The 288,358-nt window shown below is 41.5% G+C and overlaps 3 protein-coding genes and 1 long non-coding RNA gene across 6 annotated transcripts; 2 read left to right on the top strand and 2 right to left on the bottom strand.

Moving 5' to 3' along the window:
* The first annotated feature begins 97,598 nt into the window (after positions 1-97,598).
* On the top strand, positions 97,599-98,445 carry LOC133064051 (transcription factor BTF3-like). The gene has a single exon (XM_061153993.1). It carries the CDS (start codon positions 97,709-97,711, stop codon positions 98,198-98,200), a length of 492 nt encoding a protein of 163 aa, XP_061009976.1. The 5' UTR covers positions 97,599-97,708; the 3' UTR covers positions 98,201-98,445.
* A 38,153-nt stretch (positions 98,446-136,598) lies between these two features.
* LOC133063552 (uncharacterized) lies at positions 136,599-245,275 on the bottom strand. 2 transcript variants are annotated; one of them, XR_009694436.1, is made up of 4 exons: positions 245,202-245,275; positions 229,475-229,600; positions 224,782-224,851; positions 136,599-136,801 (listed from the first exon to the last, which is right to left on the bottom strand). It is a non-coding gene; the product is annotated as an uncharacterized LOC133063552 (long non-coding RNA). The 2 variants fall into 2 exon arrangements; XR_009694435.1 differs by lacking the exon at positions 136,599-136,801 and adding an exon at positions 194,146-194,358.
* Positions 245,276-245,770: 495 nt separating this feature from the next.
* Positions 245,771-269,959, top strand: ZKSCAN2 (zinc finger with KRAB and SCAN domains 2). Its single transcript, XM_061153050.1, has 7 exons — positions 245,771-246,250; positions 247,250-247,436; positions 249,643-249,734; positions 250,064-250,190; positions 253,188-253,871; positions 263,511-264,002; positions 265,308-269,959. Exons 1-7 carry the CDS (start codon positions 245,846-245,848, stop codon positions 266,228-266,230), a joined length of 2,910 nt encoding a protein of 969 aa, XP_061009033.1. The 5' UTR covers positions 245,771-245,845; the 3' UTR covers positions 266,231-269,959.
* Positions 269,960-275,672: 5,713 nt separating this feature from the next.
* On the bottom strand, positions 275,673-285,775 carry AQP8 (aquaporin 8). 2 transcript variants are annotated; one of them, XM_061153990.1, is made up of 6 exons: positions 285,645-285,775; positions 285,249-285,502; positions 282,166-282,292; positions 280,003-280,217; positions 277,915-278,049; positions 275,673-276,709 (listed from the first exon to the last, which is right to left on the bottom strand). In XM_061153990.1, the coding sequence occupies exons 1-6, from the start codon at positions 285,654-285,656 to the stop codon at positions 276,661-276,663; spliced, it is 792 nt and encodes a 263-aa protein (XP_061009973.1). In that variant the 5' UTR covers positions 285,657-285,775; the 3' UTR covers positions 275,673-276,660. The 2 variants fall into 2 exon arrangements, with proteins under 2 accessions (XP_061009973.1, XP_061009974.1); XM_061153991.1 differs by lacking the exon at positions 280,003-280,217.
* Positions 285,776-288,358: the final 2,583 nt, after the last annotated feature.

Genomic DNA, 288,358 nt, shown 5'->3' with positions numbered 1-288,358 from the left:
ATAGCAAGTGAAATAAGTTTGACAGAGAAAGACAGATATTGTACGATCTCATTTATTTTGTTGTTGTTCATTGTTGTTTGGTCACTAAGTGGTGTCCAACTCTTGTGACTCCATGGACCATAGGCCACCAGCAACCCTGTCCATGGAATTTCCCAGGCAAGAATACAAGATTGGGTTGCCATTTCCTTCTCCAGAGGATCTTCCCAACCCAGGGATTAAACCCACGTCTCCTGCATTGCAGGCAGATTCTTTACCATTGAGCCATGGGGGAAGCCCCGAGGTCACTTATAAGTGGAATCTAAAAAAAATTTTTTTTAAATACTCAGAAGTAGAGAGCAGACTGATGGTTGGCAAAGATAGGAGTCGGGGTGGGGAATGGGTGAAGGTAGGAGTCAAAGCGTACAAACTTCCAGTTTTAAGATGAGTAACTTCTGGGGATATAATGTATAGCATAGTTCACAACACTGTACTGCACATTTGAAAGAAAGTGAAAGCGAAAGTCATTCAGTCCTGTCTGACTCTTTGTGACCCCATGGACTATATACAGTCTATGGAATTCTCCAGGCCAGAATACTGGAGTGGATAGCCTTGCCCTTCTCCAGGGGATCTTCCCAACCCAGGGATCAAACCCAGGTCTCAGCACTGCAGGCAAATTCTTTACCAGCTGAGCCACCAGGGAAGCACTGAACATTTGGAAGTTGCTAAAAGAGTGGATCTTAAAAGCTCTCAACACACAAAAATTGTTGCTATGAGAGGTGATGGATGTGTTAACCTTATCGAATAATCATTTTGCAATATATTGTATATCAAATCATTACTTTATATACCTTATATAAATATATTATAACTTATAATTATATAAACTTATAAAATATTATATGTGAATTATAGCTCAATAAAGCTGAGAAAAGAAAAACAAGGAAGACTGACTCAAAGTGTAGAAACAGAAGCTCAGAATATGAATACCAGAGCCATGCAGAACAACTCCCAATGTACAAGCCATTCGTTTCTCCAGGGGATCTTCCTGACCCAGGGATCAAACCCAGGTCTCCCACGTAGCAGGCAGATTCTTCACTGTCTGCGTCACCAGGGAAGCCACCCCCAAAGTACAAGACTGAGTGCAAGGAACTGACATTTGCCTGGCTAGAATTCAGAATTGTTATGGAGTGGTGGCTGATATGTGTCTGTCCCCCACACATAGTTTTTTTAACTGAATTGCCTATTGCGGTAATTTTATCCTTAGATCACCATTATATATTAGAAGTGCAAAAGGGCAGATGATTTGTCTCTCTAAGTCTTTAAATTTAGAGGACACACCCTGACCTGGATCTACTGTACATAATAAAATCCTGAAATCTGAACCTGATACCAACTCAGGCTGAATTATGATCTAATAGATAGCATCAGCTTTCAGTCATGAGTGACTAAACTTTGGAAAAAATAAAGCATTATGAAGAAGGGGAAGTATATTTGAAAAGGGGCCAAATAGAAATTATAGGAGAGTAGCTTCCCTGGTGGCTCAGACATATTAAAGTCTCAATGATAAGCAAAAATGGAGATTAAGGAGATATGCTTGACATCTTTGTAATTTAGCAAACTTAAAAGCAAGCTTTTTTTGACCACAGTGACATCACCTATTGTTTAAAATAGCATCAGGCAACTTTTCTTGCTTCCTGAGGGCCAACCAAAAGCTGACCTCACCACTCCATCTCACTGGTACCACATACTGAGACTGACCAATGAACAAGTGACCCAGATGCCACCTTTGTGTTCACTTTTAAACACGGCTCAAAGAAATTGTTAAATTCTCTACATTGTGAGTTAGAGAACACTACTTGGGTCACCAGCTGAGCAGCACAGTCTGCCACGCTCAGTCACCCTCTGATCCCAGGCGCAGGTAGGCTGATGTAGAAAAGAAACTACCAGTTTGCCAAGTTCATCCTAAACCAGAGCCTAGCTTAAGATGTTTGCAACGATTCCTTTTTAATAAAAAAAAAATTATTTATTTTAATTGGAAGATAATTACTTTACAATACTGTGGTGGCCTCTGCCATACATCAACATGAATTAGCCACAGGCATACATGTGACCCTCCCACCTCCTCCCCCACCCCATCCTTCCAGGTTGTCAAAGAGCACCAACTTTGGATTCCCTGCATCATACATCAAACTCACACTGGCTATCTATTTTACATACAGTAATGCCTGGAAAATCCCATGGACGGAGGAGCCTGCTGGCTGCGGTCTATAGGGTCGCTAAGAGTCGGACACGACTGAGCAACTTCACTTTCACTTTTCACTTTCATGCATTGGAGAAGGAAATGGCAACCCACTCCAGTGTTCTTGCCTGGAGAATCCCAGGGACGGGGGAGCCTGGTGGGCTGCCATCTATGGGGTTGCACAGAGTCGGACATGACTGAAGCAACTTAGCAGCAGCAGCAGCAGCAATGTATGTGTTTCAATGCTACTCTCTCAAATCATCCCACCCTCTCCTTCTCCCACTGTGTCCAAAAGTCTGTTCTTTATGTCTGTGTCTCCTTTACTGCCCTGCCTATAGGATCATTGGTACTATCTTTCTAGATTCCATATATATGTGTTAATGTATGATATTTGTCCTTCTCTTTCTGACTTACTTCAGTCTGTAAAATAGGCTCTAGGTTCATCCACTTCATTAGAACTGACTCAAATGCATTCCCTTTCATAGCTGAGTAATATTCCATTGTGTATATGTACCACAACTTCTTTATCCACTCATCTGCCATCTTTATCCATTCATCCAGGTTGCTTCCATGTTCTAGCTATTGTAAATAGTGCTGCAAGGAACACTGAGGTACAAGTGTCTTTTTCAATTCTTGTTTCCTCAGGGTAATGCCCAGTAGTGGGTTTGCTGGGTTGTATGATAAGTTCTATTCCTAGTTTTTTAAGGAATCTCCATACATTTATAATAAGAATACTTTTAGCCCAAAGTAGCATCTGCTGTTATTTACTACCTGTGGCAGAAGATAAACTTCTTGATTTTGCTTTATCAAACCCACAAGAGAAAAATCAAGCCCTTGTGACTGAGGAAAGGGAAAAGGGAGGAAACTGAGATCTGGACCTAAATAGAAACCAAGTAACAAGCAGAATTAGTTGTAAATGGTATTTTACCCATGTAGCTTTTAGAAGTTATTTCAAGATTGAAGATAGGGGACTTCCCTGGTAGTTCAGAGATTAAGACTTCATGCTTCCACAGCAGGAGGCATGGGTTCAATCCCTGGTCAGGGAACTAAGATCCTGTGTGCCATGTGGTTCAGCCAAAAAGAACAAAACAAAACAAAACTGAAATCAATGTGACTTTAAAAAAAAGATTGGAGGCAATTAAAGGAGTGGGGTTAAAGGCATCTTCACCTTTGAGCCTATGTTGGGTTCCATCTTGCCAACTTTACTCACCATCTTGTATAAAATAGCTGGGACATTGTGGGGAAGAAATTAGCAAGGAGGAAATAGGAAGGAGAAGGACACTGGGACATTTAAGGACGACACTCTAAGCAATAAGAATGAAGTAGGGATCCTGTTAGGGAATCTATTGGTTTCAGCAGTATTTTTTGCCAAACCCATTGCTGGTCATGATCTTGCTTCCTCAGGACAATTACGAGAAAGAGCATCTGGCTTGCTTCTATGAGCACAAGTACACCCCTGAAAATCCAGGGGGACTTGAAACTGGAAAAACCAATTATTAATGGTGATCACTATGAACCATGCATGTCTACGTAGGAGTGACAGTTCTCTGAAACTCAAACACCTTGTCATTTGCACACCAGAGATACAGGACACCATGAGCCCCACAAGCAGTGTTGTTGAATATCAAATTCTGCATTTCAGGCACCATCCTCTCAGGGGAACCAACCAACACAGAAAATATCAGTGCAGACACATGCACAGTTTTCTTCAGTAGAGACGCCTTCTACCAGTGCTGCAGGGTTAAGTAATATTGCCACAGCAATAGCGGCAGGGCAGGGGAGACAGAAACAGAGGCAGGGCACAGAGAAACTTATACCCAAGGTATTGAAAGACCCAGGGAATTAATGGGGAAAAGAAAGATGGAAATGAAAGAATCAGCACAAGAAAAAAGAGAAAAACTAAATAAGTAGGAAAACAGAGAGGATGAAAGAAAGGATTAAATAAAACTACTTTCATCAGTCTCATAGTTCTCAGAGTACAAATCTTTTGCCTCACTAGGTAGGCTTATTCCTAGGTATTTTATTCTTTTTGATGCAATGGTAAATTGGATTCTTTCTTTAATTTCTCTTTCTGATCTTTTGATGTTAACATGTAGAAATGCAACAAGTTTCTGTGCATTAATTTTGTATCCTGCAAAATTACTGAATTCATTGCTGATTACCAGTAGCTTCCTGGTAGTATCTTTAGGGTTTTCTATGTGCAGCAAGTCCCCTACATAAGAACCTTCAAGTTATGAACTTTCAATGATGTGAACATGTGTTTGCACGTCTACTCATGTAAGTTAGTTCAGGAGCATCCTCGACAAGTGGTGTGCTGTGATGTACTTTACTGTACAGTACTCTGTGGAGTATGGTAGTATAGTCTCTTTATTTCAAGTGCAGCATGTCTGGAAGCAGTGGTGATGTAGCTGGTACTACTGTACTTTTGTAAATCTATTATAGTACAGTACTATGGAATAGATTGTATTCGTTGGGTATCTACGCTAACTTTGTTTGACTTACAAACCAATTGGACTTATGAATGTGCTCTCAGAATGGAATTCTTTCACATGTAGGGGATTTACTTTATAGTGTCAAGTCACCTATAAAGAGTGACAGACTCATTTCTTCCTTTTCAATTTGATTTCTTTTTCTTCTTTGATTATTGTGGCTAAGACTTCCAAAACTATATTGAATAAAAGTGGCAAGAGTGGACATCCTTGTCTTGTTCCTAATCTTAGTGGAAATGCTTTTAAGTTTTTCACCATTGAGTATGATGTTAGCTGTAGGTCTGTCACATATGGTCTTTATTATGTTGGGGTATATACCCTCTGTACCCACTTTCTGGACAGTTGTGTTGAATTTTGCCAAAAGCTTTTTCTGCATCTATTGACATGACTGCATGGTTTTTATAATTCAATTTTTTGATGTGGTATATCACACCAATTGATTTGTAGATATTGAAAACTTCTTGTATCCCTGGGATAAATCTTGCTTGATCATGGTATATGAGCCTTTAAATGTATTTCTGGGTTCAGTATGCTAGTATTAATATTTTCTTGAGCATTTCTGTGTCTGTGTTCAAAGACCTTTACTACAAAAGCTAGAAGATGCTGTTAGAAGAAATTAAATATGACACCAACAGATGGAAAGATATACCATGTTTTTGTATTAAAGGAATCAATATTTTCATAGTGATTATACTGCTGAAGGCAATTACAGAGTCAAAGAAATCTCCATCAAATTACCAATAGCATTTTTCAGAGAACCAAAAAAAAATTTTTTTTCAATTTGCATGGAGACAGAAAAGACCACCAAATATCCAAAGCAATCTTGAGAAAGAAAAACAAAGTTGGAGGAATCAGGCTTCCTGACTTCAGACTATACTACAAAACTACAGTCATCAAAGCAATATGGTACTGGCACCAAAAAGAGAAATACAGATCAATGGAACAAGATAAAAACCCCAGAAATAAACCCATGAACCTACGGTCAATTAATCTGTGACAAAAGAGGCAAGACTATATAATAGAGAAAAGATATCTCTTCAATAAATGGTGCTGGGAAACTAGACAGCTACAAACTAAAAAGAATGAAATAATGCCATTTGCAGCAACATGGATGGACCTGGAGATGATCATACTAAGTGAAGTCAGTCAGAAAAGAAAGACAAATATATGATATTGCTTATATGTGGAATATTTTTTAAAATTATACAAATGAACTTATTTATAAAATAGAAACAGACAGACTTAGAGAACAAACTCTGGTTACCAGGGGGGAAGAGTGGGGGTCAGGGATACATTGGGAGTTTGGGACTGAATGTATTTAGATACATTTCTGTATCTAAAATAAATGACTGACAAGAACCTGCTTTCCAGCACAGGGAACTCTGCTCATTATTCTGTCATAATCTAAATGGGAAAAGAATTTGAAAAAGTATAATTGTATAATTCAATTACACCTGAAACTAACACAACACTCAATTACACTCCAAAATAAAATGAAAACAACCAAAAAAAGACTTTTAAAGCCCAGATAAGATAGAAAGAAATTTACAAATCAATGTAGAATAGGTCTAGAAATATATAATCAAGGGTTCCCTGGTCTGTATCAATTGATTATGTGTCATTAGGAACCTCATATGCAAAAATTTATACCGGGAAAAATAATTAAGGTGACATAAGAAACCCAGATTTGTTTGATTCTTTATTTTGTACATAAACATCTCATTGTTTCAGAACTGTTTATTGAAAAACATTAGTCATTCTCTATTGAGTTGTATTTAACCTTCGTTGAAAAAAAATCAATTGATTAGGAAACTTATTTTCCAAAACTGTAGTCCTTATCATGTTGTATTATAATTACTAGTTTATATCTCTGATCCTGCCTTGAATTCAGGACAGGGAAAACTGCCTAGATCACTACTATAATTCTCACAACATCTTTTTTTTTTTTTAATGTGGACCATTTTTAAAGTCTTTATTGAATCTGTTACAGTACTGCTTCTGTTTTATGTTTTGGTTTTTTGGCTCTGAGGTATGAGATCGAACTTGAAACCCCTACATTGGAAGGCGAAGTTTTAACCACTGGATCACCAGGGAAGTCCCCCTCATAGCATTCTTGAAGTAGATATTTAATAAATATGAATGCTAAAAGGGCGGGGGTGGGGGAGGGCAGCCAAAAAAGCTGAAGGCTCCAAAGCTCAAAGTCTTTCTCTACTATTTAAATTTGCTGCCTTCCTCTCTCCCTCTGAATTTCACAGCCTGGAAAGCGTCCAGGTGTCCATAATTTCTCCCTCTTCTTTGCCCTAATTCTCCATCACTTTCTTTGCTGACATTGCCTCCAAATGTTTCTTGTGTTCATCACTTCCTTCCCATCTTTGGTATCTCTGCCCTAAATCTTTATATGACAGTTTCATAATGCCACCTTCCTCTTTAGCTGCCAGTGTGATAAGAGCCAAAACAGAAGACAAATTATATCACATCCTGTGTCATATTCTGTGATGGCTCCTTATCACCTACAGGGCAAAGTTCAAGGACAGGAATGGTCCAATACTGGACACTGTCAGGGCTCAGCCCAACTCCCCTTGACTCTCTTCTGCTTTCTAAGTACCTATCCCTCCTACCAGCTCCTAAAGGCTTTGCTCCTCAGTACCACAGCTTAGACTCTCCCTGGAGGATTGTCCCTGCATGAATGGAACCACTGTGCCCACAGGTTGAGAGAGTCAGAAGTGTCAGGGCAGTTTACCAACTGACTGAAACAAGAGTAGGGAAACCCAACTTCCTTGCTTCAAGTAAAGGCCAACTTTGAGGTGCAACTTACACTCCAGAGCTCCTCTGCAGGATTGAGTTACGTCTAGGCCTTTGCCTGATGTCACATACCTACTTGGTATACTTGTGCTTTAACAACCCCTCCCCCTAAATTAATGGTTTAAAACAACAAATATTTATCTCATGCAGTATCTGAGGGTCAGGAATCTGGGATCAGCTTACCTGGCTGCAGTCAAACTGTCAGCTGGTGCTGCAGTTGTCTGATGGGGATGGAGAGCACGCTTCTAGGATCACTCACATGGCTGTTGGCAGCAGGTCTCAGTTCCTTGCCAGATGGGCCTCTCTGTAGGGCTGTTTACTAGACATGGCAGCTCTCTTCTCACAAATCGAATGATCCACAGAAGGAGGGAGCTGGTAAGTAAATGAGAGAGCACCCAAAGCAGAAACCTAATCTCAGAAGGGCTGTGCCATCACTTCTGTTAGAAGCTACTGGTTACCCAGATCAGTCTTGGTACAATGCGGGAGGGGATAGCAAAAAAGGATACCAGGTAGTGGAGAATTGCTGGGGTCATCTTGGTCACTGGATACCACAGATGGCTTCTCCCTCTTCTCTACCCTGCTCCTCCCATTATCTTATCAGATTTTCTTAGCATTACTTCTTAATGAATCACTTGCACCTAAATCCTGTCCTCAAGTACTGCTTCTGTGGAACCCAATCTAAGACTTTTTGCAAAGTCATTCATGATATCATCCTTGTCTCCTTCTCCAACTTCACCTCTTGCCAACCAATGTGGTGTCCTTAATGCAACAGCAATAATAAAACGATTCTTGAAATCATCTGTACATGGCATGCAATCTTTCTATGCCCTTCCTCATATCTTAGTCATCTTTTTAGCTCTATCATTTGCTATAATTAGATATTTGTCAAATGAATGAATTTATCCTTAAATTGCTGTTGTTGATTAGATAAAGGAAAGGATATAGCTTTGTTCTGTAACCTCAGGCAAAGTGAAGAACCTTTGGAAGTGCCTTCCAAAATTGAAATCAGAAAACCCATTCATTCAATTATTTAATCAACAAATATTGTTGAAAGTTTACTGTTTGCCTGGTTCTTTCCTGAGCACTGGAGATATAGTAGTAAAACAAAGTGACTAAAAGTTACTTTTAGGAGTTTACATTCTAGTGTAGAAAATATTAAAAGCTAAAAAGAATTGAGTGTTACCAAACCCAGGCATTGTCATATGTCATAGGTTATAGACATAGATATATATCTATATATCTCACTTATTTAATTCTTACACACAGAATCTTTAATTCTAACACAACAGGTAGTTCTCATTATTATTTTCATTGTGCAGATAAGAATAACATGCAGAGAGTAAATGGTACATCTGGAGTTCAATCCCAGGTAGAGTAACTAAAGAAAAAATTGTGTTAGGACACATTAAAAACTGTAAGTCAGATTTTGTCAGGGGACTATTGCAATGGGGGCTTGTAGAGGGAGAGAGATGAGGCTCAAATCTGAATACAACAAGGACAAGTAGAGTTATAGCTAAGGATCAGGGCAAGAGTCAGTGGATGAAAAATTATTACAAAGAAATATCAGGGCTAGGGAGATTCTGGCTAAACTGACTTGATAGGATTTTTGCTGCAAGCAAGAGTGATAAGATATGAAGAGTGGAGGATGAGGAATTTGATCAGTTATCAAGGGTGGGGGATTTTTCACTAAATTGACCCAGCAGACTTATCCCTACAGCTGGGCTAAATGCACCCAGGACAGAGCCCAAGGGCAAGGTCCAGTGAGAAAGAATACTCAGAATAGCTTGACATGAGTTAGGTCAAAGGGAGAGTCCTTCAGAAGCATTCCAGAATCTCTATCTTTGTCTACTATAATCGGTGAGTGGAAACAAAACCAAGCAGGACCTTGTGGGGTTCCTGGGCACAGGAGCTTTTCTGTTCCACCTCCTTGAACTTCCTGAGTTCCAAAGGGCAGGTCCAAACAGTTGCTAATCAGAGGAGGGAGGGGATGCAGAGATAAGGGAGGAGCAGCAAAGAAACAATAGTGCAGCCTCTGGGCAGGGTCCTGGTTTGCCTTAAGGGATACATGTAACAGTATCCTTTAGTTCTTTATAGAAGAGCAGGCTTCCTCCCTACAAATGGAAGATGTCAGCATTCTTCATTCCAGAGAAGACCACCTGAGGCCAGATTAAAGGAATCAGAGAAGCTCACCAAGAGATTACCTGAGACCAGATTAAAGGAGTGGAGGCCCTGCACATACCCTAATCCCCCCTTTAAACTATGGCTATAAAACTCCTCATCAAACTCTCCTGGGGTGGGACACACAGTTTTGAGGGCACAAGCCCACTATGTCCCCCTTTGCCTGGCAAAGCAAGAAAGCTATTCTTTTCTACTTCACCCAAAACTCTGTCTCTGAGATTCGATATGGCACCAGCGCACAGAGACCAAGCCTTCAGGATCAGAAGAGCATGAAAAATGTCTTGACAGGGTAATACTAATTGCAAACCTGTCTGCCTATCTGACTTCCCAGTGTGTCTCTTTCTAAATTCTGAAAGAGGAAAATAATGAAACTGTATTGAGATCTAGTTTACCTAGAATAAAACTGCCACCTGAAGCAGGAATCACAAGAGGCAATGCAGTGGAGAGGTCAAAGTGGGAGTCAGGAGTCAGGCTGAGCTGGAACCAGTACGATAGGTACAGGAACATGTATCGTAGGACATGATCCATGTCCTCATCTGCATGATAAGAGAGCTGAGAAATGTGGCTCTAAGATTCTTTCCTCTATTTCCCTTGACAGCAACCTTAATGGTCTAGTTCTTAAGATCCCACCACCTTTAGAGCACGTCAGTTCAGTTCGGTCGCTCAGTCGTGTCCGACTCTTTGCGACCCCATGAATCGCAGCATGCCAGGCCTCCCTGTCCATCACAAACTCCCAGAGTTTACTCAAACACATGCCCATCGAGTCGGTGATGCCATCCAGTCATCTCATCCTCTGTCATCCCTTTCTTCCCCTGCCCCCAATCCCTCCCAGCATCAGGGTCTTTTCCAACGAGTCAACTCTTCGCCTGAGGTGACCAAAGTATTGGAGTTTCAGCTTCAGCATCAGTCCTTCCAATGAACACCCAGGACTGATCTCCTTTAGGATGGACTGGTTGGATCTCCTTGCAGTCCAAGGGACTCTCAAGAGTCTTCTCCAACACCACAGTTCAAAAGCATCAATTCTTTGGCTCTCAGCCTTCTTCACAGTCCAACTCTCACATCCATACATGACCACTGGAAAAACCACAGCCTTGACTAGACGGACCTTTGTTGGCAAAGTAATGTCTCTGCTTTTTAATATGCTATCTAGGTTGGTCATAACTTTCCTTCCAAGGAGTAATCGTCTTTTAATTTCATGGCTGCAGTCACCATCTGCAGTGATTTTGGAGCCCAAAAAAATAAAGTCTGACACTGTTTCCACTGTCTCCCCATCTATTTCCCATGAGGTGATGGGACCAGATGCCATGATCTTAGTTTTCTGAATGTTAAGCTTTAAGCCAACTTTTTCATTCTCCTCTTTCACTTTCATCAAGAGGCTTTTTAGTTCCTCTTCACTCTCTGCCATAAGGGGGTGTCATCTGCATATCTGAGGTTATTGATATTTCTCCCAGCAATCTTGATTCCAGCTTGTGCTTCTTCCAGCCCAGCGTTTCTCATGATGTACTCTGCATAGAAGTTAAATAAGCAGGGTGACAATATACAGCCTTGACATACTCCTTTTCCTATTTGGAACCAGTCTGTTGTTCCATGTCCAGTTCTAACTGTTGTTTCCTGACCTGCATACAGGTTTCTCAAGAGGCAGGTCAGGTGGACTGGTATTCCCATCTCTTTGAGAATTTTCCACAGTTTATTGTGATCCACACAGTTGAAGGCTTTGGCATAGTCAATAAAGCAGAAATAGATGTTTTTCTGAAATTCTCTTGCTTTTTCGATGATCCAGCGGATATTGGCAATTTGATCTCTGGTTCCTCTGCCTTTTCTAAAACCAGCTTGAACATCTGGAAGTTCTCGGTTCACGTATTGCTGAAGCCTGGCTTGGAGAATCTTGAGCATTACCTTACTAGCATGTGAGATGAGTGCAATTGTGCGGTAGTTTGAGCATTCTTTGGGATTGCCTTTCTTAGGGATTGGAATGAAAACGGACTTTTTCCAGTCCTGTGGCCACTGCTGAGTTTTCCAAATTTGCTGGCATATTGAGTGGAGCACTTTCACAGCATCATCTTTCAGGATTTGAAATAGCTCAACTGGAATTCCATCACATCCACTAGCTTTGTTCGTAGTGATGCTTTCTAAGGCCCACTTGACTTCACATTCCAGGATGTCTGGCTCTAGGTGAGTGATCACACCATTGTGATTACCTGGGTCATGAAGATCTTTTTTGTACAGTTCTTTTGTGTATTCTTGCCACCTCTTCTTAATATCTTCTGCTTCTGTTAGGTCCATACCATTTCTGTCCTTTATTGAGCCCATTTTTGCATGAAATGTCCCCTTGGTATCTCTAATTTTCTTGAAGAGATCTCTAGTCTTTCCCATTCTGTTGTTTTCCTCTATTTCTTTGCATTGATCCCTGAGGAAGGCTTTCTTATCTCTCCTGGCTATTCTTTGGAACTCTGCATTCAAATGGGAATATCTTTCCTTTTCTCCTTTACTTTTCGCTTCTCTTCTTCTCACAGCTATTTGTAAGGCCGCCTCAGACAACCATTTTGCCTTTTTTGCATTTCTTTTCCATGGGGATGGTCTTGATCCCTGTCTCCTGTACAATGTCACGAACCTCCGTCCATAGTTCATCAGGCTCTCTATCAGATCTAGTCCCTTAAATCTATTTCTCACTTCCACTGTATAGTCATAAGGGATTTGATTTAGGTCATACCTGAATGGTCTAGTGGTTATCCCTACTTTCTTCAGTTTAAGTCTGAATTTGGCAATAAGGAGTTCATGATCTGAGCCACAGTCAGCTCCCAGTCTTGTTTTTGCTGACTGTATAGAGCTTCTCCATCTTTGGCTGCAAAGAATATAATCAATCTGATTTCGGTGTTAACCATCTGGTGATGTCCATGTGTAGAGTCTTCTCTTTTTTGTTGGAAGAGGGTGTTTGCTATGACCAGTGCATTCTCTTGGCAAAACTCTATTAGCCTTTGCCCTGCTTCATTCCTACTCCAAGGCCAAATTTGCCTGTTACTCCAGGTGTTTCTTGACTTCCTACTTTTGCATTCCAGTCCCCTATAATGAAAAGGACATCTTTTTTGGGTGTTAGTTCTAAAAGGTCTTGTAGGTCTTCATAGAACCGTTCAACTTCAACTTCTTCAGCATTACTGGTTGGGGCATAGGCTTGGATTACCGTGATACACATAACCTTGCATTATTTTTATCAGCCTGCATATCTTATCTCCCCTGCTTAACAATAATCCCTGTGTACAGTGAATGCTCCCTTACACACCATGATACACCATATACACCATTACATCTTGGTCATGTTTTCCCAAAAAGAATGGGTCTCTATATCCAGGAGATTCCCTTGCAAAGGCTCCTTCAAGTTCATAGAAGGAATGAATAAAATAGTCAAGATTCAAATGCAGGCCTGCCCCATTCCAAAGCTGGCACTCTCCACATACTCCCAATGACTCAGAAAAGAGCAATTCTTAAATAGAATTCAGCTTGGTCAGCATATCATTCCTGATAGCCTACTTCAAATATTTATCCCTCAGAGACAAACACACACTGACACACTCACTCACAACTTCAACATTTACTTTTCAAAACACCCCAGATGGTATATTTCACATTGAAATCTATCCTCCTGGGAGCAAGGCAGGTCCTGACCTGGATTCTCAGCTTGAAAACACCATGGGCATACACTTCAGAGGATTTACAATAACAAGATCTCACCAATATTGATACTTTAATTTCTTTAGATTCATGACAATTCATTGTATTGTTCCTGGCATGACTTTACATTTTAAATTGCTAAATAATTTTGAAAAAAACAGGGAGGCATTTTTTCCCCCATGGAAACTGGTTTCATTGAAGATTCATATAGCTTCAACTTCCTGGGAGACCTTGGTTCCCACAAGTCACTCAGAAGGGATAAATGAGAATTTACAGAAGCAACCACTTAAAGTAGTGGGCAGAGATAAGGGAAATTAACGAGGGCGATATGACAGTTTAAGACCAGTATTAGTGGAGTTCAGGTTTTCTGAGCACAAGCCACCTATTCTCATTGCTTGGCCCTTGCAATAGCCTTTCTTTGCTTTAAAGAAAAAAAGACTACTATTAGCAAGAAGCCATTAGCACCTTGAGTGAGAAAGAGTAAGAAGAGAGAGCATGTAAGGAGATCTAGTGAGAGCCGGGGAGAGATCTCCAGAGAAGAGCCCAATCTCTAACCATCTGCAGGCTGAGCAGAGTGAGGAGGGGTAGATATCTCTCTCACCCCAGCTTCCTGTTTCCAGCTAGCGCTTCCCATTGGACTTACACATCAGGAGTTGCACATAAGGGAAAGTGGGTTATGCAAGTCCCAGGGCACAGAGCAGGGAGAAGACTGAAGAGAAAGCTGGAAGAGCAAAGTGAAACTCTAGTTCAAAAGTCAACCTCTTTTGCCTGGGTCCCTGCTCTTCAGAAGTCAGATGTCAGAAAAGGGACAGAAGAGGCTGAATGCAGAGTGTGACCTGTCTGCTATTCTGGTTATGAGCAAGCATCCATTTGGCTAAAATAGGAAATCTTCCTCTTCAGTAACCAATGGTTGGATGGGTACATTAGCTTTGCTTTCCATAAAGGGGAAAAGTCAATCAACAATGTATAGAAGAGAAAGAAGTGAATCAAATGCTATAATTAGGAAGCATAGCATAACTGAAACAGCCATGCATTTAACATCTGAAAATTCAAATATGTTGCAAGGGTGGCCAAAGGGGAAAAACAAACTTTAATAATGCAGGATATTCTTCCCACCATGCACTCCATAAGCTTATGTATGGAAGTGAGAGTAAAATAGACGACATTAATCCACTGTTCACCCATCAACCTCAGTTGCCCTGAGCCCTCTCCATGGTGCAAGCATTTGAGCCTCTATATTCTAGTGCATGTAGATACAGTCACATAGCCTTTATTACATATTTAAGATGACTGTATATGTTAATATTTATGCATATGTGCAGGTTTGTACACAGAAATTCACATGGACTATTCTTTAAAAGCAATTTGAGAAATTTTCAAGTGTCTTTGGAGCTGCAATCAGCACTTCTGCAAAACTGTAAAACCCAATGAAAAGATTTTTAAGAATGAACTGTCTATTTTATTTTGTTTTCTGTTCACTGACTTTAAAATCTCACTCCTGCATAAACTATGACTCTACTGTTATCCCTTAACCACCAGATAGGAATTAGGAAAGAAGCTCAGGGAAGATCTATTGTGGAAATAGGTATAGAGAGAGTGAAAGGAGATTTTATTATAGAACATGGAATTAAAGCTTTCCGAAAAATCTAGTAACATAGTAACTTTTGTTTCTGTATATAAAAGAATTTAAATGCTTAAGAATGCCCTTGCTGCTACTGCTGCTAAGTTGCTTCAGTCGTGTCCGACTCTGTGCGACCCCATAGACGGCAGCCCACCAGGCTCCTCTGTCCATGGGATTTTCCAGGCAAGAGTACTGGAGTGGGGTGCCATTGCCTTCTCCAAAGAATGCCCTTAGAAGGTCACAAAAAGTAACCCTTAATTATACAAACGGGGCCTCCTGGTGGCTTGGCGGTAAAGAATCTGCGGAATCTGCCTGCCAATGCAGGAGCCAAAGGAGACACGGGTTCGATCCCTGGGTTGGGAAGATCCCCCAGAAAAGGGCAAGGCAACCCACTCCAGTATTCTTGCCTGGAGAATCCCATGGACTGAGGAGCCTGGCAGGCTACAGTCTACGAGGTGACAAAGAATTGGACATGACTGAAGCAACTGAGCATGCAATTATACAAAGAAATACAAATTTAAGTATTTATTTGCCATAAAAGCCATTTTTTATGGCTAGAACCTTTTTTAAAAAAAGTCTTTATTGAATTTGTTAAAATATTGCTTCTGTGTTTTTATGTTTTGGTATTTTGGTCACAAGGCATGTGGGATCTTTGTTCCCCAACCAGGGATCAATTTGATCAGCCTGTACTCTCTGCTGCTGCTGCTAAGTCGCTTCAGTCACGTCCGACCCTGTGCGACCCCATAGACGGCAATCCACCAGGCTCCTCTGTCCCTGGGATTCTTCAGGCAAGAATACTGGAGTGGGTTGCCATTTCCTTCTCCAATGCATGCTAAGTCACTTCAGTCGTGTCCAACTCTGTGTGACCCTATGGACAGCAGCCCATCAGGCTCCTCTGTCATTGGAAGGCAAAATCTTACCACAGGATCACCAGGGAAGTTCCAAGGACAAGACTTTTAATACTGGATGGATTTGAGCTCCCCTAGAACATACTTGGGGTTTTCTGGTGAACTTTGATCTCATAAATCAGCATAGATTATGTGGTGCTATAGTAACAGATATGCCCTCAAACTTCAGGGGCTTAAACAAACAAGGGCTTATTTCTCTTTTTCCAGCTTTACTGAGGTATAATTGACAAAACGTGTGCATATTTAAGGGGTAACATGATGATCTAATATACGTATATATTGTGAAATGATTACTACAATCAAGCTAACACATCTATCACCTTATATAATTACCTTGTTTTTGGTTTTTTGATGAGAACACTTAAGGTTAACTCTCTTAGCAAAATATTACACAATACAGTATTGTTAACTATAGTCACCGTGCTATATGTTATATCCTCAGAAGTTATTTATCTTATTAATATAACTGAAAGTTTGTACCCTTTGACCAATATCTCCTTATTTTCCCCACCCCACAGCCCCTGGCAACCACCATTCTACTCTCTGGTTCTATGAATTCAAAGTTTCTAGATTCCACATATAAGTGAGTTCATATGGTATTTATCTTTCTGTGTCTGCCTTATTCCACGGACCATGATGTCTAGTTCATCCATATTGTTGCAAATGGCAGTATTTCCTTCTTATCTTTGACTGGGTAATATTTCATTGTATACATATATCACCTTTTCTTTATCCATTCATCCATCAGTGGACACTTAGGGCTTATTTCTCACTTACTTATTTGGGGGCCCTGCTCTCTGTCATCTTTTCTTCTCTCTAGGACTCAGAATGATGGAGCCCCCCACAATATCAAACATTGCGGGAGAGTCTCACAATAGTAATCAAATGTTTCTGCTGAGTGACACATGACTCTAAAAATCATATCTCACTGACCAGAAATGTTCACATGGCTCCACTCAATGGGGTTAAGAATAGCAAGTATCAGGCATCCTGAAGGTGGAGTTTTTTTTTTTTTTAATTTAAAGTCTCTCAGTCGTGTCTGACTCTTTGTGATCCCATGGACTATACAGTCCATGGAATTCTCCAGGCCAGAGTACTGGAGTGGGTAGACTTTCCCTTCTCCAGGGATCTTTCTAACCCAGGAATTGAACCCAGGTCTCTCCCACTGCAGGTGGATTCTTTACCAGCTGAGCCACAAGGGAAGCCCTTGTGGAGAGTCAGAAGTATTTGCTGTTTAGAATTACCAGCTACCATATTGATATAATGCCCTTTCCCATTTCCTGAGAGCAGCAGGAGGGACCTGGGAATCTGAACAGAGTGGAAAGCTGGGATCATCAGATTTCATGGTCAACAAATTCAGAGAGTTAAGCAGTTATATCACTGAACCTGTGCCCACATCATCAGGACAGTACCATTTAGAAGACTGACGATGTGCTTGTCGATGTCACTTGTCATGGTTTTGATAACTTAACCTTAGAAATATAGTCAACATTTTAAAATCATGAAACCCCATAGAAATGTATGTGACATACATGCACATATCTATAAACTTCTATGGTTTTCCCAATAGTCATGTACGGGGAGGGAGTTGGGCAATAAAGAAGGCTGAGCACCAAAGAAATGATGCTCATTGAAGAATTGAATTCTGGAGAAAACTCTTGAGAGTCCCTTGGACTGCAAGGAGATCCAACCAGTCAATCCTGAAGGAAATTAACTCTGAATATTCACTGGAAGGACTGATGGTGATTCTGAAGCTCTGATACTTCGGCCACCTTATAAGAGCCGACTCACTGGAAAAGACCTTGATGCTGGGAAAGATGGAAGGAAAAAGGAGAAGGGGGTAGCAGAGGATGAGATGGTCAGATGGCATCACCGACTCAATGGACATGAGTTTGAGCAAACTCCAGGAGATAGTGAAGGACAGAGAAGCCTGGCATGCTGCAGCCCATGGGGTTGCAAAGAGTTGGACACGACTTAGCGACTGAGAAATAACCACAACATAAACTTCATACATGTACTAATTTGTGATTAATATGTACATTACTGAACACAGAAATATAGACCTTTAAAGGATGAAAAAAATAAATAAATGGTCTAGTATTTCCCAATCAATATATTATTCCACACTCTCCTTGGAATATTTGCACTCCACTTTGGAGACTCTCTCCCTTACAGAACCGAGAGGTTTAAGCCACATTCTCAAGGAGGGGAGACTAACAAGGAAGGAGTATGTGGCTCCATAAAATTATCTGTAACCTCAGCTATAATCCTAAAATTATAACAGTTAATATCTTTGGTACATTTCCTCTCTCTCTCTGCACCACTGCCCACACATGGAAGTATTTTAAAAAAGAAATTATAATGGACAAACTGCTTTGCAATCTCCTTTCCCTACAGAACACATTGTGAACAATATATTGCATATTCTTCTACATAATTTTTATAACTTTTATCATTTATTTCAGCAACAATACATATTCATTATGAAATATTATTAAATGTGTATAAGCAAAGAGAGAAATAAAAACCACCCATTTTCCATTACCCAGATGTAACCACTTTTGGAGCCTGGCAAGCTACAGTCCATGGGGTCACAAAGGTCAGACACAACTGAGCGACTAACACTTTTTTAACCAATGTCGATACTTTGCTGTTTTGGGCTTTTTTGCCCAATTTCTTTTCAGTACATTCATCCAGTTCCAGTTCAGTCGCTCAGTCGTGTCCGACTCTTTGCGACCCCATAAACTGCAGCACGCCAGACCTCCCTGTCTTATCACCAACTCCTGGAGTCCACCCAAACCCATGTCCATTGAGTCGGTGATGCCATCCAACCATCTCATCCTCTGTCATCCCCTTCTCCTCCTGCCCCCAATCCCTCCCAGAATCAGGGTCTTTTCCAATGAGTCAGCTCTTTGGCCAAAGTATTGGAGTTTCAGCTTCAGCATCAGTCCTTCCAATGAACACCCAGGACTGATCTCCTTTAGGATGGACTGGTTGGATCTCCTTGCAGTCCAAGGGACTCTCAAGAGTCTTCTCCAACACCATAGTTCAGAAGCATCAATTCTTCAGCACTCAGTTTTCTTTATAGTCCAACTCTCACATCCATACATGACTACTGGAAAAACCAAAGCCTTGACTAGACGGACCTTTGTTGGCAAAGTAATGTCTCTGCTTTTTAATACGCTGTCTAGGCTCATCATAACTTTCCTTCCAAGGAGTAAGCGTCTTTTAATTTCATGGCTTCAGTCACCATCTGCAGTGATTTTGGAGCCCAGAAAAATAAAGTCAGCCACTGTTTCCACTGTTTCCCCATCTATTTGCCATGAAGTGATGGGACCAGATGCCATGATCTTAGTTTTCTGAGTGTTGAGCTTTAAGCCAACTTTTTCACTCTCCTCTTTTGCTTTCATCAAGAGGCTCTTTAGTTCTTCACTTTCTGCCATAAGGGTGGTGTCATCTGCATATCTGAGGTTATTGATATCTTTCCCGGCAATCTTGATTCTAGCTTGTGCTTCCTCCAGCCGAGCATTTCTCATGATGTACTCTGCATATAAGTTAAATAAGCAGGGTGACAATATACAGCCTTGACATATTCCTTTTCCTATTTGGAATCAGTCTGTTGTTCCATGTCCAGTTCTAACTGTTGCTTCCTGACCTGCATACAGTTTTCTCAAGAGGGATCACACTATGTGTACCTTTCTGTACACTGTTTTATCATTTTGTATGTATTGTATATGCATCCCAGGTGGCACAGTGGTAAAGAATCTATCTGCTAATGCAGGAGGCGTGGATTTGATCCCTAGGTCAGGAAGATCCCCTGGAGTAAGAAACGCCAACCCACTCCAGTATTCTTCCCTGGAAAATCCAATGGACAGAGGAGCCTGGTGAGCTATAGTCCATGAGGTCACAAGGAGTTGGACATGACTGAACAAGTGAGCATGCACACACATGTACTGTTTATATGCTTCCATATAATGACGTGCTTTCCTACAACAGCATTGGAAGGGCTCTACATGACAATGTTTCGAAAACTGCTGTTCTCTGAAGGTTGTTCTAAAAGATTCTAATAGGTACATTGAGAAGAAAATGTTAGGAAAATACTGCCTATTTGAATTGTTATAATGCACATTTGCTATTAAAGTCTCTGAAAAGCTTACAACTAAAGAAAATATTTAACTTTGTTTAACATGATGTTTCTAAAATTTATTCAAGCATGACTCACTTTTTTGAGACGCTTCAAATAACATCCTTCAGAGCAGTGCCAATTACTCTGTAATTATATTCCAGTCCTGCCTTCTTAAACATACAAGTTGTCACAATTATTAACCACAAATACCTGCACTGTAATGAATACTCTTGTTACTATATATTCATGCCCTTCATATATTTTAATATAAGTTTAATAAAGCAGAATTGTTAACTTTAAGCTATGCAGATTTTGGAAGTTTCTCTCCTGACAAATCACTTTCCAGAAATGTTGAACTTATTTATACTCCCATTTCCATACAACCATGTCAGCACTGGAAATTATTACTAAAAAAGTGAATAAATACATGCATAACTGGTCTTCCTATTTTCACATCAATTAATGTTTATTATAGAAAAATTTTTAATTAATATAAGAAAATAGAGAAAGGTAAATTACCTATAATCCACAACTCAAAGCTAATCACTGTCAACATGGGTGTTTTTTTTTAAACAAGCCTATAATTATGCAAATTCTATATCATACTACTTTACAGTTAATATTATGTCTATAAAATGTTATTCATTGCTTAAATTTGCAGTTATTTTAATACCAGCAAAGTAGAGCAGTTTTTCATGTTTATTATCTCTTGATTTCTTTTAGATAATTGTTTATTCACATCTTATGTTCATATTTCTGTTGAGATCTTTATGCTTTTCTTATTGTTTAAGGGTGCTATTTATATTTAGAAACTTCACTATTTTTCAGGTATGTTGTAAATATTTTCCCCAGACTAGCATTTAGTTTTCAATTTTACACATGAAGCTTTTTCTTCAGAAATTTCTGGTTATTCATAGTTTTTTTCTTTAAACATTGGTCATGTAAAGATGAGAAAAACCTTCCATTCTTTAATACTGTATCATTTTCAGAAAATCTAAATAGACCAGTCACTAGTACAGAGACTGAAGCAGTAATCAAAAATTCCCCCCAAAGAATGTTCAAAACTAGATGGCTTCACAGGTGATTTCTACCAAATACTCAAAGAAGATGTACCACTTAACTTTTCCAAACTATTCAAAAAATTTGAAGAGAAAGAACACCTTCTAGTTCATTTTATAAGGCCAAAGTCACCCTGATGCCAAAACCAGGTAAGACGACAACAAAAAAAATTACAGGTCAATATATCTGATGAACATAGATGAAAAATCCTCAACAAAGTATTAGCAAACTGAGTTCAGCAATACATCAAAAGAATACACTATTCACCACGATCAAGTTATTTCAAAGATGCAAAAATGATTCAATATCTGGAAATCAATCAATGAAACATACCACATTAACAGAGGAAGAAACATGTGATAATTTCAGTAGATGCAGAAAAAAACGTTTGACAAAAATCCAGCACTCATTTATAATAATAAAAAAAAAAACCTCTCAATAAAATGGGTATAGAGGGACATACCTCAACATAACAAAGGCTGTATATCACAAACCCACAGCTAACATCACATTCCATGGTGAAAACCTGAAAGCTATCTTCCTGAGATCAGGAACAAGACAGGTATGCTCACTCTCACTACTCTTATTTCACATAATATTGGAAGTCCTAGCCAGAGCAATTAAGCAAGAAAAAGAAATAAAAGATATCCAAATAGGAAACAGAGAAGTAAAACTGTCATTAATTGCAGATGACTTGATTTCATATGTAGAAAACTCTAGAGACTCCACCCCCCAAAAAAACCAGCCTATTAAAAATAATAAATGACTATAATAAAGTTTCAAAGTTCAAAATCAATGTATAAAACTCTGCTGTATTTCTATGCAGTAACAGTGAGCTAGCAGAAAGAGAAACTATGAAAACAATCTGCTTAAAATCACATACACATACACAAAAATATCTTGGAATAAATTTAACCAAGGAGATGAAACACCTCTACCCTGAACACTCTAAGAAATTGTTGAAATAAATTGAAGAAAACACACAAAAAATGGAAAGATATTCTGTGCTCATGGATTGTAAGAATCAACATTATCAAAGTGTTTTATTAACTAAAGCAAATTCTACAGATTCAGTGCAATCCCCATCAAAATCCCAAGGACATTTTTCACAGAAATATAATAAAAATTTCTAAAATTTATCTGGAGCCACAAAAGACCCTGAATAGCAAAAGCAATTCTGAGAAAAAAGAACAAAGTTGGGGGTATCACACTTCCTCATTTCAAACTATACTATAAAGTCATAATAATAAAAATATGATGATATTGGCAGAAAAACAAATCAATAGATCAATGGAACAGAATTGAGAGCTGGGAAATAAATCCACACATATATGGACTATTAATTTACTACAAAGGAACAAAGAATACGTAATGGAGAAAAAAACAGTCTCTTTGACAAAAGGTGTTGGGAAACCTGGACAGCCACATTCAAACAAAAAGAGAGAGAGCCTGGATCACTATCTCACACCATACACAGCAATTAATTCAGAGTGTTTTAAAGACTTGAATGTAAGACCTGAAACCATAAAACATCTACAAAAAAGCACAGGCAGTATGCTCTTTGACCTCAGTCTTAGCAATAGCTTTCTATGCACATACCCTCAGGCAAGGGAAACAAAAGTAAAAATAAACAAGTGGAATTACACTAAAAAGCTTCTTCACCGAAAAGGAAACCATCAATAAAACAAAACTACAACCTGCTGAATAAGAAAAGATATTTGCAAAAGGCTCTACTGGTAAAGAATCTGCCTGCCGATAAAGGAGACGCAATAGATGCAGGTTTGATCCCTGGGTTAGGAAGATACCCTTAAGGAAGAAATGGCAACCCACTCCAGTATTCTTGCCTAGAAAATCCCGTGGACAAAACAACAAACTGATTAAAATTGGGCACACGAGCTTAATAGATATTTTCCAAAGAAGATATACAGGTAGCCAACAGGCACATGAAAATACGTTTAACATCACTAATTATACAGCAAGATATCACCTCACACTGTCAGAATGGCCATTACCAAAAAGACAAGAAATATTAAGTGTTGGCAAGGGTGTGGAAAAAAGGGGACCTTCATACATTGTTGGTGGGAATGTACATTGGTACAGCCACTGTGAAACAGAGATTCCTCAAAAAATTAAGAACAGTAATACCATATGACTCAGCTATCCTACTTCTACATATTTATCCAAAGAATAAAAAAAATACTAATCTCAAAAGATATCTACACTCCCGTGTTCATCAGGCATTATTTACAATAACTAAGATATGGAAAAAACTCAATATTTGAATAGATAATGATGTTATATACAGCTGGGACATGGAAGCAACCTGAAGGTCTACTGAAAGATGAATGGATAAAAAAGATGTGGTATATATATACAATGGAATATTACTTAGCCATAAAAAGGAAAGAAATTGGGTCATTTGTAGTGATGTGAATGAACCCAGAATTTGTCATCCATAGTGAAGTAAGTCAGAAAGAGAAAAACAAATATCATATGTTAACACATATATATGGAATCTAGAAAAATGGTACAGAGGAACCTATCTGCAGGACAGGAATAGAGATGCAGACATAGAGAACGGACATGTGGACAAAGTGGGGAAGGGGCAGGTGGGACAAAATGGGAGAGGAGCACTGACATATATACAGTGCCATGTGTAAAACAGACAGCTAGTGGGAAGTTGCTCCGTAGCACAGAGAGCTCAGCTCGGGGCTCTGTGATGACCTAGAGGGGTGGGATGGAGGGGTGGGAGGAAGGCTCAAGAAGGAGGGGATATATGTGTGCATAAAGGTGACTCACTTCATTGCATAAAACAAACTATCACAACATTGTAAAGCTTTGATCATACTCTAAAAAAACAAAAAAGTTTTACATATAGGTGTGTGTATACATATATGTATATATACTGTATGTATATACAATGAAATACCACTTAGACATAAGAAACATGAAATCTTGCCACTTATGACAACATGAATGGACCTTGAGGGTGTTACACTAAATGAAATAAATCAGACAGAGAAAGGCAAATACTTCATGACTTCACTCATATGTGAAATATAAAAAACTAATAAAAATCAAAATGAACAAACCAAACATATAAACAGAGTTATGGTTATCAGATGGGAAGAGGTTGGGGGGAGGGAGAAATAGATAAAGGAGGCCAATAGCGTGATGATGTACAGAAAACAGACTTTTAGTGGTGAGCCTCTTGTACCAGGTTACAGAAGTACTGACAGAAATACAATGATGTACACTTAAAATTTACATAATGTTATAAATCAGTGTAACAGAAAAATAAAAAAAGTAAACAAGTATTACCAACTAAAAAAATGATTGTATTATTTTCTTCCACTATTAATGGTTTTACATCTTCGATCCAGCAGGAGAAACAAAAAGCAGATGCCAAACCCAGGAAGACGGGATTTATGCATCCTTTAATTTACATTCAAACCTTGCCCACATGATTTAAGTTATGGTGCTATGCACAAATATCTCTCAAATTCCACCCTAGTTCTTTAACTTTTGTGGTCCCCAGAATATTAAAAGTATACCATGTCTTTCTCCTTATCACCTCTGCAAATCTAAATATCCTGTTGACTGAGGCATGTTCTTTTTGCCAGCAATTTCTGTACATTAACTCTACTGAGTGAGGGCGTACACACACACACACACACACACACACACACACACACACACACACACACAATATGTTCAAGTACATATACCCTTTTAAAGAATCTCTCATCATATATCTTTTCATCTTCCTGTTATTCAGTCTAATACATTTCTTATTCTGTATAAACAAATTTGCAGTGATCAACACTACCCATCACATGGCATCTGATATAATGAACACAGTGCTTGGATGAAGTCTCAGGAGGGGAAATGGTGAGATCAGCTTTATACATTAATTAATTTGACTACATAAAAATTACAAACTTCTGCTAATAAAAATATATAATTAAAATAAATATTTAATATCACTAATAATCAAAGAAGTTTGCACTAAAATAATAATGAGAAACATTTTTCATCTATAAAATTAGTAGAGATTAAAGAATGATAACACCCAATGTTTGCAAGGGCAGAAGCAAAGATGAGGTTGCCACAGTGGTTGGGAATATAAAAGCTTATACTACATTTCTGGGGGCCGAGTGGGCAGTACCTATTAAGAGTTTTTAAAGATCATTTGTCTCAGTACTTCTATTTCTAAAAAACTGACCTAAAGAAATAATCACAAGTATGCAAAGCGATTTTTGCAGAGTTTTCACTGCTGAATCATTTGTGATATCAAGGGGAAAAAAAAACAGACTATAACCTTAGTGCACAATTTGGAGTTGGTTAAATACATTTTATGCATCTATACTGTGGGTACTATGTAGCTATTAAAAATCATGTTGCAAAAGAAAAATTAATGACATGGAAAAATGCTTGCAATATACTCTTTGGTTAGCAATGGTGGTATGAGAGCTGTGCAAGTGAGGAGCTGACACCAGGAAAGACACAAGTTGGTAGATGCCTTTAATGAGCTTAACTGGGCCAGTTCAGAGACAGGCTGGAGGGAAAAATGTGATTTAAGGAAACAGTTTGGGAGTCTGGAGCCCTATGTGTGAGTCAGCTACAGTCAGGGCACATATAAAGTGATAGATAGGGACAGAGAAAAGCAAGGGGAAACCTTAGTGATTATTTCTTAAATTCTCTATCACATATGAAAATTCTTATGGTCAGGGAATTTTTTATTTTTTACATATAAACCATTTCAACTTTATTTTTTTTATTTTTATTTTTTTTACTTTACAATATTGTATGGTTTTGCCATACATTGACATGAATCTGCCATGGGTGTACATGTGTTCCCCATCCTGAACCCCCCTTCCACCTCCTTCCCCATCCCATCCCTCTGGGTCATCCCAGTGCATCAGCCCCGAGCACCCTGCATCCTGCGTCGAACCTGGACTGGTGATTCATTTCACATATGATAATTTACATATGTCAATGGCATTCTCCCATATCATCCTGCCCTCGCCCTCTCTCACAGAGTCCAAAAGACTGTTCTATACATCTGTATCTCTTTTGCTGTCTTGCATACAGGGTTATCATTACCATCTTTCTAAATTCCATATATATGCGTTAGTATACTGTATTGGTGTTTTTCTTTCTGGCTTACTTCACTCTGTTTAATAAGCTCCAGTTTCATCCACCTCATTAGAACTGATTCAAATTAATTCTTTTTAATGGCTGAGTAATATTCTATTGTGTATATGTACCACAGCTTTCTTACTCATTCGTCTGCTGATGGACATCTAGGTTGCTTCTATGTCCTGGCTATTATAAGCAATGCTGTGATGAACATTGGGGTGCACATGTCTCTTTCAGTTCTGGTTTCCTCGGTGTGTATGCCCAGAAGTGGGATTGCTGGGTCATATGGCAGTTCTATTTCCAGTGTTTTAAGGAATCTCCACACTGTTCTCCACAGTGGCTGTACTAGTTTGCATTCCCACCAACAGTGTAAGAGGGTTCTCTTTTCTCCACACCCTCTCCAGCATTTATTGCTTGTAGACTTTTGGATAGCAGCCATTTTGACTGGCATGAAATGGTACCTCACTGTGGTTTTGATCTGCATTTCTCTGATAATGAGTGATGTTGAGCATCTTTTCATGTGTTTGTTAGCCATCTTTATGTCTTCTTTGGAGAAATGTCTGTTTAGTTCTTTGGTCCATTTTTTGATTGGGTCGTTTATTTTTCTGGAATTGAGCTGCAGGAGTAGCTTGTATATTTTTGAGATTAATTCTTTGTCCATTGCTTTGTTTGCTATTATTTTCTCCCATTCTGAAGGCTGTCTCTTCACCTTGCTTATGGTTTCCAGGAATTTTTTAATAAGACTGTATTAAAAAAAAAAAAAAAACTATTTCTTTAATGTTTGGCTGTGTCCTGCTTCTTGTTCTCTAGTTGTGGTGAGTGGGGGTTACTCTCTAGTTGCAGGACAGGAACTTCTCATAGCAGTGGCTTCTCTTGTTGTGCAGCAGGGCATGTGGACTCAGTAATTGCAGCTCCAGGGTTCTAGAGCACAGGCTCAGTAGTTGTGGCACAGAGGCTTAGATCTTTCTGGGTCAGGGATCAAACCCGTGTCTCCCGCATTAGCAGGCAGAGTCTTTATCACTGAGCCACCAGGGCAGCCCTGGTCAGGATGTGGATGAACTTTATTACCAGCATTCTCCAACCTTGAGTCAAGCCTCTTGAAGATTCTGAGAAGGAGGTACTTGTTGTCCTATATACAGAAACTATAATACACTGATGAAAGAAATGAAAGATGACACAAATAGGTGGAGAAATATACCATGTTTGTGGATTGGAAGAATCAATAGAGTGAAAATGAGTATACTACCCAAAGCAATCTATAGATTCAATGCAATCCCTATCACGCTACCAAAGGTATTTTTCACGGAAGTGGAACAAATAACTTCACAATTTGTCTGGAAACACAAAAAACCTCGAATAACCAAAGCAATCTTGAGAAAGAAGAACGGAGCTGGAGGAATCAACCTTCCTGACTTCAGACTACATACAAAGCTACAGTCATCAAGACAGTATGGTACTGGCACAAAGACAAAAATATAGATCAACGGGACAAAATAGAAATCCCAGAGATAAGTCCATGCACCTATGGACACCTTATCTTTGACAAAGGAGGCAAAAATATACAACAGAGAAATGACAATCTCTTTAACAAGTAGTGCTGGGAAAACTGATCAATCACCTGTAAAAGAATGAAACTAGAACACTTTCTAACACCATACACAAAATAAACTCAAAATGGATTAAAGACTAAATGTAAGATCAGAAACTATAAAACTCTTACAGGAAAACATAGGCAGGACACTCTCTGACATAAATCACAGCAAGATCCTTTATGACCCACCTCTCAGAGTAATGGAAATAAAAACAAAAATAAACAAATGGAACCTAATTAAACTTAAAAGCTTTTGCACAACAAAGGAAACTATAAGCAAAGTGAAAAGGCAACCTTCAGAATGGGAGAAAATAATAGCAAATGAAACAGCTGACAAAGAACTAGTCTCCAAAATATACAAGCAGCTCATGCAGGTCAATACCAGAAAAATAAGTATCAATCAAAAAGTGGGCCAAAGAAGTAAACAGACATTTCTCCAAAGACAGACAGATGGCTAACAAGCACATGAAAAGATGCTCAACATCACTCATTTTATCAGAAAGATGGAAATCAAAACCACAATGAGGTACCATCTTATGCTGGTCAGAATGGCTGCCATCAAAAAGTCTAAAACAATAAATGCTGGAGACAGTGTGAAGAAAAGGGAACCCTCTTACACTGTTGTGGGCACAGCCACTATGGAGAACAGTGTAGAGATTCCTTAAAAAACTGGAAATAGATCTGCCATACGACCCAGCAATCCCACTGCTGAGCATCCATACTGAGGAAACCAGAACTGAAAGAGACATGTGTACCCCAACATTCATTGCAGCACTGTTTACAATAGCTAGGACATGGAAGCAACCTAGATGTCCACCGGCAGACAAATGGATAAGGAAGTTGTGGCACATATACACAATGGAATATTCCTCAGCTATAAAAAAGAACACATTTAAGTCAGTTTTAATAAGGTGGATGAAACTGGAGCCTATTAAACAGAGTGAAGTAAGTCAGAAAGAGAAACACCAATACAGTATATTAATGCATATATACGGAATTTAGAAAGATGGTAACGATGACCCTATATGCAAGACAGCAAAAGAGACACAGCTGTAAAGAAAAGAGTTTTGGACTATGTGGGAGAAGGGGAGGGTGGTATGATTTTAGAGACTAGCACTGTAACATGTATATTACCATATGTAAAACAGATGACCTGTGAAAGTTCGATTCATGAAGCAGGGTACCCAAAGTGAGTGCTCTGGGACAACCCAGAGGGATGGGTTGGGGAGGGAAGTGGGAGGGGGGTTCAGGATGGGGGGACACCTATACACCTGTGGTTAATTCATGTCAATGTATGGCAAAAACCACCACAATATTATAAAGTAATTAGCCTCCAATTAAAATAATTAATTTTTAAAAAGAAAAAAGAAAATAACATCCTGTTTCACTAGCTACAGGGAGTTCAATTGTTTGCAATCAAGAATAGACTCTACTATAGTTGCAGTGCCCATCATATGCTCAGTGTTTTAAATACGTTTATCTCATTTAGTCCTTCTCTACCATCCCAGTGTTACCAAAAGAGTATGAGGGGTCCGACTGCTCACTGCTCAAAAAGAAACAGGCCAGGTTGATGGAAAGGAAAGTTGGCTTTATTTCAGATGTTGACTCCTGGGGGAGGGAGGTTGGTGGACGTCTGACTAAAGGCCAACTCCCCTCCTCTAGCTGGCAACCAGTGGGGTAAGAGCTTTTATGACAGAAGTGAAGGGGGACTACATGCAGAAAAACAGCAGAGACAGCCCTGGTAGTCATTTTCAAATTGGTCGTCAGCATCGTTTTGGTCATTTTTGGTACAGTTAGCCTTCAGTTCCAGGGTTGGTTTATGTCCATGTCTTTGAGGCCAGCTCTCGGAATGGTGGCAGCTTATGGCATGGGTACAATCTGGTCATCATGCAGTTAACCTCTTCCACCTGGGGGAGTTTCAGTATCCATAAGACAGCTCACAGGATACAGCTCAGAATATTATCTATTGCCCTTAGAAGGAATTAAAGGTCCTTGACTATGCTTAATGACTACATTATTATTATTTGGTCTCCTTTGACTGTTTGCCTCTGTTTTTGTATGTTCTCATTTCCCTGATTAAACTTATTCTTTGACTAAAGTTTTCTACAGGCAAGAGACAGGCAGAGGACACGGGGGAGGGAACACAGGATCTGGCTCTGCTTCACCAGCTCTTCAATAAGTGAGTGACAAAGCAGAAAATGTATCCCCAGATCTGTAAGAATGCCAAACTCATTCTCTAACCAAGAGCAAGCTTCTAGTCTTCTGTAACCCTCTGTGTTCTAGCTACAGAATGAACACTTTGGAATAGAAACATCTCTGAATTTCCTTCCATGTTAAGTAAGTAGATAGCTCTGTGTCCTGGAGGATCTTGCCCAACGCTATAGGAAATTCAAGAAATCTCCGTTGGGTGTCTGACCTTGTGGCCATGTTTCTATCATTCTAAAAAGAAGCTGGTGAAATGAGATTAATCTAGAACCTGCCAGTGACCTGGGGACTGGACCACAAGGCCCATCAGTATTGCCCAGCACTGGACAGGCTCTGGAGTTACTCTTGCTAACTCACATTCCCAGGAGGCCATTTCCCACCCTGCCTACCCTCAGCCACCTGAAGCATTGCCTTCATAAGCACTTTTTTCAGGTGGGCTTCCAAGGGCTTTGATGGAAAAGCTAAAGCAGTGGATTCCCGTGAATCAAGTATAGGAATAGCGCTGGGGAAACAAGCTGCTCTCCCAGCCCTGTTGGGTTTTCCTGGTAGCTCAGCTGTTAAAGAACCCGCGTGCAAAGCGGGAGACCTCGTTTCGATTCCTGGGCCAGGAAGATGCCCTGGAGAAGGGATAGGCTACCCACTCCAGTATTCTTGAGCTTCCCTGATGTCTCAGACAGTGAAGAATCCACCTGCAATGTGGGAGACCTGGGTTCGATCCCAGGGTTGGGAAGATCCCCTGGAGGAGGGTATGGCAACCCGCTCCAGTATTCTTGCCTGGAGAATCCCATGGACAGAGGAGCCTGACGGGCTATAGTCCATGGAGGCGCAGAGTCCAACACGACTGACTAACTAAGCACAACACAGTCCTGTTACCAACTGGATGACCCCTGCATAAACCACAGGACTGTTCTCAGCCTCTGTTTCCTCCCCTGAGAAATTTAGGACTGTGATTCAGACAAAATGCCGTAATGCTAGTGGAAGCTCTTTGAAAAATGAGAAAAGCATTGTACAAATGTGAGGGGCTATTATTAATTCACAGAGGAATTGAAGAATCTAAAACTGTCTTGCATTTGAATAGCGTTTCTTATTTTGCAACGTGCTTTTCTCATTTTGTCTTCACAGCCACCATGTGAGAAAGTAGGGCAGTTATTATTATCTCCATTTTATAGATGAGGAAACAGAAGGAAAAGTGGCGATGCCAGCCCTGGAAGCCAGGCATCCTGATTTCCAACCCCAGATTCGTTCTTCTATATTTGCAAGTAATTTTCTCCTATCCATCGTGCAGACGTTAGAGCACACCTGTCAGCAATGGGATTGGGAAATTGTCAGCAAGATCTAAACCAACAGAAGGATGATTAGCCTACATTGTTCATTTTGGACTAACGTGAGCTTTCTATGAAAAAAGAATGTAGAGTTCTGGTTTTTCTCCATTGCAATGGAGGACAGGTTAAAAACCAGAAACAGACACACACTAGAAGCTGGAAGAGATTTGGCATACCATTTTTAGAATGCGTACCCCACACCTGTCATCTTTCTGCCAGCCTAAAACTCAAGGGTCAGCATCAGCAGTGTGGTCTGTGTGGTCTGTGCCAGCCTCAGGCCATCCCTGGAGCCATCCCACAAAAAATTCATGTCTAACTGGGAAGCGCGGGTTGAAGACTCACAGCCAAGTCTGAGTTTTATCATCTCTATTTTAACAATTGTGAAGAGGGCATTTTAAGTGCTTTGACTTTTAAAAACTTTTTAGAAATTATTTATTTATTTATGGCTCTGCTTGGTCTTCGTTGCTGTGTGGGCTTTCTCTAGTTGCGGCGAGCGGAAGCTACTCTCCAATTGTGGGTGTTTGGGCTTCTCATTGCAGTGGCTTCTCTTGTTGCAGAGCATGGGGTCTAGGGCACACAGGCTTCAGGGGTTTCAGCATGTGGACTCAATAGTAGTGGTGTACAGGCTTACTTTCTCTGCGGCATGTGGGATCTTCCCAGACCAGGGATTGACCCTTGTCTCCTACATTGGCAGGCAGATTCTTTACCTCTGAGCCACTAGGGAAGTTCATGCTTTCATAGAACACTTCTGCACCTACTGGGGTTTCCAAATAAGCCTGTAAGTTAGATTTTTTACCACTCTTAGAAATAACTTAGATGCAAAGAACATGCATGCTAAGGAGGTTTTATCACTTGAGTCACAAGCAAACCCAACTGTCCTCTTATGTGACTGTGCTTATTGTCCAACATACTCCTTTGAGTATCGGCCATGTGATTGGCCTAACCTCACAAATGTATATTACAGTTCTAGACCTGAAGAAGCTCCAAGCTCATGTGACCCACTCCAAGAAGAGCATGCCCTAGGAAGTGGCTAATCCAAAAAGAAAGAGGAAACAAATATCAGATATTAATACATATATGTGGAATCTAGAAAAATGGTATGAAGTGAAGTGAAAGTCACTCAGTCATATCTGACTCTTTGCGACCCCATGGACTACACGGTCCATGGAATTCTCCATGCCAGAATACTAGAATACTGGAGTGGGTAGCCGTTCCCTTCTCTGGGGGATCTTCCCAACCCAGGGATTGAACCCAGGTCTCCTACATTGCAGGCAGATTCTTTATCAGCATTTGCAAAGCAGGAATAGAGACACAGACTTAGAGAACAAATGTGTGGATACCAAGGGGGAAAGGGGTTGGGTGAGAGGAATTAGGAGATTGGGACTGACATGTATACACTATTGATACTATACATAAAATACACAACTGATGGCAACACATTGTACAGCACAGAGAACTCTACTTAACGCAGGACAGTGACCTAAATGGGAGGGAATTCCAGAAGAGAGGGCTATAGGTATATGTATGTCCGATTCACTTTGCTGTGCTATAGAAGCAAACACAACACTGTAAAGCAACTATACTGCAATAAAAATTAATTAAAAAAAAAAAGAAGAATGAAGAGACACATGGAGGGGCTCTGAACCCAGCCTAAATGCTGATGTTCAAAGCATGGAGTCTAACCTAGCAAAACTTAAAAAAAAAAAAAAAAAAAGTCATGGATGAATAAGCATGAAATAAATGCTGGGTGTTCTCAGCCTCTACACTATGGAATAGTTTGTTATGCACAATATTGCTGCAAATAGCTGACTGACACAGTTGCCTTTAAATTTTAGGGTCCATGTAGATTTTAAAAAAGGATTCTTGATTTTTCGTGGGTGGCAGGTAAGAACTTCTCAATATATAAAGCCAGAAATGTTCCATTTCTTTATCTTTCTTAAAGCAAACTAATTACAGCTGTAAGTTTGAGGTATTGAAGTGATGACATGACCAATATCATTCAGTATTAAACTCCCTCCCCACTATATAGCCTCATATAAAAAATACCAGGCATATATATCACCAGCCAAATGGAGAAGGGGCCAAGGAGATCCCCAGTTTTGCCCTTACTCCTTCACTGCTCTGAAATTCCACCAGTATTATCACTGTTGCAGGCAAGTTCAAAAGTTAGTGGTGAAATGGAAGATTTCACTTTTTACTGATTGACATCATTCCTTACTTGACTGGGTCAGGCTAAGTGGAAAGTCCTTAGGTGCTGTCGAATCTGATGGTAAAAACAGCTGGATGATAATATACTTTAGAGAGTTTACAGAGTCTCAATGATCTCAGGAATGCAAAAATAACTATATTTCTCCATTCATTCAGGACTTCTCTGATGCCTCTCAAAGTATTTCTGTTTGGGTCCTGCACATTTCTTATTAAGTGTATTATTAAAGTTATTTCCAGAGGTTCTTTATTGACAAGGATAAATGCCAAATTCCTTGAGTGCCTAGAAACGGTCTTTATTTTCTGAACCCTACCTCCTTGGAAGAAAAGTTATGATCAACCTAGATAGCATATTAAAAAGCAGAGACATTACTTTGCCAACAAATGTCTGTCTAGTCAAAGCTATGGTTTTTCCAGTAGTCATGTGTGGATGTGAGAGTTGGACTCTAAAGAAAGCTGAGTCCTGAAGAACTTATGTTTTTGAACTGTGGTGTTGGAGAAGACTCTTGAGAGTCCCTTGGACTGCAACGAGATCCAACCAGTCCATCCTAAAGGAAATCAATCCTGAATATTCATTGGAAGGACTGATGCTGAAACTGAAACTCCAATCTTTTGGCCACCTGATCCGAAGAACTGACTCACTGGAAAAGACCCTGATGCTGGGGAAGATTGAAGGTGGGAGGAGAAGGGGACGACAGAGGATAAGATGGTTGGATGGCATCACCGACTCGATGGACATGAGTTTGTGCAAGCTTTGGGAGTTGGTGATGGACAAGGAAGCCTGGCATGCTACACAGTCCATGGGGTCGCAAAGAGTTGGACATGACTGAGCAACCGAACTGAAGTGAACCTACCTTAGCAGCCTTGTTTCTCACTCTTCCTGGTGGCCATGTGATGTTTCATTCATGGTGAATGATGTGAATCTGCTATTATATTTCCTTGCTTTATGCTTTTATAGCTACTCCCTCTTTGCATTGGATATTCCTCTGGCATCATCTGCTTATGCTTGAAAGTCTATTTCTAATAGTGTCTCATCTTTAGTAGGGCCAGGAGTCAGATGAGGCAAGTGAGGTACCCAGGATGCAAAATTTAGAGGTACTCAAGATCAGGTAAGTGACTCCTTGTATTTCATGCCCCAGGGACCTCATGCACCCTATGCTACTCCTGACCCTGCTCTTTGATGCCTTCCCTGTTATACTCCACACCTACGCCAAGAATAGATTCTTCATGCAAACTCCATACCTTTTCATGCTATAGTATTTTCCACAGTGGACTGTATTTTCTCAGGACAGAGACCATGCCCTCTCACCTCTGTGGCACCAGCACCATGCCTGCTTTGGTACATTTGATGGATAAAAGTAAAATGATAGCCATTATGTTGTTGTTCAGTCACTCAGTCATGTCCGACTCTTTGCAACCCCGTGAACTGCATCACACCAGACTTCCCTGTCCTTCCCTGTCTCCCGGAATTCGCTAAAACTCATGTCCATTGAATCAGTGATGCCATCCAACCACCTCATCCTCTGTCATCCCCTTCTCTTCCTGACTTCAATCTTTCCCAGCATCAAGGTCTTTTCCAAAGAATGGGCTCTTTGGATCAGGTGGCCAAAGTATTGGAGCTTCAACTTCAGCATCAGTTTTTCCAATGAATATTCAGGGTTGATTTCCTTTAGGATTGACTGGTTTGATTTCTTTGCTGTCCAAGGGACTCTCAAGAGTCTTCTCCAGCACCACAGTTTGAAAGCATCAATTCTTTGGTGCTCAGCCTTCTTTATGGTCCAACTCTCACATCCGACCTGACTACTGGAGAAACCATAGCTTTGACTATACAGACCTTTGTTGGCAAAGTGTTGTCTCTGCTTTTTATACATGAGCATTTATTTTGTATCCAGAAAGATTCTAAGTGCTTTAGTTGAGTTGCAGCTAAACTCCTCACAAAGGCCTAAATAGATAGTATTATCCCAACTTAATGGCTGAACAGACTAAAAGAAGTAAAGTACATGGCTGGTTCATGTCAATGTATGGCAAAAACCACTACAATATTGTAAAGTAATTAGCCTCCAACTAACAAAAATAAATGGAAAAAAAAAAAAAAAAAGAAGTGAAGTACATTGCAATATCACACAATCTAAGGTGGTAACAGCTGGAATTTGAACCCAGGTCCTTCTGATGCCAGACTTTGTGTACATAATAGAAAAAAAAAAAAAGATTCATCACTAACTTAAACTGAATAAGAATCAAGAAGGAGAAGAGCATTTTTTGGTTACGTTAATCAAGATCTAGGACCATCACCGCAAAGGGCAGTGAGGCTTGTGAGAGGAGATGACTCTGACATATTGTCCTCTTGGTGAATGAAGTCCTAAAATGCTGACTTTTTCTCCAATCTCCAAAGGCACCAACAGTGGAGGGAGAGATGATCCTAAATGCTGGTCCCAATCTAGAAATGTAAAAGCAAAACTAATGACTATTGTTTTGGATGGCACTGACCAAGAACAGTTATTGCCAAGAGGAATTTGTACCCTATTGATAATCCAGCCAGAAAATTCTGCCTCACTGGCAGTGGATCCCGTGCCAGTCAGGAAGTTAAAGAGATAATGTGTCTCCTCCATCAACCCAAATCCATCAGCCCTGAGAGATGAGCCATGCAGTTGGTATGTGATTGCTTCATGTTCTGCAGTGTTACTTCCTACACCAGAAAACTACCTTGTACTTCTAGGTTCTCTGCTATTCACAGTGTGTAACTGAAAAACAGGTAGCTACATCCTAGGCGGGAAAATATTCTTCACCACTATACCAGTGGGAAATTGACCAAACTAGGGATTCCAGACTCAAACACATATAACAAATGAATGGCCAGCTGGGGACTAGGGCAAACTATAACCCACATGTTGTATTGATCATGCCCTTTTATTTTCTGTATTTCTGATGCCTTGACATCTTGGGAGATCCTATTAGAAGTGGTTTGCCTATGTGCTCAGTTGTTCAGTCATGTCTGACTCCTCGTGACCCCATGGACTGTCACCTGCTAGGCTTCTCTGTCCACAGAATTTTCCAGGCAAGAATACTGGAGCTGGCTGCTATTTCCCTGGGCTAGTGAATTCCTAAAGATAGTAAAGGATTTGCCCAACAGCATGCCTTTCATATGCAAACCAACCAATCAGAGCTCACACCTCCAAACCATCTCCTTCAAAAGGCTCTTACATTCTGAGCCACCAGTGCCCTGCACTAATCACCCCAGGACCAGATGCTAGACACCTAGGACAGTCCCAGAGCCCCTTGAAAGTATTCACACTGGCTATTCCTACACCTGCTTATCTTGCTTTGCCTTGCCTTGTCTTTGCCTGCAGATACCATGATAAGGTTCTGACTCATGTGTTCTTCCCACTTCCTCTGTCTCCTGATCAAGCCTGGGGCTTCCCTGCGTGCCCCCCCGACCCAGTGGCATGGCATGGAACACCCCCTCCTCTGTGTGCAGAAAGCTATCTTTCAATGACCATTCTCTCCTCATCAATTGGCCTCACTGTATATGAAAAATAATACATCAAACATCCATTTTAAAACACATGCCCCTGTACAGGGGAGAAATCTCTACTCATTTCCAGCTAATTGTTGTCAAACAAGAATCTTCCCAATATTATAGACATTCTGAGTTTTTCAGAAAAGCCAGAAACCTGATTTTATTTACTTCTTAAAGTTTTGTTTATAAGTAATTCAGACATAAAATGCTGTGTGGTTCATGCATATATTCAAACAATAGAAAACAAAGGAAAACAAAGTTTTTTTTGTTTTTGAGGAAAACAAAGACAGAGGAAATATAATAGCCAGACACAGGAGCTGCAGATTGTAATCTATGGTTTTCCATGTATTGACACTGTGCAGACCAGAGTGAACACACAGCTTTAGCTCTGAGACATAATCTCTTTGATCATTGCAAAAGTAAACATTTTTCAAGGTTTTCTAACCTGACTCCCTGTAAGAAATACATTTCCAAATTACAACACACACACACATGTCTATCTATCCACCTGAAATAAAAATGTTACTCTTCCTATGTGTTAAGCACTTTGACATTTTCTATTCTATTCCATTTACTTTTATTTATGATGCTGGTTGCTACCCACTACTGTATTGATTTCACAATTTTTCAGTGGATCTTAAACTGCAGCTTGAAAAAAACCCCTATACATTTAGAAATCAGCAGTACCAGTCCACCATATTACAGATGAGGAAACCGAGATTAACAGAGTAATGGAATTTGTCCAATATTACACAAAATGAATGGCAGAGTCAAGCATAGAATAAATTACCATCTTGCAAATATGTTTATATTCCTAAATAAACAGTACAAATATGTATCAGCGTAGGTGTGGATATCAGTCAGTATTCAACTGAAAAAGTGCCATTAGAATACACACACACACACACACACACACAATCTAATCGTACACAGCTGAAGTCATTAAACAATTTCTGGAAGGCTATTCTGTTCATGTTTAATGCTAGAGCTTGAAGTCCACAAAGGCTACCACAGGCTAGATCTCATGAGGTCTCTGAGCTCACTTCATCACGGACACACATATAACTCAGGAATGAAGGAAGATCCAGGAGAAGTCTTATCTCAAACCAAGGACTGGAGTCAACAGATCAACAACCTATGAGCTGCAAAATGGCTGCTGCTGCTCATCAGCCCTGCACATCTCCCAGGAAAGTCTCTCTGTGGCCCACCCTCTCATTAGCAACTTAGAAAGTATATTCATGGCTCACTTTTAAAAACTGAATATCCATTTTTTCAGTTATTAAAATCAGGAATGCACGGTATCTGCAGATAAGAAAAATAGCATACTTTGTTTTTATTACTCTCCCTTCTTTCTCCCAGTTAGTTATTATCTGAAAATTTAAGCTTGAGTTTTTATTTTCAAAATGATACTGTTTTGTCAAGGGAATCTTTAAAGGTTCATTCACATTTGCATGCTGTTAGTTGACAACAATTATATGTCTTAACTCTATGTTCAATTGATTCCATCACTTTCTGCCAATCCTTTTAGCCTCAAATTTCCTTCTCTAAGATTTACTTCCTTTAATTCATCAGTACATTAGATGGGTAAATTTTTTGTGGAATTTATTTATTGGCTTGATTTTAGTAAAATACTTCCCTTACCTTGCATATCTAGAAATTATCCTTCTATTGCATTCAAATTTGAGTATGAATTTTACAATTTTTCCTCCTCAGAACTGTGTATGTGGTGTGTTCTCCAGGTTACACTGCTAAGTGAAAAACCAAGTTGTTAAAACGTATGTATACAGTACTACCACTTACATAAGAAAAAAGGAGATATGAATGCACACACATGTAAACACGTAGACGCACTCTCTAATTAATACATCGTTTATGTAATTAACATGGGTTGAATATATATATATGTTACAATATGTTAAATTGTGTTAATTCACATGTGTTAATGTAGCACTATTGACTGCATGTTAAATTATGCTAAATTAACATAATATATTAGTGATATACAAGTGTTATAATAACATGCAACATATGTTGGTTATATGATAATTATACATATATTATGATACATATATTCTATGACATGTGTTAAATATGTTAAATTAACACATAAGCATTAAGAATAGAATAAACCTGAACACTTAACATGGTTAAATTAGGAAAAGCTATGGAGAACAGTATGGAGGTTCTTTAAAAATCTAAAACTAAAACTACTATATTGGTAGCAGTATGATAGCAGATTGGTAGCAATCCCACTACTGAGCATATACTCTGGGAAAACCATAATTCAAAAACGACATATGTATCCCACGTTCATTGTGGCTCTACTTACAATAGCCAGGACATGGAAGCAACCATCCATGTAAATGTCCACCAACAGATGAGTGGATAAAGAAGATGTGGTACATATATACAAGGGAATATTACTCAGTCATAAAAAAGGAAAGAAGTTGGGTCATTTGTAATGATGTAGATGAATCCAGAGTCATACAGAGTAAAGTAAGTCAGAAAGAGATAAACAAGTGTCATATATTAATGCATATATATGGAATTTACAAAAAACGGTACTGATGAACCTATTTGCAGGGCAAGAATAGAGATGCAGGCATAGAGAATGAACTTGTGGACACAGTGGGTGAAGGAAAGGGTGGGATAAATTGAGAGAATAACAGTGACATATATACACTACCGTGTGTAAAATAGACAGCTAGTGGGAAGTAGCTGTATAGCATAGGGAGCTCAGCCTGGTGAGCTAGATGACCCAGATGGATGGGATGGGAGGGAGATGGAGGGAGATTCAAGAGGGGGGATATATGTATGCATATATATATATACACACACATATATATTTGAACAGTAATTTTTAAAAGAGTATTATAAACCCATAAACTTTCATAAGAGTTTCAGAAAGCCTGTGCTTTGTTCACCCAAAATGAAAAATGCTTGCATTTTATGAAATATGAGTTAGCCATTATTTCTAGAACTTTCCAGTAGATATATGCATCTTTAAAGATAAAATATATCATGAGTTTATGAAAAATCCTTTTTTATTATTGTTATTGCTCTTTTATTTTATATTATTTGTTCATACTCCTTATACAGTTTCCCTTTTAATCAGCCTCATTTGGTGAAAGTTCTAAATGGCCCTGGATTTTATCACCAAATATGGTAACTATGTTTTTCTTGAGTTCTACATCTTTCCATTTGAAAGCTTCTAAAATATGACTGTCTAATCTTATGCCAGAAGGCTGATAGAAGTAGCTCATCTCTTCTCAGTTACTAGGGTTTTTTCTTCTTCTCCTTAATGCTTAAAGGAATTTTTTCTCCATCCTCATGTCCAGTGTCACTGGAATGCATGCTGGTTATTTGATATCAATGCTTCTTAGTTGACGTTGTGGCCTTCTAATTGTCAAATGTAGATTATCCTTTATTCAGGGAAGTTTTTTCCTATAATATTATAGTTTTGTTGTTGCTGTTGTTACATTTGCTCTGTTCTCTTTAATCAGGGCTGCCAGTTACACACACATTGCAATGTTTTTGTCTTCCAAAGCTTTCAAACTCTTTGTTCTTTTTACTCCATTGTATTCACTTATCAAACTTGTTTATGTTCCTAACTGTATTTTTAGAAATGTTAGCTCTTCTTGGTGATGCTTCCCACCATTGTTTCCCTGGTGGCTCAGATGGTAATCAGCCTGCAATATGGGAAACCTAGGTTTGATTTCTGGGTTGGGAAGATCCCTTGGAGGAGGGCATGGCAACCCACTCCAGTATTCTTGCCGGGAGAATCCCATGGACAGAAGAGCCTGGTGGGCTACAGTCCATGGGGTCGCAAAGAGTCAGACATGACTAAGCACAGTACCCAGCACCATGTATTTTATTTACTTTATGATTTTATTTTTCTCCTACACTTTTTCTTAAGTTCTTCTAAGTTACTTTTTCCCTTCTCTTGTCTTAATATGTCTTCTCTGAGCCTTTGTATCTGTTACTTGATTTTTAAAAATTTTTTTTTTTTTACTTCATAGAGAAGTGTTTATATAAACTTCCCCTAAATTGCTACATCATTTTTCTAGGCTTTATTTCACATTTGCCTTGTATTTTATTTTCTAAATTTTCTTTATCTTTTAATGAGAATCACATTTTTCTAGAGAAGCTTTGAGATAAAGAATGGTTTGGAGGACAGGCTGGAAGGGTGAGCTATGGTACCTGGTCACTCAGAATTAGGTATTCTGTCTTAGAACATTTTCTTACCAATTGTGTTATTTAGCCTTCTCTCCCTTCTATCAGATTTCTCCCCTCCTTTAGGTGGTATCTCTGCCTGTGTCTGTTGGGAGAAACTGTCCTATTTAGCTTGTAGTGATGTACAAGCTTGAGTACCTTGTATGATGTATCTTCCAAGTTTTCATCTTATGATTTAATGTTTATTTTTCTTCTCTTTCCACCTCTCCTCTTCTCTTGTACATATTATATGTCTTCATAATTTTTAAATCACCCCCCACCAGTGTGTGACATTTGAATGGCCTCATCTTTGCAGACAACAATATTTGGCACATATATTTGGATAACTCTGCATGATGACTGAAACCTCTAGAGGTATATCTTCTTTAGATGTACAGTTTTTATTTTGGCCCAGTTTAACTATATTCTTCATATGTTGTAATTTGGAGCTGCAAATCTTTCCCAGTTTTATTGAATACAGAATTTTATTTATTCTTTTTTTCATTTTTTGTTTTCTGCTGGTTTTACCAAAGAGAGTGGATAAAAATGCTTTAAATTCATAAAAGATTTTGGAGAGTCTAGATTTGTATTTTAGAAAGATCACTTTGGCTCAAACAAGAAACACTGCAGAAGATGAGGAAGCAGGAAGGATGTAGGGAACAGGAGTTTGCTCAAGACTGGAAACAGGATAACCACTGAGAAAACTAATGAATCCATGCAAAAGAGAAATGACGAGGTCTGAGAAAGGTCATGAGTTGAGAAAAAAGAAGTAGGCAGGAAAAAGATGTAGAGCTTGGGGGTCATCAGCTTATTGATGATAATTTAAGTGATAAAATTAGGTGGAAGCCTGGAGAAGTTTTGTAGAAAAGTGAGCTAAGACAGAACTCCTTGGAATAAACTCTCTGAAGTAAAAAATGATGGAGGATCCTACAAAAGAAAATGAGAAGCAAATGGAAAATAAAAAGAGGACTATCGAAAAGGCAAAAAGTGCCTCCAATCAAGCTGAGAGTTTGATAAGATAAGGTCTTAAAAGTTGACATTGGACTTAGTCACATGAAAATCATTAATAACCATGGTGAGAGCAGTGGCTGAGATGAAAGTGGAAACTCAGGAGGTTGAGGTGTGAATGGACGGTTTCAAGGTAGGGATGGTAAATACAGAAAACTCTCAGAGAAGTTTGATGGTAAACAGGAAGATACAGAATATAGGGTCAGCTTGAAGGAAACTTCTTATATAGTAATACATTAGCACTAGAGCTTTAGGGAAACCCTATACCCACAATAGTTCACATTTATGCAGAAGTTCAGCTCGAAGAGGTTTTTGCATAGATAATCTCATTTCACATTCACCTCACTGAATCACCTCAATTTTATTGATGAGGTAACTAAGGCTGAGAGAAATAACAATGAACTGCCTTCCCAAAAGGCACAAGAAGAAGCAACTGAATCATTGCTTTACTTCACTCAATATGACAATATCTAGATCCACCCATGTTGCTGAAAATGGCATTATTTCATTCTTTTTTATGGCTGAGTCATACAGAGAAAGACAAGTATCATATGGTATTGCTTACGTGTGGAATCTAAAAAGAAATGGTAAAAATGAACTTATTTACAAAACAGAAACAGAGGCACAGATGTAGAAAACAAACCAGAGGGGAAGCTGGGGTTGGGGGGATAAATTGGGAGATTGGGACTGACAGGTACACACTACTGCCTATAAAATCAGGCTTCCTTGGTGGCTCAACTGGTAAAGAATCTGTCTGCAATGCAGGAGAGCCTGGTTCAATTCCTGGCTTGAGAAGCTTTCCTGGAGAAAGGGATAGGCTATCCACTCCAGTATTCTTGGGCTTCCCTGATGATTCAGATGGTAAAGAATCCACCTGCAATGCGGGATACCTGGGTTTGATCCCTGGGTTAGGAAGATGGGAAGATCCGCTGGAAGAGGGCATGGCAACCCACTTCAGTATTCTTGCCTAGAAAATTCCATGGACAGAGGAGCCTGGCGGGCTACAGTCCATGGGGTCACAAAGAGTTGGACATGACTAAACGACTAAGCACAGCACCTATAAAAGAGATAACTAATAAGGACAGCACAGGGAACCCTTCTCAATACTCTATACTCAATACTCCTACATGGGAAAAGAATCTTAAAAGAGTGGATATGTGTGTGTGTGTGTGTATAACTGATTATATATATAACCGATTCACTTTGTACAGCAGAAACTAACACAACACTGTAAATCAACTATACTCCAATAAAAAAAATATTTTTTAAAAAAAGCATCACTTTACTACATCTTAGGCACAATCCCACATCTCAAGTCCGGGATCAACCTAAGTTTCAGCATCCTTGCAAGGAGCAAAACAGAGCCAACATGTTACCTGAGGCCAAACTCACCATGCAAATTGTTTGACTGAAATCCTTACTTTCATTTACAATGGAATAAAATTGGCTTCACATTAACTTCTCCAGAACATTTTCTCTGCCCAGGTACTTCCATGCAAGGCTGATACTAGTTAATTACCTGAATTAAATATTTTACAACCTAAAAGGCTTCTCTGTACGACACGATTTATAAATATTCATTCTTCAGGAAGGAGGATGCGAGAGAATGTTGGTTTCCAGTGGCTGTCTTTGTAGCAAACTATGGACTAGTAACCCTCTGAGGCAGCTTCCGTGCCTGAGTAAAATGTTTTTGGATCCTCAAATCCCTTACAGAAAAACAATTTCTTCAACACAAAACCATTTTTTGCTGAGCCACTAAATAACTTCTGCCTGCCTGTATCAGGGACAGCCTTAAGGTGATATGATAGATGCCAAGCAAATAATCGATCAATACACTGGTTTCGGTCTCCGTCTATCAGTTGGGCATTGTGTGGACTAATTAGATGATAAAATGTGATGAATGTGTATTAAACTCAGCCTCTCCCTGGAAGCTCCCAGGGGTCCTTCCCCATTTTCTAGCTGACCTTTTAGAGCTCAACTTTATTGTATGTGAATGCAATTAAATCAATTTGTCAGATATTTGCATTAGTCTGGCTTGTTCAGAATTCAATTATTCAGTGTCACTTTACTGCCCTTCAGAGGCTTGAGCACTGGCTCATTTTCAAGTGGTGGATAAAGTCAGAAATGGCTAGTCTTATCAGGATTCAAGCCAGTGAATGCCTTCCATCGGCGATAGTTCTGAGATCCAGCTTTGCAGATCCTTTCTCCTCCCAGGTCTCAAGAGAGATAATGATTGGGCTCTCAACATAGTTGAGCTTTAATTTTGACTCTGCTGCTTACTGGAAAGATGACTTGAGTAAGTTATTTAATCTCTGCTAGCCTCAGTTTCCTCATGTGCCAAATGGAATCACTTTACTTTAGGTTTCCTCCAAAGCAAACCCCAAGAGTCATACTGGCATGCAAAAGGAGAAGGGGATGGCAGAGGATGAGATGGTTAGATAGCATCACTGACTCAATAGACATGAATCTGAGCAAACTCCAGAAGATAGTGGAGGACAGAGGAACCTGGAGAGCTGCAGTCCATGAGGTTGTGAAGCGTCGGGCGTGACTTAGCAACTGAACAATGAACAAGTTTGAGAGGTGACAGCAGAAAATGCAGGTAAGGCAATAGGGCAATGAGACAGGGATGGGGAGAAGCAAACATGAGGTACATTAGTGAGCAGGTTACTGCTGTGGGCAGCTGGAGCTCAGTCCTTCTGGGGACCTCTGGCAGATGAAGCCGAACTTGAACTAGAGTTGTCCCTCCCAAGAGCCAAAGAGTTCCACCAACTGCTGTGTATTACTGACTGAGAGCTGCTCCAGGGTGTTGACCCTCTGGCACTTCAGTGAGGCTCCCCCAAGTAACACTGGCCAAGCATCTTCCTGAGATGAGTCAAAGCCCTCAAGCAGAGAGTCATGGATGCGTTCAGTCAGAAGCCGTGTGGACACAGGAATACGGTGGCTCAACAATGGTACCCACTATAGGGATATGTCCTAAAGTGGTAGTGCATGCCAAGGCCTTAGTTCTATGACTGGACCAAAGTAAAGCCCTTGATGTAATAGATCATTTCTGGAAATATGAAAATGTAGGAAAACACAGGTACCCCAACACAGGTACTGGACTGTGATCTTAAGTGTGTGGCAAGGAGAAAGCCACTACATTATATGCCTTCCTTGGAGAAGTAGATGGTAAAATCGTGGGAGACTTTCTGAAGGAGGTGACGTTTGTACTGGATTTTTAAGGATGGATAGGAATTGATGGAGTTCAGGGCAGGCTGCTTTGACACATGGATTATTTTGAACAGACGACGATCAAGACCCAACAGACTTAGGAAGAGATTTTTTAACCTCTCCTTGACTGCCTAAAAATTTTTATGCCAAGAAGACTTATCTGCATGGCCTGGCAAACATTTGTTTCCCAAACATCTATACTTCTCATCTTCCTATGTTTTTTCTTCTTTCCCTTTGGGAGCCCAGACCCCTATCCCCTTCTCCTTAGCTCATGATGGCATATAAACCTTAATTACCTGATTGCTAGGGAGCCTCTCATGTCTTGATGAGGCTCTTGTATGTACAAAATTAAATTTGTTTTTCTGCTGTTCGTCTGTTCTATGTCAATTTAATTATTAGACCAGTCAAAGAACCTAGAAGGGAAGAAGGGAAATTTTTTTCTCCCCAACAGCATTTACCAGGCACACATGGGGAATAAAGACCTTCTAAGCAGAAGGAATGGCAAATCCAATGACCCAGAGATGTGATAAAGTATATGTTTGGTGACCTGCTTATAGTTCAAAATGGCTAAAGTGTAGGAAGAGGAGGTTTTGTGTCTTGATGCCAGAATTCAAGTCATGAGACAAAGTTTACATTAGTCAAGGGCATTATATACAGTATCCTATAAGCAACAGAGAGTCATTGGATGTGTTCCATAAAACTTGTAATAGAGAACTCACCTGCCAATGCAGGAGATGTGGGTTTGATCCCTGGATCGGGAAGTTCCCCTGGAGAAGGAAATGGCAACCCACTTCAGTAATCTTGGCTGAGAAATCCCAAGGACAGAGGAGCCTAGCGGGCTACAGTCCATGGGGTCACAAAAGGGTTGGACATGACTTAGCAACTAAACAACAACAACACAATGAGCAGCAGAGAGTCATTGGATCTGTTCCATAAAACTCAGAATAGACTCTTGGGTGACACACAAAGAAATCCATTTATAATAGAAATAAATAGGTTAGTAAGTGTGGGTTCAAAAGATCTTCTGCACAGGAATGAGAGAAAATGTAATATTTTATGTGAAAGGTACTTCAGGGTTTTCTTTGAACCCGCATGTTACGTGACTTCAAAGGAGGAAAAAGAAAAAACAAGCTAATTCAAACTTAGATTGCATTCATAGAAATAATGTAGGATCCAGATTAAGGGTGTGATAGAATCCTACCTGTTTTGCACCTTCTGAGAAGCTCAGAAAGTAGCTGTCCAATTTTAAATGACACATCTTTCTAAAGAGACACTGATTACCCTGGAGCATGCCCAGCAAAGAGTGAGCAGAATGTTAGAGTCTAAAAATCATATAGGACGTGGAACGGTTGAAAGAACAGAGCAAGCAAGCACAGAAGGGAGACACATAGAACATTCACAAACTGGCTTCTGTTGTGAGGAAGAGATTACATCTACTCCGTGTGGTTCCAGAGCCTAAACATTCAAACCCCAGTGGAAATGTGTTTCAAGCCGGTGGAAATAATCAAAGCCATCCATTGCTGGGATGACCAGCCCTGGGAGGGAGAATGTTCTCGCTCCTGGGGAATGGTCAGTGGTAAATGAGATGAATACGTGTCTAAAAACTCTCTTCAGCTCTGACTCTGTGGCAGGGATTCCTCTCCAGGTGTCCCCTGCTGGAGGCTCTCCACAGATGGGTGCATTTTTCAGGGCACACCACAAAGACATCATCCTCAGTGGTTAAAAAAACAAAAGACATTCTGAACGAATGGACTTTTTTGTTGTTGTTTTTGCATGTTCAGTATAGAAGTTCTTGTTCCTTTGGAGGTCATGGCCTTTGAATATGCACACAACCTTTGAATTGTGCTTACTAAATTATAGCAGGGGACTTCGGCACCCGAGGAATTTTGACTTTCTAGGCTTATAAGCAGTAATTTTCAGCTGTACTCCAGACTTTATTGTGCTAACCATAATTGAGCAACTGTAAAATACTGCTATATTAATGTTTTAAAGCACTGGGACCGTCTCATTCTAACTTGTAATTAATTTTGCTTGCCAATTATCTGTTTGAAATAAATTTGTGTCTGAACAGCTATAAAAAACAAAACAAAAAGACAGCATCTCTGTGTGGCCAGCTGCAAAGTTGGATTAAGGAGAACAAGAAAAAATGAGAAGTTTCTTTTTGCTGTACAAAGGAAAGAATAGGCATTGAGTACTAGCTATGTTCCACAAGCATATAATGTTAGTAATAGCAATAATAGTAGCAATTGTTGTTGTTTAGTCAATAAGTCATGTCTGATTCTTTTGCGACCCCATGGGCTGTGCCCTGCCAGGCCCCTCTGTCCATGGGATGTCTCAGGCAAGAATACTGGAGTGGGTTGCCATTTCCTTCTCCAGAGGATCTTCCAGGCCTAGAGATCAAACCCACATCTCCTGCTTGGCAGGTGGGTTCTTTACCACTAAGCCACAAGGGAAATCCCAGTAGTAGCATTAGCAGTGGCCAAAATTTTTCTTATATAAATCTATTTAATTCTCATAAAAGATCTATATGCATCTAAGTTAAAAAAAAAAAGAAAGAAAAAGATCTCTGAGCTTAATCACTTTACTAGATGAATTCTCTTGCTATGAACAGTATTCTGTGAACCTTGATGGGGTCCAGTGAAGACTCCTTTTGGAGAAAGAAAAGGAGTACTTCCCATTTAGCTTGTGCTTAGTCGCTCAGTCGTGTCTGACTCTTTGCGACCCCGTGGACTGTAGCTCGCCAGGCTCCTCTGTCCGTGGGGATTTCCCAGACAAGAATACTGGAGTGGATCGCCATGCCCTCCTCCAGGGGATCTTCCCGACCCAGGGATTGAACCCAGGTGGATTCTTCACCTTATGAGTCGCCAGGGAAGCCCACTCACTTCCCATTTAGGGTTTGGTCTAAAAGCAAGCCTTTCCTTTAGACAACAGAAAGCACTTTCTATGAAACATCATACAACATCCCTCTGGAAACAATAATTCAGGGGATTATAATTGAATCCCCCCTGTAAAAACATATGTAGGCTTTTAAGCATCACTTAAGGTACACCTGTTAGATCTTCCTGCTCCCTTAGCTCAGACCCTCTAAGTAATCATTCTCCTGAATCGTGGTACCAGATCGCTAAGTTCCTTTGACTTCCTGCTTTGCCCATTTGGCTCATCTTCTGAATTAACCACCCCACCAAAAATGGAAGCGTCTAGTGCCAGTCCCGATTCCTCTCTCCCACTGGATCATCTACCTGCAGTTCTGATGAAGCCAAAGATGCTGCACCTTTCTGCTGAGGGTGAGGAGACTTCCCAACACATTCTTTTTACGAAGTTGATCTGCATTTTCATGCACTGACCTCAGCAGTTCTGGGGGAAGCTCCTTTGTGTCACTTCCACCCACGCAGGTCCACCTGCTGCCCTAGCATGCTCACTGGTTTCTGTTGATTTGTTATACCACAATTGGAGATGAGCCAAAGAGCAAATGTATCTTAATCAAGGTTCCTTCTGTTATCTCAAACCAAAAAAGGGAAATGAAAATAATGCAGAAGCATGGCTTGGAACTGAAGGCTAGAAAGTAGAGTCAAACCTCCCAAAAAGCGGCCGTCTCTCTCTCTTTCCCTCACCCTCATCCTCCCCATATACCCCTCGTTTCCCACCTTACTCCTTCTCTCCCTTCCTCACACCCTTTCTGAGGCCAGATGGCCTTTCATCTCTGCTTCCATGTGTCCACTTTACTCCCCCTCGCACACTATCTGGGGCTGATTTAGAGAGCAAATGGCCAAATGTAGCTGCCCTACAGCTCCCAAATTTGCATATTCTTGTTTCAAAATGACCAGCAAAGAGTAAATTACAATTCTAAATCCAATTCCGAGTTCCTGGGAGGAAGAATGGGCTTTCCAGGTGGAGCAAGTGGTAAAGAACCTGCCTGCTAATGCAGGAGACATAATATACACAGGTCCGATCCCTGGGTCCAGAAGATCCCCTGGAGGAGGGCATGGCATCCCACTCCAGTATTCTTGCCTGGAGAATCCCATGGACAGGGAAGCCTGGTGGGCTACAGTCCATGGGGTTGCAAAGAGTCAGACACAACTTAGCATGCACTTAGATGCGACTTAGCACACACGCAAGCTCCATTTAAGATCAGGTGTCCATCTGATCAATGTGGCATAGGGCAGGAGTACATTGCTCAAAAATAGCTCCCCAATTCCATCTCTGTGAGGTGGGTGCAATGGTTCTTCAGGAAGAGGAAATACTAGATGGGACGGGTTTTGTACCTCTGGCTTTATACCTCAATCACAAATCATCTTGGAAAGCTGCCTTCCACTTTGGCTAATACTCTGAGATCTTAATTTATTGGCAAGCCATATTTTAATCTCTTCTACCAGGCATTTTGCTGATTCATGGAGGAAAACGGACCCTGTAAATTAAGTTTCTAATAGCAAATGATTTCCTAGAAGTAGATTTTCATGCTGGTAGGATGGGTGGAGAAGGAGAGGAGTTAGGAGAGTTCATGGAAGAAAGCTCAGGAAAGGTAATATTGTATCTCAGAGATTAGGTTGGTTGGTTTACTTTAAACATTATGGAATCTAGTAAGTTAGTCTCCACCAAAAAAAGAGTGAGTCATCAATAACCAAAAAAAAAAAAAAAAAAGGAGTGAGTCAGTCAAGAGACCAGATACGTGTACAAACCTTAAAAGAGGCAAGATAGAAAAAGATAATTTTCAATGAGATGTCAAATTACAACTTCTCAAGTATGCTAGAGTCTTCAGAAATACCGAAGGAGCCTAACATAAAAATTTTGAGTATACCTCTTTCTTCAGGCAGGTGAATTTTGAATTTATTTTCAATTTTTTTTTCACAAGGGCCATAAAGTGAAATCTTTGTTATATATGTTTGGGAAATGCCTGGGTGTAAGCCTGCTTACTGCTGGAGAGGTGAGATAGTGAAGAAGTTAAGGACAGAATCAGACAAATCTAGGTTCTAATCCCATAACTTAGTAGTACTAACTTCTTGGAACCTCAATTGTTATCAAAGTAATAATGTAGAGATCAAGACTGTGAATACATATCTGGTGTATAGCTAGTGCTTACCGAATGATGCCTTTAAAAATTTTTTTTTTAATTTAAGTTTACTTATTTTTAACTGGAGAATCATAGATTTACAATACTGTATTATTGTTGTTCAGTTGCTAAGTCATGCCTGATTCTCTGTGACCCCATGAACTGCAGCATGTCAGGCTCGTCTGTCCTTCACTATCTCTCTGAGTTTGATCGAACTCATATCCGTTGAGTCAATGATGCTATCTAACCATCATCCTCTGCCACCCCCTTCTCCTCTTGCCCTCAGTCTTTCCCAGCATCAGGGTCTTTTCCAATGAGTCAGTTCTTCACATTAGGTGGTCAGAGTATTGGAACTTCAGTTTCAACATCAGTCCTTCCAATGGACATTCAGGGTTGATTTCCTTTAAGATTGACTGGCTTGATCTCCTTGGTGTCCAAGGAACTCTCAAGAGTCTTCCCCAGCACCACAGTTTGAAAGCATCAACTCTTCAGTGCTCAGCCTTCTTTTTGGTCCAACTCTCCATGACGCTCCTAGACACTAGCATACCTCTCCTTTAGGCTCTTTCCACCTTCATCCCCAAGTACATTCTGCCTCCCTCCCCTGGGTCTGAAACGATACTGTGTTGCTTTCTGCCATATATCAAAATAACCAAAGATATATGTATGTCCCCTCCTTCTTGAACCCCCTTCCACCCCATCCCACCCCTCTCCCACCCCTCTAGGTTGTCACAGAGCACCAGATTTGAGCTCCCTGTATCATACAAAAAATTTCCACTGGTTATGTAATTTTACATATGATAATGTGTATGTTTCAATGCTATTCTCTCAATTCATCCCATCCTCTCCTTCCCCCACTGTGTCCACAAGTCTGTTCTCTATGCCTGTGTCTCCACTGCTGCCCTGCAGATGGGTTCATCAGTACCATCTTTCTAGATTTCATATATATGTGTTAATATATTATGATAGCATCACTGACTCAATGGGCATGAGCTTGAGCAAACTCAGGAGGATAGTGAAGGACAAAGAAGCCTGGCATGCTGCAGTTCTTGGGGTCACAAAGAGCTGGACATGATTTCATGACTGAATAACAATACAATATTTTTCTCTTTTTAACTTACTCTGTATAATAGGCTCTAGGTTCATCCACCTTATTAGAACTGAGTCACATGCATTTCTTTTTTATGGCTGAGTGCTATTCCATTGTACATAAGTACCACAACTTCTTTATCCATGAATGATGCCTTTTAATTCTATTGTTGTAGTTATAATTATTTATTATCTGGAGGAAACCACTGTGCTGTACAGAATGACAAAATGTAGCCAATATTATTGTGCTTGCTTGGATCTGTGATTTCTCCAGGGCTTTCCTAATCCCTTTCTCCCCTTCCTTGTATTTAAATCTCAAAACCTAAGACCTAGAGCCTAATCTCTCATCATTGCCCAACTGACTATTTACAAGACAAATTAACCATATTGGCCTCAAGATTCATCCTTCAATGACTCTCCAAACTCCTTAGCATGGAACACAACTTACTTCAAGATCTACCTATTTCTCTAGCCTCACTTCCTCACTTCTTCACAGTTTATACTCTTGCGATAATACAGTATTTAATGATACCTTGATCATATTATGTTCCTTCATGATTTTATACCTTCACACATGCAATTCACTATACTTAAATGATGAGGGGCAACTGACAGGGGACTAACTAAGCAAATACCAAAATATCACACAGTGCTAATAATTAAGACAACTTGATATTGGTTTAAAAAAATTAGTAAAATTCAACAGTGTTTCAAACAGATCCATATTTATATGGAAATTCAGTTTGAGTTAAAGGTGATACTTTATACTTGATTCATGGTATTGGGACAATGTCATTTCTTCTTTAGAAAGAAATTTAAATTCTCATCATACACACACACTACATATAAATATAGATCCCAGATAGAAAAAATACAGTGTGAAAAGTAAAGCTATTGAAATACTACTTGAAAATGCAGGAAACTATGTTTGTAATCTCAGAATCCAGAATGACTTTTTAAGGCAAAGCCATTAAAGAAAGATTTACTGTTTTGACTAAATAAAATTAAAAACTTTTTAAAATCAAAGGAGAGCCTAAATTAAATTTTTAGAAAGACAAATTTCCTCCTCCAGAGGATCTTCCCAACCCAGGGATCAAACCTGCATCTCCTGCAGCTTCTGCATTGGCAGGCTCATTCTTTACCACTGAGCCACTTGGGAAGCCCAATATTTAACACAGTCATGGGGATTTCAAATATGAGTTGGCTCCTGTCTCTTAGCAACACTTGACATCCTTGGATGTCTGACAGCCACAACCGTAAGTCCAGGCTGGATTCTTGTCCAATTCTGCAAATAAGTCCTCATACATAAAGTGTTCTGCACAGTATCTGCTGCACAGTTAGAACTCACCCAGTAACAGTAATATGCATATTATTATAGTTTTGGTACATTAAGTAGCCATTAAAATAGAAATAAGTTCATCCACGAGAACAGAAATGAAAAGACTTTTTGAGACACTTTTTTTAACATCAAAGTGAAAAAAGAAACTGCCTATACCTCAACTTCTGGCCAAAATGGAATACCAGGGACCACATTTATTCTCCTACCAAAAGCAACCAAAAATGTACATAATATATGAAACAACAGTTTGTAAGACACTGACCACCTAGCAGTGAAGAACAGTGACCCTAAGAGAATGGAAGCAAAAGAGGTAAGAATCTGTGGGCTGCCCCTAAAGCAGAAGTACTAATGTTCTATTATTTTTCTGAGTTACCAATATTCTAATATTAGTTACTAATACTGAATTACTCATGTTCTAATCATATTGTATTATTTTCTAGGTTACTAATATTCTAATATTTTTGCCCAATACTCTCAGGTCATTAACTACATGATACATAAAACCAGTAATAATGATTGTGTGTGTGTGTGTGTGTGTGTGTGTGTGTTAGTTGCTCAGTCATGTCTGACTCTTTGTGACCCCATGGACTGCAGCCCGCCAGGCTCCTCTGTCCAAGGGATTCTCCAGGCAAGAATACTGGAGTGGGCTGCCATCTCCTTCTCCAGGGGATTTTCCCAACCCAGAGATAGAACCCACATCTTTTGTGTCTCCTCCATTGGTAGGCAGATTCTTTACCACTGCACCACCTGGGAAGCCCTAATAATGATTATGCTGACTCAAAAAAAAAAAAAAAACAGCACAGCCTAACAATTGAAAATTATTTGTTGGACAAAACTTTGTACTTAACTCCAGGAAACAGCATCTCAGATGGCTCTGAGAAACTGCTTCCAAAGAGGTAAGGCAGGAGCCAGGATATGCAGAAGCTTTTGCAACAAAGACCAGGTAGTAGGAACATCAAAATATTACTATTAATTAAGGAAAACCACGTATCTCAAGTTAAGGAATACAGTGCTTTTCTATGTATGGAAAGATCCAAGAGTTTGAGCTCATAGAAATCATTCCTTTGGTATGCATCTTAGCTCTCTGGGGCTAGAATCCTGTGTTTTCTCATCCTGACTCTCCTCAGGATGCATTGTTGGGGGTAGCTGCAGCAGCAGATGGTTTGATGGTGGGCATCCTGTTTCTATTCTGAGTTCCCTCGGGGCTCACTACTGGGCCACTGTAATGTGATGGCTTGATGATGGCAACATCCTTTGTTTACTGATATGTCAGGCAATTTTTTTCATTCACAATTATAAAGAAAAACACAATGATTATAACTAAATACATCATGAAGACTGACTAGGCATTATCTCACTTAATTCAGAGAACCCATGTGGTATGTACTATGAGTATAGATTAGGAAAATGAAACTCTGAAAAGTTAAGTTACAACTGGCCCAGTGCTATACAGCTAGGAAGATACAGAGCCAGGATTTGAATCAACTGCCTCTACACAGAAGTTGGTTTGTGGAGACAGCATAAAGACAGAGAGACAGGTTCTGTAAGTCAGGCATGCAAGCTGGAGCAGGTCTACAAGGGTCCTTTGAGGCCTGTGCTCCAAACTGTAGTAGGCATGGGCTTCCCTGGTGGCTCAGCTGGTAAAGAATCTGCCAGCAATGTGGGAGACCTGGGTTCGATCCCTGGGTTGGGAAAATCCCCTGGAGAAGGGAACAGCTACCCATTCTAGTATTCTGGCCTGGAGAATTCCATGGACTGTATAGTCCATGGGGTCACAAAGAGTCGGACTAGAGCAACTTTCACATGGATCTAAAGATCAAGGAGAACAGCCCTGGAAACAAGAGTGAGTTGATACTGAGCCAATGGTCTTATGAGATAAAATTTTATTCAACATTTCATGGGCAACGCTGACCTCAGAGTATGAGCAAAAATAAACCAACAAGAAGCAACTGAAATTATTGATCCGATTAGAAGATAGGAGGAAGGGGACAGTAAGAAGCTAGGATGGTAGCACTTGCAGTGAGAAGAGGGTGGTGAGGTGAGATGGCATTTTGATAAAAGCCCAGTATCCTGACAATTAGCCCCATAGTTAATGTAAGATAGCCCTGTGGAGGACACGGAGCTGATCTATAGGTGGAACTGTGAATCCTTGTTTGGAAATGGAATGCAACCATAGAGAGAAACAAGGTCATCAAGAAAGGTCATAAGAACATAAAGATGTCATTTTCCCCATCCCTATGTGTTGTTGTTTAGTTGCTAAGTCATTTCCAATTCTTCTGTGACCCAATGGACTATTGCCTACGAGGCGAGGTTCCTCTGTCCATGGGATTTCCCAGTCAAGAATGCTAGAATGGGTTGCCATTTCCTTCTCCAGGGGATCTCCCCTACCCAGGGATCGAACCCATGTCACCTGCATTACAGGCATGTTCTTTACCACTGAGCCACCAGGGAAGCCCCTTCCCTATGTGTACTTGAGTTCTATCCATAGATCCCTTGAAGGTCCATAGGCCTCAGGTCACAAACTCTTGCTTTAGTTGCATGACATCCCAGAATACCTCCAAGTCATTGGTTTCAAGACCACACCACTGAAATAAGCCTATTCCTGGAGCTCCATGAGGGTAAAGTAAGGGTAAAGATCTCATTCATCCTTGGATCACTGGTATCAGATAGTTCTCAGGTATACAGTAGGGGCATAACAAAGGGTACCAGATATACATGCACTGTTCAAGATGCTAATGGGATATGAACAGGATACCTCAACTGGGTTTTATGAGTACTAGAGTTAGGATATCAGCAACTGGAAGCCACCAGAGAAATGTCAAAATCTGCCTCATGGGACAACAGAAAAGGCTAGAGGTGGAGTTGCGGGAGATCCAAAGCCTCAATGAATCCAAAAAACACAGTCCTAGGGGATGGAAGACAGAGTCACTCAGGATATTCCTCCACTGATCACTCCTTGAGAAAACTCAGGGGTCCTTCCTCATTTGTAAGCCTTCATGTGACTTAAACACAAGCTTCCTGAACACAAGTGATGTCTGAGAAAGCGGGATGTCTTTCCCATTAAAAAGTCTCCATTGACTCTACTGCTTTGCAAATGAGATCATCTATAGACACAAACATAGAGAACAACAAATGGATGGATACCAAGGGGGAAAGAGGGGTCAGGTGGAAGGAAACGAGAGATCAGAATTGATATATATATATACACTACTGATACTATGGGTAAATAGATAACTAAAATCAATAACAATAAATAGATAATGAGGAACTACTGTATAGCACAGGGAACTCTACTCAATGTGTGACCTAAATGGGAAGGAAATCCCCAAAAGAGGGTATATATGTATACATATGGGGCTTGCCAGGTGGTGCTAGTGGTAAAGAATCTTCAAGCTGATGCAGGAGACATAAGAGACGTGGTTTGATCCCTGGGTCAGGAAGATCCTGGGTCAGGTCTCTTGCTTGGAGAATCCCGTGGACAGAGGAGCCTGCTGGGCTACAGTCCACAGGGTCGCAAAGAGTCGAACATGACTGAAGTGACTTAACACGCATGCCCGCACCCATGTATGGATACATATAGTTGATTCACTTTGCTGCACAGTAGAAGCTAATACAACCTTAGAAAGCAACTATACTCCAATAAAAATTAATCTTAAAAAATAGTCCCCATTGGCATCCACTAAAAGATTAAACTCTGATGTAATCCTTCGCAGGAGTGACTTGCATTTCCAGTCCTGCAGGCAGGAGGTCAAGTGTCCTCCCTCCCCCAGTGCACTACACCTCAAGGTCTTGAAAGTGTCTTGTTTGTTCTGAGATGAGATCCCCCCACCCCCACACCCAGGCTCTGGAAGCCACAGCTCCTTAACCTTATGCAGATTACGCCGATAAGGAAAAGAGGCTTCACACTAAGTGTGTTGCTTCCCCTTCCCAGGCAGAAAGTACATTCTTTCCGCACTTCGGTGGCCCTGGACCCAGAAGGCATACTTCTTCACAGTGCCCTCGAACTGTGTGGGGAGCACTGAAGTGGTAATTACCTTAGAAAGTGGTTTTTCTATGTCTTTGGCTGCAGAAAAATAACATGCTGCCTCTCTTTCCATGCGTCTCACGGAATTATGTAAATAGACCCAAAGCAAACCAGTTTAAATGATTATAAAATGGATTTCTAAGTGATATCTGTTACCAGACAAGAATACTAAAAAACCCTGCTCTTTCTCAGCCACCAAGATGAAAGGATAGAATATTTAGTAAGGGGTGCTTCTCGGATGGAGGATGTCTTCTGCACGAGGGGCTCCTGGGGCTTTGCCTACTTGCTTATCAGGGACAAAGGTCTCACCCAAAGATGTAATGTGTGATGCCTTCCCCAGGCTCTGACCACATTTCACAAAATGACTGAAGGAAGAAAATTGATCTAGAGAATGTTGAAGGGACTCGCCAAATGGAAGAATGATTTTCAAAATTGAGCACACACAAAATCACATGAAAGACTATTAAAAAGGGATTCCTGATTCAGTGAGTCCTAGTTGGAGCTCAGAAATCTTCAGGCTCCCTGGTGATACTGGTGGCCCATAGACCTCATTTTGGGTAACGCCCGCTTAGAGGAAACAAAGGCAGATTTCAGATCAATATTGGCAAGTTCCTTGCCCCGTACTCTTGAGGATGACCTCTCACCAACTCCCAGGCTTGGGAAAACTGGGCCCCTGCCTTTCTTGACTTCAGCTCTCCAGTCAGTATCCCTCATCTCACCAAACACAGTGATTGTTCCAAAAGTGGGCTGGTGACCCATCAGAGCCCCCATGGATGCTGGAAAAGGGATATTCTTTCCTTCACTCCAAGATCTTAGATACTATGGACTGCGTGATTCTGAAGCTACACATATCTATTTCATAGCCAGATGGAAAGAGACTGTCTAAAACTGAAAGAATCCAAGGGGAAAAAAGGACAGAGGAAGAAGGAAGGGAGAGAGAGAAGGAGAAAGATCTGACCGTGCTCTCTATGCCCCTGGATCCAGTCTTGCTTAAAAACTAGCCAACATAATGGACTTTGCTGGTGAATCCAGAAACCCCCCTGCTCCCCTGGCTTTTTTTGGACTTAAACCAGGTTGAGCTTTCAAAAGAACGTTTCCTCACAAATATATGTTCCTCTCAATGGCTATGGAAACTTTAACTTGGGGTGTCTGCCAAAGACCCCAGCACTGAATGAAAAGAGACCACATGTCCTGACTCAGGTTACTGTAACCACATGAATACCATGACCCGCCACGTTCAGCCTTGTTCATCTCAGCTCAGATAGCACACAAGTGGTCGTGCTCATGCCTCTCATGTGGTGAGTTTTAAAATGACTCTCCTTGAGGGTGTGGGGAAAAGGGAACTCTCCTATACTGTTAGTCGGATTGTAAATTGGTACAGCCATTATGGAGAACAGTATGCAGGTTCTTCAAAAAACTAAAAAGAGTTAGTTACCATATGATCCTGCAATCCCACCCCTGGGCATACATCTGGAGAAAATTATCATTCAAAAAGATATAGTCCCCCCCCCACCCCCCATGTTCACAGCAGCACTATTTACAACAGTCAAAACATGGAAGCAACCTGAATGTCCATCAGCAGATGAGTGGATAAAAAATATGTCATACAGATATACAACAAAATACTACTCAGCCATAGAAAAGAATGAAATTCTGGCATTTGCAGAAAAAATGGATGGATCTAGAGATAAACTTTGTCTCTCTGGCGTTCGCACGGTTTGAGTTACTGTGTCCTGTTCGTCCCCTCAGAGTGTCCTTAGGGCATTTAACCCCGGTCCTTACCCTGAGGGCCAAGGACGAAGTCCGCGCCTCCGCACCCAGGCCGGCACTGCGGGCAGATGCCAGCGGGTGAGCCGCTTCTCCACTGGTAATTGCCATTTGGCGCGAATTCTGTGGAGATTTTTTTTTCCCCCGGTTTATGCTGCCCTCTGAAATTCCAAAACTCCCACTGACCCAACCTGTGAGAGGGTTTTGCTATTGTGAGGAAACTTCTCCTCCGTCACTACTCACTCCCCAGGAGGGGGGTCTCCTTCCCTGAATTCTTTGTCTCTCTTTTCGTCTTTATCTTTTGTCCTACCTCATTTCCAAGAGATTGGGTTGCCTTTCCGGGTATCAGAGGTCCTCCGCCAGCGTTCAGAAGTTGTTTTGTGGAAGTTGCTCCCCGTGTAGACAATCTTTTGATGTATTTGTGGGGGAGAAAGGGGTGTTCCCTTGCTATTCCTCCGCCATCTTGGGACCGCCTCCTAGAGATTATCGCCCTAAGTGAAGAGAAAGGCGTTTGGAAAGACAAACGTCATATGATATCGCTTATGTGTGAAATCTAAGAAAGATACAAATGAAGTTATCTACAAAACAGAAATAGACCCACAGACATAGAAAACAAACGTATGGTTACCAGGGGGTAAATGGGGGGGTGGGGAGGATATTAGGAACTTGAGATAAACATATACACACTACTATATATAACTGGCAAGGTATATAGATAACCAACAAGAACCTACTAGACAGCACAGGAAACTATACTCAGTATTTTGTATATATAGGCTTCCCTGGTGGCTCAGTGCTAAAGAATCCACCCGCCAATGCAGGAGACACGGGTTCAATCCTTTTGTTGGAAAGATCCCTGGAAAAGGAAATGACAACCTGCTCTAGTGTTCTTGCCTAGGAAATCCCATGGACAGAGGAAGCTGACAGGCTACTGTCCATGGGATTGTAAAAGAGTTGGACACCACTGGGTGGCTAAACAACAACAACAAATATATGTAACAACAACATATATATATATATATATATATATATATATATATATATGTATGGTGGTGGTTTAGTCACGAAGTCCTGTCCAACTCTTGTGACCCCATGGACTGTAGCCTGCGAGGCTTCTCAGTCCATGGGATTCTCCAGGCAAGAATACTGGAGTAGGTTGCCTTTTCCTTCTCCATATATATGTATATACACACACACACACACACATATATATATAAAACATTATGTACCTATATATGTACATGTATCTGAATCACTTCACTGTATACCTGAATAAGTCTCCTTTAAAAAGGGCGCACCTATTTGTCAAGTTGATGGTCCCATTTGCTCTCTGGGCCAGTCCTCTTATACATTGTCTTAATTTTTCAGATGATCAGAAGTGAGATCCTGGGATGCCACAGTCTTGTTCTGTGAGGAATATGGCACCTCATCTATCCAAATAAGCTCATCTTTTCACATAGATCTGACTCACCTTTCTACAGGTTTTCTACAGGACTCACCTTAGGAGGAATTCACTGAATTCCTTTTTAATACCTGAGCATCATCCCAAGGAAAACACTTCTAATTGAACTGCCCCTGCCAACTCTGGATCCAATTTCCAATGTGAAGATAGTACCATTATGTTTCTGACACCCTGGGTTAGCCTTTTGGAAAAATTCCACATGCTGCTTGTTATTGCTCACATTACTTGGCTTATCTTGCTCTTACTCTCTAGACAGTAGCCTCTTCTTTCTGCCCATTCTACTTGTCCCCTCTTAGTGTAATTTCTCTTTGTCTTTCCCCTAAAATGCTATTATATCATCAGTGTCACTTCCCCTTCTCAAACTCCTTCCATCCTGTTCTGACCTTTCAGCCACAGTCAACTGCTTAATCAGTTGTTTCAACCAGACCAACCCCACTCAACACTTCAGAGCCTTGTTCCTCAATCATGTCCATAATCCAAACCCTGTGAATCAATTTTCTTTGCCCTTAAGGTACTCCCAGGCCAATGTGTAGTGGTTAAATGTTTGGGCTCTGAAGCCAAACTCCCAGCGGTCAGTGCCCAGCTCTACCCCTCATTCATTCATTAATCTCTCTGGGTTTTAGTTTTCTTCATCTGTGCAAGGAGTAATGTGACAATAATAGTCAGTGCTTTGTAGGTTTGTCATACGTGTTAAATGACAATGAAAACAAAGCATTAAATACAGTTCCAAATGCATAGGAAGCATTCCATGTAAGTATTAGTCTCTAGTACTAATACAGATATAGAAAGAATATCTCACCTTCTTAATCAATTAGACAGAAAGCCATGCTTGATTACACACTGCTATAGAGTTTAATCTAATACTTCAAGGTTGAGATTTCATTCTGTCCATTCTTTTAACTTTGATATATAACCCTATGCCTGATACATTGTAGGTACTCAATAAATATATTCAATGAATGAATCATTTAATAATAAGTACCATTTAATGAGAACATACTCTGTACCAAGCACTTCACATATTTTATGTAATCAAGAATAGATCCATGTATATATATGTCTGAGTCTCTTTGTTGTACACCAACAATCACACCATTGTTAATCGGCTATACTCCAATATAAAAGGAAAAGTTAAAAAAAAAAAAAACCTGTGAAGTAGGTGCCACTTTCTCAACTTCAGTTCAGTCACTCAGTCGTGTCCTACGTTTTGTGAGCCCATGGACTGCAGCACACCAGGCTTCCCTGTCCATCACCAACTCCTGGAGCTTACTCAAACTCCTGTCCATCGAGTCATTGATGCCATCCAACCATCTCACCCTCTGTCATCTCCGTCTCCTCCTGCCTTCAATCTTTCGCAGCATCAGGGTCTTTTCCAATAAGTCAGTTCTTCGCATCAGGTGGCCAAAGTATTGGAGTTTCAGCTTCAGCATCAGTCCTTCCAATGAATTTTCAGAACTGATTTCCTTTAGGATGGACTGGTTGGATCTCATTGCAGTCCAAGGGACTCTCAAGAGTCTTCTCCAACACCACAGTTCAAAAGCATCAATTCTTTGACGCTCAGCTTTCTTTATAGTCCAACTCTCACATCCACACATGACTTCTGGAAAAACCATAGCTTTGATTAGACGGAACTTTGTCACAAAGTAACGTCTCTGCTTTTTAATATGCTGTCTAGGTTGGTCATAGCTTTTCTTCCAAGGAGCAAGCATCTTTTAATTTCATGGCTTCAGTCACCATCTGCAGTGATTTTGGAGCCCAAAAAAACAGTCTGTCACTGTTTCCATTGTTTCCCCTTCAAGTTGCCATGAAGTGACGGGACCAGATGCCATGATCTTAGTTTTTTGAATGTTAAATTTTAAGGCAGCTTTTTCACTCTTCTCTTTCACTTTCATCAAGAGGCTCTTTAGTTATTCTTTGCTTTCTGCCATAAAGGTGGTGTCATCTGCATATCTGAAGTTAATGATATTTCTCCCAGCAATCTTGATTCCAGCTTGTCCTTCATCCAGCCCGGCATTTCGCAGGATGTACTCTGCGTGTAAGTTAAAGATGAGTAAAACTGAGTTTTGGAGAGGTTAAGTAACTTACCCAAATATAAATGTGAGAGCTGTTATCATTACATCAGCTTTTTCCAGCCTCTTTTTGACTCATGGTGGTGGTGGTTTAGTCACCAAGTCAAATCTGACTTTTGTGATCTGCCATGGACTGTAGCCTGCCAGGCTTCTCTCTCCATGGGATTTCCCAGGCAAGAATACTGGAGTGGGTTGCCATTTACTCCTCCAAGGGATCCTGTCAACCCAAGGATCGAACCTGCATCTCCAACATTGCAGGCAAATGCTTTACTGCTGAGCCACCAGGAAAGACTTTGATCCATGGACCCCTCTCATAAATAAATATACTGTAAACCCTTAGGGATTTTTAATCATTTCAGCATTTATACATGTGTCTTCTTTTTAAAAAAAAATTGTTTCTTATAGGACTATATTATTAAGCAGCATGCTATAAAGATCATGCTACAGTCTTTATAACATTAAGACAAGTGTTGACTTGTCCCCATTTAACTTGTGATGTAAAGCTGGCAGATTTACCTTAAATTATTTATGAAAGAAAAAAAAAGTCAACTTCAGAACAGAGTTTTACTATGTTGCAAGGCATCAACAAAAGACAGAAACTCCTTTTATGAACTGATGTTTAGAATTCTAAATTTTATGCTGAATTTTAAAAAACATATAATTGTTGTTCTAAACCATAAACCACAAGAAAAGGTTTCCAGCTGATGTTTGCAAGCACTTCTCTGCAAATAACACATTGCAGGTGTGGAGAGTCTTTATTCTCAATAAATGAAAAGTGAAATTGTATATAATTGTCACTATATTTTCTATTTTTAACTGTAGTTTTGAAGGATATTTTGGTGCACCATATCAGACCTTTGTCAGATGAATATGACTTGCAAATCTGGTGAAGATCAGTCTGAAGTAGATTTGCTGATTTATTATCATATCTTTCTTCCTGGTTAACTTGCTGCATTTCTGTATCACCCTGCTGTATCCTTTCTACTGTCAAATAATGGTATATGCTACATAATCTACTGCCTGGATGCAAACAGCCAAATCAACTCAGCATGACCCTGAAGCGCACCCTGGATTGCTTGGTCAAAGAGATAACAGGGATGATCTGGTTCCCCCCTTCTCTTGGTGGGAGGGGCTGCACCATGGGACTAATGGAATCTTCCCAACCCTGGAAGAAAGTACTACAATTTCACATGGGCCCAGATGTCTCCAAGGGCTGAGAGATGGCATTACCAGACAAACTCTGGCAGTGCCTCATGGTCTATTAATTCCCCCACTGATATGTCAAAAAGGAAGGCATGGGCCTAGAGACCATCATACAGAGGGAAGTAAGTTAGAAAAAGAAAAACAAATATCATACATTTGTTAGAAAATATATAGAAAAATGGTGTAGATGATCTTATTTGCAAAACAGAAATAAAGACACAGACATAGAGAACAAACGTATGGATACCAAGGGGGAAAGGAGGCAGGTGGGATGAATTAAGAGATTGGGATTAACGTACATACATTATTGATACTATGTATAAAATAGATAACTAATGAGAGTGTTAGTTCCTCAATCTTCTCTGATTCTTTGTGACCCCATGGACTGGGGAGCCTGCCAGGCTCCTCTATACATGGAACTCTCTAGGACAGAGGAATACTAGAATGCATTGACATTTCCTTCTCCAGGGGATCTTCCCAACCTAGGGATCAAACCTGCGTCTTCCCACATTGCAGGGAGGCTCTTCACCATCTAAGCCACCAGGGAAGACCTTAATTTTGAAGGTAAGAAAACTTCAAATTGTCTTCCAAAGTGGCTGGTACCATTTTGAATTTCCATCAGCAATGACTGAGAGTTCCTAGCGCTCTACATCCTCACCAACATTTAAGGTTATCATTGTTCTGGATTTTGGCTATTTTAATAGGTGTGTAATGGTATTTATTGTTGTTTAAATTTGAATTTCCCTGATGACTTATGAAGTAGAGCATCTTTTTATATGCTTATTTGTCATCTATATGTTACTTAATTTTTAATAAATAAAACATATGCAATTAATTTTTTAATGAACACAAAGGACAGATGCAAGGTAAATATAGAAAAATAAATCATATCACCATACACCACTAGAAAAACAGAAAGAAAAAAGAAATTCTATTCAAAAAGAACTTCAACCAAATAAAAACAGATACATGAATAAATTTTATTCCCTCCAAAAGGTGCCATTTATAAAACTTTATTCCTAGTTATGAATAAATAAACCTTATAAAGTGAAGGTATGGATCATAACCCTGTATAAGAAAGCTAAAAATATTGTGAAAATGTAAACTTACAACGAATTAATGTGTAGAAACAATGTAGTGATTATTCTTACATCTCTTACAATGGCAGATGCTTTCATTATTCTTGTTGTTCAAAGGGGAGAGCTGATGATTAGAGATGTTAAGTAGCTGACTAAAGTCAAAACAGCCAGTTAGTAGGAGGGCTGGATTGTCTGACACTAAAGTCCTTAAGAAATCTGCCATATTGCTTTCCAAACTCAAGTAACATCCAAGTATTAATAACATTCCAATGAGTTTTTTTTTTAGTGCAGAATGGCATAAAAATGTTAAAATGTAATCTTGGAGAACCTTTTAAAAAGAAATCTAACATGAGATCAACAACTAGTTCTACCAAATAATTAAAATATATTGCAGGACTACAATAAGTAAATAATATAGTATGAATGGAAGCATGAATCATGGATCGAAGAGAGGCCCAATTATTGCCAGGACCTAACTGAGAGTCAGCAGGGGGCCCATTCAGACTGTGGTAGGACAAAAGCCATCAGAAGAATTCATTATACAGATGGTCAGGGAGAGCAGATCAGGTGAAAGATAGAGGACAGAAAGAGAGAAGTTTATCAGGAGAATTAAGGTTCTTGCCCCAGTTAATATCTGAAGGTAAAGCTAGTTGTCCAAAATTGCTCAGTGGCAGAGTGAAAGAACTGGGTTGAAAGATAATGAATATGCTCTGAGAGCTACAAAAGAATGGGGAACAGCCAAAGGCTTTCATGGAGACAATACAAGACAGAGAGGGGTGCTCTATAGTGACTCACTTTGACCTCTAGAGCTTGTGTATCTAAAGGGAAATAGCTTACTTTCCAATAACCAGAGGTAACTGGGGTCCATCAAAGCTTATCACAAGTTGAAAATGAGGTGCCATGAATGTCTCTTAGTTTTTTAAATTGTTATTGGTGTATAGTTGATTTACAATGTTGTGTTAGATTCAGGTATACAGCAAATTGAATCAGTTATACATGTACATACGTCCACTCTTTGTTTTGTTTTAATCCTTTTCTCACATAAGCTGCTACAGAGTATTGAATAGCGCTCCCTGTGCTATATAGCAGGTTCTTATCAGTTACTTATTTTATATATAGTAGTGTGTATATGGCAATCCCAATCTCCTAAGGGGGGAGGGATAAACTGTCTCATATTTAGACTTTTGACTTTCTCTCCAAGTGAGGTAAATAGACAAAGACTCAGAAATAGGCAGTGTTGACCTAAAGCAAATAGAATGCCATATATTTCTTCACCAGTGGGTTTGGGATTAGCAGAGAACTGCAGTCTAGAATCTGCCATTCTGGTGAGCCACATGCAAGATGCCACACAGCAAAGGAAGAACTCTTTTATAGAGGGGTAAACGAAGTTGGGAGCGCTGTAGTTAGTAAGTCCATAGCTTTTTACTGGCTGAGTCCTTGGAAGGGAAGAAGTCTTTCTTCTGTTGGGCTCCACTATTGGCACGGGGTGTGAGAGCTCCCCCTTCTGGTCTCCCAACTCTCCTGTTTATTAACTTTTTACAGGGAGCTAGTGGGCTTCCCTGAAGGAAATAGCAACCCACTCCAGTGTTCTTGGCCTGGAGAATCCCAGGGACGGGGGAGCCTGGTGGGCTGCCGTCTGTGGGGTCACACAGAGTCGGACACGACTGAAGTGACTTAGCAGCAGCAGCAGTGGGCTTCCCTGGTGGCTCAGAGGTTAAAGCGTCTGCCTGCAATGTGGGAGACCTGGGTTCGATTCCTGGGTTGGGAAGATCCCCTGAAGAAGGAAATGGCAACCCACTCCAGTATTCTTGCCTGGAGAATCCCATGGATGGAGGAGCCTGGTGGGACCACGGGGTCACAAAGAGTCGGACACGACTGAGCGACATCACTTCACTTCTTCGAGTAATTAAGTAAGTGAAGTCACTCAGTCGTGTCCGACTCTGAGACCCCATGGACTGCAGCCTACCAGGCTCCTCTGTCCATGGCATTTTCCAGGCAGGAGTACTGGAGTGGGTTGCTATTTCCTTCTCCAGAGGATCTTCCCGATCCAGGGATTGAACCCGGGTCTCCCGCATTGTAGGCAGATGCTTTATTGTCTGAGCTACCAGGGAAGTCCTACAGGGAACTCGTAAAGTGCAAATGTTTATCTTTGAATTTTAAAGTTGTTTTCTGTGCTGGATTTCTTCCATGTGCTCCTGTAGATCTTATTTTCCCTTTTCCCTCTCATCTTGACTACAAAAGTCTAAGCTATATAGACCTCATTACACATCCTCCTGCCCAAGGCTGGGACTAGGATTAGGGGAGTGAGGAGCTGAGGGTACAAAATTTAAGGAAGCCCACGCTATCAGGACTGTGCAAGTGCTCCAAGCCCAACCCTGGATTTTCACAACCCTGTGAGTGAGAGAAGTCTCAAATGTTGATCCCTTGATGCCTCACTTTAGTGAGTTCTGCCAATGAAGAGTCCTGGAAAGAAGTCAGAAAGAGGATGGGGACTTCCCTGGTGGCCCAGTGGTTGAGAATCCGCCTTGCAATGCAGGGGACAAGGGTTCAATCCCTCATCAGGAAGCTAAGATCCCACATGCCATGGAGCAATTAAGCCCATGCACCACAACTGGAGAGTTCATGCATTGCAGCAAATAGCCAAATAAGTAATAAATGCATATGTATATGATTAATTCATCACCCATACTTCAATGTTTAAAAAACAAAAAATGAAGAGGATGGACAGCGAGGTCATATCATTTATCACCTGGGTCTTGCCCTTAGAGGTCCCTCTAGGCCAGCTATTGTACTGACAGGTCAGCACTACAGCCACAGTGACTTACTCTCCAAAGTTCTGCCTCCTCCCATTTGTCTCTAAGAAGCTAGAGACGGAAAGTCAGCTGAAACTAGCCCAGATGGCAGCACTGTCTTTCATGGCTCCCCTACATTCATGCACGCATGCTAAGTCAATTCAGTCACGTGAATTGTCCCAAAGAGTCACGTCACTCTTTGTGACACTATGAACTGTAGCCCACCAGGCTCCTCTGTCTGTGGGATTTTCCAGGCAAGAATACTGGAATGCATTGCCATGCCCTCCTCTAGGGGATATTCCTGCCCCAGGGATTAAACCCTAGTCTCATGTTGCATTGGCAGGTAGGTTCTTTACCACTAGCACCACCTGGGAAGCCCTCCCCTACACCCACACATCTATAAATCATCACTTTGTAACTAAACTCTCCTTGAATAATCTTATTCTGAGTATGTCATTTTCCTGTTGAAATTCTGTCTAATATATGTTCCTCACTCAAGCTCTGCTCTCATAGTGTACTATGAATTAATATTTTATGAACCTTGTAATTATCTTGTGAATAATCCAATGATATTGCATTGCACATTTTTACATTAAAAGCATTAATTATGTAGGTGGAAATATTTCTTTTTAAATGCCTCATTTTTTGCACACCTGTCTTCACCTCAAAAAATAAAAGTGGTCCTGGGCTTTCTTAATTTCCATGAGACCCTAATCTGTAAAACTTTTTCCAACAACAGTGACACATCACGATTCAGAAAATGGACTTTGGGGTTAGATGCAAGTCCCAGCTCACCTCCTTGCTAGCTGAATGACCTTGGGTTAGTCACTTTCTCTAGAAGCCATGCAGGCTCCAGTTGGTCCTTCTAAATTAGGATTTTCCCCTCTGATAATATTTCCCATCTCAGTATCTAAGCCAAGCCCCTATATTGAGTTGTGGCCCCAGCTGGGACAGCAACCTACTACTGTCATATAACACACTAAGTCTTGTCTCTTTAAATTGAAGTTCTCAGGGACTTCCCTGGTGATCTGGGACTTCCCTGGTAGCTCAGATGGTAAAGAATCCGCCTGCAATGCAGAAGACACAGGTTCGATCCCTGGGTAGGGAAGATCCCCTGGAGAAGGAAATGGCTACCCACTCCTATTCTGGCCTGGAGAATTCCATGGACAGAGGAGCCTGGCAGGCTACAGTCCATGGGGTTGCAGGAGTCAGACACGACTTAAGGTCTGTGCATAGTCCCTGGTAGTCTAGTGGTTAAGACTCCGCACTCCCAACAAAGAGGACCCAGGTTCAATTCCTTCTCAGAGAACTAGATCCCACACCCCACAGTGACTATCCCGCATGCCCCAACTAAGACCCAGCGCAGTCAAATAAGTAGATAAAAATAAATTTTTATTTAGAATAAATTAATTGAAGTTCTCAGCTCCAGGGAAAATCACACACACCATCAGCTTCCATATTTGTTCGCTGGCACCTTTCCTTGCCAACTGACAGCGAACTGGATACACCTGAGGGGAGCAAATTTGGAGACAGATTCCGGGGAGGGGGGCGGGGGAGGGGGGCAGGCCAGCTGAAACAACAAAACGGGAGTTATTTTTGAAATGTTTCCTTTGCAAGCCCTCCCACTCACTGTAATATCTGGCTGAGGTGTGAGTGGCTGATTCCAGCAGGTATCAGTAACAGATGGAGCCGGCTAATTATGTCTCTTACATGTGAGTAGAGATAAAGGCATTAATTGCTAATTGTACAGGTCTCCCGTTTCCCCACTGCAGGGCACTGGGGCAGAGGCCACTTCCCAAACCAAACACAAACATGGCCTGTGCCTGTGGCTGAAGAAGAGAGTGGAAAGCAGTTGGAGAATGGCAAACCCAAGATGGCCAGCCCTTCTCTAGACTGGCAGTGAAGGAGCAGAGTCTTGAAATGGGAAGAGGCCATTTGCATTCCCCTGTGCCCCTTGGCCAATGAGGACCCAAACAGTGAAGACTCAGCTAATGAAAGCTCAGCATGGAGGTGGCAAAGTGCTGCTTCCCCACCAGGAAGTGACATCTGGTAATTGTAGCCAGTGTGCTTTGCAGGGAACTTAGCTCCTTGAGAATCCATGTAGTACTGAGGTCTCTACACACCAGCTTGCATGCCCCCCTTGATGGGATGCTGAAATTACTGCCATCTTGAATTTCCCTCCATCTTCTCAGTCTCAAGACCATATCCAGTCGTGGTCCCAGGATTTTCATCTGCTGGTTGTCTCTTTCATGGAGTCATCCTTGCCTCATTTTCAGTAGAGGAGATTTGGAGTGGTGGCCGGATCATACACCCCAGTGTGACAGAACACACCATTCTAGACACAACGATTGGCCCAGGAATGGTCATGTGATGTGAGTTTAGCCAATCAGAGGTACTCCCAACACTTCAGTTGAAATTCTTGAGAAGAAATGATCTCTGGGATTGCTATCCTTAGAGATATTGTAAGCCACTAGTGGCCCCAGTTTTTGTTGTTTTTTTTCCCACCATGAGTGCAGATGCTATTGATGTCATATTCCCTTGGCCCACTGGTGTTTACCTACAGCTGTGATGGGTGGTTTCCCACATCAAGCATCTGAATCTTTCTTCTTCATCTGAAGGCTTTTGCTGGTACCCCAGGACCCATCTCGGCAAACTTGGAGTGTGAGAGAGCTGATACAATCTTCTGCCAATGAGGAGTGGAAAACTGTAGATAAACGCCCTAGTGTCCCTGCCTCTGGTGGTATGATCCTGAGCATGCCCCACGCGGTCTCTACAAAAATCTCAGCACGACTTGCCCACAGTGGTCACCTGCTCACCCATGTCCCCTTTATGACCTTTTCTCCTGTCTGTCTTTCACCTTCTCCATGGCCTCACTTGTGCTTCCTCAGATTACTTCCTGTGTTAGTCCTATGCCTTGGATAATCCACCTGCCAATGCAGGAGACGCAAGAGATGCAAGTTCAATCTCTGGGTCAGGAAGATCCCCTGGAGCAGGAGTAGGAAATGCAACCCACTCCAGTATTCTTGCCTGGGAAATGTCATGGACACAGGAGTCTTGTGGGCTACAGTACTTGGGGTCACAAAAGAGTCTGACATGACTTAGTGACTGAGCGCACACACACACACACACACACACACACACACACACACCAGTTTATAGGAGAAAACAGAGCCAAAGGTCATCGTTGAGCACCTAGATCCAGCCATTCCTGACATGAATAACCCTTTGAACGATGCTAAGTACAGCATCACATTTTCCTTTTTTGTTTGTTGTTTTTGTCTTTGCATCTGATATTTTTTAGCTAATTAGCATTGGGTTCCTGTCAATTGTAATAAAAAGGATACTGACTGACTTGTGGATATCAATTACAACTAGTGTTGGTGTGAAATTCATTTTGCTTCCTTTGGAATTAGTAAACCAACCATGGTGAAGACTGGCTTTCGAAGCCTTTTCTATGGCAAGCCTTGACCCTCTCCCTTCTCCTTGCCCAGAATAGGATGGCAGAGATAGAACTAAAACCCCTCAGATTTGTTGTCCACTTCAGTCCCTCCGGGCTTCCCTTGTGGCTCGGCTGGTAAGGAATCCGCCTGCAATGTGGGAGACCTGGGTTCGATCCCTGGGTTGGGAAGATCCCCTGGAGAAGGGAAAGGCTGCCCACTCCAGTATTCTGGCCTGGAGAATTCCATGGACTCTATGGTCCATGGGCTCACAAAGAGTCGGACACGACTGAGCGACTTTCACTTCACTCAGTCCCTCTACTTGCATTGCGCCTGTCCAGAGCGCAATGCTTGGGTGCAGTAAATGCTGGTTGAATTGAATGAAATTACTTAAATGTGACTTACTATAAATTGTTACTGACCCTGCACATGTGGGCTACTGGCAAAGCTGCTAATTAATCCAACAATCATTCAAAGGCAATCAAGTTTCATTAACGTGGGTTCTGGCCTCATTTCTAGAAGCACATTTAGATTGACAACTGTGGCCTGGCAGCTGGCGTAGACCCTTCTGGCCAGTGAAATGTGATGCTTCAAGGAAACTCAACTCCCTGGCAATTTAGGAGGTTCAGTCAGTGCCCCTTTCCAGCCAGCCTTCTCTACTCACAAAGAAAAATTCTGTGCCAAGGTTTCTGTCTGTCTCAGCAGCTGGCTCACTTGAGTTCTCCCCAGCCAGCTTCTTCTGCAATTTTACAGACAAAGGGAGGCCTTAAGCCTTGTGTGTTTCCACTCTTCACCACCAACTACAGAACCTGAAAGCAAAGTTCTGGGCAAAAGATGGACAAATATGCTTTGGACACAAAAGTTAATCATTTACAGTTCAAGATAAGTGATCTTTGCTTTTCAAAGGTAGAAGTGAACCTGAATAAGGAGTACAGGCATTTTTAAACTATTCTTGCCATTTTGTCTATAAAATTAAAATACATAAAAGTTTTAAATACTGAAAAAAATAAGTTCAGCCCACTCCAGTATTCTTGCCTGGAGAAGTCCATGAACAGAGGAGCCTGGAGGGCTACAGTCCATAGGATCGCAAAGAGTTGGACATGACTGAGTAACTAACACTTAATTCCTGTTACTGATAGTGATTTTTCCCTTGTATTTTAAATATTCCTTTGGCCATTCAATTATTTCAGCCATTTTGAACTGCAGTTCTCACAAGAAACCATTAAAATACCCCGTTCACCAGAGAGTGGAATTTAGTTTCTTATCCATACTTCAATATGGGACCCATTCTTATTTCTAGGCACATGAATCATATGCAGACTTTCATTCCACGAGCTTCTTGATCTACTCTTGGCTTCTTGCTGCCACTGAACAGAATAACTTCTCCCTCTTTATTTTAAAGTATGTGCCACTAAGAGTCCACTTATTAAGAAATAAGCATTTTTGCCCAGCAGGACTTATTCTGAGCCTCTGAATGACCAAGTATTTCCTGGTGGTTCAAGTTGAAGTTCAGCCAACCTCCCCAAGTAGTCTATGACAGCTCATCTTTCAAGAGGCTTTTCTTATCCCTTCCCCTAAAGTGATTTTACAGAATTCACTGCAGTTTTGGAATGTCAAATGTATTATGTGGACTGAAAATAACAAATATACAGGTAGTGAACACTATTTTTTCAGGAGAACACATTACCCTATGTGGGCAAAGAGAGGAAGGGTCTCCCTGCCTTCCATGCAATCATCCATTTTTCGAAACAAATACTTATTTAAGAACCTGCACTGTGACAAAAATTGTTCAGGACACATGGGATAGGAAGAAGAATCATAATTTCCATCCCTGATTCATATCTGTCATGTCAGGATTTCCCACCAAGGGTTATAGGTATTCTGAAGTTTAATCCCCTTAACCATCAGGGCAGCCAGGAAGGTTTTGAAGTGGGATAAGCCTTTCAGCTGGGTCATCTTAAACACAAACAGCCTCATCCATTTATCCACATGTACTGTACAAGTCAGATCATTTTCCATGTGTACTATGACATGGTAAAATTAAGAAATATTAGAAGAGTCAAAGAATTTGAGAAATAAAGCCAATTTTCTTTTTTCCCCAGGTTTATTGAAAATTGATTGACTTACATCACTGTATAAGTTCAAAGCATAGAGCTTGATGGTTTGATTTACCTATATTGTAAAATTATTAACCACAATAAGTTCAGCTAACACCCACCTTCTCATAGAGATACAATGAAAGGAAAGAGGAAAGGAATGGAAAGGAAATGGCAACCCACTCCAGTATTCTTGCCTGGGAAATCCCAGGGACAGAGGAGCCTGGTGGACTGCAGTCCATGGGGTTGCAGAAGAGTCGGACACAACTTAGCAGTTAAACAACAACGTGATATCTATTCATAGGTAAACCATACAGTGTACTGTGTTTACTTTGTCTTTTCCAGCACATTTTGTTTTCCCTGGAGTAAAATGATTTTCTAGTGTCTTTTTATTGGTTTAATTTTCCATTTACTTAACAGTAATTCAAATCCAAACACTTCCTCAATTTTGTAAATCTCTTTTCAAAATCTTCTGGTACATTGGGTGTTGTGTTAAGTTGGTGTTCTCGAAGAAATCACTCCTGAAGACTTCTCTAACAATGTGGGTCCCATGTTACCTTGGCCTGAGTCCCCTTTACTATCACCCTCAGGATCTCTTCTGATTCTGCCTTGTGTTGGATCTTCTGAATCTTGGATCCCATGAATGTCTTTATTTTATTCAAAACCACATTTTTTGGTAAAGGACATTGCCCAGTAGTTTTCCAATAAAAGGAGTTTGGGAGATGAAAAAAAAAGGAAAGGAAAATGGAAAAAAAAATTTTTTAATCATTCTGTTAATAACTCAGTATCTTTTTATTTCTCTTTTAGACTCATTTATTTAGCAGGTGAACAGTGTGTCTAAAAATCATCATTGCTGGCTGGTTCATGTTGTATGGCAGAAACCAACACAACATCGTAAAGCAAGTATCCTCCATTTAAAAATAAATTTAAGAAAAATAATCATTGCCCAAAACTCTTAGTAGTTTTTTTTTAAACAACTTTCCCATATCAAGTGCAGCAGTGCTAGCTAAATGCTTCAGGTCATACATCACATAGCTAGTACTTACCTATCTTATTACTTGAAGTTTATACCTTTTGACCACCTTCACCCATTTTTTTTTACCCTGATTCCCTGTCTCTGGTACCCACCAATCTGTTTGCTGTATATATGAGTTCAGGTTTGGTGATTTGTTTTGCTTTATGCTTCCACATATAAGTGAGATCATATGGTATTTGTCTTTCTCTATCTGACTTACTTCACTTAGCATAATACCCTCAAGGTCTATCCATTACTGAATAATAACAACTTTTAAGAGTACTTACTATACATTCGGGCTTCCCTGGTGGTTCAGATGGTAAAGAATCCGCCTGCAATGCGGGAGACCTGGGTTGGGAAGATACTCTGGAGGAGGGTATGGCAACCCACTCCAGTATCCTTGCCTGGAGAATCCCCATGGGCAGAGGAGCCTGGCGGGCTACAGTCCGTGGGGTCACAAAGAGTTAGACACGACTGAGCAATTGAGAACAGCAAGTACACATTCACTTCTTTTTCTTTTTTTAAATTTATTTTTGGCTGCACTAGGCCTTAGTTGCCTTTGTGCAGGCTTTCTCTAGTTTCAGAGAGCAGGGGCTACTGTTTACGGTACGTGAGCTTCTCATTGCAGTGGCCTCTCTTGTTGCAGAGCATGGGCTCTAGGCGCACGGGCTCAGTACTTGTGGCCCACGGGCTTAGTTGTTCCGAGGCATGTGAGATCTTCCCAGACCAGGAATCAAACCTGTGCCCCTGCATTGGTAGGTGTATTCTTATCCACTGCACCACCAGGAAAGTCCTGCATTCATTTCTACTCTAAGAACTTTACACATATTACCTCCTGTTCTCCTCATAATAACCCTATAAGTTGCATAATGTTATTCTCATTTTTAAGACAAGGAAGCTGAGACAAAGGTTAAGTAACTTTCTCAGGTTTATACAGCTAATAAATGACAGCCGGGATTCAAAGTCAGACTTTCTGGTCCTAGACCTGTGCTCCTTATCATGACACTGTACTGCTTCTGTTGCAGGAAGGGGGACCCCTTCCAGGGCCCGAAACTGGGCTCTTGTCTAACACTCGGAAATGAATTGTCTGAGGAGACACATGCTGACAAAGCAAGAGATTTTATTGGGAAAGGGCACCCGGGTGGAGAGCAGTAGGTAAGGGAACCCAGGAGAACTGCTCTGCCGCGTGGCTCTCAGTCTTGGGTTTTATGGTGATGGGATTCGTTTCCGGGTAGTCTTTGGCCAATCATTCTAATTCAGAGTCTTTCCTGGTGGCGCACGCATGGCTCAGCCAAGATGGATGCTAGCAAGAGGGATTCTGGGAAGTGGATAGACACGCGGTGTTTCCTTCTGACCTTTCCCGAACTCTTCCGGTTGGTGGTGGCTTATTAGCTCCATATTCCTTATCAGGATCTCCTGTCATAAAACAACTCATGCAAATGGTTACTATGGTGCCTGGCCAGGGTGGGCGGTTTCAATCAGTGTGCTTCCCCTAACACTTCTGCAAGTTTTAATCACAATGCATGACAGTAAATTCTGTAACTTACTCTTGCCTAAAATGCTATGAGTACTCAGAGGAGAGCCTAAGCATCTCTTCCTGGGATAACTGAAAACTTTACCATAACATCCTAAATATTGACTGGCAGGACTTAACACCAAACAACACTTAGTGGATTTCAAAACAAGACTTTGGAAAACACAGAATTAAATGTTTTTCTCTAATTAAGGACCACTGTGATGTAATTGTAACATGAATCAGACTAACTTAAATGTAAATAACAGCAGGACCACAATGCCGGGAGCTATGAAATCAAAATGTTGACACAAACCTTTCTTGAACAAAAGCTTATAATCCTGATATTCAAACCACGTACTTGTTTCTGTCTTCATGTGGTACGTATGTGTTGTTGACCTTTGGTGTCAAGTTTTGTCTGCATTTAATTTTTGGATTTCTGGGACATGATTTGATCAATTTTTGCACTAATCTATTCCCAAGAACTTATCAGAAATTTTGATCAGGATTTGGCAAATTTTAAGGTTAAGAAATATCCTGCCTTGTTTTCTTATTGAACTAGTCTCTTCTTCACTGCCACTTGCAGTAATTTCCTGACATGAACAAGTTACTCGTTTGTTTGAAGACCTTCAGGAGTCCCGCACCACTCACAGGGAAAGTCCAAGCTCAATTCTTTATTCCAAAGGGAGAAGAACTAGAATGATCCTGGTTATCTTTCCAGCCTGATTTCCCGTCATCTGCACTGACAAATCCCAGTTCAGCCACACCGCATTTTCCTCCTCTTCCCACATTACAGGCTCCATTCTTACAAGTTTCTACGGCTTTTTATATGTTGTCTGTTCTGCTCGGTGCCTTTCTCCTATAGATCCAGTTGAATAACACCTATTTCGAGCAACACAAAGCTCAAAAGAGAAGTCTTTCATGATCCTTTGCACTCCAAGTCTTGAGCAAGTTTCTGTTAAATATTTCTCTATGCTCCTTTGCACAGTATATCTTATCTATCTATATGTCTGTAAATATACATGTATCTATATTTCTGTTTAAATAGATGATAGATCTGTATTGAGATCTACATACATATATATCTATAGATATAGATAGATGGATAGATATATAGATAATCGATAGATATTGACAATCTTTTAGGACACTGTGAGCTTTCCTTGTGGATCAGCTGGTAAAGAATCTGCCCACAATGCAGGAGACCTGAGTTTGATCCCTGAGTTGGGAAGATCCCCTGGAGAAGGGAAAGGCTACCCACTCCAGTATTCTGGCCTGGAGAATTCCATGGACTGTATAGTCCATGGGGTTGCAAAGAATCAGACACCACTAAACGACTTTCACTTTAGGACACTATATTTGCATGATTCTGAGTTCTTCCTGGAAAGAGCTTCCCACAAATGCATCATCTCTTAGCATAGGGATTGATATGGAGAAGACATAGATGTTCGTGGAATTAACATTTCTAAGAAAGTGTAACAGGAGGAAAAGAAAAATAAAACATTGTTTTCAAACTAAAAAAAAAAGGAGCTTGAGACCTGAGCATTACAGGAGGAGGAGAACTAACACATAAACTAAGATAGAAGAATTTCCTAAAAGCACAAGTGGTGAGCTGTCCAATTGAGAGAGCCTGTGAAAGGCAGAGAGAGGACTTATGTTACTAACCTTAATGCAAGCCTGGGGCAGAATAAGGAAAACTGCTTGGATGTCAGGGAGAAGGTGCAATTCTAGTAACAAAGTGAAAGAAATCTGGCTTTGAAACAAGGGATCCAGAGTGAAAGAAGAATTAAAATATTTATAAGGATAAAAGCAAATGTTGCTTTATATACTAACCAACAGGCCACACAGCCTCTGAGCACATCTCCAAGGCAAGGCGTCTAAAGTTCTCTCTGAAGAGGCAGAGTGTGTACATGTACAGCTTGATATGCCATCTCTCTCCCTAACAAAACTGAAAAGTCTCCTTTATCACAGTACATATTTGTCCTTGCTGTATCCAGCAAAGCCTTTTTCTGCTGAGCTTAAAAAAAAAAGCAAAAAGAATGAAAAGAAAGAAAGGGGGAAAAATAGGAAAGAGAAATCCTATTTAACCAACTTGCAGAGGTTATCTCCTGATAATTGAGCTTGGAACGAGGCAAGCTGCCTCCTCTTTGCCAAGGTCATGGATGACTCTTGGCTAGGTATCAGGCAAGGGGCAGGAGTGCAATGCAGGGTAAGTGGCTTTCCTCAATCATGGCTGCTTCAGAGCCATTTTAAAGAGAACGCTTTCCTTGTGGAATGCTTAATAATCTTTGCAGCCAAGGGGATGACAGCTAAGATTACAAACTCAGAAAAGAATCCAAGAAAAACCAGCCTGCTCCAGCCCCGGTGATTCTGTAGCCATTAATCGCAGAGACACCACCTGGGGAAGGCTGGTGCTCGACAACGAAAAGAGAAAACCAGGCCCTAGAGTCCTTTATTGGAGAGCTGGATGCATATAAATGAGGCAGATCTGGGGTAAAATTGCAGAAGAACCAGCCCAATGATCTGGTAGCTTCCATACTGCATTGTCCTCCCTCCCCCCACCCATTCACAGGTGGGTTGTCGTGAAAAGAAGGAATATAATGTTCCTTCAATGTTTACAAAAAGCCCTAGGGACTTTGATATATTTTATTTCATTTCATTCTCACAATAGCCCTGTCAGATAGGCATGATTATCTTCATTTTCTAGTTGAGAAAATTAAGTCTCAGAAAAGCTACCTTCTCAAGGCTGTGCAACTGGGAAGGAGAGGGGCTGGTTTGAACACAGACTTCTTCATGGTAAGAAATATTTCTTCTCTATTTATGTTATACTGTCTAGATCCTGGGTTAGATAATAGGGATACAAAGGCAAAAAAGATACCATTTTTAAGCCTCAGGGAACTTAGCAGTCTGGAAGAGAAACAGGCATATGAAGAATTATATTGCAATATAGTAGACTGTGTTAAAATTGAAGCTTGGTACTAAGTACAAAAAAATGAGCCAACATTCTGGGAGCGGGATCCTGAAATTATACCAAAATGAGATGACTCCTAAGATGCCTCCACCTTACTGTTAAGTTCTAACCTAAATCTTGGACCTTTCCAACAAGAATAGGCAAATACAGAAGAAAATGAACACATCTCACATTTATTGAGCACTTACTCTGGGCAGAGAAAGAAATGCTTGGATGTCATCCTACGTAAGTTGGACCCCTGGCCTTCATTATGGAAGAGAGATAAGAGAAAACGCCAATGTGTACACCGTATCTTAGAGTTGATAGGGGTAGATTAGGATAATTAAATCGTTTAGAAATTCCACCAGGAGGACTTCCTTGTTGATGCAGTGGCTAAGAATCTGCCTGCCAGTGGAGGGAACATGGGTTCAATCCCTGGTCTGGGAAGATTCCACATGCCGCAGAGCAACTAAGCCCATGTGCCACAACTACTGAGCTGCCCTCTAGAGCCCACGAGCCACAACTCCTGAAGCCCATGCCCTTCATGAGTGCATGGCAGTTAAGAGCTTGTGCTCGGCAGTTAAGCACTGCAATGAGAAGAGGGTACTTTGCAACGAAGAGCAGCCCCCACTGGCCACAACTAGAGAAAGCCTACCCACAGCAACAAAGACCCAGTCCAACCAAAAATGAAACCAAATAAATAAATAAATATCTTTTAAAATTAAAAACACACACACACACACACACCAGAAATTCCACTAGGAGTTTAAAGACAGAAAGGGCACTTTAAGGGAGTTTGGGAGATTGTTGTAAGCTAAAGACCACTCAAGAAAAGAAGACTCCAGTAACCTAGCAACCATCAAGAGTACCTTGAAGACCAGCAGCAGTCAACCACCAGGCACACTCAAACCACAAACTCTCATAAAATACAAGACAATAGACATGGGGCCTGAATTTTATTACATGAAGTCAAGGGGTTAAGGGTCCTTGAAGGATAGCGTTTCTACACATAGCCAAGGTAGGAATATAGGTAAAAGGGGAAAGAAACGAGGTGAAAGGGGACATGATACTAAAACCTGAGATGAATTACCATATTTTAATGTTATCACCCTGCTAATATATGCATGATTTAAACAGTGCTGTGACAGTCCTGGCTAGACCATTCAGGGTCAAAGGAGGAATTAATGATGTAAGCCTAGACAACTGCCCAAAAATGAGGGGAAAAGGTGGTCTTCTCCCCTCTCCACATCTTCGATTATGAAAGTGTAGCCACTTTGTTCCTGGGGCTGTGGTCCCTTGCTGGCCCACATGTATCTGTCACAAATGTCCTATGCTGATAAACTCACTCTCTGCCTGACACTGCCTCACACTGAATTCTTTCTGTGTCCAGTCTAAGAACCTGAGCTTCAGTAAATCCTGACACCAGATGAACAGTTTCAACTAAAAGCCAGCACACTGGAGTCTCCTAAGTCAGGGATTGTGGGTTCAAGTCCCAGTCTGAGGTGCCCCTGGGTTTGAGTCACATCTGAGAAGCAGTGTGGTTTCAGAATGACCATACCCACTAGGATCTGATCAAATGTATGCATACTAAAGTTTATCAGGACAACCACTCTCTTCTGAAGGTGGGAGAACATGGGAAAAACCAGGACTAGTGTAGACTTACCAGCTCTTAAAGTGACCCCAAAAATGGAAGTGAGAAAGTTTCTATCATTTGGGAAGTGAGAAGGTTAAGATAGCTACTATGTTGAGAAATGTGAAAATTAAGAGATGGTGTCAAAGGACAAAATTTCAGCAGTAAAGTAGGACCAGGGAATCCCATGGCCTCTGGTAGGTCTGCAAATTCTTTCTTCCTGAGGAATAATGACCTCAGATGTGTCCCTTGCTACCTGCAAAGTCAACATTGCAAGCCTCTCTCGTTCAAGGTTTCCTCCCAATAACTAAGAGAAAGACCGGGAGATGAACTGGATAGACCGGAACACTCCCTCAGCAGCTGAACCTCAACTCCAGCTGAGCCTTGCCCAGCTGTGTGACCTCTGTGCCTGGTTTACTTCCTGACGCTTCTCCCACTAAATACCTCTCCTCAACCCAGGCTGGAGCTGCATGGAGTCAGGAGGGAAGTGATCATTTCCCAATGTTATTACTTATGGGCTGTGTGACCACAGAAGCTTATTCAGCCTCTTTGAGCCTGTGAGTCCTCATTTATAAAATGGAATTATTTCAGTTAGCTTCTTTTGCATCCTTAATAAAATGCACCAATACACAGCATTTAAAAAAAAAAAAAAAAAACCCACACAGCCATACTGGGACTTCTCTGGTGGTCCAGTGGTTAATGAATCCACCTTGTAAGGCAGGGGACACGGGTTCCATCCTTGGTTGGGTAACTAAGATCCCACATGCCATGGAATAACGAAGCCCATGGGCCACAACCACTGAACCCACAGCATGCTGAACCCACTGTGCACTGCAGTGAGAGATCCCAAGAGCTTCAAGGAAGACCCAGGGCAGCCAGATAAATAAATAAATACTCTTTAAAAAAAAAAAAAACAACCTTTTCTTCTTCTTTTTTTTTTTTTACAGTAGAGGTTTTATTTCTTTTCTTTTTTTTCATTAATTTTTATTAGTTGGAGGCTAATTACTTTACAACATTGTAGTGGGTTTTGTCATACATTGACATGAATCAGCCATGGAGTTACATGTATTCCCCATCCCGATCCCCCCTCCCACCTCCCTCTCCACCCGATTCCTCTGGGTCTTCCCAGCGCACTAGGCCCGAGCACTTGTCTCATGCATCCAACCTGGGCTGGTGATCTGTTTCACCATAGATAATGTACATGTTTCGATGCTGTTCTCTCGAAACATCCCACCCTCACCTTCTCCCACAGAGTCCAAAAGTCTGTTCTGTACATCTGTGTCTCTTTTTCTGTTTTGCATATAGGGTTATCATTACCATCTTTCTAAATTCCACATATATGTGTTAGTATGCTGTAATGTTCTTTATCTTTCTGGCTTACTTCACTCTGTATAATGGGCTCCAGTTTCAACCATCTCATTAGAACTGATTCAAATGTATTCTTTTTAATGGCTGAGTAATATTCCATGGTGTATATGTACCACAGCTTCCTAATCCATTCGTCTGCTGATGGACATCTAGGTTGTTTCCATGTCCTGGCTATTATAAACAGTGCTGCGATGAACATTGAAGTACACGTGTCTCTTTCAGATCTGAAAACCTTTTCTTAACTCATGGTTATATGTTGGTAGTTGGGGTTAAATTCACCTGGACAGTTCTGGTCTGAGAGGTGCTCACTCATGCATCTGGCGTCTGCTGCCAACTGTTTGAAATTGGCCGGCGGTCAGGTAGGACAACAGGAGCCACAGATCCATGAATGTCTCGTCACGTAGCAGCCTGGCCCGGGCTTGTTCACATGGCAGCTCAAGTTTCCAAGAGAAGCAAAAAGGCAAGTCCTGAGACACCATCACTTCTCAGGTCCCTGCTTGCATCCAGCCTGTTAGGGGCCATCAGTGAGAAGAGTCACATGACCAAACCCAGAGTCGGTGTAGGAGGGTGCTACCCAAAGGCATGAGTATGCAGCAAACATACAAAACTCAGCAGGCCTAAACCCACTGGGGCCACCTCTGAAATCAATCTACTGCCAGGATAATTATAGGACATTTGAAAGGAATAAATAACACAAGGCCAGACAAAAAATGAATCACAGTTTCTGGTACATAGAAAAGGCTCAGTGAATGCTATCTATCATTGCTGTTGTTGCTGGGGTGGGAGAGGGGTGGTGAGAAATACTGCTCAAATTTTTGTAAACAAGAGAGGATTTCCATTCTGAGTTACAAAAGGAAGGAATTTTAAAAAAATAATTTCCTATCCTCTTAACACCCTCACTCCTTCCCAAGAAAGAGGGAGTGATTTATCTAGTTGGTGAGCTTCATTTCTTTGATGGGTGGTTCTCGATGTCATGGTCTGAAAAGGGAATCATAAACCCTGCTTGCCTCGTAGATTAACTGAAATGACATATGTAAGCATGATTCGTAAAGTGTCAATCATGATATTAATACAAAGTGAGGTATAAATGCACCAAGGCAACATGGCATAATAATCCCAATTACCATTTGTTGAGTGTTTACTATGTTCAAGAATTTTATAGGCATCATTTTGTTTTATCTTCCTGATCATCTTGGCTAAAATACGTCTTCCTTTAATCTTAATATTTGACATAATTGAGCCTCAGAGAGCAACTTGCCCAAAGTCACACAGCTGGCAAATGGTTAAGCCAAGCTTCAAATTAATTTTGCCATCATCACCACCTCCCACCCACCCACCACACACACACACACACATACACACAGTCAATGTCTGTAGACATTTTCTCATCACAACTGGCAAGAGGGTAGAGATACCGACATCTAGTAGATGGAGTCCAGGGATGCTGCTTAACATCCTACAATTACAGGACAGTCTGCACAGTGAAGAATTACCTAACTCAACATGTCAGCACTGCAGAGGTCAAGAAACTCTGCTTTAATTCCTATTAGTGATGGAGGATAGTTTGACAGTGAAATTAGTAGACTCCTAAACTACACTACTTTACTCCTCTTACTGTGTGATGCTGAGCAAGACATTTAGCAACCCCATGCTTCAGTTCCTCACCTCTGGAACAGGGTTAATAAGAGTCCCCACCTCATAGGAGTAATTGTGAAGGTCCATCCTAAAGGAGTTCAGTCCTGGGTGTTCACTGGAAGGACTGATGAAGCTGAAACGCCAATACTTTGGCCACCTGATGCAAAGAGCTGACTCATTGGAAAACACCCTGATGCTGGGAAAGATTGGGGGCAGGAGGAGAAGGGGATGACAGAGGATGAGATGGCTGGATGGTATCATTGACTTGTTGGACGTGGGTTTGTGTGGACTCCAGGAGTTGGTGATGGACAGGGAGGCCTGGAGTGCTGCGGTTCATGGGGTCACAAAGAGTCGGACACGACTGAGCGACTGAACTGAACTGAAATAAGTTACTACATGTATATGGGAGAGTGCTTGACATTTAGCAGAAGCTCAATATATATTCACCATTGATGTATTAAGAAGCCAGGTGCATTGTAACCTCTCTCTCCAGCCCATCTCTGTGTAAATCTTCCCAACCCTGCTCACACTTCATGCTCATGATGATTGAGGGCTCTGAAGTCAGACAGCTTGGATTTCCTGGTCTGTATCCTGACTGTTAATTTGATGGCTTAGGGGATGGAATTCTAAGTGGTCAAGATCAGATAAGGTGCACTTTCTTCAAATAACCTTATGAAACGGGTACTATTTCACAGATGTAACTTTGGAGGGTTCATTCATTTGCCCAAAGATCCACCCAATAAGTGGAGAGTCAGGATTCAAACCAGACCCTAAAGCTGGTAGCTGCCACTGAAAGCTTTCAGTGCCACCACTAGTGGATTTAGAGTCAAACCCTGCCTCTCCATCTACGGAGAATGAATCTGCAGGCATAAGTCAAATGCCATTAGTGAGAACTTCAGAAAATAACATCATCTCTCTGAGCTGTCCTATATAAAAAGATCTCAACTTTGTTGATTGTTGATATCAAGCAGTATTTAAAGACTTTGAGGAGATTTCAGGAAGTAGATGTCCCCTTAGAATGCCTTAGAAAATCCATCTGTGAAGCTAGACTTAGTGGCTTTGAATAAAGTACAAATGGTCATTTAGCAATCCTTGAAATTCCTCCATTTCTAGTCTGACCTTGTCCAGTTATGGGGGTTTATGGAGCAGGGTTGATGGCCAGGTCTGTATCTGAAAAATGCCATATGGCTACCCATGGACCATTCAGCTGTGTCTGGGTCATAGCACACAAATGTGAGAGGAGAGGAAAGATCATTTAATAGGACTATTGTACTCTCAACTTTACCGGTTCAATAACTTTCTCAGCATTCTCAAGAAACTAATATTCCCCAGCTTGCTCTCTTCACTGAAATTTTTCGGTAGCTCTGACCTCTTAGCTGTTTCTTGGAGACTGCTGGTGAACCTCACTTATTCCTCCCATCTTCCCTGTGAGCCTGTAAATTCTCCTTGATTCTCCAGAACTGTGCTACTATAGATGAAGCACTGCTCTCAAAGTAAGAATTTCTAGGCATGAATGAGCCCTGATGGGATAACTCTGGAAAAACGACTAAAATTCTCTGAGCAGTGGTTTCCTCATTCATAAAGCAGAAACTAATAATATCAGTGTCAAGAGCAATTGGAGAATAAAATTGGTTTAGTTACTGTTAAAGTGCTTTGTAATGTGTATAATGTGCTATGATTATTTCTTACGTAGGTATTGCTTTTGCTGTCATTTATTAAGCCTCTCTGATATATCATGAACTGGGAAAGAACTTACATGCATTAGCTCTTCTAGTCTTCACAAACAATCCTACTACATAGGACCCACTGTTGGCCCCATTTTAGGGCTAAAGAAAGCAAGGGTGGAAGAGGTTGAATAATTTCTCCAAGTAGTAAATGATAGGACCAGTATTTGAACCTGGTCTATCATAGTTTGAGTCTATGCTCTTACACTATGCTATACAGTCTCTGGTTCTCTCCAAAACAAAATAAAAGGGTGAAAAAAAGTGGAGGGAACCAAAGTTATTGGCACTGAGACGATTGTTCTTTCTTTTGGGCTTTAGGAAAATAATATGTGGTGAAGTAAACAGACAATGTATACAGACCACTGAGTTGCAAAAGTGTTTATAATCTTCATGACAGCTTTATAAGATAAATATCCTTTTTTGACAGCTGGCTCAGGGGTTTAAGAGATGTGTCTCCATATCGTAGAACTAGTAAATAAAGGAACCAAGACTTGGACCCAAGTTTTCTGGGACAAATTCCTACCATCTTTCCACTATTCCAGAACAAACTGAAGCTTGGTTGAGCCATCTGCCAGTCGTGTGACATTGGACAAGGTACTTAACCTCTCTGAGGCTCAATTATCTCAGATTTAAAAGGAAGACATGGGCTTCCCTGGTGGCTCAGTGGTGATGAATCTGCCTACAATGCAGGAGACTTGGGTTCAACCCCTGGGTCAGGAAAATCCCCTGGAGGAAGAAAATGGCAATGCACTACAGTATTCTTGCCTGAAAAATCTCACAGACAGAGGAGCCTAGCGGGCTCCAGTTCATAGGGTCACAGAGAGGTGGACAAACTGAGTGACTAAACAACAACAAAAGAAAGGCATGTCATCAAGACCAGGACCATTAAGAAGATGATAAAATGATGCGTGTAAAGGTTTTGAAGGTAACAACCACTCAAAAAATGATTGCTGGAATTATTATACCACATCACTTCAGTGTGTTAGTGCCTCATTTTTGTATCATGATTAATGATATTTATACATTATGCTGAATTTTTCTTAAATTCACACTTTTTTAATTTTTACTAGTTATTATATCATATGGTTCAAATTGCAAATGCACAAATCTTCCAGCTTTACTGAAACAGAACTGATGTATAATATTGTGTAAGTCAAAAATATATAATAAAATTATTTAATACATGTTTATATTGTGAAATGATTACTGGAATAGGGATAGTTAACATTTAGCACCTAAAAAGCTACTATTTTTTGTATGTGTGGTGAGAACCTTTAAGACCTACTCTCTTAGCTGCTTTCATACAATACAGTATGGCTAACTGCTATATGGTTAACCATGCTATACATTACAATACCAGTAATTATTCATCCTATTGACATTGTTCAGTCACTAGGTCATGTCCGAGTGGTTGCAGCCCCACAGATTGCAGCATGTCAGGCTTCCCTGTCCTTCACTATCTCTTGGAGTTGGCTCAAACTCATGTTCATTGATTCAGTGATCATGAACCATCTCATTCATCTCATCCAACCATCTCATTCTCTGCTGCCCCCTTCTCCTCCTGCCCTCCATCTTTTCTAGCATCAGGGTCTTTTCCAATGAGTCAGCTATAGCTGGCAGATTTCACACTTTGACCAACTCCATTCATTTTTTGCTACACGCCCTTGCCCCTGGCAATCAGCAATCTGCTCTCTGTTCCTATGAGTTCAGGTTTTTAGATTCCACATATAAATGTTCCAAACATAAATGATCATGCACTTTTGTGTTTCCCTCTCTGACTTGTTTCGCTTAGTATAATGCCCTCAAGGTTTATCCAGGTACTTGTAACTGGCAGAATTTCCTTCCTTTTATGGCTAGGTAAAATTCAGTTATGTGTATATACCACATTTTCTTTATCCACTCATCCACAGATGGACACCTAGATGGCTTTCATGTTTCAGCTATTGTGAATAATGCTGCGATGAGCACGGAAGTGCAGGTATCTCTTTGAGATGGGGTTCATCTCTTTTGGATATGTATCAGATGTGGGTTTGCTGAATAACGTGGCAGTTCTAGTTTTAATTTTTTAAGGAATCTCCATGGTGGCTGTACCAATGTACATTCCCACCAACAGTGCACAAGGGTTCCCTTTTCTTCACATTCTCCCCAGCACTTACCTCTTTTTTTGTTGTTTTTTAATAATAGCTATTCTACCAAATGGGAGGTGATATCCCGTTGTGTTGTGGTTTTTTTGTCTTTTTTTTTTTTTTTTTGCCTTTCAATCCAAACAATAGATTTATTGTTAAGGATAATAGAAACATAAGAAGAGGGCCTACAGAACCTTTCCAGTACCCCTGAATGCACACAGAAGCCCCCTAAAAACCTGGCCCAGAGAACCCATTATAAAGAGCACAGGGCTGGAAAGTCTGGTTTGGTCGCCACTCAGCCATGTACAAACATAGGAACTTAATGAGTCACTTCTCTTGTCTAGGTCCCAGTTTTCTCATTTTGTAAAATAAAAGTCTTGAGCTAGTTGACTCCAGCTCCAGCAAGCTGGGATTCTGTGATTGACAGCAGCCCTTTGGAGCGGACCATGTGATCATCTGGATTTTGAAGAAGTTGCATGTTTGTCACAGTACCGTAAAAGACTTCCTGGCACTGTTTATAATAGCCAGGACATGGAAGCAACCTAGATGCCCATCAGCAGATGAATGGATAAGGAAGCTGTGATACATATACACCATGGGATATTACTCAGCCATCAAAAAGAATTCATTTGAATCAGTTCTAATGAGATGGATGAAACTGGAGCTCATTATACAGAATGAAGTAAGCCAGAAAGATAAAGACCATTACAGTATACTAACACATATATGTGGAATTTAAAAAGATGGTAATGATAACCCTATATGCAAAGCAGAAAAAGAGACACAGATGTACAGAACAGACTTTTGGACTCTGTGGGAGAAGGTGAGGGTGGGATGTTTCTAGAGAACAGCATCGAAACATGTACATTATCTATAGTGAAACAGATCACCAGCCCAGGTTGGATGCATGAGACAAGTGCTTGGGCCTGGTGCATTGGGAAGACCCAGAGGGATTAGGTGGAGAGGGAGGTGGGAGGGGGGATTGGGATGGGGAACACATGTAAATCCATGGCTGATTCATGTCAATGTATGACAAAAACCACTACAGTATTGTAGAGTAATTAGCCTCCAACTAATAAAAATAAATGAAAAAAAAAAAAAAGACTTCCTGGCAAATCACGAATGAAAACCTTCTACTCTGCCCTGGAACCTCCCCACCCTTCAGCTCCCCTGTATCCCTGAAGGTAGAGAGCATGGCCTAAGGACAAATTTAGCTCCAATTCCATATATGTATAGATAGATAGATAGATAGCTTGACTTCTCATAGAATTATTCCATTTGTTCTGTCTACAAAACTAAACTCTACACTAATGACAAGATTTTTTTTTTAACATGAGGAGCTAATCATGTCAACTCCTGCTCAAACATCTATGATAGTTGTTTATCACCTACTGCAGCAAACCCCGTTGATTGCCAACTCTGCAATCATTTGTCCCCGTTCCCTACTTTCTCTCAGGCCCAATTTTGCTCCACTATCTTCTACCTGGCCATGTACTTCAGAAGTGGGTCTTTCCCCCTCCAGGGGGCGAGTCAAGGTTAGAGTGAGCCAGTCATGGTTGTTGCATTCCCCTTGCCAGTGAATGATTTAGGATCGGGCATGTCATGCAGTTTTGGCCACTGAGCCATGAGGATGAATTGATGGGAGCTTCTTAAGAAAACTTTTCCTCACTGATTAAAAAGATACACATCAAGAAAGAAAGCAAACAAACAAACCTCTCCTTCTTTTCAATCACCTTCTGATCAGGAGAAGAGCAAGTGTGAGGATAAACCATTGTACCAAGGATGGCAGAGCAGAAAGGTGGAAGGAACCTAGGTCCTTAATGCTAGAGCTGACCAGTGTGTTTTTATTTGCATTTCCCTATTCGTTAGTTTCTTGAGCACTTTTTGTTTACCTGTTGGCCATTTGAATATCTTCTTTGCAAAAACGTCTGTTCAGGCATTTTGCCCATTTTTTTCCAATCAGATAATTTGTGGTTTTGTTATTGAGTTGCATGAGTTCTTTATATATTTTGGATATTAACTCCTTATCGGATAGATAGTTGGAAAATATTTTCTCCCATTCTGTAGATTGGTGATTGTTTCTTTTGCTATGCAGAGCATTTTTAGTTTGATATAGTCTCGCTTGTTTATTTTGCTTTTACTGTTTGTGCTTTTGTTGTCATATCCATAAAATCATTGCCACCACCAATGTCAAGAATGTTTTTGTCTCTGCAATCTTCTGGGATTTTTATGGTTTTGGGTCTTGCATTTAAGTCTTTAATCTATTCTGAGTTAATTTTTTATGTGTGGTGTAAGATACAGGTCTGGTTTCATTCTTTTGCATGTGAAAATCCAGTTTCCCCAACACATTTGTTGAAGAGACTGCTTTCTCACCATTGAGTATTTTGGCTCCCTTGTCAAATATTAGGTGAAATTAGTTGATGCGTGAGTTTATTTCTGGATTCTTCATTCTGTTCCATTGGGTCCTCTTTGTATCTCTTTGTTTCTCTGTCTCTATTCTCTCTCTTTTGTTATCCAGGTAAGAATTGTCATCTTGTTTATTTTTTCAAAAACTTGACTTACGGTTTTGTTAATCTCTTCCACTGTTTTCCTATTTTATAGTTTACTTATTTTTCCTCTAATCCTTATCTGTTCCTTCTTTCTGCTAGCTTTCAGCTTAGTATATTCTTCTTTTGCTAGTTCTTTGGGCCATAAGATTACAGTTGAGCAAATCTGCAGAGTGGACTCCACAGTCACTCCTGGCGGGGTTGCATCTCAGGCTGTTCTTCCCAGGAGGCTATTGCCGCTGGCTGGACTCTATGTTCAGGCAGGGCTGCAGGCAGAGCAATGCAGTCAGAAAAGACCATAGGCTGCAATCAGGCAAGACCACACGCTATGCCTCAAAGTCGGGCAGGACCTAGGTAGGGTTTCATGACCAGGTAGGCGGCCTGGCTAGGCTCCACTGTTGTACAAGGTGACTGGCTGGAATCACTGGTCAGGAGGGTCTCCTAGCTGTGTACTGCATTTGGCTGGGGCTAAAGACTCTGCTCCGGAGTCAGGCAGTGGGTCTGTTGCTGTGCAGTCTCGCTCATTAGGACGGGATCACGCCACTGGCTGGGCTCCCAGTACAGGCAAAGATGCAGTCTGTATTGAGCAGTCAAGCAGGATTATAGGTTAGCTATGCTGTGGGGCAGGGCTGTAGACTGAGTTCTGCCTCTCTGTGGTACTGTGAGCTGAGTTCCAAGGATGCCTAGGACTACTGTTTAGGGTCCCTAGTTGTACAGGGTTAGAGACTATACTTAACAGTAGGGTAGGGTCTCTGGCAGAGATCCTGCCCAAGCATAGCTGTAGGGTGGGCTCTATGGCTGCTTGAGTTGTCTAGCTAGGCTTCCTGGTTGGGGAAAACTGGAGACTAGGCTGAGCAGTTGGACAAGGCTGCATATTTGCTTTCTTGTCAGGGCAGAGCCATAGGAGGGCTCCACAGCCAGGACAGCTCATTGACTGGGAACTCAAATCAGGTAGAACTGCCAACTGAGCTCACTGGCCAGAAGGGTCATCAGCTTGGTTCTGCAAATGAGCAGAGTCACTGCTCGTGATCTCTGCTCAGGTTTTGCTCAAGCAAGTATATGACCCACCAAGTTCTAAAGATTGATTACTATAAGCCTTGTCCCCCTTCTCTGCCTCTATCTGATCCCTGCTAATGAAACCCTGCAGATTCTCCTGTGACCATCATGAGTCAAGACCCAGGTGGGCCACCTGGGAGATACTCCACTATACTGAGGGAGCTGAATGTCCACCTTGGGTTCTCTTTTTCCCACTGGAGAAGCCATAGACCCAAAGGGACCCATTAGGTGTGGCAATGTGCTGCCCTGGGAGAGGAGCAGTGTGGTCAGAGTGTAGCCACTCCTCTTACTTTCTGATGTGGTCCCTCTCTGTCTTTGTGATCTAGAGTGTCCTTCAGATTCACCCCCACTTCTAGGATTTTCACGGTGCTGTCTTGTCTATGGATCTTCTTGTGAAACAGACTGAAGTCAGGAATTGACATACATGGCCATCTTGATGAGGTCACTTACACATTGGGCTTAAATACATCATTTCAGTACATCTATGTGACAAGCTGGGGTTACGGCTCTCTTTTTCAGATGATGACATTGAGATGGTAAATAATAACGACACTTGTTCAAATCACATAAACGGTAAGTAAAGGATTGGAGATGCAATTTGGTCTTCTGATCTCAAATAAAGAATAATTTCTACTGTACTGTGCCAGGCATTAAATACAATGTACACAACCTCTTCATTCATTTATTTACTCAACGACTATTGAGTTATCCCTCAAGTTTGAAAGTGAAAGTTGAATTCAATTTTCTTCTCACATGGGGTCACCTTTTCCAGTCACAAAATTGAATTTCTTATGGGTGATTGAAGAGATCTCTCCAAGAGGCAAGAATACAATTTATTCATTTAAGATATTATTAAGCACCTACTGTATGCTGAGAAATATGCTATCATACATGCTATGATATAAGTGCTGTGAGTGTGTGTGTGTGCTCAGTCACTTCCGTCATGTCCAACTTTTTGTGACCCCATTGACCATAGCCCACCAGGCTCCTCTATTCATGGGATTTTCCCAGCAAGAATACTGGCATAGGTTGCCATGCCCTCCTCTAGGGGAGCTTCCCGACCCAGGGACAAAACCCACATCTCCTGCGTTGCAGGCAGATTCCTTACTTGCTGAGCCACCTGGGAAGCCCCAATACAACTGCTATGAGGCAAAAAATAGAGTCATCATAACAACCTAGAGACGTCAGGAAAACATCCATAGAAAATGATATCCAAATCAACCTGTGAATGATAAGTAGAAGTTAGCCAGGTAGTAGCTTTTCGGGCAAAGGAAAGCATGCACAGCAGAGAAGTGTGGTGCATTAGAAGTGGTAGGAATTCCTGGAAAGCCAGATTACAGAGGGGAATGCAGAAAGTCAGGCAAGAGAGGAAAGATAGGGGGAAAACTTTGCAGATTTGCTATATAAATTATGCCAAGGAGTTCTTACTTTATCTGAAATCCCTTGGGAAATCATTTGGAGATTTTTTAAGGCAGAGGTAAACAAATCAGGTTGCTGATCGACTTAGTGATGATTTAGAAATATCACTGTGGCTGGCTTGAGGATGTATGGACTAGAGTAGGGGAAAGGCTAGAAAGATAAAGACCAATTAGCATTGTTTGCAACAATCCAGGTGAGAGCTGATAGTGGCCTCTGAGTAGCAGTGAGCATGAAAAAAAAAAAAAAAAAGATGGATTCCTGGGATATTTGGGAAATAGCATTGACAGTGCTTAGCAAATTAATGAGTTAAACTGATCATTTCCTCATCTCTGCTACTGTCTCAATATTTGCATGGGCAAATGAGTAGAGCTCAGCCCTGCCAGATCTGAATTTGGAGAGCTACCAGAAGATAGGTGTTGGGGTCAGTTCTGAGGATCCCTCAAAAAGGTGAGCTTTGACTGTTGAGCATCTTTCCCATAAACATACTGGAAAGTCTCCTAGCCAAGGGGCCAGTGGAAAAAGTGTATAATGGGGATCAAGGTCTCCTCGGAGATGACAGTTGACATGTCAGCACTCTTGTAGCAATGGGCCAGCAATGGCCCACAGCAAACTCCTCCAATCTGGAACTGGCTAAATTGGATGCCTGACAGCTTCAAACTCAGAGACAGAGCCTGCATCTCAAACAGGAGAGGGAGAATTGTCTAAACGCTTCGATTTTTGTAATTGAAGCAATTGCACATCATTTTACTTGCCAGCTTGCTGACAGGATAACCAGTTTGAGCTGAGTGTGGGAATTCAATTATGTATCTTCTGTCTGTATCTTTGAAAGAAAGCCACCCGACTAGCCTGTCAAACATTCACCATGTTTGCCTGTTGGAAATTGCTATCTCTTCTTGACACAGGAAATGTCTCCACAGAAGAGAAACCTATTATATTTTACAAAGCTAGCACACCCTATCACAAAACTTGACAAAGAAAGCATAGAAAAAGAAAACTACAGGCCAATTTTATCTATGAATATAAGTGCAAAATTCCTAAATAAAATACAAGCATATGAAATATGGAAATGCTAGAGTTTTTCCATTAAAAACTGAAGCAAGGCAGTATGTTCACTATGACCTTAATTATTTAGCATTACTCTGGAACATCTGGCCAATGCAATAAGACAAGAAACATAAATAAAGTTTATAATTGTTGAAAAGGAAGTAGTAAAATTTTGCATTATTTTCATATATCTATCTAGAAAACTCAAGCAAATGAACTGAAAAGCTGAAAAAACTTTAGCACTCATAAGAGTTAATTCATTTCTCTTCTTGGAATTTAATCTGAAGAAATATTCAGAGATTCAAAGCTTTATAATATAGTCTTATCCCAGCATTATTTTTATTAGTGATAAAAATTGAAAATCATTCAAACATCTAATAAGGGCATGATCAAATATTTTAGATCCAGATGATGAAATATAAAGCCATTAAAACTTATACGTAAAAAGAAAATAAAATAAAATTTAAAAAACTTATACTTTAACAAGTATTTAACAACATGAAGAAATGCTCACATATCATGAAAATAAGAATAAAAATAAGAGTAAAATAATACAAGCCTAAATTCAGTGTGATTCCTCTTATAAAGTAAGTAAATATGTATATACATATATCTACATAGAAAATATATTGGAAGGATGGAATATAGAAATGGCATTACAGTTGTCACTGGGGTTTTTCAACTTTTATAGAATTTACATGAATCAGTCTCACAAATTACACTGTATATATGGTGGTGGTTTAGTAGCTAAGTCACGTCTGACTCTTGCAACTCTCTGCCAGGCTCCTCTGTCCATGGGATTCTCCAGGCAAGAATACTGGAGTGTGTTGCCATTTCTTCCTCCAGGGGATCTTCCCAACCCAGGGACTGAACCCAGGTCTCCTGAATTGCAGGCAGGTTCTTCACCAACTGAGCTACGAGGGTAGCAATGAACTTTTGGTGATAGTTTAGTTGCTTAGTTGACTATGCACTCTCCCTCCCTCCCTCTCTCTCTCTATAAAACACACTATAAAATTAGGAGATTAAGTCAGATGATATTAATGATCCCTGCCCTTCTGTTCTTGGTTTAATATGACAATTTTCTATGAAAATCTGATGCTTTAAAGCATAAAAGGATCTATCATCTTATTATCCCCCATCAACCTGTATTGGACTGTCATATAATATCAACTAACTTCTCTCAGAGATTCTGGGCAGCTGGTCTTCCTGGACACAGAATCAACGTCCAACCTTATCATTCACAAAAACTTTTCTTACCTAGCCCACTCTGGAGTTCAATTTGTTACATGGCTCATTATTTGCCATACTTAGTGTCTCCCCTGGGCCCCTCTCACAAACCCTTATCAAAACCACATCTGAGATGAGCTTCCCAGGTGGGCTTATCTTCCAGCATCATTATATCAAGAAGCACTTGGATTCCCAGGTCAGGACCCCCCCACCCCCGGGACATCTACCAACTGCAGGGCTCTATGTTTACTTGGGATCTCCCTTGATAGATTGCTTGTCTGCATTTTCCCTCATGGCAGATAACAGCAGACCCAGCATGGACATCAACCCAGCAGACCAATACTAGTGATTAAGTGCAAAGGATCTACTCTAATAGAAATACTTTACCTACAAAAATAGTCTTGGAGTGGGAAAACCTTGGGGATTTACTGAGCCCAGTAACTTTAGAGAAACTGAGAGTCAAATCCAGAGATAGTAGCCATGAATGCCCCATCCATAGGAGGACAGCAACACCACAAGCCAGAGATGAAATCAAGGATAAAAACAAGTCAGAAATTATGCAGAAAAGCCTGGACACGGCTGCAGACCCAAGACTCAACTTCAGTCATTTGCTGTGGACATGTTGTGATGGATAAAAGCAAGGGACACAGGAACACAAACTCAAATGCCCATAGCGTCCAGGAAGTAATCTGAAAAAATGAAGCAGGTCAGCAGGAGGATGCATGTCTCAATGGGGTAATTTTGATCCACTGCTACCAGATCTGTTTTGTTTGTTTTTTGTTTGTTTGTTTGTTTCTTTTTTTAAAATAAAAGCTGTGTGCTGTGCTGTGCTTAGTCGCTCAGTCGTGTCCAACTCTTTAAGACCCCAAGGACTGTAGCCCACCAGGCTCCTCTGTCCGTGGGGATTATCCAGGCAAGAATAAAAGCTAGAGCCCCAAATATTTGTGTAAAATGCTTCCCAGGTGACGCTAGTGGTAAAGAACCCACCTGCCAGTGCAGGAGACGTAAGAGACATGGGTTCAATCCTTGGGTTGGGAAAATCCCCTGAAGGAGGAAATGGCAACCCCCTCCAGTATTCTTGCCTAGAGAATCCCGTGAACAGAGGAGCTGGTGGGCTACGGTCCATAGGGCCACAAAGAGTTGGACACAACTGAAGCAACTTAGCACACACACATGCTTAAATTTTTAAATGTTGCCAGATAATATTGTGAATATTATATAAGTAAAAAACAAAAAAATTGCAGACTTGATTAGGTCAATGGAGCTCAATTTATGACTTCTGATTAAAAGTTAGAAAGTTGGAAGGACATAAGGAATTGATTTTTATAACATTGGCACATCCTCAACTAAACCCAACTAAGAAACTTTCCTTCTTAGGAGTGTAAGAAAGGAAAAATCATGCTTTTATTTGCTCCAGATAATGATCCATCATGCCTCAGGGTATTGCAAGGCAGAAACTGTCACCCACCCAGCCTGAGCCCTACCTATTCCCCCATACCTAGGCATCTGGTCAGTTCCCAAGGATTGAATATGCACACCTAGGGAAACCAATTTTGAGGAATTTAAAGGTATAACAGTAGTGACAGCAGAAATCAGAATGCCATCAGACTTCTAATAGGGTCTGACCCATTGATAACTTCTTTGATCTTTTCTACCCACAGAAGACTTCTGACACTAATAGTGTGAGGTTTTTTCCCCTACACCAACAACCAATTTTCCAATGCTCCAGATACCAGCTGGGTGTCCTAGAATTTAACCCAACTGTGACACTAACCACCTGGAATAAGCATCAGCTAAAGGGCTCACAAGTTAAGGGCTCAGCCCCAAAGACTGCCCCCACTTCAGATGCTAGTTGCACCAGGACTTTTGATGAACTGGATATATATTCAGGGAGTTCCCACAACCTCCTTTTGAGGTTCAATCATTTCTTTAACAGCTCCCAGACGTAAAGGAAAGCACCTCACTTACATTTACTAGCTTTTATAAAGAGTAAAAATGAAGAGCCAAATGAAGAGGAATACAGAGCAACGTCTGGAAGCGTCCTGAGCACAGGATCTTCTGTCCCATGGAGCTGAGGTGCACCGCCCTCCCAGCACTTAGGTGCATTCTGCCTAATGTTGAAGCTCTCTGAGCCCCATAGTTTAGAAGTTTTTAATGGAGGTTTCGTTACATAGGCATGATTGATTAGATCTCTTGCCATTGGCAATTAACTCAATCTCCAGCCTCCCTCTCCTTCCTGGAGGTCCTCTGATCATGCTTTGGTCTTTCTGGCCACCAGCCCCAATTGTGAAGTTATTTAGGAACCCCAGCCACCAGTCATCCCCTTAGCATACAAAAGGATACTCATCATTCCAGGGACTCCAAGGGTCTTAGAGGCTCTCATGTCAAGAAGATCAAATATTTATGATAACATATGTTCCTATCATCCCTTACCACTTGGAGGGTTTTAGGAGCTCTGTACCAGGAACTCGGGACAAAAATCAAATATACATATATATATATATATTTCTTATTATATCACGATATCACTAGAGCTAATCTGTTGGACTAGCTCTAGTTGATCATTGTCTATTAATACAGGTCTCCAGGGAATGCAAACTAGTCCAAATCAGAGAGATAGATGGTCGGATGTCCTCACTGAGAACAGCGGGTTTGTCAACTTTTAAAACTCCCTGTCTAACTCAAGTTTTTAGATGTATATTGACCAATACATGGTCCATAATTTATCTCAGAGGCCTTCTGATCCTTTCTTGGAAGCTTAAGACATACAAAGCATATATCACCATGTTGTTGGCATGAGTAACCTAAATATATATATATATATATATATATATATATATATATATATTTCACCTGACATTTCCTCCAAAAAGGGAAACAAAAAACCAGATATAATTAAAGAAATCATAAATTTCTCCAAAACGGAGGGACTTGAATTTTCAGGTTAATATACCCTCCTGGCACCCAGCACAAGGAGTGAAGACTCACATCAAAGCTCATTTTGATGACATTTCAGAATAACAGATAAACTGAAGATCCTTCCAGGAAGGGAGACACTAAGACACTGTCCTTCACTAGGAGTACGAGAAAGGAAAAATAGGTTATATATTAAGATGTGAAAATTACAACGACATCTGGAAGCCAGGACACTCTAGAGAAACACTTAAAAATCTGAGGAGAAATAATTTCTAACCTACAATTTCGAGCTAACCTAGAAATCTGTTTGTGAAAGTAAATACAAGTCAGTTTTAAATATTCAGAATCTCAACCAGTTTCCCTTCTTCTCACATTTTCTCAGAAGCTACTAAAGAAAATACACCAAGGGAAAAGAAGACATAAAGCCCAGGAAAAAGGTGAGCCAAATGAAAATGTTGAGGAAGTTTCCAAGATGGTGGCAAAGATTCAGGATAGCATCTGTATAAACGGTCGAGGGAGGGACGATCAAAACTGGAGCAAGAGGCTCTAGCTGCCAGCTTGCGTCCCCGCGTGTGTGCGCCCAACCTCAGCTGGTCTGCCCGAGACCACCTGAGCGCCAACCCTAGTCCCCCGCGCGGCCCCATTTCCGCTCCAACAAGATGAAAGAAACTATCATGAACCAGGAGAAACTCGCCAAACTGCAGGCACAAGTGCGCATTGGTGGGAAAGGAACTGCTCGCAGAAAGAAGAAGGTGGTTCATAGAACAGCCACAGCAGATGACAAAAAACTTCAGTTCTCTTTAAAGAAGTTAGGGGTAAACAATATCTCTGGTATTGAAGAGGTGAATATGTTCACAAATCAAGGAACAGTGATCCACTTTAACAACCCTAAAGTTCAGGCATCTCTGGCAGCAAACACTTTCACCATTACAGGCCACGCTGAGACAAAGCAACTGACAGAAATGCTCCCCAGCATCTTAAACCAGCTTGGTGCCGACAGTCTGACCAGTTTAAGGAGACTGGCTGAAGCTCTGCCCAAACAATCCGTGGATGGGAAAGCACCACTTGCCACTGGAGAGGAGGATGATGATGATGAAGTTCCAGATCTTGTGGAGAATTTTGATGAGGCTTCCAAGAATGAAGCAAACTGAATTGAATTAACTTCTGAAGAAGATAAATCTTGAAGAAGTTACTGGGAGCTGCTATTTTATATTATGACTGCTTTTTAAAATTTTGTTTATGGATCTGATAAAATCTAGATCTCTAATATTTTTAAGCCTAAGCCCCTGGACACTGCAGCTCTTTTCAGTTTTTGCTTATATACAATTCATTCTTTGCAGCTAATGAAGCTGAAGAAGCCTAAGAATAAAGTTTGAGACAAAGATAAATAAAATTCTTTGCCTAGTAAAAAAAAAAAAAAAAACTGGAGCAAGAGGATGGAAAGTTCCAGGGGTCACAAACACAAGACTCTGGAAACGTATCTAACACAATTGATAGCAAATGAGTTTTTTTAAGAATTTGTTGAATAATTTGGAAAGGAATAAGTATTTAGAAAACTAAGCAAATAAAGTTTAAAAGAGACAATTATTAACTCCTGGAAAAATTAAAAGTCAGGAACTATAATCATAGGATGACCATATGGTCTATCAGAGAACTGTATTTTTATAATCATAATGATGTAAGAAACTATTTAACATAAAATTTTGATATAACCATATTGAGAGAGTGAGGGAAAAGGGAGAGGAAGGCAATAAAGCAAGGACTGGAGTAGTATAAGAAAGCTAAATTCTTGTGTCCCGGGATTTTAGAAAGCCAAAGATTATTTTTTAATTAAAATTCTTTAAAAATCAAGAAATGGCAGTATAAGGGTATAATTTATAAATATGAAAGTAAATAGTAGCAAAACTGAGATCTTAAAGTGATTGCCTTTCATAAACTAGTTTCAAAGCTGAGATAAGGCTGAGTGGTGACTACCACGCTTTGTTAAAATGTTTATAATATTATATGACTTTTTGAATTATGTATGTGTGTTGCATTGATTTAAAAAATGTTTAAATTAAATTTAAAAAGATACTTGAATAAGGAATATAGTCTTTCTTACATTATGATTCTCAGTTATTACCTAAAACCATCTCTACTCATAGCAAATATCCTACAATTTATTCCAGTACTGGTCAAGACCACTGAAGCCCCAGGTCTATCACTGACCTTTCTGCCTTTCAGTCTTATAAAGTTTACTATCACTGACATGCTCATAATAATCATCTTCCTTCTAAAACACTCTTCTTCATCTGGGAAGAAGTTAAGGGAGAGATGTTGGAAGAGAAATGCAAAGTAGAACCAGTTGGCAAGATGACAAGCATGATGATTTAACTTAAAAACAGCCAAGCCAATAGATGTGGTATAAAACTGTGGAAAATTTGTTGTTCTTTAGTCACTAAGTCTGACTCCTTTGCAACCCCATGGACTGTAGCCTGCCAGGCTCCTCTCTCCCTGGGATTTCCTAGACAAGAATACTGGAAGGGGTAGCCATTCCCTTCTCCAGCAGATCTTCCCAACCCAAGGATTGAACCTGGATCTCCTGCACTGGCAGGAAGATTCTTTACCACTGAGCCACCTGGGAAGCCCTTGGAAAGGTTTGCTAGTTGCCAGAAAGTATCCATTCTCCCCTCCTTGAGCAATAGAACTTGATTTTTTAAATTAATTTATTTTTATTGAAGTATAGTTGATTTACAATGTTGCATCAACTTCTGCTGTACATCAAAGTCACTCAGTTTTACAAATACATATACATTCTCTTTTATGTTCTTTTCCATTATGCTTTATCCCAGGATATTGAATATAGTTCCCTGTGCTATACCATAGGACCATTAAACCATTAAATCATCCATTAAACCATTGATGTCTCTGTTGCTGACTCTGGCCTCTTCCTTCAGTCTTGAAGTTGGGCAAGCACAGTCCTGACAGGCCTTCGGGGTGCAGCCCAACACTATGATAATCTCTAGTTGCATCCAGGTCACTACAGATGGCAGTATTTCATAGAATTTGATTTTATTTGGAGTGGCAATGCCTTCTTTCAAGACTGCTTTTCCCCAACTCCCTTGAGGCTAGATGTGACCCTACCATCGCATTCTAGTCAATGAAATGTAACTGGAAGTGTGGGTTGGAGAAAGGCAGCTACCTCAAATGGGCCATCTACCATTTGCCTTCTTTTTCTTCCTTCTCCCTGCTGCCTGGCAATAATTCGAGCTCCTGCAGGCATCTTTGGCCATGAGGTGCCCTTCATAATAAAAGTCACACACTGGAATGGCTTATATGTACCAGGAACATAAAAGGAGCTGAATCAATAATGAAGATGTCTCCCCAGACTTGAGTGTTGGCCTCCAAACTTCTTTTACATAGGAGAGAAATTAACTTTTCTTTTTAAATCAGTTTTAATTTTAGCTTCCTGACACAGGCAGCCAAACCTAATTCTAACTGATACAGAAATGATATCAAGTGTATGTTTAATTCTTCTATAAATGTCTCCAAAGGGGCTGTATTCCTTTAAGAAATGTTTCTAAAGCAATTTTTATGGGAGACTTCTAATATGTAAACTGAAGGCAGCTGCTAAGAAAAACTATCATGGAATTATACAACGTATCAATAATCTCTTCTAGGAACACTAAGTTTACTGGAAAAGGTTATTCAAGTAGAGAAAAAAGCTGAGGCAAGTAAAGCAAGGGGGAAAATTCTCTTTGGATGGGTAAAAGAGAGAAAATAAAGACTTTGACATTGTAGGGAGGAAGAAATGCTATGTTTGGCCTAAGCAGGGGCTCTTGTATTTTTCTTTCTCCTGAAAGCTTTGATCTTAAAGTCTCTGAAAAGAGATTAAAGAAGGAAAGACAGATAGTGAAAGTGTCAAAGATGTGCTGACTGAGCAAGGAAGTTCCAGGCAGTAAAAGAAGGAAATCTCGCTAGTATGCTCAAAGCTATGAGCAACTGATGGGGGAAAAGAAAGGGGGGGGGGGGGGGGGGGAAACACCTGGGAAAGTGAGCCAGTGGAAGCTACTAGGAACCTTTGGTAACAACCTTGCCTGTTTGATGGAAATCTGAGTTAGTCCTGGGAAGCCTGGACACCAGGTAAGGATTCATTGTTGTGCAGTCCCTAAGTTGCATGGACTCTTTGCGACCCTAAGGACTGTAGCTCACTAGCCTCCTCTGTCCATGGAATTTTCCCAGGCAAGAATACTGAAGTGGATTGCCATTTCCTTCTGCAGTGGCTCTTCCCTACCCAGGGATGAAACTCGAGTTTCCTGCATTGCAGATGGAGTCTTTACCACTGAATCACCGGGCAGTTGATAAAAGAGTCTGCAGTTCCCTGGGTGAGGCCTAAACTGCAGATGGAAATACCCAGGACCCACTCAAAGAGATTTTTACGTAAAAGTTCCCCCAAGTAGCTCCAATGTACATCTAAGGTTAGGAGTCCCTGGAATTGTTGTTGTTCAGTCACTCAGTTGTATCCAACTCTTTGTGACTCCGTGAACTGCAGCACAGCAGGCTTCCCTGTCCCATACCATCTCCTGGAGTTTGCTCAAACTCATGTCCATTGAATCAGTGATGTCATCCAACCGTCTCATCCACTGCCACCCCCTTCTCCTTTTGCCTTCAGTCTTTCCCAGCACTGAAGTCTTTTCCAGAGTGGGCTCTTTGAATCAGGTAGCCAAAGTATTGGAGCTTCAGCTTCAGCTTCAGTACTTCCAGTGAATATTCAGGGTTGATTTCCTTCAGGATTGACTGGTTTGATCTCCAAGAGACCCAAGGGCTCCAAGTGACTCTCAAGAGTCTTCTCCAACACCACAATTTGAAAGGATCAATTCTTCGGCTCTCAGCCTTCTTCTTTAGGCTTCCCTGGTAGCTCAGCTGGTAAAGAACTGCCTGCAATGCAGGAGACCCTGGTTCCATTCCTGGGTTGGGAAGATCCCCTGGAGGAGGGCATGGCAATCCACTCCAGTATTCTTGCCTGGAGAATCCCACTGGACAAAGGAGCCCAGCAGGCTACAGTCCATGGGACTGCAAAGATTTGGACAGAACTGAGCGACTAAGCACACACACACAGCCTTCTTTACGGTCCAACTCTCAGATCCATACATGACTACTGGAAAAACCATAGCTTTGACTAGATAGATTTTGTCAGCAAAGTGATGTCTCTGCTTTTTAATACACTAAGTTTGTCATAGCTTTTCTTCCAAGGAGCAAACATCTTTTAATTTCAAGGCTGCAGTCACCGTCCGCAGTGATTTTGAAGCCCAAGGAAATAAAATCTGCTACTGTTTCCACTTTTTCCCCATCTATTTGCCATAAAATGATGGAACTGGATGCCATGATCTTCATTTTTTGAATGTTGAGTTTTAAGCCAGCTTTTTCCCTCTCCTCTTTCACTTTCTTCAAGAGGCTCTGCAGTTCCTCTTCACTTTTTGCCATAAGGGTGATGTCATCTGCATATCTGAGGTTATTGATATTTCTTCTGGCAATCTTGATTCCAGCTTGTGCTTTATCCAACCCAGCATTTCACATGATGTATATAAGTATATAAGTTAAATAAGCAGGGTGACAATATACAGCCTTGATGTACTCCTTTCCCAATTTTGTTCCATGTTCGGTTATAATTGTTGCTTCTTGTCCTGCCTACAAGCTTCTCAGGAGACAGGTAAGGTGGTGTGGTACTCCCATCTCTATAAGGGTTTTCCACAATTTGTTGTAATCCACACAGTCAAAGGCTTTAGCATAGTCAATGAAGCAAAAGTAGATTTTTTTTTAATCCTTGCTTTTTCTATGACCCAACAGATGTTGGCAATTTGATCTCTGGTTCCTCTGCCTTTTCTAAATCCAGCTTGTATATCTGGAAGAAGTTCTCACTTCACCTACTGCTGAAGACTAGCTTGAAGGGTTTTGAGCATAATCTTGCTAGCGTGTGAGATGAGTGTAATTGTGCGATAGTTTGAACATTCTTTGGCATTGCCTTTCTTTGAGATTGGAATGAAAACTGACCTTTCCCAGTCCTGTGGCCACTGCTGAGTTTTCCAAATTCACTGGCATATTGAGTGCAACACTTTAACAGCATCATTTTTCTTAAACTGGTCTCAATGTGCTTTGTGCAACACAGCAACCAAGTTCAGCTATTGCCTATCAAAATGAAAATATTCATTTTGTTTAAAGTTATGTTTATGGTTGTTATGTGTATGACATAATTACAGCTTGCAACAAGTTTCTCTACACATTATCTTAGGCAATTAGCACAGCATACTTATAGAGTTATCAGAAAAGTAAGACTCAGAAGGGTAAATGATTAGCTTAAATCCCATGTAAAAGGATACGTCCTGTGTTTTCAAATTTTGGACACATAATTTAGTACGCACTCCCACTAACTGATGCTGAGTCAGGACTAAATATGGAGAACTGTGATTTTAAGTTTCATTGATCAAAAAATCAGTTTCCCCCAACGTGATGTATAGGTATGAACCAGGAGAGAAAATAAATCCCACCCGAGGTGACTTTCTTGGGATACTAGTGATAATAAAGTGTAGGCTTCATTTGCGATTGGTTAGGTTTGTCTGAGAAAAGCAAAAGTAATGTTTTTTTTGTCTCCTGTTCCCCTGCTAGAGCAACATCCACAATACTGGTTAAATCCTCAGTCTATCCTCCTTTTCTCTGGCCATTTAGTTTAAGATTATTGTTTTTATAAAAATGAGAACTATCTTTTCCATCACTGCTCACAAAGAAACTACTGAAATTTCTAGTCATTTCAAAACCATTTGTCTGCTTCTTCAGCCCTCATCCAAGTCAAGTGTGCCATGAATTCTGGCAGCTGGAAGCAATCTCAGAAGGACTGACCATCAAAATTAGATTCAGAGCAAGTTATATATGTCAGTATTGTAGTTTATAAAGTATCTTCCATGTGCTCTATGTAATTTGAGCCTTAGAATAATCCAGCATCACAGCCATTAGCATTATCCTCAATTTGTATCTAAGAAAACCAAATCTGAGAGAGTTAAATGCCTTAAGACAGAAAGTAATGGAGCTGGAAATTAAACCTAGGAATTTTTTTCTTACCCCAAACTGCAAGCTTATACTACAATACTACATTAAATTAAAATGTCTAACTCGTCTTCATATTAAATCAGTTAAAGTCAACTGATTAACCACAATGAAGAAGATACTTTTTATTTTTTATTTTCCCATGTCATATAAGCTGTTTCAGAGATTTAAAAAATAAATCCTCAAAGGCAAGAATTACATAGAAAATATAAAATATTTTATAAATATTAACAATACATAGAATTACTATTCCTACTATGTAAAAATCTTTTAAGATCAAGAAAATATTCTAATTCCATTATAAAAAAGCAAAGATCAGGAAAAGGCAACTTGGTATAAGAAAAATATAAATAAATATGAATATTCAATGACACTGATAATAAAAGACATTTTTAGGGACGTGTGGTCATCTTTCACCTTTGGAGTCTAATTACTGAGTAACTGACCAGGGTCTATGAAACCATCAGGTACTCTGCATGGGAAGGTGAAATTCCTCCCATAAGCTATCTTCTGGAGTGTACATTGACACAACGGTTCTGAAAGTACAAAATAGTCTGGAAACGTGTGGTAATATGGGTCAGTTCAGTTCAGTTCAGTCACTCAGTCGTGTCCAACTCTTTGTGACCCCTTGGACTGTAGCATTCCAGGCTTCCCTGTCCATCACCAACTCGCGGAGTTTGCTCAAATTCATGTCCATTAAGTCAGTGATGCCATCCAACCATCTCAACTTCCGTCGTCCCCTTGTCCTCCTGCCTTCAATCTTTCCCAGCATCAGGTCTTTTCAAAAGAGTCCAAAAACACTAATACCAAGAAATTTGGGATTAATATTAGCAGCCCCTAAATTTTTAAAACTCCCAGTACACAGAAACTAGGATTGACAATTAAGTTGCTATCATTATATCCTTTTGTAAGGGAAAATTGGCCAGTGAGTATTAGACTCACAAATCTGGATGTCAAATCAGTGATGGACCCACTGTCCTAAGGCGACAACAGAGCCTCCCAGTTGTAACTGACAATTACAGGAGGATATCTGGAACAAATGGGAAGACTGCTGGCACACAGCTGAGAAGAAAAGCACTGAGCTGTCTCATTATATCCTGTTAGGAAAGGGTTAAATATGGAGCAAACGTTAGATGATATTTACCATGAAGATTCTAATCTATAAACATTAAAATGGATGAGGGTGAAAGTCCATTCTTAGCACATTTATACTGGTTCTATACCTTATGATCATGAATGGCATACTGGCTAGTTTATGGGAAGTTCCCTAAGATATTATGACTTCAAAAGTTGTTGTATTCTTTCAACTGTTATCCCCAATCCTGAGACAATACATAGGTCTACCTTGGGAATGTTTTTGTGGGTGGTATAATGTTTATTATGTGAAAAGTTCATTTACTCAGAAGTTGCAAAGTAACATCAGCATTATAATAATTGACTCACTTTCTATGACCTCATCAACTTAATTTATAACATCATTTTTAAGTTATTTAACTTGGCTTACACATCAGAAAACATCAAGACAGTACTTCCTTGGTGGTCCAGTGGCTAAGACTGCTTCCCAATGCAGGGGGTCCAGGTTCAAACCCTGGTCAGGGAACTAGATCCCACATGCTGCATCTAAAGGTTCTGCATGCCTCAACTAAGACCTGGTGCAGCCAAATCAATAATTTATTTTTTAAAAAAGGAAAACATCAAGACATACATGTTTACTTTCCTCCATAGACCTACTAGAGGGAAGGGAGAGAATTCTAACAGTTTTATTTCTAGAAAAGCCAAGTAAATTTAAGTTCTTTCTATATATGATAAGAGTTGTAGAAGATTTCTGAAAAAATCTGCTGTTACCAGAAGAAATTTTGGAAGATGTCCAGCAACTTTAAAGTGGCCAGAAGTGCAGGATTAAGCTAAAAAACACCTTAAGGGTACCCAGGCATCCAGCATACAGGCTGCCAAAGCACAAGTAACCCACCAATCTTTGCAAACATACAACATACAGCTAAAGCCAAGGGTTCCCTAAAGAAATCCACCTGCCAATGCAGCAGATGCAGGAGTCATGGCTTCCCTCCCTGGGTTGGGAAGATCCCCTGAAGGAGGGCATGGCAACCCACTCCAGCATTCTTGCCTGGAGAATCCCCTGGACAGAGGAGCCTGATGGGCTAGAGTCCATGGGGTTGCAAAGAGTCAGACCTGACTGAATCGACTGAGCACACATGCAGCTAAAACCAATCACACACTTGTATTTCACATATGGCATTGACACCTAAGTTGAAACCACTGTCTTCTAACCAAGGTAAGCTTCAACTTCCTTAGGAGACACTCTTGTGACCAAAGAAATTGAGTCTTGTCCCACTGTGGAATTTGCTTAGGGGTGTCCTTACCAAAACACCTCGACATTTCCTTGGTTACATTAGAAATCCTCAGGTAAATCTAATATAATGCTGCTCATCAGCTTGACCTTAATAAATTGGATCACATCTGTGTACTTGACCCAACTGTGCCAATCAGAATCTTTCCTCTTGGCAACTGGAAATAGGATTAAGACTCCCATCTCTGACGACTAACTAGCAGAGAGCTATAGGCAGTGATTATTGCCAATCCTATATGTGCTATGGCTGGGCAGCATATTAACCCCAAACTTGACAGATTAAATAGCAAACGTGTTATTTCACAGTTTCTGGGGGTCAAGAATTCAGAAGGGGCTTAGCTGTATGGTTCTGTCTCAGGGAGTCTCCTGAAGTTGTAGGCAGGATGTCAGCTGGAGCTGCAGCACCTGAAGGTTGGATTGGGGCTGAAGAATCAACTTCTGAAATGACTCACTCAAATGGATGTTGGCAATTCCTCTCCATATGGACCTCTCCACATGGCTATTGCCACGACTTGACATGACCTCCCCAGAACAAGTGATCCATAAGAGAGCAGCAAGGAAGCCATGATACCTTTTTGGTCCTAGGCTCATAAGTTACAAAGTATCATTCTGCCACATTCTATTCATTCAGAGTAAGCCACATAAGTGCAGCTCACACACAAGGGTTGGGGAACTAGGCTCCACCTCTTGTCAAAGAACTGGAGGACATATTTTCAGCACCCCCACCCCACCAGAAGCATATATGTAGAGAGAAACAGAAGTGAGTAAATGAGAGAGACGTCTGCTGGGTTTCCTGGCTCTAGTCTACTTCTGAGACCAGCTGCACCCGTGCTTTTGGGTTTTATAAAACACTGCTGTATTTTTTAAATTTTATTTATTATTTATTTTTGACTACTGGGTCTTCATTGCTATGCACGAGCTTTCTCTAGATACAGTGCATGAGTTTCTCATTGTGGTAGCTTTTCTTGTCACGGAGTACTGACTCTAGAGCTCATGGTCTTTAGTAGTTGCAGCTTATGGGTTCTAGGGCTTGGGATCGGTAGTTGCAGTACACAGGCTTAGTTGCCCTTTGGCATGTGGAACCTTCCCCAATCAGGGATTGAACAGGTGGATTCTTAACCGCTAGACCACCAAGGGAGTCCAACACTACTGTATTTTTAAAGACAGATTTTCTTCCTGAAGTTATGTTGAAATGAAAGTGTTAGTCACTCAGTTGTGTCCGACTCTTTGGAACCCCATAGACTGTAGCCCACCAAGCTCCTCTGCCCTTGGGTTGCCATTTTCTTCTCCAGGAGATCTTCCTGACCCGGGTCTCCTGCATTGCAGGCAGACTCTTTACCATCTGAGCCACTAGGTACCCTCCCTGATGTTATCTTGAGTTGGTTTTAATTACTTTGCAACCAACACAACCTTAATCTCTAGATGGATCCCACCAATTAAAAACTTTGATTCTTTTGTCGATTCTGCTTAAGCTACTCTGCTCACTCACCCAGAGACCTGGGCATTGAATTTTCACAGTGGATATACCCAAAGCCTCTTAAAGTTCTCCAGATGACCCCCACCTACCAAAAATTGCAATAACCATGTGTACCCTTCTTCAAGCCCTGCCCCTACCCTGTTCTGGATGCCACCTTGTATTATAAGAAGAGAGAAGATAGAATAAAATACCAGAATGGAAGATCTTCCAGAGCACATTTGGTCTGGACAGTAAGAACAGGATTTCTGAGAAGGGCCTGTCCCTGAAAGCTTGAGTTCAAAGTCACCTGCTACTGAAGCCAATAACAACATTAATGTCTAACGAATGACATTAAAGTGAAGTGAAGTCGCTCAGTCGTGTCCGACCCTTTGTGACCCCGTGGACTGTAGCCCACCAGGCTTCTCGGTCCATGGGATTCTCCAGGCAAGAATACTGGAGTGGATTGCCAGTTCCTTCTCCAGGGGATCTTCCCAACCCAGGGATCAAACCCAGGTCTCCCACATTGCAGGCAAACGCTTTAACCTCTGAGCCACCAGGGAAGCCCTTAGTCTTTTGCTAAAAGTGTCTCTCTTTACTCAGTCTCAACTATCTGGGCAATATTCCATTAGGTATGTTGCTGGGAAAAGAAGAGAGGTCTCCAAAATCTTCAAGTAGGAAAAAATATGGTTAAAAATATAGCAGTACATACTGATATAAGAGCAAACCCTCTCATTACTTACCTGCTGAGAGGTTACACACAAGGGGTGTACAACTTCTGGTTCTGGGGTGACAGACAAAATAAACTGGGGATTAAGACTTTATGAGTGCTTGTTTTGCACTGCCCGAGGCAGAGAGATGTTTCTGGTGGGTGCCAAGATTTGGGTGATTGGGGAGGTCCAGTGCAGGATGGATAGGGAAAAATATCACACTATATCAAAGTCATTGACAAATATTTCTCAAGAGGGAAGGAAAAGAAAAGGATCAATATTCCTAGATACCCTCTGGTATGGTTGACATTTTGCTAAGTAATTTTATGACTGCCTACAGACCTAGAGTGTGTATTCATAGTAAATCCTGGGGGAACACACCCAAGATCTCCTCTTCCAAGCCAATGCGGGGACTTCCCTGGTGGTCCAGTGGCTAAGACTCTGCACATCCAATGCAGGGGGCCCGGGTTCAGTCCCTGGCCAGGGAACTAGATCCCACATGCTGCAACTAAGAGTTCACATGCGGCAATTAAAAAAGATCCCACATGCCACAAGTAAAATCCCACCATGTGTAAAATAGCTAGCTAGTGGAAAGCTGCCATTTAGCACAGGGAGCTCAGCTCAGTGCTGTGTGATGACCTAGAGGGTTGGGATGTGGGGTGGGGTGGGAGGGAGGCTCTCGAGGGTGGGATATATGTATACGTATAGGTGAAGGAGATCAGTCCTGGGTGTTCATTGGAAGGGCTGACGCTGAAGCTGAAACTCCAATACTTTGGCCACCTGATGCGAAGAGTTGACTCATTGGAAAAGACCCTGATGCTGGGAGGGACTGGGGGCAGGAGGAGAAGGGGACGACAGAGGATGAGATGGCTGGATGGCATCACCGACTCGATGGGCATCAGTTTGAGTAAACTCCGGGAGTTCGTGATGAGCAGGGAGGCCTGGCGTGCTGCGATTCATGGGGTCGCAAAGAGTCAGACACGACTGAGCGACTGAACTGAACTGAACTGAATGGTGATTCACATTGTTGTAAAGCAGAAACTAACACAACACTGTAAAGCAATTATGTTGTTGTTGTTCAGTTGCTAAGTTTTATCCAACCCTTTGCCACCCATGGACTGCAGCACGCCAGGCTCCCCATGTCCTTCACCATCTCCCGGAGTTTGCTCAAATTCACGTCCATCGAGTTGGTGATGCCATCTAATCATCTCATCCTCTGTCGCCCCCTTTTCTTTTGCCTTCAATCTTTCCCATCATCAAGGTCTTTCCCAATGGGTCAGCTCTTTACACCAATTTTAAAATAAATTAATAAATAAGAGAATTTTCATATAAGTTTTCTAAAACAAATACCCCCACGCTGCAAAGAAGGTGAAAGATCCTGCGGGCCACAGTTAAGACCTGACACAGCCAAGTAAGTAAATAAATAAATATTGGGGGGGGGGGGAGCGGAGCCAAAGCAGTCCACCTGGGAATATAGGCTGCTGAAGGCTCATAGTTGTACCTCTTACTAGAAACTGTGATCAGTTACAGGGAACTATATCACCCAAGGTCACACACCCTCCCAGGGGACAGCATTTGGCCAATGATCCTTTGGATCAAGGGTTCAAAGGCTCAGCACCTCTCTCTCAATTTGGGACTCTGAAAGTCTGTGCCAGGTCAAGTTCTTGTCCAAGGTCTAGAGGCCTCAGCTGCAAGCATATTACAGGTTAGCTCACCCCTCTGCCTACTTTTTCACAAGTGTATCTCCCCAGTAAGCCTCTACCTGCAGCTGTCCATCTTGGAGTTTCCTTCCAAGGATCCTACCTAAAGCAGTACTGTGATCTCCATTATCCAGATGACAAAAATTGAACTGCAGAGTTTCAGCCACACGCCTGTGGTCATACAGCTGATGCTGGAGCTCTGATTTGACCTAAGACTGTCTTGTTCTAAAGTCATATTGTTCCCAGGTGAACCCTCCACCAATCATACATTTAGTATCTTTTCCCGATTTTCAACTACTTTAGTGCCTGGAAGGACATCCTGAAGATTAGACCTGAAAATTCTTATCATTGCAGTGGTCTGCTGACTTTGTTGTAATAGTCAGTACAAATTTTGTGTGTATATTAGTCTTGATAAATCTAGACAATTCGAACCTGTCTCTAAAGGGATCCCATTCTAAGGGAATGGAGAAAGCGGTTTGTCACTTTGAGGTCTTGCCTAAGGATCTGCCATCATCACTGCAGCTACTCTAGCCTTCTATATAATTTTGCTTAGTAGACTATATGTTTTGCAGTTTTTCCCACAGGGCCAAAGCGAACCTCTGTGTTTTCAATTGCAGTAAGTTGTCTCTGGGCACTTAGGGAAACAGGAGGAGCAGCTCCAAAGCAGAAGAGGGAGACATGTGGAGAGGAATGTCCAGTTCCAGATTCTTCCAGTCCAGCCCATCAGGGTTGTAGGTAATGGGGATGAGGACCAGTGGTGCCTGGGGAGCCATAGACACATTGAGAGTTGCGTCTCCAGACATTGAATTTCTAATACAGCGACCAGCGGAGTGATTTATTAGACTGACCTCACGGATCTATATCAGACAAATCTCACCCTCACATTAGGATCAACAAACCCAGGAATTGCTTTAATATTAGAGAAAAATATATATACTTTTTATGGCTGCCTTTGTGAATCTCATACAACCAGTGACAGAGAAATAGTTAAGTTTTCTATCATAGAAGATGGAAAGAGATTCTCTGCTTGGTCTTATCTCCATTTTAAAGTGTCTTGGTTCTTTTGGTTTATTTTTATTTTCACATTACAAAAACAAGTACCATGGCCAATTGTATAATAAAACAGAAGAATATAAGCTAATAAGTAAAAGTTCCCTTTTCATTATTTTCCAAAGCCACCCCTTGTTTTGCCAAAAGTTTTCACTTTCGTCTCAGGTTCAAGGGATTTGTTAACAAAATAAGTCACTCATTCTATACAAATTAGTAATACCAATATTTATTAGAGAATTATCTAGGTTACTTTCAATATAAAAGAAAAGAGAAATAGAAACAGCAGAGGATACATCACCAAATTGGGTTTTGACCAACATCCAGATTCAAACAACCCTGGGAAGTCCCATGTCACAGCACATCTGGAGTCTCAACTGGGAAAAGGTCCCAGGCAGCGATTCCACTCTGTGGATGGGACTTCAGAGAATGCAGTTCAGTTCTGGTTTATAATCCCAGGATGCAAACTGATATCATCATCAATCTGTGAGTAAATTACAGCTCTGGTTTCATGTTAATACTGTTTGTTTTGTCTTGTAAAACTTGGAATGTTGTTAAGCATTGGGGTTTGGTTGGCCAGGGCCCCTCCTGGGCTCAACAATTTCAAGGTTTGTTCTCTATCTTATCTATGGTGCAGCAAGTCTTGCACTGCAATGAAGCGTAGCCCCTGCTCACCACAACTAGAGAAAAGCTTCCATACACCAAGAAGACCCAGCACAACCGAAAATCAAATCAATAAATATAAAAATTTTAAAAATAGAATCATATTATATACCTTGTTTTACCACCTTTTTCTCGCTGAATGTATCATAGAGACCCTTCCAGGTCAATCGATTGAGGCATAATTTATTTTTGTTGTTAAATTTTTTTGTAAATTGCTATACAGTAAAACCAACATTTTTAGGAGTCTGCAATTTTATGAAGTTTAGCACATCTATGCATTCATATAACTAACCCCTGCCACAGTAAGGCTATACAACATTTCTATCACCTCAGAAAGTTCCCTTGTTCTCCTTTGTAGTCACATCCTGCTCCCACCCCTAACCTCCGCCAACCACTAATTTGTTTGCCAGTTTTACAGTTGTGTCATTTCGAGATTATACCAATCACATTGCATGTAACCTTTCAAGTTTGACTTCTTTCACTCAGCGTAATGCCTTTGAGATTCATCTAAGTTGCTGTATGTATCAATAGTTCACCTCTTTTTATGACCGAGTAGTAGGATCCCATTCCAGTATCCTTGCCTGGAGAATCCCATGGACAGAGGAGCCTGGCAGGCTACAGTCCTTGCAGTTGCAGGAGTCGGGCACAACGTAGCAACTAAACCACCACCACTATCCCATTGTATGGAAACACCAGCTTATTTATACTCTTTTTTTTTTTGCTGTGCTGCGCTGTGTTGCAAAGCTTGCAGGATCTTAGTTCCCTGAATGGGAACTGAACCCAGTCCCATGGCAGTGAAACCTTGGAGTCCTAACCGCTGGACCACCAAGAAGTTCCCTATACTTATTTCTTTTTAATGACTGTAATAGATTCCACAGTGGGTACAAAATGATGTATTCAACCAGCCTTAGTTTGAGGAATATCCAAGCTGGTTTTGAATTTTTCCCCAAAGATGAGAATAAAGATCCTTGAACATCTATTTTAATATAGAAGCGATTTCTTTAAATAAGATGATTCTTAAATGTTGGGTTGCTAGGTAAAAAGTGTGTGTAGTTTATTTTTAACAGATATTTAATTTTTTCCAGTATTACTTGTTGTTACATCTCCTATTCCCACCAGAGATATATGAAAGGATTTTTTTTTCCTCACATTTTTGTCAGCTTGAGATGATTTCTCTTTTTAGCTCTTTTTCCCCAATTGAATGGGAAAAAAAAAAAAAGTACTATCTTGTGTTAGCTTTAATTTACATTTCCCTGAACCTTTTGGATTCCAACTGGTCATTTGGAGACCCTCTTTGGTGAGAGGTCTAATTATAGTCCTTTTGCTGAATTTTCTTTTACATAATTTACCTATTTCTTCTTAGTTTATAGGAGGTCTTTGCATATTAGGAATATTAATACTTTTTCCACCATATGTGTTATTGAAAAAATTCCCCATCCTATTGTTTGGCCTTTGATTTTGTTTTGTTCTTTTGCTGTATGTTTGGTTTGGTTTTTAATATAGTCAATGGGTCTATCTTTTTCTTCTTGGGTTCTTGGCTTATAGTCTGGTTTGATTGGAAAGTCATCCTTTACCCATTTTTTTAATGTTTTAAATATTTTCCCCCAATATTTATTTCTCTTAATGTGTACAAACACCTTAAGAGTGAACTATTATCATTTCTGTTCCTCTCTTATAGTTGAAGGGTCCTGGGCTTGGAGGGATGGCGTTACCTGCCCAAAGATGCACAAGGAAGGTGCAAAGCAGTGACTTGGACCCCAGAGGTCCCAGAGACAGCCCAGGGAGCTTAACCACCAAGCTTGCCCTCTCCTTCATCAGCTCCAAGTCAGATGCCAAACTGTCCTTAGGAAGTGTTGTCCTTGGTCTTCTACACAGACTGAGAAAAAATCTTTACAAATAAGTGACAAAGCAAAAGGAGTAGGATAAGAGCCCACAGGCATTCAGCAATGCAGCCAGTACCTCTGATGTCAAAACCCACAGCTTCAGAAGGTCACAGCAAGGATAGGAACTGTGCGAGGACAGTGGGAAGAGACAGGGCAGCTATTTATTTGCTTTGGGGCTTGGGGAAGTCATATACACCAGCGTCCCCAACCTTTTTGATGCTAGGGACCAGTTTCATAGAAGACAATCTTTCCCTGGAGCGGGGTCAGGGGATAGTTTCAAGATGATGCAAACACAGTAGGGTTCCCACTCCCATGAGAATGTAATGCCACTGCTGATCTGACAGGAGGTGGAGCTGAGGCAGTAATGTGAGTAATGGGGAGCAGCTGCAAATACAGATGAAGCTTTCCCACCAGCCCGCTCACCTCCTGCTGTGCACCCCTGTTGCTAACAGGCCACCAGTTGGTACCAGTCCATGGTCCGGGGTTGGAGACCCCTGATGTACACAGTGGAACCAACACAAAGGTTTGAATCAGACAGACCTGGGAGAATAGCATTTCTGCCTCTTACTAGCTGAGTGAACCAGGTCAGGTCAGGTCAGGTTACTTCATCTTTCTGAGCTCTAGCTTTCTCACCTGTAATATATGGCAATAATATTAATAGTATTAATATCTGTTCTCTGAGAGAGGTTATGATCCTCAAAGAGATCTCTGTCATGATGCATGGCATATAGTAGGTGATTAAAGATGTACTTTTCTCTGTCTTTTAATGCAAACACTGACCCTGGCCCAAGAAAGGACAGCCCATCTTGCCAACCATGCTTCTCACAAGTTTAAGGAAGCAGAATTGTGAATCAAAAAAGCACAGGGACATGTAGACCTAATAGGCATACAGCCTCTAGGCATCAGTCAGTCAGTCAGTTCAGTCACTCAGTCGTGTCCAACTCTTTGCGACCCCATGAATCACAGCCTGCCAGGCGTCCCTGTCCATCACCAGCTCCCAGAGTCCACCCAAACCCATGTCCATCGAGTCGATGATGCCATCCAACCATCTCATCCTCTGTCGTCCCCTTCTCCTCCTGCCCTCAATCTTTCCCAGCATCAGGGTCTTTTCCAATGAGTCTGCTCTTTGCATCAGGTGGCCAAAGTATTGGAGTTTCAGCTTCAACATCAGTCCTTCCAATGAACACCCAGGACGGATCTCCTTTAGGATGGACTGGTTGGATCCCCTTGCAGTCCAAGGGACTCTCAAGAGTCTTCTCCAACACCACAGTTCAAAAGCATCAATTCTTCTGCACTCAGCTTTCTTCACAGTCCAACTCTCACATCCATACATGACCACTGGAAAAACCATAGCCTTGACTAGACAGATCTTTGTTGGCAAAGTAATGTCTCTGCTTTTTAATATGCGGTCTAGGCTTGTCCAGGAGTAAGTGTCTTTTAATTTCATGGCTGCAATCACCATCTGCAGTGATTTTGGACCCCAGAAAAATAAAGTCAGCCACTATTTCCACTGTTTCCCCATCTATCTGCCATGAAGTGACGGGACCAGATGACATGATCTTAGTTTTCTGAATGTTGAGCTTTAAGCCAAATTTTTCACTCTCCTTTTTCACTTTCATCAAGAAGCTCTTTAGTTCTTCTTCACTTTCTGCCATAAGGGGGGTGTCATCTGCATATCTGAGGTTATTGATATTTCTCCTGGCAATCTTGATTCCAGCCTGTGCTTCCTCCAGCCCAGCGTTTCTCATGATGTATAATAACAGTTAATATTTACAAATGCTTGCCTTGTGTCATGTACTTTGTCAACTCATTTAATCTTTATGAAAACCCTGTAATCTGGGTACAATTATTTCTTCATATTTACAGTTAAAGAAACTGCGTCACAAAGAGATTGGGTAACTTTCTCAAGACCATGTAGTCTGTAAATGGAAGAGCTGAGATTTGAACACAGGGAGTCTGGTTCCAGAATTCACAATGTAGTCAACATGCCATGCTATGCACAGTCCTCTATATTACACCACCCCACACCATCATATCACACCAGACCACACTATACCACGTGTGTGTGTGAGTCACTCAGTCATGTCCAACTCTTTACAATCCCATGGACTGTAGCCCTCCAGGCTCCTCTGTCCATGGCATTCTCCAGGCAAAAATACTGGAGTGGTTTGTTACTTCCTCCTCCAGGGGATCTTCCCCACCCAGGGTTGAACCCGAGTCTCCTGCATTGCAGGCAGATTCTCCATCTGAGCCACCAGGAAGCCCAAACCATATCATATGTCTATCCAAACACAACACTAGAGACTCGTGATGAACTAAGGATGATAAATTGAACAAATTGGGGAAATGGGCTAGCTGACGTATGAGCTGAGAATGAAAACTGGGCATTGAGGTCTTCAGCAAACTTGAGCAAAGATTATCCTGTGGCTTCCTATCCTGCTAAGAGTCTAAAGGGTGCCTTTTCATTTCAAGCCATGTGAAAGACCACTCCTTTTGACAGCTTTCTGTGGAGCAGGCCCAGCATCTGTCAGGATATTCTGTAAGCCAGCGGCAGAAATCAGCTCTAGCTAATTTAATAAAAAGGGAATTTAATGAAAGAATTTATGGAGAATCTCTGAGACTTGAAGGAAAAACTGAACAACCAGAAACAATGTGAATTGGAACCACTCAGTGTCAAAGTATCAAGAACTAAGGACTAATCTCTTTTGATCCCACTATGAAGATGAACAGACATGTCATTTTCCAGTCCTTATGTTACTCTTCTCAAGATTTCAGGAAGAGGGGATCTGCTTGGACCAGCCTGGGGCTTGTACCCACCTGTGGCGAGAGGAGGACGTGGCACTAAGAAGCTGCTGCTGGGAACCCTGACAGTCCAGCAGTTAAGACTCCCATGGTTCCAATGCAGGGGATGTGTGTCCAATCCCTGATAGGGATGCTGAGGTCCTGCATGCTGGGTGGTGTGGCCAAAAATGCTAAACAAACAAACAAACAAACAAACAAACCCTGCTCTTAATAGCTCACATCATCTTGCTCACCTGAGCTTGCCTGTAATTTTGGTAGACAGTTGCCAGCCCAGGAACAACATCTCATCTCAAGATGAGTCTCTCTTTGACTCTCAAACAACAGAGATAGAAGCCAGTGGATGCCTCCCATTGCTAGCCCCCAGTGGGATGACTCTGAAGCATGTCTCAGGTGGGACTAGTCCTCATTGCCCAAAGCAGTAATCTACTTATTTGCCTATTTATAATGTTTCTTTACCCTTACCTAGTCTCATTTCCCCCCACTTTCTTCAAAAGTGCACCTAATATCATCTTCCAAATAAACTACCTTCACTTGAGTCCTTTACCCAGGATCTGTTTTGGCAAAAATCCAAATCAATACTCATACCACATTTGACAGCCCAACAATATGGTGTATAGTGTGGGGAGGGTAGTTCCAATCCCCCTAAAAAAAAGCAGGGTGCTCTCACCAAAAGAAAATAGAAAAGATGTTGGAAAGAAAAACAAAAGGTTCGAAGCTCAAGCAGCAAGATCTTAGCTTTCTCTACACAGACACACCACTTTAGAATCATCACCCAAAGCTCTGTCTGCCCAACAGAGTCCATGTGAATCAATTCCCCTTTGTTCCTCTTCGAAATCCTCAAGGCCAGAGCCGAGATACTCAGACAAAGGAAAGTCCGACTCAGACACTTTAATGCAAAACAAGAAGGCCCTGGAGACCTGTAAATCAGGAGGCATTACTGTTGTCATGGACAGTAAGTGGGAATGTATCTGACCATCTCACCTTCTGTGATGAGTAGACATCCAATTGCTCCTTGTCACTGTGCAGGCCCTTAGATCATTCTGTAGCATGTCCTGGGTACTTAGTAGCCTGGAGATTGTCCAGCTTTATAAAGCACAGACTACACTTAAGAATTCATGATGATAAGAAAAGAGTCATAAAATCAGGACCCAAGGGAGCAAACTCTGAAATCCTTAGGAGTTCAGCAGGAATCTGACTTGGCTCCTGGCTGATTATTCTATACATAGAAGCTGAGGCTGCTAATGAGACCTGAAGAAGCCTCAGACCTATTCTAGAAAGTATTCAGAGGGCCCATCACTTACCAGGATCATAGATTGCCCTTAATGTGCAGAAATGTTAACATCCCTTGTCCCCAAAGAGCTCCATTGTTGTTCTTCAGTCTGTCAGTCATATCCAATTCTTTTGTGACCCCATGGACTGTAGCCCGCCATGCCCCTCTGTCCATAGGATTACCCAGGCAAGAATACCAGAGTGGGTTGCCATTTCCTTCTCTAGCGGATCTTCCCTTCTCTAGGGGAAACCTGTGTTTCCTTCATTGGCAGGAGATTCTTTACCACTGAGCCAACAGGGAAGCCCCAAAGAGCTCCATACAGACCTAGAAACAAACAGTTATGGCAGAAACAATATTCATTTATTCAATGAATATCTGTTGAGTTACATTTATGTTAAATTTACACTAAATTTTTGCTCACACATCTGTGGGTCAGTTGGGTTTTGACTGATCTAGGTTGGGTTGGATTCAGTGCTGAACTTGGCTCTCCTTTTCTCTGGGATGAACTGGACTCTTAGGACATTGTTATCCTATGGTAATGACAGGAATGCAAGAAGGCCAGTCCTAATACACAAGTACACTCCAACCTTGAACCTGCACCATGTCCACTAACATCTCAACGGTCAGAGTAACAAGGTCAAGAGGCAGGAAAGTGAGTCCCACCCACCATGAGGCCATGATAAACAGTACTATTACAAAGGAGATGAAAATAGAGGCTAATAATTGAATTTATTGCAGCCTTGTGAAGATCAAAGGAAATGAGCTGTGTATAGAATCACCCACAGGTAACAGAAAGAGGAAACAGCCATGATGAGGTTAGAGAAACACACCAAAGGGGTACCCAATCCAGCTTACAGGAGTCTATGTAGGTTTTCATATCTCATAAAGGTTCTCCTACACTCCCTACCCTAGTAAAGACCTACACTCAAACAGAATGAGACAGTTACAGATGTCCAACTGCTGGACAAAGGGAGCCAAGAGCTAATATTCTGTTTCTTTTTCTTCATTCTCAGATTACTGCCATACCTAGAAAGACATTGGTGGCCAAGAAAGGAACAACTTCAAGCAAGCAAGGAAACAGTTGTAAGCCAGCAGTTGGTACAGAAACGAGGCCATAGGGAATGAAGATTTTAAAGACTTAGTTCCTATCTTAAAAATGTATAGGTACTTATTCTGAAACTTACTAGAGATGACAAAAGAGAAAGAAGAAGAAAAGGTAGAAGAACGTACCATTCCAACCTCAGGGCATTTATACATGCTTTTCCTTCTACCTGGGATGATTTCCCACCAAATCTCTCAGAACTGATTCCTCCTTACCCTCTAGATCTCAATTCAACTGTCACCTCCTCAGAAAGACTTACCCTGACATCTCTCTCCCCATCTAAAGCATCCTGCCCCATCCCATATCACTCTCTAGTACACACTGTTTTCTTCATTGCATTTATTAGTACCCATATTTGTGTTTTTTATTTTGTTTGTTGACTTGCTTATTTTCTGTCCTCCCCATTAGAGTGGGTTTAGGTACCTTTGTTCTGTCTTATTCACTGTACCCCACTGCCTTCAGTGGTGTCTGGGACATAGTTTCTCAAAATAATTGTTGAATGGATAAATTGATGGAATAATCAATGAATAGCTCTGAAAATAGTGAAGAAGAGAAGAAAGTGGCATGATGAAATAGATGATATAGATAAAGAAACAACAAATAATAGAAAAGAAATAAAGAGAATATAGCCAAATTGAGAAGCACAAAGAATGCAGGTAAAGAAAGAGAAAAAGAACTTTACAACTTCTCTGCAGTCCAGTGGTTAAGACTCTGCTTTCCAATACAGGGGGTGTGAGTTCGATCCCTGGTTGGGGAGCTAAGATTCTACATGTCTCACAGCCAAAAAATCAAAACATTAAAAAAAAAAAAAAAACAGAAATGATATGGTAACAAAATTCAATAAAGACTTTAAAAATGGCCTACATAAAAAAAAAAAAAACTCTTTAAAAAAAAGGAAGGAAAAGAATTTCAGAAGAAAATTGCAGAGGGAACAAGAGTTAAAATCTGCAGCTGATGCTCAGATGCTTGGTATCTGAACAGGATGATCAAGGAAAAGAGTGCTGAACAAGGGTCTTGCATCTCATTTGCATCCCTTTATCCATCAAAATCTGACCAGGAAGCATTGTATTGGAAATTGCTACACATGTTGCATTCTTGTTTGTGCTGAAAACTATTAGAATAGCTCAGAACCAGCCCCGCAGGAACAGAAAGGTCAAAAGACAATCTGTTTCTTGTAAATAAATAATAATAAATTACCATGTTTGAATACACTCAGGAACCCCACTGTGCTGCAGTGCCATTCTGGATTAGAATCTCTTGGTGACAGCCCAGGGGCTTGGGGCCCAGAAGGTCCCTGCTGTTTGCCTGAATACTGTCTCCTATTTTCATTCTGGCAAATTACCTCCTCTCCATTTATTCTTTTTCTCCTTCTGAGATTCCTACCAGAATTCTAATTCTTAACTTTTCTCTTTTCTTGCAAAGATGTATCCCTCCCAAATGCTTTGTGGTGACTTCATTGGCTGAATCCTTCAGTTCACTAATTTGTTCTTCAGCTGTATTCATTCTGCTGACTAACTTACCCATTGACAATATATTTTCCATTTTTTACAATACACTTTTCATGTCCCAAATCTCCAAAACTTGGTTCTTCAAAACTTCTTTATTTATTTATTTTATTTATTTATATTTTTGGCTACACTGGGTCTTTATTGCTACTCACAGGCTTTCTCAAGCTGTTGAGCAGGGGCTTCCCATCATGGTGGCTTCTCTTGTTGTGGAGCACAGTCTACTGTAGAGTGCTCAGGCTCAGTAGCTGCAGCTCAAAGGCTCTATAGCACAGGCTCTGAAGCTGTGGTGCACTGCTTTAGTTGCCCTGTAGCATGTGGGATCTTCTCGTACCAGGCATCAAACCTCTGTCCCCTGCATTGCAAGGCAGATTGTTAACCACTGGACCACCAGTGGGGCCCTCTTCAAAACCTCTTATTCCGAGTTTAAGTTCCTAAGATCTTTGCTTATTTCTATCAGGTTATTGGTTTCCCTTATTTTATTTATTTTTTTATTAGTTGGAGGCTAATTACTTCACAATATTTCAGTGGGTTTTGTCATACATTGATATGAATCAGCCATGGAGTTACACATATTCCCCATCCCGATCCCCCCTCCCACCTCCCTCTCCACCCGATTCCCCTGGGTCTTCCCAGTGCACCAGGCCGGAGCACTTGTCTCATGCATCCCACCTGGGCTGGTGATCTGTTTCACCATAGATAGTATACATGCTGTTCTTTTGAAATATCCCACCCTCACCTTCTCCCACAGAGTCCAAAAGTCTGTTCTGTATTTCTGTGTTTCTTTTTCTGTTTTGCATATAGGGTTATCGTTATCACCTTTCTAAATTCCATATATATGTGTTAGTATGCTGTAATGTTCTTTATCTTTCTGGCTTACTTCACTCTGTATAAGAGGCTCCAGTTTCATCCATCTCATTAGGACTGATTCAAGTGAATTCTTTTTAACGGCTGAGTAATATTCCATGGTGTATATGTACCTCAGCTTCCTTATCCATTCATATGCTGATGGGCATCTAGGTTGCTTCCATGTCCTGGCTATTATAAACAGTGCTGCGATGAACATTGGGGTGCATGTGTCTCTTTCAGATCTGGTTTCCTCGGTGTGTATGCCCAGAAGTGGGATTGCTGGGTCATATGGTTCTATTTCCAGTTTTTTAAGAAATCTCCACACTGTTTTCCATAGCGGTTGTACTAGTTTGCATTCCCACCAACAGTGTAAGTGGGTTCCCTTTTCTCCACACCCTCTCCAGCATTTATTGCTTGTAGACTTTTGGATAGCAGCCATCCTAACTGGCGTGTAATGGTACCTCATTGTGGTTTTGATTTGCATTTCTCTGATAATGAGTGATGTGGAGCATCTTTTCATGTGTTTGTTAGCCATCTGTATGTCTTCTTTGGAGAAATGTCTGTTTAGTTCTTTGGCCCATTTTTTGATTGGGTCATTTATTTTTCTGGAATTGAGCTGCAGGAATTGCTTGTAAATTTTTGAGATTAATCCTTTGTCTGTTTCTTCATTTGCTATTATTTTCTCCCAATCTGAGGGCTGTCTTTTCACCTTGCTTATAGTTTCCTTTGTTGTGCAAAAGCTTTTAAGTTTCATTAGGCCCCATTTGTTTATTTCTGCTTTTATTTCCAATATTCTGGGAGGTGGGTCATAGAGGATCTTGCTGTGATTTATGTCGGAGAGTGTTTTGCCTATGTTCTCCTCTAGGAGTTTTATAGTTTCTGGTCTTACATTTAGATCTTTAATCCATTTTGAGTTTATTTTTGTGTATGGTGTTAGAAAGTGTTCTAGTTTCATTCTTTTACAAGTGGTTGACCAGTTTTCCCAGCACCACTTGTTAAAGAGGTTGTCTTTTTTCCATTGTATATCCTTGCCTCCTTTGTCAAAGGTAAGGTGTCCATAGGTTCGTGGATTTATCTCTGGGCTTTCTATTCTGTTCCATTGATTTATATTTCTGTCTTTGTGCCAGTACCATACTGTCTTGATGACTGTGGCTTTGTAGTAGAGTCTGAAGTCAGGCAGGTTGATTCCTCCAGTTCCATTCTTCTTTCTCAAGATTACTTTGGCTATTCAAGGTTTTTTGTATTTCCATACAAATTGTGAAACTCTTTGGTCTAGTTCTCTGAAAAATACCGTTGGTAGCTTGATAGGGATTGCATTGAATCTATAGATTGCTTTGGGTAGAATAGCCATTTTGACAATATTGATTCTTCCAATCCATGAACACGGTATGTTTCTCCATCTGTTTGTGTCCTCTTTGATTTCTTTCATCAGTGTTTTATAGTTTTCTATGTATAGGTCTTTTGTTTCTTTAGGTAGATATACACCTAAGTATTTTATTCTTTTTGTTGCAATGGTGAATGGTATTGTTTCCTTAATTTCTCTTTCTGTTTTTTCATTGTTAGTGTATAGGAATGCAAGGGATTTCTGTGTGTTAATTTTATATCCTGCAACTTTACTATATTCATTGATTAGCTCTAGTAATTTTCTGGTAGAGTCTTTAGGGTTTTCTATGTAGAGGATCATGTCATCTGCAAACAGTGAGAGTTTCACTTCTTCTTTTCCTATCTGGATTCCTTTTACTTCTTTTTCTGCTCTGATTGCTGTGGCCAAAACTTCGAACACTATGTTGAATAGTAGTGGTGAGAGTGGGCACCCTTGTTTTGTTCCTGATTTCAGGGGAAATGCTTGCAATTTTTCACCATTGAGGGTGATGCTTGCTGTGGGTTTGTCATATATAGCTTTTATTATGTTGAGGTATGTTCCTTCTATTCCTGCTTTCTGGAGAGTTTTAACCATAAATGAGTGTTGAATTTTGTCAAAGGCTTTCTCTGCATCTATTGAGATAATCATATGGTTTTTATCTTTCAATTTGTTAATGTGGTGTATTACATTGATTGATTTGCAGATATTAAAGAATCCTTGCATTCCTGGGATAAAGCCCACTTGGTCATGGTGTATGATTTTTTTAATATGTTGTTGGATTCTGTTTGCTAGAATTTTGTTAAGGATTTTTGCATCTATGTTCATCAGTGATATTGGCCTGTAGTTTTCTTTTTTGGTGGCATCTTTGTCTGGTTTTGGAATTAGGGTGATGGTGGCCTCATAGAATGAGTTTGGAAGTTTACCTTCATCTGCAATTTTCTGGAAGAGTTTGAGTAAGACAGGTGTTAGCGCTTCTCTAAATTTTTGGTAGAATTCAGCTGTGAAGCCATCTGGTCCTGGGCTTTTGTTTGCTGGCAGATTTCTGATTACAGTTTCGATTTCCTTGCTTGTGATGGGTCTGTTAAGATCTTCTATTTCTTCCTGGTTCAGTTTTGGAAAGTTATAGTTTTCTAAGAATTTGTTTGTTTCATCCAAGTTGTCCACTTTATTGGCATAGAGCTGCTGGTAGTAGTCTCTTATGATCCTTTGTATTTCAGTGTTGTCTGTTGTGATCTCTCCATTTTCATTTCTAATTTTGTTAATTTGGTTCTTCTCTCTTTGTTTCTTAATGAGTCTTGCTAATGGTTTGTCAATTTTGTTTATTTTTTCAAAAAACCAGCTTTTAGCTTTGCTGATTTTTGCTATGGTCTCTTTAGTTTCTTTTGCATTTATTTCTGTCCTAATTTTTAAGATTTCTTTCCTTCTGCTAACCCTGGGGTTCTTCATTTCTTCCTTCTCTAATTGCTTTAGGTGTAGAGTTAGGTTGTTTATTTGGCTTTTTTCTTGTTTCTTGATGTAAGCCTGTAATGCTATGAACCTTCCCCTTAGCACTGCTTTTACAGTGTCCCATAGGTTTTGGGTTGTTGTGTTTTCATTTTCATTCATTTCTATACATATTTTGATTTCTTTTTTGATTTCTTCTATGATTTGTTGGTTATTCAGAAGGGTGTTATTTAGCTTCCATATGTTTGAATTTTTAACAATTTTTTTCCTGTAATTGAGATCTAATCTTACTGCACTGTGGTCAGAAAAGATGACTGGAATGATTTCAATTTTTTTGAATTTTCCAAGACCAGATTTATGGCCCAGGATGTGATCTATTCTGGAGAAGGTTCCGTGTGCACTTGAGAAAAAGGTAAAGTTGATTGTTTTGGGGTGAAATGTCCTATAGATATCAATTAGGTCTAGCTGGTCCATTGTGTCATTTATGGTTTGTGTTTCCTTGTTAATTTTCTGTTTAGTTGATCTATCCATAGTTGTGAGTGGGGTATTAAAGTCTCCCACTATTATTGTGTTACTATTAATTTCCTCTTTCATACTCGTTAGTGTTTGCCGTACATATTGCGGTGCTCCTATGTTGGGTGCATATATATTTATAATTGTTATATCTTCTTCTTGGATTGATCCTTTGATCATTATGTAGTGTCCTTCTTTGTCTCTTTTCACAGCCTTTATTTGAAAGTCTATTTTATCTGATATGAGTGTTGCGACTCCTGCTTTCTTTTGGTCTCCATTTGCATGAAATATTTTTTTCCAGCCCTTCACTTTTAGTCTGTATGTGTCTTGTGTTTTGAGGTGGGTCTCTTGTAGACAGCATATATAGGGGTCTTGTTTTTGTATCCATTCCGCCAATCTTTGTCTTTTGGTTGGGGCATTCAACCCATTTACACTTAGGGTAATTATTGATAGATGTGGTCCCGTTGCCATTTACTTTGTTGTTTTGGGTTCATGTTTATACAACCTTTCTGCATTTCCTGTCTAGAGAAGACCCTTTAGCATTAGTTGAAGAGCTGGTTTGGTGGTGCTGAATTCTCTCAGCTTATGCTTATCTGTAAAGCTTTTGAATTCTCCTTCATATCTGAATAGATCCTTGCTGGATACAGTAATCTAGGTTGTAGGTTATTCTCTTTCATTACTTTCAGTACGTCCTGCCATTCCCTTCTGGCCTGGAGGGTTTCTATTGATAGATCAGCTATTATCCTTATGGGAATCCCTTTGTGTGTTATTTGTTGTTTCTCCCTTGCTGCTTTTAATATTTGTTCTTTGTGTTTGATCTTTGTTAATTTGATTAATATGTCTTGGGGTGTTTCGCCTTGGGTTTATCCTGTTTGGGACTCTCTGGGTTTCTTGGACTTGGGTGGCTATTTCCTTCCCCATTTTAGGGAAGTTTTCAGCTATTATCTCCTCGAGTATTTTCTCATGGCCTTTCTTTTTGTCTTCTTCTTCTGGGACTCCTATGATTCGAATGTTGGGGCGTTTCACATTGTCCCAGAGGTACCTGAGGTTGTCCTCATTTCTTTTGATCCTTTTTTCTTTTTTCCTCTCTGCTTCATTTATTTCCTCCATTTTATCTTCTACCTCACTTATCCTATCTTCTGCCTCTGTTATTCTACTCTTGGTTCCCTCCAAAGTGTTTTTGATCTCATTTATTGCATTATTCATTTTTAATTGACTCTTTTTTATTTCTTCTAGGTCTTTATTAAACATTTCTTGCATCTTCTCAATCTTTGTCTCCAGGCTATTTATCTGTAACTCCATTTTGTTTTCAAGATTTTGGATCATTTTTATTATCATTATTCTAAATTCTTTTTCAGGTAGATTCCCTATCTCCTCCTCTTTTGTTTGACTTGGTGGGCATTTTTCATGTTCCTTTACCTGTTCGGTATTTCTCTGCCTTTTCATCTTGTTTAGATTGCTGTGTCTGGAGTGGGCTTTCAGTATTTTGGAGGTCTGTCGTTCCTTTTTATTGTGGAGGTTTTACCCAGTGGGTGGAGTTAGACGATTGGCTTGTCAAGGTTTCCTGGTTAGGGAAGCTTGCGTCAGTGTTCTGGTGCATGGAACTTGATTTCTTCTCTCTGGAGTGCAATGGAGTGCCCAGTGATGAGTTTTGAGATGGGTCTATGTGTTAGGTGTGACCTTGGGCAGCCTGTATGTTGACGTTCAGGGCTATGTTTCTGCGTTGCTGGAGAATTTGCATGGTATGTCTTGCTCTGGAACTTATTGGCTCTTGGGTGGTGGTTGGTTTCAGTGTAGGTATGGAGGCTTTTGGACGGTCTCTTATTACTTAAAGTTCCATGTAGTCAGGAGTTTTCTGGTGTTCTCGGGTTTTGGGCTTAAGTCTCCTGCCTCTGGATTTCAGTTTTATTCTTCCTGTAGTCTCAGGACTTCTCCAACTATACAGCACTGACAATAAAACTTCTAGGTTAATGGCGAAATGATTCTCCCCCGTTAGGGACACCCAGAGAGTTTCACAGAGTTACATGAAGAAGAGGAGAGGGAGGAGGGAGATAGAGATGAGCAGGAGGAGAAAAAGGGGGACGCAAGAGGAGAGAGACAGATCTACGCAGCTGTCTGTTCCCAGAGTGTTCTCTGTAGCCCAGTCACCTACAAAGATTCACAGAATTGGATTGGGAAGAGAAGGGGAAAGGAGGAAATAGAGGTGTTCTGAGGTAGAAAACAGAGAGTCAAGATTGGGAGAGAATAATCTTCGGTTTAAAAATAGGGCTTCTCTTCTTTTTTTTTTTTTGTAAGGTTATAGTGTATTGAAAATGAAAATTAAGGAGTAGTAGAGGAGAACTAGAGGACTTTAAAAGAAATAAGAGAAAAAGAAAAATAGAAAATAGAAGAGAAAAAGGAAAGAAATAAAAAGAAGAAAAGAAAAAGAAAAAAAAATTTTTTTTCCCCTAATTAAAAAAATCGTAAAAATCTATGAAAATGAAAGTTAAGGAGTAATGGGGGAGTAATAGGGAATTTTAAAGGAAAATAAACGAGAAAAAATAAAAAAGAAAAAAAATTTTTAAAAAAAGTAAAAATATATCTAGGAATTTCTCTGGAGCTGTTGTGGTCAGTGTGGGTTCGGCTCAGTTTCAGATAGCTCCTCGTTCCAGCTTACACTTCTCGATATCTACAGGCCCCTTCCGGTGTAGTCGGTGTTTTCTACAGGGATTTTTATCTGTTGCACCAGTCCCTTCTGAAGCGGTTCCCTTTGTTTATTTGGCTTCTGTTTGCCGGTCTCTTCAGAGCCTCATTTCCGCCCTGACACAGGCGGGCGGAGGTGGACTCTTATTCAGGTAGCTAGTTCTGTCGCTCAGCCGGGAGGGGCTGGCGCTACTGGGACGGGCTGGCGCTGCCGGGAGGGGCTGACGCTGCTTTCTCTGTCTGCGCTGCTCAGGCTCCCGGCTGTTCTATATGGAGCGCGCCCAGCGCTGCGCAAGGTTCCAGCCCTCGGGTGTTCCACAAAAGCGCGGAACGAAAAGCTGCGCCTGCTCTCTGTGCCTTCCCCGTCAGAGCGGTCCAGGCAGCCAGGGGATTGATGGGCGCTCTCTCCCCAGGTGTGGCACGCCCACTCCCTTCCATGGACCCAGTTTCAGTTTCCGCTGGCGCTAGTCAGGTGCGTGCGCCTTCTGCCCTCCGCATCCCCAGCCCCAGTCCCCGCCCGCGCCGGTCGGGTGCCTGCGCCCTGTGTCTCGCAGCGACCTTCCCTTCCCCCCTGCCTCCTGCCTCTGGGCGGGGCGGGGCTGGGCCGGTCCGCAGCCTGCGAGCTCTTCTCTGGACTTTCTCGGTCTTTTTGTTCTGTGAACGGCCAGCAGTGTGTTCGGGCCGGTTAATTTTCTCTCTCTTTTGGTCTCCCACAGTTCAAGTTGGCAACTCACAGAAGCTCCCTCCGATTGTCCTCAGGGCACTCAGGCCCGGACCCTACCCCAAGCAATGCCGCCTAAGACTCACTTCCCTGGACGGATCTCCGTCCTTAGCTCTTTTGTCTCACTTTTTATCTTTTATATTTTGTCCTACCTCCTTTCGAAGACAATGGGCTGCTTTTCTGGGCTCCCGACGACCTCAGCTAGCGATCAGAAGCCGTTTTCGAAGTTTGCTCTGCGTTCAGTTATTCTTTTGATGAATTTGTAGGAGAGAAAGTGGTCTCCCCGTCCTACTCCTCTGCCATCTTGGCTCCTCCCCCCTGGTTTCCCTTATTTTAAACATATCTGTCTAATTCATTATTTCTCTTTATGGCATAGATAATGGAATTTGGTATCTTGCTATATTTTCCTATGAGATCATATTCCTTCGGAACAATCAGATACTTTGGCTGTGAGGATTACAGGGAGGGAGTAGATGGGGTTGGTGGCAACATCCTTGACCCCATTCTGTACTTTTTCTGGTAAATAGGGTTGTGGGAAGAATATTTCAGGTCAGAGAGGCTGGTGTAACAATTCCTTCACAGTCCCTTCCTTTATTGCCTCTATCCCTCTCCTCTCCTGGGAATGGGCCAGGTTCTAAGCTGTAGACAATGCTGCTCTCCATGAGCAGCCACCCTCTCTTGGGAACATCCAGAGGCCAGCCAGCTCACCAGCAGTCCTTGCCATCAGCTCTCCACCCACTACAGAACTCCAACCATGTTTGGCTATTATGCCAACTGCCTCAGGCTAGCCCTGGGCTGAGGCCCCATTTCCCTGCCTGCAATAGCTGAAAGGGAGCCAACTCTTAAGTTCTCACCTTTGCCTACCTGTCATCTGTGGCATCTGAACCTCTTTTCGTACCAACACTCTATCACTTTCACCCTCTCCAAATGATTCCATAGTTTTAGTTATGTTCTAGGATCCATGATATGAGAGTTGGACCGTAAAGAAGCTTGAGTGCCAAAGAACTGATGCTTTCAAATTGTGGTGCTGGGGAAGACTCTTGAGAGTCCCTCAGACAGCAAGGAGATCAAATCAGTCAACCCTAAAGGAAATCAATCCTGAATATTCATTGGAAGCACTGATGCTGAAGCTCCGATACTTTAGCCACGTGAGGTGAAGAACTGACTCACTGGAAAAGACCCTAATGCTGGGAAAGACTGAAGGGAAAAGAAGGGCACAACAGAGGATGAGATGGTCGGATGGCATCACTCACTCAATGGACGTGGATTTGAGCAAACTCCAGGAGATAGTGGAGGACAGAGGAAACTGGCGTGCTGCAGTCCAAGGAGCCACAAAGAGTTGGCCATGACTTAGCATCTGAACAACAACAACAGGATCCATGAATCTCTCTCTCTCACTTCTGCAACATCTCCAGGATTAAATTCAGGAAGGAGTGAGAAGTCTTTATCAATTCTCCATCTTGGCTAGTCTATTCTTCATTCATAGACTAACACACACACTCTCAATAAAGCGTAATAGCTGGGAACTCAGGTAAGCATATTTGCAGGACAAATTTTCTGGAAATGCTGCAACAATAAATAGACTCATCTTAAATTTTGATAGAAATTGTTCAAGTGCCTTCAAAATGGTGTACCAATTTGTACTGTCAATCTCAGTGCCAATTCCCCTGCGAAAATTGTATACATGGAGTATTACCAAACATGTCGATGTTTACAACAAAAATATATAGAAAAAAGCCCTTGTTCTTTCAATATGCTGTACTTTAGTAATGAGGAAAATTGGCTGCTTTTTCATATATTACAGCATTTCTTACACTAGTTAGAAAGAGGGCTTGACCTAAATATCATCTAAGTGGCTTGTTAAATAATTTGTGGAATATTCAACTTATAGAAAAAATAACAATGATCAATAAATATAAGGAAAAATACTCTAACTACAATTAAAGAAATAGGAAATAAAACAATAAATATGAAACCACTATTTTTAACCTCATAAATTGGGAAAGATCTAAAAATGTAATAGCTCCCATGGTTGGCAAAGTCTCAGTACTGCTTCTGCTAACACTAATTCAAATAAAAGTGATGACCTCTGTCATATATTTTTGCCTCAAATCTTGCCTTTCCTACTTTCCTACAAGCTACTGAAAAGGTAGCATTAAAATCTTTTCTACCACCTATTTTCTTACTTTCTCTGAACTTGACACCCATACTGCCTAAACTCTTGATGAGAAACAAGGTAGAGAGAAAGAAATCAACTAGAATTCCACTTGCCAAAGTTTAGTCCTCCAAGTATTTGACACACAAGAGATGACCTAGTGTCATTTTTTGTAATTTTTTAATTGGAGTATATTTAGTTTATAATGTTGGGTTAGTTTATGTTATACAATGAAGTGAATTAGCGATATGTATACACACATCCCTTCTCTTTTCAACCTCACTCCCATACCCCAGCTCCACTCATCTAGGTCATCACAGAGCACTGAGCTGAGCTCCCTCTGCTGTAAGACAGGTTCCCACTAGCTATTTATTTTATACATGGTAATGTATTTGATGGAGAAGGAAATGGCAACCCACTCCAGTATTCTTGCCTGCAGAATCCCATGGATGGAGGAAACTGGTGGGCTATAGTCCATGGGGTTGCAAAGAGTCCAACACAACTGAGTGGCTAACATGCAATGTATTTGAAAATCACTTAGTCGTGTCTGACTCTTTGCAATCCCAAGGACTGTAGTCTGCCAGGTTCCTCTGCCCAGGAAATTCTCCAGGCCAGGATACTGGATTCCCTTCTCCAGGGGATGTTCCCAACCCAGGGATCAAACCCAGGTCTCCCACATTGCAGGCAGGTTCTTTACTGTCTGAGCCACCAGGGAAGTGGTGGTGTATTTACGTCAAGCCAAATCTCCCAATTCATCCCATCCCTCCCTTTTTCCTTCTCTATCTACATGTCCATTCTCCTTGTCTGTGTCCCTATGCCTACTCTGGAACTAGACTCACCTATATAATTTTCTAGATTCCACATACATCAAAGGAAACCATAAACAAGACAAAAAGACAACCCTCAGAATGGGAGAAAATATTTGCAAACAAAGCAATGGACAAAATGTACAAATAGCTCAATATTAAAACAAAAAAGCAGGCCAACCAAAAAAATGGCCAGAAGACCTAAAGAGACATTTCTCCAAAGAAGACATACTGATGGCCAACAAACACATGAAAAGATGTTCAATATCACTAATTATTAGATAAATGTAAATCAAAACTACAATGAGGTATCACCCCACATGGTCAGAATGGCCATCATCAAAAAATTCACAAACAGTAAATGCTGGAGAGGGATTAGAGAAAAGGGAACCCTCCTACGCTGTTGGTAAATGGATACAACCACTATGGAGAACAGTATAGAGGTTCCTTAAAAAACTAAAAATGCAATGAACCACCCAGTGTCTTAATATGGTCCCTTTGAAGGCAGTGATATCTGAGGACTTGAGTACTTACTTGGAATATAACCCCTGGAAGCAACAGTAAGGGGGTGATGAGAATGAGGCAGGAAAAGGGTAACCACCCCAAAGGAGCAGTTCTGAACTGGTTAATGTTGTGGGCAGCTGGGGGTCAGCCCCACCGTGGCCCTATGAGGAACAGTATTGCACCTCAGGATTGTTTCTATGAAGGAGAGGTGGCAAGGATCTTTGTTCACTGCCTCCCATCCCTTGTCCTTTGAGGGTTATCTAGGGGATCGCTAACTTTCCTGCTATTCCAGGCTATCACGTGGCTTCAGAAAAATACACTGAGGTGTGAATGTGGAGATGAGATATTAGCAGAATGTTGGCAGCCTCCATGGGAATGGACCTCCAGCACCAACTCTGCAATCAGTGGTGAGCCAAGGGCATGGAGCAGAGGCACAAGACACATTCACCCGGTCCTCACCCTGGCCCTCTTGTGACTGTGATTAAGGAGGAGCTCATAGTGAGGAAAGTTCTTCCTGCTCTTCGTAAGGCCTTGCCTTTTCCAACATGGCTACTCCTAAGGTAGCTGAGAAAACCTTGGCTCAAGAAAAATACAAGTATCTCTAACTAAGACCAGAATCTTTGCCTGTTTCAGTTCCTGGAAAAGTCTTCTTGACCCCCTAGTGTGAATCTGTTCTCTCCCTAACTCCAGGCCCTGAGTCTGAGGCCCCCAGCTAAAGTTCTGCTGAAATTACAAATAAATGACTTAGATCTGTCAAAACCATCTGTGTCCCAGTTTCGTTCCTTGTATGGCTGAGTAATATTTCTTTGTGTATATGTACCACAACTTCTTTATCCATTCATCTGTCCAACCATTTAGGCTGTTAATTGTAGAGACCTGGATGGACCTAGAGTCTGTCATACAGAGTGAAGAAAGTCAGAAAGAGGAAAACAAATATCACATATTAACATATATATGTGGAACCTAGAAAAAGGTACAGATAAACCTATTTCTAGGGCAGGAATAGAGATGCAGACCTAGACAACAGACCCGTGGACATGGGGTATTGGGGGAGGGTGGGATGAACTGGGAGATTAGGACTGACATATATACACGACCATGTGTAAAATAGACAGCTAGCGGGAACCTGCTGCATAACCCAGGCAGCTCAGCTCGGTGCTCTGTGATGACCTAGGGAGATGGGATGAGGATGGGGTGGGAGAGGGCCTGAAGAGGGAGGGGATATATGTATACATACCTGAATCATTTCATTGTACAGGAGAAACCAACACAACATTGTAAAGCAATAATATTCCAATTGGAAAAAAAAAAAAAACCCTGTGTCTACAAAGTAAGGTGCTAAAACTCAGATAAAAGGCCTCTGTTTTTCATCCATACTAAAGTCATCCAATTACTAAGACCTTCTGCTTCCAAGAGCTGACTTTGGCCTTGGGGGCTCCATCAGTAGCACCTGTTACCCCCACCTTGTTCTTTTCCTCAATAACTAGTCCTTGTGTGGAATAATCTTCATTTATTTTTGTAGTTTCTTTTTTACCCTTGTGTGGAAATTCTAAGACTTCCCAGACAGCTCTCTATATGTTGAAAATTCAGGGATATCAGTCATGCCTTTTCCTTCCCATATGAATTCTAACCAATTTGAGGTAAAGATGCAAAGGCCCACAAAAGGATCAAGAGAAGGATGAGTTTTTACTTACAGAGTTGAATTGGAGAGCATTACACGGCTCCCCTGATAAACCTGCATGACCTACGTGGTCCAGTGTTACCCACCTTGTTACAGGCTGAGAGGCTAGAGCAGACACAGAAGAGGTGGCCTGGTCTTTAAAAGGAGAAAGACATTCAAAATAAAATCTTTAAAAAAGAATATGAAGGACTTCCCTGGTAATTTAGTGGCTAAGAATCCACCTGCCAATGCACGGGACACGTGCTCTATCCCTGGTCCAGGAATACTCCACGTGCTGAGGATAAACTGAACCCAAGCGCTCCACGGCTACTGAGCCTGCGCGCTAGAGCCTGCGCGCCATGACAAGAAAAGCCACCACAAGGAGAAGCCCGCGTCCCGCGACTAGAGAGGAGCCCTCATTCACCCCAACTAGAGAAAGCCAGAGCACAGCTACGAAGACCCAGTGCAGCCAAAAATAAAGAAGCAAAACTTTTAAAAAAGAATGTGAAGAAAAGAAAGTATTAGAAAAAACTGAGATACTATCCTCAAGATATTTTGCTTCTCTACCTGATAAGTGAGCATCTACTTACTATCCAAAACGTGTGTTTCAGTGAATGCTAGAACAATCTAGCAACTACAATGAAGACTAGATGGCCCTCCTCTGAAATGTCAAATATTTAAATTGATTACTGAACATTTAATAATAAAATTCCAATGTTATTAAACAAAAAAGGAGAGAGGGGAGAAAGGCCAACACTTGTGGTACTTGGGAGGAAATAGGTCCAAAAAACGAAGGAAGAGAGACAGAAGGAAGCAGGGAGATTCATAGAGAAGACAAAAGAGAGGAAGAGATGGAAGGAGGAAGACCATAGACAGAGAGAGGGAAGGATGGAAGCCTGCCTGCTGGAATGCCCAACAAGGAGGTAAGCCCAGTCTTGCCCAAGTGCATATGCTTCCTCCCCACACTTATTAAAAAGCAAAAGAGTTAACTGAGCCACGTTTCTCTACAGGCTAAAGGTGGGAGTAGAGAAAATAGGAATGGCATCCACTTACAACCTGCTGCTAATTTCCCTTAGACCTTGAACTTATACTAGTTAAGATGTCTGCTTCAGAGGCTAAAGAAAATCACCAACATTAACAGAAGGTTTCATATGCAGAACTTTTGAAATACCAATACTCCTAATAGGTCCCCAGTAAGCTCTCTCCTCACTGTACTCCTATATTCATAGAAAATGAGGCATATTCCCTACTGGAAAAACCCAGGCCTACCTGGACATCTCCAGGCATGTCTACCCACCCGCCCCAATTCTGAGCACCAAATGCTGCCTCTGAGAAATCATTATTTATTGCACACCCATCCGTGGGGGAGATTTGTCATGGCTGCAGAAACACTTGCATTCTCTGCACATCTTCATGCCTTTGGGAACCCTGACCACAAAATGAGTTGATTTTAACTGTGTCTTGCAAGGAGGGCACCTATTTTTAGCAATTATCTTTGGAGTCAGTGAAATAAAAGCTTCTGAAAATTAATGATTTTCACCAAGGTGTTGGCTTCTTTATACGCAGAGCTCAACTGCACAAGATCAAAGTAAAACCAGGCAGATAGTATTAAGGGAAGAGTGGTTTTTCCATGAAGAGGATACAGAGAGGGAGATGGTACAGGATAAAAAAAAGAACTATGGACACAGACTTAAGAAGTGTTAGTCACTCAGTCATGTCTGACTCTTAGCGACCACATGGACTGTAGCCCAACAAGTTTCTCTGTCCATGGAGTTCTCCAGGCAAGAATACTGGAGTGGGTAGCCATTTCCTTCTCAACTAACTAAATACTAAATGACCATGGGTAAATCACTCCCTGTCTCTGATTCTCAGTTGTCATTTTTTTTTTAATGGAGAAATTATATGTGAAGAAACAAAAATGAGTCTCCTTAAAATGTGACCTCGGAATTTCTCCTAAGAAGAGAACTGATCTAACTTTTCATAAGAACATATTTCAGTAGGTAGTTCGGTGTACAAAATGAGACCTCCTATCCCTGGGGGTCCAGGGGTTAGGACTCTGCCTTTTCACTGCTGAGGGAGAGGGCTCAATCCCTGGTTGGGGAACTAAGATGTCACAAGCTGCATGGCCCAGCCAAAGAAGGAGAGCGAGACATTCTAAACAATACAGACTAGTCTGGAGCAAGTATAAAGGAGATCTAAACTTTTTTGAATAAGAAATGAACAGGAATTTAGCATTAAGTCAGCTAATAGGAAGAGTGAAGAAATTCAAAGGACAGGGGAAGGGATTTCAAGTAGGGTAGGGAACTGATGTTAGAAAATAAGAGATGACCAGTTAAACATGAGTGGAATGATGTCTGTCATTTTTCTCAATGAAGCAGTGAAAATCATATGCATAGTTCTCTTTCACTCTCAGCACCAGAAGGCTTCCTGTTCCCTTTAGAACTCACCAGAAGAGAGAGCACCATTTGCTTGGGTTCCTGAGGGACTATATGGAGCTGAGCCCTGCATTTGGCAGTAACACAGGGGCACACCATTATAAGACATAGAGTTTCATTGTTACAGTAGAATAACCTAGTTTCTTCTGGGTCTCCTTTCCTGCTTCTAGCATAAGTCCCCTAACAACTTCTAGAAAAAAATGGGTTTCTGCCACATACGGGATTGACACTGGTGCTGGCCCCATCTCACTCTCTTCACTGCTCTTCCCGTGCTTAGGGAGTAACGACTTCTGCAGATTCAATCCCCAGGTATCCCTCACCTGTTGGATAGAAGCAGCCAATAGGAGGTGACAGCAAGAGCTCAGAGATTGAGGGGAGACAGAGGGAGGGGTATTTACTCCTGGCCCAGCCGGGCTCTGGTTCCACCAACCCTGGCTGGTTGGCCCCCTCCCACCTGTAGCGCTTCCAGGTTCTAGTAACACTGCTTCTCCCCACATCCCTCCCCCACAGTGGTGATGTCTCCCCACTGTTGCTGTTCCTGGGTGCCTCACCCACTGTAGTTGGCTCCTTCCTCTTGCCCACATCTCTATAGAGGCTACCTTTCCTCTCCCCAGGAACTCTGATGTTTACAAGGCCAACACCAATTTTATTTACATTTCAGAGAACGAGGTGAACCCACAGTGAAGGATTTAAGAACACCCAGACAGTCGACATACAAATAATGACTTTAAAAAATTATATAAAAGGGCCTGGAACATAGGATGAATGGTACACATACAGATCTGAATCGAAGAAATAAAGCTTTTGTTTCAATGAGACATCTGGACACATCACATCTGTCCATGTCACACTTGCCTTGAAAGAGCTGTTGGTCCTTGGTTGACATAGGCTATAAATGGAGGAGATTGTCAGTATCTCTTGAAACAAATTTCTTGTGGATTTCACCTCGGCTTTAACAGAGGCTCCTCGAGATGGGGTTGCAGGGAACTTGAGGTGACACTGAACTCCTGGGGATTTTTTTTTTTACTTCCACTATAAGATCTCCTAAATGGAGAAAACAGATATCCATCAGGCCCTTCCATCTCTCCCCCTCCCTGCACAAGTCTCACACTGCCCCATAGAGAGTGTGGGAATCTGCGTGCATGCTAAGTCACTTCAGTTGTGTCCAACTCTTTGCAACGCTACGGACAGTAGCCCACCAGGCTCCTCTGTCCATGGGATTCTCCTGGCAAGAATAGTGGAGTGGGTTGCCTTTTCCTCCTCCAGGGGATCTTCCCAACCCAGGGATCAAACCTGCATCCATTAAGTCTCCTGCATTGGCAGGCAGGCTCTTTTCCATTAATGCCACCTGGGAAGCCCATGAAAATCTGAGGGCTTTCTTTTTTCAATATCTTATTATTTTCCTGGATATCTCTTGTTTTAAATTTTACTGGACTATTTAGTTGATTTACAGTGCTGTTAGTTTCAAGTGTACAGTAAAGTGATTCAGTTATACATATACATATATACATCTTTTTTCAGATTCTTTTCTCATATAGGTTATCACAGAATACGGAGTATAGTTCCCTGTGCTGTATCGAGCTTTCTTTTCTGTCCTCACTCAGACACTGAGTCGGGCACCTACACAAGTCAGGCAGCATCGAATAAGAGTGGAGAAGCCAAAATGCTGTGATTTAAGTATAAATTAGATTCCAAATCCTGTTTGATGAGGTAAGAGTAGACTTGAGAATCTATTCGCTGTCAAGTTAACACAAGGAGGCATGCTAAATATTGACGTAGTAACTTATGAAGCAGTCTACAGGAAAATGGGAAACTGATGCTAATGGTAAGAGTGAGGTATGTCAGTACAAGAAGCAACTCCAGAATTCATCCCTCAAATAGAATAAAATATGTGCGATGCCCCCTGCGGTGTGCAGCGTAGGGCACTCATTCCTCCAGAGTCTAGAAGACAACTCAGCAAAGATGAATCCTTGCAGTTCTTTGGGAAACTCTGGTGGTTACCTCTATCCCTTCAGGGGATTCATCTTTGCTGAGTTGTCTTCTAGACTCTGGAGGAATGAGTGTCTAAAAAAACTGGAAATAGAACTGCCATATGACCCAGCAATCCCACTCCTGGGCATACACACCGAGGAAACCAGATCTGAAAGAGACACATGTACCCCAATGTTCATCGCAGCACTGTTTATAATAGCCAGGGCATGGAAGCAACCTAGATGCCCATCAGCAGACGAATGGATAAGGAAGCTGTGGTAAATATACACCATGGAATATTACTCAGCTATTAAAAGGAATTCATTTGAATCAGTCCTAATGAGATGGATGAAACTGGAGCCCATTATACAGAGTGAAGTAAGCCAGAAAGATAAAGACCAATACAGTATACTAACACATATATATGGAATTTAAAAAGATGGTAACGATAACCCTATATGCAAGACAGAAAAAGAGACAGATGTACAGAACAGACTTTTGGACTCTGTGGGAGAAGGCAAGGGTGGGATGTTCTGAGAGAATAGTATTGAAACAAGTATACTATCAAAGGTGAAACAGATCACCAGCCCAGGTTGGATGCATAAGACAAGTGCTCAGGGCTGGTGCATTGGGAAGACCCAGAGGGATGGGATGGAGAGGGAGGCGGGAGGAGGGATCGGGAAGGGGAACACGTGTAAATCCATGGCTGATTCATATCAATATATGGCAAAAACCACTACAATATTGTAAAGTAATTAGCCTCCAACTAATAAAAATAAATGGAAAAAAAAAAACACAAAGATCAGTAAAAAAATAAATAAATAAAGATATAGTCCTCTGAGCCAGGCTTACAATGGGCGGGGCTCTCCTTCCATCAAGTGGGGAAATCTAAGAGGAGCTGCCACACATTCAGATGGCCCATCCAGCTAGGACTGTTTAACAAATTTGCTCAGTCCTGCTCCTCTCGATGCTGCCAGACAGAGGGAAAGAGTGAAACGTATTATCCTTTCTGACATAAGTGACTCTTTTTTAAGGCTGTAATTTTTTTTATTGGCATATAATTGATTTATAATATTGTGTTAGTTTCTGCTGTACAATGAAGTAACTCTGCTATATGTATTAATATACATGTATCCCCTCTCTCTTGATCCTCCTTCCTATACCCTCCCTCATCCCACTCATCTAGGTCATCACAGAGCACTGAGCTGAGGTCCCTGTGCTACACGGCAGGTTCCCACTAGCTAACTATTTCACACATGGTAATGTACTTACGTCAAACCTAATCTCTCAGGTCATCCCACTCTTCTTACTCCACCCCGTGGACATGAGTGACTTTTTGATAGAATTTACAAATATACAATCTAATGTTTGGGGCAACCCAGAACTCTCTGAACACAGGACTCAGATCATTAACTAGCTATTGAGCATCAAAAGATAGAATAACGTGATGATAGAATAGCATCAAGAGACATAATAACATACTGTCTAAACAACACCATAATGTCTAAGACCCAAGTACTTGGGTATCAGTCACCAGTCTGTCACTTGCTAGCTGGGTGATCACATCACTTAGATGAATCTTTTCAGTCCTACACCTCGGTCTCCCATGACTGTAAAGTAGGGAGAATATGAATACCTTCTTCATTAGATTGTTGTCTATATTAAATGAGTTCATATCTTTGGTGTCTAAAATAATGCATAGCACATAGTAATACTTAAGTACTTGTTATTTTTAACTCTGGATAGCCCATACGCAACTCAAATTCAAGTGTTCAAAATGGAAATCATCTTTTCCTTTCCTTTCAAAACACAATATTTCTTCCAGGCATTCTGAGTTACTAATCTTATGAATAATTTCAACATTTCCACAGGACCAAAACTCCACCTCTTAAGACTTCTTCCCCTTCTCCTCTTACTTCCCCACAACTGGTAACCAAATACAGCTAATTCTGTCTTTGATGTATCTTATACCTGTCCTATCCTTGCTGTAACCTTCTACCGTAGCCTCAGTTCAGACCCTACACTGGACCACTGAAATGACCCCACAATTCACTTCCCTGTTCTCAGTTTCATCCTGATCATCATCCCCATCCCAATCCAATCCTTCCCACCACTTCTGAAATCACGTCCCTAAAGTGCAGGTCTGAGTGTGCATGTTAGGCAAGTTAGGTTAGGCTGGGCTACATAACGAACTCCAAACCTCAGGGGCTTACCACAGTGGTTACTTCTCATTTACATACCACTCCAGTGTGAGTTGTAGGGTTCTTCTCAGGGTCCCGGGCGGCATTTCTGTTTTAGTTATGTCATCTGCAGCTCATGACCTGGTAGATAACAGCTAAGCCTACACCCCAGTGGCTCAGCTGGTAAAGAACCCGCCTGCTAATGCAGGAGACACAAGAGACAGGAGTTTGATACCTGGGTCAGGAAGATCCCCTGGAGAAGGAAACCGCAACCCACTCCAGTATTCTTGCCTGGAAAATTTCATGGACAGAGGAGCCTAACAAGCTACAGTTCATGGGGTTGCAAAGAGTCAGACATGACTGAGTGTACACACACACAAGCCTAGACCAGTAATTCTCAAACTTTGATCTCAGGATCCCTTTACAGCCTTAGAGAAATCTGTTCATGTGGATTAAAACTAGCAATTTTTACCATATTTGAGATTAAAACAGAAAATTTAAAAAAACTTTAATCTATTTGATCATTTAAAAATAACTAACTGATTACATAGTAATATAATAAAATAAAATACTTTTTATGAAGAATAAAATAAAACAAATAAGTAAATAGAATATTTTGTTCCAAAACAAATCAGTTAGCAAGAAGAGTGGTGCTGTTTTGCATATTTTTAAAAAATCTTTTTAGCCTATGATTTAATAGAAAAGAGTGGAATTCTCATATCTGCTTTTGTGTTCAATCTGTTGTGATATGTTGTTTTGGTTGAAGTAATAAGGAAAATCTAGCCTCGTACAAATGTGTAATTGAAAAGAGTATTGTAATAATGTTTTCAAATAATTGAGGATATTATTCTTTGAAACAATTCTCAAACTTGACAAGTGCTTATTTTCTTAAGGGTTATTTGCAATATAGACAATGAAATCCTATCAATGAACTTTTCCTATTCTGCTACATAAAATATATCGGTCAATCATACAGTTTGAAGAGTCTTACTTGCATGGTTTTGCAACATCATGCTTTGGTCATTTGGAAACTATTGGTTCGCTAAACTATGCAGAACTTCCAAAAAGTGACACATATTATGCAACATTTAAGAAATTACATCCCTTAACGTCACCCATTTCATCAGAAATGTCTTTAAGAATTGGGAAGCTGTTGAACTCATGGTGGCACATACACATTTTTCAAAACTCTAATTTTCTCTTGGAGGATAAACTTTATGATCCGCAATACTGTCAGTTGCTTTCCCTGAAGTTATAGATTGCATTCATTGTCAAGAAATACCCATATCTGAATAACCATCATTTATCTGTCATTGTTCTTTCAAGAAAAAAGGGAGTTACATTTAAAAGCAGCTAGATCATTTTTTTTCCTAAGCCGTATTTTCCAAATCAAAAATTTAGCAAGAGGAGTGGCATTATTTTCCATCTTGAAAATTCTCTTTAATGTTGGGCTTGCAGATCAGTTGCATAAGCACCTTTTCTCAAGACAACCATCTTACCTTAATTGGCAGCAGAAATGCTTTGTACATTCATCCCATTTCATCACTGAGAATAATAAAGAAACTCAAGCCTCAAGAACTTAACAAAATTAATCACTTTTACTACTACCCCAAGGATATGTACAAGTGAAAGTGGCATTCTTTATAATTCAGGTGTGTGGCGATGAAGAATACAGTGACTACTGATAAGAGTTTGGTGCCACTGCTTTGAGTCATCTGAGTGCCAGTTTTATTATGAAATAGTTTTTACATCACTTTGTCCATGAGATGCCCTGGGATCAGTTTTCCACACTTTGAGAACGCTGGCCTAGTCCACTCTGATTAATACAGTGTTTTATATACACTCCTGCCTAATCAGCTTCCCATCCCCAACAGCAGGGCTGCTCAGAGTTGTTTCGTGAACTGGTGCGGGTCCACAATGCACAATGAAATGCAGAAGATGAGAGTGAGCATTTAGAAACTTTTATACTACATTTATGTCTGTAGAACCTGACCAAAAAAAAAAAAAAACCAGGATGTTTTGTACATCTTTGTTTTTTGTTTTCTAACATTTATTACATTTTACAAAATATCTATGACAAATTAAAATTTTTAAAGCTTTAATTTCCAAGAAATTTTTTTAAAAAAATCCCATTTGTAACAAAGCCAATACCATACAGTCTACATTATTGTGGCTATGTACAAGATCTTCATATCAGGAAGTAATTCCTCCTACTTTATTTCTTTTTAAAATTGCTTTAGCTCTTCTCTTTTCCCTTTCTGTATAAATTTTAGAATACTTTTGTCTGTCATCTGCAATTTTGAGAGAAATTGTGATAAGCCTATCAATTTGTGGAGAATTAACATATTTACTATGTTAAGGTTTTCAGTCAAGGAACATGGTATGTATCTACATTTATTAAATCTTTGATTTCTTTCATCAACATTGTGTAATTTTCAGTCTGCAAGCCCTGTACATGTTTACTGTGAAATATTTTATTTTTGAGAGGTTATAAGTGGGATTGTAGTTTTAACTTTAGTTCCCACATGTTCACTGCTAGTATATAGAAACACAATTTTTTTTATGTTTTTAAATGTTTCTCTTGCATCTTGAAACCTTTCTGATTCACTTATAAGTCCTAGGAGTTTTGCTTATTTGTAGATTTGTAGGGACTGTTTTATTTTTTCTTTTCCAGGTTGTATACATTTTATTTCCTTTCTCACCATTGCATAGGCTAGATCTTTCAGCATTATATTGGCTTCTAGTTTGATTCTATTTTGATTGTAGAACACATTTCATATTATTTCACTCAAACTTGTAAAACTGTGATACCAGTAGACTGTAGTAAGTTATGTATATATATTATAATACCAAGAGCAACTACTAAAAGACTATACAAAAGATGTGTACACCAAAACGTTACATATAAATAAAAATGGAATTTAAATAAATCAAGAAGACAGGAAAAATAAAATAGAGAAACAAAAACTGAGGGAACAAACCAGAAACAACAAATAAAAAAGTAGACTTAAGCCCAACCTTTCCCTTCTCCAGGGGATCTTCCCAACCCAGGGATCAAACCCAGGTCTCCCGCATTGCAGGCGGATTCCTTACCAGCTGAGTCACAAGGGAAGCCCACATTTAACATAAATGATCTAAATGTACTAATAAGAGAAAGAGATTGGTAGACTAGACTTAAAAACATGATCCAAGTTCAGGTGAAGTATAGAAAACTTACCTTCCTTTACATTTCATTACCTTCTATGATTTGCAAATGTTTTAAATATTTCCTTTATATATATTTAGAATTACATCCAGTTGTGTTATATTTTTGCCTCAAATGTGAAACATGATTTACAACACTCAAGAGAAGAATGAAAATCTATTGTATTTCCTATATTTTTTCTTCTTTCTTCCTTCCTGGTGTTCTAAGAGTCTTACTTTTATCACGTCTTTGCAGTTTAAAGAATTTCCTTTAATCATTATTTTAGGGCAAATCTGCTGGTGACAAATTCTCTTTGTTTTCCATCATCTGAAAATGTCTGATTTTACTGTTAGTCATGAAATATATTTTCACTGGGTATAGAATTCCAAATTGCCAGTTACTTTATTTCAGTACTTTAAAAATGTTATGCCACCTCTTTCTGAACTCCATGGTTTCTGATTAGAAATCTACTATCATTCAAATTCTTTTTCCCCTACAAGTAAGGTATTTTTTTCCTCTGGCTGCTATCAAGTTTTTTCTTATGTCTTTAGTTGTCACAGATTAACTCTGACATATCTTGGCATGGATTTCTTTGGGTTTAACCTCTGGAGAGTATATTCATCTTCTTAAATCTGTAGGTTTATGCCTTTTGCCAAATTGGACAGTTTTCAGTCATTATTTCTTCAAGCAAATATTTAGTTCCATCCTTGTTTTACTCTATTTTTGGAATTTTGATGACATAATTATTAGATCTTTTTGTTATAGTCCTGCAGTTCCCTGAACCTCTGTTTATTTTTTCAGTACATTTATCTCTGTTCAGATCGGGTACTTCCTATCATTCTATCTTCTAGTTCACTGATTCCTCCTTCTATCCCTTCTACTCTGTTATTAACCCATTTCCTGAACTTTTTATTTCAATTATTATGCTTTTAAGTTCCATTATTTCCATTTGGTTCTTCTTCATGTCTTATATTCACTAGGATTTTCTATTTTTTATTTGTGTCAATCATGTTTACAATTTTTTGATGGAGCATTTTTATCAGGGCTGCCTCAAAATCTTTATCAGATAACTCTAACATCTCTATCATTTCAGTTTTGGCATCTATTAATTTTTCATTCAGTTTGAGATCTTCCTGGTGCTTGGATTGATACGTTATTTTCAATTAAAACCTGTACATGTTCATATTATGTTATGACACTTCAGATTTTAAACCTTCTGTTTTGATTGGATTTTTTCTGATACCGTTTTGGAAGCAAAAGAGGGCATGCCCCTCAGCTCCTGTCAGATGGATATGTAAATGCAGGTTCTCCACTTGGTCTTTGGGTTGACATCCGTGTATAGGTTTCCTCATCACTGTAAGGGGTGGGAGTAACTGCTCCCCATATGCTCTCAATGGACACCTTGGTGGGAGTGGCCTTGTTACTTCTGATCAATGATAAAGACTTAGGCCTCCTCTAGCACCACCCCAGAGGGTACAGGAAGAAGAACCTCATTACTGTCAAATGAGGGTGGAAATTCAGACTCTCCACATGGTCTCCATTGATACTACAGGATGAGGATGGGGGACTTGTTACTGGCTGGCATAGATGAAGTCCCAGCTTCCTTATCATCCTTCTCTGATATTACCCATTGTGCGAGCTGGGGTACCTAACGAGAGTCTTACAATAGTGCAAACCAAGGCTCCCCACTCAACTTTTGCCAGTGTGGTTGGGTCACAGTTTTCTGTGGTGTTTGGCTGCACTAAAGCAGTTATTATCTAAAGTTCAATCTCTTGGGACTTCCCTGGTGGTCCAGTGGTTAGGACTTCATGCTTTCAATGCAGGGCGTGTGGGTTTGATCCCTGATTGAGTAACTAAGATCCCACATGCATGCAATGTGGCTAAAGAAAGTTACAAACCAAAATAGTTTTATCACTTGCTGAACTTCTCTTTTCCTGAGCCTTTGGCTAGAGAGATGAGGCTTTTATTCGGGTGTTTTTTGTTTTGTTTTGTTTGTTTTTCTGCCTCACTAGCTCTTCTGAATGGCTGGCTTCTTCAGCTCCAAGTCTGGGATGTGAGGTGAAAATAAAACCAAGTGAACTCACCGATATGTTGCTCCCTGGTCCTCAGCCAATCTGTTTTTTTCTTTCCACTTTTCAGAGAGTCTTCTGATGCTTGTTTTATATATAATGTCCAGGAATTTTAGTTTTACTTAGCAGGAAGATTAGGAAAGAGTACCTCTACTTAATCTTTCCAAAAGTAGAAAATCTGAAATCAGTTTTCTTGGGGGGGAAAAAACCCTTATGAAAGAGAAATTGTCTGTTTTACATTCTCTCCTTTTCTCCCTCCTTCCCACTGAAGCTGTAAGACCTGGATATAACCTTACAGTCGTTATTGGTGCTCTTTTAAACATCTACAAACGCACAATACACACATGCACCAGAGTTTTGTCATGGTTTTTGCCCAAACAAAATCATATTCTATATGTTTTCTAGCTAACTTTAAATTCTCTTTAATAATGTACAATGAACATTCTTTCAGGTCAATAGTTATTCATTTAACACATTTTTTCATAGTTTTGTTAAGTTACCTAATATTTCATGATATGGAAGGGCCACGCTTATCTGTTTTCAATTTTATTCTCTCAATAAATAAAATTTATATAGGATAGGTTACCAAAAGCAGGGCCAATTAAAACAAAGCAAACAGTATGTATATTTTTAAGTTAAACAAATATGGCATGATTATGGTGCCAAAATGACTCATGATTTGCATTTTCACCAATGATACATGAGAACACATATTTCTTCCAGCATCCTCACCAGCTCAAGGCATTTCCCCTCATTTCAGATTTTTGCCAGTCCGCCATGGGTAAAATAGTATTGACACCTTATTTTGATTGCCATGTATTTATTGGCCACTTGGATGGTCTCATTCATGCTTTTTTTCTATTTTTCTGTTGGCATTAGAATATTGTTCATCAGTTTGTGACAGCTCACTCTACAGTCTTAACTGTCGTATGTATTACAGATATGTTTTCCTAACTCTGACCTATTGCCAGAGCATTTGTGAACATTTTCCTTATCACACTTACAACATTGCATTTTCCTTCTCTGACAACTGCTGCCTCTGCAAAGGCTGTGCCCCTTAAACTAAGGACCATTTGCTCAAGTCTGTAGCCCCAGTTCTAAGCAGTAATCTGTGCACAGTAGGTACTTATAGGCTATTTAAATTGGTTGTTGAATTTCCATCTCAATAAAAGTATCCCTTCATGTTCCCTCTCCTTTGTGCCACGTGAGTGACACGTTAATTACAGATGTTCCATTAAGTGTCACCCTAAACCTCAACAATTACAACCTGAAGCTAACAGCCCAGACACAATGACAGCACGCTCTTCCCCAGAGCTGCACTGTGGACAGGAGGAAGGACAAGAAAATTGCACAATCTGCTTGAATTTAGATGGAAGAAGTCAGTTCATATGGGGCACTGTGGGAGAGGGGAGGGAATGTACTTATTTGTTATTCCAGGTTATAAAGCCTGTTTTGGTGTTATGTGTCATTTAGAGAACAATCTGACATTCAGATGGCTCAAAGCTTTTATGCTGAGTGATCTGCTTCTGGCGAGGGAGTGAGATAAAGGAGGAAGAAGTCATTTCTCCTCAGTCTTACGGACTATGTTCCCTCCTCCAGGAAAGGGGGAGACTCCTGGTCAGCCAACACTGCCAAAATAAAGGGTGACAAAAAGCAGAGGCTGGACGAATGATGAATGGAGGAGGCAGGGATGTGTGGAGAATGAGAAGTAGACAAAGAAGACTTCCGTGGTGGTCTCGTAGTTAAGAATCCACCTGCCAATGCAGGGAACACAGGTTCGATCCCTGCTCTGGGAAGATCCCACATGCCTCAGAGCAGCTAAGTCCATGTGCCTCAGTTACTGAGGCCACACTCTAGAGCCCACAATTCGCAACTATTGAGCCCACATTCCTAGAGTTTGTGCTTCACAACAAGAGAAGCCACTATGATAAGACGCCCACGCACCACAACTAAGAGCCCATGTGTCGCAAAAAAGAGCCAATGTGGCTGAAAATAATAAAATAAATAAGAAAAGAGAAACAAAAATTTTTTTAAAAAGAGGTTGAGGAAGATGTGGAGGAAATAGAGGAGATGTGTTCAAGGGACTGACTGGACAGCAGTTTGTGGGGATCACCCAGAGATAGAGAAAAGAACCCAGTCTCCAAATTTAAACAAATATCATTTCTCATCTGGCCTGTGTTACTTATCCCATTGCCATGTGGTCCAAACTGACTGGTCACCTAAATGGCACATGAACTCACAGCGGCGGGTGCCAAACCCGCCTCTGTCTCACATTCCTGTGTGTTGTTGATACTACGCCACTCAGACAGGATTCAAACCCAGCCAAAAGTCAGATTGGGACTTGAACCCACAGGCTGGGAGTCAAACCCACTGTCTTTTAATTAGAATCACTCACCTGGTCTCAGGTTCCTTATGAAGCCCAGGTTCCTAATGTCTCAGTGCAAAAGGAATTCAGTGAGAGATAAAGTAACAGGTAAAAAGCGGATGCATTTGCAGAGACACACATTCCATAGACAGAGCGTTGTCCGTCTCAGAGGAGTGGGGAGAATGGCGCTGGAAGAAACACACTGCACAGAGTGTGGCCCATCTCAGAAGGTGAGAGGCCCTGAAATAGGGAGTGGTTAGCTTTTATTGGCCAGGTAATTTCATGAGTGGGAGGATGATTCAAACTATTTGGGGGAAGGGGTGGGGACTTCCAGGAATTGAGCCACTGCCCACTTTTTGGTCTTTTACGGTCAGCCTCAGAACTGTCATAGTGCCTGTGGGTGTGTCATTTAATTAATGTATTACAATAAGTATATAATGAGGCTCAAGGTCTACTGGAAGTTGACTCTTCCACCATCTTGGGCATAATTGGTTCTAACCACTTTATGTCCTATCCTCAGTGGCTATGCTGAGTGCTGAAGAATTGATGCTTTCAAGCTGTGGTGCTGGAGAAGACTCTTGAGAGTCCCTTGGACAGCAAGAAGACCAAACCAGTCAATCCTAAAGGAAATCATTCCTGAATATTCATTGGAAGGACTGATGCTGAAGCTGAAACTTCAATACTTTGGCCATTTGATGCAAAGAATGGACTTGCATCAGGATGGAAAAGACCCTGATGCTAGGAAAGATTGAGGGCAGGAGGAGAAGGGGGCAACGGAGAATGAGATAGTTGGATGGCATCACTGACTCAATGTTCATGAGTTTGAGCAAATTCCAGAAGACAGTGAAGGACAGGGAAGCCTGGCATGCTGTAGTCCATGGGGTTGCAACGAGTCGGACACAACTTAGTGATGGAACAACAATTCACTGGCTATGTCATTCTTTTAAAGGTTGTACCCTGCCCCCTTCCCTTCTGTTTCATTGCCACAGAAAATCTCTCTGTATTCCATTCCACACCTGATTGCTCTGTGTGCTTGACCACGGTTGTTGGATTGGAGTTTTCTGCTAGCCTGGCCTCTTACATGCAGCAAGATTCATCCTTTGTTTCTAGAGGTCACTCTAAAGTACCTAGGATAAAAAGTCTAGTTTTTCCCAATTCTATTTCCATAGCAGATCCTTGCTTCTGAGATCCTGATGTTAGGCGAGCCCAGATGGCTACATAATGCAGCCAATCCCAGAGAGGCCATGCCTGGCCTTGCCAGGACATCCCCTATTGGGCTAATTAACTGCTCCCAGGGAGCAGAGACGTGCTGCCCCATATGGCGGCTCCTGTAACAACCATGTGACCTGAGTGTGGTGGGCAAAAAGGGAAATGGTTCCAGGCAGAAACACTGTTCAAAATGAATGTGATTCATGTCTCACAGGAAAGTAAAATGGAGATTACACTCATAATACATGTTATCCAGGAAAACTTTTAATTAAAAATATGCAAGAACTGGAACTTCCCTGGTGGTCCAGGGGCTAAGACTCTGAACTCCCAATGCAGGGGGCCCAGGTTTGATCCCTGGTCAGGGAACTAGATCCCACATGCTGCAACTAAGAGTTCACCTGCTGAAACTAAAGATCCCTCATGCAGCAATAGAGACTGAAGATCCTGCATGCTGCAGCTAAGACCAGGAGCAGCCAAACATAAATGAAAATATTTTTTTTTACTGTGAAAGAACTATATAAAGAAAATATCAAAGGGCAAAAAAGTGAGTAAATTGAAATACTCCCAATTAGGAAAAGTCACTATTTTAAATAGGTGCCATTTCTGTCTGCTTTGGAATGAATGTTTGCATTATCCCTAAAGTCATAAGTTGAAGTCTGCTTTTTGGTTTTTGGTTTTTTAGTCTTGACTTTTTCTTTTTTTTTCTTTTTCCCCCACCACACCATGCAGCATGCAGGATCTTACTTCCCTGACTAGGGATCAAACTCATGCCCCCTGCAGTGGCAGCAAGGATTCCTAACCACTAGACCACCAGGGAAGTCCCATATGTTGAAGTCAATCCCAATGTGATGCATCTGGAGGGGGGACTTTGGGGAGGTAATTGGGAGTAGGTGGTATCCTCATCAAGGAATGAATGCCCGTATATAAACAGGAAGAGACACAAGAACTCTGCTTCTCCACCATGTGAGCAAGAAAGTGGCCCATTACAAGCCAAGAAAAGGTCCCTCACCAGAACCAGACAAGGCCAGTACCCTGACTCTGGACTTCCAGCCTCCAGGACTGTGAGAAATAAATTTCTGTTGTTTAAGCCACCCAGTCTATGTTATTTTCATATAGTAGCCCAAGCTAACTAAGAAATTCCCTGAACCCCTATAGAATTCTAAGTATTAAGAATTAGAATTGAGCCCCAGCATTTTTGGAACTTAGTAACTTAATAAGAACCTTCATCTGGGGGCAAAACATATGCCTAAGAACAGCCAAGAAATCTTGAAATAGAAGAACAATGTTAAAGGACCACATATCACAACAGATTATGAAGCTGCAAGAATAAAACAGCAAGATACTAACCCAGGAATAGGTCAGTAGATTAACAGAACACAATTTGAGTGCCCCAAAATGGACAGATAAGAATTCAGTGTGTGGCAAAAATAGAATTTCTCATTGATGAAAGCAATAAATGGTGTTTGGTACAATTGTCTATTCATTCAGGAAAAAATTAAGCTAAATTCCAACCTTACCAGACAGAAAAATCAATTGAAACAGTATTAGAATCTAAATAGAAAAAATAAACACTAAATGTACCATAACACATTTACTTATTACAACAGTCCTAAAGGATAGCTATTTGATCCCCATTTTGAAGATGTAGAAACTCGGGCTATGGACAGATCAAGCTGCTTACCGGAGGTCACACGAGGTCATATGCCAGCAGTTCATACGAGAATCACAGACACTTTTTTCTCCAAATGTCCCTATTAAGTGAATTCACCTTACAAATGTCTTTTGATCTAGTTCCTAACAGTCATTTGGAGGTGGCAAATGATTGTCACTTCCAGCCTAAGACAGAGCCCAGCAGAGAACCTAATGAGACCTCAAGTTCAAGAGAAAATTCAGGGACGTCCCTGGCAGCCCAGTGGTTAGGACTCCGTGCTTTCAATGAGGGGTGGGGGGCATGGGTTCCATCTCTGGTTGCAGAACTAAGATCCCACATGCTGCAATGTGGCCAAAAGAGAGAGAGAAAAAAAATTCAGGTAAAGACCTCCAGCTTCAAAACTGAGGTTCTACCCAGTGAGGGAAATGAACAGGTGCCATGGAGAAGAATGGGGGGGTGGGCGGTGAATCAGAATTAGTAGTCTTCAGGTGCTTTAGCATTGTAGCTTAGTGATCTTAGTAGAGATTGTCCCCCGGGAAGATGAGCAGGTACCTCCTAAAGGGACTGAGTTGGGGGCGGGGGAGGTAGGGAGGGGTCCCAGGGCTGTCTCCCAGCCCATTCATTCTTTACAGAGAGTGTCTCCCATGGGAATGGAGACTCAGTCACTGCACACTTCTTCCACCTGTGGCCCAGGACTGAGAGAAGGGCTCCCTGATTACAGAAGGCCAGTGACACAGCACCCAATGTGTTCAGTGCTGTGTGAGGGCCTCCAAGCGGTGCTGGTGAGGACAGAGGTGGATACAACGGACTCTCCCCAACCCTAACTTCTACTGCCTTACAGCTGTCTCCACATGCGTACATGCGTGCTAAATCACTTTAGTCGTGTTTGACTCTTTGCAACCCCATGGACTGTAGCCCACCAGGCTCCTCTGTCCATGGGATTCTCCAGGCAAGAACACTGGAGTGGGTTGCCATGCCTTCCTCCAGGGGATCTTCCTGACCCAGGGATGGAACCTGCATCTCTTAGGTCTCCTGTATTGGCAGGTAGGTTCTTTACCACTAGTACCTTCTAGGAAGCCCCCAATCTCCTCTAGGCCCTCCTATGTCTCCAGTACCTCCCAATTGCTGTTTTAGTTTCCATCCTATTCTGGATTACCTCCAAGCCCCTCTCTATCTTCCCCTAGCACACAATTTGCCACAGTTACTCCCCTGTGCTTCACACTGAAAACAGTCTCCTCATGTCTCTTCTACTCGCTACCTAATTCACAGAAGAAAGAACTCCTTCAAGAAGGGCTCAGAAAGATATGTATAAATTTTCCAGGCAGAAGATCAGAAAATGGAATTCCAGGAAAAATTGACAGGGAGAAAACAGAGGTAAAGTGCTCTGTGGACCAGTAAACATTCAGAACGGCCTGAGTGAAGTGTCCACAGGCATGGAGGTCTGCAAGATGGACACCAACCAAGCTGTGAAGGACCTAGTATTCTGTGCAATCAGGAGTTGAGCTTCATCCGATAGGAAATGGATAGTCATTGCAAATGAGGTTTCTACGACTGGATTTACAAGATACAAAGGACATCCACACCAACGGCCTCTCACCACACCAATGGCCTCTCATCTTGAAAACCCTAAAGATGTCAGGAGTCTAAGACCCTCAACTGCAGGTTATTTCAAGTGATTTTGGATATAAGGTTGGTGTTATCTGTGTGTGTGTGCACGCTCAGTCATGTCCAACTCTTTTGAGACCCCATGGACTACAGCCTGCCAGGCTCCTCTATCCATGGGATTTTCCAGGCAAGAGTACTGGAGCATGCTGCTCTCTGGACACTGTTGCTGTCTTCAGACCTATCCTCTAGGCCCCTCCCTGACTAATGAGGACCTCAGCTCCTGCCTCTGGTCAGGACAAACTTACCATCCATCACTGATCAGTGGCAAACCCTGCTCTCATATCCTGACATTTTGACCCTATGGTCATTGAAACTCTGACAAAGATTTAAAAGCATGGCAAACAATATTCCTCTCTCTCAACCAATCTCTTTTTCAATCTCTCTTTATCTCTCTCTCTAATTCACTAGGGCTCACTCCCATCTAAGTCTCTCTAAGTTTCTATGTATCTCTGTTTCTATCTCTGTCTCTTTCCTCCTCCTCCTCCTCGATTCCTCCCTTCCTTCTCTCTCTCTTTAATCTTTTTTTTTTTCACACACATATGCACAGAACATTTTTCACAATTTCATTATTTTAATTCAATTTGTGATGGGTTGATTTTTAAATTACTAGTATAGATAATCAATGTTAAATAAAATTGATAACAGCTAATACTGCAGCCAGCACAACTTGTTACTGACTATAAGTTGACAGAGGAATCAAACTTTATTCTTTAAAAAATTTAGATCTGCAAATTTTGACCTAGAGGAAAAATAGACTTAATAGAATTAAGGACTATTACACAAAATAGAAGCCAGAATCCATAAAATTTGCTATGGATAACACCTAATCAATACATCAAATTTTGTTTCAAATTTTAAATGGAAAAGAATTGATCCAAATGAAAATAAATTCAGTGAGAGTTAACATTTCTGGAAATGGTTTAACTTGTGCTGTGGAGAAAATTGATCAAGGGATTAAATTGTCTTAATAGAATTTACTCCAGAAAACACTTTCTGGATGAAAAGTCCATCTGAGTTGATATAATTCTAATTAAAAGTCTTGGATTCAAAATGTTCTCAGGTCAAAAGAGCAGGAGCAAGTCTCTTAAAATCAAAACAAAGGGGTCATAACATCCACTGATATAGCAACAGACTTACAGGGACACCACCCCAGGCTACTTCATTTTGCCTGGAAGCAGACCTTTTGATCTTCTAAAATAATTTCAAAATGAAAACCATATGACTGAAGGAATAAGTCAGTCACATGAAAACATGTGAGCTTCTTAGGTACCTGAAATATTAGCAGAACAGAGAGTAACATGTAAGAATATGGAGAACATTTGTAAAACTAGGATTATGGAAGGACTACTCATAGAGACAAGAGGATCAAGTAAAACAATCCCTAAAATGCCTTTGGCTTCCCAGGTGGCTTAGTGGTAAAGAATCCGCCTGCCAATGCAGGAGCCTCATGAGACACAGTTCAGTCCCTGAGTCAGGAAGATCCTCTGGAGAGGGAAATGGCAACTCACTCCAATATTCTTTCCTGGGAAATCCCATGGCAGAGGGGCCTGGTGGGCCACAGTCCATAGTGTCACAAAGGGTCAGACACAACTGAGAACTAAGCATGCACGCAAACGGTGTTTAACTCCAGACCAAGTAAGAGAGCAACAAGCACCAGTTCTGTGCCAGTAGTAACAGTAGCATAGTAGTCATAGTCCTACTGATAGCATTATTCTAGAAGCTACACCGAAGATTCACATGTCAGTCCTAGAACTAGGTTCAATTTTGAGACATTTCTTAGACTTCCTGCTCTCCTCCTCAAAACCAGCTCCAACCAGCTCCTTCTCATTCCCCAGTGCTCACGCAGGTGCACACAAAGGCACACACACCCCACCACATGTGTAAGCAAAGCTCTGCTGTGGTCTCTTTGTTCTGGCTGTCCTTCTTCCTGGAAGGTCCTCTCTCTCATCCCCACCTGAAAAATATTCCTGTGTCCTTCACAACCCAGCTCAAAGGTCATTTCTTCTATGAATTTTCTATTGGCTCTCCCACTATGCTCCCAGAGGCTTTTATCCATATTTTATCACCTCATATTTTAAAAATTAAGTTGCTATTTCTCCCTTAAACTGAGTTCCCTGAACATCTTTCTCTTCTTGAGTCCCCGGCAGCTGACACCAGTAGACACCCAGGAAATGTTTATTGGGGCCAGATTTACTAATAACACTCAACTTAGGATAAATCTTCCCTTTAGAGAGATTCATTAGGGTAATCTGGCCTATTTGGTGGAGAGAATTAGATTATAGTGCCTTCAAATAGGAACACCTCTGACTAGTAAGTGATGTTCTGATGAAATGCCCATCTAATGCTAAAAGAAAGGCTCCAGAACATTCCACAGAGCTGTGCAGACATTTACCTGTGAAGACGTGTGACCACTGTGTTTGCAAGAAGTTTCCCAAGTAAGCAGAGATCTCCTCACTGACACAGTCAAGGAGACTCGGGGGCAATGCCCCCTTCAGCCCCCCACCCCTATGCACATAGCCTCAGAAACCCTGGAGAATTTCACCACATTGACTGCTAGAATGGTTTGATGCCAGGTGATACATACTATTCTGAATTACCATTGTGGCAAGATAATTTATTGTTAATGTGTTGAAGAATTGCAAGAACAAAAGTGCGTTTTGTGCTTTGGAATGTGAACTTCTTCCTCTCTTAGTCTAAGAAGGCAGCCAGGCTCTTGTTACCTTTTTCTTCAAAGTGTTTTCAGAGCAGAAAGTTAAAGCTCCTAAAAGACAACATCTCTCTTTGGCCTTTATGAAAACCTCAAATCACAGAGAAGATGATGTTGGCCATTCTGGAGGAGGATGGGAGGATGATAAATAAGAGGAAATGCTGAAGGAGAAAGATTCCAGCACAAGAAGAAAGAGATGGGATCCTCAGTAGTGGGATTACCAATCCACATCCCCGTAGAGCCTGAAAGACTTGGTAGAACTTTGTGTGGTACATCAGGAGGGGCTGGGCTTTGAACATCCCCAGACTTTCATCTTTTAGGATTTAATAAGCTCTTTGGCCACCTGAGGCGAAGAGCCATGTCATTGGAAAAGACCCAGATGGTGGAAGAGATTGAAGGAAAAGAGGAAAAGGAAAAGAGGGTGGCAGAGGATAGGATGGTTGGATAGCATCACCAACTCAGTGGACATGAATTTGAGCAAACTTCAGGAGACAGTGAAGGACAAGGAAGCCTAGTGTGCTGCAGTCTGTGGGTTTGCAAAGAGTCAGACACGAGTTAGCGACTGAACAACAACAACAGACTTTCAACCCCAATGAAGATTTTCATATGAAGGCACAAAATGGAGGTTGAACGTCCCAATTTCAAGGTGCCGTTTGGGCTTATTATTACAGATGAAGAGTATGGACTAAGATTAGAAAGAACCTCCCCAAATACATTTGCTGTTGTTGTTTAGTCGCTAAGTCACGTCCAACTCTTTTGCGATCCTGTGGACTGTAGTCTGCAAGGCTCCACTGTCCATGGGATTTCCCAGACAAGAATACTGGAGTGGGTTGCCATTTCCTTTTCCAGGGGATCTTCCTGACCCAGGGATCGAACCCATATCTCCTGCATTGGCAGGTGGATTATTTACCACTGAGCCACCTTACTCTACCTAAAATCCCATGCCTTCAGGGAAAGTCAGAAGAGTAAAGTGACTCTCAGTAAAGATAACATAGAGCTTCCCACCAGCTAAGCAGATTGCTGGCTCAGCACAGAATTTAAGAAAATAAAGAGAAGTGACATTTCTTGCATAACCTGGGTGGTGCTTGTGAATCATTAGCTACATTATATGAATGCCTTGATGTAGAACACATGTGGCACCTGGCCTGTTACACTGGAGGTACCTCCAAGATGTGTTCTTTCTGACCAGACAGCTCCTGTAACTCCTCATGGGCATTGAAAACATGTCTGTTTCCTCCTGGCCTAGAAGCTGCTATGTGGATGCTGACTTCCCTTGAGCGTGTTACAACTGGACTCACATCAAAGTCCTCAGTTTCAGAACTTCCCTGGCAGTCCAGTGGTTAAGACTGGTTTGATTCCTAGTCAGGGAATTAAGATCCCACATGCCACAAAGCCAAAAAATAAAAAATTTAAATCCTCAGTTTCACAACCAGCATTGAGATTTAAGGAATTCGTGGGTGAGTGCTAACATTTAAAGTTCCAAATTGCTGCTTGCGAAGATGGCGGAGGAATAGGACGGGGAGACCACTTTCTCTCCTACAAATTCATCAAAAGAATAACTGAACGCAGAGCAATCTTCACAAAACAACTTCTGATCGCTAGCTGAGGTCATCAAGCACCCAGAAAAGCAACCCATCGTCTTCGAAAGGAGGTAGGACAAAAGATAAAAGGGGAGACAGGGGAGCTAAGGACAGAGATCCATCCAGGGAAGGGACTCTTAATAGAGGAAGTTTTCAAGCACCTGGAAACCCTCTGGGGGGTCTGGGGGAAGTTTTTGAACCTCGGAGGGCAACCTGACTGGGAGGGGAACAATAAATAAAACTCACAGATTACGTGCCTAAAAGCAACTCCCAGTGGAAAAGTACCCCAGACGCCCGCATCCGCCACCAGCAAGTGGGGGCAGAACGGAGAGGAGCGGGTGGCATTGCTTAGGGTAAGGACCAGGCCTGAGTGCCCTGAGGACAATCGGAGGGAACTTTTGTGAGTTACCAACTTAAACTGTGGGACAGTAAAAGAGAGAGAGAAAATTAACCAGCCTGAACACACTGCCCGCCGTTCGCAGAACAAAGGGACCGAGAAAGTCCAGAGAAGAGCTCGCATGCTGCGGACGGGCCCAGCCCCGCCCGGAGGCAGGAGGCAGGGGGGAGGGGAAGGGGCAGGCTCGGCCCTAAGGACCGCATCCCCTACCACACTGCAAACAGGCCTCCACTTTATAAGCAAAGACCTCCTGAGATTCTGGATGGTCGACATCCGCCGGGAGGGTCGCAGTGAGACACAGGGCGCAGGCACCCGACCGGCGCAGGGGGAAACTGAGACTGGGACCGCGCAGGGCAGAAGACGCGCCGCACCCGGGGAAAGAGCGCCCGTCAAGCCCCTGGCTGCCTGAACCGCTCTAACGGGGAAGGCACAAAACGGAGGCGCAGCTTTGTGTTCCGCGCTTTTGTGAAACACCGGAGGGCTGGAACCGCGCGCAGCACAGGGCACGCTCCATATAGAGCAGCCGGGAACCTGAGCAGCGTAGACGGGCAAAGCAGCGCCCTCCCCGCAGCGCGACGGAACTAGCTACCTGAATAAGAGACCACCTCCGCCCGCCTGAGTCAGGGCGGAAATTAGGCGCGGAAGAGACCAGCAAACAGAAGCCAAATAAACAAAGGGAACCGCTTCAGAAGGGACAGGTGCAACAGATTAAAATCCCGGTAGGTAACACCAACTACATTGGAAGGGGCCTGTAGATACCGGGAAGTGTAAACGGGAACGAGGAGCTATCTGAAACTGAACCGAACCCACACTGACTGCAACAGCTTCTGAGAAATTCCTAGATATATTTTTACTTTTTTTTTTTTTTTCTTCTTTTTTCTTTTTAGGTTTTCTCTTTTATTTTCTTTTAAAATTCCCTATTACTCCCCCATTACTCCTTAACTTTCATTTTCACAGATTTTTACGATTTTCTTAATTAGGGGAAAAAAAATTTTTTTTTTATTTTTTTTTACTTGTGTTTTTTTTCTTTCTGTCTTTCTTTTTTTTTCTTTTTCTCTTCTATTTTCTATTTTTCTTTCTCTCTTATTTCCTTTTAAAGTCCTCTAGTACTCTTCTACTACTCCTTAATTTTCATTTTCATTACACTATAACCTTACCAAAAAAAAAAAAAAAAATAGAGAGAGAAGCCCTGTTTTTAAACCAAACTTCATATATATTTCTAAAATTTTTGTGTGTGTGTTTTGGTTTTTGCCTTTAATATAGTATTTTTAAGAGTCTAACCTCTACTCTAGATTTTGAATCTTTGTTTTTCAGTATATGATATAAATTGTGGACATTTAAGAATCCAGTGTTCAGTTCCCATTTTTATTCAGGAGTGTGTTGATTATTCTCTCCCAATCTTGACTCTCTGTTTTCTACCTCAGAACACCTCTATTTCCTCCTTTCCCCTTCTCTTCCCAATCCAATTCTGTGAATCTTTGTGGGTCTCTGGGCTACGGAGAACACTCTGGGAACAGACAACTGTGTAGATCTGTCTCTCTCCTCTTGAGTCCCCCTTTTTTTCCTCCTGCTCATCTCTATCTCCCTCCTCCCTCTCCTCTTCTTCACGTAACTCTGTGAACCTCTCTGGGCGTCCCTCATGGGGGAGAATCTTTCGCCATTAACCTAGAAGTTTTATTAGCAGTGCTGTATAGTAGGAGAAGTCTTGAGACTACTGGAAGAATAAAACTGAAATCCAGAGGCAGGAGACTTAAGCCCAAAACCCGAGAACACCAGAAAACTCCTGACTACATGGAACTTTAAGTAATAAGAGACCGTCCAAAAGCCTCCATACCTACACTGAAACCAACCACCACCCAAGAGCCAATAAGTTCCAGAGCAAGACATACCACGCAAATTCTCCAGCAACGCAGAAACAGAGCCCTGAACGTCAACATACAGGCTGCCCAAGGTCACACCTAACACATAGACCCATCTCAAAACTCATCACTGGGCACTCTATTGCACTCCAGAGAGAAGAAATCAAGTTCCATGCACCAGAACACTGACGCAAGCCTCCCTAACCAGGAAACCTTGACAAGCCAAACGTCCAACCCCACCCACTGGGTAAAACCTCCACAATAAAAAGGAATCACAGACCTCCAGAATACAGAAAGCCCACTCCAGACACAGCAATCTAAACAAGATGAAAAGGCAGAGAAATACCCAACAGGTAAAGGAACATGAAATAGCCACCAAGTCAAACAAAAGAGGAGGAGATAGGGAATCTACCTGAAAAAGAATTTAGAATAATGATAATAAAAATGATCCAAAATCTTGAAAACAAAATGGAGTTACAGATAAGTAGCCTGAAGACAAAGATTGAGAAGATGCAAGAAATGTTTAATAAAGACCTAGAAGAAATAAAAAAGAGTCAATTAAAAATGAATAATGCAATAAATGAGATCAAAAACACTCTGGAGGGAACCAAGAGTAGAATAACGGAGGCAGAAGATAGGATAAGTGAGGTAGAAGATAAAATGGAGGAAATAAATGAAGCAGAGAGGAAAAAAGAAAAAAGAATCAAAAGAAATGAGGACAACCTCAGGGACCTCTGGGACAATGTGAAACGCCCCAACATTCGAATCATAGGAGTCCCAGAAGAAGAAGACAAAAAGAAAGGCCATGAGAAAATACTCGAGGAGATAATAGCTGAAAACTTCCCTAAAATGGGGAAGGAAATAGCCACCCAAGTCCAAGAAACCCAGAGAGTCCCAAACAGGATAAACCCAAGGTGAAACGCCCCAAGACACATATTAATCAAATTAACAAAGATCAAACACAAAAAACAAATGTTAAAAGCAGCAAGGGGGAAACAACAAATAACACACAAAGGGATTCCCATAAGGATAACAGCTGATCTATCAATAGAAACCCTCCAGGCCAGAAGGGAATGGCAGGACATACTTAAGGTAATGAAAGAGAATAACCTACAACCTAGATTACTGTACCCAACAAGGATCTATTCAGATATGAAGGAGAATTCAAAAGCTTTACAGACAAGCAAAAGCTGAGAGAATTCAGCACCACCAAACCAGCTCTTCAACTAATGCAAAGGATCTTCTCTAGACAGGAAATGCAGAAAGGTTGTATAAACGTGAACCCAAAACAACAAAGTAAATGGCAACAGGACCACACCTATCAATAATTACCTTAAATGTAAATGGGTTGAATGCCCCAACCAAAAGACAAAGATTGGCGGAATGGATACAAAAACAAGACCCCTATATATGCTGTCTACAAGAGACCCACCTCAAAACACAAGACACATACAGACTAAAAGTGAAGAGCTGGAAAAAAATATTTCACGCAAACGGAGAACAAAAGAAAGCAGGAGTCGCAATACTCATATCAGATAAAATAGACTTTCAAATAAAGGCTGTGAAAAGAGAGAAAGAAGGACACTACTTAATGATTAAAGGATCAATCCAAGAAGAGGATATAACAATTATAAATATATATGCACCTAACATAGGAGCACAACAATACATATGGCAAATGCTAACGAGTATGAAAGAGGAAATTAATAGTAACACAATAATAGTGGGAGACTTTAATACTCCACTCACAACTATGGATAGATCAACTAAACAGAAAATTAATAAGGAAACACAAACCTTAAATGACACAGTGGATCAGCTAGACCTAATTGATATCTATAGGACATTTCACCCCAAAACAATCAACTACACCTTTTTCTCAAGTGCACACGGAACCTTCTCCAGAATAGATCACATCCTGGGCCACAAATCTGGTCTTGGAAAATTCAAAAAAATTGAAATCATTCCAGTTATCTTTTCTGATCACAGTGCAGTAAGACTAGATCTCAATTACAGGAAAAAAATTGTTAAAAATTCAAACATATGGAGGCTAAATAACACCCTTCTGAATAACCAACAAGTCATAGAAGAAATCAAAAAAGAAATCAAAATATGCATAGAAATAAATGAAAATGAAAACACAACAACACAAAACCTATGGGACACTGTAAAAGCAGTGCTAAGGGGAAGGTTCATAGCATTACAGGCTTACATCAAGAAACAAGAAAAAACTGATTGGCCTCCAACTTAAAAAAAAAAAAAAGTTTAAAAAAAAAATAAAAAAAAAAAAAAGAAAAGAAACAACAAAAAAGCCAAATAAATAACCTAACTCTACACCTAAAGCAATTAGAGAAGGAAGAAATGAAGAACCCCAGGGTTAGTAGAAGGAAAGAAATCTTAAACATTAGGGCAGAAATAAATGCAAAAGAAACTAAAGAGACCATAGCAAAAATCAACAAAGCTAAAAGCTGGTTTTTTGAAAAAATAAACAAAATTGACAAACCATTAGCAAGACTCATTAAGAAACAAAGGGAGAAGAACCAAATTAACAAAATTAGAAATGAAAATGGAGAGATCACAACAGACAACACTGAAATACAAAGGATCATAAGAGACTACTACCAGCAGCTCTATGCCAATAAAATGGACAACTTGGAAGAAATGGACAAATTCTTAGAAAAGTATAACTTTCCAAAACTGAACCAGGAAGAAATAGAAGATCTTAACAGACTCATCACAAGCAAGGAAATCGAAACTGTAATCAGAAATCTGCCAGCAAACAAAAGCCCAGGACCTGATGGCTTCACAGCTGAATTCTACCAAAAATTTAGAGAAGAGCTAACACCTATCTTACTCAAACTCTTCCAGAAAATTGCAGAAGAAGGTAAACTTCCAAACTCATTCTATGAGGCCACCATCACCCTAATTCCAAAACCAGACAAAGATGCCACCAAAAAAGAAAACTACAGGCCAATATCACTGATGAACATAGATGCAAAAATCCTTAACAAAATTCTAGCAAACAGAATCCAACAACATATTAAAAAAATCATACACCATGACCAAGTGGGCTTTATCCCAGGAATGCAAGGATTCTTTAATATCTGCAAATCAATCAATGTAATACACCACATTAACAAATTGAAAGATAAAAACCATATGATTATCTCAATAGATGCAGAGAAAGCCTTTGACAAAATTCAACACTCATTTACGGTTAAAACTCTCCAGAAAGCAGGAATAGAAGGAACATACCTCAACATAATAAAAGCCATATATGACAAACCCACAGCAAGCATCACCCTCAATGGTGAAAAATTGCAAGCATTTCCCCTGAAATCAGGAACAAGACAAGGGTGCCCACTCTCACCACTACTATTCAACATAGTGTTCGAAGTTTTGGCCACAGCAATCAGAGCAGAAAAAGAAGTAAAAGGAATCCAGATAGGAAAAGAAGAAGTGAAACTCTTGCTGTCTGCAGACGACATGATCCTCTACATAGAAAACCCTAAAGACTCTACCAGAAAATTACTAGAGCTAATCAATGAATATAGTAAAGTTGCAGGATATAAAATTAACACACAGAAATCCCTTGCATTCCTATACACTAACAATGAAAAAACAGAAAGAGAAATTAAGGAAACAATACCATTCACCATTGCAACAAAAAGAATAAAATACTTAGGAGTACATCTACCTAAAGAAACAAAAGACCTATACATAGAAAACTATAAAACACTGATGAAAGAAATTAAAGAGGACACAAACAGATGGAGAAACATACCGTGTTCATGGATTGGAAGAATCAATATTGTCAAAATGGCTATTCTACCCAAAGCAATCTATAGATTCAATGCAATCCCTATCAAGCTACCAACGGTATTTTTCACAGAACTAGAACAAATAATTTCTAGTGTTCATGGATTGGAAGAATCAATATTGTCAAAATGGCTATTCTACCCAAAGCAATCTATAGATTCAATGCAATCCCTATCAAGCTACCAACGATATTTTTCACAGAACTAGAACAAATAATTTCACAATTTGTATGGAAATACAAAAAACCTCGAATAGCCAAAGTAATCTTGAGAAAGAAGAATGGAACTGGAGGAATCAACCTGCCTGACTTCAGACTCTACTACAAAGCCACAGTCATCAAGACAGTGTGGTACTGGCACAAAGACAGAAATATAGACCAATGGAACAGAATAGAAAGCCCAGAGATAAATCCACAAACCTATGGACACCTTATCTTTGACAAAGAAGGCAAGGATATACAATGGAAAAAAGACAACCTCTTTAACAAGTGGTGCTGGGAAAACTGGTCAACCACTTGTAAAAGAATGAAACTAGAACACTTTCTAACACCATACACAAAAATAAACTCAAAATGGATTAAAGATCTAAATGTAAGACCAGAAACTATAAAACTCCTAGAGGAGAACATAGGCAAAACACTCTCCGACATGAATCACAGCAGGATCCTCTATGACCCACCTCCCAGAATATTGAAAATAAAAGCAAAAATAAACAAATGGGGCCTCATGAAACTTAAAAGCTTTTGCACAACAAAGGAAACTATAAGCAAGGTGAAAAGACAGCCCTCAGATTGGGAGAAAATAATAGCAAATGAAGAAACAGACAAAGGATTAATCTCAAAAATATACAAGCAACTCCTGCAGCTCAATTCCAAAAAAATAAATGACCCAATCAAAAAATGGGCCAAAGAACTAAACAGACATTTCTCCAAAGAAGACATACAGATGGCTAACAAACACATGAAAAGATGCTCCACATCACTCATTATCAGAGAAATGCAAATCAAAACCACAATGAGGTACCATTACATGCCAGTCAGGAGGGCTGCTATCCAAAAGTCTACAAGCAATAAATGCTGGAGAGGGTGTGGAGAAAAGGGAACCCACTTACACTGTTGGTGGGAATGCAAACTAGTACAGCCACTATGGAAAACAGTGTGGAGATTTCTTAAAAAACTGGAAATAGAACTGCCATATGACCCAGCAATCCCACTTCTGGGAATACACACTGAGGAAACCAGATCTGAAAGAGACACATGTACCCCAATGTTCATCACAGCACTATTTATAATAGCCAGGACATGGAAGCAACCTAGATGCCCATCAGCAGACGAATGGGTAACGAAGCTGTAGTACATATACACCATGGAATATTACTCAGCTGTTAAAAAGAATTCATTTGAATCAGTTCTAATGAGATGGATGAAACTGGAGCCCATTATACAGAGTGAAGTAAGCCAGAAAGATAAAGATCATTACAGCATACTAACACATATATATGGAATTTTGAAAGATGGTAATGATAACCCTATATGCAAAACAGAAAAAGAGACACAGATGTACAGAACAGACTTTTGGACTCTGTGGGAGAAGGCAAGGGTGGGATATTTTGAGAGAACAGCATGTATATTATCTATGGTGAAACAGACCGCTGGCCCAGGTGGGATGCATGAGACAGGTGCTCGGGCCAGGTGCACTGGGAGGACCCAGGGGAATCGGGTTGGGGGGGAGGTGGGAGGGGGGATCATGATGGGGAATACATGTAACTCCATGGCTGATTCATGTCAATGTATGACAAAACCCACTGCAATGTTGCGAAGTAATTAGCCTCCAACTAATAAAAATAATTGGAAAATAAATAAATAAATAAAGTTCCAAATCTCCTCAGCTTTTTCCATTTTTCATAAAGTTTTCACTTTCATAATATAGTTCATTTGATCAATAAATATATATTTAATGCTTATTGTGACTCAAGCACCGTGCTAGGCCCAGAACAATGGGGCACAGCTATTTCTAAATAACGACACGTTTTATTGTATTCTCATGGGGGCTGAGTTAACAGCTGATTCCCTGGGAATTGTACATCGTGTGTTTATAGCAAGAAAGCAAAAAGAAGGAGCTTTGTCTTTTGGTCTATATATTTTGAGAACCTCATTTGTCAAGGGCAGTGACGGCTATCTCCCCTGAAGTGGATGACTTCTGAAATCATGGTGGAAAGTTAGAGAGAATATCTGTACCTAGATCAGCACTTGACATCATCGCCTACCTGATCCTCTGGTTCCCAAAGTTGATGACATGTGATTAGAAGAATCCTGAGGGAGTTTTTTAAATCTATTGGTTTCCAAGTCCTACCCCAAACCAATTAACTCACAATCTGGGGCCTGCCAGACTTAAATGTATTAAATCAGTTCCCGACTGGTTCCAAAATACTGGTGTCTGGATGCTAATTTAAATAATTGGTATGTGGCCTGATGAGGTATTTTTTATGTATAACAACAACATAGCATTTTATTATTTCATTGAGCTTCTTAGTTTCTTAGTATCACAATGGAATGATGAGAAAACAAGAACAGCCAAACAAAAAAAAACCCCATGAGTCTCCAAATCTGACAAAAATCAGAGACTTCAAGGCAATTGACGGGTAAAGAGGGAGAGGCTTGACAGAACTGTCATCATAGTCCCAACATCATGCCTCTCCATAGCCAGCTGGACTGGAGGGTGACGTGGAATGGTGAGAAGGCGACCCTGTCACAGCTGTCCTTGGCATTTCTGCCTGGTGACTGATACACAGATGCTAACCGGGCATCTTAAGCTCTCCTCTTGGGCTCAAATGTGGCCCCTGGTTTGACAATATCATCTGGGAACCTATTCAAAAGGCAAATTGTCAAACCCCACCCAGTATTCATGTATAGATGTGAGAGTTGGACCGTAAAGAAGGTTAAAGCACTGAAGAATTGATGCTTTCAAACTGTGGTCCTGGAGAAGATTCTTGAGGATCCCACAGACTACCAGGAGGTCAAACCAGTCAATCCTAAAGGAAATCAGCCCTGATGCTAAAGCTGAAGCTCCAGTACTCTGGCCACCTGATATGAAGAACTGACTTATTGGAAAAGACCCAGATGCTGGGAAAGATTGAGGGCAGGAAGAGAAGCAGGAGGACAGAGGATGAGATGGTTGGATGGCATCACCGACTCAATGGACATGAATTTGAGCAAACTTCAGCAGACAGTTAAAGGACAGGGAAGCCTGGTGTGCTGTAGTCTATGAGGTCACAAAGAGATGGACACAACTTGGCGACTGGAAAAGAACAAACCCCACTCAACATCAGAAACTCTGAAGGCAGGGTTCAGCAATCTGCATTCTGACAAGCTTTCCATGTTTCTGAAGCATGCTAGAGTTAGAGAACTATTGCTAACAGTCGCCCAAGCCAGAAACCTGGGAATAATCCTCATTTCTTCTTATCCACAACCTCCCCACATTTAGCTGAGCCTGTCTATCCTATTCAAAAATGCATCCCAAATTCTAATCTTTATCACCACTGTTCTGGTCCAGATGGTCATCAACTCCTGCCTGGGCTGCCATGACTACCTCCCAAAGCAGTAGTTCTCAACACTGGCTGCACACTGATGCCTGGGCCCCATCCCACAGGTTCTGTTTAAATAGCCTTGGGGCAAAGAAGCAGTTGAGCATCAGTATTCTTTAGAAACCACCCCCCACCTCCTGCCACAGGGGAGTGTAACATGCAGCCTGGGGCGAAAACCTCTGTCTGAAATGCTCTTCCTCTCCCACTTCTGCCTTTGTAGAAGGGCTACTGCCAGGATCCAAGCCCAAGGGGTACCATTCACAGTGGAGTCTATATAAAGGGTACCCCCTGGGTGGTGCGTTGGGGCAGCCCTATTCTCTCCTAAAGGTGGCTCAGGGGTAAAGGTGGCCTGCTAATGCAGGAAACACGGGTTCAATCCCTGGGTCAGGAAGGCTCCCTGGAGAAGGAAATGGTACACCCCACTCCAGTATTCTTGCCTGGGAAATCCCATGGACAGAGGAGCCTGGCAGGCTACAGTCTATGGGGTCGCAAAGGAGTTGGACATGACTTAGAGACTAAACAACAACATTCTTTCCTAAGCAGGAGGAAGGATCTCCTCAAAACATAAATCTTATCAAGCCTCTTCCCTGCTTAAGCCCTTAAAAGTCTTACTGTGAAAGTCTTTATCAAGGTCTAAATGCCCTGCACCTTCTAGCCCCTCCCTGCAACCTCATCTCCTCTCCAACACTGTTCTCTCCCAACTGGCCTTAATCAGTTCCTGAGATCCACGAGGTCCTTTCCTGCCTAGATCTCTTCATGCAGCTTGCTCCCTCTGTCCAGAATGTGGTTTCTCCACTGGCCTCATGGTTGACATCTTCTCATCCCTTGGGTCTCAGGGCCAGAGACCCTATTCAGAGTCACTGTCTTCGGCCACTCCCCCTTTTTTCTCAGTTATTCTTTATGTCAATCCCATGGTTATTGTGATTTTTTTTTTTTTTTGGAGGGAGCTGTGCTGCGTCCTGGTTGCTGCATGCAGGTTTTCTCTAGTTACAGTGAGTGGGGGCTACTCTCCAGCTGCACTGCTAGTCCTTCTCACTGTGATGGTTTCTCTTGTTGCAGAGCACAGTCTCTAGAGCACTCAGGCTTCAGTAGTCATGGCTCAAGGGATAGCTAGAGCGTGGGGTCAATGATTGTGGCACATGAGCTTAGTTGCCCTGCAGATCTTCCCAGACCAGGGATCAAACCTATGTCCCCTGCATTGTTAAGTGGATTCTTAACCACTGAACCACCAGGGAAGTTCTGGTTGTTGTCTTACAGCACTTATAACTTTTAATTGATTCATTTATCAGTTTAGTTACTTGTTTCCTCTCTCCCTCTCTCTTCTCAGCCAGCCTAGTTTAGACTGAAAGATCTGTGGAGTCAAGGATAATTTTCGTTTTGTCCACCTAAGCACACTATCTGCACGTAGTGTACAAGAAAAATTTGTTCAAGGAATTACTTAATCATTGATCCAAGAAATGGTAAGTCCAAAAAAGTTCCCTAAGTCTGGACCTCCACAGAGAACATGTATTAGAAACAGGAAACTGGGACCCTAAATGGCCTGAGCACAAATTCAGGAAGAAGGACCAAGGTGTGATTCCAGTATTGCAAACTAAGGCTGGAGGAAATAGCCCTAAGATGTGGATATTGAACCCTTTGTTGTTCAGTTGCTACACCGTGCCTGACTTTGAGACCCCATGAACTGCAACATGCCAGGCTTCCTCATCCTTCACTATCTCCTGGAGTTTTCAGAAACTCAGAAAAAAGGGCCAAGGTATAATTCCAATCTTGCAAACTAAGGCTCGAAACAATAGCCATGATGTGTGGATATTGAACCCTATTGGTAGAAAAATAGCAGAAGACAATAAGAAAGTACAGCAACCTAGGGGACCACAGAAACATTGGTAGATATTCCTGGGAGCACAAGTTACAGTGGCCCAAGCAATGCCAAACTCCTCGCAACAGGGACTGCATACGTCCCGGGACTGAGGGGTTTGCTGAGAACTGCTATTCCCACAATTTCCCTAATACACACATTGAACACCTTCTTCTACATGCCAGGCACTATCATAGATGCTGGCTTAAGGGCCATGAGAAAAACAGACAATGAGCAAGCGTAGAGTCTAACAAGAAAGCTAGATAATAAACAAGGAATTGAGTAAAATAAATCCAAATTTTGTGGGGCTGGAAGTTTATATAATTCGGGGAGGAAGGAATGTCCTCTTAAAAAAGTACAAAACTACAAATACAGAGCTAGATACAAAAGTAAATATCTAGTATGTGTCAAACTCACAGAACTATGCATCATAAAAGCATATGTAGGGACTTCCCTGGAGATCCAGTGGTTAAGAATCTGCCTCACAATTCAAGGGGTGTGGGTTCAGTCGGGGAGCTAAGATCCCACATGCCTCATGGCCAAAAAGCTAAAACATAAAACAGAAGTAATATTGTAACAAATTCAGTAAAGACCTTAAAAATGGTCCACATTAAAAAAAAATCTTTTAAAAAACAGTATATGTAAATTGAAAAATAAATTCTGAACCAGAGCAAAAATCAGTGTATGGTAGAGAAACAGACTCAATAAATGTTATGTTGCACTACCGTCTCCATAGCAAAAAGCAAGGATACACTAAGAATGAGTAGAGAAATCATAACAAATTACAAATTTTTTAAAACTGACAAATGCCACAAACCACAAAATCCAGGGGAAAAATGTATATTTCTTTCTCCATGTATTTCACCTCAAACTCTTTGGTTGCTTCTTTGTATGAAGACAATTTTGTATAATTTTCTACAGAGAGACTAGAAAGCTAATTTAGTACTTCTTCTAGAATGGTTGATTAAAATTTATTTCTTAATTGTTTCTTTAAGCATCATCATTTTTTATTGGCATGTTCGGTAAATTTTAAAAACTGTTTGTCCTAAGTTGGAAGATTTCTATCAAGTTGCTTTCATATGTGAGTTATAAGGTTTGGAAGACTCTTTTATAGAAGAGCTTTTATCAGTGCACATTTCAAACTTGGTTTCTCATTCATTACCCATATAATTCTGGCGCCAGGTACTAAAGGGAACATTTTTAATATGGATTCAGTCCTGGCTCTGCACCGTCATGCCACATCACCTGTGAGTTGTCACAGTAGGCAGTAGAAGTACACTTGAAAGCCATTTTTATCATGGGATTGCTAGCAATAGTTTAACTGTATACATAAGGCACTGCAAGCTACATAAATATATCTCATTAACCTCAAACTAAAATGCATCCCTGACTTAACTTCTACTTAGTTACAGAAAACTACCCACAGTTTCTCCAGTGCTACTCAGTCTGAAGGAAATGCAATGGAGAGAGCAAGTCAGAGCAGACACAGACGTGAATCTTAATGAAATGCACTTAAAATATTTTACTATTGGGCTTCCCTGGTGGTCCAGTAGTTAAGAATCTGCCTGCCAATGCAGGGTACATGGGTTCAATCCCTGGTTCGCGAAGATCCTACATGCCACAGGCAACCAAGCCCATGCATCACAGCTACTGAAGCCCATGTACTCTAGAGTTGGCAAGTTGTATCCACTAAGCCTGCGTGCCTAGAGCTCATGCTCCGCAACAAGGGACGGCTCTGCATCAAGAGAAGCCACCACAGTAAGAAGTCCATGTGAAGTGGAAAAGGAACTAGGATTCACAGGATGTTTGGCTTTGGCTCGGCCACAGCCTCCAGGCATTCAAGCCCTATTTTCTGAGGATCTCAGAGCTGCCACATTGAGGACAGATTGAAGGGGCCAACAGCAGAAGCTGTTGCAGTAATCCAGGCTAGAGTTGTTGGTGGCTTGGACCAGAAGGGGCTGGATTCTGGATGTATTTTGAAGGCAGAGTTGGCTGCATTTACTGATTGGATAGGAGTAAGAGAGCCTTTGGAGTGGGGGTACTGAGTCCAAGACCCTAGACAACCACAGAACTAACCCTAGGGAGTATCAAACAGTGAGAACTCACACAAATGAAACCACTTGAATACAAGACCCGGCATCACCCAACCACCATAGCACCCTGTGCAGGATGCCTCATCTAAACAACAAACAAAACAAAAATACAAACCAAATCATCAGCAGACGGGATTTACCACCTCACTCAGCCTTGCCCATCAGAGGAAAAACAAGCAAACAAACAAAAACTCAGCACAAATTTCACTCTAAAGAAAGCTTACACAAACCACGGGATCAACCTTAGGAGGGTAGAAACTGAAAGGAAGAAAGAATTCAACCTTCGAGGAGAGAATTCAACTTTCCTTGAAGCCTGGGAAAAGGAGACCTAAAGCACAATAAGTTAAAAGAAAATAATGAAAAGGCAGAGAAATACTGTACAAATGAAGGAACAAACTAGAAACACAGAAGTCCAAATAAATGAGAGGAAATAGGCAAACTACCTGAAAAAGAATTCAGAATAATGATAGTAAAGATGATGAAAAACCTTGAGAACAAAATGGAGAAAATGCAAGAATCAATTAACAAAGACCTGGAAGAATTAAAGAATAAACATACAGAGACAAACAACACAATTACTGAAATTAAAAATACTCTGGAAGGAATCAATAGCAGAATATCTGAAGCAGAAGAATGAATCAGTGAGCTGGAAGATAAAATGGTAGAAATAACTTCGAAAGAGCAGAATAAAGTAAAAAGAATGGAAAGAACGGAGGATAGTCTCAGAGACCTCTGGGACAATATCAAATGCACCACATTCAAATTAAAGGGTAGATTCTTGCCTGGAGAATCCCAGGGACAAGGGAGCCTGGTGGGCTGTCGTCTATGGGGTCACACAGAGTCGGACATGACTGAACCGACTTAGCAGCAGCAGAAGAAGAAGAAGAGAAAAAAAAAGGGTATGAGAAAATTTTTGAAGAGATTATAGTTGAAAATTTCCCAAACATGGAAAAGGAAATAGTCAATCAAGTCCAAGAGGCACAAAGAGTCCCATACAGGATAAACGCAAAGAGAAATATGCCAAGACACATACTAATCAAACTAACAAAGACTAGACATAAAGAAAGAATATTAAAAGCAGCAAGGGAGAAGCAACAAGTAACATACAAGGGAAATCCCATACACTTAACAGCTGATCTTTCAGCAGAAACTCTGCAGACCAGAAGGAAATGGCAGGATATATTTAAAGTACTGAAAGGGAAAAATCTATAACCAAGATTACTGTACCCAGCAAGGATCTCATTCAAAATTGATGGAGAAATAAAAAACTTCTCAGACAAGCAAAAGTTAAGAGAATTCAGTACCACCAAGCCAGCTTTACAACAAATGTTAAAGGGACTTACATAGTCAAGAAATGCAAGAGAAGAAAAAGGATCTACAAAATCAACCCAAATTAACAAAATGGTAATAGGAACACATGTATTGATAATTACTTTAAATGTAAATGGATTAAATGCTCCAACCAAAAGACACAGACTGGCTGAATGGATACAAAAACAAGACCCATATATATGCTGTCTACAAGAAACTCACTTCAGACTTCAAGACACATATAGACTGAAAGTGAGAGGATGGAAAAATATATTCCATGCAAATGGGAAGCCAAAGAAAGCTGGAATAGCAATCCTCATATCAGACAAAATAGACCTTAAAACAAAGAATATTACAAGAGATAAGGAAGGACACTACATAATGATCAAAGGATCAATCCAAGAGGAAGACATAACAACTGTAAATATCTATGCACCCAATATAGGAGCACCTCAATACATAAGACAAACACTAACAGACATAAAAGGAGAAATTGACAGTAACACAATAATAGTAGGAGGCTTTAACACCCCACTCACACCAATGGACAGACCATCAAAACAGAAAATTAATAAGGAAACACAAGCCTTAAATGATACATTAGATGAGCTGGATCTCATTGATATCTTCAGGACATTCCATCCAAATGCAGAAGAATACACCTTCTTCTCAAGTGCACATGAAACATTCTCCAGGATAGACCATATCTTGGGTCACAAATCTCAGTAAATTTAAGAAACTTGAAATTTATTAAATTTAAGAAACCTCAGTAAATTTAAGAAAATTGAAATCATATCAAGCATCTTCTCCGACCACAACACTATGAGACTAGATATCAATTACAAGAAAAAAAACTGTAAGAAACACAAACACATGGAGATTAAACAGCATGTTTCTAAATAGCCAACAGGTTACTGAAGAAATCAAAAGGGAAATCAAAAAATTTCTAGAAACAAATGACAATGAAAACATGACAATTCAAAACCTATGGGATGCAGCAAAAGCAGTTCTAAGAGGGAAGCTGACAGCAATACAATCTTACCTTAAGAAACAAGAAAAACACTGAATAGAAAACCTAACTTTACACCTACAACATCTGGAAAAAGAAGAACAAAAAAGCCCCAAAATCAGTAGAAGGAAAGAAATCATAAAGATCTGAGCAGAAATAAATGAAAAAGAAATGAAAGAAACAATAGTAAAAATTTAAAAACTAGCTGGTTCTTTGAGAAGATAAACAAAATTGACAAATCTTTAGCTAGATTCATCATGAAAAAAAGAGAGAAGAATAAATCAACAAAATTAGAAATGAAAAAGGAGAGGTTACAACAGACAATGCAGAAGTACAAAGGATTATAAGAGACTATTATGAACAACTATCTGGCAATAAAATGGATAACCTGGAAAAAATGGACAGATTCTTAGAAAAGTTCAATCTTCCAAGACTGAACCAGGAAGAAATAAAAATTATGAACAACCCAATTACAAGCACTGAAATTGAAGCTGTGATCAAAAATCTCCCAAAAGACAAAAGCCCAGGACCAGACGGCTTCACAGGAGAATTCTATCAAATATTTACAGAAGAGCTAATGCCTATCCTTCTAAAACTCTTTCAGAAAATTGCAGAGGAAGGAACACTTCCAAACTCATTCTAAAAGACCACCATCACCCTGATACCAAAACCAGACAAAGACAACACAAAAAAAGAAAATTACAAGCCAATGTCACTGATGGACATAGATGCAAAAATCCTCAACAAAATTTTAGTAAACAGAATTCAGCAACATATCAAAAAGCTCACACACCATGATCAAGTTGGGTTTATTCCAGGGATGCAAGGATTCTTCAAAATATGCAAATCAATCAGTGTGATATACCATACTAACAAATTGAAAGATAAAAACCATATGATAATCTCAATAGATGCAAAAAAAAAAATGCATCTATTGCATTTTATTGACAAAATTCAGCAGCCATTTATGATTAAAACTCTTCAAAAACTGGGCATAGAAGGAACCTACCTCAACATAGTAAAAGCCATATATGATAAGCCTACAGCAAATATTATTCTCAAAGGTGAAAAACTGAAAGCATTCCCCCTAAAACCAGAAACAAGACAAGGGTGTCCACTTTAGCCACTATTATTCAACATAGTTTTGGAAGCCCTAGCTACAGCTATCAGAGATGAAAAAGAAATAAAAGGAATCCAGATAGGAAAAGAAGTAAAGTTCTCACTGTTTGCAGATGACATGATACTGTACATAGAAAACCCTGAAGATAGTATCAGAAAATTACTAGAGCTAATCAGTGAATTTAGCAAAGTTGCAGGATACAAAATCAATACACAGAAATCACTTGCATTTCTATATACTAACAATGAAAAATCAGAAAGAGCAATTAAGGAATCAATCCCATTCACGAATGCAACAAAAAGAATTAAATATCTAGGAATAAACTTACCTGAGGAGACAAAAGAACTGTAAACAGAAAATTATAAGATGCTAATGAAACAAATCAAAGATGACAAAAACAGATGGAGAGATATTCCATGATCCTGGAAGGAATCAATATTGTGAAAATGACTATACTATCAAACACAATCTACAGATTCAATGCGATCCCTATCAAATTACCAATGGCATTTTTCACAGAACTAGAACAATTCATATGGAAACACAAAAGGCCCCAAATAGCCAAAGCAGTCTTGAGAAAGAAGAATGGAGCTGGAGGAATCAGCCTTCCTGACTTCAGATTATACTACAAAGCTACAGTTATCAAGACAGTATGGTACTGACACAAAAACAGAAATATAGACCAATGGAACAAGATTGAAAGGCCAGAAATAAACCCATGCACTTATGGGTACCTTATTTTTGACAAGAATATACAAAGGGGCCAAGACAGCCTCTTCAATAAATGGTGCTGGGCAAACTGGACAGCTATATGTAAAAGAATGAAATTAGAACCCTTCCTAACACCATACACAAGGATAAACTCAAAATGGATTAGAGACCTAAATGTAAGACCAGAAACTATAAAACTCTTAGAGGAAAACATAGGCAGAACACTGGATGACATAAATCAAAGCAAGATCCTCTATGACCCACCTCTTAGAGTAATGGAAATAAAAACAAAAGTAAACAAGTGAGACCTGATTAAACTTAAAAGCTTTTGCATAGCAAAGGAAACTATAGGCAAGGTGAAAAGACAACCTTCAGAATGGGAAAAAAAAAAATAGCAAATGAAACAACTGACAAAGGATTAATTTCCAAAATATCCAAGTAGCTCATACAACTCAATATCAGAAAAACAAACAACCCAATCAAAAAGTGGGGAAAAGACCTAAACAGATATTTCTCCAAAGAAGACATACAAATGGTTAACAAACACATGAAAAGAAGCTCAACATCACTCATTACTAGAGAAATGCAAATCAACCTAGAGGGGTGGGATGGGGAGGGAGATGGGAGGGATATTCAAAGGGGAGGGGATATATGTATACCTACGGCTGATTCATGTTGAAGTTTGACAGAAAACAACAAAATTCTGTAAAGCAATTATGCTTCAATAAAAAACATATAAATCAGAAAAAAAAGAAGTCCATGCACCCCAGCGAAGAGTAGCCCCGACTCATCACAACTAGAGAAAGCCTCCATGTGGCAATGAAGACCCAGAGCAGCCATAAATTAATTAAGTAGCTTATTTTTGCAAATTTTCAAAAGGCTTATGCAAGTAAGGGGACCCTAGGCTAGCAAGCACTGGGGCTGATGGAAATGGTTACTGTTGTGTTATATGTTCGGCATCCTTCCTCCCTTCCTTGGACAGAACCCATCTTTCTGACAAGAAAACATTCTTCTAGGTGGTTTGAAGTAAACATGTGAACTAGGCAGTCAAGCCAAGTACAAATACCCCATCCCCCTGGTTACAATAATTGGTACAGGGACAACCAACTGATATGAGAAATGGCATCTTCTCCAGTTTGACACATGGTTCTGGGAGAATGATGTACTTACTGCCTCTGTGACTGTGGGCTCTGAGGTTACTGTAAACTAGAACTTCAGTGGTATAAAACACCAAAAGGGAGAAAGGAGGGAAAGAAGCTGGAAGGAAGGAAAGAAAAAGAGGAGGAGGACTTTGCTGATGGTCTGATGGTTAAGAATCCGCCTGTCAATGCAGGGGACACAGGTTCAATTCCTGGTCCGGAAAGATCCCACATTCCATAGAGCAACTAAGCCCATGCGCCAAAACTCCTGAAGCTCGTGTGCCCTAGAGCCCACGTGCTGCAACAAGAGAGGCCACCACAATGAAAAGCTCATGGACCACAGCTAGAGAGTAGCCCCCATTTGCCACAACTAGAGAAAACCCTCTCAAAGCAATGAAGACCCAGAGTAGCCAAAAATAAATAAATAAAATTTTAAAAAATTTTAAAGAGAAGGAGTGAAGAAGGAAATGGCAGCCCACTCCAATATCTTTGCCTGAAAAATCCCATGGACAGAGGTGTCTGGCCGGCTATAGACCATGGGGTTGCAAAGAGTTGGACACGACTTATCGACTGAGCATGCATACTAGTGGAGTTTCCCAGTAAAAAGCTCTGTGTTGTGGACTTTGATCAGTGTTCTCATCTGATCTTCAAAACTCTGAAACAAGGAACGCTTTTGGCAATTAAATTTTTTTAATTATAAAATACATACTAATTGCACAAAAAAATTGTTTGCACTGATGGTAGTTGGCAGATCCAGACTCTGAATGAGTCTCTAACTCCCATGACCAGAATTGTGCCCTAATTTCCTTTTCCTGTCTTTCTAGTGCTCCTGTCTCCTGCCCATTCCCACCTCTGTTGTACCATTTCTCTATCCCGTCTAAGCCTTTGGTTTCAGTTATGAATAAGTGCCTACTTCAATCAAGAATTAGTGATGGCTTAAAATACTACATTTTTGCAAATAAAACTCAAACTGAGAGCTGATTAAGGGCAAGAATATATTGTTTTATTCATCTTGGGATCCCTCAGCACTTAGTATGTCTTCTGATTTAGAGTAAGTGGAGATTAATAAATGTATAAATGAATAGACATTAAAAAAAGAGGAGGAAGTGGATGGGGGCGGGGGAAGAAAAGGAGGAAGAGGAAGAGACAGTAGTAACAATTAAGGTAAGGAGAGATGGAAGACAGACAAAACGCATGACAGAACTTCAGCCCCCATATCCACCATAGTTCTATCCATGAGGGCCACAGTCTTCTTACTATGTGACTCAAGAAACTCCCCCTCTGCTTAAACAAGTTTGATTTGAGTACCTGCTCTTCACAAGGGAAAAGGGCCTGACCATTCAGAGAGTGTGCTGCAAGGGGAGTTAACCTAGTCTATGGAGTTGGGAAGGAGTTCCCTAAGAAAGTGACCTTTAAGCTGAAACTGGAAGGGATAGCGGGCAGTAACCTCCAAATCATTCTAATTTTCAAGTTGCCAGGTTGGCTTCAGAACTGAGGATGAGATCTGATGGATTTAATGAGATCTCTGCTCCCTTCGAGATGAAGAAAGCCCATAACAGTGCAGGAATTCTTCTCCTCCATACATGCAACTTTGCACATGGACATTTCACTAGAGCTGAGAAGTAGGAGAGAACATTCGCACCCTCCAAGGTCAGGCTGTGGTTCAGCATCAAAGCTTACTTGAGGCTCCAGCCTCTGCCCTCAGTCACTGGAAAGTCGTGGTCCTGACACTGATATCAAGGACCAATACCAGAGGATAAGGGGGTGTGGAGGGATAAAATGAGAGGTTGGGATTGACATATACAATAAAATAGATAATAAGAATCTACTGTACAGCATGGGGAACTCTATTCAATATTCTGTAATGGTCTATATGGGAAAAGAATCTTTAAAAAAAAAGAGTGGATATATGTATATATATAACTGGTTCACTTTGCTATACACCTGAAACTAACACAACATTGTAAAGCAACTGTATTCCAATAGAAATTTTTAAAACTAGATAGAAAAAAAGGACCAAATCAAGGAACACCATATAGAATCATAAATTAATGGCTACTACCACAATAGTGGTAATAATAAACATGATGCATACTTTACAACGATTCTATGCTATTCCCAGGGAGCATTCTACCAATATATTATTATTTTCCTATAAGCATAATAACCTTTTGTATAGTTCTTACTTACAATTTGTATAAAACTTTTGTGTACAGATCTTTTCCCCACAAAAAAAGGCAAAGACTTACACTTTCTAGTCATTTTTCCTGTGATATCATTTAAATTTCTTTACCCCCATTTTATTGATGGAATATCCCTTCTTTATTGATAAGAAAATGAAGGTGCAAAGAAAACCAGAACTGAAAATATGAGAAGATCCAACAAGAGAGAATAGTAATATGGCATGAGAATCATTCAGAACCTGTAATTATTCTTGGTCACAATCAAACTTAATAACACTATATTTTACGATTTTTTATTTATTTATTGTTGGCTGTGCTGAGTCATCCTTGCTGCGTTAGGGCTTTCTCTAGTTGGAGCGATCAGGGGCTTCTCTCTAGTTGGCGATGCACGGGCTTCTCATTGCAGTGGCTTCTCTTGTTGCAGAGCACAGGCTCCAGGGCTTGTGGGCTTCAGCCGTTGCAGCACACAGGCCGGGTAGCTGTGGAACACAGATTTAGTTGCTCCACAGCAGGTGGGATCTTCCTAGGCCAGGGATCGAACCTGTGACCCCTGCATTGGCAGGTGGACTCTTAACCGCTGGACCACCAGGGAAGCCCACAATATATTTTAAAATAAATTTCAAAAATGGAGAGAAGCGTGTGGTTCATCATGGCAGGCAGAGTGTCCCATTCCCTTCATGAGGTGTTAGAAGAGGGGGTGTACCAGAGAAATACACTCGGTAATAAACAGAATGGAAAAGCTGAAGACACAATAAAGGAACAGCATGTTTTTGGCAACAAGTTAAAGGGGCAATTAGAAACTCCAGGCTTTAAAAATTATAAGAAAGTCATGTTATAAATATCAAACTAATTAAATGTGGCATGATTTTAAACAAACTGATGTTAAGAATAGGAAATCTTTAAACCTCAATGCTTTTGTCATTCTTATTTGAACAATCCAAGGGCTGTGACTTTAGATTGACAGAGAAAAACATGTAGTTGTAATTCAACCCTTGGTCCAGGCATGAATGATAATTAAATCATCGTAGTAATGAGGATACTGGTTTGTGTTTAGTTTTTAGCGTCAACCTATTGGCGAAGAATCTGACTGTGTTTGAAGAACAGGATGTAGCTGTTAACCATCTTGGCAATATGAAAATAGCAGGGAAGCAGTCAGGGGATGGGAGATAGGAGGGTAAGCTGAGACAGAAGGAAAAAGGAAAGGAAGCAGTAATGTCCTCTCACAAAGAATGCAGGAAAATAACACTGATGAAATAAGACATGGGAGGATAGAGAATAGCATTTAAACTATATTATAGAAAGTAACAAAGATAATTTTTAAGGAACTAAAAGCAAATGACTAACTATTGGGAGGAGAAGGATAGAAGGGGGAGTATTCTTTACCTGAACTAAATTCTCATCTTTCATAGAAAAGAAGAGATTAAAAATTGCCTGCAGCAGATAGACCAAAAAATAGAGATCTAAGTGTATTATTTAGTTTTGGTGGCAATAAATAGAAATAAAGTTACCTCTGGAGAGAAGACTGCAGGTAGGGTGAAAAGCTGTCACTTTTTGTCAATAAGTGTGTCTGTATTATATGATTCATCACTATGTATGTATATTCCTTTGATTAAAATTGAAAAATTTTTAATAGATAAAATTCTGGAGATGGGTTCTCTGAATCAATGACAATGTTGTGATAATATCTTTTCATGATGTTAGAAAAGAATGGACCTGACTTAATAGTGCCCTGGGGAGCAGTGGTATCCCCCACAATACAATTTTGTGAACATTTATTGAGTAAATAGATTCTCTGTGACAGGACCTCTGTTAAGCCATGGGGAGGATAAAAAGATGAATCAGACATGGTTCCTGCCTCCAGGAGCTTACAGGAAAGTAAAAGAAAAACATGAACACACAAGATAAGGCAGAATATACTAAAGGCACATAGTTCCATCAAAACACAGTGGGGTGGGGAAAGAGAAGGAAGGGTTGGTTAAGGGATTTAATATGAGGCAATGGGGAAGTATAGCTGATGCTGTCAGAGCCCCGCCCATACCCTCTTAGCTCGCTCCATCCCTGTGTATACTGACAACATCCCAATGAAAATACCTGTAATTCTTCACATAAGGGTTAAGGGGATCTAGACAAAGAAACACCGTTATCTTGAGTGATCCTGGACTACAGCCTCTCACGATGATGGTAGGTTAGTAAAGAAATTCTCTGACCACAGGATTGTGGTCCTATTAAATAAAGTACTTCCTGAGTTGAAGTGAAGAATGGGTAAAATGTGGACAAGCGGAGAGCATTGCAAACAAAGCGTAGAAGCAGAGACAGGAAAGGTAAACAGCTTTCTCTACGGAATTTCCCGTGGCCTCTGAATTCCTCTATTTATCTATTATTTTTGGTTGTGCTGGGTCTTGGTTGCTGCCCTTGGGCTTTGTCTAATCACAGCAAGCAAGGGCTACTCTCTACTTGTGGTCCGTGAGCATCTCACTGCAGTGGGCTCTAGGATACATGGGCTTGAGGAATTGAGGCATGTTGGCTCAGTTTCCCCAAGGCATGTGGATCTTTCCAGACCAGGGGTTGAACCTGTGTCCCCTGCATTGGCAAGTGGACTCTTAAGCACCAGACCACTAGGGAAGTCCCCACATTTCTCTTTTGAAGAATTCACCTATCACTCTTAAAAGTATTGGGTTCATATTCTGTCCTCTTCAGCTGCGTAACAGTATGAAACTAAGAACTGAATTATTTAGTAACTGCATCCCTAATAATAACTCAACATCTAGAAGATGCTCAACAAGTTGATGAAATGGGAAATCACAAAATGAAAGAAAGAAAGGGGAGAGACGGGATGGAAGGTTAGTGTGCAAGTCCACTCTTTGCCCTGAATGGCTACCTCCCTTCCTGTAGAAATGACAACTGGCATCTTATAAGGGGCCCTCTTGTTTCAGAAACTCAACCTCTGGTCAAGTGCCAAATACAAATATGGAGACAGAGTTTTACATGAAGTAGAAAAGAATAGCTTTACTGCTTTGCCGGGCAAATGGGGCCACAGCACGATAATGCCTTCAAAACTGTGTGTCCCACCCTAGAGGGGATGGTGAGGAGTCTTATAGTGTTCAAGGAGTAGGACATGATTCACTCCTGGACATTCTTCTGGTTGGTTGGTCATGAGGTAATTGGAAGTCAGCATCATCAACCTTCTGGTTCTAATTGGTCTATGTGCCTGTGAGCAGCATAAAGTTAACTTCTCCCACCTGGTTTGGAGTTTCAGTATCTGCAAAACAGCTCAAGGGACATGGCTCAGAATATTAACTGTAGTCCTTGCATGCATATGCGTGCTAAGTTGCTTCAGTGGTGTCTGACTCTTTGTGACCTCATGGACTGTATAGCGCACCAGGCTCCTCTGTCCCTGGGATTCTCCAGGCGAGAATACTGCAGTGGGTTGCCATGCCCTCCTCCAGGGGATCTTCCCAACCCAGGGATTAAACCTGCATCTCCTGCATTGGCAGGCAGGTTCTTTACCACTAGCTCCTCCTTGAGGAGGAATTAAGGTCCTTGACTTTGTTTAATGGCTAAAGTATTATTGTCTTTCTTTCTCTTAATTTCTCAATTCTATGATTAAATTTATTGTTTCACTATAAGTTTTTCTACAGATAAAAGGCAGGTGGAAGGCATGGGTGAGGGTCTATTCTAGGAAGGCCTCCTAGGATCCTGCCTGGTTACACTCTCCCCGTGACTATTTGTCTTCGGTCATTTCTCCACAAACCACACTTCTCACAACCTGTTCCTCTCTTCACTGGATCCTTCTTTATTTCCACTCATCTCTCTACATTTGATACCTCAGACTATCTCTGGCTTCTTCACTTACGTGTGATCTAGAATCAGATTTGCCCCTGTGATCAAAAAATATTGAGTTCTTACTGTATACCAGGCAACAGACATAATTTCTGTCTCCTCTGAATGTACATTCTCCTGAGGCAAGCAGATAATCATGCTCAAAAAATATTACAGACTGAGTTTGAGTGATATGGAGGAAATGGACAAGATGTTATGAGGTAGAATAATAGGTGATCTAAATTAGTCCCATGTTGTGGGGGAAGGGAGAGTTATAAAAGACTTTTCTGGGGGAAGTGACATTTAAGCTGGGATCTGGAAGAAAAATAGCAGTTACTCAGGTAAAGGGGGAAATGTTTGAGAGATACGCTGGAGAACTTGGACCAAACCACTAAATCATTCAGAGCTTTACAGACCACATTAAGTTTTGCCATAGTAATAAATATCAATGGCTTACAACAGCCATCTATTTTCAACTCGTGCTATATGTCCGTTGTGGGTCTTGTCTTCATGTTGCCTTCATGCCTGATGGATCAGCCTTTATCTGGGCTGATGCCAGTCTTATAAAAATGGAAGAGAGAAAAATAAAGAGCTCTTAAACCTTCTGCTTAGAAATAACACATATCATGTTGACCCTCACTCCACTAGCCAAAGCAAGTCACTTTTGTGTTCAATAAGGTAGGAATACATGATCCTCTTGCATGGGGGGTGGGGGGGCAGGTGTCCCTTCAAGTCACATAACCAAGTTTATCATCAGAAAGGTAAGAGAAGTAGAATCCTCTGCTAGGGAAGGACATCAACTACTTTGAACACAAATACAATTTCAGACAAAGATTTTACTCTAAGACCAATTGAAAGGTCTCTGTGACAAGATTCACAAGTTTAAAAAGATCCACTATGGTGTGGGTAATGGTTTGAAGAGGGTCAAAATTAGATTTTGCTGGTTACCTTAATGGTAAAGCTGGAGCTTCCCTGGTTGCTCAGACAGTAAAGAATCTGCCTGCAATGCAGGAGACCCAGGTTTGATCTCTGGGTCAGGGAGATCCCCTGGAGAAGAGAATGGCTACCCACTCCACTATCCTTGCCTAGAGAATCCCATGGACAGAGGAGCCTGGCAGACTACCATCCATGGGGTCACAAAGAGTTGGACGTGACTGAGCAACTGACACAAGCGGATTCAAAGCTGTACTTTTGGGGCTTTCCAGGTGGTGCCAGTGATAAAAACAAAAAACAAAAAACCCGCCTGCCAACGCAGATGTAAGAGACTTGCATTCCATCCCTTGATCGGGAAGATCCCCTGGAGAAGGGCGTGGCAACCCACTCCAGTATTCTTGCCTGGAAAATCCCACAGAGAGAGGATCCTGGAGGGCTACAGTCCACAGGGTTGTAGAGTCAGACATGACTGAACTGACTCAGTGTGCACAGTGAGGAAGAGAGAGAAATCAACAATGTTGCCCAGATTTGACCCTCCCTACATTCACACCATAGTTACCTACTCATTTGTAACCACCCTCTTCTCTCACTATCCAGGGGTACCATTCTCCTCTCCATTCCAAATCCTGCCACTGTATCAAGTGATTTCAGTATACATTTGAGCAACCCATCTATCTGCCTGTCAAATCTTTTGTGTGTGTATGTGTGTTAAGAACCATGAACATGAGATTTTCATCTTAACCAAGTTTTAAGTGCACAATATAGTATTGCTGATAATAGGCAATACACCATATAGCAGATCTCTAGAACTATTAATAATTCATCTTGCATTTTTTAAAAATAGCTCTTATTGAGGACTCTAAGAATAGAACACACCCTACACCTCAGTCACCTACTTTACTCACTGTTTACAGGGCAGCCTCCAGAGATTTTGGAGAAGGACATGGCAACCCACTTCAGTATTATTTCCTGGAGAATCCCATGGACAGAGAAGCCTGGTGGGCTACGGTCCATGGGGTCACAAAGAGTCAGACATGACTACGCAACTTTCAGTCTTTTACCAAGATATACACTTTTGCTGAGCGCTAAAATATTGATGCTTTTGAACTGTGGTGCTGGATAAGGCTCTTGAGAGTCCCTTGGATAGCAAGGAGATTAAGCCAGTCAGTCCTAAAGGAAATTAACCCTGAATATTCATTGGAAGGACTGATAACTGAAGTTGAAGCTCCAATAGTTTGGCCACTTGATGCAAAGAACGACTCAGTAGAAAAGACCCTGATGCTGGGAAAGATTGAGGGCAAGGGGAGAAGGGGTGACAGAGGATGAGATGGTTGGATGGCATCATGGACTCAATGGACATGAGTTTGAACAAGCTCAGGGAGATAGGGAAGGACAGGGAAGCCTGGTGTCCTGAAGTTCATGGGGTTGCAAAGAATCAGACACAACTTAGCAACTGAACAACAATACTTTTGACGACATGTATTTCTTAGCCACAAAAAAAAAATCACATACAAACTAGCTTCTCCTTTCTCTCTTCAGAGCAGTTCTTCAGAGTTGTCTCCCAGGCTGTGGTCCTCAGTAAGATCATGAATAAAAATTTAAATTCACAATTATCATGTTATGTGTTTTTCTTTAAGTTGACATTATGACAACAGAATTGAGTAGTTGTAACAGAAACTGTGAGCTTCCTAGGTAACTTAGCAGTAAAGAATCTGCCTGCAATGCAGGAGACACAGGAGATATGAGCTTGATCCCTGGGTCCAGAAAACCCCCTGAAGGAGGAAATGGCAACCCACTCCAGGGTTCTTGCCTGGAGAATCCCATGGACAGAGGAGCCTGGCAGGCTACAGTCTATGGGGTGGCAAGAGTCAGACACAACTTAACAACTGAGCAAGGGCACGCAACCGTATGGCTCAGAAATCCAAAGTAATTGCCCAAGACCCCTTGTTTCACCATGCATCCATATAACCAAACTTGGCATATGGCAAGCCTTTGAAAAATTATTTGTCCGTGTTAATCTCTCTCTCTCTCTCTCATTCTCTCTCCCCTATAAACTAACTGTCGAGATTTTTTGTTTTTTAGCTTAGCTTTATGGTTCAGTAGAGTGGATTCAGTAAGTCTTGGAGACAATGCCCTTCATGGAATGTTTCACTAGCACCAGGACACTTCATCAAAACAGGACTCACTTTACTTTTCCACCAGCAAGTAACTGCAAACAAAAATGGCTCTCCACTTCTCCAATGAGCAATGGTCCTCTGGGAGACTTGACATTCTCCATTTAATTACAAGTAACAGTTAGATGATTTCCTCTGGGTGTTACTGTGTCTCAGTCGGGAAAGTCACTCACACAAACAAGAAGAGGAGGTGTGTTCACTGTTCCCAAGGCGGCTGCTCACCCACACCATCAAATCAAATAAAAGGAATTTTACTTTTGGTCTTCTTTTCCTCTCATACCATCATATCTCCTCCTTCCAAAAAAAGTTTCAGTTCATTTGGCTCCAGATTACCTCAAAATAATGAGTCCTTTTCCAGCCTATGGAGAGACACCAAGAAAACAGCTACAAATTTAAAACAAAGCATCTTACCTATGTCAGTCCATTCCAAAGTTTGTCAGTATTGCAAGACCAGCGTGAACCTGGATTGAGACATATAGCAGTCTCAGGGCCACTGGGGAATAAACTGGTGAACGTCATGAGTTATAATCTTTCAAGGTCCCACCCACTTCTTGGAGGCTCAAATAGCCCCCCTAGCACGGTGTGATTTTATTAATAGTTCTATTCAGTTCAGTTCAGTCGCTCAGTCGTGTCCAACTCTTTGTGACCCCATGAATCGCAGCACGCCAGGCCTCCCTGTTCATCACAAACTCCCGGAGTTTACTCAAACTCATGCCCATCTAGTTGGTGATGCCATCCAGCCATCTCATCCTCTGTCATCCCCTTCTCCTCTTGCCCCCAATTGCTCCCAGCATCAGGGTCTTTTCCAATGAGTCAACTCATTGCAGGAGGTGGCCAAAGTATTGGAGTTTCAGCTTCAGCATCAGTCCTTCCAATGAACACCCAGGACTGACCTCCTTTGGGATGGACTGGTTGGATCTCCTTGCAGTCCAAGGGACTCTCAAGAGTCTTCTCCAACACCACAGTTCAAAAGCATCAATTTTTCGGTGCTCAGCTTTCTTCACAGTCCAACTCTCACATCCATACATGACAACTGGAAAAACCATACCCTTGACCAGACGGACCTTTGTTGGCAAAATAATGTCTCTGCTTTTTAATATGCTATCGAGGTTGGTCATAACTTTCCTTCCAAGGAGTAACTGTCTTTTAATTTCATGGCTGCAGTCACCATCTGCAGTGATTTTGCAGCCCAAAATATAAAGTCTGACACTGCTTCCACTGTCTCCCCATCTATTTGCCATGAAGTGATGGGACCAGATGCCATGATCTTAGTTTTCTGAACGTTAAGCTTTAAGCTAACTTTTTCACTCTCTTCTTTCACTTTCATCAAGAGGCTTTTTAGATCCTCTTCACTTTCTGCCATAAGGGGGGGGTGTCATCTGCATATCTGAGGTTATTGACATTTCTCCCGGCAATCTTGATTCCAGCTTGTGCTTCTTCCAGCCCAGCGTTTCTCATGATGTACTCTGCATAGAAGTTAAATAAGCAGGGTGACAATATACAGCCTTGACATACTCCTTTTCCTATTTGGAACCAGTCTGTTGTCCCATGTCCAGTTCTAACTGTTGCTTCCTGACCTGAATACAGGTTTCTCAAGAGGCAGGTTAGGTGGTCTGGTGTTCCGATCTCCTTCAGAATTTTCCATAGTTTATTGTGATCTATAGAGTCGAAGACTTTGGCGTAGTCAATAAAGCAGAAATAGATGTTTTTCTGGAACTCTCTTGCTTTTTCTATGATCCAGCGGATATTGGCAATTTGATCTCTGGTTCCTCTGCCTTTTCTAAAACCAGCTTGAACACCTGGAACTTCTCGGTTCACGTATTGCTGAAGCCTGGCTTGGAGAATCTTGAGCATTACCTTACTAGCATGTGAGATGAGTGAAACTGTGCGGTAGTTTGAGCATTCTGTGGGATTGCCTTTCTAAGGGACTGGAATGAAAACTGACCTTTTCCACTGTGGCCACTGTGGCCACTGCTGAGTTTTCCAAATTTGCTGGCATATTGAGTGCAGCTCTTTCACAGCATCATCTTTCAGGATTTGAAATAGCTCAACTGGAATTCCATCACATCCACTAGCTTTGTTCGTAGTGATGCTTTCTAAGGCCCACTTGACTTCACATTCCAGGATGTCTGGCTCTAGGTGAGTGATCACACCATTGTGATTACCTGGGTCATGAAGATCTTTTTTGTACAGTTCTTTTGTGTATTCTTGCCACCTCTTCTTAATATCTTCTGCTTCTGTTAGGTCCATACCATTTCTGTCCTTTATTGAGCCCATTTTTGCATGAAATGTCCCCTTGGTATCTCTAATTTTCTTGAAGAGATCTCTAGTCTTTCCCATTCTGTTGTTTTCCTCTATTTCTTTGCATTGATCCCTGAGGAAGGCTTTCTTATCTCTCCTGGCTATTCTTTGGAACTCTGCATTCAAATGGGAATATCTTTCCTTTTCTCCTTTGCTTTTTGTTTCTCTTCTTTTCACAGCTATTTGTAAGGCCTCCTCAGATAACCATTTTGCTTTTTTGCATTTCTTTTCCATGGGGATGGTCTTGATCCCTGTCTCCTGTACAATGTCACGAACCTCTGTCCATAGTTCATCAGGCTGTCTGTCTATCAGATCTAGTCCCTTAAATCTATTTCTCACTTCTACTGTATAGTCATAAGGGATTTGATTTAGGTCATACCTGAATGGTCTAGTGGTTTTCCCTACTTTCTTCAGTTTGTCTGATTTTGGCAATAAGGAGTTCATGATCTGAGTCACAGTCAGCTCCCGGTCTTGTTTTTGCTGACTGTATAGAGCTTCTCCATCTTTGGCTGCAAAGAATATGATCAATCTGATTTTGGTGTTGACCATCTAGTGATGTTCTATTAATCTCCCTCAACTACTGGGGAGATCCCAGACTTAGATCTTGGGAGGCTCCCAGGCAATTTTATTCAATAACTGATTCACTCTGGTTCCTGAAGAATGTTAGTTCTTACGCAGCATAATCTGGTTTCTGCAAAATAAGACCAATCTCTTCATCTCTTATCTGTTTTTACAGTGGTGCTCTGAGGAGAAATTTTGGTGCGATGAGTAACTGGGTCGTGTTGCACAGTCACTCAGTCATGTCCAGCATGTTGCGACTCCACGGACTGCAGCATTCCAGGCTTCCCTGTCCTTCACTATCTCCTGGAGTTTGCTAAAATTCATGGCCCCTTGTATACAGAGGTCAGGGTTTGTATATAGAGATCAACTTTGACACTTTGGATGTTTAGGGAAGGATGATTCTTTTGCTGGGAAAGACTGAAGGAGAAGGAAAACAGGGGCAGCAGAGGATGAGATGGTTAGATAGTATCAGTGACTCAACAGATGTGAATTTGAGCAAACTCTGTGAGATAGTGAAGGACATGGGGAGCCTGGTGTGATGCAGTCCATGGGGTCACAAAGAGTCAGACATGACTTAGAGACTGAATTAACAATAACACAACAACAATTCTTTTGGTGGGGGCTATCCTGTACATGGTAAAAGGTTTTGCAGCATTCATGGCCTCCACCCTCTAGATAACAGTAGCAGATCCACAACCCCTTGGCCTTGCCTTTCAAACCAAGCTCATCTAAAGCTACCCCTCCAGGCTCCAATGCCTAGCCTACCCTGGTTCACTATGTTCTAATCCCACTCTCTGACCTTTAAACTTGTTCCCAAATTTATATTTGCTGCCCCTCTGGCTGAAAGGTTCTTCTCCCAGATTGGCACATGGCTCCTTCCTATCACCCAGATCTCAACTCAAATCATCACCTCCTTAGAAAGGTCTTGCCCAACCAACCTTCCTAAAGCAAGCTATCTTCCACTCTCCCTCCCATATTCCCTATATCATTTCCCAGTTTGTTTCCTTCATAGCATTTACTAGGACTTGAAATCATCATATTCATTTGTTTGGTCTGCAGTATTTTCCTAGACTATAAGCCATGAGAGACTGTGGTCCATCTTGCTTTCCTCTGCATCCCCAGTGCCTAGCTAGAGATTGCATATAGTAGGCATTCAATAAATAGTTATTAACAAATGACTCAATGAATGAATAAGTAAGATTAGAACCTATGTCTGCAAGGACTTTACAGGATTCCTTCCAAGAGCCCAACAGAATTGGATTTCAAGAGAGAAATTATCTATCCTGAGAAACCATACCTGGTTAAGCATATATTTCCTGCATTCAGATACCAATTCTGCCATTCATCAACTGTGTGACCTCAGGCAAGTTGCCAAGTTCTCCAACTCTCTGTTGTTTTTTTTAAATTAATTAATTTTTAAATTGGAGTATAATTGTTTTACAATGTTGTGTTAGCTTCTGATGTACAACAATGTGAATCAGCTATATGTATATATATATCCCCTCCCTCTTCTTTCTGTTTTCTTGCCCATAAAATGGGAATAATAATAGTCTCTTCCTCTAGGACTGCCTCAAGTATTAATCAAGATAATAAACATAAAGCTCTGAGTGGTATTTTATACTTAAATATAAAAACTCACAGAGTAAGTACTGTGTCTTTGGTATGTGCTATTGTTGTGGTATGTTGTTTTACCAATCAAGAATTTTTCACAGGATGATGACAACCAGTGCAGTATACAAGATTCCAGTGCCTCCCCATAAATCTACTTTGAAAGAGGAAAAGCAGTCCCACAGAACTTTCTACCAGGAACTTTTCCCCTAAAGCTATTTCCTTCTAGTTAAAATAAATCTGACTTTATCTTGGGCCCCAGCAGAAAACTACTTACGTTGTAGTAACCTTTAATAGACCAGAACAATATAATTGCCACCTCCTAGCATTCTCTTCTCCAGAGTGAATAATTCGAATGCCTTGAATGCCTAGTTGCTTTTCCCTCTTTCTGATCTTTTATATTTATTGTTCTCAGTTTGGAAATAGATCCAAAAGAAGGAGGAGACCTGCTGTTGTCTTGGCAACTGTGAAGGGATGGACAACCAAGTTTGGATGAAACAAGAAAAGTTGAGCTGTTTTGTTTTTTCGTTTTTCTTTCTGATCAAAAACATCCCTCTGCTTTGAAACAGAGACACGTGGCTGACACTGTCGTTCTTGTGTATTGCCTCCTGATCTCCCCCTTTCTCAACACTCAGAGAGAAGGGAGAATTATCAAAGCTTTTGATGGGAGAAAGTGCTTGATGACACCTCAGTTTATTGCCACTTTTAAGGCTTAGTTTTGTATTCATCTAACAGAGCACATAACCTCTCTTCCTAGTTTCTCTTTTGGTTTACATTACAAACAGTTGGGCCCCTACCTATTCCCCAGCTAAACATATTAACTCCTAAAGATCAGGAATAGTGTTTGTTCCTCATATTTTTAAAAAAATCATTTTTAATTACACAAATAAAATGATAGCATACAATAACTTCCAACAATCTACGTGTATATCCACTACACGCCACCACTAATTCCACATCATCAACACACACACATTAACTTTTGTTGACATAAGCAGAATTATATCATATGCACTGTTTTCAAAGTTGCTTTGTTTACATCATGTAACACAAGTATCAATAGTATGGTCCCTGTCTCCTTTCACTTTCGTTATCATTTCCAACCCTTTATTTTCAGATTTTATGTATATATTTTTGCCTTGGTTTAGCTCTTATAAATAACATGTAGATAATGTTAACTTAATAATGTATAATAATTTTAAATAATGCTATTTTAACCAAGCAGAGTGGCAATTTAATAGAATGATAAGAGCATAGCCTTAAGCATCAAAGAGCTTGGGTTTAAGCCTGGATCCTGACTTTAAGCAAATGGCTAAGTCTCTCTTAAGCTTCAGTTTTCACATCTCTCATGGGACAGTAAAAATAGAACCCACCAAGCAGAACTTGAGCAAACTCAGGGAGATAGTAAAGGACAGGGAAGCCTAGTGTGCTGTGGTCCATGGGACCACACAGTCGGACACCGCTTAGTGACTGAACAACAACAAAGGAAATTTCATATGCTTTATCTTTGTTAGGAGTATATGCTGAAGCAGCACCTCAGGAGGGCAACACAAGAAAAATATAAAAATTGAAGAGTATATATACCCTCTTTAACTTGAAGTGATTTTTTAAAATTTTATTTATATTTTGAGATAATTTTAAGAAATAGTAGTTGTAATAATATTGTAAATAATAGTTGTAAGAAATAGTACCCAGGGACTTCCCTGGTGGTCCAGTGGCTAAGACTCTGTGCTCCCAATTCAAGGGGCTCAGGTTCGATCCCTGATCAGGGAACTAGATTCTGCATGCCCCAAGAGTTTGTATGTCACAACTAAAAGATCACTCGTGTCGCAAGTAAGACACGGTGCAGCCAAAGAAAGAAAGAAATAGTACACAGAGACCCTATGTAATCGTTGTTCAGTTTCCCCAGTGATAACATTTTGAAAAGCTATATAGTACAATATCACAGTTAAAATATTGACAAAGACTCCATCCATTCATCTTATACAGATTGCCCACTTGTACTTATTTGTGTATGTGCACACGCATGTATATATGTGTGTGTATTTAGTCCTGTAAAATTTTATCACATTTGGATTCATATATCCACCACCACAGTCAAGACACTGAACAGTTCTGTCACCAAAAGAATTATTCTCTTTGCTTTTACTTTTTTTTTTTCCGCTTTTTCAAAAAATATTTACTTATTTATTTAACTGGGCCATGTCTTAGTTGCAGCATGTGGGATCCAGTTCTCTAATCAGGGATCAAACTTGGGCCCCAGCATTGGGAGCATAGAGTCCCAGTCACAGGACCACCAGGGAAACCCCTCTCTGCTTTTGTATGAATAAAAATAATATTCAAGTTTCTTAGATTTGATGATATTTGTAGTATTTACTAGCTTTTTTCCCCCTTTGCCTTTTTAATAACCACTCCCACCTCCCTCCTATCCTCTACCCACCCTACACCCACCCCATCCCTAAACTACTGTAATCACTAATCTGTCTGTAAAGAGAATGATATATTATGTAGTCTTTTAGGACTGGCTCTTTTCATTCAACATAATTCCAACCATAAGTCCATCCTAAGGGAGATCAGTCCTGGGCGTTCATTGGAAGGACTGATGTTGAAGCTGAAACCCCAATACTTTGGCTACCTGATGCAAAGAGCTGACTCCTTTGAAAAGATCCTGATGCTGGGAAAGATTGAGGGCAGAAGGAGAAGGGGATGACAGAGGATAAGATGGTTGGACGGCATCACCGACTCAATGGATGTGGGTTTGGGTGGACTCCAGGAATTGGTGATGGACAGGGAGGCCTGGTGTGCTGAATTTCATGCGGTTGCAAAGAGTTGGACATGACTGAGTGAGTGAACTGAATTCCTTAGTTACATCCAAGATGTAATGTGTACCAATATCCATTTTTATTGCTGAGATGTCCCTTCATTTGGAATGCAAAGCTAACCGCCGTTGGCTTAATCATTTACCTGTTGAAAGACATCTAGGCTGTTTTTAACCTAGCAATGCAAAATCTGGAAATGTATCTCTCAGATACAGTGACACAATAGCAAAGAAATAAAAGAAACCCAAAATTTATCAGTGAGGACCTGGTTAAACAAACTGTACTAGTTCACCATAATGTATATGTGTCTTTGTAGAGATATTCCTTACATTTAACTGATAGAAGAGTAAATCTAGTATTTTCTTATGTGCTCTTTTAAGTGTTACTGATAGCAAGGGAGAGACAGTGTTTTCATGTTTCCAATAATATCATTCTATAAATTCTATATTCACATCCAATATTTATCTCTCTCATATTGCATTGGCCAAGTTCTCACTAGAACTGTAATTATCAGTACCTAAAGTAGGCATCCACGTGTTGCTTAGTGGCGATGTTTCTGAAGATTCACCATTAAGTATATTGCCTGTATACTTATGTGACTATTCCTTCTATTTCTAGAGTTTTTGATCATGAAAAGATGTTGCATTTTAGCAGATGTCTCCCCAGTATCCAATTAATTATTTTCTCCTCTAATCAGTAAATACAGTAAGTTACATTGATAGTAACATTCATCCCCAAACTTGAATTTCTCAAAAACATCTTGGTTAATCAAGATGAACTTTTAAAATACACCGTTAGATTCAATTTTCTAGTTTATTTTTTAGAGTTTTTGCCTCTATATTCATAAGTGATATCAGCCCATAATTGCATTTTCTTGTCTTGATAGCAGGAATAATACAGCCTTACAAAATAAGATTGGTGGGTCCCCATATTTCTTCTATGTTCTAAAATATGTCAGTGAGCTCTTCCCTGACACTCGGCAGAACTTGCCTGTGCTCAGTCACTTTCAGTCATTTCAGTCACTCAGTCATATCTGATTCTTTGCAACCCCATGGACTGCAGCATGCCAGACTTCCCTGTCCATCACCAACACCCGGAGCTTGCTCAAACTCATGTCCATCAAGTCAGTGATGCCACCCAACCACCTCATCATCCTCTGTCGTCCCTTTCTCTTCCTGCCTTCAATCTTTCTCAGCATCAAGTTATTTTCCAATGAGTCAGTTCTTTGCATCAGGTGGCCGAAGTATTGGAGCTTCAGATTCAGCATGAGTCCTTTCAATGAATATTCAGGGTTGATTTCCTTTAGGATTCACTGATTTGATCTCCTTGCAGTCCAAGGGACTCTCAAATCTTCTCCAACACCACAGTCCAAAAGCATCAATTCTTTGGTGCTCAGCCTTTTTTATGGTCCAGCTCTCACATCTGTATATGACTAGTGGAAAAACCATAGCTTTGACTAGATGGACCTTTGTCGGCAAAGTAATGTCTCTGCTTTTTAATATTCTGTCTGCCTAGGTTGGTCACAGCTTTTCTCCCAAAGAGCAAGCATCTTTTAATTTCATGGCTGCAGTCACCATCTTCAGTGATTTTGGAGCCCAAGTCGCTTTGTGTGAAAGTCACTCAGTCATGTCGGATTCTTTGTGACCCCATGGACTATAAAGTCCATGGAATTGTCCAGGCCAGAATACTGGAGTGGGTAGCCTTTCCCTTCTCCAGGGGATCTTCCCAACCCAGGAATTGAACCCAGGTCTCCTGCATTGCAGGAGGATTCTTTACCAGCTGAGCTACTCTTTGCAACCCCATGAACTGTAGACCACCAGGCTCCTCTGTCCATGGGATTCTCCAGGCAAGAATACTGAAGTGGCTTGTGATGCCCTCCTCCAGGGGATCTTCCCAACCCAGGGATCAAACCTGCATCTCCTGCATTGCAGGTGGATTCTTTACCTACTGAGCCATCAGGGAAGCCCCAGAACTTGTCTATATAACTACAGAGGACTTATGTCTGGGATGATAAGGAGGGAGAGCTGGTTGGTAGATGGACCTCTATCATTTCTATTTTTGTGTTTCTGTTGGTCTTCTTGGGCCAATTTTTGAGAATTTATATTTTTCCCTGAGATTTTTAGTCCATTCATCTATGTTTTCGAAAGAGTTGATATAAAGTTATGTAGTTGAATCATATCAAACATGCATTCAGTATATGTGATTTCAACTACACATGCCCCAGTTTTTTTATTTTTTAAAGAAAAGAGGGAGCCTGATAGTTTAAACTGTGTGGACAATACCTCTGGTTATTCTAATTATAGAGGCTATGCCTCACCTGATAAAGATGTGACTCTGCTGTTCATGGAGCCAGTCTGTTTCCATATTTGAGTATTTCCGCACTCCAAGCATGATTCTACAGGTTAAAGGTATTTTTTAAATTATTTATTTATTTTTTGGTTACATTGGTTCTTTGCTGCTATGTGCAGCCTTTCTCTGGTTGTAGCAAGTGGAAGCTACTCTCTAGTTGCCCCAGGCAGGTTTCTCACTGCAGTGGCTTCACTTATTGTGGAGCATGGGCTCTCGGCAGCAGGCTTCAGTAGTTGTGGCTCATGGGCTTAGTTGCTCTGCAGCATGTGGAATCTTCCCAGACCAGAGATCAAACCCATGTCCTCTACATTGGCAGGTGAGTTCTTAACCACTGGACCATGAGGGAAGTCCAAAGGTATTTTTCATATAAGTTGGCCACTAATCAAATAAGCAGGGATGAGATTCAAAGATGAAGAAAAATATTAGATTTTTGCAAAAGTATATCTGTCTCCAACATGAGCACAACTTACAAAAAAAAAAAAAAATGTCAATGGCAATTTTTGTTACATGCAGTTTTTATCTCACCTTCTGACTTCCGTAAAGCTGCTATACAAAGTAGTCTCCTAATTTGAAAAATCTCCTCTGTATCCGTCCTACATCTCCTACATCTTTCCTAACACTGTGTGTGTTCTCTCTTGATCATACTTTCAGAAAGTTTGTGTGTTTCTGTCAGTCTTTCAAAAAATCTAACTTTGGGTTTTATTGATCATCTCAACTTTTTTTTCTCCTGTCTCATTTGTTCCTACTTTCATTTTTTATTAACTTGATACATCTGTTTTATGTAGGTTTATTTTGGTTTTGTTTTCTTGCCCACTGCTGATGGAGTGTGGTTTGAGATTTCAAAGGGAAATAGCAGTCCATCAGTCTCACATCTGGGAATCTATCCTAGAGGAGGATTCACACATTTGTCCAAAGAGAAAATATAAAAATTTTCTTTTCGTGCTATTGTTTATAACAACAAAAAAAGAAGAAAACCTAAAAGTACATCAGTATGAACATAACTTACTAAACTATGCTATACAGAAATTATGGAATAGCACATAACAGATAAAAAGAGAAGTAGAGTTTTGTGAATGTTGCTTTATTTTTTTCCCTCTAATACCTATCCAGTTGTCTTTAAGCTTTTCATTGAATAATATGACTTTTCTCCCCCACTTGGAAATGCTATCCTCATAATATACTAAATCTTCATCTGTTCTTAGATCTATATTTCCATACTTTAGTTAATGCCATAGAGCTATCAATCTATTTCTCTTGTCCATATATCACTGTTATAAATTTTGTTGCTTTATAATGTATTTTAATACATGATGGAACAGGTTATTTCTCATTACACTTCTTTTAGAGAATGTTTCTGGTAATTGCTGCAAGTTTCAAGAAAAAACACTATTGAAATTCTGATTGAAGTTGCATTGAATTTATAGATTTCTTTACTGAAAATTGACATCTTTACAATTTTGAGTCTTCCTATCCAAGTGCAAGGTTTGACACTCCATTAATTCAAATCTCTTCTTTTATGGCCCTCAATAGAGGTTTATAGTTTTATTCATATGGATCCTTCACATTGCTTGTTAAGTTTATCCGTAGATATTTTATGAGCATTGTCTCACAAGTATATGGAAACAGGTATATCCCAAACTAAACTTCGAATCTACATCCTGAAATCTGCTCCTTCACCAGGTCCTCCCCAGGGCTATTAAGGCATGTGTATTCACCTGGTGCAACTGTCAGGCATCTGAGTCTCCCTCAACCTCACATCCAACTCACGACCAAGTCTAACCATTCTATTTCTAAAATATATCTCAAACCCGCTGACTTCTCTTTACACTATCACTCTCCTGGTCCAGGCCAAGCCACCATCTTAACTCATTTCAATAACTTCCAAGCTGCTTTCTCCATGTCCTCTCTTTTCTTCCTCCAATCCATTCTTTTCATGGCAGCATTTTCTTAAAGGTAAACTCATCATATCACTCTCATGCTTAAAAATCTACAATGGCTTTGCATTGCTCTTACTGCAATTCAATGTCTTTAGCAAGACCGACAAGGCCCTAAATAATCTGGTCCCTAACTAGCTCTTCAGCCAGATATCCCACCACTCTGCTTCTGAGTCATTGGACTAACTCTAGTTCTTCAAATTATTGATTGTGGTTGATTATATTATTGTTTCTAATTCTTCACTTCGTCCATGTAAGAGAATTATATATCTCTGTCCCACTGATATTGGACTTGCCATGTGATTCACTTTGGCCAATGGAATGCAAGTAAATGATGCAAATTGAGGCTTTAAATGTGGGCATGGTTTGGCTTGCCCTCCTGCTAGTTGGCAGAACAGTACACTATGATTAGCTGCTGGTCTCAGACTGAAAGACAAGTGCAGCAGATCTGAGCTCATCCCTTACACTAAAATTGTTTTGTCCTAAGCAACCTGAATACCCTTGAGCAGAACAATTTGCTGTTTTAAGGCACTAAGATTTGGGGATTGTTTGTTACACAGCATTCATCACAGCAATAATTCATTAATGCACTAAGTTCTTTTCTATATCAGGGACTTTGCTTAATGTATATTCTTCTCCAGACTACAAGTCTCATGATGGTTAAATCTGTGTCTATTCTGTGTACCTCTGTAAAGACAGGGCCTACCATAATACTCATTATGTGGTAGTAGCTAAATAAATACTCATGAAGTAAATTATCAGAGGTATTATAGATACTATATTTGATGTCATTAAACTGTGTGACATTGTTTTAGGTACATAATTGGTTTATCTGTCCTGTTATCAATAATTTGACCAAAATCTCCTATTGTTCCTAATCAATTTTCAGTTGATGCTTTTGGGTTGTCTATAACTAAAGTCATGTCATGTAGTTGTCATCTGTTAAATCGTGGTCCCAATAAACCACACCTCCCAGTATTCACACACTTGTGCAGACAGGCCATTGCCCTTGATTCTGGGCAAGGCCTGCGACCTGTTTTGTTTGTTTGTTTGTTTTTGATACTTTTTATCTTCATTGACATAAAAATACTGTGAATGTAGGAAAACATGTTTATAAAATACCAAAATGAAAAAATAAAATAAAATGCCAAAATGCTATAAATCAATAAAGCAATAATAAGGTCCCAAAAGAGATATACAGAACTATAAAAACTGTAACTTAAACATGCAAATGTTTTGCTAAAGATGCATTTGGAAATTAGTTCATTTTACTTTCTTTTTTTTAATTTATTTTTAATTGGAGGTTAATTGCATTACAATATTGTGTTGGACTCTACTCTACAACAATGTGAATCAGCTCTAAGTTATGACCTGCTTTTAATCAAGAGACTACAGGGGAAGTGACTTTGGCCCTAAGATTTAAGGAAGCGTAGAAGATTCTACTTTCATGTTTTTGAGAGCTCACACCCATCTTGTAAGAATCTGGTTTATCTGTTGGAGAGATCACATGGAAAGGCCAGGGAGAGAGACACATGTGGTGGCAGGTAGGGGGCGGGGGGCAGGTGAAGAAGGGGAGGAGCCACCATTATCGGCAGAATTTTGAACAAATGAAATGGCTGTCGTCCTAGGCCACTGAATCTTGGGGTAGTTTGTACACATCAATAGATCACTGAAACATTTGTAAATAACAACTTTTCATCTTCAGTTAAAATTGCTGTGTTACTTGATGTGCTGTGCTTAGTCATTCAGTTGTGTCCAACTCTTTGTGACCCCATGGACTGTAGCATGCCAGGCTCCTCTGTCCATGGGATTCTCCAGGCAAGAACACTGGGGTGGGTTGCCATGCCCTCCTCCAGGTGATCTTCCTGACCCAGGGACCAGACCTGTATCTCCTGCATTGCAGGCGGATTCTTTACCAGCTGAGCTACCAAGGAAGCCCACGTTACTTTATATACCTATCTAAATATATTGACTAGGGCTTCTCAGGTGTGTCTGGGTGATAAAGAATCTGCCTCCCAATGCAGGAGATGTGGGTATGGTCCCTAGGTCAGGAAGATCCCCTGTAGAAGGAAATGGCAATCGACTCCAGTATTCTTGCCTGAGAAATCCCATGGACAGAGAAGCCCGGTGAGCTACAGTCCATGGGTCACATGACTGAGTGACTAAACAACAATAAATATATCCGCTAGTCTTTGATCCCATTTTGTGATCCATCCAAAAATACATAATAAATTGCAGTATTTGCTTAGGAAAATAAAGTCAGAGAAAAAAAGGCATCAAACTATTCATACTGGTTATTTCAAGAGTGTGGAATTATGGAGGAAGAGGCTTTCAATTTTCATTATATTTTTCTATTATGTTTAAATTTTATATCACAACATGCATTATTTGCCTCATTTTACTCCTCACTTCAGGGGAAATTTTTTAACATCTCACAATTATGTGAACACTGACTTTCTCTCTTTTTGCTATAGGTGTAAATGTGTGCTAGTTTTATATATTTTATCATGCTAAGTATATGTACCTTTATTGTTACATAACCAAATGTTTAAAAATCGGCATCGGATTTTCAAATGTATTGATTATCCATTTTTCATTTATCTAAATTAAATGATTTTTATCTTTTGATCTGTCAACCTAATATTTATGGTCATTAAGTTATATATCAAATCGTCCATGCATTACTGATTGTTCTGGTAAAAGAAAAATCTTAATACAGTAGGGGATCAGCCATAGGAGAATTCCATGAAGAAGGATTGGGGTTTGAGAGAGAAGCAGATCAGCGTCCCCAGGTTCCTTCCAACTGGCCCAATAGACAAGGAGTCCACATGTTCAGAGCATAAGCACTTTCTGAATTCTTCAAAGAAAATCCCACCTCACACCAAATGCCTTTTAATCACAATCCACATTCACTGCCTGAGCCACAGTGATTTTCAACTGTGCTAACAGAATCCAACCAAATAGTTCAAACAAACAACATAAAAGATGTTGTGTTAGGGAAAGAGAGGTATGAGGCTAAATTAACAAATGAACTAACCCCAAATGAAGTAGAGTTAATACAAGAATCAGAAGAGAATTCTAAAATAAGTATAGTTGATACACTAAGAAATATTTGAGTAGATATTACATTCTTAAATCAAAATTAGACTGCCAACAATAAAAATAAGCAGAATTCTTGAAATTTAAATCATGACTATGAAACTAGAAACCCAACATAAAAGCTGAGTAGCAGGACAAATGAAGAACACAGTAGCAGGACACATGAAGACCACTTTTGGGGACCCAGAAATCAAAACAGGTTTTGCTCTGGAATGCAGCACTAAAGTAAAATTAAGAAATTCTCTACACCTGATACTCTCTCCATCCATCCAACATAGCTCAAAAATTTGAAGTCACCTTGTTGAGCATGCTCTTGGAGCAGGAAGACAGAAGCTGTCACTTCACATTTAAAATTAAAATTTTAAATTTTAATAAAATAAATAATAAATTTAAACATAAAAATAAAATATTTCAATGAAATTTGAAATATTATATGGCATATGCTAAAATAAGACTTTTCCATGGTTTGAAGTGAATTGAGTGACTAATAATGACCAGTAAAATCCTGATGCTTCCCTGGGACCTCTCTCAGGGCTCCAGAATGGATTTGAACAAATAGCAGAAAACAAGAATAAAACTGTCAAATGATTACCCCTACAGTCCTGCTGGTTCCATCTAATGACTCCATTTGGTTTTCAAACTATAGAGTACATCAGAAACTCCAGCAGAGCTTGTTAAAAGTAGATCCGGAGGCCCCAAGCCTCAAAGAGTCATACTCAGGAGGCCTGGAGGAAATGCAGCAATCAGTATTTTAAACAACCCCCACCAAATAATTCTAACCAAGTTAACTTGCTCACCACACCTTAAATAATACTCTTCAAACCCACAGCCCAACCTACAATTGCTTTCCTCTGTGCTCAACGCAAGCTTTTCATTTCCCTTAAAAACCCATTTCAGTAGCCCGAAATTACATTTCTTTAGCAAAGCTCTCCTGGATCCCCTTCTGGGCTCCCATTTTCTTCCCATACTTGGGGGCATTTGTAACCTCCCCTAAATTTTAGCACTCAGGTTAAAGTCATAGGCTTTGGATTAAAAGCCTGGGGCTCAGGTCCCAGCTTTGCCACTTTACTAGCCACGTGACCTTGACCAAATCATTTAAATGTCACAGGCCAAAGCAGCAGTTGAGAACTGGAGACTAGAAGCCCAAAAGCTGGAATGAGAACATCACATACAATAAATCCAAAGGACCAGAGGTGAGAGATGAGGTTAGAGCCGCAGATCAGGTGAAGAGTTCAAACCAGGGACAAGGAAGAGAGAAGAAAGAAAATGTTGAGGTAAAGAAATCAGCAAAACAGAAAGATAGATAAGAAATCAGCTGAGAAAGGGGAAGAGATTTGGGTACAGCATTTGCAGCTGGCTCATATGACTCATAGGACTCCTGAGGGCCACTCTACACACTTCTCCCCTGATCCTCCTTCAGGGACATCACCTTGTACTTAATTTCAGCCACTGCAGTGTTTACACTGGGGAAATTGGCAAACCTTGCAAATCAGAGTTGTTGGTTTTTTTAAGCAAGTTGGTTGTCTAACCTGTCCCAGCCCACCACTGAGTCTACCTGAGGAGATCAATTGTTCTTAAGCATCAAATTTTGTGAGTCGTCTTTTTTGGCAGGCAGGTTCACTCAAACAGGCAGAACAAGCTCACTCAAATGGCCATTTGTTTTTGTTCAGCTGCTAAGTTGTGTCTGACTCTTTGCGATCCCATGGACTTCAGCATAACAGGCTTCCCTGTCCTTCACTACCTCCCAGAGTTTGCTTAAATTAGTGTCCATTGAGTTAGTGATGCCTTCCAACCATCTCATCCTCAGTCTCCCCCTTCTTCTCCTGCCCTCAATCTTTCCCAGCATCAGGGTCTTTTCCAAGGAGTCAGCCCTTTGTATCATGTGACCAAATGGCCACTGAGGGGAAAGGAATGAATGCACAGATGCATGAATGAATTTTCCTGAAGGTGTTCCTAACATGAACTCCTAATGGAAAGGAATTATAAGCATTTTAGTAATTGCAGCTTTTCAGGTGGCAAATGAGAGAGGCATTCCCTACAGACTGCAGTCAAGAACTCAAGCATCATTATTCAATCACAGACACCTCTTCATGAAGCAAATAAATAGATAATTCCAGGGAATTTGGCAAAGCCAATTTTTGCAACCTCCTTTCCCTTTTAGGAAGGAGAGTGGGAAAGTTCATGATGGAATTTTCTCAGCTGAATGAAAGCCATAAACAAAGACAGATTGGACTCCCCCAGCAGATGAAGACTCTCTGATTGCTCCAGGATCAAATACATTAATACAAATCTGAGGTCTGACAGACTTTAGACCTCAGCAGTCTCTCTGCACTCTCTCCACCAAAACCATTTCAGCTGACTTGATCAAGGAATGTGTTACTGATTTTTTAACATCTGGACAGGAAGTGGTACTGGGCATATGGTTAAGCCAAGACTGGATTACAATTTAGCTGTGAGAGCCATAACATACTTTCTGCCTCTTTGCATGTGTGCTAAGCCGCTTCAGTCATGACCAACTCTATGCAACCCTGTGGACTGTAGCCTGCCAGGTTCTTCTGTCCATGGGATTCTCCAGGCAAAAACACTGGAGTGGGTTGCCATGCCCTCCTCCAGGGGACCTTCTCAACCCAGGGATGGAACCCACGTCTCTTATGTTTCCTGCATTGGCAGGCAGGTTCTCTACCATCAGCGCCACCTGGGAAGCCCTTCTGCCTCTTTACCTGATCTATAACCATGTAGTTAGTGTAGACTGAACACGGTTTGGTATATGCTTTAAAAAAAAGCCAAGGATGTACACAGAGATTATCATGCTAAGCGAAGTCAGAAACAGAAAGACAAATACCACATGATATCACTTATATGTGCAATCTAAAATACAATGCAATTCAACATATCTATGAAATAAAAATAGACTCATAGATATAAAGGATGACTTGTGGTTGCCAAGTGAGGGAAGCGGAGGAAAGGAATGGGAGTTTGAGATTAGCAGAGGCAAACTATTATATATAGGATGGATAAATAACAAGGCCTACTGTATAGCACAAGGAGCTATATTCAACATCCTGTGTCAAACCATAATGGAAAAGAATATGAAAAAGAATATATGTTTAACTGAGTCACTTTGCTGTACAGAAGAAATTAACACAATATTGTAAATCCACTATACACCAATAAAATTTTTTTAATTAAAAAAAAAATCCAAGGGACTTGCCTAGCTTCCTCAACTCATTTTGAACTTTCCAGATCTTTATTTGGAGGAATTGTTGTATAACTCACTAAATATTTTTGGTGTATACTTTAAAAAGCTGGAAAATGTGAATGTGTCCTTTAAGTATATCTACTATCAGAGCAGCAAGACAATAAAACAGTTGCAGGTAGAGCCTAAGTTGCGATGCTTGACACCTATAGGTGCTCAATAAATACTTGTTGTTGAGTGGATGTGGAGGAACGAGAAGAAAGCTTATAGGAAGCTTGTCTCTTATTCTTTTTCATCTTAGACCAAGCTGCTCAAAAACAAAACATGATTAGCTAGGAATCAAATGCCCTCCTTCCTGGGAAGAAGTCTCAGAGAAGGCAAAATGAGCAGGATGCTGTAGGCAGCTATACTGATTAGGAAATTAGGAAGCAAAATAATCTCTTCTCATCAATAAGTGAAAGCAGGTCATTAGAGGCTTCTTGTGAAATGTGAAGACAGTCTCCTGTGAGGACTGTTGATGCTCTAAGGTTCAAATAGCAGAAGCCATTTGGGTATGAATTCGGGTTTTAAAACTTATCCTTCTCCTGACTCCTAGTAGTACAATTAGAATTAAATTAAATTGGATCATGAACATTTGAACTATATAAAGAAAAATACCACATCATATTGAGGCATTCATATTTCTTAAAGTTTTGCTCTCACCCTTCCATATCTTTATTTATTTTTTAATGAAGTATAGTTGGCATATGGAGAAGGCAGTGGCACCCCACTCCAGTAATCTTGCCTGGAAAATCCCATGGATGGAGGACACGACTGAAGTGACTTAGCAGCAGCAGCAGTTGACATATACTAGTTTCAGGTGTACAACATAGTGTCTTGATATTTTTATAGATTATATATTGGCTATATTCCCTGTGCTATACATTACATTCTTGTAACTTATCTGTGTTATACCTAACAGATATATCCTAACAGATAATGGCACCTCTTAATCCCCTTTACCCCTGTTGCCCCTCCTCCCACTCCCTGCCTTCTTGCAACCACCCATCTGTTCTCTGTACTCTCTTTCTTTTGTTATATTTGTTCATTTGCTTGCTCTTTAGATTTTGCATATAGGTGAAAACATACGGTATTTTTGGATATTTTTTAGTGTTTATATTCACAGTCAGTTAATTATGACTTATTTTATTTAGAGGGCTTTTTATTTTCAGTGTAATTGGCTAAGGTTTGCAGTAGAGACTAAGGAAATGAGCCTCTGATCCACCCCCTTCTCTGAGAACTGCCTTTGCTCTTCTGGACCTCAGCCCAATGACTTTCCTTTGTGGCCCTGCTTCCCACCATGGCTGAGTAGGTCAGCATGAACACTGGCTCAGGCTGAGACAAATTCTCCCTGGAGAATTTGAACTTGGGAGGCGAGGAATAGACTCTAGGGAGTGTGGAAGGATGTTCGAATGCTAGACATGTAACCTGGGAGTTTAGGGCCAACTAAGGGTTTATTTAACTTATATGCAGACTATATCATGTGAAATCTTGGGCTGGATGAATCATAAGCTGGAATCAAGATTGCTGGGAGAAATATCAACCCCAGAAATGCAAATGATAGTACCCTAATGGCAGAAAATGAAGAGGAACTAAAGAGCCTCTTGACGAAGGTGGAAGAGGACAGTAAAAAAGCTGCTTAAAATTCAACATTCAAAAAACTAAGATCATGGCATCCAGTCCCATCACTTCATGGCAAATAGATGGGGGAAAAAATGGAATAAGTGGCAGATTTAATTTTCTTGGGCTCCAAAATCACTATGGATGGTGACTGCAGCCATGAAATTAAAAGATGTTTGCTTCTTGGAAGAAAAGCTATGACAAACTTAGACAGCATATTAAAAAGCAGAAACATCCTTTGCCAACAAAGATCCATCTAATCAAAGCTATTGTTCTTCCAGTAGTCATGTATGGATGTGACAGTTAGACCAAAAAGAAAACTGAGCACCAAAAAATTGATGCTTTCAACTGTGGTGCTGGAGAAGACTTTTCAGACTGCCGGGAGATCAAACCAGACAATCCTAAAGGAAATCAACCCTGAATATTCATTGGACGGACTGGTGCTGAAGCTAAAGTTCCAATACTGTGGCCAGCTGATGCGAAGAGCCCACTCATTAGTAAAGATCCTGATGCTGAGAAAGATTGAGGGCAGAAGGAGAAGGGGTGACAGAGGATGAGATGGTTAGATAGCATAACCAACTCAATGGATATGAGTTTAAGCAAGCTCCAGGAGATAGTGATGGACCAGGGAGCCTGGCATGTTGCAGTCCATGGGGTCACAAAGAGCTGGACACGACTTGTTGACCAAACAACAACAACAAAGGTCTGTAAAAGTGGACAGAGCCAGTTTAGTGAAAGAGTATAAAGCACACATGCCAGCCAAAAAGTAGAGATGGAAATAAGAGACCTGAGAACAAGAAACAACTCCCTAGATTCTCAATGGCTTGACAGATTCTGCTTCTGGCCTCCCCAGGTTCTAACTGTATGTGAAAAATCCCAGCATCCCTTCTAGAAAATCTTTTTTAAATGAAGCCAGTTGAAAGTGGGTTTCTATCACTCACCACCAAAAACAGCAGAAGCTAAGCATTCTGACACAGTTACTCCTAGCTCCTGAGAAAACCTCACTCATTGGTCCAGCAGCCAGAAGTCAGGCACCACCTGTATCCTATGCCATTGTTGTTGTTGTTGTTGCTCAGTCACATCCAACTCTTTGTGACCCCATGAACAGCAGCACACCAGGCTTCCCTGTCCTTCACTATCTCCTGGAGTTGGCCCAAACTCATGTCCATTGAGTCGGTGATGCCATCCAACCATCTCATCCTCTATCATTAGGCAAGCACGAAACAGAGGTGTGTCCTGGAGCTGGACGAGAGCCTGGATCCTAGTTTCAGGTCTACCTCAATCCAGCCACGTGTCCTGGAGTACACTGTACACCTCACTGTGCCTTTGCTTCCTCTTCTGCAGTATCCCAAGTCCACCTCTTTCCACTTGCAACATGCTGAGTGGGTCCTCAGTAGATACTGATCTTCTTCCATAAAGTGACAGTTTCTTCCACTTAGGAAATGTTAGCTCCTATATTGATCTGATTTTTTTCTTTGAGACTTTGAGCTCTCGAAATAAAGATCTTAAAAAATACCCAGACTATTTCATGTTCATTCAGGGTCCATTTTAAAAGATGGAGCCAGGCTGCCTGGCAGCATGGATCTGCTGGTTGTCTTGCTGCAAGACAGAAATGAACCAAATAACATGAAGGGACATGATCAGGGAGTGGAGGATCTTTATCACATTTAATCCTTACAAACAATCATATAGGAATATGATCATATAGGAATCTACAGATGAGGAAAATGAGTTCAGAGTATCTTAGTAACTGTCCCGGGTGTCACAGGTGACAACTGGGAGGGCCAGAACTATACTCAGGTCTGAGTGATCTTAACCACTGCTCTCAATTTTCCCATTGCCTGAAGCTTGATATACAACCCACCCTTGACCTTTGTAGAAATTCTGCTGCCCAGACCCATTTTTGTGGTTTTGATATGACTCGTTGATCTTCCAGAAAGCAAGCAATGGGGAAATGAACCACTTTCCCTCATCCAGGTATGAAATCCTTCCTGACTCTGACTGCTATCTCCATCCCTTCACCTCTGCATTATCAGTCTCCTCCTTTGTAAAAGTAAGTTTTAAAATAACATCAACCTTGGCAAAGTGTTCTGAGAATGAAACAAATAAGCCATGGGAAGCACTTCAGGAAATGTCTAGCAGATAGTGAACACTTGAAAAATGTTGGTTATTAAACATAGCATCTGCTTACCTGCCTTCCCCTGGCATAAGTGGCATCCTTCACTTTTAATCAGATTTACACCTTTATTCAGCAAGGAGATCAAACCAATCAATCCTAAAGGAAATCAATCCTGAATACTCATTGGAAGGACTGATGCTAAGGCTGAAGCTCCAAGACTTTGCCCACCTGATATGAGCTGACTCACTGGAAAAGACTCTGATGCTGGGAAAGATTGAAGGCAGGAGGAGAAGAGGGTGACAGAGGATTAGATGGTTGGATGGCATCACCAATTCAATGGACATGAACTTGGGCAGACTCTGAGAGATGGTGAGGGACAGGGAGGCCTGGTGTGCTGCAGTCCATGGGGTTGCAAAGAGTCGGACACGACTTGGTGACTGAACAATAACAACACCACCTTTATTCACTTATTCCTTTGATCCACAAACAAGTATTAGTGACTGTGCTATGAGAGCACAGACATGGATCTAAATTGATGTTTGGAGCTAGGGAAGTGAAGAAATAGGGAGGGGTGTTCAGTGAAAGGATAATGTAGATTAAGGCTACGATGCAGGAGGAGATATGACACATTCTAGGGAAAAAGTAGCTCACTTTAAGAGGTAAAATTAGAGCATATCACTCTCAGGATCAGAATGATCAATAGTTTTCCATATCACTCACAGTTGTGATATAAGCTGAAGTCATCACAAGAAATGGTCTACAAGACTTCTGATGATGTGCCTCTGCCCACTTCTCTCCGCCCTGCTCTCCTCCAACCCACCAGCCTTCTCACAGATCCTTGAAATCACCCCCAGGGCCCTTGCACTTACTGCTCCTCCTCCAGATATCCAGATAGCATGTCTCAGCTCCTTCAAGTCTTCATTCAACTATCACCTCTTCAGTGAGATATTCCCTGATACTTTAAAACTGTCCCACCCTCTCCTCTCACGCCCTACTTTCATGCCGTTAAGTCTCTCCACTGAACTTATTGCCTTCAGATAGGCTCCATCTGTCTACCCAACTAGAATGAAGCTGAGATTTTGCTTCTGTTCACTGTTACATTCTCAGCACGAAGAAAGGACTGTTCCTGGCACCTGATAAAGGTTAATTGAATGAATGAATGAATGTGGTCAGTCACAAAATGGCTAAAAGAAAAGAGATGTTGTCAAGAGCCAGATCACAGGGAGGCCTGTGGGCTAAGACAAGGAGAACCTAAGCCTAAATCCTGTAAGGAACCTGAGGGGTTACAGCAGGGTGTGGTGTGATCAGAGTCACACTGTAAACAACCTCTTAGGCTAGGGTATGGAGAACAGGTAAGGTAGCAAGACCACTTCAGAGACTAAAGCTGTGATCTCCATGAGAAGTCAAGAAGGCCTTACTGGAGACTGTGACCACAGGGATGCTGGAGAAGGGACCGAGTGACAGGCATCTAAAGGGAGAATCTGTGGGACATGGTGACTGGTTGACAATGGCAAATACCTAAGGGGGGTAGGCGGTGTCTTAAATGACGCCTTTGGTTTCTTTTAGAGAATATGAGTGGCAATTTGAAGAAGGAGTGAGTTTGATTTTGCATATATTGAATTTTATGTGTCAATGAAGATGCCCGTAACTAGTCACAAAGATTTGATGTTCAGTGAAGATCTGAGTTAGACCAAGGAATCTCCTCACATAAATGGCAGTTGCAGGGGATCCATCTGAAATCGTAGGTCCTAGAATTGTGATGGAAGCCTTATGGTGGCACCCTACAGTGTGGGGGGTGAGAGACAGTAGGGAGTATCAATGGGAACTGATGGGAATCCAATGGGAAACAGATTTTACTCTCTCTCCAGGTAGAATTTGGAATGCGTTATTCCAATATAATCCGCTATGGTAACTGACCCTGCATGATAATTAGGTACAGTGCTACTGGTCACCTACGTTGTGGGTGAATTTGGTCTTGTGTGCTAGCATAGGAAACTAACCACCTGCTGCATAATACTGTTTCCCTGATAAAAGGTATAGCCCATTCACAAGCTGAGGACTACTGATATTACAAGACGAGAAATGTTCATAGCAGCCCACATTTTGCAGAATTCCAGCTGTACCTTGTGAATTCTTACACCTAAAGGACAACTGTTTCATAAAATGTGAGTGAAGTATGTTCCGAATTCCCAAGTGGGTTGCTGATGCTGAGGAATGTAGATCATCTACACAGTATCATAGCTGAAGCCTGTGATGGAAGGGACCCTTGAGCAGTAGAGCACAGAGGAAACAGAGGTAAGCTCCTAAGGTGTGATAACTGAACTCAGGGAACACGAACATCTGAGAGCACATTATAAAACTTCATAAATATGTTACACACAGAGTCTGTGGAATTCAGAGTGCAGGGTTTGGATAAAACAACTGGCTACAAATAGTTGGCATCTTTACTTACTTCCACAGCCAACACCCAGATCTTGGTTTCTAACGGTGGTGGTTTAATCACTAAGTCATGTCCAACTCTCTGCAACCCCATGGACTGTAGCCCACCAGGCTCCTCTGTCCATGGGATTTCCCAGGCAAGAATACTGGAGTGGGTTGCCACTTCCTTCTCCAGGGGATCTTCCCAACCCAGGGATTGAACCCAGGTCTCCCACATTGCAGGCGGATTCTTCACAGACTGGAGCCATCAGGAAAGCCTGGTGGGATCTTTGGGTTGCGAATAAAAAATAATCAAAACTGACTTAAGAAAAAGAAAAAAGATAGAGAAAAAAAGGAAAGGAAAAGAAAAGAAAGGATGGAAGAATGTAGGAAGGAAAAATAGGGAATGCTATTGGCTCACATATCTGTAAAGTTGGGGGAAACTTCTACAGCTTCAGGCATTACTGGATCCTGAATGATGGTTTCTGGTCAGTTTAGCTTTCTACCATCTCTTGACTGATTTCTTGTGAGTTGGCTGCTTAACGAGCAAGCTGACCCTTCATAGAAGCAAGATGGCTGCCATTAGTTTCAGGTTTATGTTTTATTTCCCAACACGTTTACAGAAAGAGGATGCTCTTTTCCAATCACTCTAACACATGGAGTGAACACAAGTGATTGGATGAGCTTGGGTCATGTGCCATCCCTAAAATGACACTAATACACAGAGGGAATAGAATGCATATCAGCCACACCTGAGTTATATGCAACCTAAAATGCAATCAGACCTGAAGTAGGAGAAATAAGTGATTCCCCAAGGAAATTATGGATTCTATTACCAGAAGGAGGATTAGATGCTGGGCAGCAAGAATACCAGATGTCTCAGCGGAACCAGGCTGGAGAAAAATCTTCTTTAGAGGCTTCTCTTCCCAGAAGGCCTCTTTGAGGGCTGATCCAAAGGTGTTAGTGATCTCAAGGAGTCAAAAAAAAAAAAAAATTCACATTAAGTGTAGAGAGAATGGATTTGACTGAGGACATATCTCCCACCTATGAATGGGAGAATGCCTATCTTCAACCTTTCTGTTTCACCCACCTTCTTCTGCTGCAAGACACAAGTTGACTTTAATACCCAGCCTTCCCCTGGGGCCAGTGTCACATTGATCTCTGCTGTTATTTGGCAGAATGATTGAGAAGGAGAAAATAAGAAATTAAGTTCAGCAATTCTTGATATTGGTGTTGAGTATGGAAACAAAAGTTACTTCTGAAACTTGTAGGTGTGCTTTTTTTTTTTTTTTAATTTGGCTGCACCAGGTCTTAGTTGTAGCATACAGGATCTTTAATTGTGGCATGCAGGATCTTTTAGTTGTAGCATGTGGGATCCAGTTCCCAAACCAGGGATCAAACCCAGGCCCCTTGCATTGAGAGCCAGAGTCTTAGCCACTGGATCATCAGGGAAGTCCCTATAGGTGTACTTCCACATAGAGTCTACCCCCACTTCCCCTCACTCTAGAAATTCATACTGGGTGTGGCTCACCCTCAGGTCATACTTCTTTAAAAAGAGAAATTATTATTCTACATGCAGGGAGATTGAATGATAGGGCCTGCCAAGTGCCCTATTTTCTGTGGCAGGGAAAGGGGGATGGGTTGGAGCAAAGAAGGACTGGGGTGGACTCAGCTCAGGCACCGGCCAAGGAACTGGTGTCGGTCGTTGGTTTAGTAAAGCAGGCTGTACAGGTCACAGGATGGGTCTAAGATGAGAAAAGTAAAGTCCTAAGTAATGACAGGGATACCAAGAGAAGGCAAATAGGGAGTCTATAGACACTGCATGAAACAACACAGGCTCCAGAGCCCATAATCCAGTTGTTTTAACAGAAGTGCTACAGCCAGGTGGGGAGAGTGTGAGAGTTGGTCGCTAGAGGTAATTCAAGCTCAAAGACAACAGGGATTAATAAGGAGAGAACGTACAATGAAAGCCAAGTAGGGACATGTTAATGTACCAATGGATTCATAGGACTCTGGAGTAGGGCCATGGTCATGATGCTTGGATACTCCTCCATAAATCTAAAAATGTAGCCCTTTAAATTCAACTTCTGATATCAACCAATAATATGTTCAAAAACCTTCCTAAGTCCTACTCTACCGGAGCCAACTTTATAGCCTGATGTTAAAATAGTGTTTTCCCACGAATTCTTTATTAAACTTGTTTCTTGGCTTATGATCTGTCAACAAAGGGGTTGTTGTCTCCTAAAATATGGATCCAGCTTTTTTAAGGCCCACACCTTGGCTGGCCACACCTTTAAGAAAGCTTCCTCTTTTGATGGCTATTTTTCTGCTGAAACAGATCATCAATTCTTTCAGTCTGTGTTCTTGTCATGCCTGAAACATTTATGCCTTACTTAAGCCTTTCATTATAATCAGCTGCCCTTACTTTGCTATTCCCTGCAAGGGCTTTGCCTCAATCACATAAGCATTAGAACAACTGCCCTTTTAGCTGTGGATCAAGTTTTCTTTGGGGTGCCCTATGTAAATGAGAACACTTCAAAATGCTAATTTATAATAAGTCAAAAGTTGACTGACAGAGTAATAATACTACTGCTATGAGTGGACTGTTGAGAGGCCAAAAGAATGGATCAAGAAAGAACACAGCTGGGAAGAAGAGGTGAACTGATCAAAAGCAAGGACAGAAAAGGAAGAAAGAGAAACACAGGCAGCAGTTGCCATCAGAGGTGTGGAGATGGTATTAGGGTAGAACTGAAAGGGGAAAAGACAAATTTCTGTGTTACTGTCATGACAGCTGTGTAACAGAAAACAATATAAGATTTGGAAGTCTCCAGGAAAAACAAATGAATTTGATAGAGCAACTGATAGGATAAAGCACTTTTAAAAACTATGTATGTGAGAAAGGCAAGTATTACAAATAAAAAGGACAAAAAGGAAGGGTAATGGGAAATTTTTCAAGATAAGAAATATAATCACTGTATACCTTTTGACTCTTTGGTGAACAATATCTATTATTGTTCCAGTATTGTACGATTAGTTTACCCTTGAACAACACAGTTTGAACTGCATAGGTCCATTTATACACCAATTTTTTTCGGTAAATATGTACTAGAGTACTACATGACCCATGTATACACAAGGCCAAATCTAAAGTGATACATGGATTCTTGATTGTGTGGTGTCAGCACTGCTAATCCCCATTTGGCTCAAGGTTCAATTACACAAACAGTGACATCACTATAGTAGAAGGGTGGGAGATAGGGAGTATAAGTGAGCTAAACCCTCAACTATTACTTCAGTTCAGTTCAGTTTGGTCGCTCAGTCGTGTCTGACTCTTTGCGACCCCATCAATCACAGCACGCCAGGCCTCCCTGTCCATCACCAACTCCCGGAGTTTACTCAAACTCATGTTCATCGAGTCGGTGATGCCATCCAGCCATCTCATCCTCTGTCATCCCCTTTTCCTCCTGCCCCCAATCCCTCCCAGCATCAGGGTCTTTTCCAATGAGTCAACTCTTTGCATGAGGTGGCCAAATTATTGGAGTTTCAGCTTCAGCATCAGTCCTTCCAATGAACACCCAGGACTGATCTCCTTTAGGATGGACTGGCTGGATCTCCTTGCAGTCCAAGGGACTCTCAAGAGTCTTCTCCAACACCACAGTTCAAAAGCATCAATTCTTCACAGTCCAATTCTCACATCCATACATGACCACTGGAAAAACCATAGCCTTGACTAGACAGACCTTTGTTGGCAAAGTAATGTCTCTGCTTTTTAATATGCTATCTAGGTTGGCCATAACTTTCCTTCCAAGGAGTAAGCATCTTTTAATTTCATGGCTGCAATCACCATCTGCAGTGATTCTGGAGCCCAAAAAAATAAAGTCTGACACTGTTTCCACTGTTTCCCCATCTACTTCCCATGAAGTGATGGGACTAGATGCCATGATCTTAGTTTTCTGAATGTTGAGCTTTAAGTCAACTTTTTCACTCTCCTCTTTCACTTTCATCAAGAGGGTTTTTATTTCCTCTTCACTTTCTGTCATAAGGGTGGTGTCATCTGCATATCTGAGGTTATTGATAGTTCTCCCGGCAATCTTGATTCCAGCTTGTGCTTCTTCCAGCCCAGCGTTTCTCATGATGTACTGTGCATATAAGTTAAATAAGCAGGGTGATGATATATAGCCTTGACGTACTCATTTTCCTATTTGGAACCAGTCTATTGTTCCATGTCCAGCTCTAACTGTTGCTTCCTGACCTGCATACAGTGTGTACATAAATAATACCCAAAGTTGATACATCAAGAAATAGGTAAAGGAACTTATTGTTTGGGAAATAGCTTGAAGAGTTAAAAACAGTTTAAAAACAGTTAAAAACAGTTGCTTCCAGAAAACAGGAAAGGAGGGTGGAACAGAGATTGTTGCTTCTCATCACAGTTCCTCATGTTATCTAACTATTTTTAGTTAGCATAGGACTTAGTGTCAGGAAAAGTTTTACCAAGGACCTGTCCTGTGCTAAGCATTGTTGTTATTTAGTCAGTAAGTTGTGACCAACTCTTTTGTGACTCCATGGACTGTAGCCCACCAGGCTCCTCTGTCCATGGGATTCTCCAAGCAAGAGTACTGGAGTGGGTTGCCATTTCCTTCTCCAGGGTACCTTCCCAACCCAGGGATCAAACCCATGTCTCTTGCATCTCCTGTACTGGCAGGCAGATTCTTTGCCACTAAGCCAAATCACAAACACTTTTCTGGCTTACTGCCAGATACTAAACACTTCACATTTATCAACTCATTCAGTCTCTGCAACAACTTGATGAAGTGGTTAATCTTATTTTGTCCATATAACAGAAAAGGAAATTGAGGCACAGAGGATGAAAACCTTGCCTGAGGTCACACAGTTGAGAGTGGTTACGCTAGAATCTGAGCCCAGGTAACCCAGCTCATAGCCTCTGCACTTTGCCTGCTCCCTAACAAAACCAAGGCATAGATATTATTATCTCAACTTTGGAAATGAGAAAACATGGGGAGAGCAAAAGTCATTTTCTAAGATCACATAGTGTATAGGATCTATATGACCACGGGTTTGATTAACTTTAATACTCACGCTCTGTCTCTCCATGGCATCATGAAACTTTGTGTTTAAAAAGGCGAGACAGTTGTGAACAAGGCAAGAACAGCCATTTTTGTCACTGCTGTGTAATACAGTGCTGGAAGTTCTAGCCAGTGCAGTAAGGTAAGAGAAGAAAAAAGGTGAAGAGAGAGAGGAGAAGAGAAAACAAAAAAGCATACTGATGAAAAGAAAGAGAAAAGGAAGAAATAAAGCGGTCCATATTTACAGAGGACATGATATGCTACATAGAATATTCCAAGGAATCTACAAAATACAACTAGAATAAATGAGTTCAGCAAGGTGATAGGATATAAAATAAATATTCAAAAATCAGTTCTATTTCTACATATTAATAATAAACATATAAAAACCAAAATTAAAAATACAATACCATTTATAATTGCTCCTCTCCGGCCAGGTGATTCTTGATGTGCTGAGACATGAAGAGTAAGGAGTCTATAAAGACTAAAGCAGGAATGATCAAAGTAAAAGAAGTAAAACAGGCTCTGATGTGATGGAATGAGTTTTAAAGTGTTCCAAGAACTAGAAAAAAGTCCAGTGCAGCTGGAGCAAAATGAGTAAGATGGGAGAATGGACTAAGGGAGCTTGGAGAGAGAAGCAGGACCCACGGAACCTTGAGAAGGCATAGTAAGGCATCTTCTCCTTGGGAAATGATTGAGGGGAAACAAAACAATTTGATTTCACTTCAGATTGAATGATCACTCTGGACACTCTGTAGAGACGGCTTTGGAGAGGAGCAAGAATGAAGGCAAGAAAAATGGGTGAAGATCACTGAAGTAAATAATCCAGGAAAGAGATAATGGTGCTGATTCTAGCTAAGACAGTGGCAGGAAAACAGGGAGTTAAGAATGAATTTTGGAGGTAGAGTCAGCAGTACCTCTTGATGGAAGGAACAGGGAAGGGATCAAAGACAACTCCCAGGTCTTTGACTTAAGCAACTGGAAAAACAATTATGCTATTTGCTAAGATGATGAAAAACATGGGAGAAATGAGTAAGCAGAGGAGCGGAGTTAAGAAATCAAGTTTTCAGTGTGGGACATAATAAGACTGAAATTCCTAGGGGACAATCAAGTGAGCATGCCAAGTAGACTCTCTGGATCCAAAAGAGAGCTGGGATAGAGGTTGAAAGGGGACACCTTCAGCATATAGACGGGTGGTTCTTAACTCTGGCTGCTCAATAAACTACCTAAAGGGCTTTTTAAATGTGCTACTGCCCAGACACTACCACCAAACCAACTAAATCAGAAGCTCTGGAGGTAGAAACCAGGCATCAGACCCTCTAAGGAACACTTAGATTTAGAGATTTAGAGGAAGGACAAAGGACCAGCAAAAGAAGATTGAGAAGTGGCCAGTGATATAGGAAGATGCCCAGGAGCTTTGGTTCATGGAAGCTGAGTCAGGTATATTTCAAAAAGGAGATAAAACATTGCTATACCGGGATGTTATGATAATTCAATGAGCAATACAAGCAAAGCACTTTGTAAATTTTTAATTGATAAACACTGGGCTTCCGAGGTGGTGCTAGTGGTAAAGAACTCGCCTGCCAATGCTGGAGACAAAAGTGATGTGGATTTGATCCCTGAGTTGGGAAGATCCCCTGGAGGAGAGCATGACAACCCATTTCAGTATTCTTGCCTGAAGAATCCCCATGGACAGAGGAGCCTGGTGGGCTACAGACCATAGGGTTGCAAAGAGTCAGACACAACTAAAGTGACTTAGCATAGCACAAACAAACACTAGATGAGGTATTAGCATCATCTAAGGAGAAAAATTACTCTCTTCCTGGTACAATAGTCCTACCTGGACCACAGAGGAAGGATACTTCCAACAAACCTGGACCTTAGATAAATGCTGGCAAGGATTTATCAATTAAAAGGATTTATCTTAGATAAATCCTGGCACTTCTTACACTTATGAGAAATAATAAAAAATCCTATGGCTGTGAGGATTAAACAAATTTATACCCATTATCCTTAGCTCAATGCTTAGCATTTCATCATCAGAGTAATAATAATTACTATTATTATTTACTCTAACAATACAAAATTACTTCTAATAATAATAAGCATTTATTTCGTTACTTATTATTATTATTAATGCAAACATAGTGCTTTCTATTTGCTAGGCAAAGTTCTAAATGCTTTACATATACTTACTCTGTTAGCACTCCAAAAGGTTAGCTATTGATTTGTTGTTGCTGTTGTTAACTCCAGATTATTTGTTAATTCAAAATGATTTGGTTTCCCGAGTGGGCACTAGGGCCTTTGGCATTCCAAAGCCATTGCCCTGATGTGCAGGTTAATAATGGCCTCGTGAGGCTTCTCTGGACATGGCAGAGAAGATGGGATCTGTCCTGAGGGAAGTCTACGGGCCTCCAGTGCCATGAGTCAATTCCTAGGACCACCTGAGGGACAGCAGGACTGTTCTATAGGAGAGCTGTGTTCCACAGCGATGTGTGAATTCCTTCATGGAGGCTATGTCATAGGCAAGTCCAGAGCTATATTTGAAGGCATCCGGGCATAGAGACAATTTCATCTCGGTTCTTCCACTCAACTACCGATCACTCATAGACATCAGGTGCTTAAGCCTCACCTTGGCTTTGGGAAGCAGAGATGGTTATCCCCATTCTACAAGAGAGGAGACAGAGGCTTAGGCTAAAAACTTGTGCAAATTCACACAGCGAGTTAGGATCAGAGTCAGGACTCAAACTGAATACCCTAAATCCACATTCAGACCTTCTTTTCTACCATGCTTATCTGTCTTGTTGTTTTTTTTTAACCAAATTTTAAGGAGTTAGAGCTATGGCCAAACTAAAAGAAACCAATGACAAAGATCCCCGAAGAGATCACATTCTACACTAAGGGGAAAAAATGGGTAAGGAATATGAACAGGTAATTTGCAGAAGAGAAACACAAATGCTAAAAAAAAAAAAAAGAGGCAAATGAAATATAAATTTTTTAAAATATATGTATATTATTTTACACTCATCAGATTCATTTTAAAATGTAAAAGTCAGAAAACAATAAGCACTAGAAAGGATAATAGGTACAACCCTTAGACATTGCTGTTGGGAGCTATAAACTGGTGCATAGAATCTAGAGAACAAAGCAAGGTATCTAGACAACTTAAAAACTCGTAACTCCATGATTCTACTTCTAGATATTATCCATAGAGAAACCTCTCATTTGTGCACAAGGAGACACGTATAAGGATATTTCCTATTGGTAGCATGAGAAAAAATAAACTATTTAAATGTCTATTTATCAGGGAATGGATAAATAAGATTGTGTATTCATTCCATAGAACACTGTCTAGAAGTTAAAATGAATAAACTAGATCAATGTATATCATCATGAATCAATCTCAAATATACATACTTGACTGAAAATGGCAAATTAGTAGAATGATACATGAAGTACAATATCACTGAAAGAACTGATTTTTAGAAGCAGAGGTTCTAGGGTTAGTGCAGAATAAAGAGGGAATATATTTGGAAGCAGAGCAATCTTTGGTTAAAACTCTTCAACAAATCACTTCCGAAGTCTCTCCATTTCTTTCTGATACCATCTTTATTTCTGTCTTCCTTTTTTCCCTTCCAGTTTCTCTCTTTCTCCTAAAACCCCCTAATCTAATTTCCATGAATCAGTTTCAGAGAAACTGTAAATTCTCTGATATCATAAGTAAAGCTCTGTATTTCTAAGTATTATTCCTGGGGAATGGGTCCATTGTTTCCATCAGATTATCAGAAAGGTCAGTGTCCCATTAAGATTAAAAATTCAGAGCAAAAATTTTTTTCAAAGAAACATGTAGTTCTGATACTGTTTCCTTGGTCTATCATGCCCTGGGAGTAAGAGTTATTTCTCGTCAGAAGAAAAAAATCATAGAGAGAGAAAATGTAAAGTGATTTGTTCTGACCCTGTTTCCACTAGCCCCTTGCCCTGGGAGAAAATGCCCCGCCTTTGGAAACATAAACTTCTCCATCCTCCCCAGGCCTCCCATCCATCATTACAGGCAGGCACTGGGCAGCAGCAGCTGGCCTCCTTCACTGCCACTCACAACCCTTTCCATCAGACGTCTAGCTCTGGCCAGTTTGTTGACAATTATGATGATTTTTTTCCAACCCAGCCAAACAGCCTCTGCAACATCAGAGCTTTCCAGACCTGGGGAAACTACGAGAGATCAGGAAAGCCTAACTTGCTTTGTAGAGGACGCCCCAGCAGAGGGCCCAGACCCAGGTCCAGACATGGCTACACGGGCTCCCCAGGGCTCCTCTGTAACCTGGAGCTCTGGGCCCCACAGTTCTCTTCTCTAAACTCAAACGTTGTCTGGAGAGACCAGTGGGATGGGGACATTTAATACATATACCTGGGGTGAGCCGAGGGTCAGCCAGGTGGCTCTGCTGAGCTTGGCTGGCTTGCTCATGGGGATGTCAACTGGCTATCAGCTATCTGGCTTAGCCTCTGCCAGGTGCCTGGGCTCTGCTTTGCTCCAAACATCTCTCATTCCCTAGCACTCTAGCCTGGGCACGCTCTTATGGTAAATAGAAAAGTACAACACAGCAAGAACTGAGCCTACACTAAGCCTCTGCTTGCATCATATCCAATAATACCCCTTTGGCCAAAGCAAGTCACAGGGCCATGCCCAGAGTTGAGGACAGGGCTTGTTACCCTGCCCACAGTGAGCAGGCTCTGCAAGCCAGGGGTCAGGCTCTGCCTTTTATCAGGGATGTCTTTTCAATCCTTTGAACAAACAAGAGACTACTTTTCACCTATCTGATTTAGTGAAGGAAAAAAAATTTTTTTTATAACACTGTGTGTTCCAGGCACCATTTAAATGAAGACAGGGAGTGTTAAGAAGGGATGCAATGGGGCTTCTGTGGTGGCTCAATTGGTAAAGAGTCTGCCTGCCAACGCAGGAGATACAGGTTCAGTCCCTGATCCGGGAGGACCCCATGTGCCACAGAGCAAGTAAGCCCGTGTGCTACAACTACTGAGCCTGTGCTCTAGAGCCTGGGAGCCGAAAATACAGAGACCACATGCTCCAGAATGAAGACTGCATGCTCCTGAATGAAAGTCACGTGCTTCTTTTTTTTTTTTTTTAATTAGTTGGAGGCTAATTACTTTACAATGTTGTAGTGGTTTTTGCCATACATTGACATGAATCAGCCATGGATTTACATGTGTTCCCCATCCCGATCCCCCCTCCCAAGCCACATGCTTCTGAATGAAGACTAGCGAAGCCTGAGTGCCCTCGAGCCTGTATTCCATAACAAAAGAAGCCACCACTATAAGCAGCCCACAGATTGCAACCAGAGAGTAGCCCCTGCTCACCACAACTAGAGAAAAGCCTGCCAAGCCAGGAAGACCAGGCACAGCCAAAAATAAATAAATAAAATTATTTTTGAAGAAGAAGGGATGTGAAGAAGATGAGCAACGAGCCTCACTGAAATCTTGGGTAAGAGTCATACTGGGAGAGGGAACAGCAAAGCAAAGATGGGTTCCCGAGGGAGGGCTGGAGCCAGGGGAGAGTACAGGATTTGAAGGCAGAGAGATGAAACAGGGAGCAGGCTGTGTAGGGCCACTACAAGGAGTTTCTTGTAAACTCTTGCACCTTTCTAACCTTTTAAAAACAAATGCGTGTTCCTTTCAAAACCATAATTTTAAAGAAATACAGACAGCAAAAACAAATAACAATACTGAGCTGCTCTCCAAGATTCCAATATTAGCGGACTCTATGTGCATTTTATCCTAATTCCTGGCTGCCACATCCTTGAGCTTCCTGGAGCCTGCAGATTATTATCATTGTTGAGCACAGGCTGCCCTCTGCTGTTCACTTTTGGATGTGCACCCACGAGTATCCCCTAAAGCAACAAAGTCATTGTCCCAGAAGGCAGATAAACCACTGTCAGAATGCCATCTTCCTTGCCTTCAAGTTTGAAGTCTCAGGAAGCCCTTGAAATACAGAATACAAGAACAGGTCTCCCAAAGCTTTGCACATTCATTTTCCATCACTTTTGAAAGGACTCAGTTACTTGTCAACTTGCTCATTTGGTCCTCCACAAACCCGTGCAGGGCAAGCAGTGGGGTCTTGGTAGCCCATTTTGCAGGTGAGAGTACTGAGGCTTCAGGAGGCTGTAAAACTGGCACTCAGTCCCATTAGCCAGTGCATAGGAAACCAGGGTGAGAGTCACAATCCTCCAAGCCCACTCTAGCACAGCTGAAGGGCAGCAAAGGGGAGATGATTTGTTCACAGTCTCAAATATGAAACAAAAAATAAAAATCCTTTTTTCAGGATAAAAAGTTGTGACTTGTCATCATACCAACCAAACCTCCTTCTCATGGTCTCTTTCTGCCTTGCTCTGAGTCCCATCACTGGCCCATAGTGAGTCTCTGGTTTCTGATATGAAGGTTTTGCAGCTTTTGACAGAAGGATGGAGAGGCAGGAGAAGGCCGTGACCCTGTGCTGTGGCCCACATCACTCTGTACCTCTTAAGGAGCATTTCCTAACTTTAATCTCTGTTTCATTCCAGAGCATCTCCTATTTCTCTATCCATCTTCCCCACCCAGGAAGTAGCAAAAGCTTCTAAGACCCATGCCCTCAGGGTAGAGTTACAGAGATATAAAGAGAAAGAAAAGCATGGGTGCTCACTTTCTTAGTTTTAAAAATAGGCTTTTGAAACACAGCAGAGAAAATCATTTGAGAGAAAGGGTTTCTGTTTCTCCAAACCCTAGGTTTGGGGTGTCAGTTATGAAGGCCCTGAAGAACCCAGGCATCAGACTTAGGTCACAGACCACAAAATTAAAGGGTGAAAGGTTATGTTTTCCTGCCCTGGAAAAAGAGGACAATTCTCAGGAACAGTGAGGGAAAGAAGGTAGTTGAAGCCTGACAGTCTGGAAACTTTAGCCAAGGAGAAACAAGCTAGGAGACACTTCGCAGAAGGGTTTTTTGGAAGTCGTGTGCTGTGTGGAGTGTCACATAAAACTCTCCATCGCTTCCCGACAAAATCTCCAGTAGGATCTGCACTGCCTACTAATGCTTAGGGAAGTGTGACTTACTTTTCAGGGGATGTGAAAAAAACAAGTGCTGCGTTAACTATACCTTAAGGTGAAAACTGAAGTGATACACAAGGAGAAGCCAATATACCAACTGCTGTAACATCCTTGGCCTTGGAAAGTTCAAACCTGAGAGAATGAAATCTCCTTATCAAAGCCATCATTAAGACATAATTTGAAAAACATGCTAAAGGCTATTCTAGAAATACAAAATATTGTATGTACACACTGGAGACAGAAACTAGCTCTACCTGGGAAACTGAAGAACATTTCACATTTCAAGGTGAAAGGATAGCTTGACAGATGGAGAAGTAAAGAGAAAATCGTTTTGTTAGAACTAACAGAACAGTCTCAAAATAGTCATGTTTTTCTTGACTGGGTAACGAAGTAAACGAGGGCAGAATCTTAGGAAAACTGATTGGATTAAATAAATGAATAGGCAATGAGTTAGAGTGCTAAAAAATCAAATACAGATGAAAAAGCATGAACTACACTGTAATCTTAAGATTTGATTTAAAGAAGAAAGTACTAAACTAAGCAAAGAGGTTTATGTTAATGATGACAAAAGTACAACTCACATGAAGATCTAACCATCATAAATGTTTATATACCAAATAGCATGTCTTCAAAGTGCTTATAGCAAAAACAGCAGAAACTATAAGAATTAGACAAAAACACAGTGTAAATGTTCATTCAATTCTCTCAGCCCATGACAGATCAAGCAGATAAGACATTCATAAGGATACAGAAGTTGCAAGCAATACAGCTGATGAAGTTGAGCTTACTAATACAGGCAAAAACATGAATATGATATTCAGTCAAAAACTACTTGTTGAGCACCTACTATGTGCTTAGCACTACTCTAGGTGTTCAAGGTACAGAAGTGAATAAAACAGAAATAAATCCCTGTGCTTGGGGACTTACATTACAGTGCAGAAACAAAGACATATGATCACTGGGCTAAGGTGACGGCAGCCAGGTTTTTCTACCATAAAGTTAATACTTTTCCTTTTTAAAACAATAAATTTCCTTTTGGGAGATACTCCAAGATGATATAACTAGCCTGTTTCTCATCATGCATGTATTTACCAGTTTTAACATTCATTGATGACTCTTACCTAAAAAAATTATTGCTCTGGTTATTGCTAAATGGTGATTTTCTAGTTTCCTCATGGCTTCTATTAATATATTTACTAATTGGAATTCTACTGTAAGCAAAATGTTCCCCTCCTCACCATTTATTTATTTATCCATATAGTAACATCTATATGGACTCATGGATTCTTACTTTATTCATCATCCAATACTATCGTCATTTATTTTGTTGTTCAAACTGTCCCAGATTTGGTCAGTGGGAGACTCTTAAAACTGACTCCTGAGTCCTTTTCCCCTGTCCTCATCTGAGCACTTCCCTTGCTTGCTAGTATAAGATATTCCAAGTTCATACTGTACCTTCCCTACCCTTGCCTTGGAGTCAGACATTTCTCCAAGACATCTTGACTCTTTTTATTGGAGAATGGGATTTAGATACCAAGATATGAGTATTAGGTGTAATTATCACTGGGTTGTCACTGCTACAAGACCATCTCAGACATTAGATAGAAAAGAAAGACATGTATACATATACATAATACTATTTACATAAATAATACATTAATAAATCTATTTCTGTATTTTTCTACCCATATTTAAAACCATGAATTCACGTGGATATGTCCAGTTCCAATCCAACACCACTGGATTTATTCAAGCCTTTCCTTTTCCCACATTTCCACCAGCCCCCCGCCATTTTTCTGGCAGTGAGAAGCTTGTCTCTCATTTTTCACAATGTATTTCCTTTGGGATACACATAAAACAGTTTCAGAATTGTTATTTTTAAAAAACACACACAAATTGAACAGTTCAGTTTCTAAAACATAAAGACTATTGGGTAGGTCTTTTTTATGTAAAAAAAAAAAGAGAGAGAGGGAGAGAGAAAGAGGAGAGAAAACTAGAGCCCAAAATATGCACTGAAGAAGGATGCCACAGGTATAAAAACAGATCTTTTCAACAAATCAGCAAGAAATCCCAAGTTCACAGATTAGAATCGCTCATTCCTTCTCCAGCTGGATGAGAACCTCACATGTGATGCTAATTTAGCTGAATGTAAGTCTGAGTTCAAAACTGCTTTGCCTCACAAATTTGAAATCATTGGTTAAATTGCTTTGCAGGGACTTTTAGATTTATCCTCCATATTAACTTTTGTCTCATAATTTCTTTTCTTTCCTTTTTGTTGCCCATTTGTACTGCATGTTGGGACAAACCATCACAGATTTGTTTTCAGTGGTGTCTTTTCAACGGTTTAGCCTATCTTGAGGGATTTTTTTAATGTCAGTGTGCTTGTTTCAAGATCTTCAGTGCTTCTTTTTCATATCATCCTATAAAATGTTTTGTGAATGCTATTTCTTGTCCAATAACTCTTAAAATATGAATTATCTGTATTTTAAAGTCTTTCTATCCCATATTTTCTATTTTCCTATTTCTTATGTGTTAGTTTTTCCAGTTTACTCAATTTGTTACATACTTTTTAATAACATTATTTCCCAAATATTTTTTGTGATTCCTGAAGGTGTGCTTAGCTTTCAGTTGACAAAAAGAATAGCCTAGGAGCTCCAAGAAATTTAAAAAATGTAAAACCAGTTACCCATATAAGAAAAAATGATCATAATATCAGACTTCTTAACAACACTGAATATCAGAAGACAGAGAAGCAATGTCTATGAAGTTTTGAGAGAAAATTACGTGGAGTCCAGACTTCTAGCTCTAGTCCAACCCATGAAGAAAACTAATGCCATAAAAGAGCCTCAAACCCATGAAAGAGAAAATTAACCCCTAAAAAATATGATAGTTGGAGAGGCAAAAGAAAATGTTAAATTCTATAATTAATAGTTTCAGAAATATTCAATAAGAAATCACATTAAAAACACATTAAAACCACATTAAAGGGCTTCCCTGGTGGCTCAGTGGTAAAGAATTCACTTGCCAATGCAGGAGACATGGCTTCAATCCCTAAGTCGGGAAAATTCCACATGCCGTGGAGCAACTAAGCCTGTGAGCCACAGCTATTGACCCAGTGTTCTAGAGCCCAGGACCCACAACTACTGAAGTCTGTAGGCCTCTGCAAAAAGAGAAGCCACTGCAATGAGAAGCCCAAGCACCACAACTAGAGAGCAGTCCCCAGTTGCAACAACTAGAGAAAAATACGCACAGCAATGAAGACCCAGCACAGCCAAAAATAAATAAAAATTATTTTTTAAAATCATATTTAAAACTCCTGTTAAGAAAATAATTATTAAGACTATTTAAACTTTAAATAATTAAAAATTAGAAATTTATAAAATATATTCACTATAATTTGACAATATATAGACAGCACAAAATCACGGAGCTAAAAGTCTGAATTTATGATTGAACTAAGAGACTCCCAGAATGAACATAAAAGAACAAAAAGATTAAAAGTCTTCTGTAAATAAAGTTCAGAGGAGTAGGGAATAAATACAGAATTTCTGCCATTTGTCTGTCAGTAGCTCAGAAAAAGGGAACACAGAAAATGGATGGGGATAAAATAATAAAAGAAATAATAAGGGAAAACTTTCCCCACAGTAAGGAAATGTAAACCTATGAGTAGCCAAACTATGCATAAAATGTTATAAAGTTATTTTTCAGACATTCAAGGATTCAGAAAATAGACTCTCATTCTTTTAAAAACAAAAAAAAAAGCCCTCATTTTTTCCAAAAAAAGAGGAAAACATAGTGTCTAAGATACAATGGCTCTAACCTAGTAACACATAAAGGGAGACCCCTAGACATTTGTGTAGCAGGTTGCAAAACAACTAGTTTAAATTCAAGGTGGAAATCAGAGGGCTCTGGGGGAGCTGGAGATGTCTTTGTAAAAAAAGACCATACTCAGCAGAGAGTGGAGTTGGACATCTGTTAGAAATATCATTATGCTTAGGGAAATTGTAACGACAAGCTTCTTGAGCTACAGAGAGAAAAAAAAAAAAGAAAGGCAATTAGAAATTCCAGAACCACTTTCTCCCAAAGAAAGCTATATAAGGAAGTTAGGTTCTAAAGCCAACCTAAGTGTGAAGTGATTTTTGAGCAATTGATGGATTCAAAGAAAAGATAATCCAATTTATTTTGATACCATGGAACACTTACCTTCAAGCATACATGTTTAGCAACAAAGATCATATTTTCCTTTCGACAGGTCCAATCATAGTACTTAGCTCTGGAATGAAAGATATTTACATTATCATATTTATAATATCATAATAATGTATGTATTTATTCATTTTCAATTTCTGTGCTAAATCTATTAGCAAAATGTAAATATTATGAAAGTGGCAATGCACAGAAGTTGGGAGGCAGAGGAAAGCAAAAAATGTAGGAGTACTAATTTCTACATCCTTGATAGTATCAGAAGATATTATCTGAAGATAGATATTGGAACAATAAATTAAAGTTTATATATCATATTCACTTTAGAGGAATAATAGCTAGAAATATAAATAATAAAGTAGCTAGTTAAATTTGGAGGTGGGGACTTTTAAGTAAGATTTTTTTTTTTTTGGCCTGTTGACAAAGATTTATTCTCTTTATTCCTTTGTCTAAAGAAATTTTCCATAGGTTTGACAGTATCATCACTGGTTTAACAAAGATACTATGGCATTTGTTTTTTAACCTGGAAGTATTTTACTTTTTTAGTTTTTATTTTATATTGGACTATATAGTTGATTTATTAACACAGTGTTGTGTTAGTTTCAGGTGTATAGAAAAGTGATTCAGTTACACATCTACAGATATCTTATCTTTTCCAGTTCTTTTCCCATTTAGGCTATTACAGAATATTGAACAGAGTTCCCTGTAGGTCCTTGCTGGTTATCTATTAAAATACAGTAGTATATACGTCAGCCCCAGACTCCCAATCTGTCCTTCTCTGCAACCGTTCCCCTTTCATAACCATAAATTTGTTTTGTCTGTGAGTCTGTTTCTGTTTCATAAATACAATCATTTGTATCATTTTTTAAAGTACCACATATAAGCCATATCATATATTTGTCTTTCTCTTGTCTGATTTACTTCACTTAGTATGATCATCTCCAGATTCACTCATATTGCTGCAAATGGCATTATTTCATTCTTTTTAATGGCTGGGTAGTATTCCATTGTATATATGTAAGTAAGACTATCCCTTAACTTTCAAAATAGAGCTTCAATAAATACTGTCTGTATATAACAAATAAAAACAGTAAAAGTATAAAAAATTATTTGCTATGAAAGTAACAAGCATAATGATTCAAAAGAGAAATGGTTCAAAAGTAGATCATGCTGAGGAATGGAGTCAGGGGTCTGGAAAAGTCTTGCTTTTCATGTTATGCCTCCTTTCTATATTGCTTAGCTTTTTCCCCCCACATTTGTGCTCTAATTTAGTGATGATTTTTTAATGTGTTAAAATATTAGGGCAACCACTGAAGAATAGAATAGGATCTATAACTTCTAAAAACCCCATATGGAAAAAAATGAACCAAAGAAAATCAATGCAATAATATACAGCAGAATAGGGGAGGGAGACAAAGAACAAAGAAGAATTGTAAACAGAAAATATGAAGTATGATGGAGAAAAAAGATACAAAACTTGAAAGGCAAATGGATCAGAAGGTAAATCTATTATATTAAATGAGAGAAACATATTAATTTAAAAAATAAATTGACAAAAGCTTTGGCTATGTTATATATAGCAATAAAATTAAAATCATGAATTCAGGGAGGACCTTAAGAGAAAAAGAATTGAGAAGAAGATAGAACAGAGAGTTGTATATTCTTAGGACCACAAAAATGAGGTGAGCCCAAACCACAGCTGAGTCTAGCCAGGTTCAGCCAGGGGTCCCGCTGTGACTGAATGGGGCCAAGGCTATGTCTGACTACCCAGAGAGTGTTATGGGCTGAATTGTGTCCCCCTCCCACCACCAAATCATATGTTCAAGCCCTAAGGCCTAATACTTCAGAATGTGACTGTATTTCAAGATAGGGTGTTTTAAGAGGTGATTAAGTTTAAAATGAGGTCATAAGGGTGTGTCTTGATCCAGTATGACTGGTGTTCTACTAAGAATAGGGATTAAGAGACAGATAACACACGAAAGATCATGTGAAGACAGGGAAAAAAACGGGTATCTACAGTCAAGGAGACAGGTCCAGAAGGAAACCAATCCTATGGACACCTTGATCTCAGACTTCTAGGCTCCAGAACCATGAGCAAATAAACCTCTGTTGTTCAGGGCACCCAGGGTGTGGTAGTTATGGCAGTCCTGGCAAACTAAAACAGAGGGTCTCCTTTTCTTGATAATGATATTATAATTAGAAAAGTCACATGCCAATGACATGGACAGAATAAGCAGTAATTACCAGTAGAACAGCATATGGTCTAGACAGTTACACTTTAGCAGAAGGTCTGGTGAGTGGTTTGGGAGGTTTATGAGCAATTAGCAAAGGATTAAGAGAGAGAGATGGGCTTGGGATATAAACTCAAGGAAGCTGGCCTGAAGCTATGAGTTCCAGACATTTTTAGCTACTGCAGCCCTATTCTTTCACTGACATGGTCAGAACTAAGGTAGAAAATGTTGGCAAATCCATGTCGCCTAATCCTTTTATCTGGTGACCACCGATTAGTAGAAGGAAACCCCCACTAACAATAAGCAGGCTCATTCTCCTGATGGCTTTGTGAACTAGTTTACTAGCGGTTAGATAGTCATCTGCCTTATCTGCTTTTTGTATCCTTCCCTGTTACCAAGAAAGTTTGGGCCTAATTAAAGAAATGAGAATATACAGCAGGCAGTCAACAAAGTACATCAATAATCTCCAATTAAAAGACAAAGACACAAAGTAAGGATAGGGAAATAGATCAGTGGAACAGAATAAAAGCAAGAAGACTCACACCTACTCAATCCACTTATTTTAAACAAAGGTGTCAAGTCAATGCAATGAAGAGAAGAATTTTTAACAAATGATGCTGAATAATTAGGAAAAAAATAAAAAGAACTTCCTCCCTCTGTCTGCTTTATACACAAACATGAATTTTAAATGAACCATAGACTGAAATTCAAAAGGCTCAAAGTCCTACTTTTTTAAAGAGTGAAACACTTGAACAGAAACATCATAATTCAATAAACACTGGGAAAAGTGTTCAACATCATTATTCATCAGGGAAATGCAAAAGACGGAGACTTTATTTCTATGTCCTGCTACCCAACTATGGGCTGTGCATTCCTAAAAATAAAAATAACTCCCTTAAAAAGATGTGGGAGATGAAACGGATGGAAAAATCAACACTCTCATTCTTCTTTTTTAAAATATTTATTTGGCTGCCCTGGGTCTTAACTGCAGCACGCAGGATCTTGATCTTCACTGAGGCATGCAGGACTCTTAGTTGCAGCATGCAGGCTCTAGTTCCCTGACCAGGGATCGAACCAGGCCCCCTGCATTGGGAGCACAGAGTCTCAGCCGCTGGACTGCCAGGGGAGTCCCCAGCACTCTCATTCTTCATTAGGAATGTAATTGGCACAGTTTTCGGGAGAGCAACTCAGCAGAATTTAACATCATTTTATGCAATCATCTTCGACCCAGTGATATCAGTTATAGGTTTAATCCAAAGAGAACTCACCTCTGTGCACAAAGATGCCTAGACAAAAGTATTCACTGCAGATTTGTTTGGAGTGAAAATCTAGAAACTCTCTAAAATATTAGCCCTTAAATATGGGAAAAGGTTAAGTTATAGTGCATCCATTATTCATATAAGAGATGCAATTGTTAAAATGACAGAGTAGATGCCTACTTACTGACGTGGAGAGACCTGCAAGGTATATAGACCTACTGCCAAGCAAAAAGAAAGAATTCACCGAACAGTGTAAATGGCCCTATTTACATTATTAAAGACTAAACTCCTGGAGATAGTGAAGGACAGAGAAGCCTGGCATGCTGCAGTTCATGGGGCCACAAAAAGCGACTGAATAACAACAATGTCTTTAAAGACACACAAACAAAAGCGGAAGTAAACTTCTGGAAGGATGCACATAGGAATGTGGCAATGTCCACCTCTGTGCACACAGGGAGCAAGGATACCTTTCATCACTTTTTACTGTTATTTGTTTATAACTAGGATGAATTTACTTATTACCAATGTAATTATTTATAAAATAATACAATAAAAACTGCTTCTTAAAGTACTGAATATTAATTATTAACGGAACTAACACAAGTTTATGTGCCACACTCTCTGCTAAAGAGCCTTACATACCTTTTTTCATGTAATCTCACAAAACAAGCACTGGTACTCATTTTTTTAACTTTTTCTTTCATAGTGGAGTAAGGCCAATTATCACTATTATGATAGTCTCAGGTGGACAGCAAAGGCACTCAGCCATATGTATACATGTATCCATTCTCCCTCAAACTCCCCTCTCATCCAGGCTGCCACATAACACTGAGCAGAGTTCAACACTGGTACTCATTTTTATTACATGAGAAAGCTGAAGCTTAGAAAGTTTGTTGGCAATACAACGGCCCCTTAAAATCATCTGAGGAGTGATTCTGAAAAAGAAACTCTGATGACTGGACCTCATGTCAGATCTACAGAATCAGAATGTCCAAGCATCTGTATTTTGTAGTTAAAGCTCCCGACAGTGATTCTAATGTGCACACAGGGTTGAGAACCAATGAGTGACATTGATTCTCAGTCTGAGGTCATATTGCTTGCAATTGGAAGAGCAAAGGTTGGGATTCACTGACACTTGATATGCAAAAAATGATAGAGATAGAGATAAAGAGATGGCAGAGATGTAGGCAAAGATATACATACTGAATTTTTTTTCCAGCTATTGAGGAAGAGCATCTCAAGCATAAAATGGTCCATGCACTAATTCTTCTTCTTCCTTCTCCAGAACCCATCCTCTGAATCTGGCTTCTGCAGTGGTCCCTGAAACTCCTGTGGGATGATGTTTCAAATAGTTAACAACCAGACACTACAGGCACCGACCAATCAGAATGGACCCCGAACTCAGCAATGGGGTGGGAGCCAGGTTTTCAGCCTTTGATCAGTGGATCCTAGAGAGCTGAGGCGGTCCCAGAGAAAACAGCAGTGGGATGCCACTTAGCAAGCTCAAGACAGCAGCTGTTTACTAACCAACATGGAAATAGTTCAATATTTTAACAACTAATACAGTAGTAGCACCAGTGTCTGTCTGTACCTAGACTAAGGTCTGAGGGTTTGGGGAGGTGGGGATGGGAGGGGGGTGGGGGGTGAGTATTTTTAAAGGTTGTTCTACGATGGTCTGCCTATCAGGCAACTATTTTATGTCTCTACCCAAAGACTGCTTATTGAGTGTCGGGAGGGAAAGTAAGAGGCTGGCACACAATCTGTGATCCACACAGAGCTGCCCCACCAGCTGCTGTGTGCCTAGCAGCCCCCGCTCCCGGCCCGATTCATTCCTAGCTCCTAGGGGGCTGTCACTCTGCTGGTTATTGCTATGTTTCCATCCTGAAGTGGCAGCTCCAGTTGTGTTTCCCAGATAATTTCAAAGATGCTAATTGCCACCTGCTGATTTCCTATAAACACTGTACTTTACACATGTGATTAATCAGAGAGCTGTGGACTGTTCTGAGGAAACGTGTGTATGTGTGTGTGCATGAGTTTCATTACTGTGGCGGATTTAAATCATAGGCAATGTTTGCTCACAAAGCTGCATTAGCAAAACGACAGGGAAAACAAAATTACAAAATACCATAAACTGCAAGTTCATAGACTATATAAACAACTACTCCAATCAGCCAACGATGCACTGACTAAATTCTAGAACCAAGCCTGAGGAAGGTAGCCTCTCTAAAGGAGACTTTGACTCACAGATGCTTATGTTTCTAAAAGAAACCAAACCTGAAAACATTTTCAAAGGTTTCAGAGAAAGTACATTCTCTTTAGATTCAAGATTGGCCTTGTGTCAAATCCTAGCTCTTTCAGTGACTACCTGTAATATTCACGCAGATCACCTGGATCTTCAAACCTCCATTTCCTCATCTGTAAAACGGACATTATAATTTCTAAGTTACCTGAGACAACATGTATCAGGCTTAATTGCATATGTTAGTCAGAATTGTATGGATTGTGACAAATTTAATTCAAAGTGGCCTCAGCAAAACAAGAAATGTATTGGATCAAATTATTAAAAAAAGCCAGGCCTCTGGCTTCAGGTCTAAGAGCCCAAATGATGCCTATGGAATGCTTTGACACCCTCTCCACTTTCTGGCCCTGCCTTCCTCTGCCAGACCTCATTCTCAAGTAGACTTTACTTATGGCAAGCTAGTAGACTAGCCAACAGCCCCACACATATGTTTTATCCTCTCAGCAACCACAGAGAACTGGTATAGATTATATTTCACTTGGGAAATGACCCACTAGCCCATTCTCAGATCACACAGTTGGGTATGGAAGTATCTACTCACACAGAACCTAGTCAAACCCCAGAGATATGCACAAAATCAGTCACATATACGATAACATAGCTGGACTTCTGACCCCAAAACCAAAAGAGAAGTTTGTAGGGCACCCAGCCTCATAAGTTGGACCATAAAGAAGGCTGCATACCAAAGAATTGATGCTTTCAAACAGTGGTGCTAGAGAAGACTCTTGAGAGTCCCCTGGATAGCAAGGAGATCAAACCAGTCAATCCTAAAGGAAATCAACTCTGAATATTCATTGGAAGGACTGATGCTGAAGCTGAAGCTCCAATACTTTGGCCACCTGATGTGAGGAGGTGAATCATTGGAAAAGACCTTGATGCTAGGAAAGACTCAGGGCAGGAGGAGAAGGGGTGACAAAGGATGAGATGGTTGAATAGCATAACCAACTCAATGGACATGGATCTGAGTAAACTCCAGGAAATGGACAGGAAACCCTGGCGTGCTGCAGTCCATGGGGTCTCAAAGGGTCAGATATGACAGCGACTGAACAACAACATAAGAGGGAAAAATCAGTATTCCATCATCAGAATCTGAACCTCAGATTGATACTCAACCTTCCGTATAAGCAGATGTGCTGAGTGACAAGACAGAGAAGTTTGCTCAACTCAGAAATGCTGGTCAGCCTTCTCTGCACATGCTCACATGGGATGAGATGATTTCAGTCCTAGGCCAACAGTGGAAAGGTGGGTAGTTCACAGATTCAAACCCAGGCCCATTTGGCCAAGGTAGTCATTTGCCATTTTCTGTTTTCAAGCATCTCTGAAAGTTTACTGCATTTCCCACAAAAAACTCTCATAGTATTCCAGCCAGTGGTCCTGGTCTCCACCTAGTCACTTTGTCCCTTTATCTAGCCCCATCCCCACAACTGGGGAAAGATGGGGTCCTCTACCCCTTCATTTCTATTGTCCCTCCTCCTCAACATCCCCCCTGATGTGAACAGGGTCTTCAGGATGTAGTAATGTATCAAATTTATCCTGTGATAGTTGGTCAATATTAGCCACAGGATTTCATGGTCTTTAGGTATCCTGCTCTAAAAAAATAAAATAAAAATATGAGAAATCAGGGCAAATGGGTATTATCAGGACAAATTAAAACGAGTAGGTACACAAGAAGTCTAGAGCTCTTGTTAAGTAAGAATGGAGGGATGCCAAGATAAAGGGGACTTCTCGGTATCTATGAAAGTAAAAACTTAGCCTGGTTGAAAAATAATACACATAAAACAGAAATGTTGGTAGCAGCCTCTGGATTCTGACACCCTTCCTGACCAGCTATGAGGAACATTAAAGTCCTCTCTATAATGAGTTGAGTTTATTTGCCTTTCTGGTCACTTGGTTAAAGTACCAGAGTTAGCTACAGCATAAAGTGACATGCTCCTTAGCACAGCTTCTGATTCAGACCACCTAAATCTGAACCCAAGATCCTCCACTCCACAGCTAGAATGCCTAAGGCACATTACTTAACTTCTCTGTGCCTCCATTTCCTTATTAGGAATAATAGCATCTGCCTCCCAGTGTTGGCATGAGAAAGAAATTAACTAACATCTATACAGTAACTAATTCAAACTAAACCTGGCTCATCATAAAACTGAATACACTTAGCTGTTCTGCAAGCAGCAACCTAGTCTCCCTTCCTTCAGGAAACTAAGCTCCTTGTCTGCATGAATTTGGTTGATTGGGTAATACCTCAAGACAGTGTCAGGTCTCAGAGAGACCTATGGACTCAGAGAGGCAAAGCTGAGGTACCATAGGGATGTGGCTTGCACGCAAGGAGCTTTGACTTCCTTACAAATTGCTACTTGCTTTTGTGCACTTGATTTTATGATTGGCAGGGATTTTTCTTCTGTTTGACAGTGCTGGAGTAAGCTCATCCGTTGGTTTACTCTGAAAAGGGGGAATGGTCGGCAGCATACTTTTCTCGCCCTTAGGCTGAAAAGACTTGGCACAGTAAATTACAAGAGGTGAGCTAAGCTGGTCACAGGAGGGCATAAACGGACATCAGACTTTGCTAACAACTAGGAAGCAGCATCACAAAGCAGTAGCAGGTGTTACTGAAACTCGAAAGGCAAAGGCTATAAAACCCGGAAGGGTTGTTATCCAGGCATAGAGATGAGGGTGGAGACTACTCAATGGGCTGGCACAAGCCAACTTTGCCTGAGGCTTGTCTGCAGCTCTTGGAGCTCGAGGTAGCTTGTCAAGGTCATCTTTGCATTCTGGTACTTCCAACCCCACTCCTTCACCAACTTAAACACTCGGGTCACTCTGGTCCCTTGCCTGTTCTCCACTCTGTCACCTCTAGAATTTCTTTTCTTTATCAAGTCAATTCCTACTTGTTCCTCAAGCTTAACTAAATTTCAGTCTCCTCCAGAAAGTTTGTTGCCCACTTCCAAATCCTTTGAACTGATGGCTCTCTTTATCTGATACAACCAGGTGGAATTATACAGTCTTAAGGCACTCCTTGGGACTTCCCTGGTGGCTCAGAGGTTAAAGCATCTATCTGCCTGCAATGCGGGAGACCCGGGTTCCATCCCCGGGTGGGAAGATCCCCTGGAGAAGGAAATGGCAACCCACTCCAGTATTCTTGCCTGGAGAATCCCATGGACGGAGGAGCCTGGTAGGCTACAGTCCACGGGGTCGCAAAGAGTTGACTGAGCGACTTCACTTTCACTTTCAAGGCACTCCTTACACTCAAGCCTTGTAAGACAGCAAACATCATTGCTCGTACCTGGGTAGCATCTTTTATTCTTCCCCCTGGTAGCAATACCTACCTAATTTTTGCACTTCCAAACTCTTGGTCCACACAGCTGTTGGAGGAGGTCATCAGGACATGACCACCAGGTGACCTCCGAGCTGGACCAGGGCAATCAGCGGCTCTTCAGGCCCTTGCCTGTCCTTGACGTGCACATCCTGCCCTCCAGCCCTACAGTGAGAGCTCTTCAAGGATGCAGCCTTGAGAGAGTAATGTGCGGTAGAAGGCCAACTAGACTGAATACGTGATTGAACCCAATCAAAGCTACTAAGATTCTAGGGTAAGTACCAAGATCTACTCATCCATGGGCACTAAGACAAGCCTTGTATGTAAGTTCTCTCACATGCTACCAGGCCCTGCAGAGTGTGGAGACCCTCCAAATGCTCCTGCCCCCAATCCTGGGGAGAACCCTGTAGCCTATAGGGAGGGAGTCAGAGAGATTCCCGCTAATGCCAGTGCATGAGTCCAGTTGGGGTGACTCGCCCACATGGACTGCAATCGCTGTTAAGCCCAACACTGACACCATCTGGAGGGAAACAGGAATGGACTGCAGTTGCCAGAGGGCTGAACTCAGCATTTGGTGATAACTTCCAGGGGGTGCAGTGGTAAAGAATCTGCCTGCCAATGCAGGGAACTCAAGAGACACAGATTCAATTCCTGGGTCAGGAAGTGCCCCTAGAGATGGAAATGGTAACCCATTCCAGTATTCTTGCCTGGAGAATTCCATGGACAGAGGAGCCTGGTGGGCTACAAGGGGTCACAAAGAAACAGACACAATTGAGCCACTGAGCACACACACACACACTTGAGCTCTGGTCATTAGCCCTTTGCCCTGACAGTTGGGCTGTTCTAAGGGGATTGGCCCCACAGCTTAGAAAATGGGAAGCTGAGGGGTAGCTGATCATGAATAAGCCCTTGTGGAATCAGGATATGTGCAAAGTCATTTGAGTTTGCCTGTAAGAGCTTGAGTCAGTCCTTACTGTCCTCCACATCCCAGCTCAGAGTGTGCCAACACCCCAGGGCAACCAGGAAGTTGATTTTGTGGCCTAGGTGCAAGCCCTAGGAGCTGATCCTTCAGCCGCATTAACATCCAAGGGTCAGGCCACAGTTGTAGCTCTTACAGAAGCGGAAGACCTCCCCATATAAGTTCCTACTACGTTTCTGTCTTATTACCTTGGTCTCCTGATGCTCCTGTGGTTTCCAGTCATGGGATGGGCACCTGATGGAGATACACTTCTACAGTGGGCCCACCTGATGTTCAGCAAACAAAATCAATCTAGCTGTTGGGTATGTGGGCAGCTGCCCCTCTCAGCTTGTCGGGACTGGCATAGTGGGTATCACCACTCCAGGAAGGGAACTGGAAGGCCCTAAAGCAGTGCCTTAAGGAATGACAAGCCAGGACTAATACTCTTTAATTCATCTGATATCACCAACACTGATCCAGAACACTGGCCACCATGATCACTAACACTGAACAGGGTACACTTTTTCTGTCAATCAAACTACACAGGCAGGCCATCAAACTGCCAACAGGAAGGCTTCTGAAAATACCACTGGAGTCATGGGTGGTTGCACTCAAATTTGGGGTGGGTTCATTTGGGTCCATGCCAGCTGGTGGACATTTAAGCACCTGGGCAACTCAGTGTTGGGAACAGAAAAATCACTCTGATAGAAAGGACCCAGACTTCTCTGGTGGTTTAGTAGTAAGAATCCACCTGCCCATGCAGGGGACATGGGTTCAATCTCTGGTCCAGGAAGATTCCATATGCTTCAGGGCAACTAAGCCCATGTGCCACAACTACTGAGCCTGCGCACCCTAGAGCCTGTGGCTCTGTGATAACAAAAGCCACATCAATGAGAAGCCCACACATCACAACCAGAGAGTAGCCCCTACTCCCTTCAACTAGAGAAAGCCCACATGCAGCGAAGAAAACCCAGAGCAGCCAAAAATAAAACAGAAAAAAGAAACCAATTATACCATGGGTGTGGGATGGCTATCACTAAACTGTGTGGTCATTCTGTCACATTAAGGGCTAGTGAGTGATTCGGCACTGATTGGTCACACCCCATATCTGCTAGATGACCTGGAATGTGACCCAATGGCTGTGTGGCTCAGATCTTTGGCCATGGCTTCCACCTGTGGTTGGGCTACTGTGACCCTGGGTTTTCCTAAGCCCAGGGGAGAATCCACCCAGAGTAACAAAAGCTGCCAAATTCCCTGTGGTCAACGCCAGATGGGCACATCCTGTTTTCCACTGGTACAACCATCTGGCCTCCATCCTTATCCCCTCCATTGGCCTGGAGGACACCAGAGCACACACAGAAGCCCTTACTAAGTTCACCCAGAAACTCTTCTATGACAGCCAGCAAAGGCTGTCCTTACTAGACACTGAAGTGTGTCCAGTGAGAAAATCCATCCTACAAAATAGGATGGCCTTGCATGTTGTTACTACAAGGAGGCACCTGTGCCATGACCCAAACGAGATGTTGTGTGTTCACAACGGATGAGCCAGCTAATGCAGCATCTTTAGCAAACCTCATGAGGACACAAGTGCATGCCCTGAGTGATCCGACCCCTAGCCTAGGGATTTAATAAACCAATGGTTCAGATCATGGGCTTCATGATGGGAAAAACTGTTACTTATGCTGAGAATCATTATTTTGATGTGTGTTTTCTCTTGAATGTGCCTCTACAGCTGCTGTGGCTTCTGCCTCTAGTGCAACCAGATAACCATCCAACAAGCTACCTCCCTGCTGGTAACACCCCTTGCTGACCACTCAGCGCCCATTGTGGAAGTGGGGGCTAGGTGGAGCATCAGAGGAGGTCACCAAGAGAACATGAATGCCAGTTCACCCATGAGCTGGACCCCAGTAATCAGAGGCTCCTCACTCCCTTCCTTTGCCCTTGGAATGTATGTTCTGCCCACTGCCTCAAAGTGGGGGCCGTTTCAAGGACACAGCCTTGAGAGAGCAGTGTGTTGTTGAGAACATCTGGACAGTATTCAAGGCTGAACCCTGTTAAACTATTAAACTATTAAGATTCTAGGGCTGGGTGCAGGGATCTAGTCATCTTGTGGCCCCTAAGCCAAGCCTTATGTGTCAGTTCCCTTGCTTGTTATACCCACCACCTACCTATCTGGACTGGCTGCCTCTTTTTGGTCTCTCTTTGTCCTCCATGGACAGGGACATATTTACTGACCCATAAGTAGTTCAGAAAGCTCAGCTCCAGAAATGGACATGTGGCCCAGGTCTAACCAATCAGCTATTGCATCGCCCTGGTCACAATGATTGGTTGAGGAATGGCACGTGACCCAAATCAACCAACCTCATCAATGTCAGCCCCAGGAGTTTTGCTGGAACTATTGGGAAAAAAATAAAAGAGCAGATACTCTCTTCCAAAAGACCAACAGATACCATAGGATGGAGAGAACCTTCGTGAAAGTAAAGCCAAGTCAGAAGAAAGCAGAGCTGCATAAAGGGAGAAATCGGATACCTGAGGGCACAATCTGGATGGAGCTATGCCCGAACTTAAACTTTCCCTGGACATTTCAGTTATAAGAAACAAATTCCTTTCACTCAACAAATATTTATTGAAGGCCTACTGCTCCAACCACTAAAACACATTAGTTAACATTTTTTTAACTTAATATGATATAAACTAGATATCTTCACTTGAAACTGAAATAGCTTTGGTCAAAAAAAGACTTCATGTTGCTGAATTCCTGCATTGCTATTTAGCATCCTTCATGTGGATGCCTCTTTTTCCTAAGTAGATCATGAATTCATTAATAGAGACCCTATATTTTCTCTCTGTATCACCAACTACAGTATGTACATAATTGTAAATAACTGACAAATCATTTGTTAAGTCAATAAATAAAGTACATTTATTGGGCATCCAAATCAGATAGCCCAGTTCAGAAGAAATGTCCAAGGAGACTAGCTGGTGAGTTCTGATTAGACCCTGGATTTCAGGAGGTATCTGTGCTCCATGAACACAAATATAGCATGATAATAAAATCAACACTGACCCACAAAAATGGAACATATCACAGTCAGAACATATGCACGTGTCTCCCTCTGCTCTCAGCCCAAATTCCTAGAAATGACCCAAGAAAAAATACTGTTGAATAATAAATACATAACATTGATGAAAATCAAGAAAAAGTATAGCAAAGGACAATAAATTCTGAACAGAAGAAAAAAGAGCTAAAAACATGCGTAGAAAGGAATTGGCCATGAAGATGGAGTGGTTTCAGGTATGGTCCAAATCCAAAACAGGAAGCAGTGAGTAGTGAGTGGTGAATGGAGTAATCAAAGAACCCAGTTCAAAGCAATCAAGTGGTCAGTCCATTCACTGAGACTCTCACGCTCCTGGGGAGTAGGCAGCAACCACCTTTTCCTACAAAACAAAGCCGTGACTGAACACAAAGGAGGAGGACACGTGACACTGCCAAAAGTATCTCACAACTCTCAGGAGAAATGAGAAATACTCAAACCAGAACAAAAACTACCAGTTCACTCTACCTGGCAGCACACCAAGTCCCTTCTCACACTGAAGACAAGGTGATGCATTAAAGTCATCCACAGGTGAATACTGAATGTCAATCTCAAACATGAGAGGTTGTGGGGGGCGGAGAACAAGAATTCCCAACTATAATGCAAAATCTAATCTAACAGTCCTTTCACTATCCTCCTATTTAATCTCTCAACAGACTTTAGTAAAAACCACCCCTTTCTCCTTCTTGAAACACCTATTTTCCTTGGCTGCCATGACACCACACTCAAGTGGTTTTCCTTCTACTTCTCTGGTGAGTTCTACTCAGTCTGCTATGCAAGATTCTTCTATTAGTTAGTTAGCTAGGGCTCCTGTACCAAAATACCACAAACTGAGGGACACAACAGAAATCTATCATTCATGGTTCCAGAGGCCAGAAGTCTGAAATCAAGGTGTCAGCTGAGTCACGCTCCCTCTGAAGGCTCCAAGGAAGGATCTTCTCCAGGCCTCTCTCCTAGCTTCTGACTAGTCCTTTGACTGTGGTAGCAAAACTCCAGTCTTCACATGGACTTCTCCCAGTGTGGGTGTCTATTTTCAAATGTCCCCTTTTTATAAGAACAAAAGTCATAATGGATTAGGGCCCCCCAGTCCAGTATGATGTCATATTAACTAACTAAATCTTCAATCACATTCTGAAGTACTGCAGGTCTCTACTTCAACATATGAATTTGGCAAGGGACGTAATTCAGCCCATGACAATTCTCCTTCACTGTCTGCTAAATGATGGGGTGCTCTAGGGCATGAACCAAGCTTCACTTTCCTTCAATATCTATGTGTATGCATGTATATGTGTGCTCAGTCATATCCAACTCCCCCTATACTCTTTCCTTATATGTTCTCTTCAAGTCTGATGGCTTTTAATACATGAGGATGACCTCCAGGTTTCTATCTTCACCAAGGCCTCCCCCTTGAGGTACAGCCACCTGTCTACTTGACACATATCTAATAAAGATCTCAAAATATCACACCCAAATAAGAATTAATGATTTTCCCATCACCATGCATGCATGCTAAGTCACTTCAGTTGTGTCTGACTCTTTATGATTCCATGGACTATAGCCCACCAGGCTCCACTGTCCATGGGATTCTCCAGGCAAGAAAACTGGAGTGAGTTTCCACGCCCTCCTCCAGGAGAACTTTCTGACCCAGGGATTGAACCCGAGTCTCTTAGGTCTCCTACACTGGCAGGCAGGTTCTTTATCACTAGTGGCACCTGGGAAGCCCCCTTCCCATCACCACTTCACTCCAAAAAACAAGCCCCTACCAGTTCTTCCCATATCAAAAACTGTAGTGCCATCAACCCAAATACCCTCAAACAAAAAACCTAGGAGCCATCCTCAATACCTCTCTTTCTCTTATGCTCTATAACCAAGCTATTCCAAGCCTGACAGTTCTACATTAAAAAACATATGGAAAAAAAAAACATATGGAACACATCCATTTCTCTCCACCTTTGTTGTCACTCTCAAATCCGAGTCACCATCACGTTTTGCCAGAACTAAATGCAGAGGCCCATCTGGCCACTCTTCCTTCATTCATGCCTCACTTCAATTCTCTCTCTACATCAGCCACGGTAAAGTGTACATCAGATCTTGTCACTTGCTAGTTTAAAATCCTTAAATGTCCATTTTTAGAATCAATTACCAGGACTTGCAAGACTCCTGCAACATAGCCTGGCCCCTGCCTGACACTGCATCTCACTCCAGTCCCATTCCTTCCCTTGCTCAGTATGCACCAGCCACACTGGTCTCCTTTCAGCTTTTTTGTTTTTTGTTTTAATATATTATTTTTTTAATCTTCTGGCCATGCTGCTTGGTATGTGAGATTTCAGTTCCCCAACCAGAGATTGAACTCATGCTCCCTGCACTGGCAGAGCAGCCTTAATAACCAGAGCGCCAGAAATCCCTCCTTTCAGTTGTGTGAACACTCCACACTTACCTACCTCCAGGTCTTTACATTCTCTTGCCATTTCTTCTTCAAGAAATGCTCTTCCACGAGCTGCACATCTATGGTTCCATCTCCTCCTTCAGACTCCAGCTCACAAACATCAAACCTTCGAGAAACCTTTCACTGATCAGCCTTTCTAAAGTAACCTCTGCCTAGTTAGTCTATTCTATCATCTTATTTATTTTCTTCGTAGCATTTATAACAATCTGATGTTACCGTTTACTTATGTTTCCCTGTATTTTATTTTTCTCCTTCTCCAATCTCTATCTAGAATGTAAGCTTCTTAAGGGCAAGACTAAGACTCATGTATGTCTTTCACCACTGCCTTTGGTACTCAACACTTTACCTGGAATGTAATTAGCTTCAATATCAGACCATCAATCCTAAGGGAAATCAACCCTGAGTGTTCATTGGAAGGACTGATGCTGAGGCTGAAGTGCCAATACTTTGGCCACCTGATGCAAAGAGTCGACTCATTGGAAAAGACCATGATGCTGGGAATGATTGAGGACAGGAGAAGGGGGCAACAGAGAACGAGATGGTTGGATGGCATCACAGACTCAGTGGACATGAGTTTGAGCAAACTCCGGGAAGACAGTGAAGGACAAGGAAACCTGGCATGCTGCAGTCCATGGGGTCACAAAGAGTCAGACACAACTGAGCAACTGAAGAATACGTGTTTAAAGTATGGGTGCATGAATAGAAAAATTAATAGACCCTAGAAATCATCTTACTCAATTCCCTGTGTGCTGAGTACTCTCTCGGCATACTGTTTCCATAGTGGATCTGGCTCAGGAGTCTACATGGGAGAAGATTTTCTCCCAAAGACACAGAGATGCCCTCACCTTCCTACAGAACGGGCACACTTTTCACTGCCTTCATCATAAAATTCAAATGCTCTCCACACCTATGTGCACAACTTCATCTTCCATCACTTCCTTCCCCTGTGCTAAGGTCATGGCAAACTCAACTTCACACCATTATACGAAAATACCACTCATGCTCATGACGTTGCCTCTCTTTGGAATGCTAAACATCGTCAGCTTCCCTCTATGAAGTTTTTCCTGGTAGCCAGAGGCTATACTCTGTACTGTCACAGGCCATCATGCATCCCTCCACCACATTTATTCTTGTTGTCCAGTCACCAAGTCATGTTTAACTCTGCGGCCCCACAGACTGTAGCCTGCCAGGCTCCTCTGTCAATGGGATTTCCCAGGCAAAAATATGTGACAATTCTATGACTAATTTTCCCCATTTTGCTGTTAATACTTTGAACAAAAAGGTTGTCTTATGTCTCTGCTTATTCCACCATGCCTAGCATGGCACCTCATAGAGATGCAGAGAAAAACCATTGACTATTACATATGCATATCAAGAAATAATTGAGAATTTTTCATTATTGTATTACTCAATGTGGTGAAAAGAACTGGAACATTTAAATGGTTATTATTCTGTCAATTATCTGACCATCATTAGCGAACCAGTGGGAGAGGCACTTTTTAATCTGTGAAATGGAAGTTTATTTCAATTAGTTATAATTTGGTTAAGAAATCATATTTGAAAATATTTATACAATGTCTGAAATAGACACACCAATACAAACATACTCAACTTTTTCACTTTTCACTTTCAGCTTGGATTTTTTTAACATGGCAACCCACTCCAGTACTCCTGCCTGGAGAATCCCATGGATGGAGGAGCCTGGTAGGCTACAGTCCATGGGGTCACTAAGAGTAGGACACGACTGAGCGACTTCACTTTCACCTTTCACTTTCATGCATTGAAGAAGGAAATCACAACCCACTCCAGTATTCTTGCCTGGAGAATCCCAGGGACAGAGGAGCCTGGTAGGCTGCCATTTATGGGGTCACACAGAGTAGGACACAACTGAAGCACCTTAGCAGCAGCAAGCACTGATAAAACTTCTTGGAACCATAACGTATTTATATATGTGTATATATATATATATTTTCTATTAATATATTTAATGTTCACTTTTATGGTAACCCTACATTAAAATCTCATTGGCCAAAAGCAAGTTATAGCTGCTCTTAGTTGCTGGCTAAAGGCTGGCAGATCAGCACCACGGACAGAGGAAAATGGTGCAAAAGGTCACTCTAGGGCTACTTGTAAAGTTAACAGCTGTGATAGCAGATGAGTATACTACCAAGGAGAGACTTGTGTGACTGTTCCTCTAGGGATCATGGGAAGAGCATGACATTAGTGTTTGGGTCTTAAGAAAACAACCACTCTACCAAGATGGTTCTGAATAGCATGATCTGCTTCATTTACTGACCCATAGTGATTGACCCACTTTTCCAACAATTTGCTCTTCTGTTCCCAAGGTGTCAACATTTTCAATGCTGAATTAAATACCTGACTAGAAAATATGAAGAACATTTGTTCCGTTCTACCTGTCCAGCATCAATGACCCTTTTTTCCTTTGCAAACCACCTTTCAAACAAATAAGACATCTTTTAAAAGATGACACTATGGAACTGTTGATACTGTTGGGAAGCGTTTATGATGATACTGAAGTTATGTTTAAGGTGGAAGTCCCAGTCTTTTAGCAGTACATCCTGACAGTTACAGATGAAATAATATGATATCTGGGACTTGATTCAACATAATCCAGGATTAAGGGACTGGACTGAGGTATAGGGAAGACAAGACTGGCCATGAATTGCTAACTGTTAAAGGCAGAGCATGAGAACACAAGAGTTAATTCTCTTTACTGTTTTATATGGGCTTTCCTGGTGGCTCAGACAGTAAAGAATCTGCCTGTAATGCAGGAGACCTGGGTCTGATCTCTGGGTCGGGAAGTTCCCCTGGAGAAGGAAATGGCAATCTACTCCAGTATTCTTGCCTGGAGAATTCCATGGACAGAGGAGCCTGGTGAGCTACAGTCCATGGGATCACAAAGAGTCGGACATGACTGAGTGACTAACATACACACACACTTCTATATGTTTGAGGTTTTCCATTAAACACATACATACAGGTGTGTATGCATGTGTCACTGAAAGACCACACACAAAAAATGAAAAGTGATTCCTGAAGAATGTATAACCCTGCTCCTAGAGTAACAAGCCTTAATACCCTCTTCCAAGAGTACCTTTAATAACTGTCCACTGCAGACTTGAAACTTTGAGCTATAACTCTCCACTGCTCCCTAATGTACCTCAGCTGCTTGTGACACTTGCTTCTCCTAAAAACACCAGATGGCTCAAGGAGTTTATAAAAGACCTTATTTCTTAGCTGACTCAGAATTGTGGGTGGCCACTTAAGTCTGAAGTAACCTTGGGCAGTTACATCACCTCACTGAGGAGTCAACGTCCTTAACTCTAAAACAGAGATAATCTTACCTGCCTTATAGGATTTCCATGAGGACTAAACTTTGCCTAGTCAGCTCTTACTCCTCCTTTGTTTCTCATCTCTAGCTTCACCTCTTCAAGAAACTTTCCCAGACCTCCTGACTAGGCCATTTCCCTCTAATACACACAGACTCTCAGCACCATGTTCCTCTCATTGGCAGTACCTGCCACAGTTACAACTATCCATTGTGTAACGCCTGCCTCTCTCAACAGCAGCAGAGGATGCTGTTTTTTCTCACCATCTATCACCATGCCTGGGAAAAGAAAAAAAAAAAAAAAACAAGGGGCTCAATAAAAATTATTTTAAAGAGACAAAAGAAATGAAGTAAAGGAAAGTAAGCTTTGTAGACAGCTGTGTAAAGACAACTTCTGGTATATACTAGATGCCCAGGAGAGTCTCACCTAATGTCTCTTGGCTGTTAGAATTTGCACGTCAAGCTTTAACTAAGACGTTCTCTGAGAGAGAAAAGCCACTAAGTTCTATTTTCTAAAAGGCTATCTACCCAAGTCCCCGCCCCCAGAACAGGGATTTTTTTTTTTTTTTTTTTTTTTTTTTGCTTTGCACGCTGAAGTATGCCAAATGCCTAAAACTGCCTAGCACCTAATCAGTAAAGGGATGGAGAGAGGGATGGATGGGTGGGCACTGTTCGGGGGTTTCACATAAGTTGGGTGACTGGACAACTCCTCCCGGCACCACCAGGAGGAAGCTGGAGCCCGGTGGAGGGACTCTGAGCCAGAGACGACATCCCCTCCGAAAATTTTTGCACTCCTCACCCCCCGCCGACTTCCCGGGTGCCCAAGACAGTAAGAATCTCCCAGGCGAAGAGCAGGCTCTCCCACTGATTTAGGCAACTGATGGGAACATTTACAGATGCGGTATTCACAGTTGCTCCCACAGGGGACGGTCCAGTGCGGCGCCATGTCCCTCCGCGAGGGCCGCAGTCCCGCCGTCCGATCGCCTCACGCAGGAGTCCCGCCAGCACGCGACAGGGTTCAGCGCGTCACGGAACCCTCCGCCAGGCAAACGAGTTCTCACACCGCGCGACAGAAAGAACTTTGCACCGCCTCCTCAGTAGCGCTCCTCCACCTCAGAGTCTCCCCGCCTCCCAGGTTCCCGGGCTGAGAGAGGACGCCCACTCCCCTTTCTCGTGCCGTTCTACCGTCTCCAGCAAAGTGCCTGTGCTGTGTCCCTCCGCCTCTCGGGCACCGCGCGTAAGCTCCGCCGCGCCCCTTCTCATTCCTAACGTGTCTCAGCAGCGAGTCACTGCGCTGCGCGCTCTCGCGAGAGTCCACCGCGCAGCCCCCTCCCCCAGCCCCTTGCTGGCGAGGGAGCCTCCTCTGAACCCCGCGGCGCCCGGGCGCGAGCGGCGCATGCGTGGCCGCGGCTCCCAGCGCCCCCCGCGCAGTCCGGGAACAGAGCGGACGAGCCTCCAGCGAGAAACCCGTACCCGCTACCCTGGGAAGCGTCGTTTGGTCCCCGCAGCTCCTCTCCCTTAAGGGGCAGGGCCGCTTCGCGGCTTTCCTCAGCGTGCGGTAGTTTCCTGAGGACGGCCCAAGCCACCTTGAGCCAGAAAAGCCAAGCGCTGGCCTCGGATAACGCCGGCCCCTACCAGCCGCCCGCAGCGGCCTGGGCGCGCCGCCGTGCCCCGAGCCTCGAACCCGGAGCCGGGAGGGGCTTGCACACCCGGCCCCACCCACTCGGGGCCTCGCCTCCCCGGGCCCCTGACACACCCCCTCCCGGCCCCGCTGTCCGCCCCTGCCCTCCTGTCCTCGGTCCCCTTGATTTTCTGGTCCTCTAGCCTCGCTGTTTCAGACATTGCACTAAAAGATGAATCCTGAAAAACCACATCGCGGGGACATATATTGTGGCGAGAAGAGGCCGAGTTTTTGGACCTTAGAGTACAAGTTCACCTTTTCAAGGGCCTAGGATGGATTTGAGTAATCAGCCTAGGGTACCCTGTTCCTGCTGACACTGCCGTTTTCACCTCCCTTCCTTCCCATACTTCCAAAACCATTAGCAGGCGGCTCTCGGAGGTTTGACTTCTTTGAGTCTCCTTCGAATCAGACGTGAGGTTGACCTCCGGGTTGGAGCATGGCTGCATCCCTGGACCCTCAGACCGACGCGCCCCTGGGGGTTGAAGGATGCCTCATAATGAAGGTGGAAAAGGAGCCTGAGTGGATATCGGAGCCCATTCTCGAAGGATCGGATAGCTCTGAGTCTGAGACCTTTCGCAGATGCTTCAGGCAATTCTGTTATGAGGATGTGACTGGACCCCATGAAGCTTTCAGTAAACTCTGGGAACTTTGCTGCCGGTGGCTGAAGCCAGAAATGCGTTCCAAGGAACAGATCCTGGAGCTGCTGGTGATTGAGCAGTTTCTCACCATTTTACCGGAGAAAATTCAGCTGTGGGCACAGAAGCAGTGTCCGGAAAGTGGAGAGGAGGCGGTGGCCCTGGTTATACATTTGGAGAAAGAGACTGGAGGACTAAGACAGCAGGTGAGAGAGGCTTTTCCAAATTTTTATGTTTAGCAAAGAGAGGGTGGAAAGGAAAGTGGACAAGAGATGCATTGCAGAAAATGCAAATTGCAGAAGGATAAATAGTAATGAAAGACCATTAAGGGGATCTACCTCAAAGGGATCAGAATTTCATATTAAATAGGAAAAAAGCTTTGGTTGAACTATTATCTTGCAAATGACACTAAACATTATGCATCTGAGTATTTGTTTTAAATCTTTGCATAATGTTTCCCCAAAATTTTGAGAGAACAGTTCATTATGCTTCACAGGATTTGACTTCTGCAGTTTGCTCCTAAAGAGGGCTGTTTTGATCCCTCTCAAAAAAAAAAAAAAAAAAGGACTTCATCAGTTATCCCAGGGCCTCCTGTAATCCTTTAATATCCCAGTCCAGTCTTCTGAAGTGCCCTCAATGTCATCATCCTTGTCACCCTTCTCCATTTTAATCGCTGATCCTTATTGTCAGTGACTTTGCATGCTCGTCTAATTGTTTTTCAACAGCCCTTTCCCTAACCTCATGAAATCCTGCAAGGTTTGCACTTTCACCTGGCAAGGGATTTACATTTATGTAAAGACCTGTCTATTAGCAAGTTGCTATGCTGGTCAGAAATAGACACTCAATGTCAAGATTAATTTTCTAAGTTTTCATTTCACTAGTGAATTAGTGTTCTGAGAACTTTCACTTTTCTGTGAACCTAACAGATGTGAGGACTCAGTATTCTGATAGCAGGGAGACTCTGTATTTTACTCTTAACAGATTTTCCCTCTCTGTATATTCCCCCCTCTCCTGTTCCCTTCTGCCTAGACTTTTGGATAGCACTATGGACCGGTGTCCTCAGAGGTCCCATTGGGAATAGAATGAAATTTTCATTCCTTCTCATATCTTCTATCCTTCTTTGATATCTTTCATGGGGGGATTCGGCCCTGATCTGGCCCTCTTTTCCTCCCTTTTTCCATTATGGCATTGACTTTATTTCCCAGGTTAGCAGTCCTGTGCACTCGGAGAAGCAAACCCTCCTTGGAGCAGCCTGGGAGGTGGCAGACATTCAGCCAGAGCCCGTGGAGGCCCAACCCAGAGTGATGTCTCAGGAAGAAGCTGAAAGCCTCCAGTCAGGACACCAAGAGCAGCCAAACCAAAAGAGAGAGCTTCGACCCTTACCCAAAAATGGTAAGAAGAACGTACTACATGCCCTGTGCAGTGACCATGGCAGATTTGTTTTGTAGCCCTAACATTCTCACTTGTTCACTGTAGAGCCCTCTCGATACATACTTGAAAATAAATTGAATATTTGGGGAGAAAGACTTCATTAGCTTCAAGAGTTGGGAATATGGGTGACGACTCTTTGTGACCCCATGGACTGTAGGCCACCAGGCTCCTTTGTCCATGGGGATTCTCTAGGCAAGAATACTAGAGTGGGTTGCCATGCCCTCCTCCAGGGGATCTTCCCAACCCAGGGATCAAACCCAGGTCTCCCACATTTTAGGCAGATTCTTTACCAACTGAGTCACCAGGGAAGTCCAAGTAAAAGGGATCCTAAGATGAAATCTGAGAAAGTTTAAATTGTCCAGACTGGCCTTAAGGTCTCCTAATGTTATTTAAGAGTCTGCATTCTGCAATCAGCTTGTGGGTTTTAGTCCTGCATATATATGATTTCTTGGCTGGCTATAAACACCTTGAAAGGTTGGAAGAAGAAATGAGATTTATTTTCAAAAGTGACTCACAGTAGGGTATCACAGAAGTGACATGTGAGAGGGATAAGACTTTGCAGAGAAGGGACCACTGATGTTCATGTCTGCCCTGGACATAAATGAATCAAGTCATATACAAGGAAATGAAGATCTGTCCTCCCCATCCCCTGCAGCGTAGTGTCAGGCTTAAAGAGAGGAGTGGAAAGATCACTGGACCTAGAGCACAGTGTAAAAAAGCATGGTTTTATATCCTTTCTCTGCCCTTCTCTCTTTGTGATCTGAGCAAGTAATATTAATTAACCTCTGTATTAATGCATAGAGATTAAGAGATTAGGCTTTAGAGGCAGACAATCTGGGTCCAAACCCTAACTCAGCCATTCTTTATCTGTGTGACCTTGGTCAAGTTGCTAAACTTCTTGAACTTTCCATTCTGTCATCTCTAAAAGGAAGATAGTAAGATTTTAGCATAGATTAAAAGAAACCTCATAAAAAAGTCAGTACATAATAGTGCTCAATGAATGTTAGTTTCCTTTCTCCCACAATGGCATGGTTATTTTTAAACTTTAAAATCTATCTGATTTACACAGTCCCTCATCAAGAGGCAAGATTCACCACTACGGACACCACCTCCTTATCTGTCCTGAAATACATATTATGATAGAATGCTTTGCAAATATTAATGGTTTCTGGATTCTTCAGTGTTTGTTCATCAACATCAAAGTTCCTGAAGGTTCACATGGATTACATGCTGTCAGTTACTTTACCTGCTAAATGTATGGTATTTCTGGGTTTTGCTATTCCAGGGTGATAAGGAGTTCCTAAAGTGGGAAAGTTTGTTCTGTGGAGGTTCTTACCGGGGGTATAGAGGAAAGGAAATTTGAGGGATAAGTATCTCAGAAAGGTGAATGCCTTCTAAACGATGACGTAGGATTTCAGCCAGGTGTGCCAAAGGGAATAATATGTTTCCAAGGAAGTGGTTCCATTTGGTTTCGTAGAAAGTAGTAAAGCAAGCTTCTGAGTTCTTGGTCACAATAACATTTATTTTTGAAGTTCTCCTAGATAGTGCTAGAGCAGAAGTTAGACTGCAGATTGTCTTATACTATATAAGTTTATTTATTTTCCTTCCACCTTTCTGGGAGTACGTTTGCCTGTAGTATTCAGTACTGTGTGTCTATATTTGTTAACTTTATAAGGATAATATTTACTCAGAGAGGATGAATTTATGCTAGAAATTGCAAACTGGTAACTCATGTGCCAAGTTAAACTTGTTTCTCAAAGAGTTTGGGGATGAAGGTTTTGTTTGTCTGTAGTTCTCAAGGTTTAAGACTTGCGATTGTACATAAAAATCCAGCTTTATGGCTTCTCTTGAAAAATATTAGAAGCTCTGGCTATGGCAGGGCCATAGTCTAAAAGGGAGGCATCACCCAGAACCGAACACTGGACCTGTGCTCTCCAGTTCCCCACAGTCCTCACCTCCCTCCTTTCATGATGTACTTTATCTGCTTACTTCCTAAACGCATCTGCATTTTTGAGCCCTGCTCATGGTTTGGAGCATTGTTCTGGACTCATTGAGAAAATGACCGCTTTTTGTTGGTTTTTTTATACATGCTCATCCATAAAAGGAGAAGCAGAATGAGTAAAAGGGCCAGAGCCCATAGCACTAATAGTTTCTTTTCTTCTTACAGCTCGGCCTTCTCCCTGGGTTCCTTCTCCTGCTAATGAATGGAACACCATAGATCAGGAAGTAACAGCCACACGAGTTCCTGTCGGGTCCCAGGTAAATTGTAACAGTTCTCTCTGGCCTAACTTCCTAGGATATTCAGTCACAATGATTTCTTCAAACCTCTATACCCACTCCAAGAGACTTTTCCCCCATTGCTCCTTTTCCAGAAAAGACTGCACGCAGCCTTCTGAGTAATCGGACTCCTTGCTGGATCCTCTCTCTTATGATTCTTTATAGTACTTTCACTTCATTTGGCACATAATGTATACTTGGTTCTTTGGTTTCAGTTTTTATCTAGGGCTTTCCTGTCCTTCATCCATGATCATTCATCCTTCAGAACCTATATGGTTATCTTGGTAGTCATTACTCTTAGTGTGTTACAGGGACCTGTGAAAGATGTCCACATGGCAAGAGGTTTTTCCTACAAAAAGAGTGTGCATCAGATTCCTGCTCACAAAGACCTCTACCGGGATATTAGAAAGGAGAGTGTTGGGAACATGGTCTCCCTGGGTAAGGATTCTATCCCTTTTCAAATAAAAGATTTGAGGATTTCTAGTGTATTCACTTCTACTGATAGTAAAATAGTTATAAAAATGTTATCATTTTAAGGGCCATGGGTTTTCTGTCATTTCTGTGCTCTAGCATACCATGTTCTCTTACCGCACTCATTCCTTTCTTCCAATTTATATTATAGATTTATGCATATTCTTATAATTTAGTGGTTAAAACATTAGGTTTATAGATGATTGTCATGTTATTTAAATATAAAACTCACCCACATCCACTAAACTAAAAACTCTATAAAAATCACAAGGTATTTTTAGGGTTTGTTTTTGTTTAACATACAGTAACCCCAACATTGTGCACAGAGCCTGTTTATGGGTGGTGCCCAGCAAATATTCATTGAATGGATGGAAATCGTACAAATGGAGGGAAAAAAGTGATTTAAATACAATAATGTTGTGAATTATTTAAATAGCACACATTTTTACAAGCACACATAACCACTTGTTAAGTGTAATTTTACAAGCAAACTTTTGAAGAACTGTATAATCTGCTTTAATGGCAGGGATAAATATGTTTCATTCATATGTAAGCTGAAAGTCAAAAATTACTTATGAATGGAACTAAAGGCCTAAAATGTGTACAATACACACTATAGATACTACAGACCTATGTTGTTTGAGTAGCCACTAGCTATCCATGGCTATTTCAATTTAAATTTATAAAATTAATTAAAATTAAATGAAGTTTAAAATTCAGTTTCTCAGTGGCAGTAGCCATATTTAAGTTATTCAGTAACTGTACTAGACAGCACAGTTATAGAACTTCGTCACAGAAATTTCTGTTTGACAGTACATGTAGACACTAAAGTATAGAGATTACAAAATGGGCCATGTCAAACTGAATAAATGAAGATAAACCAACAGTTGTTTATGATCAGAAAGCAATTAAAGCACTTGGAAAAAATTGCCAATTTAAGATGATACCAATGACACACCAGTAACAAAGCACTCTTCCCGAAACAACAGGATCCTTGATTTTAACTTTTACGTAGGGCATCTGTGCTTCATTGCTGACCATTCATCCTTCAAAGACTTCTGTGGTTATCTCAGTAGTCCTTGTTGTTAGTTACAGAGACAAGTGAAAGATAGCCACACGGCAAGCTGCCCACACAATAGGTGTTTCCTAGTGTTGCCTTGGATCGCATAGCATCCAGACCTAGTAAAATGATGGATTAGAGGCCTTAGTGAAAGCTGCTGTGAGTGAGTTAGAGGCCATCCTTTGGACCTTCAGCTGCAGCCCAGTGATTCCATGTATGATAATTATATATGGAAAGGCTCAAAGACACTTGGCGCAGTCTTTTATCTTAGATTGTAAGCTAAAGGCTCGTGAATCTAGCCTGCAAGTGTATTTGGGCCTTGCACAGAGTTTTAACTTAAAATTTGTTCATAAATCTGGATTTCCAGCATCTCTTAACCAACCATCAGGCACATTCTCACATTGCAGCAGCTGACCAGAGCAAAGTGGAGGAGCTTGTGCTGAATGGCCAGGGCCCTCACTCCAGCCTGCCTGGTCCTTGTAGATGTTCGAACTTCCATTGTCCATGCCCTTCTCTCATGTGAAAATGAAGAGCAGATCCTCAGCCCCAGGGTTCTTTCAGCTAGGATTTGATTTAATGCTGCTTCTCTAGGAGGGATTTCTTGATAGCTCAGTTGGCAAAGAATCTGCCTGTAATGCAGGAGACCCTGGTTCATTCCTGGGTCGGGAAGATCCCCTAGAGAAGGGGTAGGCTACCCACTCCAGTATTCTTGGGCTTCCCTTATGGTTCAGCTGGTAAAGAATCCACCTGCAATGTGGGAGACCTGGGTTCAATCCCTAGGTTGGGAAGATCCCCTGGAGAAGGGAAAGGCTACCCACTCAGTATTCTGGCCTGGAGAATTCCATGGACTGTATAGTTCATGGGGTCGCAAAGAGTTGGACATGGCTTTCACTTCACTCTCTAGGAGAATTCCATGAAGGTCTTGTGTGTGTTTTCTATAGAAGAAAAGTAAATGTTATTACATACCTATTAGGCATTAGACACGTTACAGATGATCAGTTACTTAATATTCCTAGCACCTTGTTGGGATTCCCAGGTGGCTCAGTGGTAAAGAATCTGCCTGCCAACACCACAGGAGACATGGGTTCAATCCTGGGTCAGAAAGATGCTCTGGAGGAGGAAATGGCAACCCATTACAGCATTCTTGCCTGGGAAATCCCATGGACAGAGGAGCCTAGTGGGCTACAGTCCACAGGGTCACAAAGAGTCAGATGCAACTGAGCATGCATGCACGTACCTTTGGATGGATGATATTATTCTCTAGGAAACTGAGGCTCAGAGAGATAAGAAACTTCCCCTGGTCAAAAAGTAAAGTGGTGGAGCTAGGATTCAAATTTAAGACTTTTTGATCTCCACAGTACTGTAAGGTAAAAAATTCAAGTTGCTTTCCTATTATTGCATCTCTTTCCCATTAATTTTGCTAGAGTGTCTCCAAAAATTCATGACTTCTCATCTCCCACAGCCCCAGTGTGTGTGTGTATGTTGTGTGTGTTGAGTGGGGGAGTGAGGAGATATGGGGAGCAGGTGTAAGCACACTTTATAAGTAACAAACACCAGTTCATAGGCACGTGCTGTAAACCTAACAATGTTAGATACTTGAGAGGGAGTCAAAGGTAGTGTTTCTTACCGCTAAAGGTTTTCCTTTAAGAACTAGCTGGGGAAGGAAGTGGTACATACTTGAGATGTGAAATGGTAGTGTAAGTGCCGGATAACTGTGCCAAATAACTCATACAAGAATCTAGTGTGCACTGTCATGGTTGAGGGAGGCTTTTAGAGAAAAGATGAACTGGACAAGATCTTTGAAGGATAGCTGTCAACAAGTGGTCTGGGAGAGCATGCTAAGCAGGAGCTTGGGGTATGCAGTCATGATCTCTGTAGCCTGAAATGTGTTTGTCTCCCTATAGGAAGCACAGTGCCTGCAGCTAACAAGATAGCCCAGTTGGAGCCAAGAAAGGAGCCATGGACCATAGGTCTGCAGTCCTCTAATAAGAGGACTGTCTTGCGAAGCAACTACATCAAGGAAAAGTCAGTTCATGCTATTCAGATCCCTGCAAGGAATGCAGGGAAAACATGGAGAGAGCAGCAGCAGTGGGGTTTGGAAGATGAAAAAATAGCAGGCGTGCATTGGAGTTACGAGGAAACTAAGACTTTTCTTGCAATCCTCAAAGAGTCTCGCTTTTATGAAACACTTCAGGCTTGTCCCCGAAACAGCCAGGTATATGGTGCTGTGGCTGAATGGTTGCGAGAATGTGGCTTCCTCCGAACACCAGAACAGTGTCGGACCAAGTTCAAAAGTCTGCAGAAGAGTTACCGAAAAGTGAGAAATGGCCACGTGCTAGAACCCTGTGCCTTCTTTGAGGACATGGATGCTTTGTTGAATCCTGCAGCTCATGCTTCATCCACGGATAAGCCAAGGGAGATTCTGTCTCTCCCCAGACTGAAGAGAATTGGCATCAGTGCTAAAGAACAGATCAATTTGGTGGAGGAGGAAGAAGCTGCAGAGGAGTCTGACGGTGATGAAATGGGCGTTGAGTTTATCCGGAAGCCTGAGCTTCATGGTGGCCCTGTCATATTTCAAAACCTGAGTGGTAAGAATGGCACTTTTATCCTGGTATGAGAATGGATGATGTTGTCTTGTGGAAAAAGGAGTAGACCCCTAGAAGTGACCAAACGCAGGGAATCCTGACACACACACCTTGCCACTCATCACTGTGATTGGCCACATAACTGAAAGTGCTCCCAGGTGTTTGTTGCTGCCCCCAGTGCAGTCTGAGTAACAGCCATGAAGGATTCTTTCTCAGGTTAGAGCATAGCATGGGTTTTGAGTATTTGGAGTCTGTGGAAGGAAAACAAATGGAGTCCAGGGGTCCTCAGGACCTAACATTATCTGAGAACTGTTATAATGCAGTCAGTTGTGTTAGATTGTAAAAGTCAGGGACCCATTATCAAGGATAACCAGTAAAAGAATGTGTAACCAACAAAAAAAGAATTGAAAAAAAATGAAATTCTCAAAGAAGAAAGGAGACAAAAAGGAACACAAAGTAGATGCAACAAATGGAAAGAAAAAAAACAGAATGGTAGATGTGTATCCACATGTCATTAATTATAAATTTAACAGACAGGTTTTCAGATATATTTTTTTTCTTTCAGATTTTTTTTTTCATTTATGTTTATTAGTTGGAGGCTAATTAGTTTACAGTATTGTAGTGGGTTTTGTCATACATTGACATGAATCAGCCATGGATTTACATGTATTCCCCATCCCGATCCTCCTTCCCACCTCCCTCCCCACCCAATTCCTCTGGGTCTTCCCAATGCACCAGGCCCGAGCACTTGTCTCATGCATCTCACCTGGGCTGGTGATCTATTTCACTATAGATAATATACATTTCAATGCTGTTCTCTCGAAACATCCCACCCTCACCTTCTCCCACAGAGTCCAAAAGTCTGTTCTGTACATCTGTGTCTCTTTTTCTGTTTTGCATATAGGGTTATCATTACCATCTTTCTAAATTCCATATATATGTGTTAGTATGCTGTAATGTTCTTTATCTTTCTGGCTTACTTCACTCTGTATAATGGGCTCCAGTTTCATCCATCTCATTAGAACTGATTCAAATGAATTCTTTTTAATGGCTGAGTAATATTCCATGGTGTATATGTATCACAGCTTCCTTATCCATTCATCTGCTGATGGGCATCTAGGTTGCTTCCATTCCTGGCTATTATAAACAGTGCTGCGATGAATATTGGGGTGCACGTGTCTCTTTCAGATCTGGTTTCCTCGGTGTGTATGCCCAGAAGTGGTATTGCTGGGTCATATGGCAGTTCTATTTCTAGTTTTTTAAGAAATCTCCACACTGTTCTCCATAGCGGCTATACTAGTTTGCATTCCCACCAATAGTGTAAGAGGGTTCCCTTTTCTCCACACCCTCTCCAGTATTTATTGCTTGTAGACTTTTGGATAGCAGCCCTCCTGACTGGCATGTAATGGTACCTCATTGTGGTTTTGATTTGCATTTCTCTGCTGATGAGTGATGTTGAGCATCTTTTCATGTGTTTGTTAGCCATCTGTATGTCTTCTTTGGAGAAATGTCTGTTTAGTTCTTTCGCCCATTTTTTGATTGGGTCATTTATTTTTTTGGAATTGAGCTGCAGGAGTTGCTTGTATATTTTTGAGATTATTCTTTTGTCTGTTGCTTCGTTTGCTATTATTTTCTCCCAATCTGAGGGCTGTCTTTTCACCTTGCTTATAGTTTCCTTTGTTGTACAAAAGCTTTTAAGTTTCATTAGGTCCCATTTGTTTATTTTTGCTTTTATTTTCAATATTCTGGGAGGTGGGTCATAGAGGATCCTGCTGTGATTTATGTCGGAGAGTGTTTTGCCTATGTTCTCCTCTAGGAGTTTTATAGTTTCTGGTCTTACATTTAGATCTTTAATCCATTTTGAGTTTATTTTTGTGTATGGTGTTAGAAAGTGTTCTAGTTTCATTCTTTTACAAGTGGTTGACCAGTTTTCCCAGCACCACTTGTTAAAGAGGTTGTCTTTTTTCCATTGTATATCCTTGTCTCCTTTGTCAAAGATAAGGTGTCCATAGGTTCGTGGATTTATCTCTGGGCTTTCTATTCTGTTCCATTGATCTATATTTCTGTCTTTGTGCCAGTACCATACTGTCTTGATGACTGTGGCTTTGTAGTAGAATCTGAAGTCAGGCAGGTTGATTCCTCCAGTTCCATTCTTCTTTCTCAAGATTACTTTGGCTATTCGAGGTTTTTTGTATTTCCATACAAATTGCGAAATTATTTGTTCTAGTTCTGGGAAGAATACCATTGGTAGCTTGATAGGGATTGCATTGAATCTATAGATTGCCTTGGGTAGTATAGCCATTTTGACAATATCGATTCTTCCAATCCATGAGCATGGTATGTTTCTCCATCTGTTTATGTCCTCTTTGATTTCTTTCATCAGTGTTTTATAGTTTTCTATGTATAGGTCTTTTATTTCTTTAGGTAGATATACTCCTAAGTATTTTATTCTTTTTGTTGCGATGGTGAATGGTATTTTTTTCTTAATTTCTCTTTTTGTTTTCTCATTGTTAGTGTATAGGAATGCAAGGGATTTCTGTGTGTTAATTTTATATCCTGCAATTTTACTATATTCGTTGATTAGCTCAATAATTTTCTGGTAGAGTCTTTAGAGTTTTCTATGTAGAGGATCATGTCGTCTGCAGACAGCAAGAGTTTCACTTCTTCTTTTCCTATCTGGATTCCTTTTACTTCTTTTTCTGTTCTGATTGCTGTGGCCAAAACTATGTTGAATAGTAGTGTGAGAGTGGGCACCCTTGTCTTGTTCCTGATTTCAGGGGAAATGCTTGCAATTTTTCACCATTGAGGGTAATGCTTGCTGTGGGTTTGTCATATATGGCTTTTATTATGTTGAGGTATGTTCCTTCTATTCCTGCTTTCTGGAGAGTTTTAATCATAAATGGGTGTTGAATTTTGTCCAAGGCTTTCTCTGCATCTATTGAGATAATCATATGGTTTTTATCTTTCAATTTGTTAATGTGGTGTATTACATTGATTGATTTGCGGATATTAAAGAATCCTTGCATTCCTGGGATAAAGCCCACTTGGTCATGGTGTATGATTTTTTTAATATGTTGTTGGATTCTGTTTGCTAGAATTTTGTTAAGGATTTTTGCATCTATGTTCATCAGTGATATTGGCCTGTAGTTTTCTTTTTTGGTGGCATCTTTGTCTGGTTTTGGAATTAGGGTGATGGTGGCCTCATAGAATGAGTTTGGAAGTTTACCTTCTTCTGCAATTTTCTGGAAGAGTTTGAGTAAGAGAGGTGTTAGCTCTTCTCTAAATTTTTGGTAGAATTCAGCTGTGAAGCCATCAGGTCCTGGGCTTTTGTTTGCTGGAAGATTTCTGATTACAGTTTCGATTTCCTTGCTTGTGATGAGTCTGTTAAGATCTTCTATTTCTTCCTGGTTCAGTTTTGGAAAGTCATACTTTTCTAAGAATTTGTCCATTTCTTCTAAGTTGTCCATTTTATTGGCATAGAGCTGCTGGTAGTAGTCTCTTGTGACCTTTTGTATTTCAGTGTTGTCTGTTGTGATCTCTCCATTTTCATTTCTGATTTTGTTAATTTGGTTCTTCTCCCTTTGTTTCTTAATGAGTCTTGCTAATGGTTTGTCAATTTTGTTTATTTTTTCAAAAAACCAGCTTTTAGCTTTGTTGATTTTTGCTATGGTCTCTTTAGTTTCTTTTGCATTTATTTCTGCCCTAATTTTTAAGATTTCTTTCCTTCTACTAACCCTGGGGTTCTTCATTTCTTCCTTCTCTAATTGCTTTAGGTGTAGAGTTAGGTTATTTATTTGACTTTTTTCTTGTTTCTTGATGTAAGCCTGTAATGCTATGAACCTTCCCCTTAGCACTGCTTTTACAGTGTCCCTTTTGGGTTGTGTTTTCATTTTCATTCATTTCTATGCATATTTTGATTTCTTTTTTGATTTCTTCTATGATTTGTTGGTTATTCAGAAGCGTGTTATTTAGCCTCCATATGTTTGAATTTTTAATAATTTTTTTCCTGTAATTGAGATCTAATCTTACTGCACTGTGGTCAGAAAAGATGACTGGAATGATTTCAATTTTTTTGAATTTTCCAAGACCAGATTTATGGCCCAGGATGTGATCTATTCTGGAGAAGGTTCCGAGTGCACTTGAGAAAAAGGTGAAGTTGATTGTTTTGGGGTGAAATGTCCTATAGATATCAATTAGGTCTAGCTGGTCCATTGTGTCATTTAAAGTTTGTGTTTCCTTGTTAATTTTCTGTTTAGTTGATCTACCCATAGTTGTGAGTGGGGTATTAAAGTCTCCCACTATTATTGTGTTACTATTAATTTCCTCTTTCATACTCGTTAGCATTTGCCTTACATATTGCGGTGCTCCTATGTTGGGTGCATATATATTTATAATTGTTATATCTTCTTCTTGGATTGATCCTTTGATCATTATGTAGTGTCCTTCTTTGTCTCTTTTCACAGCCTTTATTTGAAAGTCTATTTTATCTGATATGAGTATTGTAACTCCTGCTTTCTTTTGTTCTCTGTTTGCGTGAAATATTTTTTTCCAGCTCTTCACTTTTAGTCTGTATGTGTCTCTTGTTTTGAGGTGGGTCTCTTGTAGACAGCATATATAGGGGTCTTGTTTTTGTATCCATTCTGTCAGTCTTTGTCTTTTGGTTGGGGCATTCAACCCATTTACATTTAAGGTAATTATTGATAGGTGTGGTCCTATTGCCATTTACTTTGTTGTTTTGGGTTCACGTTTATACAACTTTTCTGCATTTCCTGTCTAGAGAAGATCCTTTAGCATTTGTTGAAGAGCTGGTTTGGTGGTGCTGAATTCTCTCAGCTTTTGCTTGTCTGTAAAGCTTTTGAATTCTCCTTCATATCTTAATGAGATCCTTGCTGGGTACAGTAATCTAGGTTGTAGGTTATTCTCTTTCATTACTTTCAGTATGTCCTGCCATTCCCTTCTGGCCTGGAGGGTTTCTATTGATAGATCAGCTGTTATCCTTATGGGAATCCCTTTGTGTGTTATTTGTTGTTTCTCCCTTGCTGCTTTTAATATTTGTTTTTTGTGTTTGATCTTTGTTAATTTGATTAATATGTGTCTTGGGGTGTTTCACCTTGGGTTTATCCTGTTTGGGACTCTCTGGGTTTTTTGGACTTGGGTGGCTATTTCCTTCCCCATTTGGGGGAAGTTTTCAGCTGTCATCTCCTCAAGTATTTTCTCATGGCCTTTCTTTTTGTCTTCTTCTTCTGGGACTCCTATGATTTGAATGTTGGGGCGTTTTACATTGTCCCAGAGGTCCCTGAGGTTGTCCTCATTTATTTTGATTCTTTTTTCTTTTTTCCTCTCTGCTTCATTTATTTCCACCATTTTATCTTCTACCTCACTTATCCTCTCTTCTGTCTCCATTATTCTACTCTTGGTTCCCTCCAGAGTGTTTTTGATCTCATTTATTGCATTATTCATTTTTAATTGACTCTTTTTTATTTCTTCTAGGTCTTTATTAAACATTTCTTGCATCTTCTCAATCTTTGTCTCCAGGCTATTTATCTGTAACTCCATTTTGTTTTCAAGATTTTGGATCATTTTTATTATCATTATTCTAAATTCTTTTTCAGGTAGATTCCCTATCTCCTCCTCTTTTGTTTGACTTGGTGGGCATTTTTCATGCTCCTTTACCTGTTGGGTATTTCTCTGCCTTTTCATCTTGTTTAGATTGCTATGTCTGGAGTGGGCTTTCTGTATTCTGGAGGTCTGTGATTCCTTTTTATTGTGGAGGTTTCACCCAGTGGGTGGGATTGGATGATTGGCTTGTCAAGGTTTCCTGGTTAGGGAAGCTTGCGTCGGTGTTCTGGTGCATGGAACTTGATTTCTTCTCTCTGGAGTGCAATGGAGTGCCCAGTAATGAGTTTTGAGATGGGTCTATGTGTTGGGTGTGACTTTGGGCAGCGTGTGAGTTGACGTTCAGGGCTATGTTCCTGCGTTGCTGGAGAATTTGCATGGTATGTCTTGCTCTGGAACTTACTGGGTCTTGGGTGGTGGTTGGTTTCAGTGTAGGTATGGAGGCTTTTGGATGGTCTCTTATTACTTAATGTTCTGTGTAGTCAGGAGTTTTCTGGTGTTCTCAGGTTTTGGGCTTAAGTCTCCTGCCTCTGGATTTCAGTTTTATTCTTCCAGTAGTCTCAAGGCTTCTCCAACTATACAGCACTGATAATAAAACTTCTAGGTTAATGGCGAAAAGATTCTCCACCATGAGGGACACCTGGAGAGGTTCACAGAGTTACATGAAAAAGAGGAGAGGGAGGAGGAAGATATAGATGAGCAGGAGGAGAAAAAAGGGGGACTCAAGAGGAGAGAGACAGATCTACACACTTGTCTGTTCCCAAAGTGTTCTCCGTAGCCCAGACACCCACAAAGATTCACAGAATTGGATTGGGAAGAGAAGGGGAAGGGAGGAAATAGAGGTGTTCTGAGGTAGAAAACGGAGAGTCAAAAGTGGGAGAGAGTAATCAACACACTCCTGAGTAAAAATAGGAACTGAATATTGGATTCTTAAATGTCCAAAATTTATATCACATACTGAAAAACAAAGATTAAAAATCTAGAGTAGAGGTTAGACTCTTAAAAATACAATATTAAAAACAAAAACAAGTACACAAAAAATTTTAGAAACATATATGAAGTTTGGTTTAAAAATAGGACTTCTCTTTTTTTTTTTTGCAAGGTTATAGTGAAATGAAAATGAAAATTAAGGAGTAATAGAGGAGTAATAGAGGACTTTATAAGAAAATAAAAGAAAAAAGAAAAAAAAAGAAAAAATTTTTTCCTAATTAAAAAAAAATCTTAAAAATATATGAAAATGAAAGTTAAGTAGTAATGGGGGAGTAATAGGGAATTTTAAAAGAAAAAAATAAAAGTGAAAAAAAATTTTTTTTTTAATTAGGAAAAAAAGGTAAAAATATATCTAGGAATTTCTCTGGAGCTGTTGCGGTCAGTGTGGGTTCAGTTCAGTTTCAGATAGCTCCTAGGGGGTATAGCTTAGGGGTAGAGCATTTGACTACAGATAGCTCCTCATTCCAGCTTACACTTCTCGATATCTATAGGCCCCTTCCGGTGTAGTCGGTATTACCTACAGGGATTTTAATCTGTTGCACTGGTCCCTTCTGAAGTGGTTCCCTTTGTTTATTTGGCTTCTGTTTGCTGGTCTCTTCAGTGTCTGATTTCCTCCCTGACACAGGCGGGCGGAGGTGGTCTCTTGTTCAGGTTCACTAGTTCCGTTGCGCTGCGGGGAGGGGGGGCGCTGTTTTCCCAGTCTACGCTGCTCAGGCTCCCGCTGCTCTATATGGAGCGTGCCCTGCGTTGCGTGCGGTTCCAGTTTTCGGGTACTCCACAAAAGCGCGGACTTGGCTGCGCCTGCGTTTTGTGCCTTCCCCGGCCTGAGCAGCTCAGGCAGCCAGGAGCTTGACGGGCGCACTCTCCCCGGGTGCGTGCACCTTCTCCCTTCTGCGGCCCCAGCCTCAGTTTCTGCTGGCGCTGGTCGGGTGCGTGCGCCCTGTGTTTAGCCGCGACCCTCCCGGCAGATGTTGACTATCCAGAATTTCAGGAAGTCTTTGGTTAGAAACTGGAGGCCCGTTTGCAGTGTGGTAGGGGATGCTGCCTCTGGGGCCGAGTTTGCCCCTTTCCCCTCCCCCCTGCCTCCTGCCTCCAGCGGGGCTGGGCCAGTCAGCAGCTGGCTAGCTCCTCTGGACTTGCTCAGACCCTTTGTCTGAGCCCTCACACTGCGAAGGCCGGCAGTGTGTTCCGGTTGGTTAATTCTCTCTCTCTCTTTTGCTGTCCCACAGTTTAAGTTGGTATCTCACAAAAGCTCCCTCCAATTGCCCTCAGGACACTCAGGCCCGGTCCTTACCCTAAGCAATGCCACCCACTCCTCTCCGTTCAGCCCCCACTTGGTGGTGGCGGATGTGGGCATCTGGGGTACTTTTCTACGGGGAGTTGCTTTTAGGCACTTAATCTGTGGGTTTTATTTATTTTTCCTCCCAGTTAGGTTGGCCTCCGAGATTCGAAAACTTCCCCCAGACCCGCCAGTGCGAGGGTTTCCTGGTGTTTGGAAACTTCCTCTATTAAGACTCCCTTCCCAGGACGGGTCTCTGTCCCTAGCTCTTTTGTCTCTCTTTTTATCTTTTATATTTTATCCTACCGCCTTTCGAAGACAATGGGCTGCTTTTCTGGGCGCCTGATGTCCTCAGCTAGCGATCAGAAGTTGTTTTGTGAAGTTTGCTCTGCACTGAATTGTTCTTTCGTTGAATTTCTAGGGGAGAAAGTGGTCTCCCCGTCCTATTCCTCCGCCATCTTGGCTCCTCTTCAGATATATTTTTTAAAAACTATATTTACAAGAGATACATCTTTAATATTTTTTAAAAGCTGTATTTACAAGAGATACAAGATATAAGAAAACAGAAACATTAAAATTAAAAGGGTAGGAAAGGATACTATGCAAAAGGAAGACGTTAAAATTTGGGGACTGGGAAATGCAGAACTAAACCACCAGTTGACAGTCATTGTGTGACAGTTGACTTATCATGTAACTACTTAGAACTCAATTTTCTGTCTTTAAAATATGGCTTAGGTTATGAGCATAGTTGTTAGTGTTAAATAATATGGATGAAGGCATTCTGCAGATACTACAATGCAATAGAACATTGCCTGGTGTCACAGTTATTAGTGCCACCTTATGAAAAAGATGATAGTTTCTTAGATAAAATGGAAAAATAAACCAGACTAGGAGAGCTGAGACTGTATAATCGTGATTGCACCTATTCAAAAGAAACAAATCTCTGGAAAAAGATGGGAAAATGTATTACATATATACAGGTATTCACCATTCTGGAGATCCATAAACATGAGGGTCAGACAGTTTCAAATTTGGGAATCCAGTGAGACTGAAGGAAACCAGTAAGGCAGAGGATAGAAAAGACTACTACAGATTACAAAACACCCCAAAAGCACGTTTAACTATATTCAAACATACTCTTAAAACTTTAATTCTGCTATAAAAGCAGGACATCTGCTTGTCTTATAGATCGTTTCATCTCTTGAAGTAGAGGAACTCAGTAACATCAAAAACTACTCTGGATATGGTTCTGCTCTTCAAAGAAGATGGGCTAAGGAGGTGATAGCAGCTCTCATGCTGTTGGGTGTCTTAGTCCATTATTCCTAAAAATTTTTTAAAGGCAGACAGCTGAATCCTTATTAACCATAGCAATGGCAGATTTAGGGGCTGCATTTTTATTCTACCAGATAAACTTTGAGATCAGTATATCAATTTTAAAATCCTTCTGGGTTTTTGACTGAATAGATTTGAGAATTCATATCTGTAGTTTGAGTCTTCCTACCCAGAAATATAGTGTCTCTCCATTCTTTCTAATTCTTTTATGTCTTTCAATATAATATTATAGATTTTTTTATACAGACCATCTCCTTTCTTACAAAGCTTATTCCCAGACATATCATAGTTCCAGGAAATGGGATTTGTTTTCCTATACGTCTTATATTTTGTAATGTATGAAGGCTACAGACAACTTATCTTTGAACTTTACCCTTGAATGGCTCCAGACACTTGTATCTTTGAAATTTATCCTTGAATGGCAGGTGTGCACTGGGGCTACGAGGAAACCAAGACTTTCCTTGACATCCTCCATGAGACTCGGTTTTATGAAGCACTGCAAGCCTGTCATCGGAAGAGCAAGTTATATGGGGCCGTGGCTGAACAACTGCGAGAGTGTGGCTTCCTTCGAACTCCGGAACAGTGCCGGACCAAGTTCAAAAGCCTTCAGAAGAGTTACCGCAAAGTGAAAAATGGTCACGTGCTAGAGTCCTGCGCATTCTACAAGGAGATGGATGCCCTGATTAACTCTCGGGCATCTGCTACTCCCACCAGCTCCCCAGAAGAAGCCCCATCACCCTCAGTTCAAGAAAGAGATGACATGGAAATTGAACCCCAGGAACCTACAGTCTGGGAACCTGAGGAGGACTCCCAGGAGGCACTTGTTGAAGACTCTGGCAGTGAGAGAATGAGTGAGGAGGAAATCTTGCAAGAACCAGAATTCCAGGGACCTCCAGGTTTACTGCAAAGCCCGAATGGTAAGGATCATTGGGGCTCTGGGGTAAAGGAGGAGTCAGTGGGATTGCTGACAAATTAAGAGAGCTGGCACATCATGGTGCATGTCTGTTCATGAACAAATATTAAGGTTTGTGTGCCCTGTGCCATTTGAGGAAAAAGGTAAAGTAGCAGTGAATGAGAGTCCCTGTCCTCATGGTACTTCTGTTCAGGGGAGGAGCTTACATTTTCCTGATTTGGTCGTTGGGATCTCAGCCTTGGTTTTTGTGTGTAGGGGGCAGATAATGTTTTATATCTCCTAGAAATACTGTTGGGAAGAAGAACTTGGAATTATATGTGAGAAAAACTCAGGTCAAGGAGACATGTTGGTAAGCTCAGAGCAGAAATGTCTGTTATGTGTGGTATGCCTAAGAAAAAGGCAGAGACAGAAAGACTTTATTCTGATTCTGAGCTCCACCTGTGGGTGTCCCACCAACCACTGGATGCCTTCACAGGCATCTCACCAGCAGCCCAGCCTTAAAAGTTTCAAAAGGAACATCAGCGCCTTCCTTCCCACACCATGGCTCCTCCTGGTGTCCTCCCATAGCACATCCGGCCTGGATGGTAGGGATGTTTTCTGATGCCTTCTCTCATGTACATCCAGGCAGATGACGTATTTTCTCAACTGTTGGGGAATTTGCATCTGCCCCCTCTTTAGTTGCCATAACCACTAGTTTAGCATTTCTCTGTCTCTTGCCTAAACTATTGTAAAAGTCCCCAAACCAGTTCTCCTCATTAGACTTGTGTTAAGCTCCCACAGCCGCTGTCCTTAATCTGAGCTTATCTTTTTAACCTTACCTGTCATCATTTTCCTTCCTATACTCTATACTTATTCAAAACAAACATTTGAAAAAGGTATGAGAATTTGTAGTAGGCAAGATGGAATTGTTGACTCTGGAACTGGAACTGCTGAGTTGATAACTTTGGAAACAAAGTCTTTCTGTACCATCTCTGGTGAACCTTGTTTTTTAAGATGAGCTCCAGACCTGTCACCAAATTCCAGGCTCTGTGTAAGCCAACTGCTAGGCTGTAACTTCCTCCAAGGCCCAGGTGGACCCAATCAGAACACTTCCAAAGAGGACATGATTAGGGCTTCTTACGTAAGTCGGTGGACTCACTGATGGCTATCCATGGGACTGAGAGAAGGTAAGGCCCAGTGAATCAGAGAAGAGTCCCCGTGCCTGAGGCCAGTGCAGCGCACAGAGGCCTGAAGGCACAGGGCCTGTCAGCCGTATTATTTATATTAGCCCAGAACTGGTCTGAATTGTTTATTGTCTTCTTTTTTTCAGATTTTGAAATTGAAAGTAGTATCAAGGAGGATGCAACACAGGTGATCTGTAAGGACATGGAGCAGCATAGGGCATTCATAGAAAAGTCTAAAAGGGTCATTTCCCAGAATGTTGACCCAGGTAAATATCATAAAAGGGATTGCATCTCAGGAAGACAGTGGGAAAACCTTCACGGAATCCAGCAGGGAAAACTGATGCCTCAGCCTCGAGATTTAGGGAAAGCCGTAGTGCATCAGAGGCCTCTCGTGGGGAAGAGGCCCTTCCGGCTCCTCAGATACGGAGAAAGCTTTGGAAGGAGTGCGCGTCTCATGTGCCGCATGACCCACCAGAAGGAAAACCCTTCTAAGTGTAGTGTCTGTGGGAAGTGCTTCGGCAGAAGCAGGAGTCTAGTCCGACACCAAAGAATCCACACGGGAGAAAAACCTTTCAGGTGTCTCAACTGCGGGAAAAGCTTTAACGACTCCTCCAACTTTGGTGCCCACCAGAGAATTCACACAGGAGAGAAACCCTACAGATGTGGAGAGTGTGGGAAATGCTTCAGCCAGAGCTCGAGTCTCGTTATACACCAGAGAACCCACACTGGCGAGAAGCCCTACCAGTGTGGAGAGTGCGGGAGGAGCTTCACCAACAGTTCACACTTCAGCGCCCACCGGAGAGTCCACACTGGTGAGAATCCCTACAAGTGTGCGGACTGTGAGAAAAGTTTCAATAACTGTACGAGATTTCGCGAGCACCGGCGAGTACACACCGGGGAAAAGCCCTACGGGTGCATCCAGTGTGGCAGACGTTTCAGCAAGAGTTCTGTGCTCACCAAACATCGGGAGGTTCACGTGAGAGAAAAGCTGCTGCCACCCCCGCCAGCATTCTGCTCCCCGGAGAACCCCCTCAAGGGCAAGACTGATGACTTCAGGCAGACTTTATGATGATGAGCTCCTCTCTTCCTAAACATCCCCTTAGCCATTTTACCCTGATCTCACTCTCGGAAGCAATCTTTTCTTAGCTATACAGTGTCATTCCCAAGATAAGCTTGAGAATATAAATAAGCTAAAGGCTTGGATCCTGTTCTCACCTCTGCCTCTTACTTGATTAGCCTGTTCCTCTCCTGTGTGTCTCAACCTTTTCCCTTTAATAAAGTGAAGAAGATACAGGGTCTGAGTACACAGTGAAATTCTCTTCAGTATGTCGAAGCCACTGCCGTGGGATCCCTAAACCCAACAACATCCAGAATCCTTCAGCACAGGGGAGAGCTGTTGCCAAGGAGATGAAAATGTTCAAGGTCACTTTGATTATCCGCCATGTGTGATCTCGGATGCAACTCGATCACAGCTTCCTGTGTGGGTAGAAATTTCAGGAGCCTGATAAGAACCACATCGGATCTGTCTTGGTTTTGAAGGTATTCACAAAAGGAGATTGAAGATTTTTTAGTTCCCTTTAGGAGTCTGTTGCAGTGTACCTTTTTTGTGTCAAGAAGTTGATCTAAAGAGCTCGGGTAGTGTCTCTGTATTGTCACTGAAACAATGCCCTGCTCTCCGTAGAGACAGGACACAGCTTATCACCCATTGTCCTTTGTAGACTAACCTTCTCTGTACCCGAAGACTGACATCCCTTGGCTGTTGCTCCTCCAGCCTAGGAGTGATCCAGTTCCCTTTACTGTTCTTGTAAGTCCTACACTTACCTCTTCATTGTTCTGGGTGCCCTTGTCTGACTCTTCGGAACTACCATGCCTTCCTCAGACTGAGTAGCATGCATGCTCCTGGTGTGTCTCTTTAAAGTGGAATTCAGACACATTCCAGTTCTGAATGTGTAACTGCTCTAGTTTTTATCTAGAATATGACTTATACGTGGCAAATTTTCTGCCTCCCAACCCCACACTTATATATAATGTTATATAATTTTGGATAGTTTTCTAAAACTCTGAGGAGCCAGGGAAGAAGTGAGTTAGAGACCTGAAACATTCAATATTTGAAAGACCAGTTGGACTCCTTAGCCCTGCTTTAGATCAGGTAGTCACCTTGATCCAGACCAGCTCTCCAGGGCAGTTTGTTAAGTATACCGTTGTTCTTTTTTTGAGGCTAGCCCTTGTTCATATGGTCATAAACCTCTCTGTAGAGCCCTGAGTAATTTATACAACTCTACAGCTCACTGAGTGAAGGTGGAAATACTTTCTGACACTTCAGCCCAGAACACTTTCTGTTTTCCACACTTACCTGTTGGTCTGAAAAATCTCTTTGACAACCTCCAGCACTGACCCAATAACTACTGAAGAAAGGGTACAGATGGGGAGATAGTTCACTTGCGGATGTTGCAGATAAACACCTGGGATTTGGTCATCCAAAGCTGTTACTTCAGGATGCGACCAGTGGCATTTATACCCTTAAGGTGACAGTAACCTCAGGGGACTTTGCTTTGGGGAAGGAGAAGTCACAAGTTTAGTGGAAAGATAACCAGAGTCAGGGCTGTGTGTAGATCATTTTTTCACTTTTCTCCTTTCCTTTGTCAGATGCTCTTTTATTAGAAGACATCTGAGTATGTTTGAATTTTTTGAAACTTAGCCAAGAAGATACCAAGGAGGATATAGGCAGTGTAGAAGGAAACCCAACCTGTGGTGTCAGAATAGGCTGTGGCCTGTTGGAAGGCAGGTGACTCAGGTAAACGCTGATAAATGTTTCTTTCTGACATCCATTAGGAGCATTACGATTGTTCACGTCTCACTAGGTTGATTTCCAGTGTGTTGTCCAAACTATGAATTCCTAATAGTTAAGTGCAGTTTCATGTCACTAGTGTGCCCAGCACAGAGAGGTGTGTGTGGTGCTAGTGGGTGTGTGCTGGTATTGTGTAGATGTTTCTGGAATTCCTGCTCTAGAGAAGATGCACATTAATAGAAATCACCACTTAGTAATAGGTACCCAGGGTTGATCATTATATCAAAGCATGATTCAGGAAAGTAGATGATTTACTATAAATATTAATTAAGCACGATTATGTGTAAGGCTATGTTCTAGGCACAGTGAGGGATATGAAAATGAAAAAAAAAAAGTCTTGGTGTCTGTGCTCAAGAAACTTGAGGCTTGGTGTCTGTGCTCAAGAAACTTGCAATATGATGAACGAACTATTGTAGCAAAAGATAATGCCAATTACATTAATGTCAGTTATGGAGCATTATTTGTTCATTAATGAAAGAGCCACCTTCTCTTGCAGAAGAGTTTTTCTCAATGCCTAAAATCATATTCTCTACCTCTGTCTCTTAAATTTCCCCAATGGCCAGAAAGGCTCAGGAACCATTCCTTCTCCAAGTGGAACAATCTGATTCTGTCTGTCATGTCTGGGATCATGCCAAGGTGGAATTGGGTCCCCTTGCCTGTTCCCAGTTGTAAGTGGGCATTTGGACTTGTATTAAATTAACTTAATGAACTTTGCTTCTGAAGAAGGAGACAGTCCTACCCACCATCTTAGACCAAGGCTGTTTGTATTTTATCTTTTTTCAGGTGGAACATGAAAGTCAAAAGTGAAGTCACACTCTGATTACTGTGTCTCATATCACATAACATTGCCTTCATGACAATCCGTAGGAGAAGTTTTTTTCCCTAAGTTTCAGTATCAGGGAAAGCTCTGATCCTAAAGCAAAAAAAAAGTTACCTTACAAACACTGTGACTTTTTTTTTTTTTAGCAACTTACTACTATTCTTTCTTTGTTCTGGCTGCTGGAACAAAGAAACTTACAAAAACAGAACTTTTAAGTCACCTCAGCCAACCACTTAAACCTGTGTTTGCTTAATCCTGTCTTATATCTTTAAAAATTACCCCGTATCCTATTTTTTAAAAGTGTACATAAGTAGTCATTTTATTCTCTGACTTCTTAACCAGGACCCTTTGGAGCCTGGCTGTATCCCTGCCTACGCTTACTGTGTTACTCCCACAAATACCCTAATTCTTACTAGCATTTTTATTACACATACAACCTACTTTATTCTTCTGGAAGGAAGCGTTTTTTGGTTTTTTTTTTTTTTTTAAGAGGAAAACTTCACAGTACACTTAAAACAGCTCAGGGCAGCCTGCCGTGTGAATGAGCATTAGACCAGAAGCTGTAAGACAGGTTTCATTCTTGTCACTACCACTTCCTGGGTGTTGTTGGACAAACCAGTCTCTCTCTCGGCCTGAGTTCCTTATCTGAAGAGAAACTGAGCATGATTGCCAAGACCACTCCAGCTCCAAGGTCCTGTGAGGCTCTGGGGCATTGGAAGAGAGAAGTTATAAGACCAGGCTGCTGCCCTGGCTTGCCACTGCAGGCAGCATTCAGGCCATACTGAATCCATCCCGTGAATCCATCCCATACTTCAGCAAGAGGTTGCTGTGAGCAGTCCAGGAGCGTGCTCAGTGAGGAGAAAGGGACAAATCATTCATGTTCAACAGCAGGCAATAGACAGTGGCAGGTAGCTGCAGTGAAGAAAGACGATTTTGGGACCTCTGGTGCCCCATGACAGACGAACCTCAACTCTGAGGGAGCCGGGGACACCCCAAATGCAATGCTAAGCCCTTACCTCTGAATGCATTCCTAGTATAAATGTATGTCCACTCATTGTTTTGTGTGAGTGTTCACTTAGATGTCTTCTTAAAAACTTGTATGTGAAATAAATGTCTAAATAAATGACTCCCATTGGTTTTTGCCATAATTCGAAGGCTGTCTTCTATTGAGGGAAAAGAGAACTTATTCAAGAGGTAATAAAAGCTGATTCTCACAGCGAAGGAGAATCTGTCTCTTTCCCAGTCCACTGTTCTGCCCCGCAGCTAGCAGAGGTCTTGCGTGAGCCCACAGCTATTCCCCTGCAACAGTCCTCTGACGTCTGTCACTGCCATTGTCCTAGGGGATGCTTCACTGTAGTTCCAGAGTAGATTAGCCGTGGAGGCACACACTGGGTGTATGCTCATAAACTCACAGCCTCTCCTGGTAGAACCAGTTGACACAATTTCCCCAGACACAGTGCTGCTTTTGGTTCACTATTTGACTTAAAGAGTTCCAGTGGCTTCCACTTAGCCCTCCTTCCCATAGCAGCTCCAACTCCATAGGTCACAGTCAGTGTAGTGATTTTGCCCCTTGTTGAGGATGTTTTTCCAGCTATACTCTTAGAAACTGTGAGAAGAACTGCAGGATAAATTTCGAGCCAGTTCACCTAAATATGAAGTGGATTCCAAAGAGTCTCTCCCACCTAGCCCTTATAAGCAGCCGACTGCAGTAGCACCCTCCCAAGGTTCTCAAGAGTGATAACCGCTCAGGGTCAGTACCTGAGTCCCTGTATGTTTTCTATACTTTGCTTGAGCAAATGGCCGTGACCTTTTTGGAGGAAACAAAGATAAAGCTCAGAATATTCATGTTAGAGTTCTTCCACAAGATTATCTGATCTTCCATTTCTCTATAGAGATTTAGGTCTAGGAACTGACTCTCAGAGTGAGTTAGATGAGAGATTTTAAATCTCAGGCAGCAGGAGGTGGGGGTGTGGGAGGCATTCTCTGCAGGTCCGGTGGTGAAGAATCCACGTTGCAATGCAGTGGACACCAGTTCGATCTTAGGGAAGCTCCCACGATGCCGTGGGACAACTGAGCCTGGGCACCCTGAGCCTGTGCTCCACAACAACAGAGGTCGCCACGGGGAGAGTCTGTGCACCGCAGCCAGAGAGTGGCCTCCACTCACCACGCCTGGAGAAAGCCCATACGCAGCAACGAAGACCAAGCGCAGCCAAAATATATATATTTTTTTAATCTCTAAGGGGAAAAATGATCTATCTTAAGGCTACAAATTTTCACTTCCTACAAACCAGTTAAGACAATTAGATTTCAAAGGAAGAAGGATGAATCCGTTGTGTTTCAAACCCAAAAAGGAACACAGCTAGTCACAACCTCCAAACTCCATCATGGGTGCAGGGATTTGGAGGGGAAGCAATGGTTTGGGGCCCAAGACTGGCAAACGCCTACCCTGCTCTGAGGTGGTAGATGCTGTGGCAGTGTGGGAATAGAGGGGATGGGGAGCAGACTTGGAAGGCTGGCCTTAAGAATTGCTCGGATACATGAGCATGGAGCCATGGAGCACGCAGGTGTGCTTGCAACCCCTCTTGCTAGAAATCCCAGCCGAGACAAGTGTGACTCAGCCGTAGGACGTGCCATCTCTGAGGACCACTGCCAACAGCACCATGTGGTAGACAGACGAATAGCAGCCGCAGAGGGCACAAAGTAGAAAGTTAGGACCTGAAGATCATGGAGGGAGGGATGGATAAAGCAGATGTGGTCTATTCATACAATGAAATATTAGCCATAGAAAGAATGGCATTTGTGGCCACCTAGAGATTATCATATGAAGTAAGCCAAAATCAAATATGTAGTATAACTTATATGTGGAATCTCAAAAAATTGATACAAATGAATTTATTTCTAAAACAAACTCACAGACACAGAAAACATAGGATTACCAAAAGGAAAGGGTATAAGGAGGGGTATATTAGGGTTTGGGGATTAACAGATACACACTGCTAAATGCAAAATAGATAACAACAACCTACTGTATAGCGCAAGAAACTATATGCAATATCTTTTAATAACCTAAAATGGAAAAGATTCTGAAAAAGAATATCTGAAATCATGTTATTGTATGCTTGAAACTAACACAACATTGGACCTCAATTATAATAAAAAAAATTTTAATTTTAAAATAAGAGTCTAGACAGCAAGATCAAACTAGTCAATCTAAAGGAAATCAACCCTCAATATTCATTGGAAGGACTGATGCTGAAGTTGAAGCTCCAATACTTTGGCCACCTGATGGGAAAGCCAACTCATTGGAAAATACCCTGATGCTGGGAAAGATTAAGGGCAGGAGGAGAAGGGGGCAACAGAAGATGAGACAGTTGGATGCCATCACCAACTCAAAGGACATGAATTTGAGCAAACACTGGGAGATAGTGAAGAACTGAAGTGCTGCAGTTCATGGGGTTGCAAAGAGTCAGACAGAATTTAGAAGCTGAAGAACTGCGACAATGAATTTGAAAGTCATTAGGATCAGCTTATGCCATTCTTTCAGTCGATGAGGACTCAGTCCCTTCTATGCAGCAAACACTAAACCAAATAACATGGCGTCCCAAAGAGCAATTAGCATCGCTCTTCCTCTTGAGAGTGCATGGTCTAGAAATTGACGTGGAGACCCAGACTTGAAATCCAGTTACAAGTTAGGAGTGAGAAGAGTTGTAATGCACATCCTCTGTCCCTCTCCTCGTGGGGGAAAGGGGCATGTAGGTGACAAGGCAGGAGACATACCCTTATTCAGCAACAGTAACGTGTGATGACAAAGATCATGTGAACTTTGTGTTTTTCAGGTCTACTATAACCTTCTACTTTTCTGCATATTCATCCTCTAATTTTTGAGAGTTTGATACTGAAATTCCAACTAAAAATCTTAATTTATCTACTTAAAATATAATTGTAATATATATAGTGAAACTATATGTAACTTTGTCCTGTATTTTCCAAGTCTCTTGTAAATGTGTTGTCATACTTTCATCATTTAAAAAAATAAGAAAGAGGGAAAAAAAGAGAGAGATCATGAACTCTGCAGTCAAATGTACCTGATCTTAAATTTTGGCTCCACTAATGTGCTCTGTGACTTTGAGTAACATCTCTAGAAATCTCCATTTGTTCCTCTGAAAGAAAGGAAAGAGTAAGAGTTCCCTGGTGGCTCAGATGGTAAAGAATCCACCTGCAATGCAAGAGATTTCCCCCTGGGTCAGGAAGATCCCTTGGAGAAGGGAGGGGTTCCCCATTTCGGTATTCTTGCCTGGGAAATCCCGTGGAAGGGAGCCTGGCGGGCTACAGTCCATGGGGTCACAGAGTCAGACACGACTGCTACCTGTATTCATTTCCTGAGGCTGCTATGAAAAATGACCACAACCTCAGTGACACAAAAAAGAGCAAAAAGGCCTCCTCACCACTCTGGAGACCAGAAGTCTGAAATCAGGGCATCATTCATCCACACTCCCTCCAAAGGCTGCGGGGAAAAACCCTTCCTCACTTCTCATAGCTCTTTTTGGTGATCCTGCTACTATCTTGTGACCCCACAAGTCTGCCTCTATCCTTCTTCCATATACACCTTCTCTGTGTCTCTAAGTCCTTTTCTGTCTCTTATTAAGTCACTCTCCTGGGAGTTAGGGCCCATTCGGATCCAGTATGCTACCTTTCTTTGCATCTGCAAAGCCCTTATTTTCAAATAAGGTCACTTTTTTTTTTAATCTTTTGGCTGCATCACATGGCATGTTCCCCTCCCCACCAGGGAACAAACCTGTGCCCACTGCAGTGGAAACGCAAAGTCTTAACCACTGGACCCCCAGGAAAGTCCCAAGTAAGGCCACATTCTGAGGTTCCAAGTGAACATGAATTGGGGGGGAACACTCTTCAACCCACTCCCTCATAGAATTATTGTGAGGAGTAAATGAAGTAATCATGGAACACATTCTGCACAGTGTCAAGCACACAGTAAACAATAAATGTTAGCTGTACAATGTATGTGTGTGTGAGTCTGTGGATACATACACATGTATATACAACTATTTTGTTGCTTTTTAATGTTTATGTATTCATTTTTGGCTGCACTGGGTCTTCACTGTTGTGCACGGGCTTTCTCTAGTTGTGGTGAATGGGCTTCTTGTTGCTCCTGATTTTATCAAATTATTTCCTCCCATCCCCCCCTTTTTTAATGGCGACGGTAGCAAGCTTTTCCTAAACATTTACTGTATGCAAGGTGTCATAGTAAGTCCTTCTCATGCATTAACTCATTTGACCTCACCATATGCCTGTTGCTAAGGAAACTGAGGCTCAGAGAGTTTAAATAAATTACTCAGGCAGGGTCACACTGCTAAGAAGTGTGGGGAGACTGGGATTCGAACCCAGGTTCAGCCGACTCCGGGGTCCTAGTTCTTAACTGAAGTAGGTCCATCATGCGTCATGCTGGGTCTTGAATTTGCCTTCATCAAGTTCTTTGCCTTCCCTCTCTTCAATGGGATGTTTTGGGCGCATCATTCACCATCCCTTCCTATCTCACCCTACTCCTTTGATCTACTGGATATATTACAAGTTCTTACCGGACATTCTTCCAGCAAAAACTCCTCCTTTCCTGACTAACCCTGATGGTCTTCCTCATCATTTGACATTTCTGTTCTATTCCTGCACAGTTCCCCTGCTCTGTGGGAAAGAATATGCCTGCCAGCGCAGGAGCCGTGGCTTCGATCGCTGGGTCGGGAAGATCCCCTGCAGAAGGAAATGGCAAAGCATGCTGCGATTCTTGCCTGGGAAATCTCACGGACAGAGGAGCCTGGCGGGACATGACTTAGTGACTAAATAACAATTAACAGTCCTTATTCACAATTCTGTTTGTTCTTAACCCCGAGAGTTACTATTGACGTGTAACTGTATGTCTTTAGATTGCACAAACAGTGTAAGAGCCCAGCCTCGGAAGCCAGACCCCTGGGGTTTGAACCTCAGCTCTGCCACTTCCTGAGTGACCTTGAGTAAGTCATCTGACTTCTCTGGGCCTCACTTCCCTCATGCGCAACATGAAAAATAATAAGAGAGTAATAATAATATGTACCTGTACAGTTGTGAAAATGCAATAAATTACCACATGTTTAGAACACAGAGCAGATCCTGGCATACAGGAAGCGCTTGTTAAGTGTTAGCAGCTTTTTTTTTGTTTGTTTTTTAATGTGAATGATTTTTCAAGTCTTTATTGAATTTGTTACAATATTTCTTCTGCTTTATGTTTTGGTTTTTTGGCCACAAGGCATGTGGGATCTTAGTTCATTCCCCAGCCAGGGATCTAACCCACACCCTCCTGCATTGGAAAGTGAAGTCCTAACCACAGGATCACCAGGCAAGTCCCACTAGCTATTTTTATAATCACCTTCACATTGTTTTTTTTTTTTTTTTTTTGGCTGCTCTGGGCCTTCGTTGCTGTGTGCAGGCTTTCTCTAGTTGTGGTGAGCAGGGGCTTCTCGCTGGGGTAGTGTCTGTTGTGGAGAACGGGCTCTATGCGAGTGGGCTCAGTAGTTGCGCACAGGCTTAGTTGCTCCGCCGTGTGTGGGATCTTCCTAGACGAGAGATCGAACCCATGTTCCACGCTTTGGCAAGCAGATTCTTTTTAATTTTTAATCTTTTGTTCTATTTCTTTTAAAAAATTATTTATTTTTAATTGAAGGATAATAATTGCTTTATAATATTGTGTTGGTTTCTGCCATACATCAAACATGAATCAGCCATAGTATACATATGTCCCCTCCCTCTTGAAACTCCTTCTCACCTCCCTTCCCATCCCACCCCTCTAGGTTGTTATGGAGCCCTCCCCCTCCAGGTTGTTACAGACCCAGCTCTGGTTTGAGTTCCCTGAGTCAGAGAGCAAATTCCCACTAGCTATCTATTTTATATAGATTCTCATAGAGAAGACACACACTCTCCTTGTAAGGTATGAAGTCTGGAATGTGTCTTTTTATTCTTTTTTATCTTTAGTTATTCTTTATACTCTTATCATTCATCAAATACCTCTGTCTCCCTAGACTTGTGCTATGACACATTACATATTTCCTTGGGAAATCCTTACAGCTCTGGGCCACCCCCATATCCACCCTCATCCTCAGCTAAAGTGCCATGAGTGGGTAGATTCATGTCCTAGACAGCCCTGGAAACTAAACCAGACTCTCAAGTGTCCATTGGGCTTTTCAGCAGGGTCTTGAGGTCTGTGATCTGGAACTGATTTTGAGTCCAAATAGGACTCTAGAATGGACTTAGCTCCTGACTGAGTTCCCACGGGTCTGGCCTAACCTGGACTTTTGCTTCCTCCCCAGCAGTGTCCATTTATGAAAGGAAAGGCCAGCCAGTGGGCACACAGAAGGAAATATTGGACTATTTATTGCAAAACTGGATTGACAGCTCAGGCAGCAGGGAAACAGACCACAGAAGGCCCTTTTGTAACAGAGAAATTGGGGAACAAGAGAAGGAGAAAAAGGATGAGGGAAATGACCAGAGACACATTAACAGTCACCTGCTCTAGTCCTGGGACCTTCCCTGTCAAAAGCTCTTCTGCTGTGCTGTTTCTGCCTCCCTATGGGTGGCGCTGGCAACACAATCCCTAGGCTGAAATCTCTGATGAGCACAAAGGAATGCGAAGGACCTAGCACCTCTGAGAAGCCAGGCCCAAGTCAGGGGAAGGGTGTCAGTCACTCCTTGGAGGCTCTGCCCCGGCAGGAAATGCAGAGCTGTCTCATCTGTGGTCCAGGATGGGTCCACTGAGGGTCCCTGGGGCAGCAGGAATTCCACCATCTCAGCCTCACCGTCCCTTTAGGATTAGACGAATTTTCGCATCTCCAATGAAGAGCCTACAAAAAAAGGTGGCTTAGTGAGGTCTCCAAGTCTCTGGACTTAGTCCTTCATCACATGTCTCCAGGCCCAGAATTCTCCAGAGAGATGCCTTCCAGGGCCTTTCCAGCCTCAATAGCCAGATCTCCTGGGGTAGAGGGAGAAACTCTCTCCTGATGGGTTTCCAACCCCTTTTCCTGAAGATCCTCATCTGTACCATCTTGAAAACAACAGAGAATGATTCCTGATGCTTTTCACTAAGCCATCAGCCAAGCCAGGACTGCAGATGGGCAGCGATGCAAGCAGTCTAGATCAGCCCAGCCTGTCCTTGCCCAGACAGCAGGCTCTGTACCAACTCGCATCCCTACACAACTTGGAGCAGAAAGGACAGGACCCTACGGATCCTTGAGGCTCACAGATGACAGCTGGAGGAGAGGCAGTTAAGCAGATATTATCCTCCTGATGACATCAGCCTTATCCACTGCACACAGTCAGGGAGCACCGCTCACAATGCGCCTTAGGTGAATGGCATCTCCTGACATGCATGTTCTGGGGGCACCATTGACATGATTTTCTATGTGGATAGGGTTCTCTGAGTTGTATGACACCCCTGTGGGGTGCTATTCCTCCCCCTCCTCTCAGTCAATACAGTTGTTCAGGAGGGGCTGACCTCACCCTAACTCCAGGATTAAGCTCATGCTCAGACACAGCCAATAAGAGAGCTGGGCCCAGGGCTACAGAGACCAATTCAGAGGTAGACATGGCTCTCACCGGGCCGGTTTAACCCAGGGAACAGCTGATCTGGGACTTTTGTAAGAGCCGTTCTTCTGTTTCCTCTGGTCTCAGTTATTGAGCTGCTAGGATGGAAGCCTGAAATGCCTGGTGGGCATCTTTGCCTCTATTGGAGAGGCTTTGCCTAAGCACAAAGCCGACCCAGAGGACAGTAGAGCCTGTGAGGAGGACCCAGCCTACAGACATTGTGTGAGATCCCACCAGTCAGGGCTACCTGTAAACTTTTCAGTTATGCCAGCCAATGAGCTTCCCTTTATGACAAAAGCTGTGTTCAAGTGGGTTTCCATCACTTGCCACCAAAGGTCCCAGAGCCATAATCTTTGCCTCTTCTCTGCTCTAAACCCAAGCAAGACCCTAGCCCCCTGCCCCTGGATGCCCTGGGAACTATCCCCATGCCCACCAGATGGGCCAGGACCCGGAGTCACATTCCTACCTGATGAGCACTCCTACAAGCAGGCTGGCCAGGAGGGGGCCCAGCCAGTAGATCCAGTGGAAGTCCCAGTGGTTGGCCACCATGGCAGGTCCGAAGGCCCGGGCAGGATTCATGCATGCTCCAGACACAGCACCCCTGCCAACACCCAGCCACACTCGTCAGCAGAATCCCAGCCAAAGAGCCCTGACCCACCCAGGTTCATTTCCCCCATGTGGGCCTAGATCACACACTACCCAGAAACTCTCTCTAAGCTACATGATAGCATGGGCGTCGGGAAGTTTCCCAAGAAGACAGAGGTGAAGAGACTTCTAACACGAGGAAGTGAAAGGCTTGACTCCTCCCTGGGGTCCTCCCTACAGTCTGCCACTCTCCTGACACCCTTCTGGAAGAATGGCCAGCCAACAGTGCCAGCTCAGTGATGGCTGGATGGAAAATGGACCTACACCTTCTCCAGAGTTGATAAGGCAAAGTCAGGCAACTCTTAGCTATATGAACTTCGGGATCAAGTGCATCTAGATTCAGAACTCTATAGAGATTTCTAGCGGTGACATTGGTTTCACCTCTCTGTGTTTCAGTTGAGGTGAGTGTGCATATCTCATAGGTTGTTGTCAGGGATGAATGAGACAGCACATACAGAGCCCGTGTTTCTCATATATTTCATTGCAAGTGTTAACTCTAACCCAGCTGACCTGGCTGAGGTCTTTGTTGTGCCGCAAGCTTGGGGCCCAACATATCCCACAGGGCAGGTGTTCCCCAGGAGCACCTCTCTAGTCCTGGTGTCTGTACCCTCGCCCCACTGACTCAAGCTGGGGTCCTCACTCAGGCCTCACCCCCCAAGGACCCCACCTGTGGCCAGCGGCCAAAGCCAGAAGGGGGAGTCAATAGGTTTGTAAGTGAGCCAAGAGCCACTAGGGGGCAGCAAAGCACTGCTACCACTCTACACACCTATTTTCCCAGCCTCCCCAGGAGCCACCTCCCAGAAGATGCCTTAGGGTCAGAGGGCAGAGCTAGGGAAGGCTACACCTGGTTAGGAGCTGGCCTTCAGGAAGGAGCTCCCTCATCCCTCCTTTAGCAGGGGCTCCTGTCCCAGGTCTGTCACTTAATTTGCCACTGCCCAATGACCTTTGGTGCTTCCTGCTGGCTCAGATGGTAAAGAATCTGCCTGCAATGTGGGAGACCTGGGTTCCATCCCTGGGTCGGGAAGATCCCCTGGAAAAGGGAATGGCAACCCACTCCAGTATTCTTGCCTGGAGAATTCCATGGACAGAGGAGCCTGATGGACTATAGTCCCTGAGGTCGCAAAGAGTCGGACATGACTGAGCGACCAAACAATGACTTTAAATAAGTCACCTGTGTCCTCTCTGAGCCTCAGTTTCTTCATATATAAAAGGGGAGAAATAACCCTTTGTCTCCTTAATGCCTTCCCAAGCCTACTGAGAGGCTCTGATAAACAAGACAATGGATGTGGAAGCTCTTTGTAAGTCTGAGACTAAAATCTGGCCGCCTGCTGGCAAGGTAAACACAATCTAGAGGAATGATTTCTTGATACTACAAAATTAGAAAAAGCCCATAAAATTCCAGTCTTCTGGATTCCCTGGAATTAAATTTAAAAGGTCACCCCAAGTCCATATTCCCACACATCGATAACTTATCAGAGGTGCATGGTAAGTGAAAGAAAGTGAAGCTGCTCAGTCGTGTCCGACTCTTTGCAACCCCATGGACTATAGCCCACCAGGCTCCTCCGTCCATGGGATTTTCCAGGCAAGGGTAGTGGAGTGGGATGCCATTTCCTTCTCCAGGGGATCTTCCCAACCCAGGGATCGAACCCAGGTATCCCACATTACAGGCAGACGCTTTACCATCTGAACCACCAGAGAGGCATGGTGCGGGCCTCCTAAGACTCCGCAGTCCCCATCACCCCCTGTTGTCTGCCTCCTATGCCCACTTCCCCCGGTTAGACTGTCTGCACGGCTTCTATTGGCTACTAAGCCCGTGACCCTCAGGGAGGCTCTGCAGGCCTGCGCTCCTCCAGGACCGAGCCTCGGCCCAGGGCTGAGCACTGCAGTCCCACCGCCGAGCAGCACTCACCCTGCCAGGATGTCCACGGTGACAGAGAAGCCGATGCAGAATGGGGCCAGAGGACCTAGCGTCTTCTCGTTGATGGCACCCATGCACACGGTCAATGCCAGCAGTGTCGTCAGGATGATCTCCGCCACCACTGCCCCGGCCACCTGCTCTGACTCCTGGACTGTCACAAAGGCCGCCCCGGTCGCATTCCAGAACCTCTCCTCGGGACTCACCACCTATGGAGAGCAGTGCTCAGCCCCACAGTGGGGGTGGAGAGACAGCTGGGAACTGGGTTGGTCTGGGGGTGGGGGGTTCCCACGCTTTAAAGGCAGGGAAGGGTCCTGTCCAATGTGCAGCCAGACCTATCTGAAATCACATCTCAGCTCCACCAGTTCCTACTGTGTGGCTTCACCTGAGCTACTGGGCTTCTCTGAGCCTCATTTTGCTCATCTGTAAAATGGGGATAACCTGGTGGTGGCTCCAGGTGTTGTGGACCAGAAGCATATGAAACTTAGATGACCTTTTTTTTTAAAAGAATACAGAAATACCTAATTTTTACAAATTTTGCAAACACATATACTAAGGTGAACACATTGCCAGCCCCCTAAAAGGCCTCTTTGAAGGGCTGAGAAGAGCCCTGGAACTTAAGCCAACTGGCTTCCCAGGAAGTTGGCCTCGGGGTCATCACAACCCCTGGGGAGGGCAAACAAGCTTCTGGACCCAGAACTCAGATCTGGGCCCTGCTGCATCTCAGCTCATCTCAACTTGGGCGAATCACTGCCTTCTCTGTCGTCTGCCGCTCAGCTTCCCCCTCTGCAAAGTGGGGTTGCTGATAATAACAGTTCCTGGTCCAGGTTGTGGGTGCTCCCTAAGGACAGCTTCTGGCTTCTGCTCAAGTTGGAGATTAAATGAGAGGATTCTGTTGAGTGCTGGGGAGGGGGGGTGGGGGTGGGGTGGTGGGGTGGGCAGAGAGGAGCACTCAGTGAGCAGTCACTGCTGCCCCGCCCTGGTCTCCATCATGTCGGATGAGTCTGCAAGTGGCCCGGCTGGAGGGAGAGTCCGGGCACTGCTTTTCACGGGGAATCAGAGCAGTCCCCACTCTAAACAGACAGGGCAGCAGGGTCTCAAATGGGGGCGTGCGGTTACCAGGGCAGGGAAGATAGGAAAATGGGAATCAAGACCAAAGTCTGCAGTGGGCAGCACTTGAGCCACAGACCAAACCCTGGCCAGGCTAACAGGCACCCCCTTCACGCCTACCCACCCCCAACTCCCCCACCCCGCCACAAGCCAAGCAAAGCTTTCATGTTGAAGGACTCCTGGTTAAGGCATAAGAACAGCAGGAAAGAGAGACAGAAAAGAGAAGGAAAAAAGAAAGTCAGGGGAGCAAAGAGGGAGAAAGAAGTCCATGCATGGAGCTCTGTGTATAGCCACAGAAATTCTGTGGCTGAGAGGAAGAGCTAGCCTTTCTGTTGGAATGGGGGATTTCCAGTAAATTGGTGTTAACTCCCATCAAAGGTAGAGTAACTCAGTTTAAAGGCCGGCAAACTGGAGAACACAGAGAGAAGTTAGTTCAGGAGTTTCTCAAGAAGGACCATATGCATCCCACATCCTCAACCGGTGCTTAGTTTGTAGAAGGAATGAACAAGTGTGTGAGTGGATGAATTTTAAAAGTCAGCATTATCTAAAGCCACAAATGGACTCAGGAAGAGAAACTTTCAGTTCTGAATTCTGATTCCTGGTCTGTCCAGGGAGGGCTGTATCCAGACATTGATAGAACAGGGTGGGTTTAGAAAAAACCAGAGGCCCTTTGAGTGTTCCCTTCCTGTAGAAAGGGCCCACTCAGTCCCATTGGGAGGGCTTCCCTGGTGGCTCAGATGGTAAAGAATCTACCTGCCAATGCAGGAGACCCAGGTTTGATCCCTGGGACGGGAAGATCCCCTGGAGAAGGAAATGGCAACCCACTCCGGGATTCTTACATGGAAAATTCCATGGACAGAGGAGCCTGGTGGGCTACAGCTCATGGGGTCGTGAGTTGGACACGACTAAGCGACTAACACTTTCACTTTCAGTCCCATTGGAGGCAACAGGAAAAGAATCAGACAGTCCCCACTCCCCACCCCCATGCACCCCAGCAGCCCCAGCAGAGACAAAGCCCCCAGCCCAGCCGCCTGGGGGATCACCCACCTTAGCCAAAGCGGCCCCGATCAGCCCCCCACACAGCTGGGAGATCCAGTAGGGAAACAGCATCGTCAGCCTGAGGCCGCCGACCAGCATGGCTGCCAGGGAAACCGCAGGGTTGAAGTGTCCGCCACTGTCGCCCAAAAAAAGCAGAAGGAGTCGTGAGGCCAAGGCTTAGAGCCTGGGTCCCACAGCACCCTGGCTGGCCCTGCAGGGCCAACGTCAGTCAAGGGCAGCCCAAGCAGAAAACAGGAGCCAGATCACCCCCACGTTCCCTGAGGTGCAGGGTGGTGGAGGCTGGGAGGGGAGGGCAGCCCCATTCCTGTCCTAGCCCCAGACCCAGGATGGCCCAGAGGAAGAACGTGGTGCAAAAGCATCTCTCAACGCCTTCTCAACGCCCGCAGAGCTGTGGCCAGCCCTTCAGAGCTGTGACCACAGAACACAGCAAGACCCCAGGCTTCAAATGCATAGGCCAGGAGAGGTATCCCGGCCTCCCCATAAAAGCAACCAGGCCCCGAACAACAGCTCCTGACTGATTGAACTACTCAACCAATAAAAATCCTAGTTTGGGTCTGAAAGTGTGACTAGCGTTGTGTGTAAAACTGAGGTTAAAGGTTCCTGGAAATGGCATTGGTAATCAGGAGTGAGGTTAGAGGTTCATGATTATATTGGGGGTTGGGACCTGGGGTTTGCAATGTGAAGGGAGGTTAGACAAAGTCGAACCTAGGTCAAAGGGCTGGTTCAAGTTGGCTCCATGAGGCAGTTCCATTGGTCCTGGGTAAAGAGCCTTCCTCTTGACCAAGCTGCTCAGCCCATCCGAGTCCCAGGGCCAGGAGGCCCCTGAATACACTGCTACGCCCACTGGCATCCTGTCCAGCCCCACACAGATAGAAGAGCTGTCCTGAGAGGCTGGCTCAAGAAGCCCTCAGGGGCATGGGATGGACACTCCCAATAAGAGGGACGGTGACCCCAAGACCCCCCATGTCTCCCCAGCTGTTCAGAGCCCACCAATGGGTCTGCCCACCCAATGGGCACAGGACACTGAGCTGAGACTGGACAGAGGACCCTGGCTCTGGACACAAGACTTGGTCCAACATGCCGACATTTCAGGACCAGCTGCCCCAACTCCTCTGGCCAAGCTCTGTGCACAGGCCCTGGGGGAGCTTCCTGCAGGGTCAGGAAGCACTAGCTGATCTCAGACTCAATCGATGCAGAGAGGGGACTCAGTTCGGGTCCATGACCAAGCTTAGCCTGGGCTCTGCCAAAGCAGAGAGGTGGGGGGCGGGGGCGGGGGCAGCCTCCCGCCGGACACTGCAGAGTTAGAAGCCTGTCTGCCATCAGCCCCTCCACCAAATCACCCAGTCCAAAAGGCGTGAGAAACTCACTCAGGGCATGGCTTGACCAGGAGAGGGCTGGAACACCACACATGTTCGAGAAACTCACTTCACACTCATTAACAATAAAACAATCGCCCATTGTTTACTCACTAAAGGCTTATTGAACACCTGCTCTGCGCTAGGTGCTGTGCTGGGTGCACCAACAACCTCAAAGTCAGTGCCTGGCTCGTGGTAGGCACCCAATAAATATTTGTTAACAAAAAAACAGATGGTTGGATGGAAGGCTGGCATTTCAGATACACAGTCTCCTGCAGCGCAGAGCAATGTCCTCTCTGACAAGCTGGCTTGGGTTCAAACCCCAGCTCGGCCACGGAAGAGCTGTGTGACCATGGGCGAGTGATAAAACCTCTCTGTGCCTTAGTGACCCCTATCTCATAAAATCTGCTGCAGAGATAAGTAATACATATTCCTGTAGAGTAGTGGCGGATAGTTAGTACTCAACAAATATCGGCTATTATTATCATCTCCCTTTTATTCCACCTAACACAGGTTCAGTTACTTGCCCTGGTCACCCTGCTAAGTATTGACCAATGTTGCCTTCAACCCTGAGCCAATGAGAACAGAGGACTCTGTGATTTTCATCCCACTTGCAGCTTCCCTTAGATATTTAAAGAGAAATGGAACAGTTCTCTTTCCATTCTGTTTTTCTGGGAAACAAGATTTTAATTTTCTCACTCATATCAGTTTTCTGTGAGAGAGTAAATGCAAACCAACCAGATCCTAGATCTCCCTGCCAGACACCTCATCCATTGGGTCGTTTCTCCTGGGAGTCCACGACTTCCCAGTGGAGCCTCCATTCAGGGGAGGGCTATGCAAGGGGAGCCCCTCGGCCCTCCCTACCCCCTGGTGGGTTCTTCTTCGAGGCATTGCCTTCCCCTAGGTTGGAGCAAAACCCTGTCCTAATGGTAACAATGGGCTTTCCAGGTAGCTCAGTGGTAAAGAATCCACCTGCCAATGCAGGAGACATGGGTTTGATCCCTGAATCAGGAAGATCCTCTGGAGAAGGAAATGGAAACCCACTCCAGTATTCTTGCCTGGGAAATCCTGTGGACAGAGGAACCTGGCAGGCAACAGCCCATGGGGTTGCAAAGAGTTGGACACAACTTACTGACTAAACAACAATAACAAAGGTAACAATAACACAGCAACCAACAGTGATTGAGCGCTTACTATGGACAAAGCACTTCACAATATTTCCTTCTCGTACCTCCACCAGGAAGTGCTGGATTTAGGCAACAGATAGCTTGGGTTTGCCTTCTGGCTCTGCCCTAGGTCCTTGGACGAGTTACCTGAACTTTCCCCTTCACAGTGAAAAAATGGGACTAATAATAGTATCAACTGCGCAAGGGTGTAAGGATTACATGAATTGCTATACACAAAGTGTTTGGAATAGTTCATGGTAAGCATGAGCGCTATACCCGCATTGGCTTGAGAAATAAGATTTAGAAAATACTGTTCCCATTTCACAGGTGAGCAGTTGGGTTGGGAGAGGGACTTAACCAAAGCCGCAGAGCTCATGGGCTGAAGAGCCAGGATTCGAACCCAGGCAGCCTGACCCCCCAGCCCGCATTCCTATCCACACCACTCTCGGGATCCTGGGTGTGTGCCTCAGGGTGCCTGCCCACCGCGCCGCTCCCCGCCCCCCGGTTCCCCCCGGCCGGCACCAGGCTGAGTGCCCAGAGCTGTTCCCACCTGATATTCCCCAGCGTGGCAATGACCAGCCCCAGGGCCAGCCCATGGGCCAGCGCTGGCTGCAGCCGCCCGGTGTCCGGCCCGTTCTCGATGACCGACAGGCAGCCGATGAAGATGAACAGAGCGGAGCCCAGCAGTTCCACCAGGCAGGGCTGCACCAACCGCTCGTACCAGCCCCCCTGGCCCCGGCCCCTGCCTCTGGGCTCCTTCACCTTGACGCTGCCTGACTCCAGGTCACACATGGATGCAGCTGCCTGCGGGGGTGGGCAAGAGAGAGAGGGCCCTGGATGAGAGGAGAGCCCAGAAGGAAGCCCCCAGCGCCTCCGCCTTGAGTGAATCCTCAGCCACCCGCTTGGAGGGCCAGGCTGCGGAGGAAGAGGCCAGGAGTGGACCCACCTCTGTAAACATCGGGGCGGAGGCGACTCTCAGCAGGACTCTGTCCTGCCCTGGCTGGGAGACCCGCACCTGCTGTCCCAGACAGGACACTCTTATCTCCAGGACCCGGGCTGCCAGCCCACTCACAGGCTCTGCCCCTTTTAAAGGGCTCCAGACGCTCCCGAGGGTGCCGAGAAAGCAATAAAGACCAGTGGGAGGTGGCCCTGAGGTCATGGAAAGCAAGCCTTTTTTAAAAAAAATTCTCAGCTGGGCAGGGCAGGGGGGTGGTCAAGGATTGCTGAGCTTTCTACCAACAAAGGGAAAAGGCGTTGTCTTCGCTGAGTCACCTGGGGAGGACTCTGGGTCTTCCCCAGCAGGAGATGGAGGGGTCCAGAGGAGACCCACGTGTGTGAGTGAACACAGGAGGTTCCCACCAAATTGGGACCACACATGGGAAGTAAGGCTAAGCTCAACTTCAGTGATTTTTTCCACTAATTTCCAAGGACACCTCCTCGTATCTGAGGCCCTGACACCTCCACACACTCACACTGACAGGCTGATCCAGGGCTGAGGGTGTAGACGGATGACCATCCCGGAAGATTGCAGAGGCAATGGAGAAGCCCGCGGACTTTGGAAACAGGCTGCCTGGAGTTCAACCCCAGTTCAACTACTGAGTAACCTTGGGCAGTTGCTCACTCTCTTTGTACCTTAGTTTCCTCCCCAGTGTAGCGGGATGATAGTGGTGGGGCCAATGACATAGAGTTGTGTGGTTTAAATGAGTGAAGATCACGGGACTTCCCTGGTGGTCCAGTGGTTAAGAGTCCACCTTCCAACGCAGCAGAAGTGGATTCGATTCCTGATTGAGGAACTAAGATCTTGCATGCTGCAGGGCAACTAAGCCTGCGGGCCACTATTACTGAGCCTACGTGCCACTATGAAGACTCAGCTCAGCCAAAAAATTTTTTTTTAATTTTTAAAAATAAATGAGTTAAGATCATAAAGCGTTTAGACACAGATGTTTATGATAGACACAGGGTAAGTGCCAGCTGATTTAGAATATGTATTTATGTGAACTGATATTTACTGAGACCTTTCTACATGCCAGGCACTTGGTTAAATACCTTATATGTATTATCTCATTTAAACCTCACAATAACCCTATGAGGTAGGTATTATTATTACAGCCACTTGAACAGATGAGGAAGTAGAGATTCGGGAAGGTTAAGTTCCCCAGGATCACAGAGCTTTTGTGACAGCAGAATGTATGGGCCAAGTCACAAAAGGACAAATACTGTGTGATTTCACTTATATCAGGTATTGGAATAGACAAATTTATAAAGACAGCAAGTAGAGTGGTGGGCCTGGGAGGAGGGGAGAATGGGGAGTTATTTTTTAATGGATACAGAGTTTCAGATGGAGAAGATGAAAAAGTTTTAGAGATGGATGGTTGCACACCAATGTTATATGCTTAAATGGTTAAAATGGTAAATTTTGTGTTATACATATTTTATCACAGTTGGAAAAAAAACTTGTATGCTAAGCCACTACACTCACAATTTTTTAAAAAAATCTTGTAGGTTAAGCCTTTCTAAAGCAACAGATGGATAGTTGGATGGACGGACGGATGGATGGGTGGACAGATTATGAAAAAGATGCATGGAAGATGGGCAGATGGGTGGATGGACAGATGGATGGAAAGAAGGAAGGAAGGGAGGAAAGGGGGAAGGGCAGGGGAGAGAGATGGGTTTCCTTATTCATCCATTCCATAAATATCTAAATATCTACTGTGAACCAGCCACTGTCCTAAGAGCTGGTAGGAAACGTAGCAGTGAAGAAGAGAGGCAAAGAAGCTGTTTAATGTTTATAACCATTATCTGCATGTCGTATATAGTCATAGAGAAGTCACATCTGGGATAAGAGAATTTTAATGAAAATGTCTACCATTAACTGATAACTCATTATGTATCTAACGCTGTGCTAAGCACTCTGCACGTATTTACAACTCAATAAGTCCTATGACTTCTTATCCCCATCTTCAGATGATAAAAACGAGATACAAAGATGTTGAAGAACCTGCCCAAGGTTGTGTAGATAAAAAAAGTATCTACTTCAGGACAGAAGCAGACGTATCCGGACAAGGGTTCGACAATTTGCTGAGAACTTGTTTCAGCTAGCGGCCGGGAACACAGCGCCTCTGGTGAGCATCTGTACATCTTGGAAGGTTTCAGGGCTGCCCTCTTGCTGGTTATCTTGAGGCTTGTTCCCTCCCTCCTTCACACCCACAGCACATTGTACACATTGTTTCTTAACCTCTTCCTTCCGTGTCCCTGAAACATAGGATTGTGGTCCAGCCCTCAACTCCCCATCTCCCTCATTCTTTGCTCAAGTCCTGCCAAGCGCTGCTTCCAGAATATTCCTCTCCTATTTTCACCCAGGCCTTCATCAGTTCTTGCTTAGGCTCTTGAAAAGAAAATCGAATGTTTATTATACACCTGCCAACTATAGACCCCACACTGGACACCTTCTATGCATTCCCTCTATAGTTAATATTCCCAATAATCTATTATTTTCTCACTTCACAAGTGGGAATGCCCAGCTGGTACTATAACAACTCCTCATCTGATCTTCTTGCTTCAATAAACCTTTTTTTTCAATTTTTCAATTGAAGTATAGTAGATTTACAATGTTGTGTTAATTCCTGCTGCTCAGCAAAATGATTGTTATGAATATATATA

The sequence above is a fragment of the Dama dama genome, chromosome 10 (genome assembly GCF_033118175.1).
Source record: "Dama dama isolate Ldn47 chromosome 10, ASM3311817v1, whole genome shotgun sequence".
Lineage (NCBI taxonomy): Eukaryota > Metazoa > Chordata > Mammalia > Artiodactyla > Cervidae > Dama > Dama dama.
Note: the sequence above shows the minus strand (reverse complement) of the source record. Positions and strands in the feature narration are given on the sequence as shown.

Bases quoted from the DNA above. Each gene is read 5' to 3' on its own strand.
- AQP8 (XM_061153990.1), bottom strand. The intron at 278,050-280,002 runs GTGAGTGCTGCT...GGGTGTTGGCAG, and splicing joins ACCGTGGACATCCTGGCAGG to GGGTGCTGTGTCTGGAGCAT. The intron at 276,710-277,914 runs GTAGGAATGTGA...CTTTTTTTGTAG, and splicing joins CTTGTAGGAGTGCTCATCAG to GCTCTTCATTGGAGATGCGA.
- ZKSCAN2 (XM_061153050.1), top strand. From the start codon at position 245,846: ATGGCTGCATCCCTGGACCCTCAGACCGACGCGCCCCTGGGGGTTGAA. The intron at 249,735-250,063 runs GTAAATTGTAAC...AGTGTGTTACAG, and splicing joins GAGTTCCTGTCGGGTCCCAG to GGACCTGTGAAAGATGTCCA. The intron at 253,872-263,510 runs GTAAGAATGGCA...CTTGAATGGCAG, and splicing joins CATATTTCAAAACCTGAGTG to GTGTGCACTGGGGCTACGAG.
- LOC133064051 (XM_061153993.1), top strand. From the start codon at position 97,709: ATGAAAGAAACTATCATGAACCAGGAGAAACTCGCCAAACTGCAGGCA.